At 40.9% G+C, this 232,630-nt stretch overlaps 1 protein-coding gene and 1 pseudogene across 1 annotated transcript; one reads left to right on the top strand and one right to left on the bottom strand.

Moving 5' to 3' along the window:
- Positions 1–17,643: 17,643 nt before the first annotated feature.
- LOC128057632 (ATP-binding cassette sub-family C member 4-like) lies at positions 17,644–218,518 on the top strand. The gene is given in 30 exon segments (XM_052650093.1): positions 17,644–17,699; positions 30,159–30,269; positions 30,817–30,937; positions 37,587–37,811; positions 42,161–42,250; positions 43,473–43,636; positions 53,102–53,227; positions 55,428–55,677; positions 64,032–64,133; positions 67,799–67,888; positions 69,622–69,813; positions 77,447–77,541; positions 77,765–77,851; positions 85,627–85,723; positions 97,582–97,782; positions 99,103–99,243; positions 101,614–101,651; positions 102,031–102,125; positions 115,506–115,652; positions 135,148–135,227; positions 150,259–150,409; positions 172,122–172,241; positions 173,397–173,507; positions 182,576–182,676; positions 183,941–184,132; positions 196,741–196,896; positions 202,211–202,300; positions 212,030–212,202; positions 212,640–212,745; positions 218,384–218,518. Coding segments are annotated over 30 exon segments (3,843 nt in total).
- LOC128057634 (transcription elongation factor A protein 1-like) lies at positions 140,231–141,134 on the bottom strand (annotated as a pseudogene).
- Positions 218,519–232,630: the final 14,112 nt, after the last annotated feature.

Here is a 232,630-nt window from a genome sequence, read left to right as displayed (position 1 = left end):
ATAAGTAAAAGCTGTCTACCAGGTTTAGTGTCTTGAGAGACTCCAGAACCAAAACTCATTTTATAAGATATAAAAAAAGTTGTCACAGATGTCTTTTACTGTTCCTAAAATTACATATTACTTTCCACATTTATCAGGAGTTCTGTTTACTTGAAGACCATGTGAAATCACCATTTGTTTTACCACTTTCTTTAGCAGTGCTAGGATCCGTTATTGCACCCAAATATCTCTGACTAAAATAGTACAGAGGAAAAAAAAAAAAAAAACAAAAACAACTTTAGTTTATGTGAGATAGGAAAGAGAGGTATCCTCTGTCCAAATTTAGAAGATACTTGGTTTAAAATACATAAAGATAATATTTGATTATATGTTCTAAAACAGAAGGAAGAGAAAATATGCTTTCTCAAAATAGGAACCCTTCTGGGTGATCACTGTCTTCTAGATGGAGAATTGTATTCTATATTTTATACTTTTTAAATTTATAATATAAAATTTTCTATGATAACCTTTTTAACATACAACTCAGTGGCATTAGCCACATTCACAGTGTCATGAAACCATCACCATCTAGTTCATTTTTTAAATATAAATTTATTTATTTTAACTGGAGGCTAATTACTTTATAATATTGTATTGGTTTTTAATTTTCTTTGAGCCTTGTATTTTTCTTGAATAATCTTGCTTTATTTTATCCTATGAATTTTCAAAGAATCAAATTCTGTGCTTGATTGATCCTTTCTGATTTTTTGTTTTCTAGCTCATCATATTCTTCCATTCCTTCAGCTTTTCTTCATTTGAGATTTTTCTCTAAATTCTTAAATTAGAAATAGATTAATTTTTAAATTTTTTTCCCCCTAATGTAAGTACATAAAACCTACTTTTTTCTTCCACCTAATGGCCCACTTTGGCTGCAGCCTAAAAGTTTTGGTACTGAGCACTGATCAATAATCATAGTGTTCTGTATTTTCCAATTTTTAATTTGATTCGTTAATTATATATTTCACTCATGAGTTATTCATCAGTGTAATGTTCTCTAAACTCCAAATGCTCATAGCTATTTTTATATTATATTAGCCATGTAAAATTACTAACAGTCAACCTTTTTTTTTAGCCCATAAAAACAGCAGTTTCTTATGGTTCAATGTAAGTTTTCTTTTGATATTAATATATAACAATTTCATTTTGGTCAGAGAACATTAGAGTGAGGATTTTAAACCAAAAGTTTAAAATATTGACACACAAAGTCCTTGTTTCCACCATTTTTGTTTTCTATTTGTGGGGTTTTAAAATGTTATGTGTATAACCAGAAAATTTCAAATAAAAATCCTTCAAAAATTCTGGAATGTTTTTGATGTATGTTACAAATGGCTTCTTTGGGATATAGACGCAGATGGAGTTTAGTGTTGGGATGTTTATTAGGGGTTTTGTTGGGATTAGCACTTGTGGAATCAAGAGTGAAGAAACTGGATAGAGCAGAGGAAAGAAACCAAGCTGGATCATGGGCCAGATGACCTTAGCTGACCCTATGAGGGCTCTGGAGTGAAGATGGCCCTTCAGGGTTGTCCTGACATGTCCACTGACCAGGCCTTTATGCCTCCACTTAGATGGGTCATTACATACAGGCTGCCCCCCCCCCCCACCCCCAGAAGCTCTGGAGGCTGAAGATTGCCCACTGGCAGCATTTCTAGCAACTAAGGGGAGAGTCCTTGAAGGGAGGTCAGAACAGCATATCTCCAGGTCTTCACGGCACATGCCATAACTCCAGAGGTAGGTGATGAGGATGTGCTGTGGGGGAAACTCTTGGTGACTGATGTGTAAGTCAGAATGATGACTTGGTGATTCTCTTCAGTGCCCTGTGGTCTGAAAAAGAGCAGGAGCCCCATGGGGAGATAGAGGAGATATTCTCATTCTCTAGGATCAGCCCAGTTGTTATTTCTTCTGGAAAGATCAGTCCTCATCCTCGGTAACTCATATTTCTCTAATACCCTCTCATAGGTGGTCTGTTTTCTTAGTAAACCATGAGCTTCTCGCAACTTGGAACTGGATCCTATTCACTTTTTAGTTACATCCTCCAGCACAGTGTCTGTCATGTAAGAGATGCTCAGTAAATGTTTTCTGAATGAATGATGACAAAGAACAAACCTTTCATCTAAACATTATAATTCTGAAATGTTAAGAGGTAGACTGGCATAACACAAAGTCCTGCTTTTGGAGTCAGTCATACTGATCTACATGCCAGTTCTTTCTCTGTGACATGCTAGAAATGTGAGTGCCCAAAGAATGTACTGTCCAGAGTGGGACACTTGAGAGTGAAAGGAAAGCAATAACCAGCAAGATGCCAGAACAATACACTGGTATCGTCCTTGACAAAATGGGCTTTGGTTCCCTTAGTTACTTGCCTTTGTGTCTCAACCTCTGAATCTTAGCTTCTTTATCTGGAAAATGAATGTAATTCCTGCCCTTGAGTCATTGCTTTGGTTGGGATGATGGATTGACTAAGAGTACCCAAAGACACAGGTTGGAATCATTGACCTTGGTGATTCTTAAACACCAGGAGAGGAAAGCAGGATAGGCATGGATAAATGTAGGTTGGCCACCTGACATGAAGTGCTGATTCATTAGAAAAGACCCTGATGCTGGGAAAGATTGAAGGCAGGAGAAGAAGGGGATGACAGATGAGGAGATGGTTGGATGACCTCACCAACTCAATAGACATGAGTTTGAGCAAACTCCAGGAGATGGTGAAGAACAGGGAAGCCTGTAGTTCTTCAGCCCATGGGATCGCAGAGAGTTGGACACAACTGAGCAACTGAAAAACAACAGCAACAACAACAATAACAAAGGTATGTTGGAGACTGTAGAAGGTGTATTTGAGAAGGTCCTCATCCAATGGCCTAAACTGTTCTTCCTTCACATGTAGCTAAAATGACACAAGCACAGAGGGAGGAGTTCAAGCTCTCAAAGAACCAAGATATAGACTTTGATACACTTTTAATGTTTTACAGAAAACTTACATTGGATAATTCTAACTAAAATCACTCTTTCACTTAGCAACCATGCTCATAAACCAATTCAGAATTATCTACCCCAATAGGTAGCCTTCCTAACTAATTACATATTCTTCTCTTCCATGTGTTCATAGGTCTATCTGTAGCTGGGGTCAGCACTTTCCATATTTGATCATGCCTACAGGTCACCTGGGGACACTGTTAACCTGCCGATTCAGACTCAGGAGGTCCAGGTTGGCCAAGGGTCAGCATCACTAGGACGCTCCCAGGTGCTACCCCCTGCTGGTGGGGGCCCCACATTCAGGGTCTACAGGAGAGGCTCATCTATATGTGTAGGTGCCTTTGCAATTGTTCTGGGGCTGTTCAGGCTCCTTCTCTGCCTTTCCTGCATAAAGGGGAGAGCAGCTGGTCTCCAGCTCTTCCCTGTCCTGGCTCTCATCCCACTTGGTCCCCACCACACTGCCCATGGTATGGACACAGAACTGTACATGCGGAAAGCTCCCCAATGCCTATTGAATGAGTAAATGAACAAATGTGGTGACAACCTCTATGGTGTTAACATACACGAAGGTCTCAGGAATGTCGGGAGGAGAAACTCAATCAATGCCCAGGGATCCCTGGGTTCTAAGCACCATGGTTTGTGCAGTCAGGCTCCACACTGTGGTTGTGGTGCCCAAGTCTGAAGATTAAAACATTTTATTGAAAACAAACAAACCAAAAACCTCAGCAAAACCAAATTCATAGATACAAACAGATTGGTGGTTCCCAGAGGCAGAGGGTGGATGGTGGGAGAAACTGAAGAAGGTGGTGAAAAGGTACAACTTCCTGTTGATAAGGTCTGAGGCCAAGAGAAGCCCTTGGACTTCCCCTCACATCTATTCAGGACTCCCCAGAGTCCTGTCTCAGAGCTGAAATCTTTCTCAAGCCAACTTCCCTTTGGGAACGCATGTAAGAATTAAATATTTTAAAATTAAAAAAAAAAAATTAAAATACTAAAAAAAAAAAAATAAAAGCTTATCTTTTGATATTTGAGTGGCTTCACTCAGAAGGACAAAGGGGGAGGGGGAAGGTAGAAAAGGCAATAGGATCTGAGGTGTTAATTGTTTTTTTCTCTCTGCTTTTAAACTAGGCTGTGGGCATGTAAAAGGCAGCAAAGGCAAACATCACAGTATTTGCAATAAACGAGGTCCCTTAATAACTGTGATAGGGAGAAAAAGTTATCTTTGTCAGCATTACTTCTATGTGGCAGTGCCTTCTGCCACTCCAGGCCTTTGGTAAGTTCCTGCTGCTGCTGCTAAGTCACTTAAGTCATGTCCAACTCTGTGCGACCCCATAGACGGCAGTTCACCAGGCTCCCCCGTCCCTGGGATTCTCCAGGCAAGAACACTGGAGTGGGTTGCTATCTCCTTTTCCAATGCATGAAAGTGAAAAGTGAAAGTGAAGTCGGCTCAGTCATTTCTGACTGTTAGTGACCCCATGGACTGCAGCCTACCAGGCTCCTCTATCCATGGGATTTGCCAGGCAAGAGTACTGGAGTGGGGTGCCATTGCCTTCTCCGTCCAGTCCCCCTGCAGTACCTTAAATACATAACCATGCTTAAAACCAGTCTTCAAGTCTCAAGTCTAAAACATTCTGTTGAAAAAGGACCTATGGTATAACACAGGGAACTCTGCTCAATGTTATGTGGCAGCCTGGATGGGAGAGGAATTTGGGGGAGAATGGTACCTATATATGTACGGCTAAGTCCCTTTGCCATGCACCTCAACTATCACAACATTGTTGATTGGCTATACTCAAATATAGAATAAAAAGTAAAATAAATAAATCACTCGGTTGAGTGACAGTGGTTTTTCTTGGGGCTCTGGTCAGAAGGGTGTGTGTAACTGAAGGAGAAAATGCTCAGCTTTGTTGGCTTCTGGCTCTAGCGTGAGCCTGGGTCTCCCAGACAATGGATTTCCTTCAAGGAGCCCACTCAGAGAGGTTAAGTCTTTGACCTGTTAGAACAAGGCCTACAAACCTCACCTGACTTCTATAAGGGAGGTGGGGAGGGTGGGAGGGACAATGAATTTCCCAGGCTAAACATCACTTTTCAAAGTAGTGATGCAAATCACAGTAGTATTTAAGAATCAAATAGTTTCCTTTGGCTAGTCCAGTGTTTCTCCCTTATCTAGGTCTCTAGGAGAATCATACTCCTTTATTGGGCAGAAGAGTGTTTTACTTATTCTTATCCTGTTACCTAGACTCTTGAATCAGACTCCAGCAAGGGTCCTTTTGTCAGGTGTCCCTTGCACCCATAGAAGGAGAAATTTGATTCAGAATGAGAGGCGCTTTATTCCCATTAAAGCATGAGAGGTAGGAGCTTGTGGTCTAGAGTACATGCCCTCCCCGACAACAGCAGGGCTGTTTATATGATCTATATGGTATAAATATAAATTTATATGATTTATATGACAGCAGGGTTGTCATCTGGGAGGGAGTAAGGTTCTCACGGGAGGGCTCAACTTTGCTGCTTGAAGCTCCAGATCACAGTGCTGGGTGCAATGTCTCTGCACATGGCCCTCTGAGGTGTGGCCATTTTGCACTAGGGACTCTAGTCTGAAGGGCTGGGTGCCAGGCCTCCACACAACATGCACTATGAGCAGGTGAAACTCAACTTGGCACAAAGGAAATAAAAGGTTTGACTTTATAAGCAGATCCCATGTTACCTCTCTGGTAACTGTTGATGGGCTTTGTGGATGACACGCCCCTCCCCTGTCCCTGTTCTGCTCCTCATCCTGAGGGTGCTGAGGGTGTAGGCCCAGGTCTTGGAGCTGCCCCTTCCTGCTGAGTGTGGGGTCATCAGGCCCTGGGGAGGAGCAGGACTTCTGGTGCGTGTGGAAGTGCCTCGGCCCTAACTGCTCTGTCTCTGAGGCACTGCTGTCTGTTTTTCTAGATTCTGAGGGTCATGAAGGGGCCCAGGAAAGGCACAATCCCAGGGGCGCTCTGGTGGCACCCATCACCCCAGCCTCAGATTTTTCCCTGGATCAGGCGGCCTGGTATATGCAGCCCAGCGGCTCTCTCAGAGGTCTTCAATGAAACCACTTGCATTCACGTGAAAACATCTCCACATGCCGTCTGGTGCACAGACCTCTCCCCAGGCACGAAGAGGTGATCAAGGGCAACTTGGTCCCCAGGATCATCCCTGTCTGGGAGGCAGTGGGCTCGCATCACAGTTGGAAGCCCAGGCTGTTCTTGTAGGTCAGTGCTACAAGGGTGGCTGTTCCCTTTTTTATGGTGACAGTGTTGTATTTGTTCTCCCAACCAAGGCCACTAGCTCTCCTCTGAACACAGTCATTTGCTCTTTGGGGACACACTTTTGGTTTTCTTTGAAGGGAAACTTCAGGTCCGAGAGAGGTTCACATGAGTATTCAAGGGGATCTGTTGACCTAGGTTGTCTCTCCAAAGGATAGGGCACAAGGCCCCCTTGGCTTGAGTATGATGTCCCCACAGAGTGACCCCCTGCAACTTTGGAGTAGATGGGTGGTTGGCATCACGAAGTGGGGTCCATTCCTCTCAGGAGTGACTGGGATTGAGGGCTGTTGCTTTTCTAGGTTTTCAGAGCCACCTGGTCCTCTGGCTAGAAGGAGTGGCAGGCAAGTCCGTAGGTACAGGCATCACCTAGTTACCTTGGTTTCTCCTACGGGGAGGGCACACTTGAGTTGTCCCACTTTAAGGGAACTAAAGTGTCCCTTCTCTTGGCTTAGGGAGTGGGTCTACCATGAGCTCAAACACACTTTATTCTAACTTATTTCTTGGGGCTAACAGCATGCAGATCAGGGCAAGTGGGAGTAATGTAACATTTTCTTTTGGTATAGCTTGGCTAAAGTTTCTTTTAAGGTGTGATTGGATCTCTCTACTTTCCCTCATGATTGAGTCTCGAGGCTTAGTGAAAAGTCCATTTTATGCCCAGGGCACTTGTCACTTGGGATACTAATGCTATGTCATTATTACTTTATAAGGATCCTGGGAGGCCAAACCTGGGAATCATGTCTCTTAAGCCACTTTGTTTGCCATTTTAGTTCTAGTGGGGAGCCTTTCTACCCACCTTGAAAACATGTCCACTAGCATCTAGGGATATTTGAAGTTGCCCTGTGCTGTCGGCATGACAGTAAGGTCAATCTGTCAGTCTTCTTTAGGATAAATCCCTCTGATCTGAATAGGTTTTGTCTGGAGGACCTGGGGGTCTGATGTTGGGGGTGTTCACTGTGTAGATGGTGCAGTTCTCCACTATTGGACTGGCTATACTTTCATGCCACAAGTTATTTTGAGTTCAACTAACCAGTTATACAGAGCTTCCCTCCTGTAGTAAGTTCCTGTGAGTCTGCCTGGTGGCTTGACAAGCTGAAGTTTGGGGCAAAAACTATTGCTCATGTTCATTAACTAGACTCTCATGGCCTCCTTGGAGTAGGAAATGGCCACCCACTGCAATATCTTGTCTGTAGAATTCCAAGGACAAAGGAGCCTGATGGATTACTGTCTATGGAGTCACAAAGAGTTACAACTACTGTCCATGGGGTCACTCAGTTACAACTGGTAACTGAGCATTCATGCACCCACACATGGCCTCCTAGGTGTCTGTCTGTTACCAAACTGACTTAGGGTCAGCTTACCCTCTCATGTTGGGCTTCCCTGATAGCTCAGCTGGTAAAAAATCCACCTGCAATGCAAGAGACCCTGGTTCAATTCCTGGGTCAGGAAGATCCTCTGGAGAAAGGATAGGCTACCCACTCCAGTATTCATGGTCTTCCCTTGTGGCTGAGCTGGTAAAGAATCTGCCTGCAATTCAGGAGACCTGGGTTCAATCCCTGGGTTGGGAAGATCCCCTGGAGAAGGGAAAGGGTACCCACTCCAGTATTCTTGCCTGGAGAATCCGATGGACAGAGGAGCCTGGCAAGCTACAGTCCATGGGGTTACAAAGAGTTGGACATAACTGAGCGATCTTGGCATAAACAGGTTGCCAAAGAAACCCAGGACAGCAGCTCCTCACCTGTGTGACTGCTCTTCCTCTTGGAGGGTATTCTTGCTTAAATAAACTCTGTAGGAATTAGAGGTAGGGTGTAGGAATTAGGGACCACTGGATGTGTGTCCTTGGCTCTGTTGACTGCCCTGAGATCCTGGGCCATTTGTGTTTCTCTCTCTCTTTAAAATGCTGCATTTACTGAGTCACCAAAAACCTCTACTTTGCCAGATCCAGTCATTACTGTTTTGTCTTTATCTTACCTGCCTCTCAAAAGCATGATCTCCAGCTTCTCCTTCTAGAGGCACTCTCATCACTTCTGTGACTGCTCCTTCTCTCCCCTCTCAGTCTCCTTGGGTGAGTCTTTACCTGCGACTGTTGGAGAGCTTCAGGGCTCAGTCTGACTTCTCTCGCTCTTGATGTTACTTCCTCTTTTTCATTTCCATAAGTCTTATTTCTTTAACAAAAATTTTAAACAAGTAGGCAAATATCAGTATTTTATGTAATCTGCTTGGGACATAGATACTGCTAAAAAATAAAAATGGGTATTTTTAGAAGTCTTGAAATATTTCATATTAAAGAAAATAGAAATTTACTAACCATGTGGGGACACTATAAAACCATTAGCAAACCAGAGCATCTGATAACATTCACTTCTCCAGCTGCCATTCTCTGGACAGTTTCAGTCTCACAGAAGACAACTGAAACCAAGAGGCATCTAGGTCTTCATTTGTCAAAGAAGTTGACAAAATTATATGTCCAAAGGCATTATTATTCCTAGTGGAGACTCTCAGATGCTTACTTTAAAGCCTATTAAATCTTACTTTAAAAACCAGTTTAAAAGTAGTAAAAGTAAAATATTATTAGAAACGTGAGAAGAAAATATATTTAAAAAACAGACATGAAAATTTAAAAGTTAAATCATAGCTATTAAAAGTGTGTTAGTAAACCCATAAATCCCTATATCCATGTTTTGTTAGCCTGTAAGACTAATGAAAGTGAAAGTCACTCAGTCGTGTCTGACTCTTTGCAACCCCATGGACTATACAGCCCATGGAATTCTCCAGGCCCGAATATGAAGTGGGTAGCCTTTCCCTTCTCCAGGGGTTCTTCCAAACCCAGGGACCAAACCCAGGTCTTCTGCATTGCCAGCAGATGCTTTACCAGCTGAGCCACAAGGGAAAACTTTTGTGCTAAAGGGAAGGCTATCGTACTACATGCTGGTAATGATACCAAATGATATTTGTCATTATGTTTTACAAACTCTAAGAATGGAGGGACATCAGCAACACATTTCAGGAAAATGCCCATCAAAAAAGTTAACATTTTTTAATATTGAAACATAATGGACTTCATTTCTGTTGTCCACATTATAATATAGCCTTCATGAGAAGGTGTGACTCTAAGGATGGGAATTGCACACTCAGTGTCTGCTGTAAGCTCTGTGAGGGTAGGAAACATACATTTCATTTAGATTCAGTTTGCTGCTTTTATACCTGCAGCTTCCCTGAGAGTGCAGTTGAAAGGAGACCATCTAAAAGGAATGAAGGGAAGTCTCTTCTCAGAAAACAAACAAATAAAAAAATGCCTGAAGCTCTTCATGTCAGGAACAGCACTTCATTTTTAGCCCTGAATATCGTATAACCTATCTATGTATGTTCAAAACAGAGATTAAATGTGAAAAATATGCAAGTTAATTTTATAAATGTATTTCTTAAATCCTGCTATTCTTAGTTAAATGGAAGTCATTTAATAAACATAAAAATATTTTAATGAAGAAAAACTGGATTTACTTGGTGATTTGCAGGGGATGGAAAGAAGGTTATAATGATAATGCTGGTAGTGTTTTATAAACTACTTTTAAAAATTGACAACAGAAAGGCCAAGTCTGGCCTTCTAATTTTCTTGACTGAGTTGAAGAAAGCTATATCTGTATCAGACAATGTGTAAGCCTGTGAAATTCTCTGATATCAATGGGATATATTAGTACTATAGAATCTCAGTCTATAACTTAAAAAAAAAAAAAAAAACCCTCTCTATTTCTTCTATTAGAACATTTCACCATTTGGATATATAGTCTTCATCAGTATCTTATCAGTATTTCATTGACTTTTTTTTTCTTGGGGTGCAATTGCAGAGGTTTCTCCTATAGCCCCTGCCCTCACACTCCAGAGCCTTCCAGGACCCACATCCTTTCCTTTGCTACAACTGACTGATCACCCAAAGTCCATAGTTTATATTAGGATTCACTCCTGGTGTGCATTCTGTGAGTTTAGGCAAATGTATGACTTTCCATCATCATGGTATCATTCAGAGTATTTCCATTGTCCTAAAAATCCTCTGTGCTCCACCTATTCATCCCTTACTCCCATCTCCACTCTCTGGCAACCATAGTTTGGCTTTTTGTCATATAGTTAGCATTATACAGTATGTAGCCTTTTCAGACTGACTACTTTCACTTAGTAATGAGCATTTATGTTTCTTCCATGTTGTTTCATGGGTTGGTAGCACATTTGTGTGTGTGTGTGTGCTGAATAATTCTCCACTGTCTGGATGAACTAGGTTAATTATTCATTCACCTATTGAAGGACATCTTGGTTGCTTCCAAGTTTCGGTAATTATGAATAAACCTGCTATATGTATTTTACAGATTTAAAATTTTGTTTCTCTTCCTTCAAAGTTAAACATATAATGAACCATTACTTCTAATATGCATGCAAACCAGACTGCATAGGTACCTCCTTTCTTTTACTTCATGGTTTCTCTGTATTTACATTAGTTACATTATATTCAGTATTAACATATTCACTTTTTCCATCTTCCATTTACTTTGAACAATTCAGGGAAGTGTAATAAAACACCCAAATGGATCTACAAAGAAGTGCCATCACAATACAGGGATGGTTGTTCTGTGGAAACTGAACACATTGACTGATAGACAGAGATGGATGGCAATATTTGATAGTCAGTTGCTGGATGAAAGTCTAAATTTGAAATAAGAATAATGATTTGCTGGTAGCCAAGGAAAAAGTACAGTCCTATAGGACATACAGATGTGTACTAGAAATAGTCTGCTTAAAGAGTAAAGACTTAAGTCACCTGGACATTGAAAAATGATAACTGATACACACATACTCACCACTTGGTAAAAGGGAGAAAATTTTTGGTCCAGAATTTGATCTTGGTTTACAGAGTGGCATTTCTCACAGGATACAAGCAAGTTGCACCTTATAGTTAATTCTGAACTTTGCATGGATACATGACATGAGGTTAAATGTATCCTTGCAGACCAGCTCATTCGAAGAGGTGGCACCTCAAGCTTTTGGATCAAAACTCCCAGCTTTGGGCCAAAGGCCAACTGCCCTTACTCGTTTGCTTCTTATCCAAAGCTACTGCCTTATCTTGCATCCACAGAAATAGAACATGAACTATAACTTAAAATTTTTGTAGTAGTCATGTTAAAAAGTAAAAAGGAACAAGTGAAATTGATATTAGTAAGATATTTTTAAACCAGTATGTTCAGTATATCATTTCAACATGTAATCAATGCAAAAAATCATTAATGAGAGAAAAATATTTTTACACTGTCTTTGAAATCCATTGTGTATTGTATACATACAGCACACCTCAGTTTTGACCAGATGCATTTGAAGTCCTCAACTGTATTCGACAACCCAGGGTTTACAGTATTATTAGTTAGGACTTCTATGGGTGCAAGGGAGTAAATACATTTCTCAGTAATTAGAAGGATGATTCTGGTTTGTGTCTTAGTTTGGGTTCCCCAGTAGCAGACCCCGAGGCAAGGATTTGAGTGGAAGTAATTTATTCTGGGAGTGATCCCAGGGAAACACATTTAGGGAGTGAAAAAGTGATATACAGAAGCTAACGAAGTCAATAAAGAGTGTGTTAACAAGCAAGTTACAGCTTGTGCTACTGGACTCCTTCTTGCTGGGCCACCATGGGAGAGGGAATTGCTTCAACTGACGGGCAAGACACTGGGTATTTATCCACCACCTCCCCTTTGAGCAGTGGTTGAGGGTTGAATCCAGGGGTTTTGGCTTGTATTGCACATGGCCCCAATGTGCTTGACAAGCAGAGAGCTCCCAAAACAGTGAGCTGTCTTAATTCTGGAGGAATGTCAGATAGGAGCTGGAAAGTGACATCTGCTCCGGCAGTCACACCGTCCAAGGAGGGATCCTGCTAGTCTCAGGAGCCCTGGAGACCTGATGCCAAGACTGTTGTTTACATCAGTCATCCTCTTTACTTATCCTGTCCCTGATTCTGGGTCAGTCTTGCCACACAGTAGGTGTTTAATAAATAGCTGTTGATTTTCCTTTGGGTGCCTGTTTTATTCTTTTAGGCATGTGTGTGCATGTTAAGTCACTTCAGTCATGTCTGACTCTGACCCTATGGATGGAGCCCGCCAGGCTCCTCTGTCCATGGGATTCTCCAGGCAAGAATGCTGGAGTGGGTTGCCATTTCCTCCTCCAGGGGATCTGCTCGGCCCAGGGATCGAACCTGCATCTCTTATGTCTCCTGCATTGGCAGGTGGGTTCTTTAACACCAGGGAAACCTGGGAAGCTCTTTTATTCTTTTGGGCCTCTCCATGTGAATGGGGCACATAGCTAACAGCAGTCATGGGTCATATCTTTATAACTCCCTCACCAGAAAGGAAAGTGAGGTTTTACCCTTTCTAACTCCAGGAAAAACAAAAGAAAACAAAAACAAAAAAGAACAACAACAAAAATATCCTCAAAGAAGAAAGCCAGTTGGCCTGACATGGGCCTTGAGTTTTTCTCTGGGTCAAACCCTTTGGACACAGACATAGCATATTATTATTGGCTAGATTTGAATGAGATTTCCATTCCTGAGGTTATGGAGGTGGATATATTATGGGAAGGTGGAGTGATAATGAAATTTTAACCATATTCAGACTATGGATACTCGCTGGAGTGTATTTAAATTGTGAATCCCATTTGTCCCATATGTCTTGATAGAAAAATGTTTGAAGACCAGCACTATCTCAGCTGAACCATTTTAGTACTGCTCTTATATCTGCTGCAGATTTAATGCTTGACTCTTTGATTATTTGACACAGATAGTAGATCATTTAACAATTTATAGTTCCATTCAGTTTAATTCAGTCACTCAGTCATGTCCAACTCTTTGTGACCTCATGAATTGCAGCACGCCAGGCCTCCCTGTCCATCACCAACCCGCAGAGCCTACCCAAACCCATGTCCATCGAGTCAGTGATGCCATCCAGCCATCTCATTCTCTGTCATCCCCCTATCCTCCTGCCCCCAATCCTTCCCAGCATTAGGGTCTTTTCCAATGAGTCAACTCTTTGCATGAGGTGGCCAAAGTATTGGAGTTTCAGCTTCAACATCAGTTTTCACACAGTTATAAATTTGCATCATATGTCCCTGAGGTTTTTCTGAGAATGAATCAAGTCCAATAAGATTGAATCTCTCATTAGATGCTGTCTCATCATTCTCACTAGAATCAATGGCTGGCTGCATTAACTCAGCATAATGTATTTAGTGTTCATCCATGTCATAGCATGCATCAGTATTTTATAAAATGCCAACTAATATTCCATAGCCTGTAATACCATGTTTTATTTGCCCATTTATCAGTTTATGTACCCTTGGATCCCCCTGCCTCCAATTCATTTTTTCCTTTTATGAATAGTGCCACTGTGACATTCATATATAAGTGTTCATGTGGACATGTGCTTCATTTATCTGCCTAGGAGTAGAATTGCTGGATTATGTGGTAACTTGGTGGCTGTATCATGTTACATTCCCACTAGCAATGTATGAGAGTTCCAATTTCTCGACATCCTTTCAACACTTGTTATTATTGCCTTTTAGTTATAGTACTGAACATTTAAGATCAGAAAACATGTGCAGATATAGACCTTAATACATCTTCTCCGTGTTTGTAAGCTCCATGCCTGGCCTTGTAGCTAGAAGGCACTCACTAAACATTTCTTCAGTGAATGGAAACCTTTTTATTTGTATGTTGCTTTAGGTTTTAGAAAGTACATTCATTCACAAATTATGAGACTTACAATAAACCTATAGGAAGTATGCTGCTGCTGCTGCTGCTGCTGCGTCGCTTCAGTCATGTCCGACTCTGTGCGACCCCATAGACGGCAGCCCGTCAGGCTCCCCCATCCCTGGGATTCTCCAGGCAAGAATACTGGAGTGGGTTGCCATTTCCTTCTCCAAGGCATGAAAGTGAAAAGCGAAAGTGAAGTTGCTCAGTCGTGTCTGACTCCTAGCGACCCCATGAACTGCAGCCCACCAGGCTCCTCCATCCATGGGATTTTTCCAGGCAAGAGTACTGGAATGGGGTGCCATTGCCTTCTCCAGATGGATTAGGTCAGAAAGGTTATGTAATAAGTGAAACATGCAAAGCTCTGGTCCCCTGGCTTCATATTGAGTCTTCTCTATACAATTCAATGCTGGATTTTAACATCTTCTAAATATCCCCTGGTGGCTCAGACGGTAAAGCGTCTCCCTGCAATGCAGGAGACCTGGGTTCAATTCCTGAGTTGGGAAGATCCCCTGGAGAAGGAAATGGTAATCCACTCCAGCACTCTTGCCTGGAAAATCGCATGGACTGAGGAACCTGATAGGCTACAGTCCATGGGGTCAAAAAGAGTTGGACACGACTGAGCGACTTCACTTTCTTTCACTTTCTTTCACTTTCTAAATATCATATTAATGTTCAGAAAAGAATGCTAAGAAGTTTCAAAAGATCTTAGTTAAAAGTAAAAAAGAGCAGAAGCTGAAGGGACTGAGTGTATTTGACAGTTTGGAGATTCTAATTATGGTTCTGAGATAGTTGTGGGAACTGGAGAGAATAGTCTGGGGAAGCCTGATAAGGGAAGTCACTAGGCTTCCAACTTCAGCAAGAGATTTAAGAGGGCTGTAAATCAGATGAAGTCTGGTTATGTAGACTGTAGACTGCATTATTTCAGAAAGAGCTAACACCAGAAAGTAGGTAATTGTTACAAATTTCAGCTCTGTTTTCATTTTTTGCAACAGAAAATTTTAAACATGCATGAAATATCAAAAAAAGATAGTACAATAAATCCTCATAATGCCCATCGATAGAAAATGATCAACATTCTGCCATTCTTACAAATTGACTTATAAAAAATACTTGAATACATTAAGGCTTTCTTTAAAATCATTTTCCCTCCAGCTTTATTGAGGTATAAATGACAATTAAAAATGTAACTATTTAAGATACAACCTAATGACTTGATACACATATATGCTCAGTTGCTAAGTCATGGCCGACTCTTTGCGACCCCGTGTACTATAGAAAATACTCACCACAGACAAGGCAATCAACACAGCCATCACTTCACACCTTAACCATTTTTCTTTTGTGTTTTTAATGTTGAGAACTTCCAAGATCTCGTCTCGCAGATAATTGAAACTTCACTGTACATAATTGTCAACTGGAGCCACATTTCTGTATACCAGTTCTCCAGAACTTGTCTTTTGTAACTGAAGCCAAAAGTCATTAAAAAGGGAAATTATCAAAGAATAGCAACATGATCTTGTAATAAGCTCCACAAATTTTGATCTTTCTTCATTTAGGGTGGAAGGGAAGAAAACTGCTGAGCTGATAAGATGGACACACAAATAGCTACATATGGGTGGGAGACCAACATTTTTTTCATTCAGTCCTACAGTCATTCATTCTTTAAAACAGCACATTCTAGGCAGTTTTGATGCACACTGTCCATCCACCAGTGAGATAGTCATGTTGGATTTAGACCTGAGTCCAAATCAGGATTCATCATTTACTGATTCAAAGACCCTGGACAAGTGCTGTCCTTGAGCCCCATCTTGCTCATCCATAAAACAGGGATAATACCTTGCTGAATATGGTGTTGTTAGAGTTAAAGGTAAGGGAAGTTCACCAGAAATATGCATGACCTGTGTTCTGTAACATATGCCACAGTTATTTGTCTAGGCCCTGAGCTCATGATGAAAGAAATCATGAGACAGTATCTCTCCCCTCAGATTTCCATTTCCCAGTCTAACAGGGCAGCAACAAGCTCACAGAGGTTCCCTGAACAATACAGCCTGTAAGATGTCAGAAAGCTGCCCCCATTAACACCATGCATTCATCTTCCAAAAATCATCTGAGTTCCTCTAACTTTCTGTTACTTTTCATTAGGTTTTGCAGCTCTACAAACATAATCTGTGCTAGACCCTGTTGTTGTCTGAGGTCAAAAAAACTGTTGAAGTTTGGAGCAAAGAAAGGTTTAATGCAAGAGTCAAGTAAGGAGTTCATGCTCAAAAAATCCAAACTCCCTGATAGATTTCAGGGGAGAGTTTTTACAGGGAAGGTGAGGGAGAAAGTGCAGTGTAGGTGCTCACCTCCAGCATTATTTTCTGATTGGCTGATGATGAGGTAACAGGGTCCTGTCACAGGGTTTAACATCTTCAGTCCTCAGGCTCCAGCTGGTGTATGGGGGCTCCCTGCTCATGGTCATCATGCAGTTAACTTCTTCCATCTGGTGAGGGTTTTAGTATCTGCAGAACAACCTAGGAATGTGCATCAGACATTGTCATCTATATGATCTAAATCCTTCAGGGAAGGACTAAAGATTTTGTGATTGCTATATGGCTGATCTATTGTTTAATATTTTGTTGTTGTTACTACACATTCACATTCTTTCCATCATTAATTCTTGAGCCAGCCTTCTCTGGCTCAGAGGAGGCCTGGGAGATTAAATCTTTTCTCAAAGCAAGAGGGGCTTCCCAGGTGGTTCAGTGGTAAAGAATCCACCTGCCAATACAAAGAGAAGCAGGATGCAGGCTAGGTCCATGGTTCAGGAAGATCCCCTGGAGGAGGAAATGGCACCCCACTCCAGCATTCTTGCCTAGATAATCCCATGGACAGAGGAGTCTGGTGGGCTACAGTCCATGTGGTCACAAAGAGTCGGACAGGACTGAGTGACTGAGCACCGCATGCACAAACAAGAGGCAGGCAGAGGGCGTGGGGTGGGGCGGGATCTATCCCAGGAAGGCCCCACAGGGTCCTTCTCCCTAACAGCTGGACACCCTCCTATAGCACCCTTACTTGGTCTTGACGAGGGCAGAGTGCCCAGAGCAAGGGCTGCTATCTCCTTGTGCCTGCTTTCTCTGGGTCTTCACCACAGCTGAGGGAGCGTTTCTGATGCAGCCTGTCCCTCCTTCTCCGTCTTCTGGGTGGGGGCCCGGGCTCAGAGCGCGCCTTTTGGTAGAATTTGCAGCCCGGTGCCCAAACGTAGGCGCCTCTGTCCGGTGCCTTCGGTGCCGCAGTTTCCCTAATTGGCTCCATCAAGCGCGCCTGCAGTCTCTCCTCACACCTGCGTGGCCCCTGGCAGAGCCCGCCTGGCCTCCCCTTGGTCCTGCTGCTCCCACCGCTCCCGACTCCAGGCCCCAGGGGCAGAGGCCTGAAGCGGGCGGGCCCCCGGTGCTCCACTCCCAGAGCCGGTGGTTCTGTCTCCCTAAGAGAAGACCGCGCTGTGTCTGAGCCTCCAGCCTCCCCGCCGGCGCCTCCAGGAGCAGCTCCATCACCAGAGAAGCGCGACCCCGGCCCGCAGCCATCCCCGCCGGCAAGATGCGGAAGCCCAACCCGCTGCAGGACGCGAACTTCTGCTCGCGCCTGTTCTTCTGGTGAGAGCCTGTCTGGGCAGGAACACCTCCGCCGTCGTGGGGCGGGTGCTTGACGCCGCCGCTGCGCTTTTGGGGACCGAGGAGGAGGGTGGTCGGGGCGAGGGAGTGCTTTCCGCTGGCGCCCTGGGCGCCTGGCTGCTTGTAGCCCGTGGGGCCACGTGGTCCCAGGCGTCTGGCGAGGGGAGCAGAGCCCGGGAGAAGGAACTCGTGGTGGGGCTCCCTGACTTGTAGTTCGCTGCCCCACCAGCAAACTCCTTAGGCTCTAGTAGGAGGGGCGGCGAGTGAAGCAGGAGGCAGGGAAGCTGAGAAACCAGGCTGCCCAAGGGGAGTCTCCTGCAAAGCGGGTGAAGCACTGGACCACCTGGGACCGCCCCCCCCCCCCCCCCCGCCCCCCGCCCGCGCACACACACTCACACACAGCCACACTCCATCCTTAGGCGGCTTCCCCAGTACTGCTCAGGAATTTGCAGTTCTGAACTAAAGAGGCATGCTTATTTTTCCTCTAAGCAAGCAGTTTATGAACAGCTTCCTTTATCCAATTAGTGCCCTTCATTGTTATCATCGTCCAAGAACGTCCCCACTTTCCCCATATTCCTTGAGTTCCACCTGCACCGGGCTCCCTCGTCACTGTGCCTATGACAATGTTTCTCTTTCTCCCTCCGTCTCTCCCTGTACATCTCTCACTGCATTTCCTGGTATCTATTTGTGACAAGTTTCATGTGTGTAAAAACACTTGTTTTTAATGTAATGAATGGGGATACTATTCTTGAACACATTTTGCTTTTGCCTGGGACACATAGCCAGGACTGGAGTAGGTATTTGACCAGCCCCTTTCTCTATTGTGAATATCTCTACTTCCACATTTGAGGACCAAACCCTGGGGATGTGGTCCCTGAAAGCTGTGGGGTCTTACGCAGATCTTTAGCCTTCAGAGAAGCAGTGCATGGTCTTGATGCAGGTGGTCCTGCCCAGGAGTCATTTGGTCCTGAAACCACTGAAGGGTCCCTGAACTGTGAGGAAACACCAGTGAAAAACCCTGCAGAGAGCTGAAGCTCTTACCTGAAGTCTTCATCTAATAGCTGGGACCTTTATTTTTTGGGGCTCCAAAATCACTGAAGATGGTGATTGCAGCCATGAAATTAAAAGATGCTTACTCCTTGGAAGAAAAGTTATGACCAACCTAGATAGTATATTCAAAAGCCAACAAAGGTCCATCTAGTCAAGGCTATGGTTTTTCCAGTGGTCATGTATGGATGTGAGAGTAGGACTGTGAATAAAGCTGAATGCTGAAGAATTGATGCTTTTGAACTGTCGTGTTGGAGAAGTTTCTTGAGAGTCCCTTGGACTGTAAGAAGATCCAACCAGTCCATCCTAAAGGAGATCAGTCCTCGGTGTTTATTGGAAGGAATGATGCTAAAGCTGAAACTCCAATACTTTGGCCACCTCATGTGAAGAGTTGACTCATTGGAAAAGACCCTGATGCTGGGAGGGATTGGGAGCAGGAGGAGAAGGGGACGACCGTTTGGCATCACCAACTCGATGGACGTGAGTTTGAGTGAACTCCGGGAGTTGGTGATGGACAGGGAGGCTTGGCGTGCTGCGATTCATGGGGTCGCAAAGAGTTGGACACGACTGAGCGACTGAACTGAACTGAAGGGATTCCCAGGGAATGGAAACTCCTATGCTTGTTCTGATAGTGGTGTATTCAGTGTGTAGTTACATCTCTTGGTCATTTGGTGGCCTTTAAGGAAAGAGGGGCTTAGAAGAAGGAATGTGGGTGTGGTTACTCTAAATAATACTGAAACAGTCAAACATCTGCTTAAAGCAGGGCAAACAACTCTCCAGTCACCTTCTGTCTGTGGATTTTCAAAATGTGTGTGTGGAAATGGGAAGATAAAGACTTCTCATTGATTTTGGTAGACACCCATTACCAGTTTTCCTGCTGCAAGGAGAGAAGCTATTACCTCTTATATCACGCTTAAAGTTGCTGAAGCATAGAGGTTGAGTGAGTTGTCTACCACCACATAGCTGGAAAGTGAAAGAGTTGATCCCAAACCAGGCAGTCTGGCTCCCTGTGTATGTAACTGCTGTATCGAGTAGGTTCTATTTGTGTACTTGTTTGTAAATGCACAGAGAAGCCGATTCCAAACACACTTTTGGTCTTATTGACAGGAATTGCTCAAGGGAAGTTCTTAAAATTCTTGCTGTTGGAGATGATGCATGTGAAACATCTCTATAATAAAGCTTTAGGGTGACTGTTCTCAGAGTATAGCTCTCAGACTTGCTCATCCTCGTCACCTGGGAGTTTGTTAGATATGCAAATCCCCCTGCACTCTTTGTAGACCAGTTGTGTAAAGTTAGAAATTCTGGGGGTGGGGGTAAAATAAGCTCCAGGTGATTCTGATGGAAGGTTGAGACTGGCTTCTGCTTTCAGCCACCCCTCCCACTGGCATTACTACTTCAATGCTAACTTTTAAAAGGGGTCTGGACTTTATGAAGCTAGTTGTTGATCACAATTTCCAGCCCGTACATAAAGTTTGAGGTACCCTCGTGATTTCCTTGTGTTCCCCACTCGCTTCCCTGGGGAAAGCTGACATGAGCCCAGGCAGGAAGTACTGCCCAGAGACAAAGTCCGCCTTGTAGAGAAAAACTGAGTTTTCATCTTCTCATTGGGTGTTTGCTCTTCTTCTCATATTTCACTTGCTTTCTAAACTTGTAAATGATGCCAGTAACTAGCTTTTTGTGTTTATACAAATGATCTCACTGGAGTTTTAGTGTTTTCAAAGCACAGATGGGACTTAGGGTCAAAAAAAGTCATGCATTATGGCTATACGTAATTATTGTGGATTTTAGAAAATAATATATGCTTTACTATTTCTGTAATAAAATTAAAACTACAGAAGAAGAAATGAATAAAAGTTTATTTCTGTTAGCCATGTACACTTATTGATAATTTGGCTATTTCTTAGAATAACTGGTGAAAGCTGAATTCTGTTCCATCAGGTTTGCCTGCTTAAAAACTGCTTGTGTGCTTATTTCATTGCTATTTGTGAGTACCTGAATGACATTTTTTATAGGCCTGAGGTTAAAAATGTCAAGCAGTTATTTATTTATTGCTGTCCACGCTGGGACATCATTGCTGCTCTTGTGCTTTTCTCTAGTTGTGTGGTGATTGGCGGCTACTCTCTAGTTGTGGTGCATGGCTTCTCTTGCTATGGAGCACAGGCTCCAGGGCGAGTGGGCTTCAATAGTTGTGGCTCATGGGCTTAGTTGCTCCATGCCACGTGGAATATTCTTGGACCAGGAATCAAATCTGTGTCCCTGCATTAGCAGATGGATTCTTAACTACTGGACCATCAAGGAAGTCCAGTATCAGTTTTAATAAGAATTTATTTGATTTTTAGAGTTGTAACTTTATGTCTATTGACTATTTGTTTTTCTTTGAATTGTCTCTTCGTAGACATTTTTTCCCATGAGGCATTTTTATATTTGAATAATTTGCAATAGTGCATATAATACTTTTTCAGATTTTCATTTGTACTTTAGAGGTTTTAAATTAGATATAATTAATTGAACTTTTCTTTTTGGTTTCTCCTATTCCTTTCATAATGTCTTTTAAAAATCCTAGCATCCTCTAAATCTCTGTAAGCATTCTATTTTGGCTCTCTTTTTAAATTTCTAACAAGACAACTAGAATTTTTTTTTTTTTTTTTGTATTTGGCATAAGATAGACCCCATTTTCCCAAATGGCCCATATTCCTATCATGGTTTATTGACTGATTCTTCCTTTTTCCCATTACTGGAAATCAGTGGCACAATTTTTGTACCGTGTCCAGTCTGCTGAGATTCTCCCTGGCAAGGTCCCTACTGCCCTGCACTGCAGCCTTGGAGGTGAGCTGTGCATTTCTTTCCCCCTTCATCCCAGAAGCCAGCAGGTTGGGCGTTGGTGCAGGGCCTGTCCCTAGAGATGAGGGTGGAGCAGGGTCTTGGATTAGCTGCACTTGGCCCATCAGGGAGTGGTTACATCCTCATTCCACTGACAGTGGCCATGTCTCAGTCAGTGAACTGTCCCCTTGCAAAGTGAGTGCGGATGTGGAAACTACCACTGGTGTCAAGTCAGACTCTCCAGAGACTCTGATCAGAGAAGCTGATGACATGAGGGGTGGATGTGAACTAGTCAATTGTTGAGATGGTTTAGGAAGGTTGGTGCTGTTGGCCCTCAGTAACTAATGATTATGAATGCATCAGTCAGTCAGTCAGTTCATTCACTCAGTCGTGTCCAACTCTTTGTGACCCCATGAATCGCAGCACACAGGGCCTCCCTGTCCATCACCAACTCCTGGAGTTTACTCAAACTCATGTCTATCAAGTTGGTGATGCCATCCAGCCACCTCATCCTCTCTCGTCCCCTTCTCCTCCTGCCCCCAATCCCTCCCAGCATCAGGGTCTTTTCCAATGAGTCAACTCTTCACATGAGGTGGCCAAAGTATTGGAGTTTCAGCTTCAGCATCAGTCCTTAAAATGAACACCCAGGACTGATCTCCTTTAGGATGGACTGGTTGAATCTCCTTGCAGTCCAAGGGACTCTCAAGAGTCTTCTCCAGCACCACAGTTCAAAAGCATCAATTCTTCGGTGCTCAGCTTTCTTCACAGTCCAACTCTCACATCCATACATGACCATTGGAAAAACCATAGCCTTGACTAGACAGACCTTTGTTGGCAAAGTAATGTCTCTGCTTTTCAATATACTATCTAGGTTGGTCATAACTTTCCTTCCAAGGAGTAAGCATTTTTTCATTTCATGGCTGCAATCACCATCTGCAATAGAGCGCAGAAAAATTAAGTCTGACACTATTTCCACTGTTTCCCCATCTATTTCCCATGAAGTGATGGGACCAGATGCCATGATCTTCGTTTTCTGAATGTTGAGCTTTAAGCCAACTTTTTCACTCTCCTCTTTCAATTTCGTCAAGAGGCTTTTTAGTTCCTCTTCACTTTCTGCCATAAGGGTGGTGTCATCTGCATATCTGAGGTTATTGATAGTTCTCCCAGCAATCTTAATTCCAGCTTGTGCTTCTTCCAGTCCAGCCTTTCTCATGACGTACTCTGCATACAAGTTAAATAAGCAGGGTTACAATACACAGCCTTGATGTACTCCTTTTCCTATTTGGAAGCAGTCTGTTGTTCCATGTCCAGTTCTAACTGTTGCTTCCTGACCTGCATATAGGTTTCTCAAGAGGCAGGTTAGGTGGTCTGGTATTCCCATCTCTTTCAGAATTTTCCACAGTTTGTTGTGATCCACACAGTCAAAGGCTTTGGCATAGTCAATAAAGCAGAAATAGATGTTTTTCTGGAATTCTCTTGCGTTTTCTTTGATCCAGCAGATGTTGGCAATTTGATCTCTGCTTCCTCTGCCTTTTCTAAAACCAGTTTGAACATCTGGAAGTTCATGGTTACATAGAAATATTTAATTTTAAATTAGGATTCTTTGGACCATTTTCAGAATACCACTTGTTCTTCATTAACAGTCAGAGATCCCCATGTTGTAGATTGAGGCTGTGTGACCTCTGCAGGGCTCTTTCTCTGACCTTGATCTGTTCCCTGTAAACATTTAGTTTGATGAGTTTTGGTAATTTTATACAATAACTAAAGCATCAAACTAGATGTAGAATATCTCAGAGGTGTGGTGTGTCCTTGTGGAAAACTAAACTGCCTAACAAATTTATCACTTGTAGTTTTTTCTTGATTTTTTTTTTTTTATCTTGATCATGCTACCTCATCACCCTGAGAGGTGTCAGTTAGAGTCCTTTCAGATGTGTCAAGGGAATAAGTTGCCTTTCTGAGTCTTCCAGAGGTCCCCCGATCATGTTAACCCCCTTCCCTCTGTTGGCATGAAACAAATAGGGTATCAGACATTTCTCTGGCAAAGATAGGCTTTTGATATCAGTGGAGAATTGTAGTTCAATGTTTACAACTGTGGGGAGCTACGTGCAAGTCCTCAAAGGGCCACGGAAAGAGATCACTATTATAGAGGGGAAAGGAAGTTGGCAGGTCTGTTAAGCAAAGGGTCTATGGCTTTTCACTGGCTGATTCCTTGCAGGAAAGAAGCAGAGTCTTTCTTCTTCCTGTCAGTCTCTGCCATTGTAACTGCATATATCAAAATTATCAGAGGTTTTCTACTGGGGCCCAATGGGATTACTAAGGAGCTCTGTTGTGGTGATGGCTGCTCTTTGTCTGGTGAGATGTTGTTCTGTTTAGAGCAACACTGTCTTCTCCACTGACACCTCAACAGCCTTGGGAGGTGTTATCTCCACCTGTTCTCCTCAGTTTCCAGGGGCCAATACTGAGGTGGTATGTTGTAGTTTTTGGTCATACAACCAAAAGGTGACAAAATCTAGACTCTAGTACAGTAAGATTTCCAACTCAGGCATATCATGTGCATTTTTTTTTCTCATTACATTTTTTTAGAACTGTGGAAAAAAGCACACAACATAAAATTTACCATCTTGACCCTTTTTAAGCATATGGTTTAGTATTGTTAAGTACATTCACATTATTTTGCAAGCATTTCCAGAACTCTTCATTCTTCACTAGTGTGGGGACAGAGTGTTATCATCTTGGTATGTTCCAGTGCTAATTCTCTGAGTGTTTTCTGTGAGGAATGACTATAGGATAAATGGCTTAACATGTTTCAAACCTGTTTAGTGGTAAAGCTCACAGACTTATACTTTTGTTTCGGAAGGAAATTGAGACATAGTAAGACAGAGGTGTCAAGAATACACAGAAGTACTGTACAAAAAAGAGCTTCACAACCTAGATAATCATGATGGTGTGATCACTCACCTAGAGCCAGACATCCTGGAATGTGAAGTCAAATGGGCCTTAGAAAGCATCACTATGAACAAAGCTAGTGGAGGTGATGAAATTCCAGTGCAGCTATTTCAAATCCTGAAAGATGATGCTGTGAAAGCACTGCACTCAATATGCCAGCAAATTTGGAAAACTCAGCAGTGGCCACAGGACTGGAAAAGGTCAGTTTTCATTCCAATCCCAAAGAAAGGCAATGCCAAAGAATGCTCAAACTACTGCACAATTGCACTCATCTCACACGCTAGTAAAGTAATCCTCAAAATTCTCCAAGTCAGGCTTCAACAATACATGAACCATGAACTTCCAGATGTTCAAGCTGGTTTTAGAAAAGGCAGAGGAACCAGAGATCAAATTGCCAACATCCACTGGATCAAAGAAAAAGCAAGAGAGTTCAAGAAAAACATCTATTTCTGCTTTATTGACTATGCCAAAGCCTTTAACTGTGTGGATCACAACAAACTGTGGAAAATTCTGAAAGAGATGGCAATACCAGACCACCTGACCTGCCTCCTGAGAAACCTATATGCAGGTCAGGAAGCAATAGTTAGAACTGGACATGGAACAACCGACTGCTTCCAAATGGGAAAAGGAATAAGTCAAGGTTGTATATTGTCACCCTGCTTATTTAACTTCTATGCAGAGTACATCATGATAAACGCTGGGCTGGAAGAAGCACAAGCTGGAATCAAGATTGCTGGGAGAAATATTAATAACCTCAGATATGCAGATGATACCACCCTTATGGTAGAAAGTGAAGAGGAACTAAAAAGCCTCTTGATAAAAGTAAAAGAGGAGGGTGAAAAAGTTGGCTTAAAGCTCAACATTCAGAAAACTAAGATCATGGCATCTGGTCCCATCACTTCATGGGAAATAGATGGGGAAATAGTGGAAACAGTGTCAGACTTTATTTTGGGGGGCTCCAAAATCACTGCAGATGGTGATTGCAGCCATGAAATGAAAAGATGCTTACTCCTTGGAAGGAAAGTTATGACCAACCTAGATAGCATATTGAAAAGCAGAGACATTACTTTGCTAACAAAGGTCCATCTAGTCAACGCTATGGTTTTTCCAATGGTCATGTATGGATGTGAGAGTTGGACTGTGAAGAGAGCTGAGTGCCGAAGAATTGATGCTTTTGAACTGTGGTGTTGGAGAAGATTCTTGAGAGTCGCTTGGACTGCAAGGAGATTCAACCAGTCCATCCTAAAGGAGATCAGTCCTGGGTGTTCATTTTAAGGACTGATGCTGAAGCTGAAACTCCAATACTTTGGCCACCTCATGCGAAGAGTTGACTCATTGGAAAAGACCCTGATGCTGGGAGGGATTGAGGGAAGGAGGAGAAGGGGACAACAGAGGATGAGGTGACTGGATGGCATCACCGATTCGATGGACATGAGTCTGAGTGAACTCTGGAAGTTGGTGATGGACAGGGAGGCCTGGCGTGCTGTGATTCATAGGGTCATAAAGAGTCGGACACGGCTAAGCAACTGAACCGAACTGAAGACATATTAACGGTCACTGAGATGCTGACCTGGAGTGCAGGAAGGAGGAAGTTAAGGCCCTGGGTCCTCTTTGCCACTGTTGGGATTAGGATCCAGTCTTCTGTCTCCTGGATTGGGGTTCTTTTGAGGTGCCAACCTACCAGAGTTTATAAAAGTTGAAGCTCAGCTTCTCTTATTGCTTCTTTAATGATTCATGGACATTCATACATTCAATAAATAATTCTTGAGCATCACCTCTGTTCATATACTCTCCTTGGAATAATTGTATAAAAGAAGTGTGATCTCTGCTTTCACTGGTTATTATTGTCTTACCTTGAAAATTTCCTTACCCTGGCAAGGTCAGGAAAATGGTATTCATCTTTGGGCTATCTCTATATTTTGTTATTATTTAAATAATGCCTAATTGATTTGAACAGGCTTTAAGGGGTATCATGCTTTTTTCCCTTTATAATAAGTAATTTGCAGAGAGAGAATTTGAGATTATATGGATACCGTCTTCCACATCAAACTTTCACCCACTGATTTTAACTTACATTGATAATTTTCTGACTCCATCACTCCTTTTGTGTTTGTTTGCCTTTGTTTGCAAGAGCATTCCTTTCTTTCCTGTTAATGTAACAACATGGATTCAGAGATCCTTTCTTTGTTTAATTTGTTGTTATTCATTGCCATTTATTTGTTTTGATTCTCAACATATCCCCGATTTGTCTAGCAAAAGTCATTCAAGCTGGCTTCTCTATGCTTTCTATACAACCTCATAATTCTTTCAGGGCTTTCTTATTTTATGGTGCAAGATGTTCCTTCTTGGACTTTCTCTGCCTGTAGGTCTTACGCTGTAGACAGGCTTTTGCTGGGATTGCCTGGGGCTCTGCTTACCAGGGCTCATACTAGTTATGAGCAGTCCCCACAGAAATTCTCCTTTTAGAGCCAATGTTGTGGCTTGACTGGCTCTTGTGGTTCTTATGATTGTGAGACACGTGTCAGCAGCAACCATCCGGGGACTTTGAAATGATGAGGTGTATCACTCATTCACATGTTGTGGGGAGTACCAGACATACCTGTGGTGACATAGCCAGGTCCTGAATCGAGAGAGGGCACGTGAGTAAGTCTGGATTTGAGATTCTGCCTTTTGGGGCTTGAAGGTGGGGTGTCTAGGATTTTGAAGTTTCACTCTTTATTGGTGAATTTAAAACACAAGAGCAGGAAATAAAGTGTGAGAGGGGAGAATCAAGCAGTCAGCAAGATAGTCTGTTATCAGGTCAACCAGAGCTTTCTCCAAGCGGGAACTTCATGGGTGGGGTGGCCTGGCTCTTTATCTGGTTGTGTAGCTGGCACGTGTTCATTGAAGGTGGCTGTCTTCAACAAGGATATCTCCAAAGCTTAATGTCTGGCATTTATATTATAATCAAAAAAGCTAATTATCAGGTGCTTACATAAACTGCCCCAACCTTGGAACCAGCTATTTCTTCAAGGAGCCTTGGCTCCTTTTAGAGAAGAAGGGTATCAGAAAGTTAAGATCTGGGTGAAGGGTCCTAAAAGGTGCAGACTTCCAATTATAAAATAAATATGCTATGGAGATGTAATGTCTGGTGTGGTGACTATAGTTAGTAATACTCTATGCATATTTGAAAGCTGCTAAGAGATTAGACCTTAAAAATTCTCACCACAAGAAAGGAAATGTAATTGTGTATGTTAAAAAAAAAAAAAAAACAGAACCCCAAGATCTAAGGACTGGAATGCTCTTTGCTACCAGTATGTCATTATTCCAGGGCCTCTCATTGTATAGAATTAGGGTGTATACGTGTGTGTGTGTGTGTGTGTGTGTGTGTAAACACATATCTAATTATTTTTAAAATTAATTTATTTTGGAGAAGGCAAAGGCACCCCACTCCAGTACTCTTGCCTGGAAAATCCTATGGATGGAGGAGCCTGGTGGGCTGCCATCTATGGAGTCGCGCAGAGTCAGACACGACTGAAGCAACTTAGCAGTAGCAGCAGGATAATTACTTTACAATATTATAATGGTTTTTGCCATACATCAACATGAATTGGCCACAGGTATACGTGTGTCCCCCTGATCCTGAACCCACCTCCCACTTTTTTTCCCACCATATCCCTCTGGGTTGTCCCAGAGCACTGGCTTTGGGTGCCCTGTTTCATACATTGAATTTGCACTGGCCATGTGTTTTACGTATGATAGTATACATGTTTCAATGCTATTCTCTCAAGTCATCCCACCCTTGCCTTTTCCCTCTGAGTCCAAAAGTCTGTTCTTTACATCTGTGTCTCCCTTGCTGCCCAGCATGTAGGATCACTGGTACCATCTTTCTAAATTCCATATATATGTGTTAATACACAGGATTTGGCTTTCTGTTTCTGACTTACTTACTCTGTATAATAGGCTCCAGGTTCATCTACCTCGTTAGAACTGACTTAAATGTGTTCCTTTTTATAGCTGAGTAATATTCCACTGTATATATGTACCATAACTTCCTTATCCATTCATCTGCTGATGGAGATCTAGGTTGCTTCCATGTCCTACCTGTTGTAAACAGTGTTGCAATGAACACTGGGGTACATGTGTCTCTCTCAATTCTGGTTTCCTTGAGGTGTATGCCCAGCACTGGGATTTGCTGGGTCATATGGCAGTTTGCTGGGCTTCCCTGGTGACTCAGAGTTTGAAGTGTCTGCCTGCAATGCAGGAGACCTGGGTTCGATCCCTGAGTCGGGAAGATCCCCTGGAGAAGGAAATGGCAACCCACTCCAGTATTCTTGCCTGGAGAATCCCACGGATGGAGGAACCTGGTGGGCTACAGTCCACGGGGTTGCAAAGAGTCAGACATGACTGAGAGACTTCACTCAATTTAACTCACTCAAAATGGCAGTTCTATTTCCAGTTTTTAAAGGAATCTCCACACTGTTCTCCAAAATAGTGGCTGTACCAGTTTGTGTTCCCACCAACAGTGTAAGAAGGTTCCCTTTTCTCCACACCCTCTCCAGCATTTATTGTTTGTAGAATTTTTTGATGATGGCCATTCTGACTAGTGTGAGATGATACCTCATTGTTGTTTTGATTTGTCTTTTTCTAACAAGTGAGTAATGTTGAGCATCTTTTCATGTGTTTATTAACCATCTGTATGTCTTCTTTGGAGAAAAGTCTGTTTAGGTCTTTTGCTCACTTTTTAATTGGGTTGTTAGTTTTTCTGATATTGAGCTACATAAGCTGCTTGTATACTGTGAAGATTAATTCTTTGTCAGTCGTTTTGTTTGCTGTTGTCTTCTCCCATTCTGAAGGCTGTCATTTCACCTTGCTTATAGTTTACTTTGTTGTGCATAAATTTTAAAGTGTAATTATGTCCTTTTTGCTTATTGTTGTTATTCTGGGAGGTGGGTCATAGAGGATATTGTTATAATTTATGTCAAAGAGAGTCTGTCTATGTTTTCCTCTAAGAATTTTATACTTTCTGGTCTTGCATTTAGGTCTTTAATTCATTTTGAGTTTATTTTTATGTATGGTGTTTGATAGTGTTCTGGTTTCATTCTTTTACATGTAGTTTACCAGTTTTCCTAGCAGCACTTGTTGAAGAGACTGTCTTTTCTCTATTGTATATTTTTGCCTCGTTTATCAAAGATAAAGTGTCCATAGATGCATGGATTTATCTCTGGGCTTGCTATTTTGTTCCATTGATCTATATTTCTGTCTTTGTGCCAGTACCATACTGTCTTGATGACTGTAGCTTTGTAGTGTAGTATGAAGTCAGGCAGACTGACTCTTCCAGTTCCATTCTTCATTCTCAAGATTGATTTGGCTATTTGAGGTCTTTTGTGTTTCCATGCATATTCTGAAATTATTTGTCCTAGTTCTGTGAAAAATACCATTGGTAGTTTAATAGGGATTGTGCTGAACCTGTGGATTGCTTTGGGTAGTATACTCATTTTCACTATAATGATTCTTCCTCTTCCATTTCTTTCTTTATTCTTCTTCCTTTTTTTTTTTTTCTTTTTTACAAAGCTCAAGAGTTAGAACTTAATTAGATATGTGTGATTTGTATATTGGTGACTCTCCATTTCTCTTAATTTTTAACAGTTGGCTAAACCCCTTGTTTAAAATTGGTTACAAATGAAGATTAGAAGAAGATGACATGTACTCTGTGCTTCTGGAAGATTGCTCCCAGCACCTTGGAGAAGAACTACAAGGGTGAGCACAGGCAGCAGGGAGAAGGGGAGGAAGACTGAGAATTTCCACATGTGGTAACGTTGTGTTGTGGGGAGCTTTGCCTTCCTCTGGATTCTCCTGAGCTTCCTTCCCCTGACATGGCACACTCACCCCACTCAGGCTGACCCTGGGCTTAACACACTTTGGAAGCTGGGGAGCCTATATTCTCTGTGCATTTGTGGAAGTGGAGAGAACCTGCAGCCAAGACCCTGGAGGCTGAACTCTGTCCCTCGAGGTGGGGTCCCTGGAGGAGGGTGTCTGCTCTCCTGAGCTGCTCATGACCCTGTGAATCCAGCAAAGGCTTGGCAGGAACTTGTGTCCTGAGACTGAGACTTTTCCCTCAAGGCCTGTTTTTCTGGTGCTTCAGGGTCTGCACCGCTCATCTTTCAGGTATCCAGTGAGCAATTAGCCAACATTTATGGGGCATCCACAGAGTGCCCTGTAGTAAAGGCTTTTCCTCCAGTCTGCCACCTCCTTGTTTTGTCTGGTGGACACATTGTTCTTTATTGTACTTTGTTTCTCATCACAGGTACTGGGATCAAGAAGTTTTGAGAGCTGAGAAAGATGCACAGGAGCCTTCTTTAATGAAAGCAATCTTAAAGTGTCACTGGAAATCCTATTTAGTTTTGGGAATTTTTATACTTCTTGAGGTAAAAGCTTTTTTTATACTGTGCATTGCTTTTTACTATGTGCAGGTCAGTACTGAGATGGACGGGACCTGCGGGGAGAGAGGCCAGGGATCTTAGTTCTGCAACCAGGGATTTAACTACGGCCATGGAATAAAAGCAAAGCATCTTAACCACGGGACCATCAGGGAATTCCCAGGAAGACTCATCTTGAGAGCTTTGTCTACAGGTCTCAAGACACATGCATCCTGAACTTGGCCTGAAGTTAATAAATAAGATGCTAAGAACTTCCTAGAGCAGGCAGTCAGATTGGGGATTGCAATTGAGGGTAGATTCCAGGTGACCATGTACCCTGGGTGCCAGAAGTGACTAGGATGTTGACATTAGCAGTAGCATCATGCTGTGTTCAGATGGACCTAGGAGCCCTTTAAGAAACCATCTTTCCCCTCATTACCATCCCTAAGTGGCTGTTTATTTTATATGGTGGAAGATCTAAACTCAGCTCAGGATTCTCTAAAACATGAACACATTTATTTTGTGACCTCCAGCCTTTTTTAAATTCCTCTGGTGCACAGGATAACTCATGGATTATCTGTGGTTCCCAGACAGTGCTCTGACCAACCACAATGCAGGTATTCCTGGCAGCACCAGTGGGAAGAGGCAGGGCCATGCCAGTCCAGGGTGAGGATTTTGGGGTTAGAATTTCAAGGTATGTGAACCTCTGTCCTGTGAGAATTGAGGAGTGACTGTAATGCTTGGGGAAACAAGTACCAGGATGATATTGAACTTGGGGCATTTACAGGTCACCCCTAATTAGAACAGAACAGACAGCGAGTTCTCAGCATGTCTGGCCCCCCCACTTTGCACACCTCCAAGGGGAATGTGGGTGGGGAGGACAGGTCTCCACCTGCCCAGGGCCCTCAGGGTGTTGTGGAGGGGCCTGAAGTCTCTGCCTGGAAGAGAGACACAGAGAAAACCTCTGCAGGTCATCAGAGCTTCCCTCTGAGAGGTGAGGTCTCCACCTGTTTGTGTGTAAGTGGGATGACCTCAGAGAACCAGAGTGGGTTCACCCAGTCCCTTCCCCTGAGAGGGGCGGAGTGACCAGAGTTTATCTCCTGTTCCCAGGAACATTAGAAAGGGCCTGGCCTTGTTCAGTCACTTGTTTGTCCAAGGCCACTTTTGCTGATGGTCTCTGGTCTAGGTGGAGGCTGAAGGAGGCACATGTTTGTGTAAATATTCACTTTGGAGCTCAGCTTATGGGCAGGGGGTAAACAGAATCCTCTGAGTCCCACAGTGGGTTTTGTGCCTTGACTCAGGGCTTGTTCCCCAAGAGCTGTATTGGGCTTTTGCCTTTGTTTCCCAACCCTTTCTTCCAAGTGTCCCTTGAGTCTGCTCAACGCAGGAGGCTGAAAAGTGGCAAAGTGGAGGCTTTGGTGGCAAAGTTACTGTGGGCTGAGAGCAACCACCAAAGTCCACACAGCAAGGGACAGGAGGAGGGGCACTGAGCTAAGCAGAAGGGGACCTGCAGAGCAGACCTGCTGTGTGCACCCTGCTGGATCTTGAGAGCATAGCATTAGCCATTAGTTGTTAGTGATATCCACAGTGATGACCTGTGGATTCATTTTTAAAAAAGCATAAAAAAGGTTTTATTCCCATTAAAAATAAAAAAATGAAGTATAATTGAGATATTAGTTTTAGGTATATAGCATAGTGATTCAATATTTGTATACATTATAAAATGATCACTGCAAGTCTAATTGCCCTCAGTCACCATACGAAGTTATTCCAATATTATTGACTGTATTTCCTATGTTGTAGATCACACATCTCACTATTTTTTTAACTAAAAGATTGTACCTTCTAATCTCTATCACCTATTTCACTCATTCTCCCCACTCCTCCCATTTTCTTTTAGAAGTCAGGGAAGTAGGTGCCTCTTTTTTAAAGGTTGCATTCATAATGGTTAAAAATAAATTTAAAAAATCTGCTTAGAAGTGAAACTTTTAATTGCTGCCCAGAAATGTTGGCTTTTATAAATGGCTTTTCTCAAGAGTTGTTCTGCATGGTGGCCTCTGAGAAGCACTGAGTTTTCCAAACCCTTTGTAAAACCAGCCTCTGCCATTAATAGAACAGGTCTCTTCCCAGGACTTCTGTATCATAACAATGATCATAGCTTACACTTGTTTTTTAGTGTTGATTTTAGAGTACTTTGAGCTGTGTGGCTCTCAGTTGTCCCACAATTCCTCGAGGTGAACAAAGACCTGGAGGGCAGGTGGGCACATGATGGGCTTAGGGTCATGTGACTCGAAGGTGGCCGACCTGGTTTCTGAAGCCTAGTGTTCAGACTCCCAGGCCAGTGTTCTCTGCATTCTCTCCTGAGGCTTCCTCTCCTCCCACAGCCTCCACTGAAACTCAGAGTCAAGAGATATTTTTCTGACAATAGCTCTGTGCTCCTCTGCCACCTGCTTCCTACAGAGGTTTTTTGTTTTTTTTTTGTTTTTTTTCCCTGTAGGTGTTACAAATATTTCAAAACTACAAACATTGAATACGATTGAAGGGTAGTAGAAAGTGTCACCTGAGAATGTGCATTTTTGACACAAAGCTTATTTTTAGCTGAATTTTTTTTTTTTTTTTTGAGAAATAGGAGAAACTGTAAAGACACAGCAGAAGTTAACCTTCTGTGAGGGACATTTACATTGATGAAGGAAATCTCCATTTGTAAAGGTATCTTCCTCCCAGTACCAAAAAGAGAAGGATGTCTCTAAATCACAGAAGAATCTTGTCAACGGAGAATACTTAAATCTCCGTAACAAACCCAGACATTTTAATTTTAGCTGCTTTTCCTATTAACTTCTCATATGTGTCCCTACCAACCTTTCTTTAGCTGGAGATGGTATTTAAGGTGGTGGCTTGGGCCATCTCAGGGAGTTACTCAGTTTTTCTTGAAAATGGTAGAATTGGGCCAGAAACACTTTGAGTAGTCTGGAAATGTAGCGGAGAAACTATAAGTTTCCCTAAGAAGCAAGAGGTGAGCCAGAATGTCAAGTGCTTGCAGGAGGTTAACTAACAAGGACTCCACCAAGAGATGTCTGCCTCAGAGACTCTGAGACTCTCGTAGAACTTTGAAATGATTGTTGTGGTATTATGTTAGACTGTTTTAAATATCTTTTACAGTTTCACAGTTATGCAGAATTCTTGTGAAGGAAGAAGAACAATGTTCCCGGTTGTTTTGTGGGAAGGCTATTCACTGGGTTATAGGTTGGTGTCAAAGATGAAGGCTTAATGGGAACAATCTTTGATATTGTTCCTGCTATCCAGAAGGTTTTCATTTGGTTAGTTTCAAGTTTGCTAATGAACATTTTCTCAATTGTTTTATTTCTTACTCGTTGAGGATTAGGATCAAGAACAGACAGAGGAGGGACTTCCATAGTGGTCAGTGGTTAAGAATTTTCCTGCCAGTGCAGTGGACATGGGTTTGATCCCTGGTCCAGGAACTAAGGCAATGGCACCCCACTCCAGTACTCTTGCGTGGAAAGTCCCATGGATGGAGGAGCCTGGAAGGCTGCAGTCCATGGGGTCGCTGAGGGTCAGACACGACTGAACGACTTAACTTTCATTTTTCACTTTTGTGCATTGGAGAAGGAAATGGCAACCCACTCCAGTGTTCTTGCCTGGAGAATCCCAGGGACGGGGGAGCCTGGTGGGCTGCTGTCTCTGGGGTCGCACAGAGTCGGACACAACTGAAGTGACTTAGCAGCAGTCAGGAACTAAGATCCCACATGCCTTGGGGCCCATCAACTGCAACTACGGAGCCCACTTGGTGCAACTACTGAAGCCTGTGTGCTCTAGAGTCTCTGCTCTGCAAAAAGAGAAGCCAGCAAAACCAGAAGCACGACCGCTGCAACTAGAGAGTAGCCCTCACTCCCTGCAATGAGAGAAGGCCCACACAGCAAGGAAGAGCCTGTGTGTGTCAACAAAGAGCCAGCAGAGTCAAAGATAAATAAATAAGCAAGATTTTTAAAAAAGAGCAGACAGAGGAGTGGAAGCTCTGAGTCAGGACTGGCATTTGTTGTTCAGTCGCTCAGTCATGTTGGTGTCTGCCACCCCAGGGACTGCAGCATGCCAGGCAGGCTTCCCTGTCTTTCACCACTGACCTTACTCTCTCTCTTTTTTTTTTTTTAATTAATTTTTATTGCACTGGGTCTTCACTGCTGTTCTCTAGTTACAGTGTGCGGGCTTCTCACTGCAGTGGCTTCTCTTGGTGCGGAGCACAGCCTCTAGGTGTGATGGCTCCAGTAGTCAGCATGCATGGGCTCAGTAGTTGTGGTGCACAGGCTTAGTTGCTCCATGGCATGTGGGATCATGACCAGACTAGAGATGGAACCTGTGTCCCCTGCATTTGCAGCCAGATTCTTAACGACTGGGCCACCAGTAAAGTCCATGGCATCTGCTCAACTGAGGCTTAATGAGGCTATCTGCTCAACTGGGTTATTAAATACTATCTCTCAGCAGAAAAAATCCAATCAGATAGTAATGAGGTGTCTTTATTTTATACTACTTTTTGGTGAATTTGTTGCATCTATCAGTATTCTCTTTGGTGGATGACATTACTCTTACTGTAATTAGAACAGTATCAGGATCAAAAGGAGAGCTGAGTAACAGGCAACAGTGATTTCCTAAGAAAATCATAAGTTTTAGGACCATTTGGGATGGCAGGTGTTAGTGCTGGGCTTCTGATGGAGAGCCCCAGGTTTGCAGGCTGCAGCACTGGACTGCCCTCGGTCATGCCTGGGCTGACATTCTTGTTTCTCTGTATGAGCCTACATATTTCTATCTCAGTGAAGTCTATACAAAGTCTGTTTTACAGTGTACAATCTGAGGGGCTCTTCCATAAGCTCTTAGAACCTCTAGGAGTGAATGATAGGGCTTATTGGAAATGTAACAGTGAAACTTTGTGTTCTTGAGAACAGATCCTCTTACTCTGATCTGATCATCCTATGCATAATTCTTTAGCTTAACAGTGATTTCTTCTCTGTAGTAGATGAAGCTTTCTATTACCTTGTGGAGGTGAGGCAGTTGGTGTAGCCTATGAACATGTGGGTGCAGAATAAGACAGGAGTGTCAGGGTTTAATGTTATATCCATTTGAGGAATGGGGACAACTTTCTCTATATATCTTCACCAGGCACTAATTTGTTGAGCAGAAAATGTTTGTTAGTTTTGTTTGTGTTTGTTGTTTGGGATTCTCCTTCCCTTCCTCTTGCATATCCTTTCCACAACTTCAGACAGACAGAAGAGCGCTATCAAGGAAAGCCTGTCAGTTGCTTATCCTGTCTGTGTTAATAAGGAAGGATTGCTTAAAAGGAAAAGCTTGCTCCAAAGTCAAGTTCCTGAACGATTTCCAAAGTTTTGACATTTTGTCTTTTGAGAAGTCTGTGGAGGAAATGATGTTGAGGGTCATGGCGTTTACTTTTGATGACTTGGATTTTTGTTGAGTGTTGGTGGTTTTCTTTGATGGGAGAGAAGGGGACCTTCAAGGGGTGACTAGAGGGAAGAAGTAGGTTGTGGGATGGTGTGGCCATTTGGCAGGGTGAGCAAGTGTTGCAGTTTTCTACCTTTAGTTTTGGGAAAGAAAATTGCTTTTCCTAAGTCTTACTCAAGGGAGAAGGCTCAGTGTCCCCCACCTCACTGGTTTAGGATGTTAACTTTTGCCTTAGGGAAGAGATGATTGGTAACATTTCTTCCAAACCAGCACCTTCAGTAAGTGGCTGATGGCAAACCGTGGACAAAAATTGTTTTTTAGCTTGATTCCAAGGAACAGCCCAGCTTCTAGAGGGTAGACACATATTTACACAGTGTCCCTCGGGGCTGAGACCCTGAGAACCTCCCCAGCCTGGTTTCTTTGTGATGTTCCAACAGAGTCTGGGCTCTGTTTTCTTGTTGTACTGATGTGTGAAGTTTGGGGTGGGTACATGTGAATGCGTTTGTCCCAGTGTCTCAGTTCATAAAGATTCTCAATGTGATAAGAGTGTGTCTCCCATACATGAACCATTTTGACTTTCTGTTAGGCTGAGATGTTGAAAGAACAGGGGGACAGGGATGGACTGCCAGCAGAGCTTGTTTATATGGAAGCAAATTTCTTAACCTTTTTCTGGTGCTTGTGATAAAGAACCTGCCTGCCAATGCAGGAGTCATAAAGAGACACAGGTTCAATCCCTGGGTGAGGAAAACTTCCTGAAGAAGGAAATGGCAACCCACTCCAGTATTCTTGCCTGGGAAATCCCATGGACAGAGGAGCCTGGTGGGCTACAGTCCACAGGGTCACAAAGAGTTGGACGTGACTGAAGTGATGTAGCACTAACACCCTAAGAATAACTTGGTATTTTGCCAAATGCATTCTAAAGCACTGGTTGTAGTATTTATTGAACTTCTAGAGTGTAGTGAGTATGAAGTACTAAGGCTTCATTGTCTGTGAATGTAAAATTTTGGCTTAAGGTTAAAACTACTGTCTGCTTGTCTAATAGGAGATAGATATTTTCTTTTCAGGTGAATCATAAATGTAGTGTTTTGCCAAAATGCCATTTTAATATGCTAATAGTAAAAGTAAACCTTGTGTTAAGAAAACTGGTAGAGCTTGCATTTCTAATTAAGCCTTTTTTTTTTTTTCCTTTTAGGAAGGCACCAGAGTCTTTCAGCCCGTATTTTTGGGGAAAATGATTAATTATGTTGAAAACTCCAATCGCACGGAATCTGCCGCTTTGCACGAAGCCTACGGCTACGCTGCAGGGCTGAGCGCTGGCATGCTCGTGTGGGCCGTTGTGCACCACTTGTACTTCTATCACATTCAGCGTGTGGGGATGAGGCTGAGAGTAGCCGTGTGCCACATGATCTACCACAAGGTGACTCGGTTCCACAGTGTGTACCTCCCCTGAAGGACTGGGAACATTTAGGGAAAGTTCTCTGTAAACTAAAAATTTTGTAACTGGGATCATTCGTACTTTACTGGAGAAGCTTGGTATTTGCACCAAGTCGAGTTTTTTTGTTGTTGTTGTTGCTTTTCCTATATGTAATAAAAAGTTTTCTACTGAGATTGGATCAGGGCTACCTTTTATGACTTTTAGCCACAAAATATCCACTGTTGCATAATATCCACTAAATCTGTAATAAAATCTAATTAAAAATTAAAGTGTCAAAGGTATCCCATTGATTTGCAATGTTTTTATGCCTAATTCTCATAGTGGTATTTCTGGAAATTTTGTTGTTGTTGTTCATTAAAACCTTCAAAGCTGTATTTAAAAGTGAACTTCAGGATTGGATCTATAAAATTAAATCTTGAGCAGAATGGATTTGATAAAGGGAATGATTATATTTTTCAATGGCCCATTTAATCACATTCAGTACAATTATGTTAACTAAAGAAAAATATAAATATAACTCAGGCTAAATATAGACTCACTATATGCTATATGCTATAGTTATGATTGTTTTATTGGCATTAAAGACAATAATTGTCTGTTTTGGATAAAACTTGAAAATTTCCATTGTCTTTAGTAATTTGGGAGAGAATTTGTTGCTGTTCTTTCAAGTTATCTTCATAATACTATGCTTCCTTTTTCTCTTTGGTAGGTATTATAGAAGTTTTAATAAGACCTGATTTGATGTGTTCAGTGATTTTTATATTGAGAAATGGCACACAACTATTTCATAGCTTACCCTAATCTTAGCTAGTGTAAAAGGAATTAGGATTTCAGATGTCTTTACAAAGAAATCGCCACAGATACACCACGTCAACTGTTGAAAGGCTCTGTGTAAACTTGTTTCTCAGTATCTTGTTGCCCTGGGTTATTTGCTTTAAAAAATCCTCATTTAATTGTATTATATACTTAAATTTCTGTGAGAGTAGATCTAAAGTGTTCTCAAGTGAAAGTGTGAAAGTGAAAGTTGCTCAGTTGTGTCCGACTCTTTGCAACATCATGGACTATGTAGTTCATGGAATTCTCCAGGCCAGAATACTGGAGTGGGTAGCCTTTCCTTCTTCAGGGGATCTTTCCAACCCAGGGATCGAACCCAGATCTCCCGCATTGCAGGCATATTCTTTATCAGCTGAGCCAAAAGGGAAGACCTAAGTGTTCTCAGGAGACACACAAAATGGTAACTACATAAAGTGTGAATATGTTAATTGGTTTTACTACAGAAATCATTTCTCAATGTATATTTTTAACAATAATCATGTTGTCCACCTTAATACATATAATTTTTCTTAAAAGATAAAATCCTAATCAAAAGCTAAAGCCAAACAATTTAAATTGAAATTATCGCTTCTTTTATTTAGTTGCTACTTATGCTGCTTATCTAGAGCTTCTGTTTCTTGGGAATGTTTTTCTTGGCAAAAGGTAGTGTCCTAGCTCTGTGAAAAATACCGCTGGTAGCTTGATAGGGATTGCATTGAATCTGTAGATTGCTTTGGGTAGTACACCCGTGGCGGATTCATGTTGATGTATGGCAAAACCAATACAGTATTGTAAAGTAAAATTATATATATATATAAAAAAAAAACCTTAAAAAAGAAAGGTAAAATGTCTTCTTCTCATCTTTCTTTGAGCAGATTCTTGTTAATCTCAGTGCTGTATGAACCCAGGGCCCCTGGCATCTCACTGTGTGTGTTTGGCACAAGAGCTGGTTTCCTCCTGGTGACATGGAAATGGCAGTGGTGACTGCACACTCTAGCCAGGGTTCTTCATTGTCCCCCATCATATATTTGTTATTCTCTTGCACCTTTCACTGTTTAGGAGATGAGTACTCAGATTTCTCCACAAGTTAGCTAGATGTTTGTCTTTCTAGATCGTGCTTAGCTCCCATAAGTATGTGTGAAATTTCACCAGAACTGCACTGTGAAAACCTTCAGTTAGGTGTGAGGTCATGGTTCAGTCAAAGCGCCTCTTTGCTGCACAGGTGAGCCATTGTCCACCTGTTTTTCTTCCTCTTCCCACTAACACTTTGGAATGTCACCTTTGGGAAGTTTGTGGGCTCTTTTTAGCTGAACTTTGAATGGTCTTGTGGGATATGTCATAAATAAAGATTTGTCATTTCTACAAATTTGGTAAAGTTACTTTTGGCTTTTGGTCACTGATTTTAAAATTATTATAAAATATGCACAACATAAAATTTACAATTTTAACTAAATTGGGGAACATTGTTTAGTGACATTAGTGACATGAAGAGCTGACTCATTGGAACAGACCCTGATGTTGGGAAAGACTGAAGGCAAAAGAGACAGGGGTGGCAGAAGATGAGATGTTTAGATACCTTCACTGACTCAATGGACATGAATTTGAGCAAACTTCAGGAGACAGTGGAGGACTGAGGGGACTGGTGTGCTGCAGTCCATGGCATTGCAAAGAGTTGGGCATGACTTAGTGACTGAACAACAACAATTTAGTGACATTAGGAACATTTACATTGTTGAGGAAACAACACTGCTCTCCATGTCCAGAATTTCATCTTCACAAAGTGATCCTATCCATCCAATAAACATTAATTCTCCAGCCACCCCACCCCCACCCCTACCAGCCATCACCATTCTACTTCAATCTTTGAATTTGACTTGGTGTCCCATGTAAATGGAACTGTAAAATATTTGTCATTTTGTGTCTTATTTATGTCATGTAGCACAATGTCTTAAGGGTTTATTGATGGTGAAGCAGGTGTCAAATTTAATTCCATTTTACAACTGAATAATATTCCATTATATGTATATACAGCATTCTCTGTATCCATTCATCTGTTATTGAACATTTGGGTTGTTTCTACCTTTTGGCTATTGTGATCATTGCTGCTCTGAGCCCAAGTGTATAAATATCTGTTCATGTTCATGCATTCAGTTCTTTTGAGTATATTCCCAGAAGTGGAATTGCTGTATTATATGCTAATTTTGTGTTTAGTTTTTTGAGGAAGAACCATACTCTCTTCTATGGCAGCTACGTTGTTTAACATTCCCACTTTATCACTGATTTTTCTGTTTAACATGAGGACTAAATGAAAAAGTTTTGTGAACCATGAGACTCTGTTTGGATCCAATTGGTGGTCTTTGAAGCAGCTCATGGTGTCTGTTCAGGGTCCTCAGATCTCTAGGGCATGTTTCTTAACAAATAAAGGGATTGTGCAGCAGAGGCTGTGTTTTTTGTAAAGTCAGCAGACTGGCATTAAGAACAGAGGTTCCTCACAGCAACAGGGTTTTGAACACTATACTCACTCATTTCAGAAAGAATAAACTAAGCCCAAAGTGTTTAAATGAGATCACACACAGAATTAATAATCAATTCCAGATTTATAGTCTGTCCAAGTCCTCTACTTTCTTTCTTTAAGGTAGCCTTTCCATTCTCATCTAGTTTGGCTCAAATTTATTTTGGTTTGTTATTAAGTCTAAATCAACATTCCTTTATCCTTCAGGCAGGTTCAAGTTCATTGAGAAGCAGGATGGGGGATTTTGCTTCTACCTCCTGCTCCTCCGTTTGTTGTTCTTGTGGGCGGGTCTGCTGCCACATCGAGGAGACAAAGGATGAATATAGGTCCCTAGAACCGTGCTGTTTGGGGTCACCCTCTCTGTCCTAGGACTGCTCAAGACCCCACGAAAACACACTCCATTTTGCTATGTTGTTACTCCTTGGAAGAAAAGTTATGACCTACCTAGACAGCATATTGAAAAGCAGAGACATTACTTTGCCAACAAAGGTCTGTCTAGTGAAGGCTATGGTTTTTCCAGTGGTCATGTATGGATGTGAGAGTTGGACTGTGAAGAAAGCTCAATGCCGAAGAATCGATGCTTTTGAACTGTGGTGTTGGAGAAGCCTCTTGAGAGTCCCTTGGACTGCAAGGAGATCCAACCAGTCCATTCTGAAGATCAGCCCTGGGATTTCTTTGGAGGGAATGATGCTGAAGCTGAAACTCCAGTACTTTGGCCACCTCATGAGAAGAGTTGACTCATTGGAAAAGACTCTGATGCTGGGAGAGATTGGGGGTAGGAGGAAAAGGGGATGACAGAGGATGAGATGGCTGGATGGCATCACTGACTCAGTGGATGTGAGTCTGGGTGAACTCCGGGAGTTGGTGATGGAGAGGGAGGCCTGGCGTGTGGCGATTCATGGGGTTGCAAAGAGTTGGATACGACTGAATGGCTGAACTGAACTGAACTGAAGGTTGACTTGGTATCACCTTAGCAATCCAATTCTCTGTATCTTTCTCTCACTAGGTACTTCGTCTGAGTAGCTCAGCCATGGGGAAGACCACCGCAGGACAAATAGTCAACCTGCTGTCCAATGATGTGAACAGGTTTGATCAGGTGAGCTGCCCCTGAGGGATCCTCTTCCATTTCCCATCCTTCTTTCTTAGTGTAGCTTATTGGGATGCCAGGTGCCAGTGTTTGGTGTCAGCCAGGGTTCTGTTGAGGACCTAAGACAAGGGTCCTTTTTATCCAACTCTCATTTCTTCTGTGTGCAACTTAAATGTAACAATGTGTGTTGTCCTGTGATGAGAATTTCATTTTTCTAATAATAGACAGGCAGCAGGATTCTTTCCCAGCTTGGTTAGTGTCCCTAGGGGTCCTCCTGGTGTAGCTCATCTTGGCACATGGTGTTGGTATTGCTGGGCTGTCTTCCTCCTCCTCTGGATGATGAAGGCCTGGTGGGCAGGGGTTGTTCTTTCCCTGTTCAGTGCCTGCTATATAGGGAGCCTGTGAGGAATAATGCCAAGTGGATGGTCCTCAGCCAGACACAACCTCCTCTCTGCCGTCCCTCTGTACTCTTTTTTTCCCACTTACTTTATGAATAGATCATATTACCCAGGGCATTGTAGCTGTTGGTCAGAATTGTACTGCACTAGACCACTTCTCCTTCAATTATTCATTCATAAACCATGAAGTAAGACTTCTACTCAGTTTCAGGGATAAATTAGGCTTAGTTTTTGCCCCCCAAGAGCCACAGCCTGTCAGGGAGGTAAATACTTAAGTAATTACTGGAGAGAGTAGTAGGTACCATAATATAGGCTCTCCTGGGGAGATGGTGGCTGAATTTTGGAACAAAGAGAGTTTGGGGAAACCCTGAGCTCATCTGTGTTGTGGATAAAATTCAGATCTTCCTCCCAGTGCTGCTGGTTGGATTCTCCTTGGCCGGTTCTGTGCTGCCTCAGAACAGTGTCATCTGGGGTGGATGTATGGATTCCTGCTTTAGCAGGATTAAAACCCACTGTGATCATTTCTGTTTTGGTTCCTGTATCTTCTTTGTTGCTGCTGCTGTCCGACTCTGCGCGACCCCATAGATGTCAGCCCACCAGGCTTCCACATCCCTGGGATTCTCCAGGAAAGAACACTGGAGTGGGTTGCCATTTCCTTCTCCAATGCATGAAAGTAAAAAGTGGAAGTGAAGTTGCTCAGTTGTGTCCGACTCTTAGCAACCCCATGGACTGCAGCCTACCAGGCTCCATTTACAAGCATATTATTTCTACACTGTGTCCTTACTGGTGTTGTTTTTTATAATATCCTAAAAAGGCTTATCTTTTTCTTTAAGGTAATGATGTTCTTGCACTATCTGTGGGTGGGGCCACTGCAGGCAATTGCAGTGACTGCCCTGCTCTGGATGGAAACAGGAATATCGTGTCTTGCTGGGATGGCGGTTCTCATTTTCCTTCTGCTGTTGCAAAGCTGCTTTGGGATGTGGTTTTCATCACTCCGGTAAGTGAAACACTGGTTTTAAAAATAGGTAACATATATTTGGTGAAAACAAGAGTCTGTTGGATGCTTTTGTTTAAAAAATAAGATGCCTTCTCTGATCTCTTCTTTGTGTGTGTTGTAGATGCTTCAGGCTTAGTTTAGCCAGTGGTGGCTCCAGCTTTAAGCTGAAGGATAATCTTGAAGCAGGAAAAGTTATGGGATTTTCCAGACCCGCCCAGCACTGTACCTGAATACTGTACCTCAAGAGTGTCCTTGAGTACAATGCACCTATATTGAAGTTATTTAAACATTATTAAATAGTAATAATCCTACAGGCTCAATCTTAGCTGCATATATTTTTGTTATGCTTGGGTTAGAGTGATTTTTCCAGTATGTATATTCATGTCTTATTTTTAATTCAGTGTTTCCATTAATTTATAAGTGTCCAAGGACAAAGTCAGTTTTGATTTTTAAATCAATCTATTTATTTTAATTGGAGGCTAATTACTTTACAATATTGTGGTGATTTTTGCCATACATTGACATGCATCAGCCATGTGTATATATGTGCCCCCCATCCTGAACACCCCTCCCACCTCCCTCCCTATCCCATCCCTCTGGCTTGTCCCAGTGCACCAGCTTTGAGTGCCCTGTTTCATGCATCAAACTTGAACTGGTCATCTATTTCACATATGGCAATATACATGTTTCAATGCTGTTCTCTCAAATTATCCCACCCTCACCTTCTCCCACAGAGTCAAAAAGTCTGTTCTTTATATCTATGTCTGTTTTGCTGTGTCACATATGGGGTCATTGTTACCATCCTTCTAAATTCCATATATATGCATTAATAAAATGTATTGATGTTTTTCTTTCTGACTTACTTCACTTTGTATAATAGGCTCCAGTTTGGCACTCTCTGGGTTTCTTGATTCAAATGTGTTCTTTTAAATAGCTGAGTGATATTCTATTGTGTATATGTACCAGAACTTTCTTATCCATTTATTTGCTGATGGATATCTAGGTTTCTTCCATGTTCTAGCTATTGTAAACAGTGCTGTGATAAACATTGGGGTACACATGTCTCTTTCAATTCTGGTTTCCTCAGTGTATATGCCCAGCAGTGGGATTGGTAGGTCATATTGCAGTTTATTTCCATTTTTTTTAAAGGAATCTCCACACTGTTCTCCAGAGTGGTTGTACTAGATTGCATTCCCACAAACAGTGTAAGGGGGTTCCTCTTTCTCCACACTCTCTCCAGCATTTATTGTTTGTAGAATTTTTGGTAGCAGCCATTCTGACCATCATGAGATGGTACCTCATTGTGGTTTTGATTTGCAGTTCTCTGAAAGAGTATTAGACTTTATCTTTTTGGGCTCCAAAATCACTGCAGATGGTGACTGCAGCCATTAAATTAAAAGACACTTACTCCTTGGAAGGAAAGTTATGACCAACCTGGATAGCATATTCAAAAGTAGAGACATTATTTTGCTGACAAAGGTCCATCTAGTCAAGGCTATGGTTTTTCCAGTGGTCATGTATGGATGTGAGAGTTGGACTGTGAAGAAGACGGAGCACCAATGAATTGATGCTTTTGAACTGTGGAGTTGGAGAAGACTCTTGAGAGTCCCTTGGACTGCAAGGAGATCCAACCAGTCCATTCTAAAGGAGATCAGCCCTGGGTGTTCTTTGGAAGGAATGATGCTAAAGCTGAAACTCCAGTACTTTGGCCACCTCATGCGAAGAGTTGACTCATTGGAAAAGACTCTGATGCTGGGAGGGATTGGGGGCAGGAGGAAAAGGGGATGACAGAGGATGAGATGGCTGGATGGCATCACTGACTCGATGGATGTGAGTTTGAGTGAACTCCGGGAGATGGTGATGGACAGGGAGGCCTGGTTTGCTGCAATTTAGGGGGTCGCAAAGAGTTGGACACGACTGAGCGACTGAACTGAACTGATAATGAGTGATGTTGAGAATCTTTTCATGTGTTAGTCCTCTGTATGTCTTCTTTGGAAAAATGTCTGTTTAGTTCTTTGGGTCATTTTTGGATTGGGTCATTTATTTTTCCAGTATTGAGCTGCATGAGCAACTTGTATATTTTTAAGATTAATTCTTTTTCAGTTGCTTCATTTGCTACTGTTTCTCCCATTCTGAAGTCTGTCTTTTCACCTTGTTTACAGTTTCCTTCATTCAAAAGAGCTTTTAAGTTTAACTGTTTCCCATTTGTTTATTTTTGCTTTTATTTCCATTACTCTCGGAGGTGGGTCAAGAGAATCTTTCTGTGATTTATGTCAGACTGTTTTGCATATGTTTTCCTCTAGGAGTTTTATAGTTTCTAGTCTTACATTTATATCTTTCCTCCATTTTGAGTTTATTTTTGTGTATGGTGTTAGAAAGTTTTCTAATTTCATTCTTTTACAGGCAGTTGACCAGTTTTCCCAGCAAAACTTGTTAAGGAGATTGTCTTTTCTCCATTGTATATTTTTGCCTCCTTTGTCAAAGATAAGGTATCCATAGATGTGTGGATTTACCTCTGGACTTTCCGTTTTGTTCCATCGATCTATATTTCTGTCTTTGTGCCAATACCATACTGTCTTTATGACTGTAGCTTTGTAGTATAGCCTATAGTGAGGCATGTTGGGTCCTCCAGTTCCATTCTTCTTTCTCAAGATTGCTTTGGCTAGTCGAAGTTTGTTATATTTCCATACAAATTGTGAAATTATTTGTTCTAGTTCTCTGAAAAATACTGATGGTAGCTTGATAGGGATTGCATTGAATCTATAGATTGCTTTGGTTAGTATACTCATTTTTACTATATTGATTCTTCCGATCCATGAACATGGTATTTCTTCATCTATTTATGGCATCTTTGATTTCTTTCATCAGTGTTTTATATTTTTCTATATACAGGTCTTTCGTTTCTTTATGTAGACTTATTCCTAAGTATTTTATTCTTTTCATCACACTGGTGAATGGAATTGTTTCCTTAATTTCTCTTTCTGTTTTCTCATTGTTAGTGTATAGGAATGCAAGGGATTTCTGTGTATAAATTTTATATCCTGCAACTATACTATACTCATTGATTACCTCTTGTAATTTTTTGGTGGTGTCTTTAGGATTTTCTATGTAGAGGATCATGTCATCCGTAAACAGTGAGAGTTTTACTTCTTTTCCAATCTGGATTCCTTGTATATATATAGATATATTTTCTGATTGCTGTGGCCAAAACTTCCAAAACTATATTGAATAGTAGTGGTGAGAGTGGGCACCCTTGTCTTGTTCCTGACTTTAGGGGAAATGCTGTCAGTTTTTCACCATTGAGGATAATGTTTGCTGTGGGTTTATCATATATGGCTTTTATTATGTTGAGGTATTAGAGAAGGAAATGGCAACCCACTCCAGTATTCTTGCCTGGAGAATCCCATGGACGGAGGAGCCTGGCGGGCTACAGTCCATGGGATCACAAAGAGTTGGACACGACTGAGTGACTTCACTTCACTATGTTCCTTCTATGCCTACTTTCTGAAGCGTTTTTATCATAAATGGATGTTGAATTTTGTCAAAGGCTTTCTCTGCATCTATTGAGATAATCATATGGTTTTTATCTTTCAATTTGTTAATGTGGTGTATCACATTGATTGATCTGCAAATATCAATGAATCCTTGCATCCCTGGGATAAAGCCCACTTAGTCATGATGTATGATCTTTTTAATATGTTGTTGGATTTTCTTTGCTAGAATTTTGAGAATTTTTACATCTAAGTTCATCAGTGATATTGACCTATAGTTTTCTTTTTTTTTTGTGGCATCTTTGTCTGGTTTTGGTATTAGGGTGATGGTGGCCTCATAGAATGAGTTTGGGAGTTTCCCTTCCTCTGCAATTTCCTGGAAGTGTTTGAGTAGGATAGGTGTTAGCTCTTTCAATTTTTGGTAGGATTCACCTGTGAAGCCATCAGGTCCTGGGCTTTTGTTTGTTGGAAGATTTTTGATTACAGTTCTGATTTTCATGTTTGTGATTGGTCTGTTAAGATTTTCTATTTCTTCCTTGTTCAGTTTTGGAAGGTTGTACTTTCCTAAGAATTTATCCATTTCTTCCGTGTTGGCCATTTTATTCACATATAGTTGCTGATACTAGTCTCTTATAATCCTTTCTGTTTCTGTGTTGTCTGTTGTGATTTCTCCATTTTCATTTCTAATTTTGTTGATTTGACTCCTCTCCGTTTTTTTCCTTGATGAGTATGGCTAATGATTTGCCTATTTTATTTATCTTCTCAAGGAACCAGCTTTTAGTTCTGTTGATTTTTTCTATAGTCTCCTTTGTTTCTTTTTCATTAATTTCTGCTCTAATTTTTATGATTTATTTTCTTCAACTAACCCTGGGGTTCTTCATTTGTTTGTTTGTTTGTTTGTTTGTTTTTCCCTAGTTGGTTTAGGTGTAAAGATAGGTTATTTATTTGATTTTTCTATTGTTTCTTGAGGTAAGTGTGTATTGTTATGAACCTTTGTCTTAGCACTGCTTTTACTGAATCCCATAGGTTTTAGGTTGTTGGGTTTTATTTTCATTTGTTTCTATGCATATTTTTATTTCCTTTTTGATTTCTTCCGTGATTTGCTGGTTATTCTGAAGCGTGTTGTTTAGCCTCCATATGTTTGTATTTTTAATAGTTTTTTGTTTCCTCTAGTTGACATCTAATCTTACCACGTTGCAATCCAAAAAGATACTTGAAATTATTTTTTTTTTGAATTTACTAAGGCTAGATTTATGGCCCAGGATGTGGTCTATCCTGGTGAATGTTCTGTATGCACTTGAGAAAAAGGTGAAATTCATTGTTTTGGGTGAAATGTCCTATAGATATCAATTAGGTCTAACTGGTCCATTGTATTATTTAAAGTTTGTGTTTCCTTGCTAATTTTCTATCCATAGGTGTGAGTGGGATACTAAATTTTCCCACTATTATTGTGTTACTGTTAATTTCCCCTTTCAAACTCGTTAGCATTTGTCTTATGTATTGAGGTGCTCCAATCTTGGGTGTATGAAAGTGAAAGTCACTCAGAGGTGTCCAACTCTTTGCGATCCCATAGACTTTATAGTCCATGGCATTCTCCAGGCCAGAATACTGGAGTGGTTAACCTTTCCCTTCTCCAGGGGATCTTCCCATCCCAGGGATTGAACCCAGGTCTCTCATGTTGCAGGCAGATTCTTTACCAGCTGAGCCACAAGGGAAGCCCAAGAATACTGGACTGGGTTTCCTATCCCTTCGCCAGTGGATTTTCCCAACCTAGGAATTGAACCAGGGTCTCCCATATTGCAGTCGGATTCTTTACCAGCTGAACCACAAGGGAAGGCCAAGAATACTGGAGTGGGTAGCCTATCCCTTCTCTAGAGGATCTTCCTAACTCAGGAATCAAATCAGGGTCTCCTCCATTGTAGGCAGATTCTTTACAAACTGAGCTATGAGGGAAGCCCTTGTTGGGTGCATATATATTTATAATTGTTATATCTTCTTGAATTGGTCCTTTGACCATTATGTAGTGTCCTTCTTTGTCTCTTTTCACAGCCTTTCTTTCAAAGTCTATTTTATCTGATATGAGTATTGCTACTTCTGCTTTCTTTTGGTCTCTCTTTGCATGAAATACCTTTTATAGCCCTTCACTTTCAGTCTTTATCTTTTCTAGGTCCTTGTTAAACATTTCTTGCATCTTCTCAATCCTTGTCTCTAGTCTATTTATCTGTAACTCCATTTTGTGTTCAAGATTTTGGATCATTTTTACTATCATTATTCTGAATTCTTTTTCAGGTAGACTCCCTATCGCCTCCTCTTTTGTTTGATTTTGTGGGCATTTATCATGTTGCTTTACCTGCTGAATATTTCTCTGCCTTTTCATTTTGTTTAGATTGCTGGGTTTGGGGTGCCTTTTCTGTTTGTTGGCAGTTCATGGTTCCTCTGTATTGTGGAGCCTTCTCCCTGTGGGTGGGGTTGGACTGGTGGTTTGTCAAGGTTTCCTGGTTAGGGGAGCTTGTGTCTGCGTTCTGGTGGGTGGAAATGGATCTCTTCTCTTTGAAGTGCCATGAAGTGTCTGGTAGTGAGTTTTGGGGTGTCTATGGGTTTGGCATGGCTTTGGGCAGCCTGTTGTTTAATGCTCAAGGCTGTGTTCCTGCTTTAGTGGAGAATTAGCATGGTATATCTTGCTCTGGAACTTGTTAACTCTTGGGTGGAGCTGATTTCAGTGTAGGAATGTGTCCTTTTGGGTGAGCTCTTGTCTATTAATATTGCATGGAATCAGGAGTTCCCTGATGTTCTCAAGTTTTGGAGTTAAAACTTCTCCCTCTGGCTTTCAGTCTTATTCTTACAGTAGCCTCAAGACTTCTCCATCCATATAACACAGATGATAAAACATCTAGGTTAATAGTGAAACAATTCTCCACAGCGAGGGACACCCAGAGAGGTTCACAGACTTACATGGAGAAGAGGGAGAAGGGAGATAGAGGTGACCAGGAGGAAAAGAGAGGGAGTCAAAAGGGGAGAGAGCAATCTAGCCAGTAATCAATTCCCTAAGTGTTCTCTACAGCCCAGAACACCCAGAGACATTCACAGATTAAGTAGAGAAGAGAAAGGGGAGGGAGAAGATATAGGTGGGATATAGGGGGAGAAAAGGGAGAGTAGAAAAGGGAGACAGCAATAAAGCCAGCCAGCAATTTCACACACCTAAGTGAAAATGGGTACTGAAGATTGTATTCCTAAAGGTACAAAATTGAAAACAAATACCAAAAAGCAAAGATTAAAAATCTAGAGTAGAGGTCAGACTCTCAGAAATACAATATTAAAATTATAAAACAAAATCAATCACAAAATTATGGAAAATATATATGTTAATTTGCTTTAAAATGGGGTCTTTTTGCAAGATAATAGGTTATAAAAATGAAAATTAAAGGAGTAATAAGGAACTTAAATTAAAAAATTAAAAAGTGATAATACTAAAAATATATCTAGGAATTTCTCTGGAGCTGTTGTGGGCAGTGTGGGGTCAGTTCAGTTTCAGATAGTTCTTTATTCCAGCTTGTGCTTCTTTTCAAGGTCTATCAGCTCCCTCCAATATTTAGTCAATGTTAACTACAAGATTTTAATCTGTTGAACATGTCACTTCCAGAGCAGTTCCCTCTTCTTTGTTTATTTTGGCTTCCTCTGTTTGCAAGTCTCTTCAGTGTCTAATTTCCACCCTGACACAAAGGGGTGAAAGTGGTCGCTTATTTAGGCTTACTTGTTCAGTTCTGTTGTGAGGAGGGGGAGATACTACAAACAAATATTGCTGGCATGTGTGGAGAGTGTTTGCAGTGTAAGGACCACACTGGGTGTGTCAAAGCTCAAGGTGGCATGTGTTTCCTGGGTCTACACTGCTCAGGCTCCAGGGTGCTCTGCAGGTGTACTGTCCAAAGCGGACCTGCCTTTTCAGGCACTTCCCAGGTCTAAGCTGCTCAGGTTCTTGGGTACTCCACAAGGGCACAGACTCATTTGGGCATGCGTTTTGTGCCTTTCCCAGGTCCAAGCAGCTCAGACGACCAGGTACTTGGTGAGCACACTGTCCCAGGTGGGCCATGCGTCTTAATCACCTCCCTGGTCCATGCTGCTTAGTATCGCGTGTGAGCTGTGAGAGCACAATCTCAGGTGTGCTGTGTGAGAGGTGTGTCTCCTCCGGGGAGCTGATCTCAGGCTACGACACTCCTGGCAGATGTCAACCATCCAGGATCCCAGGAAGACGTGGTTAGCAACTGGGAACCTGCTCACAATTTGGTGAAGGATGCCGGTCCCTGGGGCCGAGATTGGAGCAACCCCTTGCAGTGTGGCTCTGGGTGTCACATGCCTGCCTGTCTGCCTCTGGGGAACTGCGGAGGAGGGGCCTGTATGCAGCCGGCTAGCTCTTCTTTGGTGTTAGCTCAATCCTTTGTTCTGTGAGTGGGCCAGGCTGTGCCTTAGAGCCTTTCATGGGTGAGTTCTCTCTCTTTTTTTTTCTCTCTGGCAATCCCATAGTTTGGGTTGCTATCTCATGTTATCTCCCTCAGATTGTCCTCAGGGTATTCAGGCTCAGTCCTTACCCTAAGTACTGATTATGCAGCCTGTGCCTACCTGTCCAGTCCCCACTTGTTGGTAGCAGACACGAGTGACTGGGCAACTTCGCTCGCAGTTGCAGTTAGGTGCATATTCTGGTGTTTTGTTTTTTATTTTTCCTCTCCTGGTTATGTTGCCCTCTGAGATTCTAAAACTCCCCATAGACCTGCCTGTGAGAGGTTTTCCTACTGTGTGGAAACTTCTCCTTCTTCACAACTCCCTCCCCAGGACAGGTCTCTGTCCCTAACTCTTTGTCTCTCTCTGTGTCTTTTATATTTTGTCCTACCTCTTTTTGAAGAGATTAGGCTATCTTTCTGGGTGCCTAGCATCCTCCACTAGCATTTAGAAGTTGTTTTGTGGAAGTTGCTCAGCATGCAAATGATCTTTTGATGAATTTGTGGGGCAAAAGTGGTCTCCCCATCCTATTCCTCTGCCATCTTGGGACCACCCCCAGTCTTGATTAACTATGTCTTTATTAGGACTTCCCTGGTGGCTCAGACATCTAAAGTGTCTGCCTAAAATATGGGAGACCCAGGATCGATCCCTGGGTTGGGTATCCTCTGGATAAGGAAATGGCAACCCACTACAGTACTCTTGCCTGGAAAATCCCATGGACAGAGGAGTGTGGTAGGCTACAGTCCACGGGGTTGCAAAGAGTTAGATGCGACTGAGCGACTTCACTTTCATAAAGTCCCACAGTCTCAGCAGCATATGTGATAGAAAAGTAACTGGTGATGAAGGGCCTAATGGTGATGAGTTAGAGCTGAGGCAGGTTCCAGAGGGTTGGGAGCGGGTCATTGTTCAGATTGTCAGGTGGTGAAGGTGTGTTGTTTGAAGCTAGTTAAGTTCTTTTATGTCTGTGTGTACCATTACATGTGGTATTTTTCTTTACCTGAAATTTCTTTTCCTCTCTTTGCTGTGGAGAGATGTTCCTTATCCTTTGAGGCCCTATTCCAGTGCTACAAGGTCTCTGAAATTTTTCTTGTTCTCCTTTCCTGATGTTATTAACAGCCTCATTTTTTCTGTTCCCCAGAATTTTACTCCTATTTTGTTATAGCACAGACACTGTCTTCCCGTTAAATTCCTTTTTGCCTTTCCTGTTCAACCACCATCTTCTTGGGCAGATGGTTTGTATCTGACTCACTTCAGGTCTTCCTTGGCTGATACTGCAAGTTCTCTGAGCTAGTCTTTGCATTAGGCTGAGTTGTTGACTTCTTTTCTCCATTTGTACTTTGAGTAGGACCTGCCTGTGATGTCAGCACAGAAGAGCTGTAGGGAATCATTTGATCTCTGGTCCCTCCCCGTGTCCCTAGCTGCTGATGCTACAGAAAGTTACACTGTGATAACTAAGGCTTATGTCTCACGTCTGTCCCCTTAGGAGCAAGACTGCAGCTCTCACAGATGACAGGATCAGGACCATGAATGAATTTATAAGTGGCATCAGAACAGTAAAAATGTATGCTTGGGAAAAGTCACTTATAGACCTCATTACCAGCTTGAGAAGGTAAGTTTTTATATATATCACACCATATTTTTGTACTCCCCTCCACATTTTTTAAAAATTTACTTATGATTTTTTGAGGATAATTACAATGTTGTAATTACAATGTGGTCTCTGCTATACATCAAGGTGAATCAGTCATAATTATACATATATCTATCCCCACCTTCTGGAATCTCTGCCTTCCACCCCCATTCCACCTCTCTGGGTCATCACAAAGCATCAGGCTAGACTCCCTGTGTTATATAGCAGCTTCCTGCTAGTTATCTATTTCACACATGACAGCATATACATGTCAATGCTACTTTCTCAATTTGTCCTACCTTCTCCTTCCCGCTTTGTGTCTCTGAGATTGTTTTCTGCATCTGTGTCTCCATTTATTCTCTGTGAATAGGTTCATCAGTTTTGTTTTTCTAGATTCTATATATATGCATTAATATTTGCTTTTCTCTTTCTGACTTACCTCACTCTGTATAACAAGTTCTAGGTTCACCTACATTACTACAGTTGACTTTTCTGAATGAATTTTGAAGTCTTACCAAGTTTTTCACATTACAATGAACTTAAATTCTATGCACTCTACCCCCAACATGTGGCAGAAAGTTTAAGTAGAATAGGAGAGACATCATTTTAACCTGCTCTTCCACTTACTGTCTTCTTAAAAGAAAAATTTATATGTGCTTCTTACTTATATAGAAATGAATTTCCAAGTATTTCTTAGTACCAGAAACCCCTCAAAAGCAGTAATTTCAAGATGTTAGTATTTTTCCCTGTCTTTTATATTTATTTTTACCTAATAATACTCCTTAGCTTTTTCACTATCTATAAAGTTTTGTCACGTATGGAAATCAATTACAAAAGAACTCCACAAGGTAAGTTTTATTTTCTTACCCAATACAGAAACATCAACAGAGACATGATGGTTGACGGCTAAATGTTTCAGATAGCAGAGTGTGTAATTGCTGGACAGTCTTTAGCTGAAAAGTCCAAGGCCTTTTCTTCTGATGATGATAGCAAGTGGATTTTCTGTCTCTCTGTCCTATATTGGTGGAGTTTGTGTGTGAGGAATTTCCTCTCTCTGCCCCAGCTGATGTCCTCTGCTTCTTACAATTTCAGGATCCTGGGCAGAAGCTGGTTTTCTCTCTTCTCTTGAAGCAGGTGGTTTTTGCCTGTTGTCAATGCAGGGTACAGGATGGGCTTGTTGTCATTATTTAGCCTCTAAATTGTGTCCGTCTCTTTATGACCCCATGTAGTATAGCCTGCCAGGCTCCTCTGTCCATGGGATTTTCCAGGCAAGAATACTGGAGTGGGTTGCCATTTCCTTCTCCACAGAAGGTACTAGTATTTGAGATGATGACATTAAAACTAAAACTATAGTTTGATGTAGCACAAATGGTGAGATTTTAGAGATTGGATGTAACTGTATCAGGCAAAACTTTCTGAATCATTATTATTCATTCCAAACAGAGCCATGAAAACACTATGTTGTTTGCTTTTTCTTTGTAGAATACTTTTCCATCTTTCATTTAAATGTCTGATGAGTGTTTTATTCCAGCACAGGGCACTTAGAATTCTCTGGCAGCTCCCTGTCACTTCTTACTTTGTACCTTTGTGGGGCCCTCCCTCTGATGGGAATACACTCCCACCTTCCTTATTCTCTGGCCTCTGCCAACCCTGACTCCAGCTTGTCTTCTCAAGATCCACATTCGTGCAACTTGCTCTCACTCCACTGCTCCATGTTACACATCTCTGCTCTGAGCTCCTGTGGGGGCTGTGTGACTGCCTCTGTCTAATGTCTTGGTGTGTCACAGTTTTGGGGTGTCTTATTCTCTTCATCTACAAGTTCATGAGCTCCTGGAGGGGATGGGCTGTGTCTTTCTGTCATCAGTGAGGAGCCTGGTCCAGGACTTGTGGTTTTGAATGCTTGTTGAATGAATGTTCAAACTCAGTCTCATTGGTCCAAAATGTTTAAAAAAGTGTGACTCTAAGTCTTCTTCTAGTTGGAAGAGTGAAGTGGTGCTGCAGAGTGTGGTCCTGGTTTGGGGGCAGACCTCCGGGTGTGCACTGTGTAGCGTCCCCATGATGTGAGGGATAGTTTATCTGTGCCCACTCCCTCAAAAGGGGCCACTCACACAGGGCGCTGGAATTCATGCCTTGGATGTAGGTGATTGTTTTAAAATCTATTTTCTACTCTCTTTTGCAGGAAGGAAATTTCCAAGATTCTGCAAAGTTCCTACCTTAGAGGAATGAATTTGGCATCATTTTTTGCTGTAACCAAAATCATGATTTTTGTCACCTTCGCCACCAATGTGGCTTTCAACAAGGTGATCACAGCCAGCCAAGTGTTTGTGGTGGTGACGCTGTATGAGGCTCTGCGGTTTACAAGCACCCTCTACTTCCCCATGGCCATCGAGAAAGTGTCAGAGGCCATTGTCAGTATCCGAAGAATAAAGGTTTGGGAACAAATAACTTTTTAAAGTTGTAGGTGTGTTTTACATAAAATGCCTTCTTTTATTTGGTGTGACTGTGTGCCAGTTAGATGAGGTTTAGCTCTGTGCCAAAGCTGGTAGTCCTTCCAAAATCTCTTATATACTCCCCTCTCTTCTTTGGTAGAGTATATTATCAATATCATAAGTTACCTGCTCATTTATTGGCAGCAGTAGCAACAACACAGGACTCTCTACATACAAGTGATGATGTCAGGGTGATTAATATGTCTAAAAACAAGAGAAGCGAACAGGTTGCCTCTCCTGTGCTAACTCAAATGACTAAATAGTGACTGTGCACAGTCCTGGAGTGAACAGGATTCCTCTCTGGGCTGGGAAGGAAAAAACTTTCTGAGAGCTCCTTGCTCCTTGGGCAGGAAGATTTACTTAGTTCTCTGTTGGAAACGGGTTCTTTCCTGCATAAGTGATTTGCTTGTTAATTTCTGAGCTTGCCTTTCGGATCTGCCTTTTCCTCTCTGCCTCTTTTCACTGCTTAATTCTGTCTGTAGCTGGACTCTTCCCTTCAAATTTGTGATTCCCACCATACTCACTATGGTTTTTTTTTTTTTTTTTTCCTGGTTGTTCCTAAATTGCCTGGGGCAAATAATTTACATCACCAAGACAAGGGTCTGGCACACAGTAGGTGATCAGTTATTCATGTGTTTGTGAATAAATCTAAAATTAAATAAACTGGTTCTGTGAGTGAGCCTGGGCATGAGCTTGAATGTCTAGGCTTTATGAAAAATCTGACTTGTTTCTACTTCTCCGCAGTGATGGGCAACTAGTAATAGATCTCTAGTGAAGTTAGATAGTTCTCCATGTGATTATATTTTATTTTTGGGTCTTGTCATAAAAGCAAATCTTTTTTGTGATGGAAGTTTCTATGCTATAAAAAACCATTTTGCATAAAACACATCAGTCATATGGGGTCAGTTCTGGTTCACCGAGTTTGTCATTCTTTCTGATGGAGGCTTCTAGCAACACTTATAAGGCTTGGTCCATGCAACTTGTTAAAAAATTCCTTTTTCATGGCTTTCACATCTTGAAATAAGACATTTAGGGAAATCCTTGGACTGTAGTGACATTCTTAGTGACACATTAACCTATCCAGTTGGAAGGTTCATATGTGTGTTGTGCTATTGTGGTTTTGTTATTACTGCTGCTGCAGCTGCTGTCTTTGATCATGGCTACCAGTGATCTACTTGTGGTCTGGGCCCTCTTGAACCCTTTATGCATCATGCCGTCTCATTTAATCAGGAAAGCAATTGAGTGGGTAAACATTAGTGTTGCTGCTTTACAGATAAGGAAACAGGTTCCTGTATCAGTTGAAATAGCTCACCCATCCTCACACAGCTTGCAAATGACAGAAATAGGATTCTGACCGAATCCTGATTTCTTAACCATTGTTACATTGCTTTCTCTGTACCTTCTGTCATGTGGACTATCTCATTAAGTATGATTTTTATCATCTTTTCTTACTCTGAAGACCTTTGAAGTCCCTGTTATTTGAAGAATCAAGTTTTAAACTCTGGGCTCCATTGGTCTCTGTTTCTCAGCACATGGGGACTGGGATGGGGAGGAGGAAACAGGCTTGCCTGTGACTTGCCATATCCATCCCTACTTTGAGGTCTTGGCTCACTCTGTTCAGCCTCTTGGATTGCTTTCTCTTCTGTCCTTGATTTAAGTAAATGCTTCTGAGCCTCCAGCAGCCCTATGACCCTCTCCTAGCACGTTTGTTAACATTGATCTGGGGTTTCCATCTATGTGCACAGCCAGCCTCATGTCAGGTGGGGTTGATGCTGACTCCCTGGGAGTGTTCTGAGCCCTTGACAGCAGACTGTCTGTAGTGCTTCTTTAGCGTAGTGCCTGGTTCATGCTGGACACATCATGGGTATCAAATAAATGCTGGATTGACTGAGATAACAGTTACAGAAAATGACTGGGTCCCTACAAAGGCCCAGGGTGGGTCAGTCTGCACTAGAAGCTGGAGAAATGCAGAGGAGGGAGCAGATTGGAGATAGGCATTCCTGGAACATTGTGCCTTGATGGGAGTGTCAAATCAGGGGGCTGAATTTTATCCAGTGTGGGGATAGGTCTGAATCTTCTGCTTGTTTTGTGCATCCATCTGTGTATCTGAACCCAGCCTGAGTGCACTTGGTGGACCTGCTCTCTAAAGAGAGGAGCTAGCTGTGCCCTGCCCAGCCAGGTGTTCATGTAGCTCCTGCTGGCCTGGCTCCTGGGCCTTGTAGTAAACTAGAAACACTCTTACTTGTTTAACACAATTAGTCTGTCTTGATGGCCATCATAAAAGAAGATTTATACCATGAGGCTTTATGCTAAAATTCATCTCTAGTCTGAAGGTGCTCTTGAGACAGAATTCCCTCCTCTTTGGAGTTGGTCAGTCTAGTTTCTCTTAAGACCTTTGACTAACTGGCTGAGGCCCACCCATGTAATGGAGGATAATCTTATTTACTCAGACTCTACTGATTTAAATGTCAATCTCATCTAAAAATGCTTTCACTGTAATATGTGTTTGAGCAAGTGTCTGGGGGCTGATCTGCCAAGTGTCTGGTTAATAAAATTAACTATCACACCCTATTGAATCTCCATATCTTCCTTTGAGCTCCTGGATGTGACTTTGTCCTCACTAAGCTGTGTGCTCATGGATTTCTTTCCTTCCCTGAACTCCAGACTTCTTGCAGACAGTGCCTTCTTCATTTTCGTAGTGCTCAGAAAAAGCAAATGCTCAGAAAATGTGTAACTGAAGGGACCTTCCAGCTCCATCATGTCTGGGATCCTGCAAATACCTAACCATTAAGCATGGTTGAAGTGGAGACAGTGATAACTGGGATTCTCTGATGGATGATGTGATGCACCAGAGAGTGTAGTGGGAAAGGGGTCCTGTAGAAGGTTTTCAGAGAATTGTGCTCAAATACTTGGGTGGATTTTTATTTCTTTTCTACTAAAATGAACTCAATGTCTAAGGCCTGAGACTTCTACCTGTGTAGGTGTGTGCAATAACATTAAAATTATGGCCTGGGGAGAACTTTGAATTTTCCTGGTGCTGACTTTGTCAGGCTGCTTTGTGTCCTGATGAAGGACACACCTTTGATTTTGGAAAAACATCTAAATTTTCTCTTCATGGCCAGAAGGTGGTCTTGGAATTTAGAGATCTGTTGATGGTAGTTTGCAGTAAAGGCATGGCAAATAGCTGAGAATAAGTGTGGTGAGATTGTTTGTGTTGGAAACTGCTCCATGGTGTGTTGAAGTAATCTTGAAAGTATTTTTTTTTTTCTTTTAGATCCTATTAATAGAAACTTCTTCAACCCATTTAGTTTTACTACCCTATAAAGAATGTAGGTCTCTAGTTCATGAGGACCACCTGATGTGCTTATTAAAACTAAATTATCACATCTTGGAGTCTCTGATTCACTATTCCTTTGCTGGGGTCCAACTTACCTATGTCTTTAATAAGTGCCCCTGTGTCCCTGAAAATAAATCATGTTTGGGAAACATTGCCCTAGTTGTAGAAAGAAATCTAAAAGATACCTTAGCAAATGCAAAAGACAACAGGACCATTTAAAAACTAAAATTAGTTGAGAGGAAAAAGCTGTCTTGATTTATGTTTGACTTTAGGGGGTCAAATTTGAATTTATTCATCCAATCATTCCACAGAATAACAAGTCTGGTGCAGCCTTGAGTATGGTACAGATGAGTATATACAGTGCCAGGTAAGCAACTGCAGAGAAGTCCTTCCTACTTGCAATTTATGTTTCATCAAGTGGGAGGGTAATAAAGCATCAAACAGTGATACCTGGTGTGCATTTCTGTGTCAATAGTTCTTGGAAGGAAAAGTCTGAGGGGCCATGAGTTGCTTTGGCAGAGTCACTGGTGTAGTTTTGGAGGTTGTGTTGAGAAGTTTGAGCAGGGAAGGCTAAGCAAGTTACTTGGAGAATTCCATGTGTAGGGGTGTGGGAGATGGGAGGCTGATGCTTCACATTTCCCTGGGGATGGTCATGTGACAAAGGCCTTTTGTGGATAAGAAGGGGGATCCGTGCATTTGAGGAACCAGAAATGTCTGAGGCTGCAGAGTAGAGAGCTGGAGGCCTGAGCAGGGGCCCATACAGGATCCTACAGGAAACATTAAGGTTTTTATCATCTCAAAAGTCAGCCTGGCTGCAGCCTGGGGAACAGGGCAATGAGGTAGGTTAGGGACTCAGAGCAGAGACAGGAAGATGAGTGTGTCAGGAGGCTAATGCAGAACATGGTCCAGGGACGAGATGATGTGGTTTGGTTTAGGGTGAAATAGAGAGACTTGGCCAGATTTGAGAGCCACTCAGGGGCACATTTTGAGTTGGGTATTAGGAGCAGGGAGAGGAGAGGTGGATGTCAGGCTGCTTTGCTTTTTCAGACTGTAAAATCACCTGGATTCACTATAATAAGGAATGCTAAGAGAGAAACAAATCTGAGGAGATGACTGGCCTGGACGTGGTTTTGGATTCTGAGAGTATTTTTGAAATACTCAGTGTTTGCTGTAAGACCCACCTCACTGAGCAGCCATTGGCCAGATTCAACCTCCTGTCCTGTTATCTAACAAGTAGCAGCAATTATCGGATAATCATTTTCTTCCTTTCCCTGCCTCTCACTTAGATGTGATGATGCCCAACTAGAAGGTGAAAAGGGCCACAGAAGTGGAAGAAAAGGTCAACTGAGTTTACTGACCAGGTGGTCAGAACTGGGCAAGATTTGACCACAGATGGGCTGGGGGAGTGGTGGGCATGTAGAGTTTGGAACACAGTGTGGTGTTGAGCCCTGCTGCCCCACAGCCTCCTGAAGCCTGGGGCTCAGTAGACCAGATGGTTTATCATCCAGAATTTCTGCTCAGGTCATGCCTGGCAGCCCCAGGAAGGAAACCCACTACCCCTGCCCACCTTGGAGGGGGTGCGGTGGTCCATCCCCAAGGGCAGACCTACACATGGTCTTCATAGTGTTGTGTCTTCTTGTTTACATGTGCTTTTCTATGTCATTTTTCCCATGTACAAAATATGAATGATTTACTGTGACTTTATAGGCCCCAGAAGTCCCTCTATTTTATCTTAATAAGGAAAATGGACTGAAGCTCTTTTCTTTGAATGAGTCCAATAGGATTGTAAATATCTTGAAAGCACTATAAGTCTTCAATGACTTTCACATCCAGTAAAATGTGTCTCTGAAGTTTTATTACTCATAAAACGGCTTGGATTTTCCCCCACCAGCCACTGGGAAGTCAATCTTTTTGGCTGAAGTTCTGACTTTGGTATTTTCCCATACGATCTGTTCTGGGTCTGCACATCATCTGTAATTTATTTTCAGCTTTTTTTTTTTTTTTTTTTTAATCAGCCTGAGCCCTAGAAAGAAATCCAGCCAGCACTTCTGACACCTTTACAAGCTGGTTATGTGCTGGAATCTCATTTAACCCCTGGAAGATTGTGACATATTTCCTCACTCAAACCTATTATTTGTGGAGAAGTGCTGGGAATTTCTGTCCTACTGTGTACACACTAATGGTGTCTGGTATCACTGACTCGATGGACATGAGTTTGAGCAAGCTCCAGGAGTTGGTGATGGACAGGGAAGCCTGGCATGCTGTAGTCCATGGGGTCGCAAAGAGTTGGACACGAGTGAGCAACTGAACTGAACACATGCGCACACTGAATATTGAGTTTTTGTCTTGGTAACATATTTAAGCTGAAACTGGCATTTGATTCTGTCTAGAGAAGATGTACAATATATGCATGTACAATATATGCATACAACTTTTTGCTTGTTGCTGTGTTAGCTCAGTCTATGTAAAGCTGTAGCAATGCAGGTTGGATGGATTTGAAGAGCTCTGTAATCTATTCCTTCCCTTACCCATGATTTGCTGACTCTGTACAAGGCTTGGTCTCTGTTGGAGTTGGAACTAGTGTCTGTAAGTGTCTGAGTGATGTAGTGTCTATATCTCCTGTGTGACATATAGGAGAATCCCTCATGGGATTCAGGGGTAGGAAGGACAGTGCCAGCTGGCGATGTCCTGACAGGTTCCAGGAGGACTAGCTTTTGAGATGGACTGGAAGGGTGGGTGGGTTAGTACTCAGGGTGTCCAGGCAGAGGCTACCTGGGGAGTGTGGACTTAGGTGCTTATGGATCACTGGGGGATATTAAGTATGGTGAACATTCCCAGAGGTATTGTAAAGAGATTAGGAAAGAGTGCTGTTGGGGGGGGGGGGGGTGTCTAGGGAAGGAACTAGGGTAAAAACCCAAAAACATTGTATCAGTATTTGAAATGATTAATAGTAAGTTAGACTCTGAAATTATGTTGCTTCAAGAGAAAAGGAAAATTAGGAGATGAATGAGCTATGGCAGAATAGACAAGAGCTGCTACATGACTGATGATGGGAGAGGTGATGTGGAGAGAGAACTCAGGCTGTGGTGCTTGAGAGCCTGCAGAGGAGTCTTCAGAAAACCATCCGTCCAACCTGCCTCCTGCTGGACACGGGCTTGGGGCAGGGAGGAGTAGCTGTGTCCCATGTTAGATTCTCAGTGAGCCTGGATGAGAGGAGGAGGAAACGAGAGGATCTTATCTCCTGGCTGCTGGTCTTTGAGAGAAATGTAAGGATACTGCTTTTCTTTCCCACAGAAGCAGGTTTTCATGATCAGTTTTTGCCAATTTTTCTTTTGAAGAGGAAGATTGCAATCACACGTGTCGCTCTGTGGTGTGATAGATGAGAATATCAAGGACTTGAAGGATGTTTATGATTTTAGGGGAGTAGGTTCCTATTCAAATGTTTTCTTTCTCAAACATCCCCAGAAGCTTTTATCAGTTGCCCCTGTGTTAGTAGGGATTTGGTTTGCCTCTGGGTCTTGGAATTGCCCATATTAAAGCTGCTTACAAGGATAGTTTGCTTTTCTCTCATGCAAGAGTCCTTGTAAGGCTCTATATTCTCTTCCTGGGGCTGCCCTTTACAAAGTAACACAAACCACAAGACCTAAAATCACAGAAGTATATTGTTTCACAGACTGGAGGCTGAAAGTCTGAAATCAAGGTATCAGCAGGGCCGCATCTCTCTAAATACTGTAAGGGGGACTCCTTTGTCAGCTCTGTTAACTTAAAGGTTTCAGACAAACCTTGTTTTTCCTAGGGTTGTAACTGCCATCACTCCAGCCTCTGTCTCCATCATCATTTGGCTGTTTTTTGCTGGTGTGTCTGTCTCTGCATCTCTCTTCTTATAAGGGCACTAATCATGTTGGATTCAGGGCCCACCCTACTCCACTGTGATCTCACCTTAATGGATTACACCTATAACAACCCTATTTCCAAATAGAGCCACATTTTGAGCTAGCTGGGGTTAGGACATATCTTTTTTGTATTTGGTATTATTTGTATTTTGACTTGGTATTATTCAGCTAAATCACATTGAATGACTGCTAAGTGCTGTGAAAATAGCAAGAAGTGGAAGATGCAGCCATTCCTGTTGAGTTGGAGAGAAGGCACTGACTAAAGAGAAGAGATAAGTGATAGTGAAAAGATGCTTGTGAAGTATTTTTAAGAGGTAGAATTTTAATAAGAACATTTCTTTTTAGAATGATAACAAGTGATAGTAATGAAAAGCAGTGATATTGATTTAACACACATGAGAAAAGCAGAGTGGTCTTGAGTGCTCACGTGAGGGTCATGACCCACAGTAGAGCCAGAGTTTTCATTCAGCATCTCTGTAGGTCTTGTGTTTACAGCCTGTCTTGTGCCACCTGATTGAAGAAGGCCTGGGAATGGCCTTCCTGTCTATGTTCCTAGCAGTGTCACATGGTCATTATTCAGTAAATATGTATGGAATAATTTCCTATCAGCTCCCATGTTTATTGCTGGTAACACAAGACTAAAGCAATATAAATGTCCAGGTTCTAAATGTGTTGGATTTTGGAGCTATATTTTCTCCTTAGGGAAAAACTTGTACACTGAGAAATGTTGAGAAAGTTGCAGATAGACTCATGGCCAGGCACTCTACTTATATCATACATACACATGCAAATACACACATTATATACACACACACACACTCCCTTATATAAAGAACTCTATGAATACTATATGTCCTATATTATGAATGTACATACTAAGTGCTGTAATAATAGTATATATTATTGTATATATTAGTTTGTTCTGATGTGAGCCAACACTTAAGTACAAATGGCAAAACAATTTGTAGGTTGTATAGATTTTACTGAAAATTCCAAGGAAGCAATTATTTTGTTTGTATTTCATCCTGAAGACTAAACTGTCTATGTTTTTCCTTTTTCCATAGAACTTTTTGTTACTTGATGAGATATCACAGCTTAACACTCAACTGCCATCAGATGATAAGACAATCGTGCACATGAAAGATTTTACTGCTTTTTGGGATAAGGTAATAAGTCCTCCATTCCTAGATCATGACTGCTAATAGATAACTGTGACATAGATTTATTGGAGAATTTACACATGGTGTAAAATGTGACTTGCACGTTTACTGAAAGTATGTTATAAAAATTCTCAAAATCAGAGATAAAATTTGCAACTAACAGAGATTACATGTAAAATCAGCTTAAGACATTTGACATTTCTCTTTCATTTTCAAGAGAGCTTTCAACATATTAGCATATCTTGAACTTAGAGTATATATGTTTGTAATGTTAGAATTTACAGGACTGGAGAGACAAAATGGCAGAGCAATGCCAGATTCTGAAGCCTGAACAGGGAGGGAGCTCAGTGTCTGGCCCTGGGAAACTGTGAGGTGTGGGGACAGGAAGCTGAATGTATGTGGTTCATTATTTTGTTGTCATAACTGAGTGAAAGTAGTAAAATAGAACTCTCAGTATCAGACAAGAAAGGAGTGCAGAAACTTAAAAAAATTTCTCATGTTTAAAAATCTAGCTTCTTATTGATAGATTTGTATTCCTATAATATCCAAGTCTCCTTTTTAGTGATGAAAAATAATTGTCATTGTTTTCATATGTTAATGTTTTAGACATATTTTAGAATGTTTTTTAGTATGTTTATGTTCAAGACAACATAAACAGATGGAGAGATATTCCATGTTCCTGGGTAGGAAGAATCAATATTGTGAAAATGACTATACTACCAAAGATTCAATGCAATCCCTATCAGTTACTAATGGCATTTTTCATGGAGCTAGAACAAAAACTTCACAATTCTTATGGAAAAACAAAAGATCCCAAATAGCCAAAGCAGTCCTGAGAAAGAAGAATGGAGCTGAAGAAATCAACTTTCCTGATTTCAGATTATACTGCAAAGCTACAGTCATCAAGACAATATGGTACTAGAACAAAAACAGAAATATAGACCAATGGAACAAGATAGAAAGCCCAGAAATAAACCCATGCAACTATGGGTACCTTATTTTTGACAAGGAGGCAAGAATATATAATGGGGCAAAGACAGCCTCTTCAATAAATGGTGCTGGGATAACTTGACAGCTACATTGTAAAAGAATGGAATTAGAACACTTCTTAACACCATACACAAAGATAAACTCAAAATGGACTAAAGACCTAAATGTAAGACCAGAGACTATAAAACTCTTAAGGAAAACACAGGCAGAACAGTCAATGAGATAAATCAAAGCACGATCCTCTATGACCGCCTCCTAGAGTAACAAATAACAAATAAAAGTAAACAAGTGGGACCTGGTTAAACTTAAAAGCTTTTGTACTTCAAAGGAAACTATAAGCAAGATTTAAAGATAGTCTTCAGAATGGGAGAAAATAATAGCAAATGAAACAACTGACAAGGGATTACTTTCAAAAATATATGAATAGCTCGTACAACTCAATGCCAAAAAAACAAACAACCCAATAAAAGAGTGGGAAAAAGACCTAAACAGACATTTCTCCAAAGAAGACATACAGATGGCTCACAAACACATGAAAAGATGCTCAACATCACTCATTATTAGAGAAATGCAAATCAAAATGAAAATGAGATATCACCTCACACTGATCAGAATGGCCATCATCAAAAAGTCTACAAACAATAAATGCTGGAGAGGATGTGTAGAAAAGGGAACACTCTTGCACTGTTGGTGGGAATGTAAATTGATACAGCCACTATGGAAGATGGTATGGAGATTCCTTAAAAAGTTAGGAATAAAACCACCATGCTGCTGCTGCTGCTGCTGCTAAGTCGCTCCAGTTGCGTCCGACTCTGTGTGACCCCATAGACGGCAGCCCACCAGTCTCTTTTGTCCCTGCAATTCTCCATACAAGAACACTGGAGTGGGTTGCCATTTCCTTCTCTAATGAATGAAAGTGAAAAGTGAAAGTGAAGTCACTCAGTCGTGTCCAACCCTTAGTGACCCCATGGACTGCAGCCAACCAGGCTCCTCCATCCACGGGAGTTTCCAGGCAAGAGTACTGGCCATATGACCCAACAGTCCCACTCTGAGGTATATACCCTGAGGAAACCAAAATTGAAAATGATACATGTATCCCATTGTTCATTGCAGCACTGTTTACAATAGGCAGGACATGGAAGCAACCTCGATATCCATTGACAGATGAAGGGATAAAGAAGTTGTGGTACATATACACAATATTACTCAGCGATTAAAAAGAACACATTTGAATCAGTTCTAATGAGGTAGATGAAACCGGAGCTTATACAGAGTGAAGTAAGTCAGAAAGAAAAATACCAGTACAGTATAGTAACACATATACATGGAATTTAGAAAGATGGTAACGACAAACTTATATGCAAGACAGCAAAAGAGACACAGATATAAAGAACAGATTTTTGGACTCTGTTGGAGAAGGTGAAGGTTGGATGATTTGAGAGAATAGTATTGAAACATATATATTACCATATGTGAAATAGATGACCAGTCAAAGTTCAATGCATGAAACAGGGCATTCAAAGCAGGTGTACTGGGACAACCCAGAAGGATGGGATGGGGAGGGAGGTTGGAGGGGGGTTCAGGATGGGGTACACATGTACACCCATGGCAAAAAATTTCTAAAAAAGAAAAGAAAAAAAAAGTTAATGTTTTATAATTCAGTTCTTCCCAGAGAATATTTTTCATTTTGAAGATTATCCCAATAGTTTGTCCAGACTTCGTACTTTTAGTTTTTTGGGCATTTTACTGATAAACTATAACCTCTCTTTAAAAACAAAAATTATCAGTTACTGACAATTTTCTTAACACTAAGAACATGTAAATACCTACACACACCCTTAAGTCTCTCAGGAATATGACCTGTAATTGGCATGACCTCCCTCACATTGGATTGTGTGCTGTTGCATGTACCTCCATGTTTTTTTGCTTTCTTACAGCAGAAGTACTTTATGGCCCCTGTTTAGCCAGGACAGGTAACGCATGTGACACATATTAAAATTGAGGTTTTATTACTCTGACCCACAAAGTCATAATTAATTTCTTAATTCCCTATTTTTTTGTTGTCATTGCTGGTGTTAAATTAGAGCTCTTGTGAAGTTAGAGCTTTGACGAGTTACTTTGCTAAGAAAGACTTCATCATACAAAGTGACCTGCTTCCTTAGCATTACTGAGATTCATTCTTTATCAAATGAAAATGGAGAGATAGTGGAGGTTTCAATTTATTAGTAGAGGGCCAGGTTCATGATGTACTTAAGCTGCCACATCGTGGAGATTAATGAAATAGTTAAAACCAAGGGTCATAATGCAAACATAAATGATTAAAAACTTCCTATATTGACTATTCTATTAAGTATATTATTTTAATAAGTATACATCAGAAAATTCACATTTCAAATTTCAACTTGTCATTTCAACTGCTAAATTCTGTGGCTATCTAATACTGTGTCCATATGGATAGCTGGTAAAAGGAGCCTTCTAAAGGCAACTGAAGTTGTTTCAGACCCTGGAAGAGAAAAGATTGGATGAAAAGTCCTGTAGAACACATTATCTTAAAATAGGAAGGAGAAAAATGTGGGCTATGTTTAGCATATCAATGACTATTTTGTTATTTTCTCCACTTTCTGAAGTAATGTGTGTTACTTTATTGAAATGGGCAGATCTTTATAAACTTTAATTTGCAGGAATTAGAAACTCCAACCCTACAAGACGTTTCATTTACTGTCAGACCTGGTGAACTGTTAGCTGTGGTTGGACCTGTGGGAGCAGGAAAGGTAAGTCATGATACCTTGGTCAGCTTGTTGCAACGCCACAGCCCCTGTTAAATTCTCAGAGTTGAGGGACTTCCCTGGTAGTCCAGTGGTTAAGAATCTGCCCTCCAATGCAGGGGACATGGGTTGGATCCCTGGTCAGGGAACTAAGATCCCACATGCCTCGGGGCAACTAAACCTGTGTGCTGCAATGAAAGATCTTAAGTATTGCAACTATAACTCAACAGCCAAAAGTAAATAAATAAATATTTTAAAAAATTCCTAAGAGTTGAGCCTAAAGCCGTGTATAACACAGTTTGAACAGGGCAAATCTAGAATCGCTTTCCTCTAGGTGTGTTCCATGGGACATTCGTTTTGCAAGAAGGTTTCATGGCCACATGAATCTGGGTAAATGCACACTGTGTTTTCCTGCTTCGTGTTTCATGTTGCACAGTTGGGAACAGCTTGTCGGGAGTTTGGACGTCTCAGTGAAGGAAATTATGTATGTGACATCTATTCAGGACAGAATGAGACAGTGGGGACTTCTTTTTGTGACAGTGGTCCCTCCAGGAAGTCTGGAGATTGTGAAGGCTCTTCCAGGAAGCTTTGAGTATTTTCTCACATGACTTGACTTGACCTGCTCAGTGCACATGTAGTGACTGTGCAGCCATGTGCTGGAGCTAAAGGTAGAGATGTGAGCAAGGCCCTGACACCTCTGCCATCCAGAGACAACCAGGTTCTGGGGTGAGACAGATATGCAGGCAGATTGTTTTAGCCCAGTGCCCTAGCACTGTGATGTGGGGACACAGACACACCACATCTGTGTGGTGTACAAGATTTGAAGGACATGTGTACACGCACTTAGTCTCTTGTGTTCTGTACAACAAAATACAGAAATCGTCAATGTATGGCAAAACCAATACAGTATTGTAAAGTAAAACAAAGTAAAAATAAAAATTTAAAAGTAAAAAAAAAATGTAAGTGTGTACAGGAGAGGTTGATGATTTCTTCTGTGATGGACTTTTGCTCTTTGGACACAACTCACTTCAGAGTTCTTTTAATAATCATCTTTGGATATAGTTTTCACATGTAGCTTTTTAAGAACAAGTATTTGTCAAGTGAAGGATACCCAGATGTAGGAATAGCTGCATAAGCATCAGATGCAAGAAATACACATCCTGCTGGGCTGCTCTGCTAGTTAAGAATGTTAAACATTCTTATTTAGTCTTTGTTGAGTATAGCGCTTCATTTGGGGGAAATTCTTGGGCACAGTAGATTGTTATAGCATTTTATTAGTATTTCTTGTCAACTGTGGGTTTACATTGACCAACAGTGTTATTTTCAACTTTTTGGTTGCAACTGCAAGGCAATGGCACCCCACTCCAGTACTCTTGTCTGGAAAATCCCATGGATGGAGGAGCCTGGTGGGCTGCAGTCCATAGGATCGCTAAGAATTGGACACGACTGAACGACTTCACTTTCATTCGTTGGAGAAGGAAATGGCAACCCACTCCAGTGTTCTTGCCTGGAGAATCCCAGGGACGGGGGAGCCTGGTGGGCTGCCATCTATGGGGTCACACAGAGTCAGACACGACTGAAGCGACTTAGCAGCAGCAGCAGCCAGAACTATACTTTATCCTGTTCTAAACACAAGCGTTCTATCATGTATCAAGTGCCAGGGTGGGGTCAGCTGTGCTGCGGCATTCTTCCCTCCTGAGTGCTCTCTGTTCACATGTGTGTGTTGCTGTCTGTTTCAGTCGTCACTGTTACATGCTCTGCTGGGGGAGCTGCCCCCGAGCCAGGGACAGGTCAGCGTGCACGGGAGGATCGTGTATGTTTCTCAGCAGCCTTGGGTGTTCTCAGGAACTGTGAGGAGTAACATTTTATTTGGGAAGAAATATGAAGAAGAACGATATGAAAAAGTAATAAAGGCTTGTGCTTTGAAAGAGGTGAGTAATGACTCCTAAGTTGGATATACTTGAATTTTAAATAATGATAGTATTGGTTTAACCTACAAGATTTGTTGAGAGTTTTTATTTATTTATTTATTTAATTTGAAAAATCTTTGATTGTTGCTGATTATTTGAAGCTGATCTTCTGGGTAAATATGCAGGTATATAGTGTTATATACAGTGTGTGTGTGTATATATATATATATATATACTGTATATACGTAGGTATATTGCTGTTTTAATCCTGATGTGATAAGACTCACAGAATGCCGTTTTTTTTTTCCCCTTGAGGGGATCAGTCCATTCTGTGAAGTTTCATTCACTTTCAACAATTACAGAAATTTCTAAAATAGCAAGCTAAGTGTAACGAACCCTCATGTACCACCCCCAGCTTCAGCCAGTATTAGCTGCTGGCTGGTCTTGCTGCATCTCTACCCCTGCCTTCTGCCTGCCCCACCCTCAACCTAGATTATTCTGGAGCAGATCCTAGACATCATATTAGTTCACTGTCAACATTTCATTAATTTCCTCTAAGAGAAAAAAATCTTTTCTCTTTAGAAAAATAATCACCACATTATTTCACCTGAAAAATAACCCTGAATGTTATCAATCTTCTAATCTGAGTTTACAGGTTGTTAGACATCTCACTGAGAAATCTTGTTCACTGATGTTGGAATCAGATTCCACCCAAAGTCTGTCCATTGTGCTTAGTTGTTGCCTCCTCGATCCCTTTCAGTCTGTAGGTTTCCCTCTTTACTTCATTTTTGATTTATAATTTATTATTTAAAGAAAATAGAATACTTATGTTTCTTCTTAATACTGCATCATTTTGTTGGAGAAGAGATTGTTTTCAGAAAGTGCATCAATTTTCACAGAAAATGGCAAAGTGAAATGTTTAACTCTATATTAGGATTTAGATGAAATTAGTGAATGAATCAGGAAAACTAAACTTATCTGATAAAATATATTTTTGCAGAAAGAAAGAAAAATGTAAATACCGGTAAATAGTTTGTTATTCTCTCGGGTTATAAACATCAGTGAAAAACAGTTTCAAAGGGCTCCCCCTGGTCTCTTCAGGGCAGTCTGGACATCTGACTATTCTTTTATATTGTGAGGAAAAGGCTGGGACAGACTTTCAAAGGTTTGGTGTTAAAGGCTCCAAACTCTCTTTGTGACGAAATAGTAATTCTGCTTGAACGATGGCTTGAACATCATAGATGGTATCAGGTGAGCAGCATTTTATGATAATATGGACAGAACAGAATTATTCATTTAATGGCTGCTATTTCTTTCTCCTGGGCTTGTGTTAATGAGAGATTGTGCTTTTGCAGAAATGATGTGAAGTTAGGAGGAATGAGCTAGATTTTTATTAAATAGTGCATAGACTGCATAAGAAAAGAAGAGGGGAAACAAATGTGAAACAGTGAGACAATAGCGTCTATTTATTCAGAGTCTATGTGCAAATCATTTTTGTGTCTGTCTCTCACACATGTAGCACATGCACACACATAAACAGGAATATGATTTATTAATTCTTTATGAGTGTCCTTGATGTTCCTATCTTCATTTTATAGTAGGAGAAACTGAGACCTGAGGGGGTCAAACAGCTCATCTCTGCATTTGCAGCTCAAGTTCAGATCTGTTTCTGCATAACCCTAGATTCCATGGAAGGTAGGGTTTGGAGTAAACAGATTTCGGGCATTTCCTTTTTACCTTAATCACTTCCAGCTCCTGACACCCAGATCAAATTCCAGAGACCAGTGATCTCTCTCCCAAGTAAAAATGGATACTGAAGATTGGGTTCTTAAAGATACAAAGTTGAGAACAAGTACCAAAAAGCAAAGATTAAAAATCTAGAGTAGAAGTTAGATTCTCAAAAATACAATATTAAAGAAAAAAGAGTCACAAAAATTATAATATATATATATGAAGTTTGCTTTAAAAATAGGGTTTTTTTTTTTTTTTCAAGGTAGATGGTGTTTGCAGCCATGAAATTAAAAGAGGGTTACTCCTTGGAAGAAAAGTTATGACCAACCTAGATAGCATATTCAAAAGCAGAGACATTACTTTGCTGACTAAGGTCCGTCTAGTCAAGGCTATGGTTTTTCCTGTGGTCATGTATGGATGTGAGAGTTGGACTGTGAAGAAGGCTGAGCGCTGAAGAATTGATGCTTTTGAACTGCGGTGTTGGAGAAGACTCTTGAGAGTCCCTTGGACTGCAAGGAGATCCAACCAGTCCATTCTGAAGGAGATCAACCCTGGGATTTCTTTGGAGGGAATGATGCTAAAGCTGAAACTCCACTACTCTGGCCACCTCATGCGAAGAGTTGATTCGTTGGAAAAGACTTTGATGCTGGGAGGAATTGGGGGCAGGAGAAGAAAGGTACAAAGAGGATGAGATGGCTGGATAGCTTTACTGACTCAATGGACGTGAGTCTGAGTGAACTCTGGGAGTTGATGCTGGACAGGGAGGCCTGGCGTGCTGTGATTCATGGGGTTGCAAAGAGTCGGACACAACTGAGTGACTGAACTGAACTTAGTATGTTATAAAAATGAAAATTAAAGGAGTAATAGGGGGCTTAAAAAATAATAAAAAATTTATTCAAATTTAAAAAATGATAATAGTAAAAATATATCTAGGAATTTCTCTAGAGCTGTTGTGGACAGTGTGGGGTCAGTTCATTTTCATATAGTTCCTTGGTCTGGCTTGTACTTCTCAAGGTCTATAGGCCCCTTCCTATGTAGTCGGTGCTAACTGCAGGGTTTATGGCAAAACCAATACAATATTGTAAAGTGAAAAAATAAATAAAGAATAAACTGATAATCCCCTAAAAAAAAAAAAAAGAGCTTTAGAACTTCACTGAAGAATGACCACATGCATATGTGCACATGGCTAATTATGAATCTGTTAATTACTATTTTTTCTAGTCTTATCACCTAATGTATGTGAGTTTATTAACATGAAAAACCTTCAATAAATAATAAAGATGGAAAAAAAAACCTCTAAAAAAAAGCCAAACAAATTCCAGAGACCCAGGCAGAGTGTGCCTGTTTCTTTCGTGACCTTGCTTTTCTGGTGAAGAAAGAGGCACACCCTGGTCAGGGTCTCTGTTTACATGCCCCTTTACACCTTCATCCATTGCTCACTTTTCAAGAAATTCTTACTTCTAAACTTCCTCAACTGAGAGGCAGCACAACACCATGGATAAGCATGGAAACTAGAGGCAGTATGATGTGAAAGAGCAGACGTCTCTGAACTGACATGAGCTGGGTCAGATTCTAGCTCTTCTGTTCAATAGCCAAAAAGGAAAGATATACCGATTTGAATGCAGAGTTCCAAATAATAGCAAGGAGAGATAAGAAAGCCTTCCTCAGCGATCAGTGCAAAGAAAAAGAGGAACACAATAGAATGGGAAAGACTAGAGATCTCTTCAAGAAAATTAGAGATATCAAGGGAACATTTCATGCAAAGATAGGCTCGATAAAGGACAGATATGGTATGGACCTAACAGAAGCAGAAGATATTACGAGGTAGCAAGAATACACAGAAGAACTATACAAAAAAGATCTTCACCACCCAGATAATCACAATGGTGTGATCACTCACCTAGAGCCAGACATCCTGGAATGCAAAGTCAAGTGGGCCTTAGGAAGTATTATTATGAATAAAGCTAGTGGAGGTGATGGAATTCCAGTTGAGCTATTTCAAATCCTAAGAGATGATGCTGTGAAAGTGGTTCACTCAATATGCCAGCAAATTTGGAAAACTCAGCAGTAGCCACAGGACTAGAAAAGTTCAGTTTTCATTCCAATCCCAAAGAAAGGCAATGCCAAAGAATGCTCAAACTACCACACAATTGCACTCATCTCACACGCTAGCAAAGTTCAAAATTCTCCAAGTCAGGCTTCAACAGTATGTGAATTGTGAACTTCCAGATGCTCAAGCTGGTTTTAGAAAAGGCAGAGGAACCAGAGATCAAATTGCCAACATCTACTGGATCATCAAAAGAGCAAGAGAGTTCCAGAAAAGCATCTATTTCTGTTTTATTGACTATGCCAAAACCTTTGACTGTGTGGACCTCAACAAACTCTGGAAAATTCTTCAAGAGGTGGAAATACCAGACCACCTGACCTGCCTCTTGAGAAATCTGTATGCAAGTCAGGAAGCAACAGATAGAACTGGACATTGAACAACAGACTAGTTCCAAATCAGGAAAGGAGTACGTCAAGGCTGTATATTATCACCATGTTTATTTAACTTATATGCAGACCACATCATGAGAAATGCTGGGCTGGATGAAGCACAAGCTAGAATCAAGATTGCTGGGAGAGATATAAAAAACAGATATGCAGATGACACCACCCTTATGGCAGAAAGTGAAGAACTAAAGAGCCTGTTATGAAAGTGAAAGAGGAGAGTGAAAAAGTTGGCTTAAGATTCAACATTCAGAAAATGAAGATCATGGCATCTGGTCCCCTCACTTCATGGCAAATAGATTGGGAAACAGTAGGAATGGTGACAGACTTTATTTTTGGGGGCTCCAAAATCACTGCAGTTGGTTAATGCAGCCATGAAATTTAAAGACAGTTACTCCTTGGAAGGAAAGTTATGACCAACCTAGACAGCATATTAAAAAGCAGAGACATTACTTGCCAAAAAAGGTCCATCTAGTGAAAGCTATGGTTTTTCCAATAGTCATGTATGGCTGTGAGAGTTGGACTATAAAGAAAGGTGAGCCTCGAAGAAATGATGCTTTTGAACTGTGGTGTTGGAGAAGACTCTTGAGAGTCCCTCAGACTGCAAGGAGATCCAAGTCCATCCTAAAGGAAATCAGTCTGGAATGTTCATTGGATGGACTGATGCTGAAGCTGAAAGTCCAATAATTTGGCCACCTGATATGAAGAACTAACTCATTAGAAAAGACTGTGATGTTCGGAAAGACTGAAGGCAGGAGGAAAAGAGGATGGCAGAGGATGAGTTGGTTGGATGGCATCACCGACTCAATGGACATAAGTTTGAGTAAACTCTGGGAGTGGGCAATGGACAGGGAGGCCTGGCTTGCTGCAGTCAATGGGGTTGCAGAGTCAGACACGACTGAGCAACTGAACTGAACTGACCCTCAGAACAGTGACGTGACCTGACTAAATTATATTTAGTCCCAGTTTCCTCATCTGGGAAATGGGGTCAGTACTTACCAGGTAGCTTGTTGCAAAGATTAAAGATAATCAATGTTAGGGTGCAACACAGTGCTTGGTGCACAGACCTTACCCACCAGGAGCTGAGAGAAGCTATGTGCATGCATACAAATTATTGATCATAATAGGACAGGTCCTTCAGAAGAAATGTACACAAAGCCTTAGGAACCCAGCAGGAAGAGAATGACTCCAGGATGGTTTCATGGAGAGTGTGTTTGGGCTGAGCCTGGAAGGATGAGCAGGATATTGACAGGCCGTCAGAGGAGGGGCCATTCCAAAAGGAAGACAAGCAGTAAAGGAAGGTGTGACCTTCCATTGTTTGACCCCGGAATCCAGCCCTCCTCTGCCAGGGCACTCATCAACTGTTTCAACGACTGCTCCGTTGCGTTTCTACTGTTAAGTCTCCACCATTGCTGAAGGGCCCTTGATATGTTTCTGGGAGATGGTATCAAACCAGCTTCTTCATTTCCTAGTTTGCTTCTAGTTTGTGTATCTGTTGTTCAGTGAAAATTGTTTAAATTTAACTTAGAGGAAAATAACATGAACAAGAACACTTTCCTGTCAGTGGGAAGAATTGCAATATATGCTCAAGTCAGGCTTTTTCATTTAACCTAATCAGAAAATCGTGGCTGGGAAATTAGCCTGATTTGGATTTTACCTCAAATCCTTTAAAATGTCCTTCCCATCTGGGACTTGTCCATTAGTAATTTGCAAAGTCAGCAACACACTCAAAGTCCTACCACCAGAGTTGAAGAGAGCCTGTTTCTTATGCTCGGACTGTGCTAAGTGAAAGAGTGAATTTCAGTGCTTTTTCTAGAGCATGTTGTGATTGCTATGCTATAATGTGATGCTATTTGGGGAAGGAAACCAGAAAGATACATTAATAAAATTAAAGGATAAAACCTAATAACAGTTTGCAAGGACTGTCAACAGTGAAATGGAGGCCCAGAAAACAGTGTGTGTGTATGTATGGCTGGAGCCTATCTTAAAATGATATGAAAACTGGGAGGGAGAGATGGTATTAACCTCTGAGCTTGATGAAGAAATAAGATGGAATAATGAATTTTCATGACAGAGCAATTGCTGCTTTTCATTTGATCCTCCCTTATTAAGCTTTGAGTGAGCAGGGAACCTGTGTATGTCTGTGTGTCTTTGTGGCTGTCAGGGAGGGTTATGATGGAGACACTCTCTTTCTTGTCCTCATGGTCACATTTACACTGTGAATGGGGTCCCCCTGTTGGATTAATGAGAAAACAGGCATCAGTCATCAGTAGCAGAGCTTCCCTGATAGCTCAGTTGGTAAAGAATCCGCTTGCAGTGTGGGAGACCTGGGTTTGATCCCTGGGTTGGGAAGATCACCTGGATAAGGGAAAGGCTACCCACTCCAGTATTCTGGCCTGGAGAATTCCATGGAGGCACAAAGAGTCAGACATGACTAAGCGACTTTCACTTTGACTTTCATCAGTAACAACTCAGTAAATGGTGACCGTGTTCTTCCTCATGCTCCCAACACCATGGTGCTCTTCTTACAACCCACATCCATCCCATCAGTAGGTCTTACAGACTCTGCCTTCAGAATGTGTCTGGAGTGTGCTCCATCTCTCCATCCCTGCTGCTTCCACTGTGGTCCTGGTCACTGTCATCTCTCACTTAGATTATTCCAGTAGCCTCCTTACTTGTATCTACCCTCACTCATTCCCCCTTACTGCTTGTTTTCTGCAAAGCACAGGAGTGAGTCTGTAGAAATCACAGACCAGGTCAATCCTCCCTTCTCCCTCTCCCCCTGTTACTGGAGTGACCCAGGTTCGTCCTGCTCTGTCTCTGACCTCACTCCCCTCATTCTTACTCAGCTCCACTCTCCTGCCTCCTTGCTTGTCCTGAACCCCTTGGGCATCTCCCTGTGGCCCCTGTACTCGCCCATCCCTCTGTGTGGAGCAGCCTCTCCAGGTCTGCCTGAGCCCCTTCCCCGGATCTGCTCACACCCACTCTGAGCAGAGCCCTCACACCCCAGTGTGGACTCACTTCCCTCCTTCACTCTCCATCCCCCTGAGCTGGCTTCCTTTTCCTTCTCATCCTCAGTACTTACACTAAAGTTAATTTTCCTTATTGACCATCTCTTACTGTGGAGAGAAACTGTAGGGGCTTTATTTCCTCATAGCTGAATTCACTGTGACCAGAACAATGCCTGGTGTATACTGATCCACAATAAATATCTGTTAGAATGGTCAGATGCATAAATGTTGGGAAAAACTACAGAATGAAAACAAAAAAGAGCCCTGAGGATTTTTTTAATTGTTCACTGTTATGGTTTAGCCACTATGAAATATACTCATTATTGTTGATCACTGTGGGGAGAACTGATGCTAAAAAGTTAGGATGGCAGGAGAACTTATTTTAGATCTTTTTTTACCTCTCCTTTTCTATCTCCATGTAGGATTTACAGCTTTTGAAGGAAAATGATCTAACTAAGATAGGAGACCGGGGAACCCCACTGAATGAAGGACAGAAAGCCCGGGTCAGCCTCGCCAGGTAAATGGGGTTTCAGTTGCCATCCTGCCCCTCCTCCTCCGCGGCTCCTATTGGACGTGAGCACACAGACCCTGTTCACCAGGTGGGTCTGTGTGAAGCAGGGTCTTGCCTCTTTCCCTGGGCTCTTGGAATGAACATGGAGCTGCTGGACGCCATCATGATTCAGAGATGAGACCCAGGGAGTGTGAAGTGTCCTCTCCTGATGTCTCTCTCTGTTTTCTAGAGCCATGTATCAGGATGCAGACATCTACCTCCTGGACGATCCGCTCAGCGCAGTGGACGTAGGAGTCAGCAGACACTTGTTCCAGCAGTGAGTTTGCTTCTATTTTCTATCATCTCTGCTTTCCAGGAACCCTGTAGAGACTGGGGAAGAGAGCTCAGGAAAGCCTTTGTGCTTCAGGAGACTGAGCTCGCTCTGCCCTGGTGTCTTTCTCTTCCTTCCCTTCCCTCCACAGAAGATCCATCGTAGAGAAATTTTGCATCACGATGAGGTCAGGACAGGAAAATACAGAAGGTATTTCCAATGTGTGAAGGACAGTGGGGTCTGTACTTCAGGGAGTGAGGAATAGATGGGAGATTTCCCCATGACCTGCAGTTGATAACCAGACACTGTGATGGTCCAGAGCCTAGAAATAAGAAAGATGATGAATGGTTTTTAAATTGTAGAGTTGGACCCAGTAATCTAGTACTTAGTGTCAGTCCTTTTCTTCCATCGTGTGTTTAAGGCACATTAGAAGCAAAATTTTCAGTACTGACACAGGGGTTCTGTGGAAAGGCCCTGTTGGTTTGTGCTTATTATTCTGTAGGTTTGGAAATTCTTAATAAGGCCTAGAATTAAGACTAATTTATTCCACATCTAACATGAATTTAATTGTTTAGCATTGCTTCATGGATGCTTACTTGAATTAATACTTAGACCCATGATGTAGGGTTAGCTTGAATGTGGAACTAGAGATTTAGAATATGGTGGAATCTTGACTTTCATTTTTGTGTTTCTGGAATACGAATTGCTCTTGCCTGGCTACAGAATGACTGAAGTGGAACAACTGTTGTGCTTTTCTGTGAATAACTTGTCCTAATACATGCTGACTGAAGCCTCTGATGGAGTCTAGACTGGCCTTTTTGAAAGCCTCATGAGCTTGCTTTTGCTAAAACAGCATCCACACCTACCCCATGGTTGCTTACCTTGTGGTTGTCCACCTTGTTAAGGCCAATGAGCCTTCCAGCTGCACTTATTAATGCCCTGCTGTGTGCACTGAGATCAATGCCCTTACAGATGCTACTGCAGGAAACCTCTTAGTTTACAAGGAGGACGGAGAGACAGGAGAGGAGAAGGACCACATTGGGCAGCATAAGGGAGACTTAGGATGCTCAGCTCTCATTTCAGCCTCTGAGGAATCTGTCTCAATGTGGAGTTTGTTAAGGCAGTTGCCTGGGAAAAGGTCAGCTGAGTCAGGGTTTAGAGGTTTCTATACAGGATAGTAAGTGCTGAATGGAAGTGGATGTTGGACAGCTCCCTGTGCCCTGGGCTGGGCGGAAAGTGCCCTGGGGGTGTGCAGGCTGGGTATGTATGTGGAGGTTGAGAAGATGACCCAGTTCTCTTTGCTGGAGGAAGAGTAGAAGCACAGGAAGCGAGGCTGTGAGAACAGAAGGCACACCCTCGCCTGGAGGAAGCAGGCTGTACAGCAGAGAGAAGCTGTTTGGGAATTCTCGCTGTCAGGTCCTGTGTTAGTTTTCTGGGGCTGTGTCTGTCCAGGCTGCTCTCACAGAGACCAGAGCCTGGGAAAGTCCAAGGTGAGGGTGTTGGCAGAGATGGTGTTTGGTGAGGACCCAATTCGTGTGTCCTCATGTGGTGGAAGGGGTGAGGGAGCTGTGTGGGTCCCTTTTATAATGGCACTAGTCCCATTCAGGCAGACTCCACCCTCATGACCTCACCTCCCAATGGCCCCATCTCCAGTACCTTCATAGTGGAGATTAGGTTTCAATGTATGTATTTTGAGGACACAAACATTCAGTCACAGCAGGTTGTTAGAGATGGCAGCGGTGGGGGAGCAATGCAAAAATAATAGAAATTCATTTTCTCACAGTTCTAAAGACTGGACTCTCATGATCAAGGTGTGGGCAGTTTGGTTTCTCTTTAGACCTCCTCATCTTCTGATGACAGCTTCCTCGCTGTGTCCTCGGACATGGTCCTCCCTCTGTCCACGCACACCTCCGTGTTTCTGTCCTTATGTCTTAGTCTCCTCTTCTAAGGACACCAGTCAGATTGGATTAGGCCAACTCTAATTAAGGGTAACAGTTAGCTCTTTAAAGGTTCTGTCGCCAGATTCTAAGGTTCTGGTTGTCAATGTGCCATCATACAAATTTTTTGGGGAACAGAATTCATTCATAGCAAATCCTTAACAGCAAAGTAGAGACTTAAGCAGATCAGTGGAGTGAGTGAGAAAGATATGTGAGGAGCTCTGAGCTCTGGATATGAGGAGCTGGGATTCCACATCCATTAAGCAGGGGTCATGAGGCAGGTGCCACTGAAGGCTGTATGTGAAAGGTGCTTAGTGTTGGAGCGATGAAAGAGCCCTGGAGATGGATGGTGGTGATGGTTACGCAATGATGTGAATGTACTTAATGCCATTGAGTTGTATGCATAAAAAATAGTTAAAACGGTAAGTTTCATGTTATGTATATTTTACCACACACAAAAATTACACATTAGCATTGAATCTTTCAGAACAAAAGAGAGCAGGGCAGCTGACATGTGGCATGGCCTCCCATTCTCCGATCTGACTGCCCCCCTTTTCCCACCCTCTTTTGATTATGATTTGATAAATTTTCTCTTATTTAAAGCACCTAGTGGCTCAGATGGTAAAGAATCTGCCTGCAATGCAGGAGACCTGGATTCAATCCCTTGGTTGAGAAGATCCCCTGGAGCAGGGCACGGCGCTATTCTTGCCTGGAGAATCCTCATGGACAGAAGGTTCTGGCAGGCTGCAGGCCATGGGGTTGCAAAGAGTCAGACATGATTGAGTGACCAACGCTTTCACTGCTGACTTTTCCCTCAGGAAGTGCCTTGTGGCTTGTCATGAGTTCAGTGATGGGATACTAGTACTGAGACATGAATTTCCATCCCCCGCTCTCCTGGCATCATGAGTGGCTCAGCCTCCCTGTTCCCAGCGCTCCACCTTGAACTTGCAAATGTCTGCTATCTGCAAAAGTTCCCCATCACTGCAAGAGCAGATTCTGCTGGCTCTTGTGTCTGTGTCACAGGGAGGGGAAGGGAAAGCCATGTATCAGTGTGCTGAACACAAAAACTCTCTCAGGTGTTTATAAAGGTGAGGTGTTTATAACATGTTTATAAAGTCCTCTCCACCCTTTCAGTTTAGTGACCTTGGATGTTCACTTGATAGAAGCAAGCTTGTTAAGAGTTCTTTGCTAATCAGAACCACATTCTCTAGGGAAACTTAGGGCAGGGATCACAAAGGCAATTTAGGAAATCACTCAACTGTGACTGAAAATGTTCTCAGTGAGTTAGGCAATTGGATGGAACAATATGCTATGAGAGATGGTTGTGCTGAAGCTTAGTCGTGGTCAGTATTTTCTATTAAAAGTGAATGAATCACACTTCTACTTGCCATTATCAGCTTCCTTTAGTCATGAGTATATACCAGGTTACTAATGTTTGTGATTTTTATAACTATATTTTGTGATGATTAAGTGGGTTCTATTACCTATAGAAGGTGAGAGTCCTTAGATGAACTGATGCGGTCTCACTTGTGTCCAGCCATGGATCCTCTCCTGGTTCAGCCCTGCATCACCAAACCCCTGCCTCCTGTGTCATCAGCTTTTCAGGTCTGTCCTGATCAGACTCCCATGCTGTTGTCTACGCAGCTCACCCTCCTGCTCCAGCCCTTCATAGACCTCGCCCTGCCCTCCCCTCCCATCTCCCCCATTCAGGAAGTAACTCCAGCTCCTCAGAGAACAGGCTTCTTTGTCGTCTGCCCCCATCAGCCTTTCCAGCTCGTCCCCACACCTACACAGTATTCCACTGTGCTGGCTTTGTGGGGGTCCTTTCTCACCCTGTCTCTCTATACATACTGGCCCCTCTGTCCCAGAGCCCGGGAGCAATGTGCCAGGACACAGAAGGAAGATGGAAGATGGGACCTGCCATTCCCTCCTGCTCCTCCACAGGGTGCCCATGCCCTCTGTCTTTCCACAGCTCTCAGTGAGTACACTTGACCATTTATGAGTCTCCCCACCCCCAAGAAGCTGTGATTGCAGGAAGGTGCCTCAGCCTAGCATATTCTGTCCCAGACCTCTGCAACGGCTGTGTCTTCTTCCAGGTATGTTTCCCCAGAGAATCTCAGGGCTCCTGTGTCTCCCCATCTAAGACAGCAGCCCCCTTGCTTTTTCTTCAGAGCACACATCATGGCCTGATAGTACATTTCCTATACTTGTTCAGTGTATCCCCCCTTTACATGGTGCAAAGTAATGTCTGCTTTCTTGACCTGCGATGTAAGTCAAGGGAGTGGCACCTCAGTAAACCTCTGCAGATTGAATGGATGAAGGTGCAGATTCTGAATTATTTGTATCCCCTCTACCATGGAATGTGTCTCCTCTTAATACAGCCCCTATATAGAATGATGCTGGATTGGACAAAAAGTTCAGCTGGGTTTTTCTGTAAGATGTTATAGAAAAATCCAAAGGAACTTTGTGGCCAACCCGATAAATAGAATTAACACAGCCTTTATATAGAATTAACAGTTAACTTGTTTCTGAATCAGTCATTTTTATGACATAACTTGGAAATCTTTACTCTGAACTTGAAAAATAGTCTATCTTTTTGGAGATGGATAAAAAGCATTCAGTTCAGTTTCAGTTTAGTCGCTCAGTTGTGTGCGACTCTTTGTGACCCTATGAATTGCAGCACGCCTCCCTGTCTATCACCAACTCCCGGAGTTCACTCAAATTCACGCCCATCGAGTCAGTGATGCCATCCAGCCATCTCATCCTCGGTCGTCCCCTTCTCCTCCTGCCCCCAATCCCTCCCAGCATCAGAGTCTCTTCCAATGAGTCAACTCTTCGCATGAGGTGGCCAAAGTGCTGGAGTTTCAGCTTTAGCATCATTCCTTCCAAAGAATACCCAGGGTTGATCTCCTTTAGAATGGACTGGTTGGATCTCCTTGCAGTCCAAGGGACTCTCAAGAGTCTTATCCAACACCACAGTTCAAAAGCATCAATTCTTCGGTGCTCAGCTTTCTTCACAGTCCAACTCTCACATTCATACATGACCACTGGAAGAACCATAGCCTTGACTAGACGGACCTTTGTTGGCAAAGTAATGTCTCTGCTTTTGAATATGCTATCTAGGTTGGTCATAACTTTTCTTCCAAGGAGTAAGCGTCTTTTAGTTTCATGGCTGCAGTCACCATCTGCAGTGATTTTGGAGCCCCCCAAAATAAAGTCTGACACTGTTTCCACTGTTTCCCCATGTAATTCCCATGAAGTGTTGGGACCAGATGCCATGATCTTAGTTTGCTGAATGTTGAGCTTTAAGCCAACTTTTTCACTCTAGTCTTTCACTTTCATGAAGAGACTTTTTAGTTCCTCTTCACTCTGCCATAAGTGTGGTGTCATCTGTATATCTGAGTTTATTGATATTTCTCCTGGCAATCTTGATTCCAGCTTGTGCTTCCTCCAGCCCAGCATTTCTCATGATGTACTCTGCATATAAGTTAAATAAGCAGGGTGACAATGTACAGCCTTGATGTACTCCTTTTCCTATTTGGAACCAGTCGGTTGTTCCATGTCCAGTTCTAACTGTTGCTTCCTGACCTGCATATAGGTTTCTCAAGAGGCAGGTTAGGTGGTCTGGTATTCCCATTTCTTTCAGAATTTTCCACAGTTTATTGTGATCCATATAGTCAAAGGCTTTGGCATAGTCAATAAAGCAGAAAGAGATATTTTTCTGGAACTCTCTTGCTTTTTCAATGATCCAGCGGATGTTGGCAATTATTTAGGAAAATTTCAAAGTCATTTAACTGGCCACTTTGTTGTAATTCTTTTTATTACTTCGTCTCTGATGGAATGTTAGGAAGCAAACATGTTACCACTTTTGTATTTCTCTGTCTTGGGCATAGAATCCCATCAGATTTGATTAACATCTGCCTTCAGGGACTATTGGCAAGTAATTATGAATTAAGAAGAAACAGTTCCATTAAAAGCTTTAGTACTAAGTCTGAAGAGGTTTACTCACTCAGGAATCTTAGATACAAATGCTGAACTAAGACATGTCAAAAGGAAAAATGAATTCTTTTGGACTTAATGAAGCAATGGTGTGTGTAATTACATCCTGGTGTCTTGCTTCTGATCACAGGCCCAGTGTCCAGAGTGTCCCCTTAGGACTTTTCTGTCATGAGTCCAAAGCACATGACTGCTTATGGTTAGGGAGGAGTGGAGAAGGGCGCTGACATTTACTGAGTGGATTGGTGGTTTGATTGCTCAGAACCCATGGGTGAGTTGTCCTTGGCCTTGTTTTGAGATGAAGAAACAGGTTTCGTCACTCATCCGACATCAGGCTCATGAGAGGGACTGAGCTGCAGTCTGCTGCCTTCACACTGTCCACCTTACTCACAGGCTGAGCTCTGGCCCAGGTTCCTAAGATTTGCTCTGTGAGGGACTTGGGCACCCAGAGTACCTGCTTGCAGCCCTGACTATGGTCACCTAGGGCCCCAAATCCAACTACTTGCTTCCCTGGAGGGGTTGTGGACTTTGTGGGATGAGACTGGGGCTGAGTTTCTAGGCGTCTGCATTAAAAATGTGAAGCAGTTGGAAAAGTTACTGTAAAAACACACTTAAGGTTGGATACTGAGAGAGGTTGTTGGCCTTCCAGACCTGCCAGGCCTATTACTTGCCCAGGTTAGACTTAAGAAAGAGCCCAGAATCAGTGACAGACACACATATGGTTTAATGTTTAGGGCCGACTTACATGTCCAAAGGAAATCCTGGAAGGGCATCCTATCATTTGAGGCCCACGTTGGAACAGGACATGGTGGTAGTCTTTGCTCCCAGGGCAAGGGGGCAGGAGAGGGGGGAGATTACCTGTTATAGGGGAAATTGATGTCAGCTTGGGCCATTGGTCACCATGAAAACCAGCAGAGGGTCATGTTCCTCTTGCCCCTTTGACAAGCATTGTGCAGGGTTGTTATCTAAAGCTAGAGCAGTCATTAGCTGGGCCCTGGGACAAGCATATAGGAAGGTCAGTCATGTAAGTAGGCATAGGTGAAGCAGACACTGGTTGAGCAGGGATGTATAGAGAGCAAGAGAAGAGCCATTTTGGGTGGCCTGATCACACAAGGGTCTTGGCTAAGAGAACTGGTGTATCTTTTGGCCGTTGGATGATTCCCATTGTGATTTGGGCCATCTGAATTCTGTTCTTTATTTTCATATTTGGAAGGTGTTCAGTCCTTATGAAAGAAGACTGGTTTCCTGGATGGGACTGGGACTGTTGTAGAGACTGATGGAAGCCACACTGGCATTCATTTTCTGTTTAATATTATTTGGGAAGAAGTGTCTAGAAAAGGCACTCTAGCAAAGGTTACCAAGATTCTATTAATTTTTTGTTGTTAATGTGTACATCATAACTCATAAATAATTTCCTAGAAAATTGTCTAAGGAAAATGCACACATTTTAATATAACATAGATGCTTCTTTTCCCATTCCCACATAGCGATAAAATATTAAGTTCAGTCAAGTTTTGGAATCTCAGTATTGCTCAATTATTTTTCATTATAAAATGTAAATTATTGTTAAGCTGAGTTTTTAGAAAAAATTTAGCAAGTGCCTCCTTCACTGGACTGTTTTTTAGAATTTTTTATAGCAGAGCTGGGTTCACATTTGCTGCTGATAAATTTGAGGACCTGCTCAGAATCATTGACATATTTGTATTTAATTTGTATTATTCATTTTTTATTTAAACTATAGACCTTTGCTGTGTTGTTTTTGTCTCATTATGTTTTCAGAATATGTGTTTTCAGTTTGGAGCACCCCCACTAATGTGCGTTTGCACTCTATACCTTTTACATTTGTAGGTGTATTCGTCAGGCCTTGAAGGAGAAGATCACAATCTTAGTGACTCATCAGCTGCAGTACCTAAAAGATGCAAGTCAGATTCTGATACTGAGAGATGTAAGTAGTTTCTAGAAGTCTGTGAAATTGCTAGAACTCAGGTGTGTTGAAGGCCAGACCTTCCAGCAGGTCACTCGCCTTGGATTCATGGTAAATGTCCTCTTCTCTCTCAATTTAACTCCCTCTTTTTCTCAGAGCTGATGCTATTCATGTCTTTGAGGATCAATCCAAAGACCTGTAAAGTGTCACTATTATACTTGAAGCCACATAAACACTAAAGCATATAGGAGTGCTACCACAGGACTACTGAAATATTACTGTTTTAGTGAAATTTGTTAAGGATAATGATGCTATTTTATTTATATCTTGTGTTTTCCCCTTATACAACTTAAGTCAAAGTTTTTACTTGGAAATTAGAGCTACTGAGGCCTGTTTGTATCCACATGATTGTCAAGCACAATTTGCCTAAAGAGCGTCTTCCATTAACATTAGAAGTGAAGTTGGGTAGCCAAGCACCTGGGTCAGAGACGCCCACTCTGCAGGTCTCCCTGCCCAGGTCTCTATGAGCTCGATATATGTGGGAGCCTGTGCAGCAGGAGGACAAGGCCCTGCCTTCATGGGACTCCTGTTCTTATGGGGATGGATGTGACAAAGAGGGTGACATCCTGGCTGGCTCCTTGAGCTGGTGCCTCTTGGGGACTGAAGGATATGAAGGTGGGGGCCACACAGTCCCCTGGGGGAGGGGGTCTGAGGCAGGGGGTCCTAAGGAAGGAGCTGACCTGGCAGGTTGGAGGAACAGCAGGAAGACCAGTGTGTCTGAGGAGAGTGAGCAGGGGGACGTGGAGGGGGCTGTTCTCCAGGCAGTGGGCAGTGAGCCCGGAAGTGGGATTGAAGCCTTGGATGGGCCAGAGCAGAGGAGTGATGTGGTCTGATGTTGGAGTTAAGAGATTCCTCTGATGGTCACTGGAGGGGTGACAGCAGAAGCAGTTAGAAGTCTTAGTAAAGCTGAGGAGGCAGAAGTATGGGCTCAGGATAGGGTATCAGTTTCCAGAGCTGCTGTAACAAAGCACTGCAAACTGGGTGACTTAAAACAACAGAAGTTTATCGTCTCCCTGTTCTGGAGGTTATAGATCCCAGATCCAGGTGCTGGCAGGGCCATGATCTCCCTGAAGGCCCCAGGGGAGAATCCTTCCTTCCAGCTGGTGGTAGTCATGACCTTCCTTGTGTTCCTTGGGTTCCAGCTGCAGCACTGTGGTCTCTGCCTCTGATGTCACATGGCCATTGTCCCCATGTCTGAGTCTCTTCTCATAAGTGTATCAGTCATATAGGATTTAAGGTCACCCTATTCCAGTGTGACCTCATCTTAACTTCATTACATCTACAAAGACACTGAATGCAAATAAGATCATGTTCACAGGCATCATGTTTAGGGCTTGAACTTACTTTTTGGGGGGCTACCAATCAACCCCAACTCCTAGCATGACTGGGGATGAGGTGGAGATTAGTGAGAATATTTCAGGCTTACTGGTTGTTTGATGCTTCAGACCTTGGCTTCTTTGTCTCTGGGCCTCAGCACCTCCGTCATTAACCCTTGTCTGTTCCATAGGCTCTTGGTCAGTCAGTTCAGTAGCTCAGTTGTGTCTGACTCTGTGCGACCCCATGGACTGCAGCACACTAGGCCTCCCTGCTGCTGCTAAGTCACTTCAGTTGTGTCTGACTCTGTGCGACCCCATAGACAGCAGCCCACCAGGCTCCTCCATCCATGGGATTCTCCAGGCAAGAGTACTGGAGTGGGCTGCCATTGCCTTCTCCAAGTACCATGGGTACCATGTAAATAGACAAGAAGGATCTTATTGAAGGGATGGAAAGGTTCTAAAACAGAATTGTATGTCTGTGCCACTCAGGAAAGTTATTACAAGTTACAAGTTGTACACTTGAAATGGGTGAACTTTATGATAATATGCCTAAATAAAGGTGTTAAAAAAAAATGTCCCTGTCTTGCAAACCACCCATCAAGCATTAAACATTTCTGAAGGCCCACAATCAACAAGAGAGGATTCTCAATTAGTGTTGAGTTACAGAGTGAAAACATTTTCCTTACTATTTACAATATTAAAAGGGAGCCAGTAAGAAGACAGGACTGGGAAAGAAAGCTCAGCAGACCTCACAAATGAGACTCCTGATAACAAAACATAAAGGGCCTTTTTCTTTAAAGATGGTGCATCTGTTCCTTTGTAGATTTCTCTTCTGTCCCCTGGGGGTAGGGTGATGAACCTGTAACACCCTGTAGAGATCAGTGTAGTTAGCTGTCCCACTCTATGACACCCACCTTCCCCTGGCAAAATCTGGACTGTGGATAGCTATGGAGGATTGGGCAGTGAGACCAGGTGGAGCTAGTGTGGTAAAGATCCTGACTGCCAATGCAGGAGACTTAAGAGACTTGGGTCCGATCCTAGGCTGGGAAGATCCCCTGGAGGAGGACATGGCAACGCACTCCAGTATTCTTGCCTGGTAAATCTCATGGACAGAGGAGCCTGGTGGGCTACAGTCCATAGGACTGCAAAGAGTCAGACACAACTGAGGCGACTTGGCACATATGCACAAGTAGTGTGAACTCAGGACGTAGTGAGCCATGTACAGAGGCCGTGTAGGAAAACTGAATGTGTCCTTGGGTCACATTGTTTGATTTGGATTATGTTGATGTATGAGCTCAGCCAGAGACCTGACAGTTTTGACCAAGATTTGGAGAGCATTTGGGAAAGACTGGATATTCCTGGCCACTCTCTTCCGGGGTAGATGTAGAGCTCATTAGTTTGGGAAGTGGGTGGAGAGAGCAGGAGGACTGACTGAGATCTGGTGAGCATCAGGAATGTTGGTTTCCTCCTCCCTTTGCCCACAGTCACCTGTGTGAACCATGTGAATCATTTCCCCTCTCATTGCCAATACAGATTGTTGGTTCTCCTGGTGCCCATGTGGTACACAGCGTACTTTCTGCAGCCACTGCTCTGCTGCCTTGCAGATTTCATCCACAGGCTTGGTTAGTCACAATTTAGTAAGGTTTTTTCCTCTCTCTCTCTTTTTTTTTTTTTGTAGTTTGTTTTTTGTGTAGATTTTATTTATTTATTTATTTATTTAGTGTGTGACCTAGACATACCATTGTTTTATTGTTTTATTTTTATTTTTTTTACTTTATTTTACTTTACAATACTGTATTGGTTTTGCCATACATTGACATGAATCCACCACGGGTGTATACAAGCTCCCAATCCTGAATCCCCCTCCCACCTCCCACCCCATATCATCTCTCTGGATCATCCCCATGCACCAGCCCCAAGCATCCTGTATCCTATATCGAACATAGACTGGCACTTCGTTTCTTACATGATAGTATACATGTTTCAATGCCATTCTCCCAAATCATCCCACCCTCTCCCTCTCCCTCAGAGTCCAAAAGTCCGTTCTATACATCTGTGTCTCTTTTGCTGTCTCACATACAGGGTCATCATTACCATCTTTCTAAATTCTGTATATATGTGTCAGTATACTGTATTGGTGCTTTTCTTCCTGGCTTACTTCACTCTGTATAATCAGCTCCAGTTTCATCCACCTCATTAGAACTGATTCAAATGTGTTCTTTTTAATGGCTGAGTAATACTCCATTGTGTATATGTACCACAGCTTTCTTATCCATTCATCTGCTGATGGACATCTAGGTTGTTTCTATGTCCTGGCTATTATAAACAGTGCTGCGATGAACACTGGGGGTACATGTGTCTCTTTCAATTCTGGTTTCCTCGGTGTGTATGCCCAGCAGTGGGATTGCTGGGTCATAAAGCAGCTCTATTTGCAATTTTTTAAGGAATCTCCACACTGTTTTCCATAGTGGCTGTACTAGTTTGCCTTCCCACCAACAGTGTAAGAGGGTTCCCTTTTCTCCACACCCTCTCCAGCATTGATAGCTTGTAGACTTTTGGATCGCAGCCATTCTGACTGGTGTGAAATGGTACCTCATTGTGGTCTTGATTTGCATTTCTCTGATAATGAGTGATGTTGAGCATCTTTTCATGTGTTTGTTAGCTATCCATATGTCTTCTTTGGAGAAATGCCTATTTAGTTCTTTGGCCCATTTTTTGATTGGGTCGTTTATTTTTCTGGAATTGAGCTGCATAAGTTGCTTGTATATTTTTCAGATTAGTTGTTTGTCAGTTGCTTCATTTGCTATTGTTTTCTCCCATTCAGAAGGCGGTCTTTTCACCTTGCTTATAGTTTCCTTTGTTGTGCAGAAGCTTTTAATTTTAATTAGATCCCATTTGTTTATTTTTGCTTTTATTTCCAGTAATCTGGGAGGTGGATCATAGAGGATCCTGCTGTGATTTATGTCTGAGAGTGTTTTGCCTATGTTCTCCTCTAGGAGTTTTATAGTTTCTGGTCTTACATTTAGATCTTTAATCCATTTTGAGTTTATTTTTGTGTGCGGTGTTAGAAAGTGATCTAGTTTCATTCTTTTACAAGTGGTTGACCAGTTTTCCCAGCACCACTTGTTAAAGAGATTGTCTTTACTCCATTGTATATTCTTGCCTCCTTTGTGAAAGATAAGGTGTCCATATGTGTGTGGATTTATCTCTGGGCTTTCTATTTTGTTCCATTGATCTCTATTTCTGTCTTTGTGCCAGGACCATACTGTCTTAATGACTGTGGCTTTGTAGTAGAGTCTGAAGTCAGGCAAGTTGATTCCTCCAGTTCCATTCTTCTTTCTCAAGATTGCTTTGGCTATTCTAGGTTTTTTGTATTTCCATACAAATCTTGAAATTATTTGTTCTAGTTCTGTGAAAAAGACCGCTGGTAGCTTGATAGGGATTGCATTGAATCTGTTGATTCTTTTGGGTAGTATACTCATTTTCACTATATTGATTCTTCCAATCCATGAACATGGTATATTTCTCCATCTATTAGTGTCCTCTTTGATTTCATTCTTCAGTGTTTTATAGTTTTTGATATATAGGTCTTTAGTTTCTTTAGGTAGGTATATTCCTAAGTATTTTATTCTTTTCGTTGCAATGGTGAATGGAATTGTTTCCTTAATTTCTTTTTCTACTTTCTCATTATTAGTGTATAGGAATGCAAGGGATTTCTGTGTGTTGATTTTATATCCTGCAACTTTACTATATTCATTGATTAGCTCTAGTAATTTTATGGTGGAGTCTTTAGGATTTTCTCTGTAGAGGATCATGTCATCTGCAAACAGCGAGAGTTTTACTTCTTCTTTTCCAATTTGGATTCCTTTTATTTCTTTTTCTGCTCTGATTGCTGTGCCCAAAACTTCCAAAACTATGTTGAATAGTAGCGGTGAAAGCGGGCACCCTTGTCTTGTTCCTGACTTTAGGGGAAATGCTTTCAATTTTTCACCATTGAGGATAATGTTTGCTGTGGGTTTGTCATATATAGCTTTTATTATGTTGAGGTATGTTCCTTCTATTCCTGCTTTCTGGAGAGTTTTTATCATAAATGGATGTTGAATTTTGTCAAAGGCCTTCTCTGCATCTATTGAGATAATCATATGGCTTTTATTTTTCAATTTGTTACTGTGGTGAATTACATTGATTGATTTGCGGATATTGAAGAATCCTTGCATCCCTGGGATAAAGCCCACTTGGTCATGGTGTATGATCTTGTTAATGTGTTGTTGAATTCTGATTGCTAGGATTTTGTTGAGGATTTTTGCATCTATGTTCATCAGTGATATTGGCCTGTAGTTTTCTTTTTTGTGCCGTCTTTGTCAGGTTTTGGTATTAGGGTGATGGTGGCCTCATAGAATGAGTTTGGAAGTTTACCTTCCTCTGCAATTTTCTGGAAGAGTTTCAGCCGGATAGGTGTTAGCTCTTCTCTAAATTTTTGGTAGAATTCAGCTGTGAAGCTGTCTGGACCTGGGCTTTTGTTGGCTGGAAGATTTCTGATTACAGGTTCAATTTCCAAGCTTGTGATGGGTCTGTTAATATTTTCTATTTCTTCCTGGTTCAGTTTTGGAATATTGTATTTTTCTAAGAATTTGTCCATTTCTTCCACGTTGTCCATTTTATTGGCATATAATTGCTGATAGTAGTCTCTTATGATCCTTTGTATTTCTGTGTTGTCTGTTGTGATCTCTCCATTTTCATTTCTAATTTTATTGATTTGATTTTTCTCTCTTTGCTTCTTGATGAGTCTGGCTAATGGTTTGTCAATTTTATTTATCCTTTCAAAGAACCAGCTTTTGGCTTTGTTGATTTTTGCTATGGTCTCTTTTGTTTCTCTTGCATTTATTTCTGCCCTAATTTTTAAGTTTTCTTTCCTTCTACTAGCTCTGGGGTTCTCCATGTTTTCCTTTCCTAGTTGCTTTAGGTGTCGATTTAGGTTATTTATTTGACTTTTTTCTTGTTTCTTGAGGTATGCCTGTATTGCTATGAACTTTCCTCTAAGCACTGCTTTTATAGTGTCCCACAGGTTTTGGGTTGTTGTGTTTTCATTTTCATTCGTTTCTATGCATATTTTTATTTCTTTTTTGATTTCTTCTGTGATTTGTTGGTTATTCAGAAGTGTGTTGTTCAACCTCCATATATTGGGATTTTTAGTAGTTTTTCTCCTGTAATTGAGATCTAATCTTAATGCATTATGGTCAGAAAAGATGCTTGGAATGATTTCGATTTTTTAAAATTTATCAAGGTTAGATTTATGGCCCAGGATGTGATCTATCCTGGAAAAGGTTCCATGAGCACTTGAGAAAAAGGTGAAATTCATTGTTTTGGGGTGAAATGTCCTATAGATATCAATTAGGTCTAACTGGTCTATTGTATCATTTAAAGTTTGCATTTCTTTGTTAATTTTCTGTTTAGTTGATCTGTCCATAGGTTGTGAGTGGGGTATTAAAGTCTCCCACTATTATTGTGTTATTGTTAATTTCCCCTTTCATGCTTGTTAGCATTTGTCTTACATATTGCGGTGCTCCTATATTGGGTGCATATATATTTATAATTGTTATATCATCTTGGATTGTTCCTTTGATCATTATGTAGTGGCCTTCTTTGTCTCTTTTCACAGCCTTTGTTTTAAAGTCTATTTTATCGGATATGAGTATTGCTACTCCTGCTGTCTTTTGGTCTCTATTTGCGTGGTATATCTTTTTTCAGCCCTTCACTTTCAGTCTGTATGTGTCCCTTGTTTTGAGGTGGGTCTCTTGTAAGCAGCATATATAGGGATCTTGTTTTTGTATCCATTCAGCCAGTCTTTGCCTTTTGGTTGGGGCATTCAACCCATTTATGTTTAAGGTAATTATTGATAAATGTGATCCCATTGCCATTTACTTTATTGTTTTGGGTTCTGGTTTATATGCCCTTTTTGTGTTTCCTGTCTAGAGAATATCCTTTAGGGTTTGTTGGAGAGCTGGTTTGGTGGTGCTGAATTCTCTCAGCTTTTGCTTGTCCGTAAAGCTTTTGATTTCTCCTTCGTATTTGAATGAGATCCTTGCTGGGTACAGTAACCTGGGCTGTAGGTTATTTTCTTTCATCACTTTAAGTATGTCTTGCCATTCCCTCCTGGCCTGAAGAGTTTCTATTGAAAGATCTACAATTATCCTTATGAGAATCCCCTTGTGTGTTATTTGTTGTTTTCCCCTTGCTGCTTTTAATATTTGTTCTTTGTGTTTGATCTTTGTTAATTTGATTAATATTTGTCTTGTGGTGTTTCGCCTTGGGTTTATCCTGTTTGGAACTCTCAGGGTTTCTTGGACTTGGGTGATTATTTCCTTCCCCATTTTAGGGAGGTTGTCAACTATTATCTCCTCAAGTATTTTCTCATGGTCTTTCTCTTTGTCCTCTTCTTCTGGGACTCCTATAATTCGAATGTTGGAGCATTTCATATTGTCCTGGAGGTCTCTGAGGTTGTCCTCATTTCTTTTAATTCGTTTTTCTTTTTTCCTCTCTGAATCATTTATTTCTACCATTCTATCTTCTATTTCACTAATCCTATCTTCTGCCTCTGTTATTCTACTATTTGTTGCCTCCAGAGTGTTTCTGATCTCATTTATTGCATTATTCATTATATATTGACTCTTTTTTATTTCTTCTAGGTCCTTGTTAAACCTTTCTTGCATCTTCTCAATCCTTGTCTCCAGGCTATTTATCTGTGATTCCATTTTGATTTCAAGATTTTGGATCATTTTCACTATCAATATTCGGAATTCTTTCTCAGGTAGATTCCCTATCTCCTCCTCTTTGGTTTGGTTTGGTAGGCATTTCTCCTGTTCCTTTACCTGTTGGGTATTCCTCTGTTTCTTCATCTTGGTTATATTGCTGCGTTTGGGGTGGCCTGTTCTCTTTACTATGGAGTTTCCTCTCTGTGGGTGGGGTTGTATCAGTGGCTTGTCAAGGTTTCTTGGTTAGGGAGGCTTGTGTTGGAGTTCTGGTGGGTGGAGCTGTGTTTCTTCTCTCTGGAGTGCTATGAATTGTCCAGTAATGGGTTGTGAGACGTCAATGGTTTTAGAGTAGTTTTGAGCTGCCTGTATATTGAAGCTCAGGGGTGTGTTCCTGTGTTGCTGGAGAATTTGTGTGGTATGTCTTGCTCTGAAACTTGTTGGCCCTTGGGTGGTGCTTGGTTTCAGTGTAGGTATGGAGGTGTTTGATGAGCTCCTATTGATTAATGTTCCCTGGATTCAGGATTTCTCTGATGTTCTAAGGATTAGGACTTAAGCCTCCTGTTTCTGGTTTTCAGTTTTATTTTTACCCTAGCCTCAGGATTTCTCCATCTATACAGCACTGATGATAAAGCATCTAGGTTAAAGATGAAAGGTTTCTCCACATTGAGGGTCACCCATAGAGGTTCACTGAGTTACATGGAGAAGAGAAGAGGGAGGGGGTAGTTAGAGGTGACTGGAATGAGATGAGGCAGGATCAAAAGAGGAGAGAGCAAGCTAGCCAGTAATCACATCCTTATGTATGCTTCCCCTCTGTTTTTAATCTTCTATTTCTCGCATCTTGAAGCTACCATTAGTGACAAAGGACAGGGGAATAGGAGGCTGACCCAGGGACACATTCAGGCCTCCCTGCCCATTGCCAACTCCCAGAGTCTACTCAAAGCCATGTCCATTGAGTCGGTGATGCCATCCAGCCATCTCATCCTCTGTTGTCCTATTCTCATCCTGCCTTCAATCTTTCCCAGCATCAGTGTCTTTCCAAGGAGTCAGTTCTTTGTATAAGTTGGCCAAAGTATTGGAGTTTCAGCTTCAACATCAGTCCTTCCAATGAACACCCAGGACTGATCTCCTTTAGGATGGACTGGTTGGATCTTCTTGCAGTCCAAGGGACTCTCAAGAGTCTTCTCCAACACCACAGTTCAAAAGTATCAATTTTTTGGTGCTCAGCTTTCTTTATGGTCCAACTCTCACAACCATACATGACTACTGGAAAAAACATAGCTTTGACTATACAGACCTTCATCGGCAAAGTCATGTCTCTGCTTTTTAATATGCTGTCAAGGTTGGTCAGATCCCTCATTTATCAAATGAACTTCTGTCCTGAGAAAAATTATTAAATGCAGAACCTCTGCTTCTCTAGAAGAAATATCTCATGTCAACTGTCTCATGTCCTCTTTCAGGAATGGGGAGTTCAGGTTTCTCAGATTTGATAGCAGTTAATTTCATGTTGGAAGAGGGTGATACTAGTGTGTAAAACCCCAACGATGACAGTATTATTAGCACAGGATCAGTGGGAGACAGAGTAACCTATTTAGTTTGTCCCTAGATCTTTTAGGGTCCCTTATTGCTTCTTTTGAGGATACTACCCCCAATTTTAGTGCTATCAGAACAACTATTTATCCAAGTGTGAGCACCCCTGGATGAGTTGGGGTCTATCCTTACTGTTTGTCTGGTTCCTCTCTAACAGCAGAAAGGGGATGGCTGCCCTCTCATCCCCTCAGAGTTGTCTGTGCTTGACTGCTCAGTGAAGTTGCTATCCTTGTACCACTACTTGTTTCCTTGTGTGTCTTATAGGTACTATGTAGAAAATGGTAATTTCATTAAATAAAGTCCTTGAATTTTGCCTCCCAAGTGGAACAAGGCACAGTATACCCTGAATAATTTTCTAATTCTGTAGTATAGACAGTACCCAAATGCTTAGTTGAGTTTCTCAAAATGGACCACCTCAGGAGATAGGGTGAAAGAGGTCCTAGCTAGGGTCCTGGGGCACCTTCTTCCATCTGACCTGCCTTAACCAGAGATGCCCTCCTCTGTTTAGTTTTGCATCCTGTGATTTTTCCCTATATTTTGTTTGACACTGAGCGAATTAGCTGAGCCTTATTTCGTGGGGTCAGAATATAGTGAAGATATCTGCACATTATTTTATAGGACTTTGTAAGAGAGGGAGGAGGATGAGATGGTTGGATGGCATCACTGACTCAATGGACATGAGTCTGAGCAAACTTGGAGATAGTGAGGAACAGGGAAGCCTGGTGTGCTGCAGTCCATGGGGTCGCAGAGAGTTGGACATGACTGAGCAATGGAACAACAACAAAAGGAGGGAAACTGCAATGATGTGTCACATGTGTTCAAAGAAAATGATTAGACTGACCGTAGCTTAAACAGTTGCCTAAGTAGAGGATACCTGGTTGACTGCTTGTGACTGGTTGTTCTGCAGTTTTTATTAAAAATTTTTTTTTTTTTGTTAGGTCTGAGTGCATTGGTTCTTAGGTGTTGGTTTGCTGGCATGGGAGGTCAAGGATTTAGAGCCACCTCAGTCTCATGGCCTCTTTGTTTAAATACTTTGGCAGCTATAATATTGAATTTTCAGTTGGGAACTTCCTGCATTTGTGGGGAAGTGGTAAAGACCATGAAGATAAAGCTCATGGGTTCTCTGTCTAGGGCTGGTTTCTACATGCCTATAGCACATGATACTATAACAATGGTCTGTGAAGATTTGATGAGAGACCATTACCTCTGGAGATGTGCTTGTTGCCACGTCTGGGTCAGCCTTAAATTTCTTTCCTGGAATATCTTCCCCAATTAACTGTTTGCTTGCATTTTAACATGATGCTTCTCTCAATTTCCATGTTGCCCAAAAATACTGTACTGATACTTCTACCCACATCTGTAGTTTTAGCATCCCTGAGTTCCCATGGTAGTTATGTCAATGGCCTCCATTTTTAAAACATGAACATACATTTCTTTCCTATCTCCCAGCACCTAGCATAGGGTTTGACAGTGAACACCATGCTTATTTTGCTCTTTGGAAGAAAAGCTGTGACCAACCTAGACAACATATTAAAAAGCAGAGACATTACTTTGCCAACAAAGGTCCAACAAGTCAAAGCTATGATTTTTCGAGTAGTCATGTATGGATGTGAGAGTTGGACCATAAGGAAAGCTGAACACTGAAGAATTGATGCTTTTGAACTGTGGTATTGGAGAAGAGCCTTGAGAGTCCCTTGGACTGCAATGAGATCAAACCAGTCAATCCTGAAGGAAATCAGTCCTGAATATTCATTGGAAGGACTGATGCTGAAGCTGAAACCCCAATACTTTGGCCACCTGATGCGAAGAGCTGACTCGTTTGAAAAGACCGTGATGCTGGGAAAGATTGAAGGCAGAAGGGGATGACAGAGGATGAGATGGTTGGATGGCATCACTGACTTGATAGACATGAGTTTGAGCAAGCTCTGGGAGTTGGTGATGGACAGGGAGGCCTGGGGTGTTGTAGTCCCTGAGGTGCAAAGAGTCAGATGTGACTGAGTGACTGAACTGAACTGAACTAGATTTTTTCACCAGAATTCCAAACCTAGAGATAATTTTCGTAGGAAAATAATAATTTAAAACTAGTTAACTTTTCTTAATTAGTATGTAGATTGGATTAATATTATAAAATGTAAATGAATTCCTCTCAAATTCTTTATTTTAGGGCAAAGTTATGGAAAAGGGGACTTTTGCTGAGTTTTCAAAATTTGGGATAGATTTTGAAGATATTATTTTATGGGAGGAGACAGAGGAGGCTGAACTATCTCCAGGTCCAGGAACACTCACTCTGATCTCCGAGTCTTCGGTTCAGTCTCAACCGTCTTCCAGACCCTCTTTGAAAGATGCAGCTCCAGAGGACCAAGATGTGAGTTTCTCATCCTGCGACATGCCCTTGTCTGTCTGCTCTTGGTGGCCTCGTGGACCTTCAGTCTGCTTCTCTCATGACATCTTTGTTTATCCCAAAGTAGATCCTAAGATTCCAAGCCTCATTCCACGGAATTGGTAGAATTAGAAAAGCATGAAGGGAGCAAGCCTGCTTGGTGTTCTCCTTTGGGTGTAGGATGAAGAATCATATGGAGCTCAGTAGTGGGTGCACTGCTATGAATTTCCAGCTGTTTGTGGCTCACGCTGATATGAGAACTCATCAGTTTACCATAGTTACATCCTACTCACTCTGGTGGCTCCCAACTTCCCTTATGCATCTAGAGCTTTAATGTGAAGAGCCCCTTTGACTGAGTCTTTCTGTGACCACATTAAATTGGCTACTTTTCCTATATGTTGGAATGTTCTGGCACTGCAGGTGATTGATGGTAATATTTTGCCCCTTTGTTAGATAGTTTGTTGTAGGCCAGACACTTTAGAGTTAGTTCTTGTCTTCCTTTTTTATTACCCTTTGAGACCTACAGCCACATCTTATTCACCTTGAATGTCCAGTGGTCAGCATAGAGTTGAGTATATCTTTGGCTCATGTGACTCTATAATGCATTCTAGGTCCTACAGACAGAAATGGAGAAAAGCACTAGCTCTCTCTTAAAAATATACACGGGTACTCCTTGGTATCCAAGCCCACAATATCCAGACATAGGAACCTGGATGATTCTGATAAATATTCAGATTAGTCCCTCACATTCTACACTCAGGAGTCACTCCCTGAAATTCAGGAATTAAATAGATTTGGGTCATATGCTGTTCTGTGCTGTCCAGACTCACATTATTTCAACTTCCTGTGTGAACTTATTTTGCTCTATTTGTCTAGGATTTTGAGCACCAAGTATGTTTTACGTTTCTATCACTGGAAGTGATACAAGTCATTTAGAGGGATATGTTAGTGCCATATCACTTTGTGTATTATTTTGGAAGAAGCTTCTGCATTTGTACTTGAATCAGGTAGTTGTGCTTGTGCTGAGTCATGATTGACTTTAAGCAAAGCCACCCAACAAGTGAATAATTTCGTGGAAATGAATAGATTTCTGAAAATAGGATGGCTGAGTCCAAGGGTAAATGGATATGTGGTCTGGCTAGACATTTGCACACCCTTTTCTGTACGAAATGGACCATCCTGCACTCCTACAAGCATATGAGATGTGTCTGTTTCCTCACAGCTTTGCAGTGGAGGGCATAGTAAACTTGAAATTTGGGGGTTCCTTACTTAAAATTTTGTTTTCACTGCTGTTCTCCCTCCCAGACTGAGACCATCCAGGTTACATTTCCACTGGAGGGCTGTTCGGTTGGAAGAGTTGGTTTTAAGACCTATGAGAATTACTTCACAGCCGGTGCTCACTGGTTTATCATCATTTTCCTTATTTTAGTGAACATCGCAGCTCAGGTAAATAAGAACATTTATTTTGGCTTGTGCCCTCTTCTTGGTATTTACATATTATCTATACTGTATTTATTTAATTTATTAATATTAACATTTTTAATATATATAGTAAGAGGTTTATTTCAGAGAACTGGCTCATGAGCTTGTGCAGTCTACCTGGTGAATGTGAAACCAGAAAAGCAGGCCTACAGGATGGAACCTCAGGCAGGAGCTGACCCTGCAGTCTTGAGGCAAAATTTCTTCCTCCTCCAAGAAGCCTCAGGTTTTGCTCTTCAGTCCTTTACTGACTGGACGAGGCCACCACAGTATTGAGGGTGATGTCCTCTACTTCAGTTCTAAGGATAATGTGAATCACATCCATTGAATACCTTCATAGCAACATCTAGACGAGGGTTTGGTTGAACCACTAGAGACTGGCCTGGCCAAGCTGACACAGAAACTTGATCATCACAGTTCAGATCAGTTCAATCGCTCAGTCATGTCTGACTCTTTGCGACCCCATGAATCGCAGCACGCCAGGCCTCCCTGTCCATCACCAACTCCCGGAGTTCACTCAGACTCATGTCCATCAAGTCAGTGATACCATCTAGCCATCTCATCCTCTGTCGTCCCCTTCTCCTCCTGCCCCCAATCCCTCCCAGCATCAGAGTCTTTTCCAATGACTCAACTCTTTGCATGAGGTGGCCAAAGTATTGGAGTTTCAGCTTTAACATCGTTCCTTCCAAGGAAATCCCAGGGCTGATCTCCTTCAGAATGGACTGGTTGGATCTCCTTACAGTCCAAGGGACTCTCAAGAGTCTTCTCCAACACCACAGTTCAAAAGCATCAATTCTTTGGTGCTCAGCCTTCTTCATAGTCCAACTCTCACATCCATACATGACCACAGGAAAAACCATAGCCTTGGTTAAATAAGCAGGGTGACAGTATACAGCCTTGACATACTCCTTTTCCTATTTGGAACCAGTCTGTTGTTCCATGTCCAGTTCTAACTGTTCCTTCCTGACCTGCATACAGATTTCTCAGGAGACAGGTCAGGTGGTCTGATATTCCCATCTCTTTCAGAATTTTCCACAGTTTATTGTGATCCACGCTGCTTATTTAACTTATATGCAGAGTACATCATGAGGAACGTTGGGCTGGAAGAAGCACAAGCTGGAATCAAGATTGCCGGGAGAAGTATCAATAACCTCAGATATGCAGATGACACCACCCGTATGACAGAAAGTGAAGAGGAACTAAAAAGCCTCTTGATGAAAGTAAAAGAGGAGAGTGAAACAGTTGGCTTAAAGCTCAACATTCAGAAAACGAAGATCATGGCATCCGGTCCCATCACTCCATGGGAAATAGATGGAGAAATGGTGGAAACAGTGTCAGACTTCATTTTTTTGGGCTCCAAAATCACTGCAGGTGGTGATTGCAGCCATGAAATTAAAAGATGCTTACTCCTTGGAAGAAAAGTTATGACCAACCTAAATAGCATATTCAAAAGCAGACATTACTTTGCCAACTAAGGTCCATCTAGTCAAGGCTGTGGTTTTTCCAGTAGTCATGTATGGATGTGAGAGTTGGACTGTGAAGAAGGCTGAGCACCAAAGAATTGATGCTTTTGAACTGTGGTGTTGGATAAGACTCTTGAGAGTCCTTTGGACTGCAAGGAGATCCAACCCGTCCATTCTGAAGGAGATCAACCCTGGATTTCTTTGGAAGGAATGATGTTAAAGCTGAAACTCCAGTAGTTTGGCCTCCTCATGTGAAGAGTTGACTCATTGGAAACGACTCTGATGCTGGGAGGGATTGGGGGCAGGAGAAGAGGGGGACGACCGAGGATAGATGGCTGGATGGCATCACTGACTCGATGGACGTAAGTCTGAGTGAACTCCAGGAGTTGGTGATGGACAGGGAGGCCTGGTGTGCTGCGATTCATGGGGTCGCAAAGAGTCGGACACGACTGAGTGAATGAACTGAACTGACTGTGATCCACACAGTCAAGGCTTTAGCATCATCACAGTTTCTATCAATTTTTTTTTTCTTTGAAAAGTCCTGACTTTTATACTGTTTTTATTATGCTTTGCAATCAATTTTGATTTGCACTGAATGCAATCTGTGAGGAAAATAAGTGAGGCTTACTTATTGAGGTGAGGTGTTGTTTGTACATAACAGAGAGCTTCTAGGAAGAAAAAGAATGTCTTGTAAAGATATTAAAATGTAGCACACCCTCCCCTGACCTGTGGTCATCTGGGGTGTGGACTTGGTGCAGACCTGACCTGGAAGGACTGTCTCCACATTCTGGAGCCTTTCCATCTCCCAACCTAGTAAGCAGGGTGTGAGGCTCAGTGATGTCAGTGTCTGAATGACTGTCATTTCCTGCTCCAGGTTTCCTACGTCCTGCAGGATTGGTGGCTTGCATACTGGTGAGTGATTCCTAGTCTGACCCAAAGGGCTGTGAAGTCTACTTGAAGCCTCATTTTCCCATAGCAGAGGGGATAGTTGGGGCTTGTTCAGCCTCCTCTTCTGATTCTCACATAGTTTCTCTGAAAAAGAAGTAAATTTCTGGCTGGTGGAGTGAGACTATCCCCGTATTTGACCCTCAGCAGCTTCCTCACATTCTTGAGAGCTGAAAGTTGTGATTCAAATGGATTTTTTATAAGGTAGACAGACACAGGGCCTAGTGAGCTGGGAACCATTTTCTACCGTAAAACACCTCTCCTAAATAGAGGTTAATTTTTCTGTTGTTTCCCTAAATTCTATCTAGAGTGTAATATTTTTTTTTTTGTCTTCTCTTTTCCCTAGGGCAAATAGACAGAGTACCCTATATGCCATGGCATATGGAAAAGGAAGGGTAGTTGAAATACCTGATTCTGGCTGGTACTTAACAGTTCACTCAGGTAAATCATCTGGTCTGCTACACGAGAGTCTGAGGTGTTTACTAGGAGCCTGTGTGAACAACTAGAGCTCCCAGGAGTAATTCAGTAATGTCTTAACAGATGAAGAGTCTGCGTTGCATTTACTCTGTGAATTAATTAGAATGAGTATTTTATTTTATTTTTCACTTTTATTTATTTATTTATTTTTTAATTTTAAAATGTTTAATTCTTACATGTGTTCCCAAACATGAACCCCCTCCCACCTCCCTCCCCATAACATCTCTGTGGGTCATCCCCATGCACCAGCCCCAAGCATGCTGTATCCTGCGTCAGACATAGACTGGCGATTCAATTCTTACATGATAGTATACATGTTAGAATGCCATTCTCCCAAATCATCCCACCCTCTCCCTCTCCCTCTGAGTCCAAAAGTCCATTATACACATCTGTGTCTTTTTTCCTGTCTTGCATACAGGGTCGTCATTGCCATCTTTCTAAATTCCATATATATGTGTTAGTATACTGTATTGGTGTTTTTCTTTCTGGCTTACTTCACTCTGTATAATCGGCTCCAGTTTCATCCATCTCATCAGAACTGATTCAAATGAATTCTTTTTAACGGCTGAGTAATACTCCATTGTGTATATGTACCACAGCTTTCTTATCCATTCATCTGCTGATGGACATCTAGGTTGTTTCCATGTTCTGGCTATTATAAACAGTGCTGCGATGAACATTGGGGTACATGTGTCTCTTTCAATTCTGGTTTCCTCGGTGTGTATGCCCAGCAGTGGGATTGCTGGGTCATAAAGCAGCTCTATTTGCAATTTTTTAAGGAATCTCCACACTGTTTTCCATAGTGGCTGTACTAGTTTGCATTCCCACCAACAGTGTAGGAGGGTTCCCTTTTCTCCACACCCTCTCCAGCATTTATTGCTTGCAGATTTTTGGATCGCAGCCATTCTGACTGGTGTGAAGTGGTACCTCATTGTGGTTTTGATTTGCATTTCTCTAATAATGAGTGTTGTTGAGCATCTTTTCATGTGTTTGCTAGCCATCCGTATGTCTTCTTTGGAGAAATGTCTATTTAGTTCTTTGGCCCATTTTTTGATTGGGTCGTTTATTTTTCTGGAGTTGAGCTGCATAAGTTGCTTGTATATTTTTGAGATTAGTTGTTTGTCAGTTGCTTCATTTGCTATTATTTTCTCCCATTCAGAAGGCTGTCTTTTCACCTTGCTGATATTTTCCTTTGTTGTTCAGAAGCTTTTAATTTTAATTAGATCCCATTTGTTTATTTTTGCTTTTATTTCCAGTATTCTGGGAGGTGGATCATAGAGGATCCTGCTGTGATTTATGTCTGAGAGTGTTTTGCCTATGTTCTCCTCTAGGAGTTTTATAGTTTCTGATCTTACATTTAGATCTTTAATCCATTTTGAGTTTATTTTTGTGTGCGGTGTTAGAAAGTGATCTAGTTTCATTCTTTTACCAGTGGTTGACCAGTTTTCCCAGCACCACTTGTTAAAGAGATTGTCTTTACTCCATTGTATATTCTTGCCTCCTTTGTGAAAGATAAGGTGTCCATATGTTTGTGGATTTATCTCTGGGCTTTCTATTTTGTTCCATTGATCTATATGTCTGTCTTTGTGCCAGTACCATACTGTTTTGATGACTGTGGCTTTGTAGTAGAGCCTGAAGTCAGGCAAGTTGATTCCTCCAGTTCCATTCTTCTTTCTCAAGATTGCTTTGGCTATTCTAGGTTTTTTGTATTTCCATACAAATCTTGAAATTATTTGTTCTAATTCTATGAAAAATATGGCTGGTAGCCTGATAGGGATTGCATTGAATCTGTTGATTGCTTTGGGTAGTATACTCATTTTCACTATATTGATTCTTCCGATCCATGAACATGGTATATTTCTCCATCTATTAGTGTCCTCTTTGATTTCTTTCATCAGTGTTTTATAGTTTTCTATATATAGGTCTTTAGTTTCTTTAGGTAGATATATTCCTAAGTATTTTATTCTTTTCATTGCAATGGTGAATGGAATTGTTTCCTTAATTTCTTTTTCTACTTTCTCATTATTAGTGTATAGGAATGCAAGGGATTTCTGTGTGTTGATTTTATATCCTGCAACTTTACTATATTCATTGATGAGCTCTACTAATTTTCTGGTGGAGTCTTTAGGGTTTTCCATGTAGAGGATCATGTCATCTGCAAACAGTGAGAGTTTTACTTCTTCTTTTCCAATTTGGATTCCTTTTATTTCTTTTTCTGCTCTGATGAAAGTGGGTGCATGAAGACTCTTAATTTGCTCTGTACTGGATTTTGGTAGTTAAACCAGGATTGCATATTGAGAAAATCAGACACTTGAAATATGTACTACTGTCTATTCTAATAGATTGCTTTAGCTAAAGCCTACATCATTACATGAATGGGCAAGGGGATTAGAAACGGATCCCACCCTGTTGTTTGGATTGTTTCAATTCTTTCTGAATAAACCATGGCTTTTATTGATCCTGAATGAAATCCTTTGGCAGAAAGTGTCCCACATAAAAGTGTTATTCCCTTGCAGGTATGCAAACTCCCCTTCACCACACTCATCTCTTGGGCTTCACTACTTAAGAAAGAAGTTAAGCAGGGAGAAATCCAGTGTCTAGAAATTAGAATTCCTTTTCTTTCTTCCCTTGAGATCACAATGTTATTGTGTCCTCAACTATGTGATTAATATCTGGCTTGCCACGCCAATATTAACACAGCTCTCTGTGTTTTCACAGGAGTGCTTAGAATATATGTAGTGTTATATACTTTTTAAAGGAAATTCTCACCTAAAATATTATATATTCTCATAGGAAACCCTCATACAAGCTTTCTACAAAGGTAGAGTGTGTTATCTTTGTTAGAACCCACTCATTGAAAATTGGTATTTATTATGTTGATCACTTGCTAAGAAATGTGAATCCCTTAGTTGTTTACTTTCTGAATTGAGGAACTATGGTAAGATAAAGAAAGAAAGATGGACTTATGTTATATATTCATATAGGATGGTGTGTTAGTCATTCAGTTGTGTCTGACTTTGTGACCCCATTGCCTGTAGCCCGCCAGATTCCTCTGTCCATGGAATTTCTCAGGCATGAATACTTGAGTGGGGTGTGATTTCCTACTCCAGGGGATCTTCCTGGCCCAGGGATCGAACCAGGGTTGCAATGCACTGCAGGCAGATTCTTTACCATCTGAACCACCAGGGAAGCCCAGTAGCCTAAGGCAAATGCCTATTGATGGAATTCAGGAACTTGAACAGCTTTCAAAGCTGAAATTACAATGATTCATCAGCTAAAGAGGAAAACAAAATATTTGATGGAATGTATATTACAGAGGTTTCTCCACTCTCTTTGGCATTGTGAATTCAAGAGATGTTAGGAGGGCTATTTTCATTTTTGTATGCATAGCAGGTACTCATTTATATCATTAATAAAGTTAAATTTAGGTTATTGTGTTCATTTCCAAATGCTTTGTGTTTCTTTTTTAAAATTAATTTATTTTAATTGGAGGCTAATTACTTTACAATATTGTAGTGGTTTTTGTGATACATTGACATGAATCAGCCATGGGTGTACATGTGTTCTCCATCCTGAACACCCCTCCCACTTTCCTCCCCATCCCATCCCTCAGGGTCATCCCAGTATACCAGCACTGAGCACCCTGTCTCATGTGTCAAACCTGGACTGGTGAGATGTTTCACATATGATAATATACATGTTTCAATGCTATTCTCAAATCACCCCACCCTCGCCTTCTCCCATAGAGTCCAAAACACTGTTCTATACATCTGCGTCTTTTTTGCTGTCTCGCATATAGGGTCATCATTACCACTTTCTAAATTCCATATATATGCGTTAATATACTGTATTTGTGTTTTTCTTTCTAGCTCACTTCACTCTGTATAACAGGCTCCAGTTTCATCCACCTCATTAGAACTGATTCAAATACATTCTTTTTAACAGCTGAGTAATATTCCATTATGTATATGTGCCACAGCTTTCTTATCTGTTCATCTGCCAATGGACATCCAGGTTGCTTCCATGTCCTAGCTATTGTAAACAGTGCTGCAATGAACATTGGGGTACACATGTGTCTTTCGATTCTGGTTTCCTCAGTGTGTATGCCCGGCACTGGGATTGCTGGGTCATATGGCAGTTCTATTTCCAGTTTTTTAAGGAATCTCCACACTGTTCTCCATAGTGGCTGTACTAGTTTGCATTCCCACCAACAGTGTAAGAGGGTCCCTTTTTCTCCACACCCTCTCCAGCATTTATTATTTGTAGACTTTTGGATAGCAGCCATTCTGACTGGTGTGAAATGGTACCTCATTGTGGTTTTGATTTGCATTTCTCTGATAATGAGTGATGTTGAGCATCTTTCCATGCATCTGTTAGCCATCTGTATGTCTTCTCTGGAGAAATGTCTGTTTAGTTCTTTGGGCCATTTTTTTGATTGAGTCATTTATTTTTCTGGAATTGAACTGCAGGAACTGCTTGTATATTTTTGAGATTAATTCTTTGTCAGTTGCTTTATTTGCTATTATTTTCTCCCATTTGAAGGCTGTCTTTTCACCTTGCTTATAGTTTCCTTTGTTGTGCAAAAGCTTTTAAGTTTAATTAGGTCCCATTTGTTTATTTTTGCTTTTATTTCCATTACTCTGGGAGGTGGGTCATAGAGGATCCTGCTGTGATTTATGTCAGAGAGTGTTTTGCCTATGTTCTCCTCTAGGAGTTTTATAGTTTCTGATCTTACATTTAGATCTTTAATCCATTTTGAGTTTATTTTTGTGTATGGTGTTTGAAAGTATTCTAGTTCATTCTTTTACAAGTGGTTGACCAGTTTTCCCAGCACCACTTGTTAAAGAGATTGTCTTTTCTCCACTGTATATTCTTGCTTCCTTTGTCAAAGATAAGGTGTCCGTAGGTGTGTGGATTTATCTCTGGGCTTTCTATTTTGTTCTATTGATCTATATTTCTGTCTTTGTGCCAGTACCATACTGTTTTGATGACTGTGGCTTTGTAGTAGAGCCTGAAGTCAGGCAGGTTGACTCCTCCAGTTCCATTCTTCTTTCTCAAGATTGCTTTGGCTCTACAAGGTTATTTTGTATTTCCGTACACATTGTAAAATTATTTGTTCTGGTGCTCTGGAAAATACCATTGGTAGCTTGATAGGGATTGTGTTGAATCTATAGATTGCTTTGGGTAGTGTACTCATTCTTACTATATCGATTCTTCCAATCCATGAACATGGTATATTTCTCCCTCTATTTGTATCATCTTTGATTTCTTTCATCAGTGTTTTATAGTTTTCTATATATAGGTCTTTTGTTTCTTTATATAGATTTATTCCTAAGTATTTTATCTGTTTCATTGCAATGGTGAATGGAATTGTTTCTTTAATTTCTCTTTCTGTTTTCTCATTGTTAGTGTATAGGAATGCAACGTGTGTTAATTTTATATCCTGAAACTTTACTATATTCATTGATTAGCTCTTGTAATTTTCTGGTGGTGTCTTTAGGGTTTTATATGTAGAGGGACATGTCATCTGCAAACAGTGAGAGTTTTACTTCTTTTCCAATCTGGATTCCTTTTATTTCTTTTTCTTCTCTGAGTGCTGTTTAATAGTAGTGGTGAGAGTGGGCACCCTTGTCTTATTTCTGACTTTAGGGGAAATGCTGTCAGTTTTTCACCATTGAGGATAATGTTTGCTGTGGGTTTGTCGTATATGGCTTTTATTATGTTGAGGTATGTTCCTTCTATGCCTGCTTTCCAGAGAGTTTTTATCATAAATGGATGTTGAATTTTGTCAAAGGCTTTCTCTGCATCTATTGAGATAATCATATGGTTTTTATCTTTCAATTTGTTAATGTGGTGTATCACATTGATTGATTTGTGGATATTAAAGAATCCTTGTATCCCTGGGATAAAGCCCACCTGGTCATGATGTATGATCTTTTTAATATGTTGTTGGATTTTGTTTGCTAGAATTTTGTTAAGGATTTTTGCATCTATGTTTATCAGTGATATTGGCCTGTAGTTTTCTTTTTTGTGGCATCTTTGTCAGGTTTTGGTATTAGGGTGATGGCGGCCTCATAGAATGAGTTTGGGAGTTTACCTTCCTCTGCAATTTTCTGGAAGAGTTTGAGTAGGATAGGTGCTAGCTCTTCTCTAAATTTTTGGTAGAATTCAGCTGTGAAGCCGTCTGGTCCTGGGCTTTTGTTTGCTGGAAGATTTCTATTACAGGTTCAATTTCCAAGCTTGTGATGGGTCTGTTAAGATTTTCTATTTCTTCCTGGACTTCCCTGGTGGTCCAGTGGTTAAGAATCCTCCTGCCAATGCAGGGGACACGGGTTCGATCCCAGGTCGGGGAAGATTCCATATGCCATGGAGCAACTAAGACCCGGTGCTAGAACACTTGAGTCTGTGCTCTAGAGGCCGGGAGCTGCATCTACCGAACCCACGTGCAGCAACTACTGAAGCCCTTGTGCCCTAGAGCCCGTACTCTGTAACAAGAGAAGCCACCGCAATAAGTCTGCACACTGCAACTAGAGAGTAGCCTCTACTCACTGCAGCTAGAGAAAGCCTGCTTGCAACAATGAAGACCCAGTGCACCCAAAAATAAATAAATACTTAAAAAAAAAAAGATTTTCTATTTCTTCCTGGTTCAGTTTGGAAAGTTATACTTTTCTAGGAATTTGTCCATTTCTTCCAAGTTGTCCTTTTTTTGGGCATATAGTTGCTGATAGCAGTCTCTTATGATCCTTTGTATTTCTGTGTTGTCTGTTGTGATTTCTCCATTTTCATTTCTAATTTAGTTGATTTGAATCTTCTCCCTTTTTTTCTTGATGAGTATGGCTAATGGTTTGTCTATTTTATTTATCTTCTCAAAGAACCAGCTTTTAGCTTTGTTGATTTTTGCCATGTCTCCTTTGTTTCTTTCTCATTAATTTCTGCCCTAATTTTTATGATTGCTTTCCTTCTACTAACCCTGGGGTTCTTTATTTCTTCCTTTTCTAGTTGCTTTAGGTGTAGAGTTAGGTTATTTATTTGATTTTTCTCTTGTTTCTTGAGGTAAGCTTGTATTGCTATGAACCTTCCCTTTAGCACTGATTTTACAGAGTCTCAGATGTTTTGGGTTTTCATGTTTTCATTGTCATTTGTTTCTATGCATAGTTTGATTTCTTTTGTGCTTTCTTCTGATTTGTTGGTTTTTCAGAAGTGTGTTGTTTAGCCTCCTTATGTTTGTATTTTTAATAGTCTTTATTTTCCTGTAGTTGATATCTAATCTTACTGCATTGTGATCAGAAAAGATAATTGGAATGATTTCATTTTTTTTTTTTTTTTCAATTTACCAAGGCTACATTTATGGCCCAGGATGTGATCTATCCTGGAGAAGGGTCCGTGTGCATTTGAGAAAAAGGTGAAAGTCATTGTTTTGGGGTGAAATGTCCTATAGATATCAATTAAGTCTAACTGGTCCATTATATCATTTAAAGTTTGTGTTTGCTTGCTAATTTTCTGTTTAGTTGATCTATCCATAGGTGTATTAAAGTGAGTGGGGTATTAAAGTTTCCCACTATTATTATGTTACTATTAATTTCCCCTTTCATACTTGTTAGCATTTGCCTTACATATGGCGGTGCTCCTATGTTGGGTGCATATATATTTATAATTGTTATATCTTCTTCTTGGATTGATCCTTTAATCATTATGTAGTGTCCTTCTTTGTCTCTTTTCACAGTGTTTATTTCAAAGTGTATTTTATCTGATGTGAGTATTGCCATTCCTGCTTTCTTGTGGTCTCCATTTGCATAAAATATATTTTTCCAGCCCTTCATTTTCAGTCTGTATGTGTCCCTTGTTTCGAGGTGGGTCTCTTGTAGACAGCTTCTATAGGAGTCTTGCTTTTATTTCCATTCAGCCAGTCTTTGTCTTTTGGTTGGGGCATTCAACCCATTTACATTTAAGGTAATTATTGATAAGTATAATCCAATTGCCATTTACTTTGTTGTTTGGAGTTCGAATATATACACCTTTCCTGTGTTTCCTGTCTAGAGAAGATCCTTTAGCATTTGTTGAAGAGCTGGATTGGTGGTGCTGAATTTTCTCAGTTTTTGCTTGTCTGTAAAGCTTTTGATTTTTCCTTCATATATGAATGAGATCCTTGCTGGGTATAGTAGTCTGGGTTTTAGGTTTTTCTCTTTCATTACTTTAAGTATGTCCTGCCATTCCCTTCTGGCTGTAGAGTTTCTATTGAAGGATCCACTGTTATCCTTATGGAAATCCCCTTGTGTGTTGTTTTCCTCTTGCTGCTTTTAATAATTGTTCTTTTTGTTTGATCTTTGTCAATTTGATTAATATGTGTCTGGGGTATTTCACCTTGGGTTTATCCTGTTTGGAACTCTCTGGGTTTCTTGGACTTTGGTGGATATTTCCCTCTCCATTTTAGGGAAGTTTTCAACTATTATCTCCTCAAGTAGTTTCTCATGGCCTTTCTTTTTGTATTCTTCTTCTTGGACTCCTATGATTTGAATGTTGGGGCATGTGACATTGTCCCAGGGGTCTCTGAGGTTTCCCTCATTTCTTTTAATTTTTTCTCTTTTTTCCTCTCTGCTTCATTTATTTCCACCATTCTATCTTCCACCTCACTTATTCTATCTTCTGCTTCAGTTATTCTACTGTTGGCTCGGTCCAGAGTGCTTTTGATCTCAGTTATTGCATTATTTATTAGTGATTGACTCTTTTTTATTTCTTCTAGGTCCTTGTTAAACATTTCACGCATCTTCTCAATTCTTGTCTCCAGACTATTTATCTGTAGCTCTAGTTTGTTTTCAAGATTTTGGACCATCTTTACTATCATTTTCTGAATTCTTTTTCAGGTAGACTCCCTATCTCCTCCTCTTCTGTTTGGTTTGTTGGGCATTTATCATGTTCCTTTACCTGCTGAATATTTCTCTGCCTTTTTATCTTGTTTAGATTGCTGTGTTTGGGGTGACCTTTCTGTATGCTGGAAGTTTGTGGTTCCTCTTTATTGTGGAGGTTCCTCCCTGTGGGTGTGGTTGGTCGAGTGGCTTGTCAAGGTTTCCTGGTTAGGGAAACTTGGGTCGGTGTTCTGGTGGGTGGAGCTGGATCTCTTCTCTCTGGAGTGCCATGAAGTGTCCAGTAGTGAATTTTGATGCATCTGTGGGTTTGGTGTGACTTTGGGCAGCCTGTATTTTAATGCTCAGGGCTATGTTCCTGTGTTGTTGGAGAAGTAGCTTGGTATGTCTTGCTCTGGAACTTGTTGGCTTTTGGGTGGAGCTTGGTTTCATTGTAGTTATGGAGGCTTTTTGATGAGCTCTTGTTCATTAATGTTCCCTGGAGTCAGGAGTTTTTGGTGTTCTCAGGTTTTGGATTTAAGCCTCCTGCCTCTGGCTTTCAGTCTTACTCTACAGTAGCCTGAAGACTTCTCCATCCATACAGCACCTATGATAAATCATGTAGGTTAAAGGAGAAAAGATTCTCCACAGTGAGGGACACACAGAGAGGTTCACAGAGTTACATGGAGAAGAGAAAAGGGAGAAGGGAGATAGAGGTGACCAGGAGGAGAAGAGGATGAATCAAAAGGGAAGAGAGCAATCTAGCCAGTAATCAAATTCCTATGTTCTGTCCACAGCCTGGAACATCCAGAGAGGTTCATGGATTTACATAGAGAAGAGAAGAGGGAGGAAGGAGATAGAGGTGACCAAGAGGAGAACATGGGGTGTCAAAAGGCAAGAGACAGATCTAGCCAGTGATCAGTTCCCTAAGTGTTCTCCACAGCTCAGAATACCCAAAGAGATTCACAGAGTTGGGTAGAGAAGAGGTGGGAGGGAGGAGATAGAGATGACCTCGGGGAGAACAAAGAGAGTCAAAAGACGGAGAGGGCAAACAAGCCAGTAATCACACTCCTAACTAAACATGGGTACTGAAGATTGGATTCTTAAAGGTACAAAATTGATAACAAATACAAAAAAGCAAAGATTAAAAATCAAGAGTAGAGGTTAAAGTCTCAAAAATACAACATTAAAAAAAACAAAATCACAAAAATTATAAAAAGCATATATGAAATTTGCTTTAAAAATAGGTTCTTTTTTTGCAAGATAGTAGGTTATAAAAATGAAAATTAATGGAGTAATAAAGTAGATAAAATTAAAAAATTAAAAAAAATGATAATAGTAAAATATATCTAGGAATTTCTCTGGAGGTACTGTGGGCAATGTGGGGTCAGTACACTTTCAGATAATTCCTTGTTCCAGCTTATACTTCTTCTCAAGGTCTATAGGCCCCTTCCAATGTAGTCATTGCTAACTACAGGGTTTTAATCTGTTGCACCGATCTCTTCCAAAGCGGTTCCCTCTGTTTATTTTGGCGGCTTTTGTTTGTGAGTCTCTTCAGTGTCTAATTTCCGCCCTGACACAAGGGGGTGAAGGTGGTCACTTATTTAGGCTCACTCATTCAGTTGTGCTGTGGGGAGGGAGGAACACTGCAAACAAATATCACTGGCATGTGTGGGGAGTGCTCACATTGTCTGGACCACACTGGGTTTGCCCCCACTCATGGTGCCTGTGCTTTCCCTGTCTACACTGCTCAGGCTTCAGGTTGCTCTGCAGGGGAACTGTCTAAAGTGGGCCCTGGGTTGCGTGCGCTTCCCAGGTCTAAGCTGCTCAGGTTCAGGTTCTTGGGTACTCCACAAAGGCACATACTTGGTTGGGCCTGTGTTTTGTGCCCTTCCCAGGTCCAAGCAGCTCAGGTGACCAGGTGCTTGGTGAGTGCACTCTCCCCAGGTGTGTGGTGGGTCTTATCACCTCCTTGGTCCTAGCCACTGGCTTCCTGGGAGCTCAGTGGGAGCGTCGTCCCATGTGTGCTGGTGTGCTGTGTGTCTCCTCTGGGGAGCTGATCTCTGGCTGTGACCCTCCTGGTGCCTGTCAACTGTCCAGGATCCCAGGAACATTAGGTTAGCAACTGGGAGTCTGCTTGCAGTTTGGTGGAGGATGTGGTCTCTGGGACCGAGATTGTCCCTTTCTAGCTCTGGCTGTTGCCCGCCTGCCTCTCTGCCTCTAGTGGGGTATGGGCCGGTCTGCAGCTGGCTAGCTCTCCTCTTGTATTCACTCAGTCCTTTGTTCTGTGAGTGGGCCTGGCAGTGCCTTAGGTTAGAGCTTTTCACGGGAATGTTCTCTCTCTTTCTTTTTTTCTCTCTGGCTATCCCACAGTTTGGGTTGCTGTCTCACGTTCAGTTCAGTTCAGTTCAGTTCAGTCACTCAGTCGTGTCCGACTCTTTGCAACCCCATGAATCGCAGCATGTTCCCTCATATTGTCTTCAGAGCATTCAGGCCTGGTCCTTACCCTAAGCCATGGAGCCCACGCCTCCCTGTTCAGTCCCCGCTTGCTGGTGGCAGTTGCAAGCATCTGGGCTACTTCTCTGCTGGGAGTTGTGGTTAGGCACGTAATCTGTGGGTTTTATTTCTTTATTTATTTTCCTCCTGGTTATGTTGCCCTATGACATTCCAAAACTCCCCACTGACCGACTGGTGAGAGGGTTTTCTGGTGTTTGGAAACTTCTCCTCTTTCACGACTCCCTCCCCAGGATGGGTCTCTGTCCCTACCTCTTCTGTCTCTTTTTATCTTTTATCTTTTGTCCTACCTCCTTTCGAAGACAATGGGCTGCCTTTCTGGGTGGCTGGTGTCCTCTGCCAGCATTCAGATGTTGTTTGTGGAATTTGCTCAGCGTTCAAATGATCTTTCAATGAGTTTGTGGGGGAGAAAGTGGTCTCCCTGTCTTATTTCTCTGCCATCTTAGGACCACCCCCATGCTTTGTGTTTCTATAAAGTGAAAGATTACTTGCTCATTTTGATTAATTATCTCATGATAAAAAATGCTGGACTGGAAGAAACACAAGCTGGAATCAAGATTGCCAGGAGAAATATCAATAACCTCAGCTATGCAGATAATACCACCCTTATGGCAGAAAGTGAAGAGGAACTAAAAAGCCTCTTGATGAAAGTGAAAGAGGAGAGTGAAAAGTTGGCCTAAAGTTCAACATTCAGAAAACTAAGATCATGGCATCCGGTCCCATCACTCCATGGGAAATAGATGGGGAAACAGTGGAAACAGTGTCAGACTCTATTTTTGGCGGCTCCAAAATCACTGCAGGTGGTGACTGCAGCCATGAAATTAAAAGACGCTTACTCCTTGGAAGAAAAGTTATGACCAACATAGATAGCATATTCAAAAGCAGACATTACTTTGCCGACTAAGGTCCGTCTAGTCAAGGCTATGGTTTTTCCAGTGGTTATGTGTGGATGTGAGAGTTGGACTGTGAAGAAGGCTGAGCACCGAAGAATTGATGCTTTTGAGCTGTGGTGTTGGAGAAGACTCTTGAGAGTCCCACGGACTGCAAGGAGATCCAACCAGTCCATTCTAAAGGAGATCAGCCCTGGGATTTCTTTGGAAGGAATGATGCTGAAGCTGAAACTCCAGTACTTTGGTCACCTCATGCGAAGAGTTGACTCATTGGAAAAGACTTTGATGCTGGGAGGGATTGTGGGCAGGAGAAGAAGGGGATGACCGAGGATGAGATGGCTGGATGGCATCACTGACTCGGTGAACATGAGTCTCAGTGAACTCTGGGAGTTGGTGATGGACAGGGAGGCCTGGCGTGCTGTGATTCATGGGGTCGCAAAGAGTCAGACACGACTGAGCAACTGAACTGAACTGACTGAAAATATAGTACATGTTTTCTTGCAATTCAATTATTGAAGAGATTGTCTGCTTGCAACTTAATATCATCTTTTTATACTCTTTAAAGCTGCTTGGGCATGGAAATTGTTACTTTACATGGAAGTAAATTTCCATATACATATACCATTTATAAGGAAATGGTAAGTCATCTTTCCTATTCCCTTTTAATTCATGGTGTTATTAAAACATTTCTCAATTTTAGATTATGGGACATGTAAATATGGCAAAAGGATTTGAAATATGGCAAAAGGAAGATACTACTTTTTTTTAAATCATTTTCTTTCTTCTGAGTTTTTATTAGTACTTGTAATTGGATTAGGAAAATCTGAAATGGTATTTTACACCTGATTTTTTTTCTCATGTTTCTATTTAATAAGAGAACCATACTTATTTTTATATTCTTCTTGGTAAATGTACCTAGTGAAAGTATTAAACTCTCATAGAATCCATTATATATTTATTTTATAGTCTATAGGTGAATTTATATATAAATTATATTTATAGAATAAGACACATAACATTTTTGTAAGCTGTCTGCCATGCTTTCACATAATAGAAGGAAAGGTAGAGATCTTGTGCTGAGTGATGTTACTTTATTTCAGTTCTAACTGAAGGTACCATCCTTTATGGCATCACAAGATCTCTGTTGATATTCTACATCCTTGTTAATTCTTCACAAACTTTGCACAACAAAATGTTGAAGTCCATTTTCAGAGCTCCAATGCTGTTCTTCGATAGAAATCCAATAGGTAAGTCAGATACCAACTTTCTCAGTATGTCTTATTAATGCATTTAGTTCCTGATTACATTTGATATTTGAAAATGGATGAGATACTTAGAAGATAATCACTGTGCATATTGATCTATTTTCTACAAAAAAATGTACTGATCTGAATATAGGGGCATATAAGTTTTTATTCCAATTTGTGTGTGTGTGTAAAGATAAATGTTCACTTTGCAGAATGATTTAGAAGCCCGTTTGTTATGTGGCATATAACATATCCTATGTTAGATGCAAACATGCTTTAATGTTGTTGACCAGTTTCTAAAAGCTGGCTGTGTCATATAGTGTTAAGTTAGGCTGTTGTCTAGATAGGATCATCTTACAATGAATCTTCAAGAGACAGGCTGTGTGTTTCTTTCTTTTCCCATCCATTTCTGGAATCACAGAACTCTGACATATGCCCATGCATTGAGGTTTACATAAAAATAGTAATAAAAATTTATTAAAATACCAAACTGGTAAAATGTAAGCATATTTTTCAAAGAAACTAACTTTATAGTTTTACAGTGGACACTTGGTGACAGGTAAGACCCTTTACAGTACATAGCACATGAATCTTCAGTAGTAAGTTTCCCAATATAAGTGTCCCTGGAGGTTTCTCTGTAGTTTTTTCTTTCACCTTGAGGCCTTTGGCTTGTTTTGCTTCTGAAGGTAGCCTCCTGCCATGGGTTTCTATGAAGCATTAGTATATCAGTGCACATGCCCCTCTGTTCAGTTGGTTGGACTTGTGCTGAGGCCCAGGGAAGCTTTGTTTTTGTAGGTGATGATTGACAGGACTTGTTGAAGCAGGTATGTGGTATGTGGACTGGAGGGAGGACAGCAGTAGTCCTGGCCTGGCCATCAACTCACCATGTGACCAAGGCCAAAGCAGATGGTTCCTATTGGGCAGGCAAATCTCAAGGCAGGATGTGGTCTGTCTTGGTTTAAAAGTGTGGCTCTGCCTGAAGCCAGCTGCCTGGGTTCAGTCCTGGTGCTAGTTACAAATGGTAATAGCAGGTTATAGCTATATTAATATAATTCTTATGTGCTGGTTACTTAATTTCTTTGTGTCCGTTTTCTTATCTCTAAATGAGGATTCTATTAATATACTTTTTGACTGTGTTAGAAATAAGCTTATTAATATACTCACAACACTTAGCTCATGGTCAGTGACTAGTGAACCTTACTGATGATGAGGAAATGATATCTGGGAACCTCCTTTCTTGTTAAATGAGAGTAATTTCACATGCCCTTCTTGTTTCACAAGACTCTTGTGAGGATTAATGCAAACTATTCAGGGGAGCATCTTGTGTAGATGTATTCAAAACATATTGTTTGGTCCAGGCAGTGAGCCAAGCACAGAATGGTTAACTACAAAGGCCCATACAGATCTCATTTTATTATGAAGCTGTAGTGAGGAAGTATTTGGAGAAGTCCATACTATTATGGCTGTGAAGTTGCTCCACTTTGTCAGTTAACGTAAAAACTATGGTCATCAAGTTGGGAGCCTTAAGTGGGACTGGATTTCTGTTATTTCAGCCTCTGGGTGCTCATGACCATGATTAACCAGGTTCTTCATGTTCAAGACCTGTAGGGTCTCCAGATGCTGATTTATTTATTATTCAAGGATTTGGGATCAAGTTTAAATCTTCAAAGTCACTAATCTTAGAGCAGTCGGCACACCGGTGCTTGTTTTCCTCCCCTTCCTCTATCTCTTAGCAGAATCTCATTTCTTCAGGAAAATAGAAGCCCAAATAAGTATTATACTGCAAAGATTATAGGCCTGCTTTGCCCAAAAGGATTCAGGGCCATGCGTTTTTTACTGCTTCAGTGGTATATTCAGTTGAACTCTTTCCTATAGTTTATTTTCAAAGTAAAATTTACAGTAGATTATTTATGGTGGATTTTATTGCTGGTTTGTGATCACATGAAGAGAAAACCACATGTATTGATACTTTGGAAGCTCTGGTTCCTAGAACCAGACTATCCAAGCTTCTAAGTTCTGTGTCTGTCAATCAAGGAAATGGAACCGTCAGACATGTAATACATTTCCTAGGGTTTAGCTGAGCATTGAAGGCAAATCATGGTGCTTATGTGGGTTAAATATTTGGTACCTAATAGTTTTGCCTTACAAACTAAAGGCCATTAAGAAATAATGAGGAATTCAGCCATTTTTAAACATAAGTAGACATTTAAAAACTATTATTGGACAGGGAGTTGGGATGTAGGTGGAGATGTTAGATGTTCTGGTTCTGCTGGAGCAGAGCCTTGGAAGAGCTGTGCCAGCCACTTCTCTTGGCCTCAGGTTCTAACAGGTAAGAAGAGGGGGTCTTTCCACTCATCAAGCATTTACTGATCATCTACTGGTTGTAAGTTGTGGTCCCCAGCATTGAGACAAACAGTCCCTGTCTTTCTTCTTATTCTTTTTTCTTTTTTTTGTAGCTTTCCAGGTTTATTTCAGTTTATAACATAAGGTATTCCAAATAAATCCTTAATTATACTGCATGCAAAAAAAGTGCCCCCAGTTAAAGTCATCATGTGAGAAGGTTATTGAGATGTGGCCCATTGTTAAATAGATAGTTAGAAAGTTATTTTTTCTTCTCCCCAAATAAAGATAATGTGTCTAAATGAGAGAGAGAAAGAAAGATTCCATTATTAAACTTGGAAACAAGGAAGTAGTGATATCAACTTGCTGGGCTGAAAACAATTTCCAAAAGACCATCCAAGAGCATCCGAGAGCAAGTGACTGGGAAAAACCATGTTTCCCAACACTTGACACTCACACAAGAGGGATGTCATTGTTAGTACTGTGGTGTTAGGCTGTTGGACCTCTTTCTTTTTTTGAAGTGTTTATTTTTAATGCTTTTCTTAATATATATATATATATATATTTATTGAAACATTGTTGTCTTACAATGTTTCAGGTGCACAGCAAGGCGATTCAGTTATACATATATATTATTTTTGAAATTATTTTCCATTACAGGTGTTATAAAATATTAACTGTAGTTCCCTGTGCTATATAGTAAACCTCTGTTACTTGTTGCATGTCTATTTTTTTAAAATTAGACATCTAGCACTCTATTCATACCAAGTCAAACAAGTAGAATCAAGATGTCATAAATTTTTTAGTTAGGCAAGAATTGTTCAGTTTTCTGAAATACATATATTATACATATTTATATATAGGTATACACAAGTTTTTCTACTATGATTGATAAGGGGTTGAGAAAGTACATCAATAAAAAAGAGAGATAAATTGGAAAACAAATGAAATGGGAGTGAAACAAGCTAGGTAAAATTAAAAGATCACCATATAGTCCAGTTGTTTTTTAACATGGCTGCTTATTAGAAACATCTGGAGTTCTGGAGAAAAAAAGCAATACCTGGGTATTTATATTTTTCAAAAAATTCCAAGATAATTCTGATATGCATCTGGATTTTAAAAGGTGATTACAGGTTTTTGTATTAAATAGCAGTTTTGATGATACAGATTTCTATTATTTTTCTGTTGACCAATCCTGATACAATGGTATTATGTGAGTAATGGTTACATAATCACAATAGTAAAAGGTGTTTATCAAATAAATCAATAGCCAGACCAAAAAAAAAAAAGATAATTAAAATTGCAAGTCATAAAGGGAACATGATTAACTTAATAATATACAATAATCACATACAATTTGGGGGGATCAAGCAGAGTAACATTGTAAGTGGAAATGCATCCATGCAACATGTTTTCATCTGCTCAGTGAGTCTCTGTCTTTTTTGGTGCATTTAATCCATTTATATTTAATGTAATTATCAATATATGTGATCCTATTACCATTTTCTTAATTGCTTTGGGTTTATTTTGTGTAAGTCTTTATTTTCTCTTGAATTTCATGCCTACAGAAGTTCCTTTAGCATTTATTGTGAAGCTGGTTTGGTGGTGCTGAATTCTCTGAACTTTCGATTATCTGGATAGCTTTTGATTTCTCCATCAAATCTTAAACAAGAGTCTTGCTGGGTGGAGTATTCTTGGTTTTACTTTCTTCCCTTTAATTACTTTAAATGTATCAGGCCATTTCCTTATAGAATTTCTGTTGAGAAATCAGCTGACAGACTAATGGGAGTTCAGATCAGCTCAGTTCAGTCGTTCAGTCATATCCGACCCTTCACGACCTCATGGACTGCAGCACATCAGGCCTCTCTGTCCATCACCAACTCCCAGAGCTTGCCAAAACTCATGTCTACTGAGTCAGTGATGCCATCCAACCATCTCATCCTCTGTTGTCCCCATCTCCTCCACCCTCAATCTTTCCCTGTATCAGGATCTTTTCAAATGAGTCAGGTCTTTGCATCAGGTGGCCAAAATATAGGAGTTTCAGCTTCAGCATCAGACCTTCCAATGAACACTCAGGACTGATCTCCTTTAGGATGGACTGGTTGGATCTCCTTGCAGTCCAAAGGAATCTCAAGAGTCTTCTCCAACATCACAATTCAAAAGCATCAATTCTTTGGTGCTCAGATTTCTTTATAGTCCAACTCTCACAGCCATACATAACCACTGGAAAAACCATAGCTTTGACTGGATAAACCTTTGAAGGCAAAGTAATGTCTCTGCTTTTTAATATGCTGTCTAGATTGTTCATAACTTTCCTTCCAAGGAGTAAGCATTTTTTAATTTCATGGCTGTGGTCACCATCTGCAATGATTTTGGAGCCCAAAAAATAAAGTCTGTCACTGTTTCCACTGTCTCACCATCTATTTGCCATGAAGTGATGGGACCAGATGCCATGATCTTAGTTTTCTGAATGTTGATCTTTAAGCCAACCTTTTCACTCTCCTCTTTCACTTTCATCAAGAGGCTCTTCAGTTCTTCTTTGCTTTCTGCCATAAGGGTGGTGTCATCTGCATATCTGAGGTCATTGATGTTTCTCCTGGCAATCTTGATTCCAGCCTGTGCTTCATCCGACCCAGCATTTTTCATGATGTACTCTGCATATAAGTTAAATAAGCAGGGTGACAACATACAGCCTTGACATACTCCTTTCCTGATTTGGAACCAGTCTGTTGTTCTATGTCCAGTTCTGTGGCTTCCTGACCTGCATACAGGTTTCTCGAGACAGGTCAGGTGGTGTGGTATTCCCATCTCTTTCAGAATTTTCCAATTTGTTCTGATCCATACAGTCAAATGCTTTGGCATAGTCAATAAAGCAGAAATAGATATTTTTCTAGAATTCTGTTGTTTTTTAGATGATCCATGGATGTTGGCAATTTGATCTCTGGTTCCCCTGCCTTTTCTAAAACCAGCTTGAACTTCTGGAAGTTCACAGTTCACATACTGTTGAATCCTGGCTTGGTGAATTTTGAGCATCACTTTACTAGCATGTGAGATGAGTGCAATTGTGCAGTAGTTTGAATGTTCTTTGGCATTGCCTTTCTTTGGGATTGGAATGAAAACTCACCCTTTCCAGTCCTGTGGCGGCTGCTGAGTTTTCCAAATGCCAGTTTTGCTGGCATATTGAGTGCAGCACTTTCACAGCACCATCTTTTAGGATTTAAAATAGCTCGACTGGAATTTGTCACCTCCACTAGTTTTGTTCATTGAGATGCTTTCTAAGCCCACTTGACTTCACATTCCAGGATGTCTGTCTCTAAGTGAGTGATCACACCATCATGGTTATCTGGGTCATGAAGATCTTTTTTGATCTATTTCCCTTGAAATGATGGGATTGGATGCCATGATCTTCATTTTCTGAATGTTGGGCTTTAAGCCAACTTTTTCACTCTTGTCTTTCACTTTCATCAAGAGGCTTTTTAGTTCCTCTTTGATGGTGAGACAGTGGAAACAGTGGCAGACTTTATTTTTTTGGGCTCCAAAATCACTGCAGATGGTGACCACAGCCATGAAATTAAAAGACGCTTACTCCTTGGAAGGAAAATTATGACCAACCTAGATAGCATATTAAAAAGCAGACACATTACTTTGCCTGCAAAGGTTTATCTAGTCAAAGCTATGGTTTTCCCAAGAGTCATGTATGGATGTGAGAGTTGGACTATAAGGAAAGCTGAGCGCTGAAGAATTGATGCTTTAGAACCGTGGTATTGGAGAAGACTCTTGAGAGTCCCTTGGACTCCAAGGAGATCTAACCAGTCCATCCTAAAGGAGATTAGTCCTGGGTGTTCATTGGAAGGTCTGATGTTGAAGCTGAAACTCCAATGCTTTGGCCACCTGATGCAAAGAGCTGACTCATTTGAAAAGACCCTGGTGCAGGGAAAGATTGAAGGCAGGAGGAGAAGCAGACGACAGAAGATGAGATGGCTGGATGGCATCACTGACTCAATGGACATGAATTTGTTTAGGCTCCGCAAGTTGGTGTTGGACAGGGAGGCCTGGTGAGCTGTATCTCACGGGGTCACAAAGACTTGGACATGATTGAGCAACAGAACTGAACTGAACTGAATTTTAGATTGTCAAGCCTTCAAATGTTATTTACAGAATGTTTTTAGAGACATTTCATGCTTGTTCACTCCAGTTAATTTCAGGCAGCTCTTCTACATTTCTATTAGATGGGCATTCTGATACTTCAGAACTTCTCCTTCGGTAAAATATGGTTAAAACAGCCTGGGACAAAAATAGGATTCTTGGTTAGTTCTTATAAACTGTAGATTATATATTTAAAGCTGTTAAAGGCATAATGTACACAACAGAACAAATACAACTCTCCTATAAATACTGCCCAATTAGCATTAATAAATGAATCATTTAAATGCAGCAAACTGCTGGCTGGGTTATATAGTGGTATTGAGGGAGATGAAGAAATATATAGTTCTTGGTTAAGAGTTCTGAGTGAAGATAGAGAGCACTTACTTCATTAACGCCTGGCTGCTAGTAGCTGTGTTAATCGGGCAGGAAGTGAGTCTTGATATTTGACCTCAGTCATATCTGAGAGGCCTGAAGCTCTGAAATCCAGTAATTCTATCATCCTGCAGAACTTACTTGGAAATAATTTGGTGAAAAAGAAAGCCAAAATAGGTTGTAAGGACTTCAGAGGATTTTTGTGATGATAGTTTCTGTACACTATCTAATGTTTCAGAGATCTGCTGCAGGACAGAGGTTTCATCTGTTGGCAGTTAAAATTCTCCCAGAGGTATGAGATGGAGACTGTGCATTTTGCCTTGAAAGATAGTTGAGGTGCACTGGGCCAGGAAAAATACCCTTCTTGGAGATAGTCGTGCATTCTTGTGGCAGGAGGAGTCCCGTGGCAGGTGGAGTCCTGTTCCCTCAGAATCAGCAATTCTTACCTGGTCCACATCTCTCTGTGGCCACCCCACTTCCTGTGGTTCATGGTTTAGGAATCCTCAGAAATCATGAAGCTGAGTCCATGAGCATTTTCTAGCAGACATGCTCCATAGCTTTCATCAGATGTGCAGTGTTTCAGAGTCACTCAGAGATATTTCTGCCTGTTAATTTCTATACTGTTCATTCCTAACAGTGACTGAGCTGTTAGCCAAACTCCTATGTGATAGTGCATGTTACATATGGATGGGATCCACAGGTAAAGGAACTAATCTGGTCTAGTTTCCCAGTACCCTACCCCTGCCTCTGATACTTAGGAAGAGTAAAGTATCAATTACACCCTGTTGCAAAGCTCTTATGGTGGCTGTGGCACAGGGGTTCCCTGGGGCCATGTGTGAGGTGTGTCTACTCCTTCAAGGTCAGTCTCCTACCATATTTATCAACAGGCAATGTGACTTGCCCCAAGTTACAGAACAGAACAAGACCTGGGATGAGGGGGCTCTCAAGTCCTGGACTTTCCTAATCAATTATGCTTTTTTTTAGACCATCTGTCCCAATGCATTCTTTCAGTCATTTGTTCATTTGTTTATCAATTCATTCAACTGCCAGTAATTTACATAATATAATTTTGAAGTGGAGTTATTTTAAATGTTTTACTTTAATTATGGTTTGGTAAGAGAGAATTCCTGTAACTTTTTAAAACTCTTTGAATATTTAATGTATTCAGCATCCAGTGGAGCAGGCAGTACCCAATCAAGGGCCCAGGCTATCAAAGGCTGGTTGGCCATCACTGTTCATATCAACTTAACCCCAGCCCTACCTATGATGTTACTGGTTTATCTTTAGTAGCAGATATTTAATAGGGGTTTCCAGTGTGTCCAGTAAAATGGCTGTGTATTATAGATGTGTTGATATGAATTATCTGAGTCTCTATAACCTGGGTGAATCTGTCTCCAACATGTGTCTTTCTACCTGGTGTTGCTTGTGCCAACAGAATGAGGCTGAGTTCAGTTCAGAAGTAAAGAAAATCTTTGTTCCTTGATCAGAGAATGGAGAGGTACGAGCTTGCACTCTAAAGTTCTTGTTCTCTCCCCTAAAGGCAGCCCTAAGCAAGGGTGCTTTACAGGTTTCTTGTCATTGCACCTGCCCCCCACCACCATCTTAAAGCCATTTCCCTCTAGGCAGTCTGATCTGAAGAGTTAGGTGCAAGGCTTCTGCACATAATACTCTATAAGCACATGAAATTTGACTAAACTGAAAGGGAAAAAGGAGTTAGACTTTATCTCATCTCCCAGATTCTACCAGAAAAGGCAATGCCACCCCACTCCAGTACTCTTGCCTGGAGAATCCCATGGATGGAGGAGCCTGGTTGGCTGCAGTCCACAGGGTCGCTAAGAGTCAGACACGACTGAGCGACTTCACTTTCACTTTTCACTTTCATGCATTGGAGAAGGAAATGGCAACTCACTCCAGTGTTCTTGCCTGGAGAATCCCAGGGACTGGGGAGCCTGGTAGGCTGCCGTCTATGGGGTCACACAGAGTCAGACACGACTGAAGTGACTTAGCAGCAGCAGCAGATTCTACCTTTATTTCTTTTTTTCTTTTTACTTTATTTTACTTTACAATACTGTATTGGTTTTGCCATATATCAACATGATGAGCTTTGTTGATGATAATATGGTGGACCAGATGCTTCACTTTGAAATGAATTTTGCCAGGTTAGAAAACAACAGCTTAAAAATAAAAAGAGAGATTGTTCAAAATATCAATAGGGACTGGAATTTGAGGACAAACCACTTATTTATAGTAGAAGAGCTTGTTTTATTGATTCACTCAGAATATTCATGTGCCTTCTATTTGAGGTGTTCCAGTGAGGCATCTCCAGTGTTCTTGCCTGGAGAATCCCAGGGAGAGAGGAGCCTGGTGGCCTGCCGTCTATGGGGTCACACAGAGTCGGACACGACTGAAGTGACAGCAGCAGCAGCAGTGAGGCATTGGTCCAGGCACGGGGGTAACAGCAGTGAATAAAATAGACAAAATCTCTGTCCTAGCAATGTCTGTTATTGTTAGTTGCTAAGTCATATCCGGCTCTTTGCAACCCCATAACTGCAGGATACCAGGGTTCCCTGTCCTTCACTGTCTCCCCAAATTTGCTCCAACTCATGTCCATTGAGTTGGTGATGCTATCCAATCATCTCATCCTCTGTCGTCCCCTACTCTATATTCTAATTTAATTTGTGTGAATAAAAAGAAGACAAGTGGTTGTTAGCCCCTGAAAGTAAACAATGGAATTTAAAAGGGCAATAGTTATATATGTAGATAAGACAAGATCAATTTAAGTGTTCTTGGGATAGAAGGTATAGATGATTCCCACTGGGTCAGTGACTCCTGAATGGGTTCTTTGCCTAGAATCACAAATGCTACTTTTTAAACCTGGTTGTGTATAGTAGAGCAGAAACTTTATTCATTGATTAAGGAATAAAGGGAGAGCTTATGCTCAAAACACACCTTCTCCCCAAGGGGAGGTGGGAGTAGAGGAACTTTAAGGGATAGGAGGCAGGCATGTCACTGGGGCTCTAGGAAAGGGGCAGAGATTTCTGGGAACAGCCAGGTTAGCTGGAACATGTGCAGTCTTCCACACTCCTTTGCACATGGCGGGAATTGTGCCTAGTCCAGTACAAATTCCCACCTTGGGTAGAAATCTTAACATGGTAATGAAGCAAAAATAACTTTCAGATAGTTCCAGTCTCATCTGTGCATGGCCATTCCTGTAGTTAAGTCAGAGGTGGTTCAGGGTGGTTGGCCACAGCATATCTCTCAAAGCATAGCTGCAAAATATCTCTGTCAAATACTAGATGCTTTAAAAACAAACACAGAGGTAAATTAGGACAAAGATTATTTAGCTCCCAGGGGTGGGTCTGGGTGACAGAAATGTTCAGTTTCTTCCTTGCTACTCAAAGTGTGGTCCCTGGACCCAGCAACATCAGCATCACCGTAGAGTTGTTAGCAATCCAGAATCTCAGACCTCACACATGCTCTTGAGAATTTACATTTTAAGCAGATCCCTGGGAGATTTAAGGAAGACATGAGCATTGGTAGACTCCGTAGTGATCAGAATTAATCTTTCCAACTTTTCCACATATTGACATGTACCAAGATGGTCATTAAGTGGGTTACATATCTTACAGTCTTACTTCAGTAAGAGCCACTTTTAAAATTACTCATTTTACTAATATGTTTCCTATTTTTGTGTAAGAGTCCAGAAGCACAGAAGGCTTAATGTCTTAGATTGTGTGTGAAATGTGGTCCATGTTTACAAAAGGTGTATAATCTAGACGTGAATTCAAGGCTAGTAGACATAGACAGTAGTTAAACCACTAAATAGATTATATTATAATATGTTCTGAGGATAGACCCAGGTCTCTGGTGGAATCTGAAAGGACACTGAAACAGTTCCTCATCAAACAAAGTGTCAGAAAAACTATGTCTTTAAATATGAGAGTTGCTTATGGCTTTGCTAAGAGCCTGTGGAGTCTTCTTCTGGGCCCCACTTGGTTGCAGGGTATCCTTGGTTCTCAGCTATAAACATAAAGATTGAGGGTGGAGTAAGATGCTGGCAACAGCAAAGTGTATCAGTTGAAAGCACAGTGTTTTAAATTTTTTAAAGAAAATAGTGGGTAGGTGGGGGTTGGAGTGCATTTTAGGCAACCAATAGTAACCCCAAAGGACACTGCCATGTTTAAAAACAATTAAATCAGACCAGAGGGGGAAAAAAAAGAGAAAACCCAATGAGACCATTGGTGCTCCAAATTTTAGATCTGAGTTTCAAGAAAAGATGTATTTCTGTCAGCTTTTAAGATGACAAAACTCTGTAGTCTGTAGTCCTTATGAAAAAAAGTTCTCACTAATAGTTTCTTCCTAAGTAGTAATTTGAAAATTTAACTTTACAAAAAAGTCTCATTTCCCCAACTAATTTTAGTATGCAGTCTTTTGTTTTACCTGTGGTGACTGTTCTAGTCAAGGCTTTTGGGTTGCTAGTGGCAGAATCTACCCAGGTTAGTTCAAAGAAAGAGGGCTTGATGGAAAGGAAATGGGTGTCTTGTGCACCTGGAGCAATGCTGACTTTCCTGGAGCTAGAAACTGGGGTCCTCATGGGTATTGGAGCCACTGTCACAGGATGCGTGCATGTGCCCAAGCTCCCTGGTCTCTCACCTTTGCTGGGTGTGGTGACTCTGCTCTACTCTTCTGGTTTTTCCTGGCCTTATAATACTCAGGAGGGGAAATCAGAATGACTTGGTGGCTAGTCATGGGTTAGGACCCCCTGGTACTTTGCTCCATTAGCTGTGGTCGAGGCTCTAGCAGTTTCCTGGGAGAGGAGTAATTATTCCCAGCCTGTCTGATAAAGTTAAAGGAGTTCAAGTGAGTGGCAGATTCCTGGAAGCAATATTTGTCATCAAGAGTCTCAGGAAAAGAAAGGGCTAAGGTTGAGATCTAGACAGGGTGGGTGGGGACTGAGAACCTTCTTAGTCGGTAAGCAGAGGGGAGAAAAAAAAATTTTATCAGAATAAGGGTATACAATCAAGAGTGATGGGAGGTAAGATGGGCACTATCCCTAGTGAAAATAAGAGGCAGCAAACAATATTGCAGGAAGTTGCCCTGAAAAGTGAGGTTCCTTGTTTCCTTTCTCTGCTGGATGGAAATCTCAGGATGGCTTGGCAGTAGCACCCGCCCTATGATGAAATATTGTATGCTTAATACTATTGCATCATCCTGAGCAAGGTGGGAACTTGTCTCCTCCAACATCAGAAGCTTGGTCTACAAACGAATTTGAATATTTCTGTTTGCTATAGAACCCCCTTCTTAAATTACCATCTCTAAGGTGAACATCCAGATGAATGAAAAGGGCTCTGTTTTCAAGGGATGGACAATAAGGGAGACAGAGGGGGTGTCTTCTCCTCTACTTCTCCTGCATTCTCCAAGGCAACTCTTAAATCTCAGATGCTTCCCAGGATAAAATTTGGGAAGACTAGGCCTGGTTTTCTTTCATGCCCTTCAAAGCTCTAAAGTCCTCAAACGACAATAAGGATAACACCTTTCACATGAGAGGTGGCAAGACAACACCGAAGAACTATACAAAAAAGATCTTCACCACCCAGATAACCATGATGGTGTGATTACTCACTTAGAGACAGACATCCTGGAATGCGAAGTAAAGTGGGCTTAGAAAGCATCCCTATGAACAAAGCTAGTGGAGGTGATGGAATTCCAGTCGAGCTATTTTAAATCCTAAAAGATGATGCTGTGAAAGTGCTGCACTCAATATGCCAGCAAATTTGGAAAACTCAGCAGTGGCCACAGGATTGGAAAGGGTCAGTTTTCATTCCAATCCCAAAGAAAGGCAATGCCAAAGAACACTCAAACTACCGCACAATTGCACTCATCTCATACGCTAGTAAAGTAATGCTCAAAATTCACCAAGCTAGGATTCCACAGTACGTGAACTGTGAACTTTCAGATGTTCAAGCTGGTTTTAGAAAAGGCAGGGGAACCAGAGATCAAATTGCCGACATCCATTGGATCATCTAAAAAACAACAGAGTTCTAGAAAAATATCTATTTCTGCTTTATTGACTATGCCAAAGCATTTGACTGTATGGATCAGAACAAATTGGAAAATTCTGAAAGAGATGGGAATACCAGACCACCTGACCTGCCTCTTGAGAAATCTGTATGCAGGTCAGGAAGCAACAGTTAGAACTGGACATGGAACAAGACTGGTTCCAAATCGGGAAAGGAGTATGTCAAGGCTGTATGTTGTCATCCTGCTTATTTAACTTATATGCAGAGTACATCATGAAAAATGCTGGGTTGGATGAAGCACAGGCTGGAATCAAGATTGCTAGGAGAAATATTAATAACTTCAGATATGCAGATGACACCACCCTTATGGCAGAAAGTGAAGAAGAACTGAAGAGCCTCTTGCTGAAAGTGAAAGGGGAGAGTGAAAAATTTGGCTTAAAGCTCAACATTCAGAAAACGAAGATCATTGCCTCTGGTCCTATCACTTCATGGCAAATAGATGGGGAAACAGTGAGAGACTAGTTTTTGGGCTCCACAATCACTGCAGATGGTGATTGCAGCCAGGAAATTAAAAGATGCTTACTCCTTGGAAGGAAAGTTATGACCAACCTAGAGAGCATATTAGAAAGCAGAGATTCATGTTGATGTATGGCAAGACCAATACAGTATTGTAAAATAAAGTAAAATAATAAAAAAAAGCAGAGAAATTACTTTGCCAACAAAGGTCCATCTAGTCAAAGCTGTGGTTTTTCCAGTAATCATGTATGGATGTGAGAATTGGACTATAAACAAAGCTGAGTGCCAAAAAATTAATGCTTTTGACCTGAGGTGTTGGAGAAGACTCTCGAGAGTCCCTTGGACTGCAAGGAGATCAAACCAGTCCATCCTAAAGGTAATCAGTCCTGAATATTCATTTGAAGGACTGATGCTAAAGCTGAAGCTCCAATACTTTGGCCACCTGATGCAAAGAAGTGACCCATTGGAAAAGACCCTGATGCTGGGAAAGATTGAAGGCAGGAGGAGAAGGGGATGACAGAGGAAGGGATGGTTGGATGGCATCAGACTCGATGGACATGTGTTTGAGTAAGCTCTGGGAGTTGGAGATAGACAGGGAGGCCTGGTGTGCTGCAGTCCATGGGATCACAGAGTCAGACATGACTGAGCGACTGAACTGAACTTAACTTCGTAATTTAGATGGTATCTGCATACACATAATCTCTTTCATCTTCATGATCTTTTATCCTGTGATTTTCATCATCTCCCTTTTACAGATGAGGGATTTTCCTCTCAGTGGAGGTTGAATGAGTTACCTAAAGGCGTCTTGCTGCTGAAGGCCAGAGGAGGACCATTACTTGGCGGTTTTCCACTGGTGGTTTCCTATTAATATTTCTGTTGCTCTTTTAGTTTCATAAACTTCTTTGAGCAGCCACCGTATTGATGACCTATTCTAACAGCAATTAAGTTTTGTTAATTTTAACAAAAACAAAGAAAATATGAAACTACGACTTCTATAGCTTGAGGTCCTAGTCTCAGGCTCACCCAAGCTGAATTAGTTTATGTAGAATGATGCAGGAAGTCCATGCTGGCCCACCTCCCTTAGTGGCTCTCTCATGCACACAGGGATCCTTTTCAGCCTGGTGATCATCTGCAGGCTTTACTCCTCTTTGGCCCAGTTTTAATCCATGCCCCTGCATGGCATGTTTGCTATGCCTCTTTGGAGAGACTGTGCTTCTTTTTCAATATGTTGCATGGATGTAGATCCAACTTCTCAGTGGGACAGTGAGTCTTTTATTATCCTCCCCACCCTGCCCCTCTACACTTCACTGGACTCAAAGCCTGGCTTTGGCACTGCACTCCTGGCGTCTGACTTTCTGCAGGGCTGTCAAACCAATGGCTGATTCTTTTCAAAAAAGTTAGGTTCAGGAACCATTAATGAATCTAACCATGGACACGTATAAAGAAGTTCACAATATTGAAGAGTCACAGAACATATCTGCTCTTACTTGCGTGACCTGATATGGAGTTTTTTTTTCTGATGACTAAAAGTTATGACCAACTTAGACAGCATATTAAAAAGCAGAGACATTATTTTACCAACAAAGGTCCGTCTAGTCAAGGCTATGGTTTTTCCAGTGGTCATGTATGGATGTGAGAGTTGGACTGTGAAGAAAGCTGAGTGCTGAAGAATTGATGCTTTTGAACTGTGGTGTTGGAGAAGACTCTTGAGAGTCCCTTGGACTGCAAGGAGATCCAACCAGTCCATTTTAAAGGAGATTGGTCCTGGGTGTTCTTTGGAAGGAATGATGCTAAAGCTGAAACTCCAGTACTTTGGCCACCTCATGCGAAGAGTTGACTCATTGGAAAAGACTTTGATGCTGGGAGGGATTGGGGGCAGGAGGAGAAGGGGACGACAGAGGATGAAATGGCTGGATGGCATCACCAACTCGATGGACGTGAGTTTGAGTGAACTCCAGGAGTTGGTGATGGACAGGGAGGCTTGGTGTGCTGTGATTCATGGGGTCGCAAAGTGTCGTACATGACTGAGTGACTTAACTATAATTATATAAGACTAGTTCTTTGGTTAAAAAAAAAAAATAGCACTCAAAAAGACAAATACTATGTCACTGGTGAACCACAGAAACCTTAGGCACCTTAGGCTGAATGAAAGAAGCCAGACCCAGAGACCCCATATTATACAATTCCATTTGGATGTTATGTTCTGAAAAAGCAAATTTATAGAGAAAGAAAGTAGAGTAGTGGTTGCCTGAGGGTGGAAGGGGGATAGGGAATCACTGTAAATTGCAGGAGAGATCTTAATTGGAGCATAAAAATATCTTAAAACTGATTTTTGATAGTGGTTGCATCACTCAGTAAAGTTACTAAAATCCAGTCCAATTGAATTGTGCACCTGAAATGGGTGAATTTTATGAGATGTAAAATATACCTCAGTAAAAATATACCTTGATATTTTATGATACATAAATATTTAATTTTTGTTGCTTAAAAAGATATAGCAAAGACCAGATGTAGGAACTTCAAAGTTTTAAGAAACAGTTTGTTTATAACTAAGCTGAGACATTCTAGTTGTGGGTCAAGTGTCAGAATTTTAAAGGTGACTGAATCTAGCTTAGAGTAGACTCGGTTCTTAAAATACAATCATCATGAATTTGTATTTTGACAAGTTCAATGGCATCTTTTGTGATATTATGTCTTGTGGACAAGACAGAAAACTGTGAACCAGAGCAGTTAGGAGGACACTAATTGGTTCTTGGCTATCATGGTCTTCAAGGGGGGTTATCTCTCTGCCCCTGTTTCTCTCTGCCTTTCTCTTTCCCCTTCCCCTGATCCTCTCTATCACCCCTTTCTTCCTCCTCCTCCTTGTCCTCCCTCTACTTTACATTTTTACACAAATAATACACAGTGTAGAGAAATAAGAATGGGCAGAAAAAAAATTAAAGTTGCACGTAATACATTACAGACTTGTTTCAGACTTGCTCAGATGACTTTATAAATATGCCACATTCAACAGATTGATGCACTTACTGACTCCTGGGGATGTAATCCCAGACATGGATTTTCTGGGTTGGAAGGGATGCACTCTTAGAGTAGTTTACGCATATTGTTAAATTGTTCCCCCCAAATCTACCTGTGCTTACAGATGGAAGTGATGTGTCCAAAACATGATCTGGCCTCTGGAATTTACTGTGGTTGTAGCTTTGTGACTGTCTATGCAGGATGAGGGGAGGTGGTGATACCACTTTACCCTAAAGTAATCAAGACTTGGGCACAAGGCATTAACTGACACTGGCTGTCTGGGTCTGGTCAAGAGACTGCAGACAATATAGGACCATGCCTTATGAGGGATCATTGAGGCACCAAGGAATAGTTGCTACAAAGAATATGATTCATTTCACTCAAGTATTTGAAAGGCTGTCATATCAAGAGAAATTAGATTCACCTTGTACGGTTATAAGGGCAGAATAAGTAAGGATGTTTTAGGAAGACAAGATTCAGTTTAATGTGAGAAATCCTCTAACACAGACCAGTCTGAAAATGGATTGGCTTCCCCCTGTTCATCTGAATCCCTCTTCCCTCTACATCCCTGGAGATCTTCCATCAGGGACCTCATGTTATTTGGATGAAGAGTTATGGCATGTATGTGAAAGGAATTCATGATAAGGATTTAATGTTTCATTTGGAGACTTCTGAGAAAACTTTATTACTACAAGGCTGTGAACTTGATATCACAGCTGTAGGTAAAGTGTGCTCAGTAGCTCAGTTGTGTCCTTTATATGACCCCATGGACTGTAGCCCACCAAGCTCCTCTGTCCATGGGATTTTTTCAGGCAAGAATACTGGAGTGGGTTGCTATTTACTCCTCCAGGGGATCTTCTCGAATCAGGGATTGAACCCCTGTCTCCTGCTTCTCTCTATATTGGCAGGCAGATTCTTTACCACTGAGCCCCTTAGGAAGCCCAGTTTATCCCAAAGCCAGAGGAAATATTCTGCAAACACCATATGTTCTCTTAATGTTTCTTAGAGCAAGGAAGAAACTGTTGAACTTTCTGATCTCACATTTTTTTACACTCAGCTCACTGGTGAATAAGTGCTTAGTTTTTTGATGATCTTTGATATTAGGTTCAGTTTGTGTAGTCACTATGTGGGGAGATGTTTTTTTCTCATTGTTTCTATTCTTGTATTCTACACTCTTTGCCAACCCTTGGTCTCTCAGACCTTAAGGTTCACATATCCGGTGAAAGGTAAAGGGGTAGTTTTTACATACTGTTCACTTTATTTTAAAAATTTTCAGTACTGCCTTCAATACTTTCTAAGCCAAATCATACTTGTAGTGTTTCTGAATCTTGCCAATGTTAAAAAGTAGCATTTTTCAAAGAAATTACAAGTATTTAAACCACATTTTTAACATTTTTGACATGTATTTTATTTATTTCAAAATTGCTACTTTGAGAAGTATAAAAATGACCAGAGAGGTCACAACTTTTGTAAGAATATCTGCAAAACTTCCCATCTGATTTTAATGTTCCTGAAGCACAACTGATTAAATAATAACCCGGTTTCTTGCCCCTCTAAACCGCCTGGACAATAGCAGAAAGGGTGTCACCTGCCAGCTTGGAGGGTATGCAGACTCTCTGGCTCCCCCAGCACTCCTGAATCAGAATCTGCATTTTACCAAGTTTCTCCTGCAGCTCCTGGTGGACTTTCCCAGGGGACGTGATGCTGCAGAACCTGGGGCTCAGAGTCATCATCTTACACTGTGGCATCGTGACTGGGTTCTTTCACCTGCATGAGCCTGTTAAATCCTGAGATTTGCCCTCTAAAGCAGGCATTCCTAGAGGCTCAGAGAAGTTGTCACTGGGCCTGCAAAAGTGTCACTGAGAGACAGTTTCTGGAGTCTGTATTTCCTAAACCTGAGAAAGGAAAATTGAGACACAGGCTGTGATAGCCTGGGTAAGGGTGAAATATTCCAGTAGCTCCAGCTCCTGGCATGGGCAGACCCTGTGCTTCTGCCAGCCAGGTGCCCTGTGGAGGACAGCAGAGCCACAGTCAGGCCACAGAAACTCAGCCCTCAGCTGCTGCTCATTCACGGTCCAGCTGTGGCTTGCTGTGCAGGCCTTGGGAGGAAGTCATCTCTGACAGAGGTCAGGAAGAGCAGGTCAGGTTCCCATGTCTCATCTGCAGGCTGGCTTCCTGGAGTCTCAGTTATAAAAGAAATTCAGGGGTCTAGGTAACAGGAGTTGCTACACCAAAGTCGTGTGTGTGCGTGCGTGTGTGTGTGTGTGTGTGTGTAGCTTCAATTTTTTAAAATTTGATCATTAAAGGACTAGATATTCATTAGAAATTAGTTCTAGTCTTCCAGTCTTGCAGCCTTTAGGATATACTGTTTTTGTGGATTTTGAGAAGGGAAATAAAATCAATAATGATAAGTGATCTTTAATCATTACATAATATTGCCATTTTCCTGCCTACATCCCTCTGGTCTTCTTAGATGCTTAAGCATGAGTCTATGTTTGTCACATCTGGTACACCTGTGAAAATAATGACATTACCATGATAGTAAACTCACAACATGAAGACTACAGGAATCTACAATTTCCTGAAATGTGACTTGTTGTGAACCATTTTGTGGGAAAAAAAATTTACAGAGAGATAATAATAATGTTTATTTTAAAAGTATCACATCAGAATTAATTTTGATAACTAAAGCAAAATTAGTATAATGATTGGGATTAATTGAAGTATTTTGCAAGTGTTTATTTACTGACTTAGCACTTGGAATGAGTCTTAGGATGGATCTAAAAAGGGAGAAGATTCTCAAATTCACCAACTCTTCTTGATGCTGCCAAGAAGATTCCCCCCATTCTTTTAAAAATCAGGGCTCAATTTCAACATCCCACCCACTGCTATTTGGTAGAATTTTATCTCTGTTTAGATATCATCCTATTTTCTCTTTCTTTACCACTGACATCAGCTTATTTCATATGACTCTATAATAAATGCATATAGTTTAAAAATATTGTTTTGGTTTGTTCATGAATTGTTTCTCTTAAAGGGCTTACTTATCTGGGGAAGTAATTACTTGTGTCCTGTTCTTGCAGGAAGAATTATGAATCGTTTCTCTAAAGACATTGGCGATATGGATGACTTGCTGCCCCTGACATTTCTTGATTTCATCCAGGTAATGTAACAGTCCTGTCACAGTTCTCACAGGAAGAGCACAGAGTCTGTTTCTTAAGGTCTTTTCACAGGGGCTGAGGGTGATCCTTTCAGCCTGACAATGTGTCCTGTTATCTTAAGTGAAAGGTCATGTTTGTAAGAGAAAGGTGCAGTTGTGATTGGGAGGCTGAGTTAACATGAGGATCACCTGGGGCAGGAGTGTCTACACAGTCACGTCAAGGTTGGTCTGAAGCAGCGACATGCTGGGTAAGTGGTTCTCCCTCTGCCTTCCAGGTGTCTGGCATGGATTCTCTTTACTGTGAGGGCATTTAATAACAGAATCACCTCGCATGGAAAGATAGCCTAGATGAACTAAATTATGTGTCTTATTACCACAGAAAAGAGAAAGTGTTGATTGCTCAGTCATTTCTGATTCTTTGTGACCCGATAAACAGGAGCCACTAGTCTCTTCTGTCTATGGAATTCTTCAGGCAAGAATACTAGAGTGGGTTCAGTTCAGTTCAGTTCGGTCACTCAGTCATGTCTGACTCTTTGCAACCCCATGGACTGCAGCAAGCCAGGCCTCCCTGTCCATCACCAACTCCCAGAGCTTGCTCAAGCTCATGTCTGTAGAGTCGGTGATGCCATCTAACCATCTCACCTGCTGTCATTCCCTTTTCCTCCTGCCTTCAATCTTTCCCAGCATCAGGGTCTTTTCCAATGAGTTAGTTCTTTGCATCAGTTAGCCAAAGTATTGGAGCTTCAGCTTCAGCATCAGTCCTTCCAATGTATATTTAAGACTGTTTTCCTTCAGGATTGACTGGTTTGATCTCCTTGCAGTCCAAGGGACTCTCAAAAGTCTTCTCCAACACCATAGTTCAAAAGCATCAGTTCTTCGGTGCTCAGCTTTCTTTTAGCCATGCCCTTCTCCAGGGGTTCTTCTTGTGAGCCCCTAGGGAAACCCATTACCACAGAAGACAAGTATTTGTTGTACCATTTTTTTTTTTTGATAAGACCAGGTGTGGTTACTTACAAAGAAAAGATTAATAAATGATAAGTTGAAAAGTAATAGCTGAACAAGGAAAATAAAGAGCAGTTATTGAGGATACAAAGCCTTTAAGCCAATAATTCAAGTAAGGGATCAAAGTCATCTCAGAAAATGTCTTTTTTGTTTTTGTAAGAATTTCTTTTTAAGTGGCAATTGCTCTGTTGTAAGGTGTCTTTAAAACAAAAAGATAGAAATACCATAGACATACCTTCTATCCAGCCTTTGTTTTATCTGTGAACTTGAGATTCTAAAGAACGGTGTTGGGTCCTCTCAGCTCTCATCTCCTCATTTAGAATGCTCATTTGGAATGCTTTTTTGTTGTGGTTTAGTTCTGTATGCTTTTTAGTGATTCAAGCTGTGGCAACTTTCCACGTGTTCATTTTGGAAGTGAAATGCATTTATCAAAGGCTACACACAGAAATGCAGCAATGAATTTCTGTGCAGTGCAACCTATGGGCAAAGGCTTCCACTGTTCCCAGTGAGAAGTAAGCTGAGTCTCAGAGGCAGAGTACTCTTACTGCAAAGATATATCTTTTTAGTTTTTCTTTTCGGCAAACTTATTTTACAAAGGTGTCCTGTTGGGTTCAGCTATGTTACTTATCCTCAGAAGCAGTCTTTCAGTAAAGAGGTGTCACATTTTGACAGTGATTGCTAATTACTTTGAAAAGATTTTGTGAAAGTTCTGTTCCTTAGCTACAACAAGCTAGGCCAAGGTTGGTTTTCTAAAGCTGACTGGCCTGCTGTGTGCTTAGCACATGGTTCATTAGCCCTTATAATCAGAATCAATTGCATGTTTTTGTATGATGTAGGACAGGGATAGATACTGCTAATTTCAGGATAAAACAGCCTCAGTAATGAGGAGAGAAAACTTCAGTTTCATTGATTTCGAATCCCAGCTCCTTTGTACTTCCATTGATATCAATATACCAGTTCATGGTGCATGAAATAGAAAATGTCAAATCGATCTTATCTTTGGAATATCTTATTGAATAATCTTGTTTGGTTTAGTTAATTAAAAGGTCTACCACTTTTTTCATTCAGTTCAGTTCAGTTCAGTCACTCAGTCATGTCCGACTCTTTGTGACCCCATGAATCGCAGCATGCCAGGCCTCCCTGTCCATCACTATCTCCCAGAGTTCACTCAGACTCATGTCCATCGAGTCAGTGATGCCATCCAGCCATCTCATCCTCTGTCGTCCCCTTCTCCTCCTGCCCCCAATCCCTCACAGCGTCAGAGTCTTTTCCAGTGAATCAGTTCTTCACATGAGGTGGCCAAAATACTGGAGTTTCAGCTTTAGCATCATTCCAAAGAAATCCCAGGGCTGATCTCCTTCAGAATGGACTGGTTGGATCTCCTTGCAGTCCAAGGGACTCTCAAGAGTTCTCCAACACCACAGTTCAAAAGCATTAATTCTTTGGCGCTCAGCCTTCTTCACAGTCCAACTCTCACATCCACATATGACCACAGGAAAAACCATAGCCTTGACTAGACGGACCTTAGTCGGCAAAGTAATGTCTCTGCTTTTGAATATGCTATCTAGGTTGGTCATAACTTTTCTTCCAAGGAGTAAGCGTCTTTTAATTTCATGGCTGCAGTCACCATCTGCAGTGATTTTGGAGTCCCAAAAAATAAAGTCTGACACTGTTTCCACTGTTTCCCCATGTAATTCCCATAAAGTGATGGGACCAGATGCCATGATCTTTGTTTTCTGAATGTTGAGCTTTAAGCCAACTTTTTCACTCTCCACTTTCACTTTCATCAAGAGGCTTTTGAGCTCCTCTTCACTTTCTGTCATAGGGCTGGTGTCATCTTAGTCTCCCATAAATGCTCAAGAGTGTCATAACAGTAAGTCTTTACCAAGAAGAAGCAGAGCTTGAAACAGAGAATATGGAATAAGAAAATAAACTTCTCCAAAAATGTTGACTTGCTGTCATATTCCTAAGGTGATCAATCTTTGGAAGGCCTAGAGCTGAGAAGAAAATATAGAGAGGACAAAAACTGTAGTAGGCATGAGGATTATTGGTCATAGTATTTTTGAAAGTACAAACAAAATAGACCTCAGATTCAATTCTCTTTGTGGCCAGAGAAAAGCAACAGTCACTTTAATACATGTGACATCATCACCACATCTAGAAAAGAACACCACCACTCAGATATATCCTTGGATATACTAGGCTGTTCTAGTGGTGAGCTTGAATGGCCTCTAAGGGTCCAAATTCATGGGATTCTTAAGCCCTTTGGGCCTTAAATCTATTAATACACCATCTTTCCTCTCCCGATTGATGGCGCCCAGAATACCCTGAAGGGTGGTAACAATGGGCTTAGAGTTTCTATTCTATTTGTCATACATAGACTGGTAAGCACTTTATATACATAATCTCATTTAATTCTCACCACCATCCTTTTAAAGTGTTGATATATCCCAGATTTTCCTAAAATTAAGAGTGGGTGTATGGTCTTACCATCTCTGTCAATTTTTTTTTTTTAATAACAAGAAACTTTATTGAATTACAGATTTAAAAATGGCTCACTTAAAAGTGGGACTATTTTAATCTTACACTCATTCTTTCAAAAATTCATGTTATTTTCCAAGTGATAAAAGGTTACTCTGTGACCTGACAAAGTGGAGGTGGGATGGCACCAGTGGCAAATTCTTACATGTGGGGTCTTCATGTAGACTTCTGGATGTTTTCTCTACTGCATCAAACTGACCTGCGGTGAGCAGTGGGGAAAGGGAGGGAGGAGGGGCATACAAACTGGTGCTGAAGTCTTTCCATAGAGGTTGGAGAGTGGCGATGGAGCAGGATGAGATGTGGTCCTCGTAACTGGGGATTCAAGATGTGCTACAGCCAGTGTGAGATCATTCTTCCTTATTCCCAACCAAGCAGATGGCACACACTTAACTGCAAGGTCTGTCCCATAAACGTGGGCCATGTTATAGCCCACACACTCATCTGTCCCTCAGCCTTACTCCTGTGTAACAGAGGCAGCAAGTCAAAATGTGCTCCATCAGTCTCCATATGGAAAGACCACAGCTTAGTGATCTATTTAAGCCTTAAAGTCCTCAGTCAGGACAGATTTCCAAATCAAAGTCAAGTCAGGAACTGTTCACAGGAACCACACTATTTTAAAATGCTAACATCTTCCTCCCAGTGTGTCTTCCTACAAAAGGTAAAAATGGTCTAAACTTTCCACTCTTTGCCTGTCTGGGATTTATGAAAAGCATACCAAATTATGACGGTGTTCTGCAAAACTAAAATACGCTACAAAGTCAAACAGGTAAATAAACAACAGACCAAACTGATTTCAACAAAGTCAAGTCATATTTCCAAGAGCTAAAATCTATTAAGAACAAGTAATACACATGTACAAGAAATTACAAGAAATGAGGATCACAGTTAGTTACAAATGCAAAATAATATCTAATTATCCCAGACTTGTGAACAGAATAATTAAAATGAATTTCATATGCTAGTTCAAATATTATATACAATTTAGATAAGCTGGTCAAGTATTACTTGAATATACACCATGTCTGATAAACTTATAATTACACTGCCTCTTATCCTTTTTTAATATTTGCAGGTACATGCCAATATAGGAAAAAAAATGTAATTTCCACTTGTGTGTTAACTGAGAAGAGCAACATTCTACTGCGTATGTTTTATATTGTAAAAAGTTGTTACATTTTCTTTTAAGAGGAAAAAAAAAGGTAAAAATTAACTGCCAAAAGTTTATAAAAATGAAAAAAAAAGAAGTTTTGAAACAGATACCATTATGTGGTCTCCCTACTGACCTGAAATTACAGAAGGTGTTTAAGGAAGGGACACTATGTCAAAACCAGAGACTAACCCAAGGGAGGCAAGTTACTTTAAAAATCTGATTTGCCGGAAAACTAGCTAGTTGACCTAGTCTTTAAAGCTAATTAGAAAATCCATCTTCTTAATGGTCCAGATGTTTTGCCAACGCTTACAACTCAACAGAACTTTCACCGGTTTCCACACTCATTGCAGACAACAAACGTTGTCATGGGTTCATCAGCACTCCGCGTTTGTACCTGGGTGTAAGTGCAGTTCTTCTTTTTACATTTGCCGCACGTGAACAAGTCCGTCTGGGGTCCCGCCCATCTTGGCCATCTGGTGCTCTCTGATGGCTTCTTTGGTCAAGTTTTTCCGCATCTCTTTGAGCTCATCACTAGCCATCTCCTCTGCTGTCATTCTAGCAAACAAGTCAGGAGGAATGTTCCCACACAGCACGTTTTTCCTTAAATTTGGATTTTTGGCATCCTTAAGATTTTATATCCTACTTTGTATTCTATTTTTGTATTTCATGTCTGTATTCCATATTTCTTGATAGATAGCTTCCTCAGTCTGAGATCCCAATTCTTCCTCGTCAGCTCCAATGGCAATGTAGTCATCTCCTGTTCGGAGAGCAGCAGCGAGCATCTCCCTGCACTTTAACCGCACAGAATCAGAAGTGCTCGGCGCCCGAGGGAAAGATGAGACGTCCGTGTCCCGGGCATTGGTCCCATCATTTCTGCTGCTCATGTTGCCACTGGAGCTGCTTTGCTCTCTTGCTTCAGGGCTATTCTGTGACATAACTGCAGTATCTTTTTTCTTTTCTTCAGAGTCTTTATCTGTTGATGGTCCATCTAATAACTTATTCCAGGATTTGATGAGGGACTTTGCTAAAGATGTAACTTCTTCATCTGTGCTCTGCTTGCAAATAGCATTCACTGACATTCCAATTCTTGTGGACTGTAATAGTTCCAGGGTCATGGGAATATTATTAAGCTCCTTCAGTAAATCCAATGCTCCAGCCGCGTTCTTCTGCACCATCTTGTCCATCTTCTTGGCAATGGGAATCACCTCGTCCTCCATGGCTCCGGCAGGCCTGCCCCGCGCCTGGCCATGTGGGACGGGAAGTGCGCGAAGCTGGTGGGTGGCGGGCGAGCCCAGGCGTCTATGAGGCGCCTCAGCAGGCCGTGCCCAGGCGCTTCCTCACCGGCCGAGCCCGCCCATCTCTGTCAATTTTTGAGAGAATGAGCCCTAAACCCTGTCTCAGACACCTCAATATTTGGCTAATGGGGATTTCTGCTCTAGGTGTAGGCTGTCATTCTCTGCAAACTAAAGAATTATTCTGACTGATGAAAATCACCATGTACTCTCAGTGAATTTATCTTAGAATTTTTGCACTTATTCATATGGAATCATAGACTTTGGCTAGAATTCTCAACTGGTATGGTCCAAATAGGTTATAAACATATTAAATAATGATTCCCCTTATTTCTTTGGGCATCAGGACTAGGGTCACTTGCTTCTGGGTCAACATGTTTCTTGTGTACACGTCATTGTCTCTGTGCCATAGTGAGACAGATGTGCAGAAGCATTGGCCATGGTGAGGTGGGCCATCAGATGGGCCTGAAATCCAATCAGATGGGGAGAATTGTGTGTGTAGCTTGGATTGGGCTCCTTGGAATTCCCAGGAATGTGGAAGGAAGAAATAAAATGGGCTTCAAGGAAGGGATATTTACTGTACCCAAGAAATCTTTTGTTTCCTTCTTCAAGAGTGTTGACATTTTGCTTAGATACTATTCTCGCCTTCTACCAACTTCTGTAAAGATTTTGAGAGAGCTGGCAATAAATAAAAGATGCACAAATGTGTATGTTTGTGTGTGTGTGTATATATATATATATGCACATATACATATGTATATATATATATGCACATATACATATGTGTATATATATATATATGCACATATACATATGTGTATATATATACACACACAGAAATATAGATGTAAATCCATATATTGTATGCATATGTTTGAATAATGTGATATTCAATCCTCTGTGAGACTGGATATAGTATGATCTGCACGTAGAAAAAAAAATCTTAGAGAAAGTCTATTTGAATTGCTACAGAATTTAGAGGCATGAAATCTGAAGGATTTAACCTAAGCTAGGGAGCTTTTGAGAACAAGTTACCAGTCTATAATGGGTATTCAAGGAAAGAGCATTGGCACAGCTCCCTTCATTTTGATCTTACCTCTGCTTCCCAGGTTATCTGCCAGGCTGGGTTAGTCATTAAAGGCTTTAAATTATATAGAAAAACAGATTACTGAAACCGTCCATTTCAACTGTGAATATTGTCCAATCAAATAATGTGAATCTGCTAAAAAACTGTAATTTGGAGTTTTTTCCTAATTGAAATTTCAGCAGATTTTTTCCCTGACAACCACTGATAACACCCCGAGTGACTTTACTTAAGCTCAGATGTGGAAGGAGCTAGAAGGACCCCTCTCCATGAATATGAAGGTTGTAGAAGGGTCAAATGCACAGTTAAACCAGTGGTTGTTAAGAAATTGTTCATCTGTAGGTCTAATAGAAGAGAGAACAGACAGCCCTGTATTTCCCCATTTATGATTAGAATAGAGGAAAACAGCACAATGGGAAAGACTAGAGATCTCCTCAAGAAAATTAGAGCCACCGAGGGAACATTTCCTGCAAAAATGGGCTCGATAAAGGACAGAAATGGTATGGACCTAACAGAAGCAGAAGATATTAAGAAGAGGTGGCGAGAATACACAGAAGAACTATACAAAAAAGATCTTCACGATCAAGATAATCACAATGGTGTGATCACTCACCTAGAGCTAGACATCTTGGAATGTGAAGTAAAGTGGGCCTTAGAGAGTATCACTATGAACAAAGCTAGTGGAGGTGATGGAATTCCAGTTGAGCTATTTCAAATCCTGAAAGACGATGCTGTGAAAGTGCTGCACTCAGTATGCCAGCAAATTTGGAAAACCTAGTGGCCACAAGACTGGAAAAGGTCAGTTTTCATTCCAATTCCAGAGAGAGGCAATGCCAAAGAATGCTCAAACTACCACACAATTTCACTCATCTCACATGCTAGTAAAGTAATGCTCAAAATTCTCCAAGCCAGACTTCAGCAATATGTGAACTGTGAACTTCCTGATGTTCAAGCTGGTTTTAGAAAAGGCAGAGGAACCAGAGATCAAATTGCCAACATCCGCTGGATCATCAAAAAAGCAAGAGAGTTCCAGAAAAATATCTCTTTCTGCTTTATTGACTATGACAAAGCCTTTGACTGTGTGGATCACAATAAACTGTGGAAAATTCTGAAAGAGATGGGAATACCAGACCACCTGACCTGCCTCTTGAGAAACCTATATGCAGGTCAGGAAGCAATAGTTAGAACTGGACATGGAACAACAGACTGGTTCCAAATAGGAAAAGGAGTACGTCAAGGCTGTATATTGCCACCCTGCTTATTTAACTTATATGCAGAGTACATCATGAGAAATGCTGGGCTGGATGAAGCACAAGCTGGAATCAAGATTGCCGGGAGAAATATCAATAACCTCAGATATACAGATGACACCACCCTTATGGCAGAAAGTGAAGAGGAACTAAAAAGCCTCTTAATGAAAGTGAAAGTGGAGAGTGAAAAATTTGACTTAAAGCTCAACATTCAGAAAATGAAGATCATTGCCTCTGGTCCTATCACTTCATGGGAAATAGATGGGGAAACAGTGGAAACAGTGTCAGACTTTATTATTCTGGGCTCCAAAATCACTGCAGATGGTGACTGCAGCCATGAAATTAAAAGATGCTTACTCTTTGGAAAGTTATGACCAACCTAGACAGCACATTCAAAAGCAGAGACATTACTTTGCCAACAAAGGTCCATCTAGTCAAGGCTATGGTTTTTCCAGTGGTCATGTATGGATGTGAGAGTTGGACTGTGAAGAAAGCTGAGTGCCGAAGAATTGATGCTTTTGAACTATGGTGTTGGAGAAGACTCTTGAGAGTCCCTCAGACTGCAAGGAGATCCAACCAGTCCATTCTGAAGGAGATCAGCCCTGGGAATTCTTTGGAGGGACTGATGCTGAAGCTGAAACTCCAGTACTTTGGCCACCTCATGTGAAGAGTTGACTCATTGGAAAAGACTCTGATGCTGGGAGGGATTGGGGGCAGGAGGAGAAGGGGACGACAGAGGATGAGCTGGCTGGATGGCATCACTGACTCGATGGACATGAGTCTGAGTGAACTCCGGGAGATGGTGATGGAGAGGGAGGCCTGGCATGCTGTGATTCATGGGGTCACAAAGAGTCGGACACGACTGAGTGACTGAACAGAACTGACTGATGATTAGAATTTATTCTTTAGGAATTCCATCCTCTTCACTTTTTTTCATATTGATACCATGACACAGATGAGAGAAACAGGAAAAACATGTGCGTCTCCAGATAGTGCAGTTTGGTTCACAAGGGTTCTTGGCCACAGAGTCACAATTCTGGACATTTCCTCCTCTTTCCAGGCTCCTCTTCCTTCAGTGGTGGCTCTGGAATTCCATGAGTACAGACCATTCCTGGCTTTCTCCATGACCTGCAATACCTTGGGAATACTTAGGATACCACTTTCCCTCCCAACTTCATGTCCTATCTAAATAGAAATGATAGTACTTACTTTGCTCATTCACAAGGTAGTTGTGAGGATCCTCTGAGAAAGCTGATCAGGAAGAGCTGTAAAATGATAAACCCCAAATCTCTGTGATACAGGCATTACCCACCAACCCATCCCTTAGAGATGCGCCAGGGCCAGCGACCCTGGGTGACAAGGTGAGGAGGCCCTGGGCTGGTGAGCATAGGATTCAGGTGCTGTTGCTGAGAGGACTCAGAACAACCAGTGTTAACTCAGACAAGCATCTCAACCTTCTTATTCCAGCTCCTTTTTGGTCAAAATTTCCATCAACTGTGATTCTGACAGAATGTAGTCCGCTGGAGAAGGGAGTGGCAAACCACTTCAGTATTCTTGCCTTGAGAACCCCATGAAAAGTATGAAAAGGCAAAAAGATAGGATACTAAAAGATGAACTCCCCAGGTTGGTAGGTGCCCAATATGCTAATAGAGATCAGTGGAGAAATAACTCCAGAAAGAATGAAGGGATGGAGCCATAGCAAAAACAACACCCAGTTGGGGATGAGACTGGTGATAGAAGCAAGGTTCAATGCTGTAAAGAGCAATATTGCAGAGGAACCTGAAATGTTATGTCCATGAATCAAGTAAATCAGAAGTGGTCAAACAGGACATGAAAAGAGTGCACATATACATTCTAGGAATCAGGGAACTAAGATGGACTGGAATGGGTGAATTTAACTCAGATGACCATTAGATCTACTACTGTGGGCAGCAATCCCTTAGAAGAAATGGAGTAGCCATCATAGTCAACAAAAGAGTCCAAAATGCAGTACTTGGGTGCTCAAAAATGACAGAATGATCTCTGTTCATTTCCAAGGCAAACTATTCAATATCATGGTAATCCAAGTCTATGCCCTGACCAGTAATGCTGAAGAAGCTGAAGTTGAACTGTTCTATGAAGACCTACAAGACTTACTAGAACTAACACCCTAAAAAGATGTCCTTTTCATTATAGGGGACTGGAATGCAAAAGTAGAAAGTCAAGAAACACCTGGAGTAACAGGTATATTTGGCCTTAGAGTACAGAATGAAGCAGGGCAAAGGCTAATAGAGTTCTGCCAAGTGCGTTGCTATGAACACACTGGTCATAGCAAACATCTTTTCCAATAAAACAAGACTACACATGGACATCACCAGATGGTTGACACCGAAATCAGATTGATTATATTCTTTGCAGCTGAAGATGGAGAAGTTCTACACAGTCAGCAAAAATAAGACTGGGAGCTGACTGTGGCTCAGATCATGAATTGCCAAATTCAGACTGAAATTGAAGAAAGTGGAGATAACCACTAGACCATTCAGGTTTGACCTAAATCAAATCCCTTATGATTATACCATGGTAGTGAGAAATAGACTTAAGGGACTAGATCTGATAGACAGAGTACCTGATGAACTATGGACGGAGGTTCGTGACATTGTTCAGGAGACAGGGATCAAGACCATCCCCAAGAAAAAGAAATGCAAAAAATAAAAATGGCTATCTGAGAAGACCTTACAAATAGCTGTGAAAAGAAGGGAAGTGAAAAGTAAAGAAGAGAAAGAAAGATATACCCATTTTAATGTGGAGTTCCAAAGAATAGCAAGGAGAGATAAGAAAGCTTTCCTCAGTGATGAATGCAAAGAAATAGAGGGAATAAATAGAATGTTAAAGACTAGAGATCTCTTCAAGAAAATTAGAGATACCAAGGGAACATTTCATGCAAAGATGGGCTCAATAAAGGACAGAAATGGTAGTGACCTAACAGAAGCAGAAGATATTAAGAGGTGGGAAGAATACACAGAACTGTACAAAAAAGATCTTCATGACCCAGATAATCACGATGGTGTGATCACTCAGCTAGAGCCAGACATCCTGGAATGTGAAGTCAAGTGGGCCTTAGAAAGCATCACTACAAACAAAGCTAGTGGAGGTGATGGAATTCCAGTTGAGCTATTTCAAATCCTGAAAGATGATGCTGTGAAAGTGCTACACTCAATATGCCAGCAAATTTGGAAAACTCAGCAGTGGCCACAGGACTGGAAAGGGTCAGTTTTCATTCCAATCCCAAAGAGAGGCAATGCCAAAGAATGTTCAAACTACCACACAATTGCACTCATTTCACATGCTAGTAAAGTAATGCTCAAAATTTCCAAGCCAGGCTTCAACAGTAAATGACCCATAAACTTCCAGATGTTCAAGCTGGTTTTAGAAAAGGCAGAAGAACCAGACATCAAATTGCCAACATCTTTTGGATCATCAAAAAAGCAAGAGAGTTCCAGAAAAACATCTACTTCTTCTTTATTGACTATGCCAAAGACTTTAACTGTATGGATCACAACAAAGTGTGGAAAATTCTTCAAGAGATGGGAATACCAGACCACCTGACCTGCCTCCTGAGAAATCTGTATGCAGGTCAAAATGCAACATTTAGGACTGGGCATGGAACAATCGACTGGTTCCAAATCGGGAAAGGAGTATGTCAAGGCTGTACATTGTTATCCTGCTTATTTAACTTATATGCAGAGTACATAATGTGAAATGCTAGACTGTGTGAAGCACAAGCTGGAATCAAGATTGCCAGGAAAAATATCAAGAAGCTCACATATACAGATGACACCACCCTTATGGCAGAAAGCAAAGAAGAACTAAAGAGCTTTTTGATGACATTGAAAAAGAAGAGTGAAAACATTGGCTTAAAGCGCAACATTCAGAAAACTAAGATCATGGCATCCAGTCCCATCACGTCATGGCCGGCAGACGGGGAAACAATGGAAACAGTGACAGCCTTTATTTTCTTGGGCTCCAAAGTCACTGCAGATCGTGACTGTGGCCATGAAATTAAAAGATGCTTGCTCCTTGGAAGAAAAGCTATGACCCACCTAGACAGCATATTAAAAAGTAGAGACATGTCTATTTAGTTCTTTGGCCCATTTTTTGATTGGGTCATTTATTTTCTGGAATTGAGCTGCAGGAGCTGCTTGTATATTTCTGAGATTAGTTGTTTGTCAGTTGCTTCATTTGCTATTATTTTCTCCCATTCTGAAGGCTGTCTTTTCACCTTGCTTATAGTTACCTTTGTTGTGCAGAAGCTTTTAAGTTTAATTAGGTCCCATTTGTTTATTTTTGCTTTTATTTCCAATATTCTGGGAGGGGTCATAGAGGATTCTGCTGTGATTTATATTGGAGAGTGTTTTGCCTATGTTCTCCTCTAGGAGTTTTATAGTTTCTGGTCTTACGTTTAGACATACAGATGGCTAACAAACACATGTAAAGATGCTCAACATCACTCATTATCAGAGAAATGCAAATCAAAATCACAATGAGGTACCATTTCACACCAGTCAGAATGGCTGTGATCCAAAAGTCTACAAGCAATAAATGCTGGAGAGGGTGTGGAGAATAGGGAACCCTCTTACACTGTTGGTTGGAAGGCAAACTAGTACAGCCACTATGGAGAACAGTGTGGAAATTCCTTAAAAAGCTGGAAATAGAACTGCCTTATGACCCAGCAATCCCACTGCTGTGCATACACACTGAAGAAACCAGAATTGAAAGAGACACGTATACCCTAATGTTCATCACAGCACTGTTTACATTAGCCAGGACCTGGAAGCAACCTAGATGTACATCAGCAGATGAATGGATAAGAAAGCTATGGTACTTATACACAATGGAGTATTACTCAGCCATTAAAAACAATACATTTGGATCAGTTCTAATGAAGTGGATGAAACTGGAACCTATTATACAGAGTGAAGCAAGCCAGAAAGAAAAACATCAACACAGTATACTAATGCATATATGTGGAATTTAGAAAGATGGTAACGATAACCCTGTATGCGAGACAGCAAAAGAGACACAGATGTATAGAACGGTCTTTTGGACTCTGTGGGAGAGGGCGAGGGTGGGATGATTTGGGAGAATGGCTTTGAAAGATGTATAATATCATATATGAAATGAATATCCAGTCCAGGTTTGATGCATGATATTGGATTCTTGGGGCTGGTGCGCTGAGACGACCCAGAGGGATGGTACGGGGAGGGAGGAGGGAGGGGGGTTCAGGATGGGGAACACATGTATACCTGTGGTGGATTCATGTTGATGTATGGTGAAACCAATACGATATTGTAAAGTAATTAACCTCCAATTTAAAAAAGAAAGCAGAGACATTACTTTGCTCACCAAGGTTCTTCTAGTCAACAACAAAGCTATTGTTTTTCCAATAGTTATATATGGATGTGAGAGTTGGACTCTAAAGAAAGCTGAGCTTAGAGAATACTCTTGAGAGTCCTTTGGACTGCAAGGAGAGTAAACCAGTCAATCCTAAATGCAATCAATCCTGAATATGCATTGGAAGGACTGATTCTAAAGCTCCAATACTTTGGCCACCTGATGCAAAGAACTGATTCATTGGAAAAAGACCCTGATGCTGGGAAAGATTGAAGGCAAGAGGATAAGGGGATGATAGGGGATGAGATGGCTGGATGGCATCACCGATTCGATGGACATGAGTTTGAGCAAGCTCCAAGAGTTGGTGATGGACAGGGAAGCCTGGCATGCTGTAGTCCATGGGGTCACAAAGAGTCAGACATGACTGAGTGACTGAACTGAACTGAATTTAATACTTAGACTATGGATATAAAGATGGCTGTATGTTGGCAGTTTAAATGTGTCCTAATGGCTCATGACACGGGCTTCCCAGCTCTGTGACTTAGTCTCCATCAAGTTGCTTCTCCTCACCCTGTGCCTCACTCCTCCATTTCTAAGATTAGATAATACTGTTACTAGATATTTTACACTGAATTTGTAATTAACCACTTCTTTATCCCTGAATGCGTAGCTAAGGCATCTGGATTCCTCATCTGTGATACCTGTTCACTCATCTTTTTAGTAACACCTGCTGACTCCTGATTGGAGAAGGCAATGGCAACCCACTCCAGTACTCTTGCCTGGAAAATCCCATGGGCAGAGGAGCCTGGTAGGCTGCAGTCCATGGGGTCGATATGAGTTGAACACGACTGAGTGACTTCATGTTCACTTTTCACTTTCATGCATTGGAGAGGCAATGGCAACCCACTCCAGTGTTCTTGCCTGGAGAATCCCAAGGACAGAGGAGCCTGGTGGTCTGCCATCTATGGGGTCACACAGAGTCGGATACGACTGAAGTGACTTAGCAGCAGTAGCAGCAGCAGCTGACTCCTGATAGTTTGGAAGTGAACTCCTACTCTCTGAACCTCAAATATTCTCATCTGTTAAAACTAGTCATGCCTGCCTCAAAGGATTACTGAGTGTATCACAAGAGCTGATACCTAGAAAGTTCTTATCAAAGTGTTGGCACATGCAACAAATATCATGAGGGCCACCTATAATTTTATTTCTTTTGAAGGGAAAGCATTCCCTGCTGTTCCAACAAGTTTTTCAAGGAAAGGAGTTTAATCCTAACAGAGCAAATCATTAAAGTTTATCTTTGAAAAGTATCATTGACATGAAGGCATCTGTATTTTTGCTATTTCAGACATTTCTACTTGTGATTGGTGTGGTGGGTGTGATGGTGGCTGCAATTCCTTGGATTGGTATACCTGCAATTCCCCTTGGCATCCTTTTCGTTATTCTTCAGCGATATTTCTTAGAGACGTCACAAGATGTGAAACGCCTGGAATGTACAAGTGAGTACCTGGGCTCTCAGTTTGGGATGACAGTGCATGCTGGCTTCTATTTGTACTGCAATTAACCAGACCCCTGAAGTTCTGCAGACTCTGTCGTGTGAAATTTCTCACTGTGTTAACATTAGGTGATTGAATGTTCTGCCGCTTTGAATCAGTGTGGCCCCTTTGAATCCTTAAAGCAAATGGAGGGGATTGTGGGTCAGCTGCAGTTTGCATTTTAGCACAAAGAGGATGGATGTGAGCACCATGAGGACACAGACCGTTTCTGTCTTGTTCATAACTTACTTCCTAAAGCTGAGTATCCACTCTATTAATACCATTCTTAAAAGTATTTCATCATGTTGGAACCAATGTAGAAGGAATTTATTAGAAGGAACTAACATAGAGAATTTTTCTTCTTCTGAAGTTACCAGACATGACAATGAAAGGAAAAGATTAGGAAAAGGAAAGGCGACCTCAGGAAATACGTGTCAGAAGTGGTATATTTGAAAAATACATTGTTGTACACATTCAAGTAAGTTGTAATTGTTAAATGTATTGAAAAGATGTGTGTTAATCATCAGTTATGTCGACTTTTTGTGACCCCATGGACTGTAGCCCACTAGGCTCCTCTGTCCATGGATTCTCCAGGCAAGAATACTGGAGTGGGTAGCCATTCCCTTCTCCAGAGGATCTTCCTGACCCAGGTGTTGAACCCAGGTCTCCTGCATTGCTGGTGGATTCTTTAATGTCTGAGCCACCAGGGAAGCCCTGTTGAAAAGATAAGCCCTGTTATTTTCAGGTTTGTTCTTTATCATTATCAGCATTTGGGGTGATACCACACTGTTTGTGTACCCCTTTCTCAAAACTATTTATATAAATGATGCTGAAAATAATCCCCTGTGAGGACACAGGATAGGGATCTGTTCAGTATGCATTTAGTTGATTACTCCATACACCTTCCTAGTTTTAGAATAATGGGGAACAAGGACTTCCCTGGAAGTCCTGTGGTTAAGACTCTGTGCTTCCACTGTGGGAGCCACCACTTCAGTCCCTGGTTGCAGAACTAGACCCTGCAAGGTCTTGGGTTTGGCTGCAAGGTGCAGCCAAAAAAACAAAATAGTGGGGAACACATTTTATGATTAATTATTCTATTCTACAGGTAACCACAGATGATGAAAGAACCAAGTTTATGTTATTCTTAATGCATACATTTCATTAATATTAAAAATAAGGAAAATGCATTGTTACATATTTTTTAAGTTATGAAAACAATAGCTAAAAAGTAAGGAGGGAATGTTTGTAGCAGAGACCTCAAAGCTGAATAATTATTGCAAATTAATACCAACTTTACTTTCTAGAAACCAAGCCAAGAACAGAAGCATATTGAATCCTATGGTTCTCTGTACCTACTAAATGGAAAAAGTCTCAGTTCATTCATTCAAAGGAGGGTTTTTTTTTTTTTTGGTGTGTGTGTAGCATTTGTGTGTTTTGTTTTTAATAGTAAACACTTGAGGTACTTATCTTTTTTTGTGAAAAGGATAGTGATCATCAGTTTCATAAAATCTATAAAAGAAATGTTCATTCATCAAGAGAAGCAGGTGACCTCCCATGGGGTTTGGTCTTGTGAGGTGTTTCGATGGAGGGGGAACAGTAGAGTCCAGGTGTGTGTGACATTCTGCTGATGACTTGGTAGGATGGTAGGACCAGGGGAGGCAGAAGAGGAAGCGATGAGCTCCATCCAATCTTCTGTGTAGTCAAGGTTTCAGATGTTTTATAGTTTGAGGCCACCCATGAAAGGGAGTCATTCAACAGTTTTGTTGCAAAGCAGGTCTATGGTACGTTCAAAGAGGGTTTGTTCCATAAAAAATGTTTGACAGAGATATTTCCCTGGGGCAAGGGCCATTGCCCATTCATATGAAAGTGGAGAGAAGAGTTTCTCCTGAGGCTTTTGTCAAGAAGCAGTACAGAATTTTCTCAATATTTGATCTGGAGAGTCTGAGGACTTTGGCACCATCACTGTGTAATATTTGGATTTTTTGCACCTAGTAGGCTGCAGTAAGTTAGACAATGAATTTAATCCAGGTACTCCTCATGCACACCCCAGATAACCACATGTGGTGGCCAGTTGATTAGAGCTGTTTATGTTTTCTCTCTAGCTGCTGGTGGTGGTAGTGTTCAGTCCCTAATTCAAGTCCAACTCTTTGAGACCTCATGGTCTGCAGCACACCAGGCTTCTCCATCCTTCACTACCTACCGGAGTTTGCTCAAACCCATGTCAGCTGAGTTGGTGATGCCATCCAACTATCTCATCCTCTGTCATACACTTCCCCTCCTGCCTTCAATCTTTCCCATCATCAGGATCTTTTCCAATGAGTTGGCTCTTCACATCAGGCAGTCAAAGTACTAGAGCTTAAGCTTGAGCATCAGTTTCTTCCAGTGACTATTTAGGGTTGATTTCCTTTAGGATTGACTGGTTTGATCTCCTTGCAGTCCAAGGGACTCTCAAGAGATTTCTCCAACACCACAGTTCAGAAATATCAGTTCTTCCATGTTAAGATTTCTTTATGGTCCAACTCTCACATCCATATATGACTACTAGAAAACCATCAGTTCAGTTCAGTTCAGTTTGGTCGCTCAGTCCTGTCCAACTCTTTGCAACCCTATGGACTGTAGCACACCAGGCCTCCCTGTTCATCACCAACTCCTGGAGTTTACCCAAATTCATGCCCATTGAGTCAGTGATGCCGTCCAACCATCTCACCCTCTGTCATCCCCTTCTCCTCCCACCTTCAATCTTTGCCAGCATCAGGGTCTTTTCAAATGAGTCAGTTATTTGCATCAGGTGGCCAAAGTATTGGAGTTTCACCTTCAGCATCAGTCCTTCCAATGAATATTCAGGACTGATTTCCTTTAGGATGGGCTGGTTGGCTCTCCTTGCAGTCCAAGGGACTCTCAAGAGTCTTCTCCAACACCACAGTTCAAAAGCATCAATTCTTAAGCACTCAGCTTTCTTTATAGTCCAACTCTCACATCCATACATGACTGCTGGAAAAAATATAGCTTTGACTAGATGGACCTTTGTTGGCAAAGTAATGCTTCTTGCCAGGAGCCAGCGTGAGGACCTCTGCCCATGGCAAATATCAGGAGGAAGGAGGCGTCGGCATACGCAAAGGCGGATCGAGCCTTAGGAAACCCCCTGTTCCCTAGCATCTACCCCCAAAACCAGAGTCTACCTACTTTACTGTTTCATGCTCTCACCTATACCTCTGACTTTATGGGGGGCTGACCCCCATTACCTCTCTCGGAGAAGGAGTTAACTTACAGCTCCAAGTCAATAAAAATTCCTGGGCGTGACAGGAGTGTTTCAACTTACGAACTCCACTGAAGGTTATCTAGCCTGCCTTACAAGTTCGTCCGGCCACATGTGATTGTTTACAGCCTCCCAACTGTGAGAGGCATGAGATGTTTTAGACTTACTAAAGGCAGATTCTTTTGGGAAGTTAGAAATTATTAGTATAGTGGGTTGGTTAGGAATTGTATTCGTGAAGGGTTTTTCATTTGTTGTGCCAATAATTGCTGCTAATTCCCTGCCCTGGGTGTGACAAGGGTATCTCAGATTAAACCTCTCTGCTGACAGACAACCTCTCAACCATAAACATCACAGAGAGTTTGGAGTATTTTAAAAATCTTAATTAGCATGGGGCTTTTTCTCATTGTTGAGTCAATGATTGCCACCAGGCCTCCGTGTCCTTAGGCACCTGGGAATATATTAATGTATTCGGAATATAGAAAAGGAAATATAGTAGTTTTTGATGTTAGTAATACTAGACTTTTTGAGTTAATGAATTTTCACTTTTGTTATAGATCACTGTACTTTGTTATAAATCACTGTGTCCTTACTATGCAAAAATGTAACTTTATCACTATCTTAAGACTAAATAGATCTTAAGGGGAACATTGGTGAAGGGTTTTCATTTGTCAGGCTGATGTTTGCTGCTAAATCTCCATATTCCCTGTTGGGAAAGACTAGAGATCTCTTCAAGAAAATTAGAGATACCAAGGGAACATTTCATGCAAAGGTGGGCTCAATAAAGGACAGAAATGGTATGGACCTAACAGAAACAGAAGATATTAAGAAGAGGTGGCAAGAATACATGGAAGAACTGTACAAAAAAGATCTTCACGACCCAGATAGTCATGATGATGTGATCACTAATCTAGAACCAGACATCTTGGAATGTGAAGTCAAGTGGGCATTAGAAAGCATCACTACGAACAAAGCTAGTGGTGGTGATGGAATTCCAATTGAGCTGTTTCAAATCCTGAAAGATGATGCTGTGAAAGTGCTGCACTCAATATGCCAGCAAATTTGGAAAACTGAGCAGTGGCCACAGGACTGGAAAAAGTCAGTTTTCATTCCAATCCCAAAGAAAGGCAATGCCAAAGAATGCTCAAACTACCGCACAATTGCACTCATCTCACATGCTAGTAAAGTAATGCTCAAAATTCTCCAAGCCAGGCTTCAGCAATACGTGAACCGTGAACTCCCTGATGTTCCATCTGGTTTTAGAAAAGGCAGAGGAACCAGAGATCAAATTGCCAACATCCGCTGGATCATGGAAAAAGCAAGAGAGTTCCAGAAAAACATCTATTTCTGCTTCATTGACTATGCCAAAGCCTTTGATTGTGTGGATCACAGTAAACTGTGGAAAATTCTGAAAGAGATGGGAATACCAGACCACCTGACCTGCCTCTAAAGAAATCTGTATGCAGGTCAGGAAGCAACAGTTAGAACTGGACATGGAACAACAGACTGGTTCCAAATAGGAAAAGGAGTACGTCAAGGCTGTATATTGCCACCCTGCTTATTTAACTTACATGCAGAGTACATCATGAGAAATGCTGGACTGGAGGAAACACAAGCTGGAATCAAGATTGCCGGGAGAAATATCAATAACCTCAGATATGCAGATGACACCACCCTTATGGCAGAAAGTGAAGAGGAGCTAAAAAGCCTTTTGATGAAAGTGAAAGAGGAGAGTGAAAAAGTTGGCTTAAAGCTCAACATCCAGAAAACAAAGATCATGGCATCCGGTCCCATCACTTCATGGGAAATAGATGGGGAAACAGTGGAAACACTGTCAAACTTTATTTTTTTGGGCTCCAGAATCACTGCAGATGGTGACTGCAGCCATGAAATTAAAAGACGCTTACTCCTTGGAAGAAAAGTTATGACCAACCTAGATAGCATATTGAAAAGCAGAGACATTACTTTGCTGACTGAGGTCCGTCTAGTCAAGGCTATGATTTTTCCTGTGGTCATGTATGGATGTGAGAGTTGGACTGTGAAGAAGGCTGAGTGCCAAAGAATTTTGAACTGTGGTGTTGGAGAAGACTCTTGAGAGTCCCTTGGACTGCATGGAGATCCAACCAGTCCATTCTGAAGGAGATCAGCCCTGGGATTTCTTTGGAAGGAATGATGCTAAAGCTGAAACTCCAGTACTTTGTCCACCTCATGCAAAGACTTGACTCATTGGAAAATACTCTGATGCTGTGAGGGGTTGGGGGCAGGAGGAGAATGGGACGACTGAGGATGAGATGGCTGGATGGCATCACGGACTCGATGGACGTGAGTCTGAGTGAACTCTGGGAGATGGTGATGAACAGAGAGGCCTGGCGTGCTGCGATTCATGGGGTCGCAAAGAGTCAGACACAACTGAGCGACTGAACTGAACTGATAAGGAATATAACTAGCATATAGGAGAAATAAGTATTAACCTTTAAGATTAATCATGTTAACCTTAGGTTAAATAAATTCCTTTCTTAGCTGTAACCACTACACCCTCACCCTATAGGAATGCAACTTTATCTGGTACCTTCAGAGGGTGGCGCCTGGTTTAAGAAAGAACACCCTTGGAAAAAATAAGTTTTTTGGTTATCTGAAAGAAGGGATCATAAAATGTCCGCAGGCCTCATGGCCAGAAGGTGATGTAAAACCCCTAAGACCTTTTTCTTTTATACATTTATATGAAGCACCTGATTTTGATAAAGGTCAGAACTGCTGACCCCCGCGTGACTTTAAAATTTCCATTTGTCTCTATGTGTAACAAAGGTAATATAAGCAAACCTAAAAAATAAAGAAATCGGATCAGTTTCTGGAAAGGCTTGTTCCCCCGTGTCGTTCTTTCTCACTCCACTTTTTTCTGGCTGAATTCCCATCTGGAGCGTGGGTGCTCGCCATGTCTACTTACTTGCCCCTGCTTTTAAGTTCCACGTGAGAAGGAGCCCAAGGAGGGGGACCTTCCGATATTCAAGTGCCGCCAGTGGCCCAACGTAGATGGTGCAAATTCCTTGTCTTGGAATTTTATTGGTATCTCACGTAAACCAAGTTATTCAGCCTCTTTTTCTCCACTAATATTTCCTACTACACTATCCGTTTCCAATCTCTCTATATATGTGTAATTAAATAAGTTTTTTCCTAGGACAATGACTCCGTCCCCACTTTGAATTACCCTGGACCCACCAGGGCTGGACCCCGGCGGTCTCTATTTTTTAATATGCTGTCTAAGCTGGTCATAGCTTTTCTTCCAAAGAGCAAGCATCTTTTAATTTCATGGCTGCAGTCACCATCTGCAGTGATTTTGGAGCCCAGAAAAATAAAATCAGCCACTGTTTCCACTGCTTCTCCATCTATTTGCCATGAAGTTATGGACTGGATGCCATGATCTTTGTTTTCTGAATGTTGAGCTTTAAGCCAACTTTTTCACTCTCCTCTTTCACTTTCATCAAGAGGCTCTTTAGTTCTTCACTTTCTGCCATAAGGGTGGTGTCATCTGCATATCTGAGGTTATTGATATTTCTCCTGGCAATCTTGACTCCAGCTTGTGCTTCATCCAGCCCAGCGTTTCTCATGATGTACTCTGCCTGTAAGTTAAATAAGCAGGGTGACAATATACAGCCTTGACATACTCCTTTTCCTATTTGGAACCAGTCTGTTGTTCCATGTCCAGTTCTAACTGTTGCTTCCTGACCTGCATACAGATTTCTTTAGAGGCAGGTAAGGTGGTCTGGTATTCCCATCTCTTTCAGAATTTTCAACAGTTTGTTGTGATCCACACAGTCAAAGGCTTTGGCATAGTCAATAAAGCATAAATAGATATTTTTTCTGGAACTCTCTTGCTTTTTTGATGATCCAGTGTATGTTGGCAATTTGATCTCTGGTTCCTCTACGTTTTCTAAATCCATCTTGAACATCTGGAAGTTCATGGTTCACGTACTGTTGAAGCCTGGCTTGGAGAATTTTGAGCATTACTTTTCCAGTGTGTGAGATTAGTCCAATTTTGTGGCAGCGTTCTTTGGCATTGCCTTTCTTTGGGATTGGAATGAAAACTGACCTTTTCCAGTCCTGTGGTCACTGCTGAGTTTTCCAAATTGCTGGCATATTGAGTGCAGCACTTATATAGCATCATCTTTTAGGATTTGAAATAGCTCAACTGGAATTCCATTACCTGCACAAGGTTTGTTTGTAGTGACGTTTCGTAAGTCCCACTTGACTTCATATTCCAGGATGTCTGGCTCTAGGTTTTTGATCACACCATAGTGGTTATCCAAGTCATTAATATCTTTTTGTATAGTTCTTCTGTGTATTTTTGCCCCCTCTTCCTAATGTATTCTTCTTCTGTTAGGTTCATACCATTTCTGTCCTTTATTGTGCCCAACTTTACATGAACTGTTCCTTTGTGATCTCTAATTTTCTTGAAGAAATCTCTAGTCTTTCTTATCTGTTGTTTTCCTCTATTTCTTTGCATTGATTACTGAGGAAGGCTTTCTTATCTCACCTTGACATTCTTTAGAACTCTGCATTGAAATGGGTATATCTTTCATTTTCTCCTTTGCCTTTAGATTCTCTTCTTTTCTCAGATATTTGTAAGGCCTCCTCAGACAACCACTTTGTTTTTTCACATCTCTTTTTCTCAGGGATAGTTTTGATCACCACCTCCTGTATAACGTCACGAACCTCTGTCTATAGTTCTTCAGGTACTCTGTCTATCTGATCTAATCCCTTGAATATATTTCTCCCTTCTGCTGTATAATCATAAGGGATTTGATTTAGGTTGATTTAGGTTATACCTGAATGGTCTAGTGGTTTTCCCTACTTTCTTCAATTTAAGTGTGATTTTTGCAATAAGGAGTTCATGATCTGAGCCACAGTCAACTCCCAGTCTTGTTTTTGCTCACTGTATAGAGCTTCTGCATCTTTGGCTGCCAATAATATAATCAATCTTATTTCAGTGTTGATCATCTTGTGATGTCTATGTATAGTCTTCACTTGTGTTGTTGGAAGAGGGTGTTTGCTATGACCAGTGTGTTCTCTTAGCAAAACTCTGTTAGCCTTTGCTCTGTTTCATTTTGTACTCCAAGGTCAAACTGTTAGTCCAGGTATCTCTTGACTTCCTACTTTTACATTCCAGTCCCCTATGATGAAAATGACTTTGTGTGTGTGTGTGTGTGTGTGTGTGTGTGTGTGTGTGTGTGTGTGTGTGTGTGTGTGTTAATTCTAGAATGTGTTGTAGGTCTTCATAGAGCCATTCAACTTCAGCTTCCTTGGCATTAGTGGTTGGGGCTTAAGTTTGGATTATCATGATATTGAATGGTTTGCTTTGGAAATGAATGGAGATCATTCTCTTATTTTTGAGATTGCATTCAAGTACTGCATTTTGGACTCTTGTTGACTATGAGTGCTATTCCATTTCTTTTTTTTTTTTTATTTTTTACTGATATAGTTTATGTAAAGGATGGGATATTTTCCACTTTCACCATTCTGTGGTACTTTTTTCTTGATATGCCCAAGTGCTGGAAATTTGCTAAAATATGTTTTATTTATTTATTTATTTTAAATTTTATTTTTTTTAATTTTATTTTTACTTTATTTTACTTTACAATACTGTATTGGTTTTGCCATACATTGACATGAATCCACCACGGGTGTATACGAGCTCCCAATCCTGAATCCCCCTCCCACCTACCACCCCATATCATCTCTCTGGATCATCCCCATGCACCAGCCCCAAGCATCCTGTATCCTGTGTCGAACATAGACTGGCACTTCGTTTCTTCAATGCCATTCTCCCAAATCATCCCACCCTCTCCCTCTCCCTCAGAGTCCAAAAGTCCGTTCTATACATCTGTGTCTCTTTTGCTGTCTTGCATACAGGGTCATCATTACCATCTTTCTAAATTCCATATATATGTGTCAGTATACTGTATTGGTGTTTTTCTTTCTGGATTACTTCACTCTGTATAATCGGCTCCAGTTTCATCCATCTCATTAGAACTGATTCAAATGTATTCTTTTTAACAGCTGAGTAATACTCCATTGTGTATATGTACCACAGCTTTCTTATCCATTCATCTGCTGATGGACATCTACGTTGTTTCCATGTCCTGGCTATTATCAACAGTGCTGCAATGAACATTGGGGTACATGTGTCTCTTTCAATTCTGGTTTCCTCGGTGTGTATGCCCAGCAGTGGGATTGCTGGGTCATAAGGCAGTTCTATTTGCAATTTTTTAAGGAATCTCCATACTGTTTTCCATAGTGGCTGTACTAGTTTGCATTCCCACCAACAGTGTAAGAGGATTCCCTTTTCTCCACACCCTCTCCAGCATTTATTGCTTGTAGGCTTTTGGATCACAGTCATTCTGACTGGTGTGAAATGGTACCTCATTGTGGTCTTGATTTGCATTTCTCTGATAATGAGTGATGTTGAGCATCTTTTCATGTGTTTGTTAGCCATCCGTATGTCTTCTTTGGAGAAATGCCTATTTAGTTCTTTGGCCCACTTTTTGATTGGGTGGTTTATTTTTCTGGAGTTGAGCTGCATAAGTTGCTTGTATATTTTTGAGATTAGTTGTTTGTCAGTTGCTTCATTTGCTATTATTTTCTCCCATTCCAAAGGCTGTCTTTTCACCTTGCTTATAGTTTCCTTTGTTGTTCAGAAGCTTTTAATTTTAATTAGATCCCATTTGTTTATTTTTGCTTTTACTTCCAGTATTCTGGGAGGTGGGTCATAGAGGATCCTGCTGTGATTTATGTCGGAGAGTGTTTTGCCTATGTTCTCCTCTAGGAGTTTTATACTTTCTGGTCTTACGTTTAGATCTTTAATCCATTTTGAGTTTATTTTTGTGTGTGGTGTTAGAAAGTGATCTAATTTCATTCTCTTACAAGTGGTTGACCAGTTTTCCCAGCACCACTTTTAAAGAGATTGTCTTTACTCCATTGTATATTCTTGCCTCCTCTGTTGAAGATAAGGTGTCCATAGGTGCACGGGGTTTATCTCTGGGCTTTCTATTTTGTCCCATTGATCTGTATTTCTGTCTTTGTCCCACTACCATACTGTCTTAATGACTGTGGCTTTGACTCCATTTCTTCTAATAGATTCTTTCCCACAGTAGTAGATATAATGGTCATTTAGTTAAATTCTCCCATTCCCATCCATTTTAGTTCATTGATTCTAAAAATGCCAATGTTCATTCTTGCCATCCATCACCTATTTGACCACTTCCAATGTACCTTGATTAATGGACCCAACATTCTAGGTTCCTATGCAATATTGCTCTTTACATCATCGGACTTTTTCTCACCACCAGACACATCTACAACTAGGCATTGTCTCTGCTTTTGCTTAGCCTCTTCATTCGTTCTGGAGATATTTCTCTGCTCTTCTCCAATAGCATATTGGGCACCTACCGGCCTGTAGGGTAGGTCTGTGCTGTAAATAATAACACTGCTGCTTCCTCTAAATAGTAACTAAGAGTGTATCTTAGGGCTTCCCAGTTGTCTCATTGATAAAGAATCCACCTGTCAATGTAGGACACACAGGAGACAGGTTCAATCCCTGGGTTGGGAAGATCCCCTGGAGGAGGACAGGGCAATCCACTCCAGTATTCTTGCCTGGATAATCCGAGGGACAGAGGAGTGTGGCAGACTACAGTCCATGGGGTCTCAAAGAGTCAGACATGATTGAGCAACTGAGAAAGCAAGAGTGTATCTTAAAGGTCACTGCTGTAGCCACCAACAAAAGGAAGGACACCTGACTGGTGTGCCCAGAAGGCATAAGCCTGCTTCATATGAAGTAGGTTTCAGATGTGCTCCAAGGACTACTGATGTCCTGACATTTATTTTCAGGTGCTATTGCCTAACTGCCCCTGGAAACTTATGCTGACATTTTTATCTGATGACATATTGGCATCTGATTATTATGGGACTTTGGGGGCACAGTTTTGGAAAAGTGAGCATAGCAATGGTCAATCATGGACAAGTAGATAAAACCAGGATGGCATTTGCTTTCCTTTCTCTAGTCAACTTTTTGCATTTGCCAATGCCTCAATGATGAAGCCATATCCAAGTTCTATCTAAAAGATGCTGGGATCAACTAGCAGTGTCTGCCATGGCCATTGTTAGGGGAGAGTTAGCACATGTGTCAGGCATATTAGGTTCATGGATCCTAATACATGGATCCTAATACCATGGATCATCAAGTCTGCTATTTTAAGGGGTTCTCATGCCAGATTCCCAGGGACTTTGTTCAACATAAGGTAATTAATGGGGCTTCCCAGGTGGAGCTAGTGGTAAATGCAGGGGATGTCAGAGATGTGGGTTCGATCCCTGGGTTGGGAAGATCTAGGTATTCTTCCCTGGAGAATTCCATGGACAGAGGAGCCTGGTGGGCTACAGTCCATGGCATTGCAAAGGGCTGGACATGACAGAAGCGACTGAGCACAAGGTGATTATTAAGATTAATAAGATATTGCATATCTTATTAAAATATGCAATAATGCTAAGACTGTTGGATATTAGCTGAGTAAGATTTGGTGGTTTTCTGAACACAAATAACAAAGTCTGGAGAAAAATGCACATCATCACACACAGGCATCCTTAACCTTGATTATTCTCCCTCTGAGACACTGCAGCTGTGATTAAAAGCACAACCTTGGGAATAAGATAGTGTGGGTCTCATGCCCAGGTCTATCAGTTAGGTGGGTTAATATAGCTAATAACTGGGCAGTCAGTGCTCTTAATCCCTTAGTCTCTGGGGATCTCAAGAGGATTTCTTGAGTAGATTCTTGTAGAATGCCTGCTGGCCACTACCAAAGGCATTAGAACCTTGAATAAGAGGCAATTGAGAACTTATTCACAACTAGCAGGTCTCACATAGCTTGAATAATAACCTGCATCAGGGCTATCAGCCCGAGGGTCCCCCTTCCAAGGAAGATCTGCACCCCACACTTGTGGGGTGTGTCCCCAAATGTCCTCAGGGTTATGGGAAACACAGCTGTCAGTCCTGTGAACTATAGGTTTACACGTCTGTGACTGTGGGCTGATGCTATGGCTGTGACATAGTCTGCTTCAGGATAGCGAGCTCAGTGCTTGTGGCAAAAAGATGCTACTTTGGGCAATATAACAACAGAGCCTTGACATCCCCTCTCCCCCTGTACTACTTAACTCTTTGGCAGACTTTCCAGTTCACTCATGCTGGCATTCTGCTTAGCCCTAAGTGAGATTTGAAAGAAACAGGATAGATTTTCATGGGTCCAGATTCCCTTGGCCTATAACTCTTGGCTTTGAGGTGAAGTAGGTGATGGGGTGTTTGGGTTCCCTGGTTTTCCAGGCTGAGATAATACCTGACTTCTAAAGTTGACCCCACCTTCCATCCCTGCTGGAGAGAATCAGCTGCACTTTGATCTCCTGACAGGGAAGCAGATGAGGGAGGCCACACTGAAGAGTTCACTCCAGGACTCTCCCTGGGGGAACCTCCACGTCTGCTTCCTGCTCGGAAGCCCTGTCTGTGATGAACAGTGTTGATGTCGCTCTCTGTGGAGTGGAAATGGGAGCCTGGTTCTAGTGAGTTTTCTCCACTTTCTGGAGCTGGGTTTTCAGATCCTCCTGACAGAATTCACCTGTATCATCCCTGTGAGCACCCAGTGTCCAGCCTGGCTGAGTTCTGGGGGTGGTTGGGACATCTGTAGGGATGCAGAAAAGACCTGAACAGATCTCCCAGAATTTCTTATTTGGAGTTTGAGCTCAATCTGAGTTTATGTTGCTCTTACAACACAAAGTTATAGGCAGCTAAAAAGTTACTCAATAGAGTGAAGAGAGAGAGCAGTGTGGATGCTGAAATGAGATCACAGGTACCCAACTGGATGATCAAAAGCATCACTGAATCACTTTCAACTCTGTGCCTAAATGAAGTAAAAAGGGGAAAGGTTAGAATGTGTCACTGTTCAGAGAAGGGTTTTTCCTTAAAGCAATATTACAGCTGACGGTCCCTAACAGTTAGGTTCCTGGTGAGATGTCCCAGGCAGGAAAGAGTCCCACTCAGGGCTGAATGGATGGTCACCTGGCCCCTAGCCCAGGCTGTCCTCCCCTAGCCCAGGGCTTTCCACCCTCTCTGAGCCCCAGTGACTTACAAGAGGAAGCCAGCTCCTTCCTTCCATCTTTTTTTTTTTTAATTAATTAATTTATTTTAATTGGAGGCTAATTTCTTTACAATACTGTAGTGTTTTTTGTCATACATTGACATGAATCAGCCAAGGGTGTACATGTGCTCCCCATCCTGAACCCCCCTCCCACCTCCTTCCCCATCCCATCCCTCAGGGTCATCCCAGTACACTGGACGTGAGCACCCTGTCTCATGCATTGAACGTGGACTGGCGATCTGTTTCACATATGGTAATATACACATTTCAATACTATTCTCTCAAATCATCCCACCCTCGCCTTCTCCCACAGAGTCCAAAGTCTGTTCTTTACATCTGTATCTCTTTTGTTGTCTCGCATATAGGATCATTGTAACCATCTTTCTTAATTCCACATATATGCATTAATATACTGTATTGGTGTTTTTCTTCCTGGCTTATTCCACTCTGTATAACAGGCTCCAGTTTCATCCACCTCATTAGAACTGATTCAAATGTATTCTTTTTAATAGCTGAGTAATATTCCATTTTGTATATGTACCACACTTTCTTATCCATTCATCCACCGATGGACATATAGGTTGCTTCCATGTCCTAGCTATTGTAAACAGTGCTGCAGTGAACATTGGGGTACACGTGTCTCTTTCAATTCTGATTTCCTCAGTATGTATTCCTAGCAGTGGGATTGCTGAGTCATATGGCAGTTCTATTTGAAGTTTTTAAAGGAATCTCCACACTGTTCTTCATAGTGACTATACTAGTTTATATTCCCACCCACAGTGTAAGAGGGTTCCCTTTTCTCTGGACCCTCTCCAGCATTTATTGTTTGTAGACTTTTGGATAGCAGCCATTCTGACTGGCATGAGATGGTACCTTGTTGTGCTTTTGATTTGCGTTTCTCTGATAGTGAGTGATGTTGAGAGTCTTTTCATGTGTCTGGTAGCCATCAGTATGTTTTCTTTGGAGAAATGTCTGTTTAGTTCTTTGGCCCATTTTTTGATTGGGTCATTTATTTTTCTGGAGTTGAGCTGCAGGAGTTGCTTGTATAATTTTTAGATTAATTCTTTGTCAGTTGCTTCATTTGATATTATTTTCTCCCATTCTGAAGGCTGTCTTTTCACCTTACTTATAGTTTCCTTTGTTGTGCAAAAGCTTTTAATTTTAATTGGGTCCCATTTGTTTATTTTTGCTTTTATTTCCATTACTCTGGGAGGTGGGTCATAGAGGATCCTGCTGTGATTTATGTCATAGAATGTTTTGCCTATGTTTTCCTCTAGGAGTGTTATAGTTTCTGGTCTTACATTTAGATCTTTAATCCATTTTGAGTTTATTTTTGTGTATGGTATTAGTGTTCTAGTTTCATTCTTTTACAAGATGGTTGACCAGTTTTCCCAGCACCACTTGTTAAAGAGATCGTCTTTTCTCCATTGTGTATTCTTGCCTCCTTTGTCAAAGATAAGTTATCCAGAGGTGCATGGGTTTATCTCTGGGCTTTCTATTTTGTTCCATTGATCTATAGTACTTTGTGCCAGTGCCATACTGTCTTGATGACTGTAGCTTTGTAGTAGAGCCTGAAGTCAGGCAGGTTGATTCCTCCAGTTCCATTCTTCTTTCCTTAGGGGATTCATGTCAATGTATGGCCAAACCAATACAGTATTGTAAAGTAAAATAAAGTAAAAATAAATTAAAAAAAAAAGATTGCTTTGACTATCGAGGTTTTTTGTATTTCCATATAAATTGTGAAATTATTTGTTGTAGTTCTCTGGAAAATACTGTTGTTAGCTTGATAGGGATTACATTGAATCTATAGATGGCTTTGAGTACTATACTCATTTTCACTATATTGATTCTTCTGATCCATGAACATGGTATATTTCTCCCTCTATTTGTGTCATCTTTAATCTCTTTCATCAGTGTTTTATAGTTTTCTATATTCAAGTCTTTAGTCTCCTTATGTAGATTTGTTCCTAAGCATTTTATTCTTTTCATTGCAATGGTGAATGGAATTGTTTCCTTTATTTCTCTGTTTTTCTCATTGTTATTGTATTGGAATGCAAGGAATTTCTGTGTGTTGATTTTATATTCTGCAACTCTACTATATTCATTGATTAGCTCTAGTAATTTTCTGGTGGTGTTTTTAGGGTTTTCTATGCATAGGAACATGTCATCTGCAAACAGTGAGAGTTTTACGTCTCCTTTTCCAATCTGGATTCCTTTTATTTCTTTTTCTTCTCTGAGTATTGTGGCTAAAACTTCCAAAACTATGTTGAATAGTAGTGGTGAGAGTGGGCACCCTTGTCTTATTCCTGATTTTAGGGTAAATGCTTTCAATTTTTCATCATTGAGGATAATGTTTGCTGTGGGTTTGTCATATATAGCTTTTATTATGTTGAGGTATGTTCCTTCTATGCCTGCTTTCTGGAGGATTTTTAGTATAAATGAGTGTTGAGTTTTGTCAAAGGCTCTCTCTTTCAATTTGTTAATGTGGTATATCACATTGATTGATTAATTTGTGAATATTGAAGAATCCTTGCAACCCTGGGATAAAGCCCACTTGGTCATGATGTGTGATTTTTTTAATATGCTGTTGGATTCTGTTTGCTAGAATTTTGTTGAGGATTTTTGCATCTATGTTCGTCAGTGATATTCGCCTGTAGTTTTCTCTTTTTGTGGCATCTTTGTCTGGTTTTGGTATTAGGGTGATGGCAGCCTCATAGAATGAGTTTGGATGTTTATCTTCCTCTTCAATTTTCTGGAAGAGTTTGAGTAGAATAGGTATTAGCTGTTCTCTAAATTTTTGTTAGAATTCACCTGTGAAGTCCTGGGCTTTTATTTGTTGGAGATTTCTGATTACAGTTTCCATTTCCATGCTTGTGATGGGTCTGTTAAGATTTTCTATTTCCTCCTGGTTCAGTTTTGGAAAGTTATACTTTTCTAAGAATTTATCCATTTCTCCTAAGTTGTCCATTTTATTGTCATATAGTTGCTGATAGTAGTCTCTTATGATCCTTTGTATTTCTGTGTTGTCTGTTGTGATTTCTCCATTTTCATTTCTAATTTTGTTGATTTGATTCTTTCCCCTGTTTTTCTTGATGAGTCTGGCTAATGGTTTGTCTATTTTATTTATCCTCTCAGAGAAGCAGCTTTTAGTTTTGTTGATTTTTGCTATAGTCTCCTTTGTTTCTTTTTCATTAATTTCTGCCCTATTTTTTTTTTATGATTCCTTTCCTTCTACTAACCCTGGGGTTCTTCATTTCTTCTTTTTCTAGTTGCTTTAGGTGTAGAGTTAGGTTATTTATTTGATTTTTCTCTTGTTTCTTGAGGTAAACTTGTATTGCTATGAACCTTCCCCTTAGCACTACTTTTACTGAATCATATAGGTTTTGGGTTGTTGTGTTTTCATTTTGATTTGTTTCTATGGGCATTTTGATTTCTTTTTTGATTTCTTCTGTGATTTGTTGGCTATTCAGCACCGTGTTGTTCAGCCTCCATATGTTGGAATTTTAAATAGTTTTTCTCCTGTAACTGAGATCTAATCTTTTGCATTGTGGTCAGAAAAGATGCTTGGAATGATTTCATTTTTTTTGAATTTACCAAGGATAGATTTATGGCCCAGGGTGTGATCTATCCTGGAGAAGGGTCCATGTGCACTTGAGAAAAAGATGAAGTTCATTGTTTTGGGGTGAAATGTCCTATAGATATCAATGATGTCTAACTGGTCCATTGTATCATTTAAAGTTTGTGTTTGCTTGCTAATTTTCTGTTTAGTTGATCTATCCATAAGTGTGACTGGTTTATTAAAGTCTCTGACTGTTGTGTTACCGTTAATTTCCCCTTTCATACTTGTTGGCATTTGCCTTACTTATTGCTGTGCTCTTGCAGCTGCTAAGTCACTTCAGTCATGTCCGAGTCTGTGCAACCCCATAGACGGCAGCCCACCCTGGGATCCTCCAGGCAAGAACACTGGAGTGGGTTGCCATTTCCTTCTCCAATGCATGAAAGTGAAAAGCCAAAGTGAAGTTGCTCAGTCGTGTCCGACTCTTAGTGACCTCATGGACTGCAGCCTGCCAGGCTTCTCCATCCATGGGATTTTCCAGGCAAGAGTACTGGAGTTGGGTGCCATTGCCTTCTCCACAGTGCTCCTAGTTGGGTGCATATATATTTATAATTGTTATGCTTTATTCTTGGATTGATCCTTGATCATTATGTAGTGTCCTTCTTTGTCTCTTTTCACATCCTTTATTTCAAAGTCTATTTTATCTGATATGAGTATTGCTACTCCTGCTTTCTTTTGATCCCCATTTGCATGAAATATATTTTTCCAACCCTTCACTTTCAGCCAGTATGTGTCCCTTGTTTTGAGGTGGGTCTCTTGTAAACAGCATATATAGGGGTCTTGTTTTTGTATCCATTCTGCCAGACTTTGTCTTTTGGTTGGGGCATTCATCCCATTTACATTTAAGGTAATTATTGATAGGCATGATCCTGTTGCCATTTACTTTGTTGTTTTGGGTTTGAGTTTATAAACCTTTTCTGTGTTTTCTGTCTAGAGAAAATCCTTTAGCATTTGTTGAAGAGCTCGTTTGGTGGTGCTGAATTCTCTCAGCTTTTGCATGTCTGTAAAGCTTTTGATTTCTCCTTCATATTTGAATGAGATCCTTTCTGGGTATAGTAATCTGGGTTGTAGGCTTTTCTCTTTCATCACTTTAAGTATGTCCTGTCATTCCCTTCTGGCCTGGGGAGTTTCTATTAAAAAATCAGCTGTTATCCTTATGGGAATCCCCTTGTGTATTATTTGTTGTTTTTCCCTTGCTGCTTTTAATATTTGTTCTTTGTGTTTGATGTTTGTTAATTTGATTAATATGTATCTTGGGGTGTCTTGCCTTGGTTTTATCTTGTTTGGGACTCTCTGGGTTTCTTGAACTTTGGTGACTATTTCCTTCTCCATTTTAGGGAAGTTTTCAACTATTATCTCCTAAAGCATTTTTTCATGGCCTTTCTTTTTGTCTTCTTCTTCTGGGACTCCTATAATTCGAATGTTGGGATGTTTAACATTGTCCCAGAGGTCTCTGATGTTGTCCTCATTTCTTTTAATTCTTTTTTCCTCTCTGCCTCATTTATTTCTACCATTCTCTCCTCCACCTCATTTATCTTATTTTCTGCCTCAGTTATTCTACTATTGGTTTCCTCTAGGGTGCTTTGGTCTCAGTTATTGCATTATTCATTATTGATTTACTCTTTTTTATTTCTTTTAAGTCCTTGTTAAAATTTTCTTGCATTTTCTCAGTCCTTGTCTCCAGACTATTTATCTGTAACTCCATTTTATTTTCAAGATTTTGGATCATTTTTACTGGTCATTCAGATCATTATTCTGAATTCATTTTTAGGTAAACTCTCTATTTCCTCCTCTTTTGTTTGGTTTGGTGGGCATTTATCATGTTCCTTTACCTGCTGAGTATTTCTCTGCCTTTTCATCTTGTTTAGATTGCTGTGTTTGGGGTGGCCTTTCTGTATGCTGGAAGTTTGTGGTTCCTCTTTATTGTGACGGTTCCTCCCTGTGGGTGGGGTTGGACGAGTGGCTTGTCAAGGTTTCCTGCTTAGGGAAGCTTGCATCAGTATTCTGGTGGGTGAAGCTAGATCTCTTCTCTCTGGAGTGCAATGAACTGTCCAGTAGTGAATTTTGAGGTGTCTATGGGCGACTTAGCAGCAGCAGCAGCAGCAGCATGGGTTTAGTGTGACTTTTGGCCACGTGTATTTTAATGCTTGGGATTATGTTCCTACATTGTTGGAGAATTATCTTGGTATATATGTCTTGCTTTGAAACTTGTTGGCTCTTGGGTGGAGCTTGGTTTCAGTGTAGGTATGGAGGCTTTTGGATGAGGTCTTGTTGATGAATGTTCCATGGAGTCAGGAGTTTTCTGGTGTTCTCAGGTTTTGGATTTAAGCCTCCTGCCTCTGGCTTTCAGTTATTCTTACAGTAGCCTCAAGACTTTTCCATCCATACAGCACCAATGATAAAACATCTAGGTTAATGGTGAAAAGATTCTCCATGGTGAGGGACACCCAGAGAGAGTCACAGAGTTACATGGAGAAGAGAAGAAGGAGGAGGGAGATAGAGGTGACCAGGAGGAGAAGAGGGGGAGTCAAAAGAAGAGAAACCATCTAACCAGTAATCAGTTCCCTAAGTGTTCTCTACAGCCTGGAACATCAAAGAGATCCACAGAGTTAGGCAGAGAAGAGAAGAGGGAGGGAGGAGATAGAGGTGACCACCTTTCAAAGAGAATGGGCTGCCTTTCTGGGTGCCTGTCCTCCGCCAGCATTCAGAAGTTGTTTTGTGGAATTTGTACAGCATTCAAAGGATCTTTTGATGAATTTGTGGGGGAGAAAGTGGTCTCCCCTTCCTATTCCTCTGCCATCTTAGGACCGCCCCTGCTCCTTCCTTCTTTATAGAAATGGGGACACTAAACACAAGAGCAGGTTCTGTGTTTTTACTTGTTTGTACCTCAACTCCTCCAAACGTGCAGTGCCCAGGTGCACGTCTGTACTGACTGAACTGTCACCAGACAGGCATTCAGATACTGGACTAAGGAGTGAGGACCTGAAATTAGTCTGGAGTTTCCCCTGGATTCTTTCCCCCATCATTTTATAAAATCTATGTAGCCTCATGTAAGATGCATTACTAACTTCCCATAAACAACCTAGTTGTACTAACAGATCTTCTCTAGGATACACACAGGTAACAAAGTGATGTCACTATTTCCTGCTGATACAGCACAAGTTATCACTCATCCCAGACAGAGGTCAGAGGCTCACTGTGTGCCCCTGGCAATAGCAAGTTACATCCTTTTTCATGGTGGGGAATGAGAAATGTAAGGGTCCTTCCTGCCTGGCAGCCTGCAGCCCAGCTGTTCCCTGACAGGCAAGAGCCTGACCCTGGTGCTCATGGTCAGTGTGCTCTTAGAGAAGATGGCAGGAAATGAATGGGCAGTCATGTGACATCAGGCCCCAAACCACATGAAGTCACTCAAAAGATGGACACTGAGGCCACTGTCAGATTCTAATAGGGTGATGTCAGTGTCATGTGCCACAGTGCCCTCCAAACAACAGGACAGGTGTTCAGCAGGCAGATATAAAAACATCTATCAGGTTTCCAGGGCAGAAGTCAAGACCAAAGGCTCTTCATCTGTCGGGTCCTCTGGGCACAAGGGCAGTGCAGTGCCAGGTGCTCCGTGACCCACACAGAGGCTCCTGGCACAGGTGCAGGGAGAGGCCCAGGACGTGGGAGGCGGCAGACTGTCCCCTCCCTTACTCGTCTCACCCTGTCTTGGGTCTGGCTCTGGTCCAGGGTGGGGCATGTACTGACTCTATCCCAGCCCTTAGGTTACTCATCTAAGATGGAACAAAACACAGGTAGCTTACCAAAGTTCAGTGTGGTGAGGACTCTAATGAGGAATTAAATTTTAAAATGCTACTGATTCAAAAATTAGTGAACAGTAATTACTCACCCATGAAAAAGAATGAAATATTACCATTTGCAGCAACACTGATGGACTTAGGGAATATTATTATTAGTAAAATAAGTCAGAGAGAGACACATATGTTATCACTTATACATGGAATCTAAAAATAATACAAATGAATCTATACACAAACTAGAAATAGACTCAGAGGCATAAAAAACAAACTTGTGGTTACCAAAGGGCATTGGGAAAGAGTGAGGAGCAAATTAGAAATATGGGATTAATAGACACACTACTATTAATACATCAAATGGATAACAAGGATTAAGTGTAAAGCACAGAGAATTTTATTCAGTATCTTGTAATCACCTATAATGGAATATAATCAGAGAAAAGAAGTGAATGACTATACTACATACCTGAAACTAGCAGATTATTATAAATCAAATATACTTCAATATACTTTAAAAAAATTGTGAGCAATGTCCATCTGGAAAGATGCCAGAAGAATATGGAGGGAGGAATATTTGAGAGGACCTTGATGAAAGAACCAGTAAAGAACTTCTTTATCTAAATCTAGCTGGGATTTTGAATTTGATCAAAGATAGTTTCAAAGAGAATCTCTCATTCCCAGATCATTAAAGTGAAGCTTGGTGTGAGCAGCAGTTTGAGGGTCACGTGGAGGATTTCCTTTGGCAGGACATGTGACCACAGAGCCTGGGAGGCAGTTGGTTTCCTCTCATCCAGCCTCCCTGACTTTCTCTGTCGTGTGTCTGTCTCTGCTTCCCCAGCTCGGAGCCTGGTGTTTTCCCACTTATCATCTTCTCTCCAGGGACTCTGGACCATCCGGGCATACAAAGCAAAAAAGAAGTTTCAGGAGCTGTTTGATGCACACCAGGATTTGCACTCAGGTCTGTACGTTTCTGGAGATGACTGCTAAGGATGGGATGTGCTGTCTTCTGAGGCTGATTCCCATTCAGGTGGCCTGGCTGGCCAGCACCTCTCTGTGTGTCAGCCCACGTGGCCCTCTGAACACCTGTCTCCCCCACCCCTCCCTCTCAGCATCTCCTCTATGTTCCCCTCTTCCCCCCTTCACAGCCCTGCTTTTCTCCCCTGACTAGCCTGCATTGTCCTTCCATCACTGTGCCCTGTGGACGTCTGTCTCTTTAAGGCAGGAGTCAGTAAACTTTTCTTTTTTCAAAGGTCCAGATAGAAAATACTGTAGGCTTTGTGTGCTGTCTCTATTGTAACTACTCATCTTTGCTATTGTAGCACAGAGACAGGCAAAGATCATACATTAGTCAATGGCTGTATTCCAATAAAATTTTATTTTCAGAACCAGGTGGTGGCTGTTCTTGCCCCTCAGGGTGTGCTTTGCCGATTCTTTCGAGAGCAGACATTGAAGGTAGTAGAAGTATTGAGGAAAATAAGTTCCTGATTTGCTACCCACTTGATTATGCTTTGTATCAGTGAAGTTTGTTTGTTTTCCATCTAGGTAGAAAATTCAGAATTTCCTCTAAGTCTATAAAATCCTGGCCAAACTTTCCAATCATTAGTGTATTTTGAAGATAACATGGCATTTGAAAGCCACATGCAGATCCTGTTAGCTGATGGTCGTGTGGACACTGGCTCCTAAGAATAACCACCTCAGGCCCTGTAGAGAGGGCAGAAGGTGCTGGAGCTATGCTCTCTGCTGTCAGAGCTGGGAACAGCTGACTCTCTGAGAAGAGGATCTTCATGTTGAGGCCCAGCACTGCAGGGAACACACCAATGAGATGTTTTTCCATCTTCTTTCCTGTGATGGTATTTTTCTTGATAACCCATGGGTTGAAGTTTTCAAAGCATGCTTCCTGGACCGATTCCTGCATGTCCCATATGTTGTTTTGTGTTGAACCTAGTTTTCTGGAATCTTCAGGTTCCTTTGAAGTTACAGGTGTGTAACTTTGCTGTTCTACGTTGTGTAAAATCTTCTGTAGCTTAACTGAAGAAAATGCTCTCCCTCATGAAAAGCAGCTAACATTGTTTTCCTGTTTATGTATTACACTTGTTATGATTCACAAATCCAGAGGCTTGGTTCCTGCTTTTGACGACGTCCCGATGGCTCGCTGTGTATCTGGATGTCACCTGTGCCATCTTTGTCACTGTTGTTGCCTTTGGAGCCCTGATTATGGTGGAATGTAAGTACAAATGTGAATATTTGTGGTATGTTTACATTTTATATCTTTGTTTGTAGTTATTAAACTGTTTTCACCTTGTCTAATATATACTCTTTGGTTCTAATGAGTTGTATTAAAGTGTCTGCATCATGTGACTCCACAGTGTGTCCATGTGAAGTAATGTGTGTCTTGATGAGAACTTTTATCTTTTTTAACTCTTATTTATTTACAGTAGGTCCTATTGAGATCATTAAAAATTTTTTTTGGTTGGCATATAGTTGATTTATGACGTTGTGTTGACTTCAGGTGTATAGCCAAGTGAATCTGTTACACATATATCCACTTTTTTAAAGACTCTTTTTCCATACTCCATAAACATTGGGGTGCCTGTATTTTTTTTTAGTAATTTGTGTTTTGATTAATACTTCAAATGAATAGTCCTTTAGAAAAGAATTTCTGATTTTCACTTTCGGAATCTTTAGGAGCAAAACCCAGGTATGACGTGCCTGCTCCAGCAGACCTGTGGTGTCTTAGGCCACTGCTTTGGCTCACTCGGGCCATTCTTTAATTTTTGTTTTAAGTTTTATTGGGGTATAGTTAATTTACACTGTTGTCTTAGTTTCTGATGTACAGCAAATTAAATCTGCTATCAGTTCAGTTCAGCCGCTCAGTCGTGTCCGACTCTTTGCGACCCCATGAATCGCAGCATGCCAGGCCTCCCTGTCCATCACCAACTCCCGGAGTTCACTCAGACTCACGTCCATCGAGTCCGTGATGCCATCCAGCCATCTCATCCTCGGTCGTCCCCTTCTTCTCCTGCCCCCAATCCCTCCCAGCATCAAAGTCTTTTCCAATGAGTCAACTCTTCACATGAGGTGGCCAAAGTACTGGAGTTTCAGCTTTAGCATCATTACTTCCAAAGAAATCCCAGGGCTGATCTCCTTCAGAATGGATTGGTTGGACCTCCTTGCTGTCCAAAGGACTCTCAAGAGTCTTCTCCAACACCATAGTTCAAAAGCATCAATTCTTCGGTGCTCAGGCTTCTTCACAGTCCAACTCTCACATCCATACATGACCACAGGAAAAATCATAGCCTTGACTAGACGGACCTTAGTCAGCAAAGTAATTTCTCTGCTTTTGAGTATGCTATCTAGGTTGGTCATAACTTTTCTTCCAAGGAGTAAGCATCTTTTAATTTCATGGCTGCAGTCACCATCTGCAGTGATTTTGGAGACCCCAAAAATAAAGTCTGACACTGTTTCCACTGTTTCCCCATCTGTTTCCCATGAAGTGATGGGACCAGATGCCATGATCTTCATTTTCTGAATGTTGAGCTTTAAGCCAACTTTTTCACTCTCCTCTTACACTTTCAGCAAGAGGCTTTTTAGTTCCTCTTCACTTTCTGCCATAAGGGTGGTGTCATCTGCATATCTGAGGTTATTGATATTTCTCCTGGCAATCTTGATTCCAGCTTTTGTTTCTTCCAGTCCAGCGTTTCTTATGATGTACTCTGCGTATAAGTTCAATAAGCAGGGTGACAATATACAGCCTTGACGTACTCCTTTTCCTATTTGGAACCAGTCTGTTGTTCCATATCCAGTTCTAACTGTTGCTTTGTGACCTGCATACAGATTTCTCAAGAGGCAGGTCAGGTGGTCTGGTATTCTCATCTCTTTTAGAATTTTCCACAGTTTGTTGTGATCCACACCCACTCTTTTTTACATTCTTTTCTCATATAGATCAATACAGAGTTCTCTGTACTTTACAGTAGTTTCTTATTAATGATCTATTTTAATATTTTATATATAGTAGTATGTCTGTGTCAGTCCCACTCTTCCAATTTATCCTTCCCCTCCCTTATCCCCTGGTAAACATAAGTTTATTTTCTACACCTGTTACTCTACTTCTGTTTTGTAGATAAGTTCGTTTGTAGCCTTTTGTTATATTCCATATGTAAGCAATATCATATTCTATTTTTCTCAGACTTGCTTCACTCAGTGTGCAGATCTCTAGGTCCAGCTATGTTGCTGCCAATGGCATTATTTTGCCCTTTTCTTTTTTTTAATGGCTGGGTAACATTCCATTGTATGTATGGTACCGTATCTTCCTTGTCCATTGCTCTGTTGACAAGCATTTAGGTTGCTTCCATGTCCTGGCTGTTGTAAATAGTCCTGCAGTGAATATTAGGGTGCCATGTATCCTTATAAATTATGGTTTTCTCTGGATATATGCCCTGGAGTGAGATTGCTGGATCTTATGGTAGCTCTATTTTTAGTTTTTTAAAGGAACCTCCATATTGTTCTCCATAGTGGCTGTATTAGTTTACATTCCCACCAACAGTGCAGGAGGGTTCCCTTTTCTCCACATCCTCTTCAGTACTTATTGTTGTAGACTTTAAAAAAAAAATATAAATTTATTTATTTTAATTGGAAGTTAATTACTTTACAATATTGTGTTGGTTTTGCCATACATCAACATGAATCTGCCACAGGTATACATGTGTTCCCCATCCTGAACCCATTCTGACTGGTGTGAGGAGAAACTTCACTGTAGTTTTTCGATTAAAAAAATTTTTTTTTTTCACTGTAGTTTTGATATGCCTTTTTCTAGTAATTAGAGATGTTGACCATCTTTTCATGTGCTTTTTGGCCATTGATATGTCTTCTTTGGAGAATGTTTGTTTTAATCTTCTGCCCTTTTTTGATTAGACTGTTTACTTATTTATTTTTGATATTGAACTGCATGAACTCTTTGTATATTTTGGAGAGTAATCACTTGTCAGTCACTACATTTGGAAATATTTCTCCCATTCTACGGGTTGTCTTTGGTATTTTTTATGTTTTTTTTTTTTTGCTGTTCAAAAGTTTTTAAGCTTAATTGAGTCCCTTTTTTTTGTGTGTGTGTGTTTTATTTATTTTTATTGCTCTAGGAGGTGGGTAAAAAAGCTTGCAGCAATTTATATCAGAGAGAGTTCTCCCTATGTTTTCATCTTAAAGTCTTCTAGTGTCTGGTCTTACATTTATGTCTGTAATCTATTTGAGTTTACTTTTGTTTATGATTTTAGGGAGTGTTCTGATTTTATTCTTTTACATGTAGCTGTCCAGTTTTCCCAGCACAAGTTATTAATGAAACTGTTTTTTCTCCATTGTGTATTCTTGCTTCCTTTGCCATAGGTGACACAGGTACGTGGGCTTTTCTCTGGAATTTCTGTTCTATTCCATTGATCTATATTTCTGTTTTTGGTGCCAGTAGAATACTGTTTCAATTACTGTAGCTTTGTGGTATAGTCTGAAGACAGGGCACGTGATTCCGCCTAGCTTCATTTTTCTTCGTTTTTCTCACAATTACATTGTCTATTCATGGTATTTTGTGTTTCCATACAAAATACAGATTTCTTTGTTCTAATTCTCTGAAAAATGCCATTGGTAATTTGATAGGGGTTGCATTGAATCTGTAGATTGCTTTTGAGTAGTTTACTTGTTTGTTTGCTTGTTTACAGTATGTCTTCATTGAGATCTTTTATCTTTTTATTTTTCTTTGAATGGGTTGAGATCTACATAACTGTAGCAAGATGACCTTCTGAACATCCCAGGTAGTGTCCTATATCTAGATGGAGAGAACCAGGTTTACTATTAAGCTTTTTGTACAGATTAGGTTTTAGGTTTTAGTTTTTGGGCTACTTGGAATCCTTGGTTGTAGGGGTCTGAGGAAGATTCTCTATAGCAAAAACAGTATCCTCACTGCTGTGTGGGCCCCAGATGAGCAGTTGTTGGAATGTGTAGCATGAATTCACCATCCCTCACTATCCATAGAAATAGCCCTGTATCACAGTCTTTAATAATGGAAAAATGAGAGTAATATTTTAAATTTAAAAGCACTGGCTCTTAGAATCCATTGCCTTCTTTTTGTGATTTCAACTGCAGCTACATCGGGCGTAGAAAGTGAAGTTACATAATGATAATTGAAGCATAAGGACAAAAATCTGAACAATGGCATCCTCAACTATATTATACTGCCAAGTGTATCTCAATCCATGTGGGATTAAATGACAAAGGACAAAAATGTTAAGGACCTAAGAGAAACAGAAGAGATTAGGAAGAGGTGGCAAGAATACACAGAAAAACTGTACCAGAAAGATCTTAATGACCTGGATAGTCACGACTGTGTGGTCACTCATCTTGAGCCAGACATCCTGGAGAGTGAAGTCAAGTGGACCTTAGGAAGCATCACTACAAACAAAGTTAGTGGAGGTAATGGAATTCCAGGTTAGTTATTTCAAATCCTAAAAGATGATGCTGTTCATGTAATATGCCAGTAAATTTGCAAAACTCAGCAGTGGCTACAGGACTGAAAATCAGTTTTCATTCCAATCCCAACGAATGTTCAAGCTGTCATACAAATGCACTCATTTTACATGCTGATAGGTTATAATAAAAATCCAATGGACAGAGGAGCCTGGTAGGCTGCAGTCCATGGTGTCACAAAGGGTTGGACACAACTGAGCGACTTCACTTTCAATTTTCACGTTCATGCATTGGAGAAGCAAATGGCCACCCACTAGTGTTCTTGCCTGGAGAATCCCAGGGACGGGGGAGCCTGATGGGCTGCCGTCTATCGGGTTGCACAGATTCGGACATGACTGAAGCGACTTGGCAGCAGCAGGAGCAAAATCCTTCAAACAAGATTTCAACAGTATGTGAACTGGGAATTTCCAGCTATACAAACTGGGTTTAGAAAAGGCAGAGGAACCAGAGATCAAATTGCCAACATTCATCAGATCATAAAGAAAGCAAGGGAATTACAGGAAAAACATCTGCTTCATAAACTATGTTGAAAGGCTTTGACTCAGTGGATCACAATAAACTGTGGAAAATTCTGAAAGAGATGGGAATACCAGACCATCATACCTGTCTCCTGAGAAACCTGTAAGCAGATCAAGAAGAAAGAGAACTGGACATGGAACAATTCAGTTCAGTTCAGTTCAGTTGCTCAGTCGTGTCCAGCTCTTTGCAACTCCATGAACCGCACCACGCCAGGCCTCCCTGTCCATCACCAACTCCCGGAGTCCACCCAAATCCAAGTCCATTGTGTCGGTGATGCCATCCAACCATCTCATCCTCTGTCATCCCCTTCTCCTCCTGCCCTCAATCTTTCCCGGCATCAGGGTCTTTTCAAATGAGTCAGCTTTTCACATCAGGTAGGCAAAGTATTGGAGTTTCAGCTTTAGCATCAGTCCTTCCAATGAACACCCAGGACTGATCTCCTTTAGGATGGACTGGTTGGATCTCCTTGCAGTCCAAGGGACTCTCAAGAGTCTTCTCCAACACCACAGTTCAAAAGCATCAATTCTTCTGTGCTCAACTTTCTTCACAGTCCAACTCTCACATCCATACATGACCACAGGAAAAACCATAGCCTTGACTAGACAGACCTTTGTTGGCAAAGTAATGTCTCTGCTTTTTAATATGCTATCTAGGTTGGTCATAACTTTCTTTCCAAGGAGTAAGCGTCTTTTAATTTCATGGCTGCAGTCACCATCTGCAGTGATTTTGGAGCCCCCCAAAATAAAGTCTGACACTGTTTCCATTGTTTTCCCATCTATTTCCCATGAAGTGATGGGACTAGATGCCATAATCTTAGTTTTCTGAATGTTGAATTTTAAGCCAGGTTTTTCACTCTCCTCTTTCACTTTCATTAAGAGGCTCTTTGGTTCTTCACTTTTTGCCATAAGGGTGGTATCAATTGCATGTTGGAGGTTATTGAAATTTTTTTTGGCAATGTTGAACCAGCTTCTACTTCCTCCAGCCCAGCATTTCTCATGTTGTACTCTGCATAGAAGTTAAATAAGCATGGAACAATGGACTGGTTTAAAACTGGGAAAGGAGTATGACAAAGCTGTATGTTGTCACTATTTTTATTTAATATCACAGTAATCTGAATCTATGCCCAACCAGTAATGCTGAAGAAGCTGAAGTTGAATGGTTCTATGAAGACCTACAATACCTTTTAGAACTAACACCCCCAAAAGATGTCCTTTTCATTATAGGTGACTGGAATGTGAAAGTAGGAAATCAAGAAACACCTGGAGTAACAGGCAAATTTGGCCTTAGAGTACAGAATGAAGCAGGCAAAGGCTAATAGACTTCTGCTAAGAGAATGCACTGGTCATAGCAAACACCCTATTCCAACAAGACAAGAGATGACTCTACACATGGACATCACCAGATGGTCAACACCGAAATCAGATTGATTATATTGTTTGCAGACAAAGTTGGAGAAGCTCTATACAGTCAGCAAAAACAAGACTGGGAGCTGAGTGTGGCTCAGATCATGAACTCCTTATTGCCAAATTCATACTGAAATTGAAGAAAGTGGTGAAAACCACTAGACCAGTCAGGTATGACCTAAATATAATCCCTTATGACTATACAGCGGAAGTGAGAAATAGATTTAAGGGACTAGATCTGATAGACAGAGTGCCTGATGAATGGAGGTTCATGACATTGTACAGGAACAGGGATCAAGACCATCCCCAATAAAAAGAAATGCGAAAAAGCAAAATGGCTGTCTGAGCAGGCCTTACAAATAGCTGTGAAAAGAAGAGAAGCAAAAAGCAAAGGAGAAAAGGAAAGATATAAGCATCTGAATGCAGAGCTCCAAAGAATAGCAAGGAGAGATAAGAAAGCCTTCCTCAGTGATCAGTGCAAAGAAATAGAGGAAAACAGTAAAATGGGAAAGACTAGAGATCTCTTCAAGAAAATTAGAGATACCAAGGGAACATTTCATTCAAAGATGGGCTTGATAAAGGACAGAAATGGTCTGGACCTAACAGAAACAGAAGATATTAAGAAGAGGTGGCAAGAATACACAGAAGAACTGTACAAAAAAGATCTTCACAACCAAGATAATCACGATGGTGTGATCACTCATCTAAGGCCAGACATCCTGGAATGTGAAGTCAAGTGGGCCTCAGGAAGCATCACTATGAACAAAGCTAGTGGAGGTGATGGAATTCCAGTTGAGCTATTTCAAATCTTGAAAGATGATGCTGTGAAAGTGCTGCACTCAATATGCCAGCAAATTTGGAAAACTCAGCAGTGGCCACAAGACTGGAAAAGGTCAGTTTTCATTCCAATCCCAAAGAGAGGCAATGCCAAAGAATGCTCAAACTACCACACAATTGCACTCATCTCACATGCTAGTAAAGTAATGCTCAAAATTCTCCAAGCCAGGCTTCAGCAATACGTGAACTGTGAACCTCCAAGTGTTCAAGCTGCTTTTAGAAAAGGCACCAGAGATCAAGTTGCCAACATCCACTGGATCATGGAAAAAGCAAGAGAGTTCCAGAAAAACATCTATTTTTGCTTTTTTGGCTATGCCAAAGCCTTTGACTGTGTGGATCAAATAAACTGTGGAAAATTCTGAGAGATGGGAATACCAGACCACCTGACCTGCCTCTTGAGAAATCTGAATGCAGGTCAGGAAGCAACAGTTAGAACTGGACATGGAATAACAGACTGGTTCCACTAGGAAAAAGGAGTACATCAAGGCTGTATATTGTCACCCTGCTTATTTAACTTATATGTAGAGTACATCATGAGCAATGTTGGGCTGGATGAAGCACAAGCGGTAATCAAGATTTCCAGGAGAAATATCAATAACCTCAGATATGCAGATGATACCATCCTAATGGCAGAAAGTGAAGAGAAAGTGAAGAGCCTCTTGATGAAACTGAAAGAGCAAGTGAAAAAGCTGGCTTAAATCTCAGCATTCAGTGATATAAGGTCATGGCATCCAGTCCCATCACTTCATGGGAAAAGATTGAAAGCAGTGACAGGTTTTATATTCTTGGGTTCCAAAAATCACTGCAAACCATGACTGCAACCATGAATGAAAAGATATTTGCTTCTTGGAAGGAAAGCTATGACAAATCTATTCAGAATATTAAAAAGCAGAGACATCATTTTGCCCACAAAGTTCCATATAGTGAAAGCTATGTTTTTTCCACTAGTCATGTAAAAGTTGTCAATGGATGTCAAATTTGGTCCATTAAGGAGGCTGAGTGCCAAGGAATTAATGCTTTCAAGTTGTAGTGTTGGAGAAGACTCTTGAGAGTCCCTTGGACAGCAAGGAGATCACATCATTAAATCCTAAAGAAATCAACCCTGAATATTCACTGGAAGGACTGATGTTGATGCTGAAGCTCCAATACGTTTGCCACCTGATGCGAAGAGCTGACTCATTAGAAAAGACCTTGATATGGGAAAGATTGAAGGCAGGAGGAGAAGGAGGTGGCAGAGGATAAGATGGTTAGATAGCATCATGAACTCAATGGACATGAATTGGAGCAACCTCTGGGAGATAACAAAGGACAGGGAAGCCTGTAGTGCTACAGTCCATGGTGTCACAGAGTCAGACATGACTTAGTGACTTAACAACAACAACTTTGTTAGTTCTTTCTAAATTCATATTTTTTTAAAAAAAATTTGCTTATTTATTTCGCTCTGCTGGGTCTTAGCTGGGGCATGTGGGATCTTCAGTCTTAATTATAACAGGCAGGACTTTAGTTGCAGCATGTGAACTCTTATTTGTGGCATGTGGAGTCTAGTTGCCTGACCAGGGATCGAACCTGAGCCCCCTGCATTGGGAGTTCGGAGTCTTAGCTATTGGACCACTAGGGAAGTCCCTCATAGTGGTTTTTTTTTTTTTTTTTACTGTATTATTGTCTCATACAACAGAAGCAATATTATGAGTGATACTATCATTACATGCAAATGATTTAAATATTATAAAGGAGTCTTCTCACTACTATATAATAAAATAGATAACTAAAAAGGACCTACTGTATAGCACAGGGGATTCTATTTAATACTCTGTAATGACATATATGGGAAAATAATTTTAAAAGAGCAGATTATATGTATATATCTGGCTAATTCACTTTGCTGTACACCTGAAACTAACATAACTTTGTAAATGAACTATACTCCAATAAAAATCGTAAAGGAGTCTTCTTTGTAAAGTGACAGAAGGAACTGTGTGAAGGGTTGAGAAGTAGACTGACCTTATTCCTCTTCTTCCTCATTTAGCTTTGACTCCCGGGCAGGTTGGCCTGGTCCTGTCTCTCACGCTCACACTCACGGGGATGTTCCAGTGGTGCGTCAGGCAAAGTGCCGAAGTTGAGAACATGGTGATGTTTATCTTTCTGTTCTTAGCCTTTCCAGGTCTCCTTGCTGTTATATGGCATAAAAGCAATTCTTATGTAAAATAATAAAACTTTTTTTTTTTAACATTATCTTACAAAGTTTTTTTTATGTTCTCCCCCATTTGCTTAAGGGCTTCCCTGGTGGCTCAGATGGTAAAAAATCCGCCTGCAATGCAGGAGCCACAAGAGACAAAGGTTCTATCCCTGGGTTGGAAAAATCCCCTGGAGAAGGGAATGGCTACTCACTCCAGTATTCTTGCCTGGAGAATCCTCATGGACAGAGAAGCCTGGCAGGCATCCATGGGGTTGCAAAGAGCTGAACACCATTGACTGACTTTCCCTTTCACATTCCATCTGCTTAAAGTTAATAAAAATATGTATGTATTTCCCCATATATGTATGCCACATCAGAAGGTTTTATATTCATCACAAACTGTCTTCAAATACAATAAATGTCTCTGTAGGAGAGAGGTTCTGAAATTCTGGAGACAATATAAGCTAATTTCTTAGCAGCTTGTTTATTTTGCATCTTAATGGGTAATTCCTTATTTCTGGTAAAAGAATCAAATCCAGTGTTTTAAGGTTTGTTTAATTAATATGTTCTTCCCCCCTCCCCCCCCCCCATTTTATGACTTATTCTTGTGTGTATTGAACACCTGAATTTGCTGGCAGCCATTCTCTCTGGTAGGATAGGCTAGTTATGGTTGTTTAAGAGGCCTTAGTCAATAAGAAAATTATACACTTCTGAATATTTGTACCTTCTCCTAAAGGGAGAAAAACAATAAAAATGAAGTTTTTCCATTTATTTCTTCTAACGGAGTAGAAAGTGACTAATTATTAAAATGATGTTTGATGACTGCCCAGTTTTGCTCATCTGTAACACATGGCCCTTCTGTAGCCACACATACTGATTGATGTCCATAAGTGTTCTTCTTTTCTTTTAAAAAATTCTTGTGTTTTTTTTAATTCAGATGTGAAAGGTGGATCAAAAAAACTTACCATTTATTTCTCTAATTTTTTAGCTTTAATATAAAATGGAAGGAAATAGTCATGTGTAAAAATGTTGAAGATGATGAACAAGTCTGCAAATCATCTAAGGCCTCATCAGACTCCTACGTCTGTCCTTTGTGGACGTTGAGACCTGAGATACTCTGAACCATAGAAAAGCAGGAGGTTTCATTTACAATGTCTGAACATCCATAAACTAGATCCTCTGATACTGACTCATGTGATGTCATATGTCTTTCAGATGATTTCAGTAGAAAGGGTGATTGAATATACAGACCTTGAGAAAGAAGCACCTTGGGAACTTGAGTATCGTCCACCACCATTCTGGCCCCCAAATGGAGGGATTTCCTTTTCCAGTGTGAACTTCAGGTATAACTCGGACAGTCCTCTGGTATTGAGGAACCTTGAAGCATCTATTTACCCAAGAGAAAAGGTTAGTTTAAGTCATTTGCCTCTTTAAATCCAGCTAAAGATTTAGCACCACATCTGTTCTTGGCTTCCTTATCATTATGTCAGGGGGACTGTTTGCTCCTAATGGATGCAGATTAGATTGGTGACATTGTAGGTGAATCTTTCTTGGAAACTAACCATGGGATGGGGATACCAGCAATTTTTCCCCTGTGTTGTGAGCTCCCTCATGATGGTTGATGGGTCCTGGAATCCGGGGTTCCATCTTAACCTGACTCAGGACACTATATGTGACACCTGATTATTCATGCAAAGTCTGGGATGTCAGCCTTGTCTTCCTGGCCCTAACTCTCCAATATTTCATTCCTTTCCATCTTTTCTTGTTTGTATTTCTGAAATCTTCTCTTCTCTTCCTCCCTCTGGTTGCAGCCTCCTTCCCTGTCCCTTAGCCCTTCCTGAGGCCTTGTCTTCCACTCACCCACACTGAGCTGCCATCCTCCTGCCCTCCCCACACAGACTGCTTCTTTCTTAGCCCAGATCTGGTCCTTATTGGTCTGGGTGAGCTGCTGCTGGAACCATAGCATAGCCTCAAGTCCACCCAAGCAGGGGCTGTGGGGTGACCTTGTATCCACCAGAGAAGAGCCTCAATAATGACCCAGTCAGGAGTGAGGAACCAGGGCCTCAGATGGAGGCAGGGTCTAGAGACTGGCTCAAAGTCAAAAGCAAATAGCAGGGAGCAGAGAAGATCCACTTAAGAGACAGCAGAGAGGCTTGTGACCTGGACCTGCTAGTGTCCACGTCTGCTGGTGACGTTCCTTCCACACTCAGCTTGGGGCCCTCAGCTGGGACCAGGACAGAGTCTTGAAGAAGAGACTAAACCAGAACAGACAAGGCATTAGGAGCTCTTCCCCACCCCCCTCTGCAGTCAGTATGTCTCTGACATACACACCCCCCTGCACTTGGATTGTGTGTAGTTTCTCCCAAAGCACCACGTCCTCCCTGTTCCAAGTGCACATGCTGCCCCTCAGCCTCAGAGACCCAGGCCCTCTGCCATCTGGATGGTGAAAATCTCCTCATTTTCTGAGTCAAGTCTAGTGCACCTTCGAGACCCTCAGTTTAATATACCCTCATATATACTAATATATATTTAATATACATACTTAATATACCAATACTTAATGTACTAACATATACTTAATATACTAATATATATACGTACACACACACACACACACACACTAATTTACCCTTAGTGTCTTATATATTCTTTTAAGATTGCATTTATGGTACATCTATGTTCATGGCAGCCAAAAGTTGGAAGGAACTAAATCCTTACAATGAACTATTATTCAGCCTTAAAAAGGAAGAAAATTCTGACTTATGGATAGACCTTGATGACATTTTGCTAAATGAAATAAGCCAGACACAAAAGGAATGAACATTCTGATTCCATTTATGTGAGATTCCTAGAGTAGTCAAATCCAAGAAGACAGGAAGTAGGATGGTGGTTTCCAGGGACTGGGGCAGAGGAAATGGGGTGTTGCTTTTAATGGGTAAGAATTTCAGTTTTGTGAGGCAGAAAAAAAAAAATCTCAAGCTTGGTTGCACAGCAGTGTGAATGTACTGAACACCAAACTATTCACCTAAAAATGGTTAAATTTTATGTTATGTGAATTTCATCATAATTAAAAGATAGCACCTGTGGCATGCTTTGTAATTTGGAATCTGTATCTCATAGTACTTTGAGGCTTTTTATAATCAGGGAGCATCTTGTTTCCATTCTTGTTCCCATAAAGCATTCTGCAGGGCACAGAGAGGGTGCCGAGGGACTGCTGGCTGAGAGGGTGAGTGAGTTACACAGGTGTGAGCAAGCAGGAACCAGCACACACACATGACAACTCTGTAAATAACTGAAAGAACTGCTCTTTAAAACTCTGATAACCCTGTATGTGAGACAGCAAAAGAGACACAGATGTATAGAACGGTCTTTTGGACTCTGTGGGAGAGGGCAAGGGTGGGATGATTTGGGAGAATGGCATTGAAACATGTGTTATATCATATATGAAATGAGTCGCCAGTCCAGGCTCGATGCATGATACTGAATGCTTGGGGCCAGTGCACGGAAACAACCCAGAGGGATGGTACAGGGAGGGAGGAGGGAGGAGGGAGGGGGGTTCAGGATGGGGAACACGTGTATACCTGGCGGATTCATGTTGATGTATGGAAAAACCAATACAATATTGTAAAGTAATTAACCTCCAATTAAAATAAATAAATTTATATTAAGAAAAAAAGTCTTACCATCCCAGACCCCTCGAATGGCTGTAGCTGTAATTTAATGAATGAAACCCTTGTAACATGAAAGAATATTCAACGTAATGCCTGAATGCTACCCAGGGAGCAGCTTCAGTTAGTCACAGGGCAAAAACTCACTCCTAATTATTTCCAGTTTCAGTGTAGGTCAGGAAAAATGTGAACTGCTGTGTCAGGAAAACATTAACGAATCTTATCCCTGAGAGCATTGTAGGTGAAGTTCACTTACTCTCAGATACTGTGTCTGTTAGATTTTCTGTTGTAAGTGTAATTCAGTTAACCTGCACTTGTCTTAAATTTCCCCCAAAGCCATAAAATATGACTTATCTAAAATACTCTGTAGTACAACTTAGGAATATAACAGAGTCTTATTCTTCCTTCTAAAACCTGAAAATCATGAGACTGAGATTCTGAAATGTTTGAGGGAAAATTGAATTTGGAGACTGAATTAATAACTGCAGTAACTTAATTTTTGATCTGTGTCTTGGTCCACTCAGTATCACTGTTAGCTTCATTTCTGTGTTTGGAGGTGATACCCGGGCAGTATGTTCATGAATGATTTCACTCTACCTGTCTACCTCCCAGGTTCCCTCTCCTGCTCACCTGTCCCAGCCCTTGTCGCTCCAGAACACCCCTTTGGTGTTGGATTTGATTGAGAGAGAATGTTGTGGAGGTGGGGAGAGGGGTGTGGTGGGCAGGGGACATGGGAATGAGCCAGCCCAGCAGAAGTGGGGCTTTATTCTCTTTCCCTTATTTCCTCTTCTGTCCTGATTCCTGGAAGCTAGAGTCAATAGGAAAGTATAGTAGGTACTATTCAAGATTGCCAGGAGAAATATCAATAACCTCAGATATGCAGATGACACCACCCTTATGGCAGAAAGTGAAGAGGAACTAAAAAGCCTCTTGATGAAAGTGAAAGAGGAGAGTGAAAAAGTTGGCTTAAAGCTCAGCATTCAGAAAACTAAGATCATGGCATCTGGCCCCATCACTTCATGGGAAATAGATGGGGAAACAGTGTCAGACTTCGTTTTGGGGGGCTCCAAAATCACTGCAGATGGTGACTGTAGCCATGAAATTAAAAGACATTTACTCCTTGGAAGGAAAGTTATGACCAACCTAGATAGCATATTAAAAAAGCAGAGACATTACTTTGCCAACAAAGGTCCCTCTAGTCAAGGCTATGGTTTTTCCAGTGGTCATGTATGGATGTGAGAGTTGGACTGTGAAGAAAGCTGAGCACTGAAGAACTGATGCTTTTGAACTGTGGTGTTGGAGAAGACTCTTGAGAGTTCCTCGGACTGCAAGGAGATCCAACCAGTCCATCCTAAAGGAGATCAGTCCTGGGTGTTCATTGGAAGGACTGATGCTAAAGCTGAAACTCCAGTACTTTGGCTACCTCATACAAAGAGTTGACTCATTGGAAAAGACCCTGATGCTGGTAGGGATTGGGGCCAAGAAGAGAAGGAGACGACAGAGGATGAGATGGCTGGATGGCATCACCGACTCGATGGACATGAGTTTGAGTGAACTCTGGGAGATGTTGATCGACAGGGAGGCCTGGAGTTCTGTGATTCATGGGGTCCCAAAGAGTCTGACATGACTGAATGACTGAACTGAACTGATGCAGGATTTTAATTCACAGAAGAAATAGCAAGTAAAAATAAGGAACTAGGACTCAGCGACTGAACTGAACTGAACTGAGGACTCCCCTGGTGGTGCAGTGGATAAGAATTTGCCTGCCAGTGCAGGGGACACTGGTTCAATCCATGGTCTGAGAAGGTTCCACATGCTGCAAAGCAACTAAGCCCTACACCACAACTACTGAGCCCATGTGCCACAACTACTGAAGTCTTTGCTCAGCATCAATAGAAGCCCCCTTAGTGAGAATCCTGTGCACTGCAACAGGGAGTAGCCCCTAGTCATCACAACTAGAGACAGCTCTTCCCAGGCAATCAGGACCCAGAACAGCCAAACATAAAAGCCAACATGAGGTAAATAAGACCCTAGACTTCCTGGTTAGAGTCTGAAAACTGGCTACATTTTTCATTTAGATGATTTTGTGGTCGATTTGATCATTTTAGAGAATCCTTGGCAATAAAGTATTTTCCAGCTCTTGAGGTAAATTGATTTTGCTTTGTTTTTGCTCACAGCTATTATTTGGATGATACATTTTTACAGATGCTTAGTAGACCATGCTATAATGTGCAAATGTATTAGTTTCTTACATTTTCTCCTTTTTTACATAATATTTTCTTAAAGACCACTCTCCTTACTCTCAGATTGTCCCCCTTCCCCTGTTGGCTTCCTAATTCCTTGTGATTCAAACTGTGGTACCAGAGCCAGCAGCACCTGCATCTCCTGGAGCTTCTTAGAAACTCAGAGTCTCAGGCTCACCCAGACCTCTTGACTCAGCATTGCATCTGAACATAACCTCCTCCTTTCCCTCTCATGGGCAGTTTTTGATGAGTGATAACCTGTGATTCCCATGAAATGTGCTTTGACAGTTTGAAATTGAACTCAAGAATTCCCAAATCTCTGTTGTGACTGAGCAGGAGGCTCTAGAATATTCTGTGCCACTAGATTTCCTTACCTTTGTGCTCTATAAATTGCACTTTTACATTGTAATCTAATACTGTGTGATTCTGCTGCATTATTTGTGCCTTTTCAGTGGAGTCTGTCTTCCATCACAGACATTTTTCATTCTGCTGTCCCGCCTTTCCCACACCAGCCTCCTGCAGGGACTGGAGGGATTTCCCACAGGCTCAGCCCTGTCTGGACCTGGAGTCAGAGACAGCCCAGTGCAGCAGTGTATGTGTGGCTGTTTCACCACCTGATGGGATAAAAAATGAGTCTTGCTTCCCCAAGCAGTGCATGAGGTCTGTTTGGCCTGTTCCCCAGGCATCATGTGTCCCAGTTAGCTGCAGGTTTCTCTCTCAATCTGGCTGTGGGTACTGGTTCTTTCTGCTGACAGCAGGTCCACCTGACCTCAGGTACCCTCTTTGCTCCTGTTCACATATACACTTGTGTCCATGTCATGCTTTAACTCTCTGACTGTAAGTTCTCTATGGTAGGCCTGTTTCTTTAACTGCAACTACATCTCTCCCCACTCTGTGTTCTGCCTACACAGAGGGACATGATAAGGTGTCAGGCTATCCAGGTGATAAAGAGTCCCATAAGCAGATGGAAAAGAGGCCAAAAGACGTGGATTTGGGTCCCATCCTGCTATTTATGGGCTCTGATATTTCAGACAGACTAAGTCATCTAAGCCTCAGTCTTTTCTTGTGCAAAATGGAAGTGATATGATGTAAACTGTAGGGCTGGTGTACAACTTAAACAACATAAGACATGTAAAGCACCCAGAGTAAATGCTTGGACAAAATATGGTCATCATTTTCATAGGGTGTAAAATGACCATAACCACTTGCATTGCAGAAAGTGTTGTCTGTCCCATGAAAATGAGCTACTGGCCATTTGAAATTGTATTTATGGTTATAGGATCCATCTGCTGTGTCTGTCTCTGTATGATTTATCTTATACCTAAATAATATGGTAATAGATTTTCCATAAATTTCTCTGGCCTGAGTTAAAAATCTCATCTCCCAGTGGAAGTTTCTTTGTCTCAGGACACCACAAGTAATACAAATAAGAAAAAGTTACATCCAATACAGATCCTGATGTCAATGTATACAGTCTAGTTGAAGAAACAAGAAAATAGCTATATTAACTTTGTAAGCTAGAAGGAGGTCACGATTTTTATAGACGTTTATATAAAATGACATAACATCAGCTAGAGTTGGAGCAAGCCCACATGAGGGGACAGGGAGAGCATTTTCAAGGAATTAGGCATGTGAGACAGACTTAGTGGTGTGTGGTTAGGGTTTCAGCAGGTGGAAATGCATGTGAAAGACATTCCAGGAGGTGAGACCAGCATAAGCAAAAGCATGATGCCCTGATCCAGTGAATGAAGACCTGGACACCGGCAAAGCCCTAAGGAAAATGAACTACCAAGGGTGTAACACACATTTTTACATTTAACCCTCACAATTAACAAGTGATGCCAAGGAAGCTGACTCATGTACATGAAGTGTGAGAAGACAGTTTTGTAGAAGAGACATCCTGGGGTGTAGTGCTGGATGCTGAGCTGGCATTCGGGAGTTTAATCTGAGAAGTTGAGAGCACATGGACCAGAGTGGGCAGGTGCAGGAGGTAGGGAGTCAGGAGCTGTTTTGCCTCCAGTAGAACATCGTGGGAAAATGATGCCACTTTTTGGAATCAAATTGATGTAGATTAAAACAAAGCTATAACACCTGGATTTGTGAATGTGCAGGGAACTGGGCGGGAGTAAGAAATGATATCATACTTCTGGAGGGCGGGTTAGCAGCTTAACAGCTTCCTCTGAAAATGTTCATACTTTGTTGTTGTTGTTCAGTCACCTAGTTGTGTCTGACTCTTCACAACGCCATGGACTGACACATACCAGGCTTCTCTGTCTCTCACCACCTCCTGGAGTTTGCCCAAGTTCATGCTCATTGTATCAGTGATGCCATCCAGCCATCTCATCCTGTCGTCACCTTCCCCTCCTGCCTTCAGTCTTTCCCAGCATTAGCGTCTTTTCTAATGAGTTGGTTCTTTGTGTCAGGTAGCCAAAGTATTGGAGCTTTAGCATCAGTTCTTCCAATGAATATTCAGGACTGATTTCCTTTAGGATTGACTTGTTTGATCTCCTTGCTATCCAAGGGATTCATACTTGCTGTCCAAGGGGTTCATACTTGCTGTCCAAGGGGTTCATACTTGACTCTCAGCAGTTCCAAATCCGAGAATTTATGTGAAGGAAATGCTTAAGGTTGTTTGCAAAGATTTAGCTTCAGGGATATTTAACACAGTTATTTATAGTAGCTAACTATTTGACACTGCCTAAATATCCAGCAGTAGAGGATTTGTTAAGTAAATGATCACATGACCATAGTATTATGAAAGCAGTAAAATAAATATTTTTATGAAATACTGAATGAAAACTCATATAACAGTATGTTCACATTAATCTCATTTTGCTTAAATATGTGAACTGTGTCTTTAAGAACACATACCAAACAAATGCAGAAACATCAAAAAGAACACATACAGCAGCTTAGAAAGTAAAAATATAATTTTAAGAAAATTTTTTCAGAGTGCTGGGCTATAGCTAGCATTTATTTACTTTTTAAATTCATTTGCACTGATCATGATTAAGGAGTTTAATTTATTTTTTAAACACTGTGATCCTGGGAAAGAAGAAATGAGAATAAAGTAAGGAAGATGGATGAAGGGGTTGTTTTATGTGGGGCATTGGGTGTTGAATATGTTGAGTTTGATGTGTGAAGGGAGATCTGAAAGCAAGTGTCTAATAAGTTGTGTCATCATCAGAGACCAACCTGGTTGGAAAAACAGAAAGGGGCCATTGCAAAGCCAATAACAGAAGATTTTCTTCAGGAGTCTTTATAATTTTATTTATTTATTTATTTTTGGCTGTGCGGGGTCTTTGATGCTGCTTGGGCTTTTCTCTAGTTGCCACATGTGAGCTTCTCATTGTGGTGTCTTCTCTTGTTAAGAGCATGGGCTATAGGGTGCAAGGTCTTCAATAGTTGTGGCATGTTGGCTCAACAGTTGTGGTTCCCAGGTTCTAGAGCACAGGCTTAATAGTTGTGGTGCACAGGCTTAGTTGTTTCACAGCATGTGGGATTCTCCTGGATTAGGGATTGAACCCATGTCTCCTGCATTGGTAGGCAGCTTTTTTACCACTGAGCCACCAGGGAAGCCCCCGAGTGTCTTTAGATTGAAGAATGTAAGTTTACTGATACTGGTGACACTCTCCATGGGCAATTGGTAAAACCCTTTGGTTACTCAGAAAAGACATTCAGACTATAGCTTTGAAGACTGAACTCTGGAATAATCAGAGTCAGGTTTTCTTTGAGTTTCTTTTTTCTTTTTTGGGGAGTCTGGGGCCATGCAGGATGTGCAATCTTAGTTCCCTGACCAGGGATTGAGTCCATGCCTCCTGCAGTGGAAGCACAGAATGTTAATCACTGGAATGAATGCCAGGGAAGTCCCCTGGTTTTTTAGTTTTCTTCACTGGAGACTGGAACTCACAGTCCTGTGGTCATGAGCAGTCCTCGGTGCCCTAACATATCTCAGTCTATTTGCCTAAAGTTTACAGATATTCCTGTTTGCGCAGATGGGTCAGTTACAGTGGAGCTGATAACACGGGAACATATACACATTCTCACAGATCAGTCCTCACCTGTGTCCTGATGTGTGTTGATTTCTGTGTGAGAACACACAGAAATACAGGCACACCTGTTTAACTGTGCTTCACAGATAATACTTAAAAAAGAGTTGGACATTTATGGCAATGCTTTGTCAGGCAAGTACAATGGCACCATTTTTCCTATAGCATTTGCTCACTTCATGTCTCTGTCACATTTTGATAATTTTTGCAATATTTCAAACCATTTTGTTATTATATTTATTATTCTAATCTGTGATCAGTGGTTTTTAATGTTACCCTATAAATGCTCAGATGGTTAGCATTCTTTTAGCAATAAAGTATGGGAAATTAAGGTATGTACTATTACCTTATATAATGCTATTGTACTTCATTAGACTACAATATGGTATAAACATAACTTTTATTTGCACAGAGAAACAAAAAATTCATATAACTTGCTTTATTTTGATATTCACATTGTTGAGGTGGTCTGGAGCCAAATACAAAATATCTTTGAGGCCTGCTTGTACACAGAACAGATGAGCCACATATATACACACTACGACCTGCCTGCATGAAGAGAATGGCACATCTATATTATATGAATTAGAGTTTAATATGAGGTACAAAACATCCTGAGAAGCCTGTATGCAGATCAAGAAGCAACAGTTAGAACTGGATATGGAACAATGGACTGGTTCAAAATTGGGAAAGGAGTACTTCAAGGCTGTATATTGTTACTCTGCTTTTTCAACTTACATGCAGAGTACAGCATGCGAAATGCTGGGCTGGATGAAGCTTAAGCTGGAATCAAGATTGCCAGGAGAAATATCAGTAACCTCAGATATGCAGATGATATCACCCAAATGGCAGAAAGCAAACAGGAACTAAAGAACCTCTTGATGAAGGTGAAAGAGGAGAGTGAAAAAAGCTGGCTTAAAACTCAACATGCCAAAAGCTATGATCATTGCCTCTGGTTCTATCGCTTCATGGCAAATAGATCGGTAAACAATGGAAACAGTGATAGACTTTATTTTCTTATGCTCTAAATCACTGTGGATGATGACTGCAGCCATGAAATTAGAAGACGCTTGTTCCTTGGAAGGAAAGGTATGACAAACCTAGACAACAAATTAAAAAGCAGAGACATTATTTTGCCAACAAAGGTCCATCTAGTCAAAGCTATAGTTTTTCCAGTAGTCATGTATGGATGTAAGAGTTGGGTTATAAACAAGGTTGGGCACTGAAGAACTGATGCTTTTGAACTGTTGTGCTGGAGAAGGCTCTTGAGAGTCCCTCAGACAGCAAGGAGATCAAACCAGGCAATCCTAAAGGAAGTCAACCCTGAATAATCATTGGAAGAACTGATGCTGAAGCTGAAGCTCCAATACTTTGGCCACCTGATGTGAAGAACCATTTCACTGGAAAAGACCCTGATGCTGGGAATGATTAAAGACAGAAAGAGAATGGGATGACAGAGGATGAGGTGATTGGGTGGCATCAACAATTCAATGGACATGAATTAGAGCAAGCTCCAGGAGATAGTGAAGGACAGGGAAACCTGGCATGCTGCAGTCCATGGAGTCGCAAATAGTCAGACATAACTGAGTGACTGAACAACAATAAAATGTCTTATAGTCATTGTATTATCTTTATAAAATAATAAAATTATATTCTATTGGTGTTTGATGCATGATACTAGATGCTTGGGGCTGGTGCACTGAGACGACCCAGACAGATGGTACGGGGAGGGAGGAGGGAGAGGGGCTCAGGATGGGGAACACATGTATACCTGCAGCAGATTCATGTTGATGTATGGCAAAACCAATACAATATTGTAAATTAATTAACCTCCAAATAAAATAAATGAATTTATATTAAAAAAGATAATAAAATTAGGTAAACCCACTTTTCTTATGTTTAATGTCTATAAAGATAAATTCATTTTTGAAATGCCATGATTGATTTGACAGACTAAGATTTGAGACTTTAGAAGCATTCAAATCAGAAAACATGAAATCTTCCAAGCATTCTGATTATATTGCTCAGAAAGATTTAGTAGTTCTTTTTTTAAAGCCATGAGTTTTAAAACTTTACTGATTTACAAATGATCCAAGCATATCTTACACTATCATCAATTCCAGATTTTAAATAGAGATGAAATCATCTCTTAGAAAGCTTCCTTTAGAGAATTTGCAGTTAGGCTTCCCTGGTGGCTCAGATGGTAAAGAATCTGCCTGCAGTGTAGGAGACCTGGGATTCATCCCTGGGTCAGGAAGATCCCTTGGAGTAGGAAATGGTAACCCACTCCAGTACTCTTGCCTGGAGAATTCCATGGACAGAGGAGCCTGATAGTCTACAGTCCATATGGTCACAAAGAGTTGGACACAAGTGATTGACTAATACTTTCTTTCACTTAAAAATTCATTGGTAAAAACGACCAGTTTTTGCATATATATTTGAATGCAGTTTTATTCCACACCAGCATTTTACATGGGAGAAGGAAATGCAACCCACTCCAGTATTCTTGCCTGTAGAATCCCATGGACAGAGGAGCCTGGCAGGCGACAGTCTATGGGGTCGCAAGAGTTGGACACGACTCAGCGACTAAACCACCAGCCACCAGCATTTTACCTACATTGTACTGATTCTTTAATCTTACTGTTAGTGCATTTACTTTCTCTCTGCTTTGGTTTTAGTAAATAGACTGACACCTGACATGTGTCTTTCCAAGGTTCAGTTGTAAGTATTAATGTATTGATAAAATCCCTTTTGAACTGCTCTGATGAAAGGTCCCATGTAAATAGCAAACGTTATTTGTATCATTGTTGATCTCATTATGGAAATTTTGTCTACTGGCCTCTTTCAAGACTGAGACCTGCATTTTATATTTGAAGATGTTTCCTTTCGAGATAGAATATAATTAAGATATTTAATATCAGGAAGTGATTTCATTTTTCTACCAAAGAATAATTCCTCTTAAATAAATAACACAGAAAGTGAGCACTTGTTTGTGTATAACACTCTGACTTGACTTGTAGACATCTCTGTAAAAGTACCCATGTAATACTCAAGGTCAAATTATCCAGGGAGTAGGAATAAAACTAATTTAAAAGCTCACTTCTTATGGACCACTTAGGAGACTACTAGTTTTTCACTGCAGGCAGATTATTTTTTAGGTCTTCTTCCTTTACTTATGAATGTTAGTTACACACACACACTGCATACACATATATGTCTCCCCCTTTAACATACCACATAATGATCAGTTCAGTCACTCAGTCATGCCAGACTCTTTGAGACCCCATGGACTGTAGCACTCCAGGCCTCCCTGTCCATCACCAACTCCCAAAGTTTACTCAAACTCATGTCCATTGAGTCAGTGATGCCATCCAACCATTTCATCCTCTGTTGTCCCCTTCTGATCCTTATATGATAATTATAGAAAACAAACAATTTTCAGCATATTAAACATTTATTCAGGGAAATCTGAATAAAATGGCGTGACATTTTTAGAAGGCATGAAAATCACTATAGTTAATGTTGTGTATTCTTGGGATGATGGTAATCTCAATCAGGGACATTTGTGAATTTCTGTCATTTTTGGTTGCCACAATTTGGGGGTTGCATCTGGTGTCTAGTGGGTTCATGGCTTCTGTTAATCATCCTACAATATAGAGGACAAGCCCCCAACCCTCAACAATGAATTACCTGGTCCAAAATGCCAGCAGGGCCATGCTTGAGAAGCTTATGAAGTTGCTCAGTCATGTCTGACTCTTTGTGACCCCATGGACTGTAGCCCGCCAGACTCCTCTGTCCATGAGATTCACCAGGCAAGAATACTGAAGTGGGTTGCCATGTCCTTCTCCAGGGGATCTTCCTGACCCAGGGATTGAACCTGGGTCTTCTGCACTGCAGCCAGACACTTTACTGTTTGAGCCACCAGGGAAGTCCTGGGAAGCTTATAGACTACTCTTTATATATAATAGAACTTTAAAAATTTGTCTTCAACAGTCAAGGTTCTCCCGGGTTTTGTGTATCCTGTCAATCCTTCACCCCTCTGGCTCTCTTTACAGTATGGCATCGCGGGAAGAACAGGAGCTGGAAAAAGTTCCCTCATTGCTGCCCTTTTTCGATTGTCAGAACCTGAAGGTGGCATTTATATTGATGGAATCTTGACAACTGGCATTGGACTGCATGATTTAAGGAAGAAAATGTCAGTTGCACTTCAGGTATGCACAGCAGAGCACTCTCACATGTTCTTTTTATAAGGTATCTAAGTTTAAGTGTTTTTAATTTGATTTTTTTTTCAAATTAAGTGAATGAGTTGATCCTTTTTTTCCCAATAGAGCATATTTTTAGCAGCAGGTATTTTCAACAGACACTTTCATCAGATACTAGGTTTTGTGTTTTTGTTCATTTGTTAGTTTTGTGTGTATGTGATTTAATAACTTACTGAGATAGATTTCTTGACTCAGACTTCCTCAGTTCCCACAATTTTATTCACTGATAATCACATAATTCTGAGAACTCAAGGATAAATGGTTTGTTTATTGCGGGAGAGGTTCCTATAGGGAAACATGAATTTTATTAATAAGTGTCTTACAGATGTAATTTTGTTGTGGGAAACCAGGACATCTTTTAAAAAGTGATTATCTCCTTGGAGAACTTTCCATGAAATTGTGGGGCTTTGAGAATTATAGGATATACAGATGCTTTGGGGAGACTTTGACAATTTGGAGGCAATACAGAATAGTGAGGAAGAGCAGGGGACTCAGAATTCTGTCTCTGTGCCTTGGTTTTCTCTGTCTTACAAGGCAGATAACAGTATCACCCCCTCAATCTGTTGTGAGGATAAAATAGGTCAATGAGTATGAAGCGTTTCATGTAGACCCATATGTGCCTGCTGTGATGGTGGAGTGTTGAGTTGGCCATCTCTTCCTGGGCTCTGATTCTGTTTTCTTTTCTTCTTCATAAAGCAGTATAACTTTCAGGGAGAGTTTTGGAGACTGGATTATATGCATGGTAGACACTCCTGTCACTCCTGTGGTTCATTCACTCAACATAATTCTGTGACATTTACTGAGAAATTACTATCCTCCAGGTATAGAGCCGAGGGGAACATAGGCCCTGTGTCCTCATCTATCCTCCTGCCCTCTGCTTTGACAGACTTGCTGATTTTTAAAAAAATTGAGTTTTTATTTATATACTTAATAATCATCTGCCTATCAAAGAAAGCTCAGAAAAATACCCTCTTGAGATGAGAAACAGAGAGGAGATGAGACAGAATGAGCCAGGCAAATGGGCTTCCTGGAATGTGGGTGCAGTGTGTCCTGAAATACCTGTTTATCAGGAAGCATGTACAACATGGCACCCATAGGAAGGCGAATGTGGAGTTGGGTGCAGCTGTTGCTACCTACCCGTGACCTCGAAAATACTTGGAATTACTCTAAGGAATTTTTAAACCAAGATACTCTTTTCAGACTCTAGTGAAATGCCACCTCACACCCCTTAAGATGTCTGCTATCAAAGAAAAGAGAGAAAAAAGGAAAATGACAGGTGTTGGCAAGGATGTAGAGAAATTAGAACCCTTATTCATTGCTGATAGAAATGTGAAATAGTGCAACCACTATGGAAATCAACTTGTTGGTTGCTCTGAAAAGTTAATGATGGAATTATCATATGACCTAGCAATTCTACTTTATAGTATAAACCCAAAAGAATTGGAAGAAAGGTCTTGAAGAGATACTGGAACATGCATGTTATAGCAGTATTATTCTCAACAGCAAAAAGGTGGAGGCGCCCAAGTGTCCATTGACAGATGAATCGACAAACAAAATGTGGTGGGCATACATACAGTAGAATATTACTCAGCCTTAATAAAGAAGAAAATTCTGACACATGCTATAGCACAGATGAACCTTGAAAAAAATTAAGCTAAGTGAAATAAGTCATTTACAAAGGACAAATACTGTATGATTCTACTAATAGGAGTTACCTAGAATAGTAAATTCATGGATACAGGATATAGAATGGTGGGTACCAGGAGTGGCTAGGAGAGGGGAATTGTTGTGTAATGGGTACAGAGTTTCAGTTCTTCAAGATGAAAGGAGATCTGCAGCTGGATGATGGTGATGGCTGTACAACAATGTGAAAGTATTTAACACCACTGAACTGTGCACTTAAAGTGGTTAATCTAGCAAATTTATGTGTATTTTATCACAATTAAATTTTTTTTTCCCAAAAGTATCCCTTTCAGGAAAAATGGATAGTCCCCATATTTAAAGATTTCATGTGGCTATTAGATTTATTACTTGTGGTTACAGTAGAAAATAAATGAGCTTAGATTCCCAAGTTTTATGTTTTGATGGTACTCATCTCTGAAATGGCCATGTGAGATTAGTTAGTAGAAATAAAGGGCATGTCTAAAAAGTCCTTTCATATCTTTGGATACAAAGCTTTAGAAACATGCCCTGCATTCTTTTTAATGTTTCTTAATAGGAAAAAGTTGTATGCTTGTGTACATAAAATAACTCTGTAAATAAATAACATTAGATGATTCTTGGCTCTGCCAATAATATTTGGAAGCACATCTGAGCAAAGACTAAACATACCTTGACATCAGCATGTTGTAGTTCTCTTCTGTTGGTTTCTATCCTTCCTTTGAGCATGTTCTAGGTACTCTCTCCAGAGAGCATGTTTACAAATTAGTGCTAGCTTTGTATCCATGAAGATTCCAATTTATATGCCTTTGTCTCCAAGGTGCAGTGTTGGTTGATTAAAGAGAAATAATCTGGAGAGAGCTTGGAATGTGTAAAGATTCCCAGGAAGCCATTCAGGAGGCAGACAGGGCTAGAATGTTTGAGAGTGTAGACCAGGTGTCAGTGACCCGGAGTTTATTCCTGCTCTTCCTCGTCAACTGTGGGGCCTTGATAATGTCACTTGGCTGCTAAGCTTCAACGTCCTCATTCTTAAACCCAGCCTGGAAATCATTGCCCCACAGATTTGTTGTGAAGATGTAACTTAGTGAGATAATGTTTGTTTCCATGTCTCATTCTTAGGAATGCTCAGTCATCAGGAACTGTTATTATTCATAAGAATCAGGGCACTGGCCTTTTGGGCATTATTTCTACTTAAGTAAAAGAGTAACACCTTCTGAAATGACTTTACTCTTTAATTTCTGTGTATGTGTTCATGGTCTTTGGTGATTTTCTTTATATTTATTGTCTAATAATAAAAACTAAATTGTTTACATAAATTTGAATAGTAAAGCCAAGAAACAGAAAATGAAAGCAAACAAACAAACAAACAAAAAAACACAATAGGAATTTTTGGGAAAGGCATAACAGAGAACTGTATATAATGTTTTCCACCAAGAGCAAGAAATCAGACTAAAATTTTTTTGTATTTTGACTTCTGGCTTTCCTCCCACTAGCTTCTTTCCTGACTATCACCTTGTACAAACTCTTTCTTTCCAATCCCTCACCAAGACCTCTAGCCTTTTTCTCAGCCCTCCCCACACTCTTGACTGTTTTCTTTCTCTCTTTGAGGACAGGGCCTGTATCTCTCATTTCTGTTCAAGGGACTCAAGAATCTTCTCCAACACCACAATTCAAAAGCTTCAATTCTTCAGCTGTATTGTACTCATTATATATTTTCCCCATTTTTCCTACCATCCCACTTGAAAGGACTCCCCAAACCATAGCAAGAGTGAATAAGTATAGAACAAAGCCAGAAGATACTACTCCTCTTGCTCTGTCCCTCATTTGGAAATCTCAATTTAGAAATGGGTTTATGCACTTACATGTCATGGGCTAATATGTTTTAGGAGAAGATACTCAAAATCTTATCCCTCCTCAACCAAGAGCCCTTTGTCTTTACAGTGTCTTGCTAGCTGCAGAGGTGGAGAAATTCTGTTAGTTTGGTTACTAGAATTTACTTGTCTAAGTGCAAATCTTACATTCCTCTCCCCTCCAAATGAGTAGGAAGCATCGATGCTTGTGTATTAACACCCCAATGTAGGGAACTTAGGAAGCTGAGAGCAGACTTTGCGGGGGGTGAGTCCAGTGCTGTTTCTTTGAGTTGCCTCTCTTAGCTGAGCCAGGCCCACACCATCTTCCCTGGATCCCTGGTCCCTGTGATCCTGGAAGCAGCACAGAGCTTCCATGGTGGTCTCTCTTCCTCCCAGGCTCATCCCGTCACTGCTTTGGAGGCATATGGGCCACTTAATCAACTTTGTGTGGATAAATCTCCCTTTATGTCTTTTTAATTATGGATTTGCTCAGAGATATCTCTTTTTTGGTGGCACACCCTGAGTTTTCTGTCTTCTTTTCTCTCTCACCAGACTTAAAACTGAGACCATATTAAAGGAAGGTTTGGAAGGCTTCCTGAGTATCATTCTTCCTCATGATTAGGGGAAAGAAATATCTGTCTTCATCTTTCCTCTCAGGCTTTTGTGAAGTGAGGAGGAAAGTCCAGCCCCAAGGCCAGGTGGGATTTGAATGTGGTGATTCGGAGAAGTTCCAGGCACTTGTGGAAGAGTCAGGTCTCCTCTTGTTCCCACATGAGTGCATTCCCTTGTCCTGTCCTCTTCACTGAAAGGAGCTTATTGGGCACTTCACTGCTGCCCATATTCTTATGATCTGGCTTACTAGAGCCTTCCAGAAGAAAATGTAAATGGCCTACATGAGCTTATGTACAGGATTCTCTCTTGAACCTGAGGACTCATATATTTCTAGAGTGATTTGCTATGGCTCCTCCTGAAGCAGATGAATAGGAAGAATGATTTAAAGTATCATGACACAGGTCACGGTGGGTTTCAGGTCCTCCTGGCCTTGCAGTTAGTAACGAGGTTCTGTGAGGCAGGTCTCCCTGACACACAGGTGAGAGAACGTGGGGACCAGCTGATGCCAAGATCAGAGATGATCTCTCCATGGACAGAGGTGCTGCAGACCCTAGGAGCTGACGTTCCCCTTACACATGTGGGGATGTTCATTTCACACATGTGGAGAGATTCCAGATCCTAGAAGACAGTCTGACCAGTGGGGAAAATAGCCTAGTTTATTCTTCAGTGCTAATGTGTAAATATTTAATGGTATGCTTTGAGGCATAAACCTCTACTAATCATGCTGTTGGTATTTCCCAGTCATACCAGCATTGACAGTTAATTTATGTAGATCTTGATGTTAAGTTTCTCGTGTAATTATTTCCTCAGTTTGTGTGAGTGTTTAAGCAGATATTTATTGCCAGGGTAGTATTAAAAAAAAATATCAAATCTTCCTTTGTCTTCAGCTTTTTCCTTAAGATGAAAACACTTTCAACACTTTCTTCTGTTAGTGTTCAGTAGTCCAGAAGATATTTTATAGCACATTATGTACAATGGAAAATTATTTTAGAGATACTGTTTTGTAAACATACATTTTCAACTTTATTATGAATAATTAATTAATTTAGATGTTTTTGCATTTTAATTTTGACATTCTGTACACATTGGAATAAAACGAAAAAAGGTTAAGGTAATAACATTCACTATTTTGGGGTATTTAGGAACCTGCTTTATTCACTGGAACGATGAGGAAAAATCTGGATCCCTTTAATGAGCACATGGATAACGAACTGTGGAATGCCTTAGAAGAGGTAATTTATTAATAGTAACTTGTTAGCATCAGTATCTGTGTGTTTACATTTAGAGCATTGCAGATAATTAAGGGGAGCATATCAGTTTCACTGACTTCATTTACCTCCTAGGAAAACACTGATGACATGCGTGCACTTAAAAATGTGTGTATTACTTAGGAATATATCTACCTAAAGAAAGAAAAAAACCTATATATAGAAAACTATAAAACACTGTTGAAAGAAATCAAAGAAGACACTAATAGATGGAGAAATATACTGTGTTCATGGATCAGAAGAATCAATATAGTGAAAATGAGTATACTACCCAAAGCAATCTATAGATTCAATGCAATCCCTATCAAGCTACCAATGAATGGTATTTTTCACAGAGCTAAAATAAATAATTTCACAATTTGTATGGAAATACAAAAAACCTCGAATAGCCAAAGCAATCTTGAGAAAGAAGAATGGAACTGGAGGAATCAACCTGCTTGACTTCAGGCTCTACTACAAAGCCACAGTCATCAAGACAGTATGGTAGTGGCACAAAGACAGAAATATAGATCAATGGAACAAAATAGAAAGCCCAGGTATAAATCTATGCACATATGGACACCTTATCTTTGACAACAGAGGCAAGAATATACAATGGAGAAAAGACAATCTCTTTAAGAAGTGGTGCTGGGAAAACTGGTCAACCACTTGTAAAAGAATGAAACTAGATCAATTTCTAACACCATATACAAAAGTAAACTCAAAATCGATTAAAGATCTAAACATAAGACCAGAAACTATAAAACTCCTAGAGGAGAACATAGGCAAAAACACTCTGACATAAATCACAGCAGGATCCTCTATGATCCACCTCCCAGAATACTGGAAATAAAAGCAAAAATAAACAAATGGGACCCAATTAAAATTAAAAGCTCTGCACAACAAAGGAAACTATAAGCAAGGTGAAAATATAGCCTTCAGAATGGGAGAAAATAATTGCAAATGAAGCAACTGACAAAGAATTAATTTCAAAAATACACAAGCAACTTATGCAGCTCAATTCCAGAAAAATAAATGACCTAATAAAAAAAAATGGGCCAAAAAACTAAACAGACATTTCTCCAAAGAAGACATACAGATGGCTAACAAACACATGAAAAGATGCTTAACATCACTCATTATCAGAGAAATGCAAATGAAAACCACAATGAGGTACCATTTCACGCCAGTCAGAATGACTGCTATCCAAAAGTCAACAAGCAATAAATGCTGGAGAGGGTGTGGAGAAAAGGGAACCCTCTTACACTGTTGGTGGGAATGCAAACTAGTACCACTATGGAGAACAGTGTGGAGAGTCCTTAAAAAATTGCAAATAGAACTGCCTTATGACCCAGCAATCCCACTGCTGGGCATACACACCGAGGAAACCAGAATTGAAAGAGACACATGTACCCTAATGTTTACTGCAGCACTGTTTATAATAGCCAGGATGTGGAAGCAACCTTGATGTCCATCAGCAGATGAATGGATAAGAAAGCTGTGGTACATATACACAATGGAGTATTACTCTGCCGTTAAAAAGAATACATTTGAATCAGTTCTAATGAGGTGGATGAAAAGAGCCTATTATACAGTGAAGTAAGCCTGAAAGAAAAACACCAATACAGTACACTAATGCATATATATGGAATTTAGAAAGATGGTAACAATAACCCTGTATGCGAGATAGCAAAAGAGACACAGATGTATAGAACAGTCTTTTGGACTCTGTGGGAGAGGGCGAGGGTGGGATGATTTGGGAGAATGGCACTGAAACATGTATAATATCATATGTGAAATGAATCGCCAGTCCAGGTTCGATGCATGATACAGGATGCTCGGGGCTGGTGCACTGGGATGACCCTGAGGGATGGTATGGGGAGGGAGGAGGGAGGGGAGTTCTGGATGGGGAACATGTGTACACCCATGGTGGATTCATGTTGATATATGGCAAAACCAATACACTATTGTAAAGTAATTAGCCTCCAATTAAAATAAATAAATTTATATTTAAAAAAAGAAAAAAAAGTATGTATTGATGATGATGAAAAATCAACAATATAATGTGACACGTCTTCATTTTATCTATTTCCCTAGAACCCTGAACAAACAGATACATTATCTTTTCCTAGAGTACTCAATTAGATGTTAAAACTCCGGGATCAAATTCTATTAGTGACCTAGTGAATTAATTCGGAGAAGGCAATGGCACCCAACTCCAATACTCTTGCTTGGAAAATCCCATGGATGGAGGAGCCTGGTGGGCTGCAGTCCATGGGGTCACTAAGAGTTGGACACGATTGAGTGACTTCACTTTCACTTTTCACTTTCATGCATTGGAGAAGGAAATGGCAACCCACTCCAGTGTTCTTGCCTGGAGAATCCCAGGGATGGCGGAGCCTGGTGGGCTGCCGTCTATGGGGTCACACAGAGTTGGACACGACTGAAGCGACTTAGCAGCAGTAGCAGCAGTGAATTAATTACTCCATTACACTCCAATATTCATTTTATTCCTCTGGTCTTCAGTTCAGTCGCTCAGTCGTGTCTGACTCTTTGCGACCCCATGAATCACAGAACTCCAGGCCTCCCTGTCCATCACCAACTCCCGCAGTTCACTCAGACTCACGTCCATCGAGTCAGTGATGCCATCAGCCATCTCATCCTCTGTCGTCCCCTTCTCCTCCTGCCCAGCATCAGAGTATTTTCCAATGAGTCAACTCTTTGCATGAGGTGGCCAAAGTACTGGAGTTTCAGTTTCAGCATCATTCCCTCCAAATAAATCCCAGGGCTGATCTCCTTCAGAATGGACTGGTTGGATCTCCTTGCAGTTCAAGGGACTCTCAAGAGTCTTCTCCAACACCACAGTTCAAAAGCATCAATTCCTCTGGTCTTAGGAAACATCTATTAAGTGGAGACAATAGTAGTTTTTCCTTATTGACTAAAAAATATAAACAAGATCACACTAATAAAGTGTAGAAGTTCCATAGGAAAGTGTTTATAAAGGTAAATTATATAGTAGGAATTGATAATGATTATTTATTGGCAATTATATCATTTTAATGCTCTAGCATTAATGCAGATAACAGAACCCTGGAACATCTGCTCAGTTGTTATATGAATAGGTTCATTTCTAGAGAATTTTCTGTTATTTGTGTCATGTTTTCCCTTGCCCCACTTCTTTGAATTTCCTCACCCTTGCATGAAAATAATTTTGACTATTAAGTTGCTGTCAGTTGGATTTTAATACAAATTATTTTGTGTATTTGCACTCATTTTACAGATCAGTTCTACTGTTGGAAGAAACCCTAGACTTCTAAGCCATAGATAGACTTCTAATTTCTCCTAGGATCTAGCTCAGTCTTTTGGTTTTACAAAGTAAGAATGAGTATTCCTATGCATTAACGACGAAAGATCAGAAAGAGAAATTGAGAAAACAGTCTCATTTACCATTGCAACAAAAACAATAAAATACCTAGGAATAAACCTACCTAAGGAGGCAAAAGACTTGTACTCATAAAACTACGAGGTACTGATAAAAGAAATAAAAGATGATGCAAAACAGATGGAGGGATATACCATGTTCTTAGATTGGAAGAAACAATATTGTGAAAATGACTATACTACCCAAAGAATCTTCAGATTAAATACAATCCCCGTCAAATTACCAATGGCATTTTTCATAGAATTAGAGCGAAAAATTTTACAGTTTTAATGGAAACACAAAAGACCCCAAGTTGCTAAAGCAGTTTTAAGAAAGAAAAATGAGGCTTGAGAAATTAGGTTCCCTGACTTCATAATATATTACTGAGTTGGCCAAAAATTTGTTACATAAGATTTTATGGAAAAACTTAGATGAACTTTTTGACCAGTTCAATACAGATCTAGAGTAATCAAGATGGTGTGGCACTGGCACAAAAACAGAAATATAGATCAATAGAACAGGCTAGAGAGCCCAGAGATGAACTCACACACCTGTGGTCACCTATTCTGTGACAAATGAGGTGAGAATATATGATGGAGAAGAGGTGGTCTCTTTAGTAAGTGGTGCTGGGAAAACTGGACAGCTATGTTTAAAAGAAGAAAAGTAGAACACTCCCTAATACTGTATACAAAAATAAACTCAAAGCGGATTGAAAACCTAAATGTAAGACCAGATACTATAAGTCTCTTAGAGGAAAACACAGGGAAAACACTCTACATAAATAACTACTAAATGTTTGACTGATCTTTTGATTTCAGAGAAGTGTGGCATATTTTTAAAAATCTTTTTTTGTTTGTTTTGTTGTTACACAAATCTGAGAGATTGATTGTTCATGTTGGTTTGAATTGGTATGTTTGTCATTTAGTGTCACCCTTTCATGGAAGCTCTGAAATCTGTAATATACAGATGAGCCTTGACTGTGAGCAGGCAGATTTGGAGGTATGACCATTTCCAGTCAGTAATTCTGGTTTCTGAAGGATATCACCACTGAGTCTTTATACATCTACCCTGCTTTTCAGCAACATGTGGGTTTTGTTTTCTTAAATTGGGTTGATTGCTTCACCTTCTCCTGCCTGTGCACCTCTGATTTCATTTAAGTCTGTGAGTCTTTTACAAATTCTGCAAGAGAAGAGGTGTGTAGAGCATTTAACCATTAAATATAAAGAATGATAGGATGATCCACTACTCTTGAATTCATAGGACAAATTTAACGGTGAAATTGGGACACATATTTAAAAAATAACTGGAAGTACTGGTAAATTATTTTTTCTATTTGTTTCCCAGATTTAGACCTTTTTGCACAGATTCTCAGATAGCATTACTCTAGAATTTTAGAATATATTTTTCCATGGACAGAGAAGCAATATTAATCTAAATTATAAAAATACTGAAGTGGTAGATAATACTAAGATCTACTTCTATTTAAACTACATTTGGAACTTTCTATAAAAAGAAAGAAATGTGAGTTTATTTCACAAAGTGAAGTATGTGGTTTCCATGTGATGCTTCTGGAATTAACCCTGTTAACTTTGGTGATATCACTTAGAGAAATCATCCCATCATTGTGTTTCTCTAGGAATTGATTCCTTATGACTGTTTTAAATAAAAACTTATGAAATTATTCATTGAAAAACATACAAATGTGATAAATAATTCATAGAGAATTGGGATAAAGGGATGATTTATCAGTCTAAGTTATTGTTGTTCAGTTGCTAAGTCACCTCTGACTCTATGTGACCTCATGGACTAAAGCACACCAGGCTTCCCTGTCCCTCACCATCTCCTGGAGTTTGCTCAAGTTCATGTCCATTGAATAGATGATGTCATCCAGCCATCTCATCCTCCGTCTCCCTCTTCTCCTTCTGCCTTCAATCTTTCACAGCATCAGGGTCTTTTCCAATGAGTTTACAGCAGGTGGCCAAAATATTGGAGCTTCAGCTTCAACATCAGTCCTTCCAGAGAATATTCAGGGTTGATTTCCTTTAAGATTGACCAGTTTGATCCCTTGTTTTCCAAGGGACTCTCAATAGTGTTCTCCAGTACCACAGTTCAAAAGCATCAATTCTTCAGTGCTCTTTTATTGTCCAGCTCTCACATCTGTACATGACTACTGGAAAGACCATAGGTTTGATTATATGGGCCTTTGTCAGCAAAGTGATACCTTTGCTTTTTAACTCATTGTCTAGTTTTGTTGTCATAGCTTTCCCGCCAAGAAGCAATCATCTTCTAACTTCAAGGCTACTGTCACCATCTGTACGGATTTTAGAGCCCAAGAAGAGGAAATCTGCCACTGCTTCTATCTTTTCCCCTTCTATTTGCCATGAAATGGTGGGACAAGATGCCATGATCTTAGTTTTCTTAATGTTGAGTTTTAAGCCAGCTTTTTCACTCTCCTCCTTCACCCTCATCAAGAGGTATCACTAAATCAATGAAGTCAGTTTTTAAATGAACCAAAACCCCTAGTTATTAATTTGTAAATGATGCCTAACTGGATATGTGAACCCAAACTTACCGAGTTAACCTGAGAATGAGTAGGAGGAAACCACTAGTTTCCTCTATGAACTTCAATTAAAAGGAAAAGATGGCATAAAAAAATTTTAAGGTCCTCTAGTTCTGTTTCTTTCTTTTTCCATGGCAGAGGTGGACACGCAGAAGGAAGACAGTCCTATGGATGCTGCCTGTCTCATTTTTGTTATTTTCCTAAATATGCCTAAAATACATTTTTCATGTACTGAAAACTTCCAACTTACTGTAAACTGATAAAAGGTCATCAGAAATTAGTGCTATTGGGGTGCTAAAAAGCAAAGGCAGCTCCAAAAATATAACATGAGTAGTGCCTGAAGATGAAGCACTTTATCACTCAGAGGTTTAAAGGTCATAGTAGATAAAACTCTGGAAGTGAATCATTGATGTGTTGTTTCCATCAAAAAGCAAAAACAAAACACCTTAGATACTAAGATTTGGAATTAAGAGTATAGTATGGGGGTTTCCCCAGTTGCTGAGTGATGAAGAGTCTGCCTGCAATGGAGAGAAATGGGATTGATCCCTGAGTTGGGAAGATTCCCTGGAGGAGGAAATGGTAACCCACTCCAATATTCTTGCATGGGAAATCCCATGGACAGAGGAACCTGGCAGGCTACAGTCTGTAAGGTCCATGACTTAGCAACTAAACAATAACAGAAATGTCCTGTTGAAACTGGGAAGAAATTGTATAGTTAAATGTCTGACATTGATAGTGTCTCTTTTAGGACACAAATGTGTCTTATCACACAGGAAACAAAGATACAGAAACCTGGGCATCAGCAGCCTGTGCATCAGGAACCACATGGTTCAGTCCTTGCGGTGGAGACAGGTCACATGTCCATTTCCCGGGGCCTTGTGTTAGGTGAACTTCCTTTACTGCTGGCCCTGCTCTGGTAAAAGCTCTTCCCCATCTGTTGATTGCATTTCAGTGTCTCCTTCTGATCTACACCAGATTTTCTTCTTGAAAAGTAAGAAAGTTCCACAAAATGTGGAAACCACCTGACCTCTGTGTTCCCCTCCTGTGAGGGGCGTCAGTACCCACTACACAGAGCGCACACAGCGATGATGGAGGCAGGGCGCCTTAAAGTCCAGTGTATTATTCTTCAGTTTTGCTGTATTCTATCATTCTCCCAAGCTCAAAAACAATCTAAAGTATTCTATACTGAAATGTATAGTTTTGAATAGTAGTTATTTGTTCTATTTTCCTTAAATTATAACTTTTTCAGAGCTTTCCTTTATTTAAAGTGTGATATGATATTTTGGAGCCAGTTAATTGTTATAAAAATATATCTTTTTAGAATTACACTTATAAGAAAACAGTGTTATATATAAATTAATTATCCATATGAATTTAGTTTCTAATTTATAGAAACAGATATGTCATGCAATTAGAGTCACTTATGCCTTCATTCACGTTGTTGCTGTTTGTCACGTCTGACTCTTCTGCAACCCCATGAACTGTAGCCTGCCATGCTCCTCTGTCTATAGGATTTCTCAGTCAAGTATACTGGAGTAGGTTGCGATTTCCTTAGCCAGGGGATCTCACCCAGGATCGAACCCAAGTCTCCTGTTTGGCAGGTGGATTCTTTACCACTGAGCCACCAGGGAAGCCCACCTTCATCCAGCCAACAAATGTCTACTAAGAGCTTGTTAGGCAATGCTGCAGATTCTGGGGCTGTCACAGTCATCAAGAGACAAAATGCCTGTCCTTCTGGAGCTGAAATTCTCCTGGAGAAGTTGAAAATCAAGCCAATCATATGTAACAAAATGTACATATGTAACAAAATCTCAGTGCTGATACGTGCAAAGGAGAAAAGTGAAGCAGAACTTGAGGAGGGGCGAGCTGATAGCATTATTAATAATGGGCAATATATATTGGTCTGTTACAAATTCTGCATGTACTGACTCATTTAATATTCTTAACAATGTTAGGAGGCACACACCTTTATAATTATGGTATTATAGTCTTAGAGTTTAGGAAGCTAAGATAGAGTAGGTTCAGGAACTTGCCCAGTTGGTACAGCTAGGCAAGACTTAATCCCCAGGCTGCCTGGCTTCAAGTCTCCAATTTATTTTTGTTTGGCTTCAAGAAAAAAAAAAAAAAAGGTCAACAAAAGAACCTAAAATGCCGTACTTTGGTGCTGTCTCCAAAATGACAGAATGATCTCGGTTCATTTCCAAGGGAAACCATTCAGTATCACAGTAATCCAGGTCTATGCACCACCCTAATCATAGAAAGTGAAGAGGAACTAAAGAACCTCTTGATCAAAGTGAAAGAGGGGTGTGAAATAGCTGGCTTAAAACTCAACATTCAAAAGACAGTTCTATACATCTGTGTCTCTTTTATATTAAAAAAAAAAAAAAAAACCTCAACATTCAAGAAGCTAAGATCATGGCATCCTGTCTCATCACTTCATTGCAATAGATGGGGAAATAGTGGAAACAATGACAGACATTATTTCCAAAATCATTGCAGATGGTGACTGCAGCCATGAAATTAAAAGATGCTTGCTCCTGGGAAGAGGAGCTATAACAAACCTAGACAGAATATTAAAAAGCTGAGACATGATTTGCCTACAAAGTCCATGTGGTCAAACTTATGGTTTTCCCAGTAGTCATGTACCAATGTGAGAGTTGGACCACAAAGAAGGCTGAGCGCTGAAGAACTGATGCTTTAGAACTGTGGTTCTGTAGAAGATTGTTGAGAGTCATTTGGACAGCAAGGAGATCAAACCAGTCAATCCTAAAGGAAATCAACCCAAATTTTCTTTGGACGGACTGATGATGAAGCTGAAGCTCCAATACTTTGGCCACCTGATGTGAAGAGATGACGCATTAGAAAAGACCCTGATGCTGGGAAAGATGGAAGGCATGTGAAGAAGGGTATGAAAGAGGACAAGATGGTTGGATGCCATCCCCAACTTAATGGATGTGAGTTTGAGCAAACTCCAAGCAATAGTGAAGGACTAGGAACACTGGTATGCTGCTGTCCATGGGGTTGCAAAGTGTTGGGCATGACTCAGTGACTGAACAACAACAACCTATATCCATATGCTGGGAGAAATAAGATGTTGTGTTTTCTTTTTCGTGCATTTTCATTCACAAACAATGCATTGAAGACACTGAAGAAAATGCATTTGATTGGTCCACTATTTGTAGGATTAAACTTGGGAAAGAACCATCATCAGAATGGGCTCCAGGAATACTAATGTATAAGTGGCAGTTTGCTATTGCTTGAACTTGCATATATTAAACTTTAGAAAATAGTAAAGGGCCAATAAGCTTATATCTTCAGAGAACCAGATTTTCTGTAAAATTTTTGAAAGCTTTTCTCTAGTGTACCAATTCCTATGCAAAATGTACTTTGGGAAACTTGACTCAACCATAAAGATCCTTTTAACTTTTCTGTTTCAATCATATTGGGAGAAATAGCTTCACGTTTTGAGAAACTTCCTTAACTAACCCCTGGGGGGCAGAGTTTCTGGTGGATGTCCTGTGGTGGGAAAGGGGGACACTGAGATCTTTTTGTACTGAGTTGACTACACCATCTTTCTCAGTGAACACTCATTGGAAGGGGCTCTCCCCATTACCTGACTGTACATGTAAGATACGTAAGAAGTCCTGAGGATGTCAAAGCTCTAATGTCTAAGACGCTTGTCTACTTCGGTAGCAGTTTGCTTAGAAAAATGTCATTCTTTCTGTATCCACAGGTACAACTCAAAGAATCCATTGAAGGTCTTCCTGCTAAAATGAATACTGAATTAGTAGAATCTGGATTGAACTTGAGTGCTGGTCAGAAACAACTGGTGTGCCTTGCCAGGGCTCTTCTCAGGAAGAATCAGATATTGATTCTTGACAAAGCCACATCATATGTGGATCCAAGGTGTGGAGCTGAGCCCCAGGAAATCTTGAACTGACTTGTAAATGTGGTAAATGGAAAACATTTAGTGAATCTTCAAAATGTTTCTAAGTGCTCGTTTGGCCTCATGGATATCTGTTGATAATATTAATTCCAGAAAACAAAGGAAAAAACCAAGACATGTTATATGGTGTTAATGTTGTTATGAGGAACCCTAAGAAAGCTGAATTCCTAAATCCAGCTCCTGATAGTTTCAAGCAATTTTGAGGAAAGACTAACTTTCCATCATTTTATGAAAAATAGTAAATTTCTAAGTAGAATTTTTATAGTTTTTTTAGGAATAAGACTATACTTTAAAGTATTGATTTTAAAAAACATTGTAAAAATATCATAGGATGTTTTTAAGTCTTAAGTCTGCTTTTCCTGTCTTTACTGAATTAAATCAACTTCTTTGTTTCTAGAACTGATAAGTTCATACAAAAAAGAATTCGTGAGAGATTTGCCCAGTGCACTGTGCTGACCATTGCACATAGGTTGAGCAACATTATTGACTGTGAATGGATACTGGTAAGACCCTCTCCATTGTAGTTGTTTCCATTTATGTTCAATTTTCAATGTATCCTTCTGTGTAAAATTTGATAGGAACCTCTATTAATTTTTCTGTTAGTTTCTTTTCTCATTCCTGGAAGTTACTAAAGTACTTAACTATACTTTTAGAATGCATTATTAAATAATATATCCAATAATCTTATATTTTCATATTAAAAGTTTATTTGAATTGTCTTTTTTATAATGGCCAACCATTAAAATATTCCAAACCCAAGTTTTAGCTCCATATTTTAGTGGGGTAGAACACAGTCATTTTCACTGTGTCATAGTTGTTTCAGCATTTTTGGATTCCCTTATAAAAAAATTAGCCTCTAGTTTAGACAGTAGGTTTATGGCTAAAGTTGCAGATTTTCTCAGGAGTCCACGAGAAGAAAAGGCCTAGTGAGAAAAACAGTATTTTAACTGAAAGGATTTAATATAAGGAATTTATTACATAGGGATTAGAGGGCTAGAAAACTGAAACACTGGGGTAACGATTTTAGAAAGCAGCTACCATATCCTAGGACAGATCTCCAGACCTGAAATCTCAGAAAAGAGGCCCTAAGGAATTGATGCTAAGACCTCCAAGGAGAGGTCACTGCTCGGTTGTGGTCATATTTGTGAGGGGGCAGGATGGGGCTGGTTCTCCAGGTGCTAATAGCCGGGAGCTGGAGTCAGGTCCCAGTGCTGAGATGCCGGTAGTAGCAGGATCAGGTAGAGCATTAGCGTTGTTTCCACCTTCAGTCTCCCTTTAGTGCCCCCTACTGGCAGAACCTAACAAAGGCCACCTGGCAAAAGGGTCTCTGAACTGTTGCAGTGACTTCTGCTTCACAGGTGAGAGTTTGGAAAGAAAGGCCAATCAGGGATGAGAGACTAAATAAACAATCAGCGAGTCTCTTAACAATAGCTTTGTTCTGCACACATGGCAAGCTCCAGGCTTTTGTCTCTGGATATCTGTCTAGTATATTCCTTCCAGGTTTGGTTGGCTCTTTCTTTCTTAGTAATTTAATATTTCCTTCCTTAGCTTGATTTCCTTCCTGCATCTATTCCTTTTCTCTCTCTTTTTCATTTTCTCTCTTTCTTTGTCCTTTTCCTCTGTTGCTTGCTCCGTTTCAATACATGTTAGGATGTGGCTTTATAAAACAAGAAAAGCATTCCTCATAGATAAACTTTGGCAGCAAATAATCTCAAGGAATGCAAGATACTTTGAGGTATTTTGATGGTCCATACAAAACAGGCAATAATCACTAATGAGTGGTCAGTAGTACCCGCAGTTCTTCATGTCTGATGATAATAGAACTGTCTCTTTTGACTTGGGCAGTTCCTGGAATATCGCCTCCCACCCTACCTCACATGCATTGTCAGATGGGACATCAGTGGGGACAATGAGTAGATACCAGCCTGTCAGCACTGAGGCAGTGCCTGTAGCCTCACTTCCTGAGCTGGACGTGCACAGGAGTGAGCTCTGGGGAGGCAGATGATGGGAGTGGGGCATCCCCAACCAAAGGGATGCTCTAGGCTCCAAACAGTGCATCTGTTTTCCTGGACTAGACATCACAGCAGGAAGTGGGCTCTACATGCAGACTTTCATGAGGAATAGGGTTACATTCAAGATTGCCCAACACTGACTCTTAATTTCTAGAAATGTTTTGTGTCAGGCATCCTTAGTCGTTCATTTTGTGTTCTTGATGCTAATTGACAAAGTAACCTTTTATTGCTAGATTTTACCTGTCTCTTTGTTCTTACCCCTCAACATTGCATTTCGGAGATTATCCCCTAAAGCACCATTCTTCCATTATAAATAAATGATGCTGACCTATTTCAAGCCCTTTGTCAGGCTTTAGACGTAGCAGCAGAAAGATGGCTTGATCTCCAGCTCAGTTAAGGGTCTGTTCAATTAAATTCCTTGCTCCTAAATGTACCCTGAAGATTTAGTTTTGGTTTTTGGTATTATAGCATTAATGTCATTAATGGTAGCAGATTCTTTTTATTATCTAATTCTTAGAAATACTGTCACCTTGGAATGTGTGGTTGGTTAGGGAAACTGAGGAAGGACAGAATTTGGACATGTCACCTGGTCTCTAGTCTTTCCTATTCTATTGTTTTCCTCTATTTCTTGGCATTGATCACTGAGGAAGGCTTTCTTATCTCTCCTTGCTTTTCTTTGGGACTCTGCATTCAGATAAGTATATCTTTACTTTTCTCCTTTAGCTTCTCTTCATTTATCAGCTATTTAAATAACCTCAGATATGCAGATGACACCACCCTTGTGGCAGAAAGCAAAGAGGAACTGAAGAACTAACTTCTTCATGAATGTGAAAGAGGAGAGTGAAAAGCTGACTTAAAACTCAGCATTCAAAAAACTAAGATCATGGCATCCAGTCCCATCTCTTTGTGGCAAAAGATGGGAATACAATGGAAATAGTGACAGACTTTATTTTCTTGGACTCCAAAATCACTGCAGATAGTGACTGCAGCCATGAAATTAAAAGACACTTGCTCCTTGAAATAAAAACTATGACCAACCTAGACACCATATTAAAAAGCAGAGTTTTTCCAGTAGTCATGTATGGATGTGAAAGTTGGACCATAAAGAAAGCTGAGTGTCAAAGAATTGATGCTTTTAAACTGTAGTGTTGGAGAAGACTTTTGAGAGTCCCTTGGACTGCAAGGAGATCAAACCAGTCCATCCTAAAGGAAATCATTCCTGAATATTCATGGGAAGGACTGATGCTGAAGCTGAAACTCCAATACTGTGGCCACCTGATACGAAGACCTGACTCATTTGAAAAGGCCCTGATGCTGGGAAAGATTGAAGGCAGGAGGAGAAGGGGATGACAGAGGATGAGATGATTTGATGGCATCACTGACTTGATGGACATGAGTTTGAGCAAGCTCTGGGAGTTGGTAATGAACAGAGAGGCCTGGCATGCTACAGTCCATGGGGTTGAAAAGAGTCAGACACGACTGAGTGACTGAACTGAGCTGAACTGTCACCTGGTCAGTCCTAAAGTGTTATCACTCAGCACCTGATCTGCAGATGTGAACATCTGTTTCCTCTGAACAAAGCAGCTTTGTTGCTATTATCAAAATATGCTCATTTGTTTAATGCTTTACTTACCGATTTGTTGTTTAGTCTCAGTCCTGTCCACCTCTTTGCGACCCCATGGACTGTAGCACACCAGGCTTCCATGTCCTTCACTATCTTCTAGAGCTTGCTCAAACTCACGTCCACTGAGTCAGTGATGCCATCCAACCAGCTCATCCTCTGTTGTCCCTTCTCCTTCTGCTTTCAATCTTTCCCAGAATCAGGGTCTTTTCTAGTGAGTCAGCTCTTCACATCAGGTGGCCAAAGTATTGGACTTCAGCTTCAGCATCAGTCCGTTCAATGAATATTCAAGGTTGATTTCCTTTAGGATTGACTTGTTTGGTCTTCTTTGCAGTCCAGGAACTCTCAAGAGTCTTCTCCAGCACCACAGTTCAAAAGTATTCAGTGCTCAGCCTTCTTTATGGTCCAACTCTCACATCTATACATGACTTCTGGAAAAATCATAGCTTTGACTAGACGGACCTTTGTCAGCAAAGCAATGTCTCTGCTTTTTAATACACTATCTAGGTTTGTTATAGCTTTTCTTCCAAAGAGCAAGTGTCTTTTACTTACCAATATCTCCTGGTAAATTTCTATAATCTCAAATTTTTCTCTCTTGATCAATGTCTATGAAAAAATCTTTAAAGAACTTTTATGAAGCAATGCCTGGCCAGTCCCTCCCCAACTTTCTAGTTTTGTCCCACTCTGCTCTCCCTCCTTCCTTTACAGCCAAAATCACACTGATGGTCTTTCAGTTCTGCAAATTCAGTATTCACTGTCTTACAGTGTGCCCTCTCTAGACTTTTGGATTAGTCTAAGGTGCCTGTGATGGCAATGGTGAGATGGTGGGACTTGGGGTAGATAAGGAAGTGAAGCCAAATGGACTGCACGATGGATTGAACATGGGATCTGAGGGCAGAGAAAGAAGTTGATGTTGGTTTCTGGGTACAGAGACTGAGCATCTGGGTGAGTAGGGAAGACAGAGGGAGAAGGGAGATGCTAGGGTTCTCTTTGGAGCCTGTCACCTTTGTGATGAATGACCTTGTTTCTAGGAAAGGATCTTACCCTTCACTGTGAAGCTTCCCTTCTCACTCCTGTGTTGGGAGACCTTCAGGGTAGGGCTCCCTGGTTGCGTTCATCAGTGATGTCACAGGCAGATCCCACCAGGAGATGTAAACTCGGCTACTTGTTTATATATTGTTCTGAACTGGTTGTGGTTGCTGACTCCTCTGGTAGGAATGGCAGGATTAGACCTCAGGGGACCTCTGCATTCCTCAGTTAGAGTTGAGGATTGTCCTCTGTGCTCCATTCACCCCAAGTATAAAGCTTGTATATTTTTCTAGAGCTTCTGATCACCAGTTGGCTTTCAATTCAGCAAAAACATCACCAGGAATGTTCTTTCTCAAAACTTTAATTTTTGAGGCAATGTTATTTTTATTGCTTGCTTTAGAAATATAGACATACCTTGTTTTATTGTGTTTCCCAGATACCATTTTATTTTTACAAATTGAGAGTTTGTCAAAAACCTACATTAAGCACGTCTATGGGTGCCATTTTTTCCAACAGCATTTACTCATTTTGTGTCTCTGTGTCACCTTTTGATAATTCTCACAATATATCATACGTTTTCACTATCATTGAAGTTGCTCTGGTGATCTGTAACATCAATGATCTTTGATATTACTACTATGACTTACTGAAGTCTCTTATGATAAGATTTTTTAGCAATACTTTATATATATATATACACACATATATACATACATTGTTTTTCTCATTGTTTTTCATTATTGTGCAATAATGCTATTGCACACATGCTTGGGTACAGTATAATGTAAACATAGCTTCTATGTGCCCTGGGAAACCAGAAAATTCATGTGACTCACTTTACTATGATGTTCATTATATTCTGGTATTCTGAAACTGAACCCACAATAGCTCTGAGGGATGACTGTACCTGTTTCCTTTCTGGAAGGCAAGTGATTGTGTGTTCTGAAAGCTTTAAGGACATACAGACAGGTCAATCTACTACAAAGTCTAATGTTCCAGGGGGCAGGTGGCCAGCCTGGAGGAGCGGCTGAGGAAGTGACAGATGTTTGATTTTCTTGAATCAAGACATTTCCCAACGCTGTGTATCTTATAAATAGCCCTCAAAGCTCAGAGTCTGAGAGCTCAAAGCACTAACTAATGATAACAACCCCAAAGGCCCTGGGCAGAATATAAAATGCTACAGACTGTTCAGTTCCAGTAATCATAGTCATGATTAAAACTTTCGTTTTCTGAAAATGAAAGAACTTTTGTTTTCTGAAAATGAAAGAACTTTCGTTTTCTTCCTTTGCTATAACCATACAATGATGAAAGGCTGGGCTGGGCCCTTGTCTCCCAGTGAAACAGGGGAATCGAACCATGTAAATATCACCAGTCCTACTGCCCAAATTCTCCCTGTCCTGCCCCTTTTTGAAGTATTGTCTGAATTAAGTGTTACTGGGAGACATTTTGTGCTAATGGGTTCCTTTCTGCTGTTAACAGGTTTTGGATTCAGGGAAACGGAAAGAACATAATCAGCCAAATAATTTGCTGCAAGATAGAAACAGCCAATTTTACAAGATGGTGCAAGAACTGGGCAAGGAAGAGGCTGCTGTCCTTGCTAAAAGGGCAAAATAGGTGAGGCTATTGCGGGAAGCTGTAATTAAAATTCACCTCCAGGATTCACTCTTCACAGGATCTCCACCAACGGTCTAGGAACAAGCACTCTGTGTTCTTTTCAGTAGAAGCCTCCATAGAGGAAGCGTCATGACTGGGTCTTTAACAACACAGGGCAGGTGGAAGGCAGGTCTGCTGAGAATCTGCAGTGGTGCTGGGGGTGGGGTCAGGATGTGTGAACCCTTCTGTGTGCGTGCACCGGTGCCTGAGACAGAGATTTTGGATTCGACTTCCCACATGTTTGGACTCTGGGTTCAGATTCTCATGGAACATAGAATATTTTCATTTTGCAGACCCTTTACATTCATTCTGATTGGTGCTCATTACATTTGTGATACAAGTTCCATCAAATAATATCCAGGAAATTTGAGAGTTTAAGGGGGAAAAAAAACCCAACTTGGAATATTTCGATTCTTGGAAGATCTTCCAGAGAAAGGTGTAGGTCTCTTCTGTTTCCTAACCTGTAAAGAAAACTCTTAACTGAAATTATCACTTTCTCCCTAATTCTTTGTTGTTTAGAATTAGGTCCATTTGCCACCTCCCTCCCTGACCGCCCCCCCCCCCAACCCCCAGCTTCCTCTACCTTCTAGACAATGAAATTGTCATCAGTACAAATCAAGAACTCACAATAGCTTCACACTGTAGTCTGAATGGTGCCTGAAGGTTTACACAGCACTTTCACAGAGATGAGATGTCTGAGACACTAAGCACTGTGTGTGGTGTGAGGAAGGGGCTCAGTGAGTAACATTCAGGTCACATGGTATCTTCCTAACAGAGGTGTAGTGGTAGCCAAGGTCTGGTTTAAGAGGCTTAGCCATTATCATGCCATCTGTAAGTCTTTCTGGAACCAGATGGGAGTAGGATTGGGGTTGATAGGAAGATAGAGGGAGGGAGGGAAGGTCTGGTGTTCTTACCCCTTAACATGTGTGGCTCAGGGTGGGATGTGGCTTCCCCATTGAAAATTTATCTCTGCATGTTAAATTATGGATGTATTTTCCATTCTTCATACTTTTCTGCCTTTCCCAGATTTTCACTTGTAAATAGAATAAGATTATTTGTGTTGTATTTAAAATGTCTTAAAGTAAACATGTCCCAGTATCTTAAGTACTTGTATATGAAAGATTTATATAAAATGTAGCCTTAGTTCATCACTGTCTCTTCTCAGTCCTCTCTAGAAATGAGGAAATGCAGAGCAGAACCTTCCGCTGCTCATCAGGTAGGAGACTTCCTGGGTCCCAGAGCTGGCTGAAGAGTTGACAGAGCTAGAGTTCATGCTTAGGCTTACGGACAAGGAAGTCTCTGTTCTGAACTTTTCATGAGTACTCACATTGTGTGCAAATGTTGAGAAGCTGAACAAGGAACTCTGTATTTTTTTATGCCTGAAATTCACAGAGTGTCTCCCAGTCAGACCATCCCTCCTGATACCTCGAGAGCCAGGAATCTCCCAAACCATTTTGCTCTTTTGACCTTAGGCATTTCACATCAAAAAGAGGTGTTCCCACCTGTATGTCAAAGTCTTCATTTTAAAACTATATTATCATGACATTGAGTAATCAGAAAAGGAACACAGAATTTTAGATTGGTCCAGATAATAAGATAATAGGACTCAAGCCTCTCTTTGTACAGGTGAGGAAACTAAGGTACTTTAGAAGGAAGGTGGTCCTATGTATATAACTGGTGTTAAGCTAGTTTGCAGCAGACACAGAATGAGAAATTTGGTCTTTTAGTAAATATTTTAAATCAAGTGTAACATATACTGAAGCAGACATAGGTCATAGAATTAGAAATCATGTGATTCCAGGTCTAGTAACCCTGCACATACTCTAACAATATTAATGGTAGGTTATATTTGTGTAGTTCTTTATAATTTATTTTATACAGTTCTCACATGTATGATTTCATGTAATCTCATGAAGGTCCATTTTTATCCCATGTCATGGATGAGGAGAGTAGTTACAGGGCTCACCCAAGGTCACAGGGCTGGTCCAGGAAGCACAGAGTAGGCATTGCTGGGGAGGCTGGGTGCTGTCCTAGGTACTGTGTTCTGTGTCGAGCCTGAGAACACTGCTCTTGTCACGTGGTAGCTAAGGTAGGGCCAGTCACCAAAGTTCACAGGGTGACAGAACCTCACTCTTGGATTTCAGTCCTACCACTGGCTCAGGTCACCTGTACAGAAAGAAATGTTTTTCTTAATTCTCATCCCATCTTGACATTATTTCTGCATATTCTGCATCCTCTTAGGAGGATAAACTGTCAGATTATCAGCTTTTTGAATGTGCAAGCATCAGGTATCAATGTATTGTTCAGAGATATAACACCAGGAGGATTAGCCTAAGTCACAAGGTTTTCACTCTAATAGAACAAAATTCATTCATCTGAAAAGAAAACCCAACATCTGGGAGAAATGCTTCCACATCACATTTTCTTGAACTCCTAGCTCAGGTGAGCAGATCACTGTCTGATTGACTCTTTATGGATGATCCATGAAATAGTAAAGCAAATACCACTTAGATACATAAAGCTAAATGGGGCTGTAGTTTGCTAGGGCTGCCATACAAAGACCAAAGAGTAGGTGACTTAAACAGAAGAAACTTATATCCTTACAGCCCTGGAGGTTGGAAGTCTGAGGTCAAGGTGTCAGCAGGGTTGGTTTCCTCTGACGTCTCTCTCCTTGTCTTGTAGACTCCATTTTCCCTCTGTGTCTCACATGCTCTTCCCTCTGTGTGAGCCTGTGTCCTGGTCTCTTCATATGAGAACTCCAGTCTGTTAGATTAGGACATACCTGTATGATTTCATTTTAACTTTCTTGCCTCTTTAAAGACACTGTCTCCAAGTACAGTCACATTCTATGGTACTGGAGGGTTTAGGACTTCAACATGTAAAATTGGAGGAAGGAGGGCCAGGGGTCTCCAAATGGAGGGAGTAGGCTGCAAGTGCCAGACATTTTTTATCTCTCTCTTAAGCTGCAGGAGGAAACAAACTACTAGTGATATACTTTTCCTCCTTCTCTATACAAATTCATATCCACTGAAAAAGAAATGCAAAAAGGCAAAATGATTGTCTAAGGAGGCCTTACAAATACCTGAGAAAAGAAGAGAAGCTAAAGGCAAAGGAGAAAAGGAAAGATGTATCCCTTTGAATGCAGAGATCCAAAGAACAGCAAGAAGAGCTAAGACGTCTTCCTCAGTGATCAATGCAAAGAAATAGAGGAAAGCAGTAGAGTGGGAAAGAATAGAGATCTCTTCAAGAAAATTAGAGCTATCAAGGGACTATTTCATGCAAAGAGGGGTACAATAAAGGACAGAAATGGTATGGACCTAACAGAAGCAGAAGATATTAAGAAGAGGTGGCAAGAATACACAGAAGAACTATACCAAAAAGATCTTCATGATCCAGATAATCACAACGGTGTGATCACTAACCTAGAGCCAGACATTCTGGAATGCGAAGTCGAGTGGGCCTTAGGAGGCATCACTACAAAAAAAGCTAGCGGAGGTGATGGAATTCCAGTTGAGCTATTTGAAATCCTAAAAGATGATGCTGTGAAAGTGCTGCACTCAATATGCCAGCAAATTTGGAAAACTCAACAGTGGCCACAGGACAGGAAAAGTCAGTTTTCATTTCAATCCGAGAGAAAGGCAATTGCAAAGAATGCTCAAACTACCACATAATTGCACCCATCTCACACGCTAGCAAAGTAATGCTTAAAATTCTCCAAGCCAGGTTTCAACAGTACGTGAACTGTGAACTTCCAAATGTTCAAACTACATTTACAGAAGGCAGAGGAACCAGAGATCAAATTGCCAACATCTGCTGGATCATGGAAAAAGCAAGAGAGTTCCAGAGAAACATCAATTTCTGCTGTATTGACTATGCCAAAACCTTTGACTGTGTGGATCACAACAAACTGTGGTAAATTCTTCAAGTGATGGGAATGCCAGACCACCTTACCTGCCTCCTGGGAAATCTGTATATAGGTCAGAAAGCAACAGTTAAAACTTAACATGGAACAACAGACTGGTTTCAAATCTGGAAAAGAGTACATCAAGGCTGTATATTTTCACCCTGCTTATTCAACTTACATTCAGAGTACATCATGAGAAATGTTGGGCTGGATGAAGCACAACCTGGATTCAAGATTGCTGGGAGAAATTTCAATAACCTCAGATATGCAGATGATACTACCCTTATGGCAGAAAACAAAGAATTAAAGAGCTTCTTGATGAAAGTGAAACAAGAGTGAAAAAGTTGGCTTAAAACTCAACACTCAGAAAACGAAGATCATGGCATCTGGTCCCATCACCTCATGGCAAATAAATGGGGAAACAATGGAAACAGTGGCAGACTTTATTTTCTTGGGCTCCAAAATCACTGTAGATGGTGACTGCAGCCATGAAATTGAAAGACGCTTGCTCCTTTGAAGAAAAGTTATGACCAACATAGACAGCACGTTAAAAAGCAGAGACATTACTTGGTCAACAAAGGTCCGTCTAGTCAAGGCTGTTTTTTCCCGTAGTCATGTATGGATATGAGAGTTGGACTGTAAAGAAAGCTGAGCACTGAAGAATTGATGCTTTTGAACTGTGGTGTTGAAGGAGACTCTTGAGAGTCCCTTGGACAGCAAGGAGATCCAACCAGTCCATTCTAAAGGAAATCAGTCCTGAATATTCATTGGAAGGACTGATGTTGAAGCTGAAACTCCAATACTTTGGCCACCTGATGCAAAGAACTGACTCATTTGAAAAGGCCCTGGTGCTGGGAATGATTGAAGATGGGAGGAGAAGGGGATGACAGAGGATGAGATGGTTGGATGGCATCACCAACTCAATGGACATGAGTTTGTGTAAGCTCTGGGAGTTGGTGACAGGGAAGCCTGGTGTACTACAGTCCATGGGGTCGCAAAGAGTATGACAGGACTGAGGGACTGAACTGAACTGATGCAAATTTAAAAAGAGTTTTCTTTTAAAATTCTGTTTACCATGAAGATACCTGGTTCCATCTGAACTTAACTTTTCTCAAACTTTGAGCTAATCAATGCATTTTTCTTATTGAAATCTTTGTCTTAAAAGCTATGTTAATGAACTATGTTTACCCTAGACTCTGTCTTCAAGTCAGTTCTCCCTAAGATTCAGAACAGACTTGACAATGAGTATGTTTTATTCATGCAAATATTCTCTTAAGCTAAGTCAGTGAGACTATATTTGCTTGGAAACCTGAGTTTCCTCAAGATTTATGTCAATCATTTTAGGTCCAGGGACAGTTCACCTTGTGCCAATGTTATCTTAAAATGCATGTTGTGTGAGGGGCCTGATACCAGTCTCTGAGTTTTGAGACATTTCCTTTCTCTAATTAGCAGACTGCTAGTAGCTATATGGATCTTCCCTGTAGCTCAGACGGTAAAGAATCTGCCTGCAATGAAGGAGACCTGCGTTAGATCCCTGGGTCGGAAAGATCCTCTGGAGAAGGGAATGACCATCCACTCCAGTATTCTTGCCTGGAGAATCCCATGGACAGAGGAACCTGGTGGGCCACAGTCCATGTGGTCTCAAAGAGTCGGACACAACTGAGCGACTAACACTGCTACTACTAGTAGCCATATAACATCTGCCTAAAGACTAGCAGGGGCACTCTTTCCATCCCCTTCTGATGTCTGTGTCAGAAGCTTTCTTTATCTCTTTTATACTTTAATAAAACTTTATTACACAAAAGCTCTGAGTGATCAAGCCTCATCACTGGCCCCAAATTGAATTCTTCTGTGGAGGCCAAGAATCATGGCATCTTTCATGGTTCAGCAACAGCCTTTCAGAGGGGACACAGTTCACCTCCAGGAATAAATGCCTGCCATCCATTCTGTTCTGTGATTAAGCAGACCTGGTTGAGGTTTTTTGAAGTTTCTTTGTTCGCAGGGTGTAACAGAGGTGTCATTTTGTCTATTCGTGAAATCACCTAATACAGCCCAGCAGTTATGAAGTTCTCATATCCTAGCTCTAGGAGCCTGGTCCAATTGGATAGATGGAGGAGGCACTTAGCATCCATGTGGCCTTGTGTCCCCCAGGGCCTCTGAGACTCTGGTCCTCACCTGTGTGTAGAGCAGGATGACAGCCCTGCTGTCTTCTTCACACTTATCACAGGGATCAAATGAGAGAGCAGATGCTTAAGTGCTTTGAGAATATAGAGAATTTTACAGTATAAAAGTGGGATCATTTTGTAAAAGGCTGTGGATAGAAACCTTGCCTCCCAATAATAAAACAAATATACCCATAGTTCTTCTAGGTCACTTTTGAGACTCGAAATCAGGGGCCCCCAACTGATGAATATCCTTTGCAGTATTCAGTTCAGGTATTTCAGACCATGAAGCAAAGTCCTTTTCAGTTAAAAGTTGCTAAAAATAATATTGTCTTTATAAAAAATTGTATGGAGAAGAGTTGTAGAGAAAGGAACCAGATGATTTTGGAAAGAATGTTAAGCAGTAGAAAATGAATTTTCTTTTGTTCCTTTAACTCTTTTTAGTTTCACCAAAAGAGTACATACATATATAATCACAAAATATGTCTAGCTTAAGAAAATGGAGGAGGGTGATGATATGTAATCAACTCCACCTCCACTCCCACCAAAGGCTTTATTCTTAAGTGCTTCCATTACAGTGGAAATAGTCTCAGATTTCAGCCATTGGGCCCAAGCATTCTTGGAGAGTTTATTTTTCTCCTTAAGTTACATTTAAATATATAGCATTTTGTATGCAGAGCTGTTTGGGGGTAGCAGGATATGTTAGCAACAAGAGAGTAAGGAAGTGCACTTACTGCGAAGGTAGGTGTCCTAGTGCTTTTCTGTTTCATGTGTGAAGTTCATTCTCTCTCATGATAATTCTGTTTACAGCACCCACAAATGCACTTGCAGTCAGGTTCTATGAAAGAGATCTGTAATCATGTGTCTAAGCAGCCCAGTTTGTGACATGAGTTAGCCTCTGATAGACTATAAATTTTCTGTTTTAAAGACTCAAAGGGAACTTTTCACATTCTTCTTTGAGGAAAAAGAGTTACACTTGAAGTTGTTTTTTGCCCAAACATGTTCAGAGATAAGGCTTCACAAGCCCTGACATTATTTTATTTTGTTACATGCATCTGTAAGGAACTGAGATACAATACAGCTACTAAAAACTGATGATTGTGGAACTTGACAGCACTTCCTTTCTTCTGTGTTCTGATTATACACTGAAAAAATACTGATATACCTGATATACTGAAAAATACTGATATAGCTGTATCTCTTCCAGTTCAGCTAGAATTTGGTAGAATTCAAGAGCTCAAACATCTGGCAGAGATCTGTCCTGTTATTGGGTATCATCTTACATTTTAGAGAAGTCTCTTGGTTGAGTGATTGTTAAAGCATTTGATTTTCTTTTCATTCTTGGGACCCACTATCCACAGATCACATTTCTATAGGACCTATAACTGCTTTGCCACACAAATTAAATACCAGGATATTTCATACATATATGCCAGTGTTTCAGTGCTTGCCAATCAGAGTTTATAACATATAAAGGTAATAACCCGATATTAACATCCAAATCTGTTGTGCTCCTTTTACATGTGAAAATGACAAACCCTGTTCCGATGCTAGTTTTCCTATCCTCTTTGTTACCCTGTTTTTAATTTATTTCAGGGAATAAAATGATTTTGTGTATCAACTTACTGTAGTGATAAAGCATATCTCTGAATCAGAATGATCAGATATCTAGGAGATCTATAGGTTATTTGGCATTACATCCAACCCCACTGGGGGTTTTTAATGGGGCTACTTCCTCCATAGAATAAATACAGCCCTGGTTTTCTAAAACTATGTCTCCAATAGTAATATGATTGCCTCACATGAAGAAGGAAACCTAGAAATGTGTTGCCTTAGGAGGAGGACTTTAAAACTCTTAAACATGTTTTTGTCTTTTTCTCCCTCAGGTGTACTTCAAAAGGAGACAGCCAGATGTTACCCACAGTGACCTTGTGGTTATGAATGTTTCCAGTGGACAGCCCTCAGCCTTCACAATTTTTGCGTCAACACTGTGATTCTACCATGAGTTTATGTCTATTCCAAAGGCTTTTTTTCCAATAGGTTTTGCACTGCATAAACTATATTCTACTTTTTTTTTATACCAGTAACAAATATTTACACATTACAAAATGTGAGTTCTCCCACCTCAATGATTTCAAGCTCTTGAAAAAGGATTTATTATGTTTATTTAAATGTTATATTACTTGCTTTCTTATCCAAATCAGAGGTTCAGGCCACCAACAATTGTGTCTTGAGAGACTCCAGAGCCAAACTCATTTTCTAAGATTTGAGACAAAGTTGTCACAGATGTATTTTTACTGTCCCCAGAATTAACTATTACTTTCCAGTTATATCAGGGATTCTGTATACTTGAAGACTGTGTAAAGTTACTGTTTTGTGTCCACTTCCTTTAACATGACTAGGATCCATTTTTCCACCGAAACACCTCTGGTTAAAATGCTACAGAGAAAACTGATAGGAACAACATATAATATACTATAGTTTAAGTAACCAAAAAAAAGAAAAAAAAAAAAGAAAAAAAAAAGGATATAAATACAGAAGGACAATATGTTCTGAAAGAGAAGGAAGAGAAAATATGCTTTCTCAAAATAGGAGCCCTTCTAGGGGGTTTGCTAATGAAGGACAGATGTGTGCTAGACTGTCTTCTAGAGAGAGGATTTTATTTTATTTTTTTTTACATTACAAATTGTGGTAAAGTATATGTAACATAAAATTTACTGTATAACCGTTTCTAGTCACACAATCCAGTGGCATTAATTACATTCACAGTGTTGTGCAGCCGCACTCTCTGGGGAACTTTTGGTAATTATATGCTTCCTCTTCAGTGTGTTATTTCTGCAGAGTCATTTTGATGAGTTTCATTTTTCTAGAAGGAATCTGTTTCCTGTGAGTTTTGAGCTTGATTGGCATAAATTTATTCACAGTATCTTATATGTTTAATATCTGCAGCATCTCTAACTGTGTTCTTTTGGCTTTTTAATTTTCTTTTAGCCTTCTTTTTTATGAATAATCTTGCATAATTTCTTCCTGTTTTCAAAGAATCACCTTTCTGCTTGATTGATGCTCTCTTTTTCCCTTAGTTCATCATATGATTCTTTCCTTCAACTTTTCCTTAACTTTGAGGTTTTTCCTCTAAATTCTTAAATTGAAAAGAGATTATCAATGTCCTTATTTTTCTAATATAAATAAAGAAAGCTGAATTTTTTCCCTAAGATCCACTTGAGCTGCAACCTGCAAGTTTTGGTACGCACCACCATCAATAGCCATAGTACTATGTATTTTCTAATTACTAATTTAATTCATTAATATATCTTTAAACCATGAGTTATTCATAAGTATAATGTTCTCTAAATTTCAAATGCTAATGGACTTTTTAAAATTAGATTCAGCCATGTGGAACTGCTAACATTCAGTTTTTTTATAAGCTATAAAGTGGCAGGTTCACATGGTTTAACATATAGTTTTCTTTTGTTTTTAATATATAACTTAATTTCATTTGGTCAGACAACATTAGATTGTGAAGGTTAAACCAAAGGTAACCACATTCACACTAAAGGTCCTTGTTCCTACCATTTTGTATTTTATTGGAAGGGTTTTAAAATGTTATAAGTACATGTGTAACCAGTAATTTTCAATAATAATCCTCCCCAAATACTGGAATGTTTTCTGATACGTGTTGCAGGCTGGCTCTCTGGGATGCAGACTCAGATGGAGTTTAGTGCTTGGATGTGTATCGGGGTTGCCCCAGGGGTCCACACTGTGGAATCAGGAGGGAAGAAACAGGGTAAGGCAGCGGAAAGGATCAAGCTGGATCACTGGCCAGACGACCTGAGCTGACTCCATGGGAGTTTGGAGTGACGGTGGCCTTTCAAGGTTGTCCTGACACATCCAATGACCAGGCCTGTATACCTCCACCTGGATGGGTCATTGCACGCAGGCTGCCCTCAGAGGGGCTGGTGCTTTAAGGTTGCCCACTGGCAGCACTTACAGCTGCTGGACAATGAGTCCTTGAAGGGAGGTCAAGACAACATGTCTCCATGTCCCTGCTCGGCAGGTATCACAGCTCCAGAGGTCGGTGATGAGGGTGTACTCTGGGGGAAACTCTTGATGACTGATGTTTAAGTCAAAATGATGACTCAGTGATTCTCCTGAATACCCTCTGGTCTAAAAAATAGAGGAGAAGGTCCATGTAGGGGAGATATCATCCTTGTCCAGGGTCAGCCCAGTTGTCGCCTCTTCTAGGAAGTCACGTTAAGATCAGTCATCATCCTAGGTAACTCGGATTTATGTGTTACCCTGAGCACCTCTCATGGTAAACTGAACCATACTAGGTTAGTGTCCTGTTCTCACCATCTTGAGATACTTTATTTTTAAACAAGGGGCCTGTTCTTTCTGTTGTGCGTGTAGCCTGCCCTGACTGTGAGTGTTAACACGTGGTCTATTTTCTCACTAAACTAAGTGAGAAAAAGACTTGAAACAACACCGTATTCACTGTTTGATTATGGCTTCCAGCAGAAGGTCTGTGCACAGAGGGTGCTCAGTAAATGTCTGTTGAATGAATAAATGATGACTGAGAGCAAGCCTTCCTTCTCAATGTTATAATTTTGAGATTTTAAGAGGTAGCCTGGGATAACAGAAAGCCCTGGTTTTGGAGTCAGTCACACTGATCTGTCGGTTCTTTCTCTACTACTCACTAGCAGTGTGGGTGTGGGCAAGCAGTAATCACCCAAGGTACCAGGACATTAGAATGGCACCATCCTTTACAAAATAGGCTCTGGACACTTATAGTCATGTAGTCTTAGTTACATGCTCGGGTAAGCATCTCAACCTCTGAATCTCAGCTTCTTTGTCTGAAAAATGAATATAGTTTCTGCTCTTGAACCATTGCTTTAGTTGGGATGATGGCTGAACTAAGAGCATCCAAAGACACAGGGTGGAATCACTGACCTTGGAGATTCTTATCACCAGGAGAGGAGTACAGGATGGGTGTGGATGAAGGAGGTTTGTAGGCTGTAGAAGATGTGCTTGAGGAGGTCCTCATCTGATGGCCTAAACCAGACTGTTCCTCCTCCACGTGTAGTTAAAATGACACAAGCACATGGGGAGAAACACAAGCTCTGGAGTCGGGACAAATACTGGCTCCTCTGGACACTGGCTGGCTTTGGATTCAAGTTCTGCTAGCTGGTAAGTGTGGGCTCTTAGGGTTGGGAAGCCCACTGTGGTTCAGTGGCTTTGAAAGTTGAGGTGGATATAGTATGATTCTCAGAGGGCTACTGCAAAGATTAACTATGAGAATGATACTGCCAGTGTGGTCTGTGCACTAGTGTCAGTCCCTGACCTGTTTGTAACCCGGTTAGAAGTAAGTACAGGAAATTCAAGAAAGCTAGAAATGCACAACCATCTGTATTGCTGTGACATCCACCCTCAGGATGGGTGGGATCCTGAACACCCCAGGGACCAGTGTGAGGGTTGCACTATGGGGGAGAAGGGCACGTGGCTGGGCTGCACACTAGCCATGCACAATGGATCATTGATTAGGTAGCAATGGGCTGAAAATATAAAATTAGATAAAACTGATATTTAATCCCAGACAGGTAAGAAACAATGCTGGATATGTTCAATGCTCTTGAACAATGCTGTATATGTGATAAACTGTCAATCAGTACTATCCTCTCTAGCATTATCCTCTTTATTAATTGTTACCATCATATTTAACTTAAAATTAGAGCACACAGGCTTCCAAAAGTCCCTACTATACATTATCAATATTCTCATTTCAGTTCAGCCACTCAGTCGTGTCCAATTCTTTCCGACCCCATTATCTGCAGCACTCCAAGCCTCCCAGTCCATCACCAACTCCTGGAGTTTAACCCAAACCCATGTCCATTGAGTTGGTGATGCCATCCAACCATCTCATCCTCTGTTGTCCCCTTCTCCTCCTGCCCTCAATCTTTCCCAGCATCAGGGTCTTTTCAAATGAGTCATCTCTTTGCATCCAGTGGCCAAAGTATTGGAGTTTCAGTGTCAACATCAGTCTTTCCAATGAACACCCAGGACTGATGTCCTTTATTTTATTTTATTTATTTCTTTTGATGTACCATTGGATGTGACTTTATTTTTTCATGTAAGTTTAGGATGGATTGGTTGGATCTCCTCACAGTCCAAGGGACTCTCAAGAGTCTTCTCCAACACCACGGTTCAAAAGCATCAATTATTCAGTGCTCAGCTTTCTTTACAGTCCAACTCTCACATCCATACATGACCACTGGAAAAACCATAGCCTTGGTTAGACGGACCTTTGTTGGGAAAGTAATGTCTCTGCTTTTTAATATGCTGTCTAGGTTGGTCATAACTTTCCTTCCAAGGAGTAAGTGTCTTTTAATTTCATGGCTGCAATCACCATCTACAGTGATTTTGGAGCCCAAAAAACTAAAGTCAGCCACTGTTTCCACTGTTTACCCATCTATTTGCCATGAAGTGATGGGACCAGATGCCATGATCATAGTTTTCTGAATGTTGAGCTTTAAGCCAACTTTTTCACTCTCCTCTTTCACTTTCATCAAGAGGCTCTTTAGTTCCTCTTCACTTTCTGCCAAGAGGGTGGTGTCATCTGCATATCTGAGGTTATTGATATTTCTCGCAGAAATCTTGATTCCAGCTTGTGCTTCCTCCAGCCCAGCATTTCTCATGATGTACTCTGCATAAAAGTTAAATAAGCAAGGTGACAATATACAGCCTTAATGTACTCCTTTTCCTATTTGGAACCAGTCTGTTGTTCCATGTCCAATTCTAACTGTTACTTCCTGACCTGCATACAGGTTTCTCAAGAAGCATGTCAGGTGGTCTGGTATTCCCATCTCTTTCAGAATTTTCCACAGTTTATGGTGATCCACACAGTCAAAGGCTTTGTCATAGTCAATAAAGTAGAAATAGATGTTTTTTCCTGGAACTGTCTTACTTTTTTGATGATCTAGTGAATGTTGGCAATTTGATCTCTGGTTCCTGTGCCTTTTCTAAAACCAGCTTGAACATCTGGAAGTTCACGGTTCATGTATTGCTGAAGCCTGGCTTGGAGAATTTTGAGCATTACTTTACTAGCATGTGAGATGAGTGCAATTGTGCAGTAGTTTGAGCATTCTTTGGCATTGCCTTTCTTTGGGAATGGAATGAACACTGACCTTTTCCAGTCCTGTGGCCACTACTGAGTTTTCCAAATTTGCTGACATGTTGAATGCAGCACTTTTACAGCCTCTTCTTTAGGATTTGAAATAGCTCAGCTGGAATTCCATTACCTCCACTAGCTTTGTTCGTAGTGATGCTTCCTAAGGGCTACTTGACTTCACATTCCAGGATGTCTAGCTCTAGGTGAGTGTGAGTGATCACACTATTGTGATTATCTGGGTCATGAAGATCGTTTTTGTACAGTTCTTCTGTGTATTCTTGCCACCTCTTCTTAATATCTTCTGTTTCTGTTAGGTCCATACCATTTCTGTCCTTTATTGAATCCATCTTTGCATGAAATATTCCCTGGTGTCTCTAATTTTCTTGAAGAGATCTCTAGTCTTTCCCATTTTATTGTTTTCCTCTGTTTCTTTGCATTGATCACTGAGGAAGGCTTTCTTATCTCTCCTTGCTTTTCTTTGGAATTCTGTATTCAAATGGGTATATCTTTCCTTTTCTCCTCTGCTTTTCACTTCACTTCTTTTCACAGCTATTTGTAAGGCCTCCTCAGACAGCCATTTTGATTTTTTGCATTTCTTTTTCTTGGGGATGGTCTTGATTCCTGTCTCCTGTACAATGTCATAAACTTCTGTCCATAGTTCATGGGCACTCTGTCTATCAGATCTAGTCCCTTAAATCTATTTCTCACTTTCACTCTATAGTCATAAGGGATTTGATTTAGATCATACCTGAATGATCTAGTGGTTTTCTCCACTTTATTCAATTTAAGTCTGAATTTGGCAATAAGGAGTTCATGATCTGAGCCACAGTCAACTCCCAGTCTTG

Source organism: Budorcas taxicolor, chromosome 12 (assembly GCF_023091745.1).
Source record: "Budorcas taxicolor isolate Tak-1 chromosome 12, Takin1.1, whole genome shotgun sequence".
NCBI lineage: Eukaryota > Metazoa > Chordata > Mammalia > Artiodactyla > Bovidae > Budorcas > Budorcas taxicolor.
Note: the sequence above shows the minus strand (reverse complement) of the source record. Positions and strands in the feature narration are given on the sequence as shown.